At 47.3% G+C, this 247,125-nt stretch overlaps 6 protein-coding genes across 6 annotated transcripts; 4 read left to right on the forward strand and 2 right to left on the reverse strand.

Annotated features, from left to right (window-relative positions):
* Positions 1-1,316: 1,316 nt before the first annotated feature.
* Positions 1,317-32,450, forward strand: FOXJ2 (forkhead box J2). Its single transcript, XM_056855903.1, has 10 exons — positions 1,317-1,649; positions 3,228-3,302; positions 3,900-3,968; positions 5,369-5,509; positions 7,131-7,326; positions 8,681-8,980; positions 11,078-11,179; positions 11,389-11,589; positions 14,554-14,652; positions 32,320-32,450. The coding sequence occupies exons 1-10, from the start codon at positions 1,317-1,319 to the stop codon at positions 32,397-32,399; spliced, it is 1,596 nt and encodes a 531-aa protein (XP_056711881.1). The 3' UTR covers positions 32,400-32,450.
* Positions 32,451-37,729: 5,279 nt separating this feature from the next.
* NECAP1 (NECAP endocytosis associated 1) lies at positions 37,730-55,295 on the forward strand. The gene is made up of 8 exons (XM_056855901.1): positions 37,730-37,833; positions 43,960-44,060; positions 45,934-46,038; positions 46,708-46,789; positions 49,167-49,275; positions 51,742-51,928; positions 54,682-54,787; positions 55,245-55,295. Exons 1-8 carry the CDS (start codon positions 37,730-37,732, stop codon positions 55,279-55,281), a joined length of 831 nt encoding a protein of 276 aa, XP_056711879.1. The 3' UTR covers positions 55,282-55,295.
* A 3,243-nt stretch (positions 55,296-58,538) lies between these two features.
* FKBP4 (FKBP prolyl isomerase 4) lies at positions 58,539-100,945 on the forward strand. Its single transcript, XM_056855899.1, has 10 exons — positions 58,539-58,637; positions 65,817-65,961; positions 77,124-77,266; positions 80,623-80,743; positions 81,951-82,107; positions 84,214-84,304; positions 95,904-95,987; positions 97,385-97,570; positions 99,141-99,380; positions 100,269-100,945. Exons 1-10 carry the CDS (start codon positions 58,539-58,541, stop codon positions 100,362-100,364), a joined length of 1,362 nt encoding a protein of 453 aa, XP_056711877.1. The 3' UTR covers positions 100,365-100,945.
* Positions 100,946-103,883: 2,938 nt separating this feature from the next.
* Positions 103,884-135,223, forward strand: ITFG2 (integrin alpha FG-GAP repeat containing 2). Its single transcript, XM_056855905.1, has 12 exons — positions 103,884-103,989; positions 104,123-104,218; positions 105,854-105,895; positions 112,052-112,229; positions 112,724-112,863; positions 115,124-115,275; positions 117,982-118,076; positions 118,968-119,021; positions 122,157-122,248; positions 123,763-123,880; positions 125,540-125,713; positions 135,081-135,223. Exons 1-12 carry the CDS (start codon positions 103,894-103,896, stop codon positions 135,221-135,223), a joined length of 1,380 nt encoding a protein of 459 aa, XP_056711883.1. The 5' UTR covers positions 103,884-103,893.
* A 17,709-nt stretch (positions 135,224-152,932) lies between these two features.
* Positions 152,933-157,776, reverse strand: TEX52 (testis expressed 52). The gene is made up of 2 exons (XM_056855902.1): positions 157,259-157,776; positions 152,933-153,173 (listed from the first exon to the last, which is right to left on the reverse strand). The coding sequence occupies exons 1-2, from the start codon at positions 157,774-157,776 to the stop codon at positions 152,933-152,935; spliced, it is 759 nt and encodes a 252-aa protein (XP_056711880.1).
* A 43,897-nt stretch (positions 157,777-201,673) lies between these two features.
* Positions 201,674-242,172, reverse strand: FOXM1 (forkhead box M1). The gene is made up of 7 exons (XM_056855898.1): positions 241,597-242,172; positions 238,649-238,800; positions 236,222-236,425; positions 235,392-235,520; positions 218,911-218,989; positions 215,975-216,144; positions 201,674-202,705 (listed from the first exon to the last, which is right to left on the reverse strand). The coding sequence occupies exons 1-7, from the start codon at positions 242,144-242,146 to the stop codon at positions 201,674-201,676; spliced, it is 2,316 nt and encodes a 771-aa protein (XP_056711876.1). The 5' UTR covers positions 242,147-242,172.
* Between the last annotated feature and the right edge of the window lie 4,953 nt (positions 242,173-247,125).

The raw sequence follows: 247,125 nt of genomic DNA on the forward strand, positions 1-247,125 counted from the left end.
CCTAGGGGAACCCTGGAAGGTTCCGAGGTGGCAGCTAGGAGGCACGTGACAAGTGGACATTCAATTGGAACATAAAATCAGCACTCCAGACAAGGGAACTTTATTTATATGGGCATATTTTTGACATGTGCACCTGATACACAGATCTCAGGTATACTTTCCCTATTATCTGCTTTGATTCCTGTTTGCCAGGGGCAGAAACTGTAAGGTGTAGCGGGGGATCAGTGGAATAGAGCTTTCCTCTGCTGGTTGGCTGTCAGAAGCCATTACAAGCGGGCAGAAGGAGCTGCCTAAAATCCCAGATGCCCTCTCTTGCCCCCTCCCCGACTTCTGAATGTTGTCAGAGTTTGTCGACACCCCTCCCCCAACCCGTAAGAATTACTGCTCTTGGCTTAAATGCAGCCAGTAAACTTTGTTTCATCTTTGAATTGGTAGGCAGGACAGCCTTTCTAGTTCTTCTTCCTGTGTAGCTTGAAGACTGCTGGAGCCTTCGCCTGACTACCGCTGCCTTTTGCCCAGAAATATGAACTGGGCCACCAAGGGCTGCCTGCAAAACCTTCTCTCCGCCTGCCGGTCCTTTGCCACAGCTGGGCCACTTGGAGCCTGGCAGTGTTGGGAGCAAGGCGGGGGGTGCAGATGTCCCATAAATATATTCACAGCCTAGAAGAAGAGAAAAGGGAAGCAACTTTTTACAAAGTTCCCTTTCTTATTGGCTGAAGGGAATTCTGAACCCTCTGTAGTTAGTTACTTGAAGGGCTGTCATGTAGAGGATGGTGCCAAGTTGTTTTCTGTTGCCCCAGAAGGTCGGACCAGAACCAACGGGTTGAAAATAAATCAAAAGAGTTTTCGTCTAGACATTAGGAAGAATTTTCTAACAGTTAGAGCGGTTCTTCAGTGGAACGGGCTTCCTCGGGAGGTGGTAAGTGCTCCTTCCCTGGAGGTTTTTAAGCAGAGGCTAGATGGCCATCTGTCAGCAATGATGATTCTATGACCTTAGGCAGATCATGAGAGGGAGGACATCTCGGACATTTTCTGGGCATGGAGTATGGGTCACTGGGGGTGTGGGGGGGAAGTAGTTGTGAATTTCCTGCATTTTGCAGGGGGTTTGACTAGATGACCCTGGTGGTCCCTTCCAACTCTATGATTCTATATAGTGGTTATTTCCAAGCCTGTGCTGACTTCTTGGACAGGCCACTCAAAGCCTTGGCTTTGAGAAGAGTCTCTGAAATGGGGGCTTCAGTGTTTGTAGACATTCGTGAGAACTAACCAGCTGGTCTGTTCCTTTTCCCGCAGCAGATACCTTTTCCTCCTGCATCATGGCCTCTGACCTGGAGAGCAGCCTGACGTCCATCGACTGGCTCCCACAGCTCACCCTTCGAGCCACCATTGAGAAATTAGGGGGCGCTTCGCAGTCAGGCCCACCTGGGGCTGCCCGGAAGTGCCCTCCCGGCTCGCCCACTGACCCAAACGCCACTCTGAGTAAGGACGATGCCGCAATCCATCAGGATGGGAAGCCACGCTACAGCTATGCCACTCTGATCACGTACGCAATCAACTCATCACCTGCCAAGAAGATGACCCTGAGCGAGATCTATCGCTGGATTTGTGACAACTTTCCCTACTACAAGAATGCTGGAATTGGCTGGAAGGTGAGAATGGCCAAGTCTGGACAGTGGCCATCTGCCCCTGCAAGAACCCGTTCAAAGGCACAGGAATTTACTTGTTCGATAATATTATTATTGTTACGCCACCCATGTACTTCATATGTGCTTTACAAAGTGACATAAGAAACACACGGACTACTATATTGAAGAATTTACCTTCTAATTTTTGATGGTTCACATATTTAAACTTGCCAATCTGTTCAGACTTTATTTGCGTGAAGTTCCTCCTGTATTGACATGAGCTACAAATTCATGTGCCCCAGTTACAGCCCTAAATGCTTTTTAAAAAAGAATGTTTTATTAAGTTATCAACAACATAAAACACAACATACAGGACACACAACATACATATTTCATTACATAATTTTGCACATCCTAGACAAGATATATATTTATATAAATCTGAAGTGGGTCTACAATTGGCCTATTTTAAAAGAATATAATTGGAGGTGTATAAACTTATTTCTAAGCAATTCTAAAGTTACCTAATATATTTCTAATTATAGATCAAAAGCCATCTATTGAATCTTGTGGTCAATACTAACAGTATATGACATTAATACTAAAATGGTGGAGTATTACAATTTACCTCTATATCATAACTATATATTTATTACATAAGCCCTAAATGCTTCTGTGCCAGTCTGCAGTAGGTCAAGGCAGTGCCGCGCCATGGGGAGGGCGGGCAGCAGTCCTTGCCATGGGTCTGCTGCTGTCCAGGAGTGCCAGAAACACTTCTGTGATCACCCACTTTTCCTCTTCCTACAGGGCAAAGCCCCCCCCCCCCCGAGCTTTCACGCTTTAGCCAGAGCCTTCTGATGTTGTCCTAGGGTTAAAGTTGTAGGATTGTTGTTCCAGGGCTGACTTACAATTGGGCACCCCCCCCCCTCACTTCCCCCACTTCCCCCCTCTTCACATGTGGAAGAGGCTATGGGCATATTGAACCCATTCGGTGGGGTGGGGGGAGAATGCAAACTGAAACAACCCTGACATGTGAATCATCCCTGAGTAACTTCTTTGGGAGAACTGTGGGCGTTGGTCCCACAGTCCCACAGTCTTTTCCCGTGGCTCAGGTGGCGGCGGCAATAGCAGGGCTGCGACTTGAAGGCACTTTACACACACAAATTAATGAACTGCTGGACTTTTTGCCATTGCAGTACCTCACTGTACTTTATACCAGGGTCTCTAACAAGTAGCTCAGAAGCTTCAGGTGATTTGCCAGCCGCTGCAGAGTGGCTCGTGCTTCCACGACAAGACCCAAGGAAAGATCACAGGAAGGTCTGCTCTAGACTCTTTTTAAAAAGGCTTTTATTTCATAGGATTTTTCTCTGTGCTGCTTCATTGATAGCTTCATTTCTGGTGTTCTTCCTGGTCTGTGCTTTTTTCCCCTAGGACAGACCAAAACTTGGTAAGATGCTGGTGGGAGGGGGAGAAGTAGTTTGGGATATTTCTCATTACTCAGAAGTAGCCCTCATTAAAGAAAAGGTTGATGACCCCTGCTTTACACACAAACCTCCTGTTCTTTGTGTATATATGTTTATATTTTCCCCCCTTTCTTATTAGAACTCCATTCGTCACAACCTGTCTCTGAATAAATGCTTTCGGAAAGTTCCTCGCCCACGGGATGACCCTGGAAAGGTGAGGGAATCTAGCGAGGGCTGGATACAGCCCATTCAGGAGAAGCTGTGTTGTGAGTCAAACCTACAGTTGGCAAAATGTGGCAAAGGTTAATGAGCAGACAAACCAGTAAAATAAATATAAATTCAAGCAGCTATGCTCCTCCTGCCCTGGATTGGAATACGTTTTAAAAATGCCATGCAGATTTCTGGACAGGTAAAAGCTGGTTTTTACTGCTGAGATGGGAAAGAAAGCACTGGGGCTTTGCGTGCAGAGGAGCTGTAGAGAAAGCAGTGGGATGTGGTCTCCCAGGCTGTATTATGTGTTGCTCATGGCCATCAAAAGGAGAAAACAGCGCGTCTTTTTTGAGACTTAGCTGAGTTCCTGCCAGGAGGCATTCCATTTCACATTTTCGCACCAGAACTGCTCTTCTTGCCCAGCCTGTTTTACAATCAGAGATGCCTTCTCCCGAATGCCTCCAAGGGACAAAGGGGAGGAACTAGTTGCGTGTCTGGGGGATGATGCTTGTCACGGTGCTCTTGAGTGTCCTGGGTTGTCCTTTTGTGAAGAGAAGAGTTGCTTTTACATTCCTCTCATCCGTGACAATCTTCTTTCTAGGGTTCTTATTGGACAATAGATACCTGTCCCGACATTTCCCGGAAGAGGCGGCACCCGCCAGAGGATGATGTGAGTGTGACCCCTCCCCGGTCAGTTCGGGGTGGGAGGAATGGTCCGACTTTCCCCCAGAATGCATTGCTGGGGCCATGTCTGTGGCTCTGCTCCACTCGGGCAGAGAAGGAGCCACGTGGAGGGGGAGAATTCCGCTTTCTGAGAATCTTTGCTGTCAGGCTTAATTTTTAAAAAAGTTTCTAGCCACAAATGGTGCACAGGCTTTGGCTGCTGAACTTTTACAACACGGAGGAGAAGCTGAACAGTACAGTGGTCGGGGAGAGGCAGAATTCCTCCTCTGTCCTTCCTCATAATGAGCAGAACCACCACTAGTCGGGGGAAATTTGTTTTAAAAATGCTCCAGTCAACAGGGCAAATTTGCTTACTTTGCATGGTTTTAAGATTTCCTTTTAAATGAAGGTGTGTTTGTTAATTGCCATCAAGCCGCTTCCGACTTATGTTGATCCCATGAATTAATGACCTCCAAAATGTCCTCTCGTGGACAGCCTTGCTCAGGTGTTGCAAATCGGGGGCCGGGGGCTTCCTTGGTTGGGTCCGCCCATCTCACGTTGGCTCTTCCTCTTTTCCGGCTGCCTTCAGCTTTTCCCTGGGCATTCTTGTCTTTTCCAGTGACTCATAATGTGACCAAAGTACGACAGCCTCAGTTTAGTCATTTTAGCTTCTAGGGACTTCCAAACTATGCTACATTTAAAAACAGAAATAATAAAAATAGATTAAAATCCATAAAACACAAATAATAAGATGGCACCCTCAGCTCCCAGCAGAGCTGACTCCCAAGGGCACAGTTTGGAAGTTTGCAATGCAGCAACCTTGTTGAAACGAAGCAGGCCTGAGCCGGGCTGGGTTTGGTCCGTGCTTGGACGAGAGACCGCCAGGGGGATCACTGCGGACACCTGTGGGAAGTGTTCACAAGTAAGATGTGACATTCATGTATCATGGAGAGAGTGTTTGATGACGTGCAGCCAGACCAAAGTGCAATCGAGCCCCTGTTCAAAATTCAGGAGTTCTCAGAGCAGCAAGGGATCCCACACAAACTGTTGGCTGGGTGAGTTCCACTCAGTCACACACTGCCTGGAGCCAGCGGTGCATGAGTGGAGGTGCTTGGGCTTTCAAGCCTTGAGTGTGCATCAGCTGGCTGGCTTTTTTAGCATCGACCGCATGGCCCTGGCCCTTGATAGACTATGTACATGTGTCGAAGGAAGCAAATTTGGTGCGTGACCCTCTGTCTTGGGGTCCAGATGTCTCCCTTGCCCCAGCGTGTTTTGTTCCACGCGCTGGTTGTCTTCTGCCCCTCTGTGTGTGTGTGTGTGCCGAGCCTGCAGCGGGCGGCTTCTCTGCAGTTCTGCCTGCTGCCCACTTGTGCCTGATGCACCTGGCGCTTTCCCATCTCTCCACAGTTATCACAGGACTCTCCAGAACAAGAGGCGAGCAAGAGCCCGCGGGGGGCCGTGCCCGTCAACTCAGACACGTCGCTGTCCCCCGAGTCCACCCCCCAGCTGTCACTGCAAAGCACCTCGCCGATTGGCAGCTACAGTCAGGTAAGTGCTAGTGAGTAGGGAGCAGGAGGGGGAGACCAGAGAAAGGAGCAGGCCGAAGGGGCGGGAGAGAGGAGGATAGGAAAGGACATGGAAAGGGACGGGTGGCTAAGAGGGCATGGCAAGGCTGCCCAAATGGCTTTTGGCATCCTGGGTGAACTGTAATTTTGCCAAACAAACACCCCCCCAACACACACCCACACCCACACACACACACATTTCAGTAGAGAGCAATGTGAGAAATCTAGACTGGGCCAACTGCTCTCTTTCAGAGTAACCTACCTCACAGGGTTGTTGTGAAGATAAAATGGAGGCAAAAGAATTCTGCATGGTGTCCTGAGCTCCTTGGAGGAAGGGGCCAGTAAAAAAGAGGCAGGGCGAAGTTGGGCCTCAGGCAGACCACATCTGCTTAGCTCCAGGATGGTTGCGGGATCGTGTGCCATCCAACCTTTTCTCCCAAGTAGCCCTGCTCTGATGCCTTTAACAGCAGCCTGTCCTGAAAGAAATTAACCATGCAAAGCTTTTCCGTGCCTCTAAAAGCTTTCCCTGCTTAATTACGTCACATCATTGCTGTTAAAGGCACAAAAGTCCAGTGGCCGTTAAAGGCGATCTGAGGTTATTCCCGCCCCCACCGACAGGCACGCAGGGATGCCGGCTGCGTCAGTCTGGAGGGTCTGACGTGTGTCTCTGCATGCGAAAGCACAGCCCCCCCCCCCCGACCAGTTCGGAAGATGGCAGAGAAAAGGTTTTCCTTGGCTTCTTCTGCATCAGTCGGGTGGCTGTGAGGTTGAGTGTGTGTGTGTGTGTGTGTGCACACGCACACACACGGGAGAGAAGACGGGTGGAAGGGCATGGAGTCGGGGGATGGGGGGGTGCCTAACTGCACTTCAGAAGATCCTTGGAACCTCCCCCCCCCCCCACCTGGCCACTTTCTTGCATTTCCTCGTTGGGGGCTCGTGGTGCTGCCCAGGACTGCCTCTTGCTGCAGCAATCCCGACTCTCGATGTGGGGGGGGACTGGCCTGGCTCCCACGGGTGCTTGACCTTATGGCCTTTTGACCCCCCTCCAGCTCGAGCACCTGAGGGGACTGCTTGGGCATGCCTCTGAGAGTGCTGAACACATAAGTGTGTTGAGTTAGTTGGAGGCAAAACTTGTGAAGACGGGCTGCTGTTGAAGCCCCAAAAGGAGGGGGGTGTCGAACTCATTTGTTACCAGGGCCAGGTGTGACATAAATGTCACTTGGCCAGGCAGTGGGTACCATAAAATTTAATGCCAGGTATCGAAGTTACAAACTTTATAGAAGACACAGGCAAAACCAATTAATGATTTTTTACTTAGTTTTAAGCAGGTTTGTATTTTAAGTAAAAAATAATCGTACTGTATTTTCTTTAATTTAACAGTCTTTGATAATTGACACCTCAGGACTGAGGGGGTGGCTGCCTCAGCTGGCGAGACCACAGCGGGCTCCCCAGCCCAGAGCGGGGGGGGGGGGTTGCGTCGGCTGGCTTGTGGGCCTTATCCACCCCTCTCAATTCTGCCCTGGGCCTTATGTTTGACACCCCTGCCCTAAAGGGCCAGCTGTTTGCAGCTGTGCTTGATGCCCCTCGCCCTTTGTCATTTGCAGAGCACGGGGCCTGTGGACGTGGCGGCCACGGTGGCTGGAGGGCAGGGCCGCGAAGGAACTGAGGTGCCACCACCCCACTACAGTACCAGCCATGACTTGAAGTTCTCCTATTCTGAGATCAACTTCCAGGACCTGAGCTGGTCCTTCCGGAATCTGTATAAATCAATGCTTGAGAAATCCTCCTCCTCCCAGCATGGTAATCAATGGTGCCGGACGTGGGTGGGCTGGGGCAGAGGGTGCAAAGGGTGCAAAGAACAGGTGTGCTGCTGGGGGTGGGCAGGATCTCAGGCAAGGTAATTTTCACGTGGAAAAAGACTGGCAGAAAGTGTGGGCAGGAGCTACTCTGGAGACTGGAGGGGGAAAATAACACTGTGACTAGAAATGTGGTTGTTGCTTTGGTAACAAAGGTCGGGCTCCTAGTCTGGTGGGGGCTGGGGCTGCAGAGGGGGCTGGCTTCGCACTTCTAGGAAAGAGGAGCCGTTGAGCTGGTCGCCCCCTGGATTTGCATCCTTTATTTATTTATGATTTTATTTATAACATTCATTAACCACCTTTCTACCTCGCAGAAGTCAATGTAAATAAAACAACAGCTGCAAAAGACACATAAAAGACCACAATTTAAAATCTCAATTAGGACTGCTAATAGATAGCAATAGTCAAATGCAGTCCTCAGTAAAGCAGTCTTCAGCTGCCTCCTGAAGATCAAAAGGGAGGGGGGCCAGGTGCACCTCCCTGGGGAGGTTCTGTAAGTGTGGGGCACCCATCAAAAAGGCCCCCTCTCTTGTGCCCACTGGATGAACCTCTGTGATTGGTGGGAGAGTCAGCAAGGGCCTTAATTCTGGGGCAGGAATGTTTGGAAGAAGATAGTTTTTCAGATAACCCAGCCTCAAGCGGTATAGGGCTTTAAAGGACAAAACCAGTGCCTTGAATTGGGCTTGGGAGAGGATTGGTAGCCAGTGCAATTGCTGTAGTGCTGGGGTCACGTGCTCCCCATAGCTGACCCCGACGAGCAGTCTTGTCATGGCATTCTGCACTAGCTTCAGCCTCTAAACGCTCTTCAAGTGTAGCCCCAAGAAGAGCACTTTGCAACAGTCCAGTCTAAGGCATGGATCACTGTGGATAGATCGGACTGAACCGGGAACAGGCGCAGCTGATGCACCAGCCAGAGCTTGGCGAACGCACCCTGAGCCCCTGCAGCCACCGGGTTTTCTGCAGTGCCTGCAGTGTCAGGCAGCACTCCCCAGCTGCGAGCCCGGCTTTTCAGGGGGAGCGTAACCCCATCCAAGACAGGAGAGGTCCCACGTCCCTGGTCTGCCTTGAGAACCTCCGTCTTGTCCGGAGTAAGTTTCCGCTCGTTCACCCTCATCCGGCTCATTGCTGACTTCAGACACCGGTTCATTCATTCTCAACCTCCTCGAAATTAGGTGGGAAAGGAAGGCAGAGCTGGGCCCCATGTGCATGGGGGTGACACCGCAGCCCAGGCCTCCCGGTGGACCCCCCCCCCCTGAGGCTCCGTCCTCTAACGGCTTCCTCTCAATTCTGCCCTTCAGATTTCTCTTCCCTGCTGGGTGACATGCAGCCCTCCAACCACAACTACTACATGTACCAGCAGCAGCAGCAGATGCCCTCCGCAGTGGGGGCTGCTCCTTCCCTTCACACGCCAACCTCAGAAGGCTGCCCATCCCAGGGTGGCAAGCAGCAAGCCAGCGACAACTACGGCCCGCCCCCCGTGATGTCCATTCACCCCTCTTCGATGCAGCATGGAGGATATCACCAGCATCCGCAGCACCACCCACACTCCCACCCGCAGCAGCCGCAGTCACAGGCGTCCCTCAACAGTGCAAGCTTTGGTGAGTGGCAGAAGGGACCATGGCAGAAGAAGTGAACGGATGGGGCTGTACATTCACCTCTGATTTAGGAGTCCTGCTGGTCTTTGCTTGCCTGTCTGCAAGAGGAACGCCCTCCCTGTGACTTGGACAAAATACAAAGGACAAAATACTTGGACAAAATACACAGTTCATTCCTGAGCGCGCGTCTTAGATGTAAAGCAGGGGTCCCCAACCTTTTTGACGCTGCGGGCTCCTTTGGAATTCTGACACAGGGTGGTGGGTGCATCCACAAAATGGCTGCCACAGAAGGTAGAGCAAACAAAAATCTGAGGGTGGGAGGTCATTCATAACTCGAATAGTAGCGTCTTCATTTCAGGCAGAAGCTCAGTTTAACAATGAGCCTGTTCTAATATGTTCTAAAATGAACATATTTAAAAATATTTTTGTCCCGGGTCATCTACCCGTCCAGGCTCCCGAGATATCCAGCCCACCCAGGCCCCAGCGGCAGACCCCGGGAGAGGGGGGAAGGGCCCTCGAATCCCCACTCACTGGGGAGGATGTCCAGAGAGGCAGCAAGTGGCACCCGGCCAGAGCCGCCGCCCCATGCCCAGGCAGACGGGCCGTGAGCCCCAGCAGCCGTCGACAGGCCCGCTCGTCAGCTGACGAGTGGGGAAAACGGCTCGGACAAACCGCGCACAGCCAGCTGGGCGGGGCAGCAGCCACAATGCCTAGCAGTCCCCAGGCCGGCCGGCAAGCCAGGACCCCAGGGAAACACTGGAAAACCCGCCCATCAGCTGGCAGGCGGGGGGGAGGGACGCAGCGGAGGAGAGAGACCCCAGGGCGGCAGCCGGTCCGGCGGGGAGCCCGCCCCTGTTGCCACAGGGAAACAGTTGGGGAAACGGGGGAGGGAGCAGGCGTGGGGAAGGAAAGCCTGAAGGAGGAAAGACCCACCCAGGGCAAGAGAAGCTCAGGGTGGGCGGAAGGGCCCGGGGAGGGCAAGGACGAGGCCCATACCCTCTGGGAAAACTCTCCTGGCGAGAGGAAGAGGGACAGGGGGAAACATTTGTAGGCTCGAGTTGAGGCGGAAGGGGGAGGAGCCCCAGGGGGGAGGAAGTATAAAACAGCAGAGGGTGGAGGCCGAGGAGGAAGCTGGCTGGTTCTCCTATTACTACAAGCTCTGTATCAGGGATACCAAGCTGGCCTGCTCAGAGGAGGAAAGTTCCTCATCCTCTTCTGAGTGGTCTGAGGCCGAGGAAGTCCTCGCTGCTAAAGCTCCAGAAGCCGCGACGTGAGCTCAGACATGGGAAGGGCCTCTTGGGGGAGTGGCCTCACCAGAGAGGTCACGACAATTTTCTTGCATACACGTTCAGTCGCACAAGGCAGATCCTTGTGCTGTGGTGGCAGCTGCTGTCAAGACAACATTTTAAATAATCTCACAGCCAATCGGATTTCCAGTGGTCAGGCTGACGCCCTGCTGAGCAAAAGCCCCACCTGGCCCCACCCACTTTCTAAAAACATTTGGTGGATGCCAGGAACAGTGCCAGCAGATGTCGATCCACCCGTGGGCACCATATTGGGGGCCCCTGATGGAAAGCAGGACTGTGACAGATCTGTTTTTACTAATGAGGAGTGTGGAATGCGCTCATCGGAGAGCCACAGTGGGGGCTGCCTTTGGTTTCTTCACAACGTCCTCTCCTAAGGGGCAGTAAAAACACTAAGGTGGGGGAGGCACATTTGCACGATGAGAGACTCCCAGAGGTTCTCTGCTGGGTCTGAACCAAGATGTCCTAACCCTAACCCAAAGGCAGGATCTCGTAGCAGGGGCTTTCTTGCGGCCCCGTCAGTCTGCTGAAGCAGAATCAGAGTGGGGTGGTTTCTGCTCTCCTTTCCAAGAAAGAGGTCTTGTCCCAGTCCAGTTTGGGGATCCCATGTTGACGTAAATTAAACTAGGGAGAGGAGCAGCGTTCAGGTGCACGAACCAGGAGACTCTTTTGAGGGGACAGGCCCTTCGCTACTGCCAAGGCTGTGACTGTCGTATGTTTCATATCCTTTGAGGCAAGAGTTAGGGGAAGAGAGGTGTCGGGCCCTTTTAACCGACTTCTGCATCTTGTTCTCCAGCATTTCCCCCTGATTGGTGCTCCAACATTGATTCCCTGAAAGAAAGTTTCAAGATGGTGAACCGATTGAACTGGTCAAGCATTGAACACTCTCAGTTCTCAGGTAGGTGACGGATTGTGTTACCTGACTTCCTTATGCCCCTTCACACTCTGTCTTTCAGGCAGCACCCTGGTAGAAAGGGCAAAAGGTGGACGATGCAGAGGTAGCTGTAGACGTGGAGACAGCAGAGTAGGGAAGAAGCCTTTGGGCAGGGGTGGAGAGCAGCACCAACTCACAGTTTCTGACCTGTCTATTTCTCCGGCCCCCTGCAGAGTTGATGGAGAGTCTACGCCAAGCTGAGCGTAAGAACTGGACCCTCGATCAGCATCACATTGCCAACCTCTGCGACTCCCTCAATCACTTCCTTACCCAGACCGGCCAGCTCCCTCACCTGGGAGGCCCACAGCAGCCCCCCCGGATCTCCGAGTCCTGTGCCATGAACAGTGGCAAGCAGGAGCAGCCCATGAACCAAGGTACCGAGAAAGGGGGTCTGTGAGGGGGCACGGCAGGAGCTGGAACCGGGGTTGTCCTGGCTCAGGGTTGGCTGGACCGCATGAGATTCAGACTCAGGGGCGAATCTTGTGCTTTCGTCATACCCGGTCACAGTTGCAGTCAGGTCCTGAAGTCTTGCCCGTCCTTGGCTCCTCCATCCTGGTCTTTGAGTGAGTTGGGGAAGTAGAGGCAGTGAGCAAACGAGAGTAGTACATGTTTCCGAGGGCTTTGCTGTCTTCATAGTTGCTGGCCATGCTTCATGGCGAGGTGGGCTGCATGAGTTGTGTTCTGCCAAGTACTGCTGGGATAAAAATGAATGCATCCATCTTGGATACGCTCAAGTTTGTGGAGTATTTGTTGCTAAGCATGTTCAACATTATCCTGCCTGTAGGAGGTGCGCATGCTAAGGCACATTTCAAGCTCATGTGTGTGCCTCTTCTGAAAGGATCAGGGTTTGAAGTGCACATTGCTCTGCCCTGCCGTACCTAGTATGGTGTCCGGTACGAAAAAGTCAGCAGATTGGGAGAGCTGCTGATCATGTTTCACTATACAGTTAACAAGCAGCAGATGTAAACTGCCAAAAGAAGCCGCTCTGCTAGGAGTCCCATTATGATTCACCCAGGAAACTCAAGGAGACATCAGAGAGCCGTTTTGACCCGTTTGCTGTGAAGGAGTGGAAAACTTCCTATTTTCTTGAAATTCAAAAGTTTACCCAAGCCTTTAATGTTTCTGAGGGTCCAACCCCCCCCACACACACACACAAGGGGGTGAAGCTGCACGTGATTAATTACTCCATCATTTCTGAAATGCCTTTTAGCGTAGAGGCGTACGTCACAATAACATGGTCTGTGGGATAATGATGGCCGTGCTCGGAGCTACTGATCCATTTTGGGAGGAGGAGGAGGCGCTGAAGCTGCCTTCACTGTACTGTAGGATGAGAATGTTGTGTCTGAAATTCTAGCAGGGAAGGTGTGTAAGAAGAGCAGTTGAAGCACCTACATCACTGCGGCTTTGCCCTTCTCAGATGCTGCATCAGTGAGTTTTACAGACAGCCTGGATAGATGAAGGAAAGGTGTAAACATGAGGTAAATAAATTACCTCAAAGTTTACAAGGAAATGATTCCCAAGAAACAAAATCAGTCCACAAAGACGCAGTAAAAACACTGGAAGATTTTAATGTCCTGGTCAAAACGGAAGCGTTCAAGACTAAAGAATCTGAAGAAAAACCAACATTCAGTGTGGCTCTACAATACATGCACATGGTAGGCACATTGCTCTTGTTTATTTGATCCATCCGGCCTGCCAGTTGGGAGTTACACCTTGCTTCATTAGAAGAGTTCACAGAATATTTCTTGGCCCTTTATCTGATAAACTGTCCAAGTATAATAGCACGGTACTTAGTAGACATGGAACAGCTTGAAGGCAAACATGAAATTAGTTAATGAAAGGAAATTGGGTAGTCGACAAAACAGAAGTACTCCTTTGTTCTTTAGGTTCAGGTGAAGCTCTAGAACATGAAAACAGGGATATGAAGGTAATTGGTGGTGTAAACGTAACACAGAAGAAACAGGCTCTAGCCAGATTCTTTCTAGCCTCTCCTGAGCTGTCAAGATGTCTGCAGAAGCTAAGAAAATGGTAGGAATCACAGATCAGGCAAGATCCAGACATCACCGCCTAACGGCGATCAAAGCCAAACGTCAAAAAGATGTGCAGCGCATCTCCAGCACCATTATGGTATCAACCAATCCTGTAACATATGATGGCAAAGAACTCATTGATGTCTCAAACCAAGGCAGTTTTTATCAATGCGATTCAAAAGGACACATCAAGAATAGCAGAAAAGGGATGTCAAATGTATGACAACTTCAAGAAGGAGTGGATCAAAATGGATAGTTGCAACCTGTGGGCAGCAATGAAAAAAAAGAATCTAAAGTTGTGTAAAACTGCACACGAAACTGTGAAAACCAAAGTATCAGATACCGTAGCGCAGTTGAAGGCAGATAGTTCATTGTTCACTTGTTTGATAATAGCATCATGATGTCGCACCGACATCCATCCAAAGGAAAATCTGAGTAAGTATCTCTACCGGACCTCATTCTATGTTCAATTGAGGTGACACAATGAATTTACCTTCAAACAAAAGCAAGCTAATGGAAGAGCAAGAGTGTGCGTAAACACTGAAGGGACAGAGCTTCCTCCATTTGTGATCAAAGACAAATTTCCAGAGCAGAATTTGGTAAAGCAAGAAAATATTCAATCCCTAGATGATGCACTGTTTCTTCCACTTGGAGAGGTCATCTGTACCAGAGCAAATGAGTTCTAAATCATTTTCTGTAGCTGTCCTTGATGGAAAGGCAGAGTTGCTAGCATTGGAAAACCCAGTTTATGTGAAAACATGCCATCACCTTGCAATAGAATTCATCAAGATTATAGAACTCACTTTATTGAAATATGTGATTGGGGGAAAATGGTTGCGGACTAATAATTTCTCCAGATTTCTTTGCAATGATGGACTAAAACTCTTTTGAAACGATAGTAAGAGAAGAAGTGTGTGTTAAGTGCTATAATAGCTATTATTGCCAATTTTGTCTTGTAATTTGAGAAGAGATACTCATATGTGTAGTGATTGGTTCATTTCTAGAAAGGAAACTAATGCAACCCAAAACTGACCAGTGTTTTGTGAAAAATTAAGCTGTATATTACAGGTTTTTTCTTTTTGATCAGAAAAAGTTGCTGTTGTGAGTTTCTCTGTGCCTGGGGAAGGAGCAACTGGCCAGATTTTTTTAACCCATCAGGAAACATCCCCAGTTTCGTGAACTGAAGATGACCATAGTATAAAGCTATAGATAGGCATTGGGGAACACATAGAAGCCATTGAGAGTATCCCTGGTTTCCTTGCTGCAAGCAAGTCACTGGGACTATTATTTCCCCCTTTTCTCTGCTAGTGAACTCCTATGGTCAGCCGCAGCCTCCGCATCTCTATTCTGGACCATCTCCAATGTACCAGATTCCCACCCAGGACTCTCCAGCATATAATCGTCCAGGTAAGGAGGCAGTGTTGAAGTACCTTTTGAAGGCTAAATGTTGAAGAACCTCTTTGCATTACATCTGCCACTGAGGTCCCTCTGGAAATGAGAGTGGCACGGATAAGATCTCTGTTCTCTGCAGTGATCCCTCTGTTTCCAAGAAAGGGGAGTGATTGGTAGGATAGGATGAAGAAAACTGTAGATAGTTAAGCTTCATCAGTGTCACGTCATTACCACTAGACGTGCGTCAAGAGAGAAGCAACCTTAGAGAAAAATACCAGCTGAACTCATCTGGCAGTGACATGACACTGATGAACCTGGTAACCATCTACAGTTTTCTTCATCCCACCCCACCAGTCACTCTCCTTTCTTGGAAGGAGAGCCCCCACCCCTCATTCCTCTGTGGCCCTCTTCTCTCTGCTCTTTTTGCTGTGCTGGGGCATGGGCCAGAGACGCCAGGGTCTTGTGTGTGAGAGGAAGATCTGCAAACAGTTAACTGATTTGTTTTATTCTGATTTGTTTTATTCAACAAAGTTGAATTCCCTCGAGGTAGAATTTGGCTTTCCTTGCAACACAAGTTCCCTGCCTTAGTCATGGTGTGTCTCTTCCTTGGCTCCCCTCCTAAAATTGATGCTGCTTATAAAATTTCACTCAAATGAACCTTACATCTATGTGCAGGATTACTTGAACAATGGTCTGTTGTGCTCCTTCCATTGCCTAGCCAGAAGGGGACCGGCCTACAGATGTGAAGGCCTGGGGTGGGGGGAACAGAACCTTTTTTAAAAAAAAATTTTTTTCCAAGGACTTCCCCCCCCCCCCCCATTGCTTCTGACAGAAAATTTAGGGGAGCACTGGAAAAAAACCTGTTTTAGGAAAATACTCCTTAAGGCAAGGTTTTCACACTCAAATTGAATAGTATGGAAAAATCGGAGGACTTTCCGAATTTTCCAATGGAAACATTGGGAAATATTGGGGATCACTGAAAAAATAACAACCCCAAACCTCATTTTGAAGACATATGCAGTATTTTCAAGATTTTTTGTTTATATCATTTTGGCAATACTTAATACGCTATAATATGTTTAATGGTAATACATTATTAAAGAGTTCAGTGTTTTCACTGTTATGAAGTTTGCTTAATATCTAAACGTTATGACGTTTTCTTAATATCCAAATTTTGCTTAATATCCAAATATGCTGGCAGTCCTACTTATTGTGACTGTATGAGGGAGTGTCTGTCTAAAAATAATACATTTGTAATTTTTCTTGTAAAAAATTAAGGTATTTATATTTCTAACTTCCATAAATATGCCAAATAGTAAAACTTTATGTGCTAATTAAGTTACAAATTGTTAATGTCAAACCAATAACAAGCTTAGGTTTAATAGGAAAGCAAGTATTGTTGATATTCCTATTTTCCTTTTATTCTAAAGAAAGGGGTGGGAAACACATCTCCCCCCAGCTTCAAAATTTCTGGACATTTTATGCCTCTAGACCAGGGTATTGTCTGCTCCTCTAGGAACCTGCCCAAATGGCCTGTCTCAGCTAGAGGGAGGGGTCCAGCAGCGACCAGGCAGGGAGCCAGAGGCCGGAAAAGCTCCCCTGCCGGTGGGCTGGCCCAGGAGGAGGCAGGCAGCGCAGCAGCCTTCCAGGCAGCGGCAGGTCAGCCCCAGGGTTGTGGGTGGGGCTGCTGCTGCCAGGAGCAGGAATTGCCCTGCTGGGTTGGAGAGGAGCACCTGCCAGGGCTGGATCCAGGAGCAGTTGCTCTCCAGCCTCACGTGGCTGCAGTGTAGCAAAGATTGGGAGGAAATGGAGAAGGGGGTGGAAACGCAAGGACTTGGCAGAAAAGGCTGAGTGAAGACTACAAGAGGAGGTAAGGTGGAAATAGAGGAAGAGATCACTTGCATGACTGTGGTCACTTTGCGGAGTTTGTCTCCCAGCACACATTGGGGAAGATGAAGTCACCCATAACTACCAGGACTTGTTGTTTGGATACCCTGTCAAGCTGCTCAAGGAAGGGCAGCATCCACCTCCTTACCCTGGTCAGGAGGTCTGTAGCAGACTCCAAACACAAAACTATTTGTCTTTCCTTTCCTTATCCTCACCCAGATACTTTCCACTGGGCTGTCACCCCTCTGCCAGTATTTCATGACAAGCAAACCCTCTCCTCACATACAGCTCCACTCTGCCACCTCTTCAACCTTTTTGTTTTTTCTTGAACAACTCCTATCCATCCACTACTACATTCCAGTCTTGGGAGTCACCCACCAAGTCTCTGTAATGCCTACAAAATCATATCCCTCTGTCTGCATTAGAAGTTCAAGCTCTTCCTTCTTATTGCCCAAGCTTTGGGCATTGGTACATCGACACCTGAAGGCCCCGCACCTGTGGCTCCTTTAGATCTGTCCCTCCCAGGTGGGCCTCTGCTATTTTTTTTAATTTGTAGGTTTTTTTTTTAACTTGCACATACAAACAAATACAATACAATTCGTAACTATTCAACATCACACATTATGATAAATTGGATCAAGAGGTAATGACTTTAAGAATAGTAGGTTAAACCTTTACCCATTGGAACGTATTGAGTAGTTAAAACAGGTATTTAAAATCGGGAAAAGCCACCATATCAAATTTTTCTAGGATTGGAAACCATGTTTCTAAGAAAAGTGACTCCAGTTGAGGTTTTCCATTTGCTGTTCTTTTTCTGATATTTTTTCCATAATCAGGAAGTCTTTAATACGATTCAGCCACATAGAAACTGTGGGAGGATTTTTGTTTCTCCATTGTGATGCTATTATTATTTTTGCTATAGAAATAAGAATTTGTATGAGCTGGATTCTAATCTTGGGAATTTTGGGATCATATCCTTGATTTAGTAATATGAGTTCTGGTTGTTTTGGTATGGAATAACCTGTGAGTAAAAGGATTTCTCTTAGAATATCGTCCCAAAAAGAATTAATGTGTTTGCATGACCACCAACAATGTAGGTAGGTACCCAGACTACCACAATTTTTCCAACACTTTGGAGAGAAGGAGTTATTAATATGGTTTAATTTCACAGGAGTTAGATACCACCTTGTCAACAGTTTCACCATTTGCATCTTGACAGATACTATTCTTGATGTAAAAACTGTATGATTTCCAAGTTTGTGACCAATGTTTGTCTAAAATTATTTTTCCACAATCTTTGTTCCACTTAGTTAAGTAGGTAATAACTCCTTTTTCTAATGTTTTCCCCAGGAAAAAATGATAAAAAGTTTTAAGATTAGGCCTTTTTGTCAATTGGTGTGTAATTTAACCAGAGTTTCAAAATCAGTTAGGGTTTTTTTAAAAGCTTGTAAAAATTGTTTATTATTACATAAATGTTTTAATTGGAAATATTGAGACCAGGGTAACTTAGAGCTAGTACCAGCTTCAATTCTAGATTTATCTAAAAGATGTCCTGCTTTGATGATGTCTTCAAAGGTAATTTTCCCATTTGTCCTCCACCAAGTAAAGTCATTAGTGCTAAAAGCTGGCTTAAACCATTTTTGTCCTGTAAAGGGGGATATTCTAGATGGATAGGGCGCTAAAGTTTGTCGATATTTGTCCCAGATCTTTATACTGAAATTAAGAAAGGAATTCTGAGTTGTTCTATTTGATCTATCAGTGGGATTATTCCAGAGGAATTCAAATATTGAGATTTGTGTTCCGCCAGAGAATTCCAAGTCTAACCAGTCCGGGGCAGGCTTATATTTCATTAGTACTATTATATTTTTGAGGTGAATAGCCTCATGGTAGAGGCGGATATATGGGACATCTAGGCCTCCTTTTGCAGATGGAGACCGAAGTGTATTTAGTGAGATTCTTGGTTTGTGATTATTCCAAATGAACCTTTGGATCTTGTTTTGCCAATACTTCCAACAGGAGTAAGAAAACATTGATGGGAGAGATCTAAATAAGAATATAAAGTGGGGAAGAATTAAACTTTTAATAAGGTTAATTCTTTCAAATAGGGAAAGCTGTATTCTTTGAAATTCCAAGTATAACTGGTTGAGTTTCTGATTTATTTTAGTTATATTGATTTTTTCTAGATCAGCAATATTGACAGGGATCGACAAACCTAGGTGGTTCCAAGTTGTAGACACCCACTTGTAGTCAAAATTCTCTTTGATTGTTGAGAAGGATTTAGGTGATAAATGTATAGGGTAAAGTTCACTTTGATTTTTGTTAATTTTTAAACCTGAAATACTGGCAAAATGCCCAATAGTTTCATCCATGAAGGGGAGTGATAAGCAGGGTTCTGTGATATAAAGAACCATATCGTCTGCGAACAGTGACAATTTGTATGTCTTGTTTCCTACGCTAATACCTTCAATTTTTGAATTAGTTCTAATGTGATGGGCGAGGGGCTCAATCGCTAATGCAAACAATAATGGAGACAAGGGGCACCCTTGTCTGGTTCCTCTGTGTAGTCTGATTGATTCTGAAGTCAATCCATTAACTTTTATTTTAGTAGTGGGTGAGTGTAACTTGCTTTGATTGCTTGCATAAATTTTGGCCCAAATTGCATTTTCTCTAATAAAAGTTTTAGGTAATTAGTTTCTACCGAGTCAAACGCTTTTTCAATATCTAAAGAAATGATGACAGAATCAGTTTTCAAGCTTTTGCAATATTTAATGATGTTCAAGGTTTTCCTGATAATTGTTTGTTAGCTGCCTCTGTGGAATGAAGCCTGATTGGTCTGTATTGATATAGTTGCCTATAAACCTGTTCAGTCTGGCTGTTAAAATTGATGCAAAAATTTTTGAATCTTGGTTTAAAAGAGAAATGGGCCTGTATGAGGATGGATTTGAGAGGTCTTTTCCTGGCTTTGGTATTAAAATTGTGGCAGATTCCGACCAGGAGGGGGGAGTTATTGCCCTTTCCATTACCATATTGCAAATTTCTGTAAAAGGAGAAGCGAGTAAATGAGAAATTTCTTTGTAAAATTCTGATGGAAAGCCGTTAATTCCAGGCGCCTTGTTAATTTTTATTTTTTTTAAAGTATCTAAAACTTCTTGGGGGTTTATGGGTTGATCTAAGAGTTTTTGGTAATAACCTGATAAGCGATTGGTATAATCTATTGTATTTAGATAGTTCTCAATTTGTTGAGTGTTTGGTCTATCTTTTGTTTAATTTCAGTCGAGTTCTCCAGGCCAAAATTTTTAATGATTTAGGGCCAGAGTGCCAATAGCGCTGCTTCATAAATAATATGTTTTTTTTTTAATTTGGGAGGATTCCAAGAGTTCGAGTTTTTTCCTTTCTGTTGATAATTTTTTATAAATAGATTTACTTCCCGTTTGCTTATGAAGATGTTCTAGATTAGTACCGGTAATAGTAGTTGTGATGTTTTGTCTAATCTGATTTTTTTCTTTTTAACTGCTGAGGCCATGGCAATGAATTTTCTCCTCAATACAGCTTTAAGGTTATTGGCAGAGCTACTCCACAATTCCAGTTGAGGTCTAGATAATTTTTTATTTCAAGTTCGATTTCTTTTGCAATAGAGCCGTCTGTCAGCAAGTTTCTGTTGAGAGACCAATTGTAATTTTTTATATTGGTTTTGGGATTTTTTTATTGTGGTCTCAACCCAATGGTGATCAGTCCATAACTTTAGTCCTATCTTTGTTGAGTTGAATAGAAGTAATTTTTTTTTGAAATCAAGATATAATCGATTCTAGTGTATGTCTCAAATTGTGAGGAATAATAAGTGTAATCTCTGCAATTGGGATTGTGGACTCTCCACAAATCAATCATATTAAATTTTTGAAGTGTTATGGCTAATTTTGATGTATTGTTTCCCAGCTCAGATGGGGAACTACGTTTTTTGTTTGTGATTTTAGACCTATTTAAATGAGGGTTGTTAATAATATTGAGATCTGCTCCCATAATAACTTCTCCCTCTTTGAAGTTTTCTAATTTCATAAGAACATTCTCAATGAATTGAGTTTGATTGATGTTTGGGACATATACTGATGCCAAAGTAATTTTGACGCCATTTAATAAGCCTGAAACAAAGATATACCTACAATTATAGTCTTTACTAGTTTTTTGTAGGGTAAAATTAACATTACTGGAAATTAAGATGGCAACTCCTCTTGATTTGGATGTGCCAGAAGCATATAATGTCTCAGCCCATCTCTTTGATTGGAATGGTTGTGTTTTAGATTTTTTTAAGTGAGTTTCCTGGAGGAAAACTATATCCGGGTGTTCTTTTAGAATCACAGACTGGATACGCTTGGCCTTGATCCGATTATTTAAACCTCTACAGTTGAGGGAGATTATTTTGTGCAACATCAATAACAATTTACAAAGTTATTATAACTTTAAAGACTTATCTAAATTTCAATTTACTTATTAAACTAAACTAAACTAAACTAAGCCCCTCCGGAAAAGGCTATACCCAAACATACATACACACAAATTAAATAGGTGTATTAAACTCACCCTTGTTATTTAACAGTAGAAAGCACTTAATTCTATATCTAGCCTATTAAAATACAGGGTTAATAATGACACCTGTAGCCGGGGGGGTTATAATAAGGGGGAGAAGATCAAACGACCCTGAACTGCACCACATAAGCTTGTTAATATATGCAAAAGCCGCAAATTAAGTTTTAAAGTATGCTCAACAGTCTGGGGTTTTGTTATCATTTTTTTGGTGTGAAATGCTTTTTCAGTTCTGTGGAGCCTTTAGTTGATTGAGTTTTCGCCAGATCTTCATTCAAGGTTTCCTTTGTCTATCTGTAAGTCTTGAAGGAGTTTGTAACCTGAGTCCAGGTCTTCAGCTGTGAAGGTATGGCCGTTTTTTCGTACCAAAATATTTGAATTAGGCAGCCATTTGTATCTTGTAGATGCTGCTGAAAGAGAGGATGTGATGGCTTACAGGATTCTTCTTTTAGCAAGGGATTCCGGTGCAAGATCTGGGAAAACTTTGATTTTCAACTGTTTAAAAAGAAGAAAACCTTTAGCTCTGGCCTCGTTGTAAATCTTGTTTTTGGTTCTGTTGTCTGATATTTTCACTAAAATGTCTCTCCTTAATGTTGAGTCTGGTTTAGGAATGGGGCCTGATCTATATGCTTGAGCAATATAGGGAGCTACCCCATCCTCCAAGTTAAATATATTAGCTAACCAATTAGCTATGAATATTTCCAGAGGTTCGGATTGTTCCACCTTCTCAGGGAAGCCTCTAAGTTTCAAATTATCTTGACGCAGTTTATTCTCCATAATGATTATTTTTTCTTTCAAGATGACCTCATTGGACTGCAAAGCTCTGATCTCTTCTTGAGCAGTTATCCCCAGCTCTAATGCTGTTTCTGCAGTTTTATCTGTTTGCTTTAAGTTATTTTAAAGCTCTAGAAGAGAAGAAGAAATAGGTTGGAGTAATTCTTCCATCCTACTTACAATTTTGTGCTCGAGTTGGCGAAGGGCAGTCGTTATTTGATTTTCCAAGGCTTCTGGAGCTTGTTCTTTGCACTTTTCTTCCAGCTTAACTTGTTCGGCGGTGTAAGCCCTTGGTCCAAAAGAACCAGAAACCCACATCATAGACAATCAGGTCCAAAGAAGCTGGTCTTTACTGGTCAAATAGATTAACAGAGCATAATAGGAAAGGTGACAGCAATGAAGCCTGCTGGCTCAAGCTTGGTAATATAAAAGCACAGAAAAGGCAAGAGATTACAAAACACAAACAGCGCTGTGATTCCCACAGCTTCAAACGGGGCAGGAAGTCATAACAATCCTTGGGCATAGACAGTGGGAAGTGAACTTACAGAGATACAGAACGTCACCTGAGACACAGAAACCGAGATACAGGCCTGCCTGACATTCTGCCCCCCTTAAGGCCCCCTCCTGCCTTGCAAGGGGGCCGGCTTGTCCGGGTAGGCGGAATGAAAGGCGTTGACTAAGTGTGGGGCGGAGACGTCCTGTGCACGCACCCACTCATCGTAGGCTGGAGGGAAGTGCTTCCAGCGGATTAGGTATTGCAGAGCTCCATGCCGTATACGTGAATCCAGGAAGCGGTATGGGGTTTTAGGAGGCTGACATGGAATACAGGGTGAATACGTTTCAAGGTTTTGGGGAGAGTCAGTTCCACAGTCACGGGGTTAATGATCCGGGCAATGGGATAAGGTCCAACGTATTTGGCACTGAGTTTGTGGCAAGGACGGGTGGACCGCAGGTTTTTGGTGGAAAGGTAAACTAAGTCACCAACTTGAAAGTCCTTACTGGGGGAGCGATACTTATCGGCTTGCGCTTTATATTTCCGCTTGGCTTTGTCCAGGTTGTTAACCAGCCAGGGCCATGTAGTACGGAGGGCATGTGCCCATGAAGCTACATCTGGATCCCCCTCCCCCTCGGCCACCTCCCCAGAGGCAAGAGGACCGAAGTCCTGACCATACACAGCATAGAAAGGGCTGAAGCCGGTAGATTGATGTACAGCATTATTGTAAGCATATTCTGCGAAAGGTAACAGGTCAACCCAGTTATCTTGATGGTAATTGACATAGCAACGTAAATAACATTCTAAAACAGCATTGACACGTTCAGTTTGCCCATCCGTTTGGGGATGGTAAGCACTAGACAACCCTTGTTCCACCCCCACCAACTTAAGAAAAGCTTTCCAAAATTTAGCTACAAAACTACTCCCGCGGTTGCAGATTATCTTGCGCGGGAACGAATGCAACCGGAAAACATGTGACACAAAGAGGCGGGCCAACTTTGGGGCGGAGGGGATCCCCGCACACGGGACCAAATGTACCTGTTTGGAAAATAAGTCAGTAATAACCCACAGCACAGTTTTACCCCCGCTAAGTGGGAGATCCGTCATAAAATCCATGGCAATGACTTCCCAGGGCTTGCTGGGGATTTCTAGTGGTTGCAGCAGTCCCGGAGGTTTGCCTTGAGGCCGTTTGACCGTAGCACAGATAGGGCAGCTGCGAATGAAGAAGTCCACATCAGAACGCATCCCCCCCCCACCAGAACTGTCTGCGCAATAAATGAAGGGTTTTCAGGAACCCAAAATGTCCCGCGGTTTTAGCTACATGGGCTAACTGTAGGACTTCTCTGCGAAGTATTTTAGGCATGTATAGTTTCGAGTCTTTGTACCAACACCCACCTTGCTCAAGTACTCCTTGGGGCAGGGTCTGGGCAGTGCTTTCGGCTAAGCACTGAACACGCAGGGAGTCCAGGAAGGTGTTGGAAAGGGTCATCCCCCCTCCCTTCGCTGTAGACGGTGCTGCAGGAGCTAGGGGGGGGAGATCGGCAGCTGCGGAGGATCGGCCACAGGCGGTGCGAGGGGCGCCGGTGGGGGAGCTGGCTGATTAGGGCTCCTGTCGGCTTCTGCACGGGGTGCAGGCTGAGGTCGAGTTTGGGATCGAGTTTGAACTGCTAGTCCGGGAAGGGCACTTCTGTGCGCCGGGGTGAACAAAGAGTCTGTCGGTCGCTCAAGTTTCATTGGGTATTGAGGCAATCTGGAGAGGGCATCAGCCAGTACATTTTGCTTCCCAGGCACGTGTTTAAGGACAAAACGGAATTGAGCGAAGAAGTCCGCCCAACGCTGCTGTTTTGCGGACAATTTGTGGGTCCCCATGAGGGCAGCTAGATTTTTGTGATCAGTCCAAACTTCAAAGGGGACCCCGGATCCCTCCAGGAATTGTCTCCACAGAGTAAGGGCATGATGGACGGCAGAAGCCTCTTTCTCCCAAATGGGCCAGTTCAGTTGAGAATGCGCAAACTTTTTTGAGAAGTAGGCACAGGGGTGAAGGAGACCGTCCGGTCCTCTCTGGAGAAGGGCCCCCCCATGGCTACGTCGGACGCATCGACCTGTACAATAAACATTTCATTTGGATCAGGGTGCTGCAGCACTGGTTCAGAAGTAAAAAGTCGTTTGAGGGCTACAAAGGCTGATTGGCATTGGGCAGACCAGAGTATCTTGGCAGAGGGCGTTGCTGAAATCCCTTTACCCTTTGTTTTGAGGAGATCAGTAATTGGCAGTGCCACCTGAGCGAAATTAGGGATGAAACCACGGTAAAAATTGGCAAAGCCTAGGAATTGTTGCACCTGTTTGCGGGTAGAGAGTGGAGTCCAGTCAAGCACCGCTTGGACTTTAGTAGGGTCCATGCTGAGGCCCTGATGTGAGATTATGTATCCCAAGAAGGTTATTTTTGTCTGGTGAAATTAGCATTTGGACAGTTTAGCATAGAGCTGGTGGTTGCATAGACGTTGCAAAACTTCCTTGACCAGAGCAACATGCTCTTCCATGGTTTTAGAATAAATAAGGATATCGTCCAAATAAACCACCACGCCGCGGTACAGCAAATCGTGAAGGATTTAATTAATAAGTTGCATGAAGACCCCTGGGGCCCCTTTTAACCCGAATGGCATCACCAGAAATTAATACATTCCAAAACAGCTAGCGAAGGCAGTGAGGGATTCGTCTCCCTCCCGGATACGGACTCGATAATAGGCTTCCACCAAGTCTAACTTGGAAAAAACGTGACCCTCCTGCAATTGTCCCAAAATGTCCGAAATCAACGGTATGGGATAGGCATTGGCTTGGGTAACTGCGTTGAGCTTCCGGAAATCAATGCATAAGCGTAGGTCCCCCTCCTTTTTTTGGACGAAGAACGCAGGGGCTGAATTGGGAGCATTCGATGGTCGAATGAACCCTCGAGCAAGATTCTTGTCCAAAAAGTCACGTAACACAGCGCTTTCGGAAGCGCTCATGGGGTAAATCTTGCTCTTAGTCAGTGTGCAGTCCTTAACCACTTCAATTGCACAGTCAGTGGTACGGTGGGGGGGCAAAGTATTGCATTCTTTAATGTCAAAGACGTCAGCAAATTCTTTGTACGTCTCGGGTAGAGAATTTGTTGAAGAGGCGTCAGAAGTTAATGCCGGAGCGGGTGGGGGCACTACCGCGAGTTCGTGTCGGTGCTGGTCGCACTTGGGGTTGACAAAGGTAATAGTGTCCGTTTCCCATTCTATGTAGGGAGTATGACCTTTGAGCCAGTTAATTCCCAGAACAACTTCGAATCGGATGGGGGCTATGGTAAAGTCTATTTGTTCCCAATGAGAACCGATACCCATCGTCACTCCCCTAGTGCGATGATCGACTGGTCCCCCTTTAAAGTGGCTCCCGTCCATCTGGGCGAATTGGACGGGGGCTGGGAGCGCCTCAGACTTAACTTTGAGGGCTGCAAACGTGGCTTCACTAATTAAAGTGCGACCGCAGCCAGAGTCTATAAGTGCCTTGACAGGCAATTGGGGACCCCCTTTGTAGTGTTGTAACACTGCATCCACATAAACAGTTGTTTCCACTTCACTCACCTTGGTGGGAGCTTTGGTTTCGGCAGGAGTTTGCAGGAGTCTGTCGAGACGCTCCACTCACCACAGACCGTATCCGTTTTTTGACAAGTCTAGAGGGGTGTCCAGATTTAAAGCTGGAGAATTCCATTGATTATCCTCGTCAGAAGAAGGAGAGTTGTCCCCCATTGGGGCACTTGTAATCCGGGACCCTGCGGGGTCACTTGATGCAGGCAGGTTTACTGATTCCTCAACGTGAAGTGCAGCGGGTGTGGCTCGTCCCGGCGCTGCGCTGCGGGTGGCCGTGGTGCCTCTGCGTTGTGGTCTCCCTCGAGCTCGGGGTGGCATGCTGGGGCGAGAAATCTCCGGGCGTTGAGGACAGGTTGCCGCAAAGTGACCCAGTTCACCGCAAATAAGGCAAGCCCCCCTCTGGAACTTGGTTTTGCGATCCAGAGGCGGAAGCGTTGGCTTACGCAGGCTGGGGAGCGGTGCTTTTGACTGGGGCTTCTGGGAAATGAAACGCCGGCAGCTTTCAACCTCCTCAGCCAGTAAAATCCAATCTTCGAGGGTGTCAGGATCGCCCTTCATATACGACCAGTTCAGAATGTCAGGGTGTAAGGCTTCCCTGAAGTAGTGGATCAAGGTGGCCTCCGGCCAGTCCACAATTCTACTGGCTAGTCTCTGGAATTCATCTGCAAACTCTCGGACTGGAGAAGAGCCCTGCCTGAGTTGCAAAAGTTCTGCTTTGGCTCATTCTCCCATAAAGGGATCCTCAAACCGTCTCCGCAAGGCAGTCATAAAATTGTTGAGGGAGCGGATGGAACGGGACCGAGTGTCAAATTGGAGGACCATCCAGTCAGCTGCTTTCCCCGTCAATAGAGAAGCTACGAAACGAACTCGGCTATCCTCTGTGGGAAAGAATTGTCCCTGTTCTCGCATGTAACTGTCCACTTGATGTAGGAAACAGGGTAGAGTCTCAAGCGAGCCATCATAGGTCGTTTTTAACCGGGGTTGCTTCCATGGGCCGGGTATGGGTTGTCCTGGCAGTACGGGTGCCCCGGGAACTGGTGCAACTGGCACTTCGGGGACCTGTGGCTGAACGGGGAGATTAGCTGGCGGTTGAGCCTGGTGAGCTGGCACAACCAGCTGACCCGGTAGGTGAACCGGTGCGGCGGGCCCAGGAAGAATGGGCTGCACCGGAGTCGTCAGTGCTTGCTGCAAGTGCTCATTTTCCTGAAACAAACGTTCCATTTGATCTTGGAGACGGTCTACACGGTCGTATAACTCCCGGTTTTGAGCCCGCAATAAGTGCACCTCTTCCTCAGGTCCACCAGTACGATGAGCTCGGCTGGCCCGGAAGCCCGTGGCCCATTGGGAGCCGTCCCTATACAAGTCCTCCTCGTCAGAATCGTCTGATCCCCAAAGCCGTCCAGCGAGGCGCCGTGCGCGTTGGGCGGTGCGGGACGGGGCAAAAGCTGGGGAAAACGTTGGCCCCCACGAGGGGCCAGTTTGACCAGGGTCTTTGGGGCGCACACCCGCCCGTGCCCGTTCTGCAGCCAACTGTTGCTCCTTTTCCCGTGCGGCCTGAGCTTTGGCCGCCGCCTCCGCCGCCACAGCTGCTTCTCTATCCGCGAGAACTTGGGCGGCCTCGAGTTTCCGGGTAGCATCTGCAGTCACAAGCGGTAGAAGTTCCTTTTCCAAGAGGGCGAGGAGCGGTTCGGACTCCCCATCCAACAACGGTTGAACCTGGACCGCTAGCGCAGGTGCATCAGCCCCAAAAGTTGGGGTCAACAATTGTGATAGAGTGGCAACCGTGGTATCCTTCGTTAGTTCCACGAATAGAAGCGCCGTTTGGATAGCAATCCGTTTCGCTTCTGCTAGACAGTCGGCTGCATTCGGCACCAAAGGAAAACTTGCCGGCGAGGCCCCTGCCATGGCACCTGTTGAGTGAGTCTCACGAGCAATAAGTTTATCCAACAAATCAGTTAGTATTTGTAAATCCTCCACCGCTAAACGGGTGTCATCCACCAACCGGTCAAGGGCTTGGAGGTCTAAACAGGTGTTGGCAACATCAGACATCCAAGGAGAAATCACTAGAGAACGCCACTGGGTCTGTATTAATCCATTAATTAGTCCTGCTCAGTTCAGCTACAACGTCCCGCACGAGAGTGGGATCGTCTTCCAGGGTTCTTCCAGGAACCCGCAACCCGGGGATCACGACTGGCGGGTTTGGGGCGAACCACACGGGGCTCCAGCCCCTGTCGAATCACTCGGAGAGCGCTCTCCTCGCTCCCATCTGAGTGGCAGGCGAACCCTCCAGGGCTCTAGCCTGACAGAGGAAAAATGGATTGCTGTCACAATGTAAGCCCTTGGTCCAAAAGAACCAGAAACCACATCATAGACAATCAGGTCCAAAGAAGCTGGTCTTTACTGGTCAAATAGATTAACAGAGCATAATAGGAAAGGTGACAGCAATGAAGCCTGCTGGCTCAAGCTTGGTAATATAAAAGCACAGAAAAGGTAAGAGATTACAAAACACAAACAGCGCTGTGATTCCCACAGCTTCAAACGGGGCAGGAAGTCATAACAATCCTTGGGCATAGACAGTGGGAAGTGAACTTACAGAGATACAGAACGTCACCTGCTGAGACACAGAAACCGAGATACAGGCCTGCCTGACAGGCGGCCATTTTGCCTGCCTGGCTGCCTAGGAACTCTGGAGGCTCTGAAGGTCCTCTACGCAGAAAAGGCTTCAAATCCGGCGATTTAAGGTTGCTTTTCCTGTTTCTGCCTTCTTCTGATTTTCCCATAGCTTTTTAGATATTTTTGGCTTAGCTAAGATTTAACTGCGGCGATTTTTAAGAAGATTGGTGCAGAGAGTAGCGATCGGATGTCTTCTACCTAGCTCGACGCCCCGCCCTTTCCTGTGGGCCTCTGCTATTTGATCTTCTTCATTTAAATCCCTACATTGGTCGTCTCTTCCTTGTGGTATTAGTTTAAAGCCCTCTTGATGAATTTCTCCAGGTTTCTTCCAAAAACATTCTTCCCCAACCTTGAAAGGTGAATTCCATTGCATGCTAGTAGGTCGTCATCCAGAAAACCCAGCCCGTGGTCCCAGAATCTAAATAGCTCCTGCCAGCACCACTAACGCAGCCAGTGGTTCACCTCCATTATCTTACGTTCCCATCGCATTACCCTTCCTCTGACAGGAAGGTTCGAAGAGAACTCCAGCTGTGCCCCCCATTCCCTTCAGCTTCCTCCTGAGAGCTTCATAGTCAGCCTTAATGTTTTCGATGGTGTTGGCTGTATTGGTTCCCACATAGACCATCACAAATGGGTAATGATCTTTAGGTTTGACTTGTTTGGGTGCCAGGTCTACAATATCTTTAATTTTTGCCTCTGGCAAGCAACACACCTCTGGGGTCATGGGGTCAGGCCTGGTCACATGATGTTCCATACCCCTCAGCAGGGAATCACCTACAATCATCACTTTCCTTTTCCTTCCAGTGCCATCTCTTTGTGTCCCCCTCCCTCTGTCTTCCTTGTGTTTGAACACATGAAGCGGCCTTATACTGAATCAGGTTTCTTCCGCTGGCAGTGTTTCCGCCTCTGCTGCCACCGTAAGGGCCTGGAATAGATTCCTGAGTTCTAATGGCACTGAATACTGTCTCACTCGATGCCTTTGGGGGCATGCTGTGGCACCCTGAATCTCGTTAGGGCAGGCAACCACACTGTTGTCCCTTTGAATCATCTCCCCTTCCCCATGCAGGGATTCGAGGCGTCTGTTAATAAAATCCTCCCCTTCCTTAATGTCATGGAGAGTAGCAATCCTTTCCTTCAGGCTTCAAACCTTGTCCTCTAAGGGCCCTATCAACTTACACTTGTGATAGGTGAAGTAATAGTCTTAAAAGGATCATGTATAGGAGTGAGAACAAAAGAAAAACCTTTTTGTTCAGATATAGTAAACTGGATCCTAGATAAATTCACTATCACTGGGTTCTCAAAAAAATTTCTTCTTTTGACCTATCCTCTGATCTTAAGGTCTGTCTCTTTTCTTAAGGCACTTTGTTGGTTCCCTAAAAAATTTGCTCAAATTCTTATTATCCTGTTATTCATTTCTACAGGATTCTCAGAATTGTCTGAAGATCTTCATCCAAAATTAGTGTTACTGTCTGATTCATGGCTTATGTCCGCAGTGGAATCAAAAGACACTGATATTTTGTTTTTAATTCAATTTCTTTTGTTTGTCTGCCAATAATATACCATATTGTCCTCATAGTCTTTCAAATCCCTTTGAAACTTTTAAAATTTAGCCTTCTTTAATTCCAAAAATTGCTTTTCAATCTCCTTCTCCAACAAGGTGGATTTCTCCCCAAACGTTCTGTAACCCATAGTAAATCAAAATCCTTTTTTAAAGTTGTACTACTTTCAAATTAGTTGTACAAATTTCCTCAACTGATATTTCAGTTAATAGGGCCATGAGATCAACGGAACCATTGTTTAAAATGGCAAACCACCTTTCCCCGAATTTCTCATTTTGTGAAAATATACCAGGGTCCTTCCTATTTGCAAACCCCTCAGAATAATTTTCTTCCTACAGTAGTCACCAAGAACCCCAGCATGTGTTTCTATGCTGACTTTTTAAAAAATTGATTTTCTGTATGCCAAAAAAAGGTTTATCCAAAAGAGGTCCTATTTGTTCTTCTATATAGCTAAATATTTTATTCCCTCCATATGCCATGAGAGGTCCAACTTACTCCCCAAAACACAACAAAATAGGATCAAAAAGAAAAAGGTGGGGGGACTCAACCCTGAAAATAAAATAGCCAAAAAGGGTTAAAATAATTAAGTAAGCAAACCTCAAAATGCATACAATTTAAAAAAAAACCCTTAAATTGGGGTTAATTATACATAATAAAACTACAAAACACCAAACACATTTTGGATGGCTGCGTTTCTCAGTGGTGCAGTAAAAATTATCAAACTAAACAGCTTTTGATAACAATTATCTGAATTGCCACATTTATCAGAAGCCGTTTAGCTTGTTTTGTAGCTTTATTATATTATATGACCAACTGTATGTGTACACCAGAGCAATTTTTTTATTGTGCATGAGTTCTATTGGTTATTATTTTATTGTAATTTATGGATAATAATAATAATTATTTATTATTCCTTCAACCGTAAGTTGGTAGGATTTGGAAAGGGGGGGGAAATCAATGAATCATTGAATATTACAACTATTTAAAAACATTTGGCAACAGCTTCCAATATCCATATCATTAGAAAACAATAATTTCAAGATAATATAATTGCTAGAACACTGTACATCAGAATTAATAAATGTACCAGTATATCGCTTCTCGCTTTAACAAAGAAGGGACGATGTAATAACACATGTGGGACAGTTTCTGTTGCTCCAGAAGCTCGAGAAAACTTTATTTTCATCCAGGGAATGGTTTTAAGCCTTCCAATATATTCAGCTGTTGGAAGCAAACTGCATCTTGCTAATAAAATTGAACATCTATATTTAGGGTTTTGCATAGCGATCAGATAGTAGGCAACCATAAAACAAGTAGTGGCAATTACCCTTAATACAAATATACAGCCAGTGTATATATACAATATATAAATCAGTAAGCAGCCCAGACCAATCTTGCAAGAAAATCGGTTTGCTTACTGTGTTCAATAAGTGATCAGAGTAATAATTACTGAGGTAAGACTCATTTTAATCATCAAGCCTTAATGCTTTTACTGGTAAATTTCGAGAGTTGGGATTTTTGACAAACGAGGCTTGCCTCATAAGACATACTAATTGACTGGGGGTCTAGCAATTCATGGACAATTAAAACTCATTTTAAGTACGTTTTTTTACAACAAAGCAAATATGCAATTTAAAGGGGATGGAAAAGCAAGGGGCGGGGCCCGAGCCTGGAGGAAGAAACAAGGGGGAAGCAGAAGGTGGAGAGATCCGGTGAGCGAGCGTGAGGCAGAGGAGGAAGGAGAGAGATGATGTTTTCTGGGCTGTGTTAGCCTTCCATACAAGGTGTACATAACAGTATCAACTAGATAAACGTGAACTCAAGTTGTAATTAAAGTGCCAAGGAATTTTCAGAATGTGCACAACTAGAAAAATTAGTGTACATTGTGGAAATTATTGGTAGCAATAAAGTTTTGTTTTTATAATTTTTGGAGCAGGATCGTGGTTTTGCTGGTACGTAATTGGGGGTGGGGTGGTTGGGGATCAAAGAAGGCTGTCCTCCCAGGCTCTGGGCAGAGGCATGGTACACAGTAGTTCAAATTATTAACACGTTTTTAACTAAACAGTCCGTTTAACTCTTTTTTTCTTTCCCCCCAATGTGCATTCAGGTCATCATCTGGTTCCGCGGCCACCTCCAGGCGCCAACGAGGAAATCCCTGATGATTTCAACTGGGATTTGATCACCTAGCAAGTGACAGACTTGATGGCGCTCCCCTGCGTAGGGGGTGTGGGAAGGGAGCCGGTGGCTGGGGGGGGGGCAGGCGTGGTCGCAGGGCCAGCACCCCTCAGCCTCTTTGCCTTGCCTGTATATAGGTATATATTCTCTACTTCCGCCAGAGAAGCTGCTGCAAGACGCTGCCGAAGATAATCCTTCCTAATCCCCGTTTTGCCCTCTTCTTCTTTAGTTTGTTGTTGTTCTTATTATTATCCATAATTGTGCACAGCCCCTCCACTCCATCTACTGGCCTCGGATTTGACATGTTGCCTGGCAGCTTGCGAGGGAGGACTGGAGGGCTGTTTTGTGGTGCCGTGAGAGAAATCCTGGAGGGCCTCCTTTTCCTTGTCGCTTGTGTTGAGCGGCGATCCCTCTTCCCCTTCCAGGCGGTCAGTGACTCTGTTGTGTCGGCTGCAAGAGTGAGGGAGCCTCGTGGATCTTGAAAGTCTGTAATAATTATGTTCTTTCTTAAATGTTGTAATGGTGAGAGGGGAGGGGGAGGGAGGGGAGGGGGTGCTGTGAGCTTTCTCACACCAGAGGAGGCAGCATCTCCAGGGGAACGCCTGGGGCCGGAGCGGGGAGCCCTTGAGAGCAGCCAGCGGCAGGAAGGCAGGGAGGCCTGCCAGAGAGAGGGGCAACCGAGGACTTCTCTAGCTGCAATGTTATGGTGGGGAGTGGGCTGCCAGTAGGGGCGGAGTGTCTGGGAAAGAGGGGGGCGGGGCTTGCCCGGTATCGTGCACTGCCCTTTTCCAATCACTGCCCTTTTCCGATCACTGCCCTGGGCAGAAGAGGAAAGTGCTGTTCGTGTCGCTTGCCTCCATGTCACGCGGGTCGGACACCATCATGGAACCAGACTCCTGAGGGCTTGCCTTTTTCTTTATTGCCTTCTCTAATATAATGCAGCAAGGCTTCTTATTTGAATATGCAGATAAATGCAAATCAAGAAGTGCCCCTTTTACCTGCAAGCTTTTTTTTTTTTTTTTTGGAAAAAAAATTAAAGTTCTAAATTTTATGTCCCCTTGATTCTCTGGAAGGTGCTGCAGTTTGTGATGTGAGGGAGGAAACTGAGGGCGTCTTTCCAGCCTTTTGTATAGCTAAACAATTCACGTCCCGTGTTGTGGTTGTCTGGAGGGGAAAAGAGGAATGTGATGCCGAGGAGTCGCATGAGGGGGCGTCTCCTTGGGGACAGCCTAGGGAGGAAAGGCTGGAGGCTAGAAGTCTTCTTCTGCTTCAGGTGGTGGCAGGAAGGGTTGGAGTTCAACGGTGTGGCAACCATGTCAAGATAGTGTCAGATTTTTGACCTGGTTCTGGCAGGGGGGGCCCTCTCCCCCCTTTGTGCTCAACTTCTAGCATGCCTTCCCAGCAGACTTTTCCCCATGCTCTTCATAATCTTCCAACAGCAAGCCCGTTTTGTGTGAGGGGGAAACCAAGCTGGAAACAAAAACATTGTGGGAACAGTGTGGTGCCAGGGGTGGGAAGTTCTTTAGCATTGCTTTTAACTTGCTGTCTCATTGGCTTTTCAGGGGGGGAGGGGACATTTTTGGTCTTGGGAGGGAAAGGGTCATCGTTGTGTGCTCTGAGAGGAGAATGCCTGAGCCAATTTGTGGGGGGGTTTCAATTGTTGACTGCACTGCCCCAGGAAGGAGGCTGACGTGACGGGGAGGTTCTTGTTGGTGACACGACCGAGAGAGATCTTCTCCTCTGGATAACAATCAGTGCTTTTGTCAAGAAACTTGCGAACGAACCTCATGGAAGAATTGCCTGCCTTTCAGAGAATGCTGGGGAGGGGGGTTAATGAAAGATCCCTCCTTTATGTCTTCAGAGGCTCCTCATTTGCATAGTCAGTTGCGCCTTGTGTGTCTATGTAAATATATGCAGGTCAGTGTGCAAATTAGCCAGACTCTTGTCTTTGCCTCTGAACGGCCTGCATTGTTCTGGAGTGGGTTAACTAACGTTGGATTACACACACACAGTCATGGACTCAGCGCTGTGAGCGGCTGGCACGGCCTGCCCAAGGCGAAGTGAGAGCCCCCGGTGCCAGCCTGTCTCCAGGAGAGGAATCCCTCGCCTGCCCACCCACCATGCTTTACGCCAAGGAGATAGGAGAGAGATGTGGCCTCACAAATTTATTTTTGTGCATGCTTTCTTAATAAAAAAAAGTGAATGTTTAATCTTTTGGTACCACTGTTTAGTTTGTTTGTGGTAGCTTGTGGAGTGAAACTCAATTTATAGGGCTTGGATTCCTGGGAAATGTTTCCTGTTCTTACTGAAACAAAGCCTAAGATCTGGCGGTCGTTCTTTCAGACCTCTGTATTTCCAGCAAGGGAAGGGTCGGCTGCTAATGAAGGGCCGCTATACCAGGGTCCCAGATCATTTATTATTTCCGGCATAGGGAGAGATATGAACTAAGGCTACACACAGGGCAAAGGGTGGCTCTGCAGGAAATGAGGCCAGCTGAGGAGGGGGGCATCAAGGGCACATTTCAGCTTTCTAAGAAACAGAGATTCTGTTTTTGGTCCTCCCTCCCTGGGCATGTGATGGGAAAACCCACAAGTCTGCAAGATGCCCTTCTGACCTCAGAGCAGGAGGAGCCCCTCACGGTAAGTAGTCAAGGCTCCGTTTTTCCTTGAGCTGTGACTAGAAAGTACATTAAGCGTGCAAACGCTGGGTGAAATGTCAACCTAGAAAGGTGGCTGGAAAGGCAGTTATGGGTAGTGACTGGGAGTGGGGCTTGAGTTTCTCACGACCAGCAAAAACCAGTGTAAAATTATGCAGCTACAAAACAGCTGTGGAATAAAGTGCAAAATGAGAAAAATAAACTTTTATTCCCCTCCTCTCCAGAGTACAGAATTTGCCTCCCCGCAGACTTGATGTAGCGTTTCTGAAGAAGCTTCTCCAGGTGTCTTCAGAGGAATCCGTTTCACTTGTAGGCCTTTGTCGTCCCTCCTGCTGTCTCACAGCTGATGTCGCCCCCTTCTTCTTCCTGGGCACTCAGGGTGTGTGTAGAATGGAGAACTGTAGGCAGGTTGGGTCATCCCATTTGATTCCATGGCCACCCTGTGAGGGAGAGGTCTTGTGGCACCTTTAAAGACCAGCAGCATTTTATCCTGGAAGAAGCTTTTGTGGACCAGAACCCACTTATGGTAGGTTTGTGGCCCGAGCTTGGTAACTGGTGGGACACTTGAACCCAGGTCCCCAGTTCCAACATTATCAGTGAAGCAATGTTGGAGGGGAAAGGGGCCGTGAGAGAGGGCTCAGCCAACGTAGTTGGGGACTCCTCAGTTCAGGAACCCCAGCCTTGGTGATCTTTGTGGAGCCCCTCCCTCTGCACACGCCTCTGGCCGGTCCAGCAGCAGGAGAAGCCTTCAGTCACAGGCTGGGGCTTCCCTGGCTCTGATCAGCGGGCCTCAGCTGGAGGAGGCTAAGGCAGAGATCGTGGCCAGAAACGGAGTCCTGTGTGCAATGGGGCAAGACTTGTTTTTGGGGAGCGGGGTGCTCTGTTTCTTAGTTTGCTACCAGGCATTGACTTACCAAAGAGAAGTGTTCGTAATACAGTTGACTGACCGAAGTGAGTGGGCTGCACCTGGGCCAGGCGCGGGGCAGTCGGCTTTTGCTTAGCATAATGGAGCATCTTGAAATACTTTCCCATAGAGTAGTTTAAACAAAAGATATTCCAGGAGCTCCCTTCTGCCCCACAGCACCGGCCTTGATCACAAGCGCCCTCCTCCACAACCCCCCCCCCCGCGACCCTCCTCATGTCGCTTGGCCAGGGTCTCTACTGGGAGTTCCAGAAAGGCAAAGCCCTCCTTGGCTTTCTCTGCCCCCCCCCCACCATTGGCAGCGGGTAAAAAGCCCGGGGTGGGGAGGCAGAGAACAGAACGTTCAGCTGGAGGGGAGCTAGGTGCAAAGCCCACCCCCCACCCCGCACCCCGCCAAGACGACCACTGGAGGATTCAGGGCCGAGAGCTTTCCCCATTGCGCCTGCCTCTGGTAGCCATCAGGAGGCGATGGTGGCTGGGGAGAAGCTGGCCGTGGGAATGGCCTTTGCAGGGGCCGGAGTTCACATGGGAGAGCCAGTGGGCACAGCCCGCCCCCCCCCCCCGCCGTGGGTGGTCCTCCAGCCAGCGCTATTCAAATTAGCCTGTGTCAAAACCCGGGGCGAGGAGGACCCCCAGCAATGCAGCGTCACAGCGGCCAAGGAGAGGTCCAGCGAGCATCTAAGTATTACAGCTGAACATCAAGAAGACAGAAGTCAGGACTGCAGGGGGATCCCAGCACGTTAAGGTTGACAAAGACGTTGAAGTCGTGAAAAGATTTTCTGTTCCTTGGCGCCACCGTCAACCCAAGGGAAGACCCGCAGCCCAAAAATCAGGAGGGGGGGCTGAGGCTGGGGCAGGGGCAGTGAAGGCGCTAGAAGAGATCCTGAAGGGTCAGGAGGCGCCACTGGCCGCCCCGATCCCCGACACTAGGTATGGAGTGTGAAAGTCGGGCAGTGAAGGAAGCGGACAGGAAGCGAGTGGATTCATTGGAAATGTGGTGCTGGAGGGGAGCGGGCCGCCGAAAAGACACATGAGTGGGTTCCAGAGCAAACCAAGAAGAGTTGGTGTTTCCCTGCCGACTTTCTTTACCACTCCAGGGAGAATCAAACCGGCTCACAATCGCCTGCCCCTCCCCAGACACCCTGCGAGGTAGGTGAGGCTAAGAGAGCTGTGACTAGCCCGAGGTCACCCAGCTGGCTTCCTGTGGCGGAGTGGGGAAACCCACCCGGTTCTCCAGGCCAGACTCCGCCGCTCCGAACCCCCGCCGCCCAACCGGGAGGGGGGGTGGGGGGGCCGCGCGCCTCGGTGGCCGCCCCGTTCCCAACCGGGGGGCGGGGGGCGGGGGCCTACGCGAGGCGGTGCTCCGGCAGGAAGCCCCTCGGGGACAGGCCGGGGGGGCGGGAGGCGCTTTTGCAGAGCTGGAGCGAGCTGCCGGGAGCCCCCCGGGGTGGACGAAGAGGCCGGCAGGGGCGGGGAGGAGGGAGCCCTGGCGTGGGCCCGGAACGGGCATGGCGGCTCCGGCTTCGCCGTGGCCACGCCCACTCCCCCGCCTCCCCGTGACGCGACAGGGCCGCCCGGGCCCCGAATGGCGCCGCGCGGCCGTCAGCCGGCCCGGCGGGTCACGTGACTTCTGCCCCGGAGAAAGATGGCGGCGGGAGGCGCGCCCGGCCGATAGGCTGCCCGGCTCTGCTCGCCTCCGCCTGCCCTGCCCTGCCCGGGCCTGGCCTGGCCTGCCTGCGCGCTCCGGGCCTCGAGCGGGCGGCGATGGCGGCGCCGGGCGCCGAGGGGGAGTACGAGTCGGTCCTGTGCGTCAAGCCCGAGGTCAGCGTCTACCGCATCCCGCCGCGGGCCTCCAACCGCGGCTACCGGTAAGGCCGCCGGCCCGCCCGCCCAGCAGCAGGAGGAGGAGGAGGAGGAGCGCGCAGAGGCCCCGCGCTCCGGCCCTCGTCCCCCGGCGGGTGGGTTGGGGTGGGGTGGGGGGGTTGCTCCTTCTCCCCGGCAGGGAGGCGCCTTCCCCCCCGGGCGTTGCCATCCCGCCTCCCCCCCCCGAAGAGCTCAGAGCCGGCGAGCGGGCGCGCTGCTCCCCGCCCCCTTTCGCCCGCACAGCGGCCCTGCGAGGTGGGCCGGGCGGCCGGTTGCGCGCCAACCCCGGTCTCCCGAGCTCTGCCCCGCAGTCCGCCCGCCGCGCCGCTCCGGGCTGACGCGGCCGGCCCTTGGGCGGGCGTGCTGGGGGGCTGCGGGAGGCGGCCGGCCCCGTGTGGGGGTCCCTGAGCCGCGCCCACAAGCGCCTCCGGCCGGGGGGTGGGGGCAGGGGAGCTCTCTCGCCCAGGAGGGACTGCCTTTTCATCCTTGGGAAATAATGGAAGTTTTGGGGAACACATATACGCCATTCTTACTTTCCAATCAAGTCTGATTTTACTGCTTTGACAACATAAAGTGCATTAGTTATAAATTATTTAGGATGTGAAAGTGCAATATTTTGCACGTTCGTAAGAGTATAAGAAAGGCCATGTTGGCTCAGACCAAGAAGGCCCACCAAGTCGAGCAGTCTGTTCACACCCAGGGGCCTCCAGGAAGCCCCCGCAAACAAGACGGCTGCTGCAGCAGCATTTATTCTGCCTGCTTTCCACAGCACCTTGTATAATAGGCATGCTCCTCAGGTACTGGAGAGAATAGGTGTGCATCATAACTAGCATCCATTGCTAGAGAGAATAGGTGTGCATCATGACTAGCATCCACTGGAATTCAGAAGTTAATGTCTTAATTTTGGTCAAACCAAATTGCAGTATACCCAGTACTTCAGTGAAAACGGCAAGCTAATGTTACCTTAAGTTAAACAAAGAACACAGGCTTTGTAGTAAATAACATAAAACGTATTATCAAACAGCGGAGATTTATGCAGTGAGTTCAGCTTTATATTGAATTCACAATAAATGGAAACTCAGCTTTCAGTAATAAGATGTGCACAGCTAGATGTGGTTCCAGGTGACGCCCTGCCTGCCATGGCGACTGGTTAGGGAGAGCTCAGCTCTCAGATAAACTTTCAGAGCGTCCGCTTCTGAGGCTTTGGTGCCATTTCTGCCCTGCTGCTTCTGATTCTTCCCCCCTTTCAGTTCAGCAAGGTAGGGGCAGTAAGCTGGAGAGGTGAAAAGGGGCTCGTGATACAGGGTTACAATACTGTTTGTCACCGTAAGGAGGAATCATTGGGCTGCCGTTGTCTGACGTGTCAACCAGGAGCTCCTGTTGCCAATCTTACTCATACAGTGTACACTCCCCCCCAAACACACACACCCTTATGCTCCCCCAGCAAAGGATAAGGGGGGCTCAGGGCTTGACGTGTGTGCCTCGACTCCCTGTGTAATCTCGGGGCTCTTAAAGTGGAGAATGCCAAGTAGTCATTTTTTTTCTTTTGCTCAGCATGTATTCCTGCTGTTGTGGGACCTGTATGGAGCCATGTGGATTGATGGGCAGCAATGAGAAAGGGCTAATGAATGGAGCAATTTTGCCCCCTTCTCACTCTTCACATCCTTCTGAAGATGGTTGCTTCTTGAACAGCAGGCAAAGAAATAAAATGTGACACCCCCCCCTTCCATTCGGCATTTCTGTTCCTTGGTGTGTACGTGCCTGCTGAGTCATCCGGTTGCAGTTCATGAAAATCCCACTCTTCCTTTTATTTTGTCACTACCAGCCCCAAAAAGCTGTTCTGTTGTTTTCTGAGTGGGGCTGTGACAAGCCTTTTCCCCCAGCGGAGGGGACGCACATAGCCCTCCGGAGATTCTCTAACCTAGAAACCTTCCCCTCAGTTTCGGGGAGTTTTATGCAGGCGGTGTGTTTGCATAGGCTTTGGGCTTTTCTCTTTCTTAATTCTATTTGTCTTTGTTTTGATTCGGTTTCTCTCTGTTCCCTCTCTTGTGCTATTCTGACTTTCAATTTCTCACATTGTGTTCCTCACTTTATCTTCCAGATCTCTACTTGGTCAATATTCGCCCCAGTTTCTGGGCTCCCCCCCCCCCGTAGCCACCACCTCCGCTTCAGTCTCCTCAAGTGCTTTCACTCACTTAGGAGGCATTTTTACAAAACTTTTACCTCGCACAATTTCTTAAATATTTATATCCTTATGGTTCACCGCTTTGGGTTCACAGTTTGGCTCACCACTTTGGGTAAGAGTTTCCTGTATCCCACCACGATGGCACCCGTTTGTGGCAAGCCCGCTTTCCCCTCGGAAGAGTTCTTTGGAATCGAGGGTCGCTTTGAGCGAGAAACCTTCCCCTCGGTCACCAGGTGGGTGGTCTGCAGGTAGCGGGAGTGGAGGCTTTGGGCTCGCTGCTGTGAGGTAAGTATATGTAGAGTGCCAGTAGCTTGTGGAGACCACCGAGGCAGGTCTTGAACAGAAACCACAAGGAAGATTTGTTGATTTGCAGGATTGTCTCAGGGAATGGAACGGCAGCACAGGTCTCCAGGCAGGCACAGGAGAAACCTGGCCCAGGCACATGCACTTAAGTCAGTTATGGCTTTAGAGGGCAGACAGAATTTCCTTCGGTTCTTTCAGACACAGGCAGGCTACTGCTGATGAGCCACTCGGTTGGGTTCCCCCCCACCGGCCTGCCCCGTCCCCGGAGTCAGACTCCATAGTGCCAGGTCTGCTCAGCCCCAGAGACAGGCCCGATAAGCAGGCGATGGAGCTGAGCCCCTCTGCCACGCGGCCAGGCAGAGCCACCCCTGCCCCAGCCTGCTCCTTTCCCCGGGGGCCAGGCTAGAGGCTGTCCCGTCTCCGCCTGCTCTGTCCCAGGCAGGGCTCCCCTCCCTCCTCTGCTCCCCTCCACCATCCCGCCCCCTTCCTGCCACGCTCCCGGGGGCTCCTTCAGGGGCCGGACCATCTCCTGTCTGCCGCAGGTGCCTCTCTTTGTTGTGCCGCTACGGCTCCTCCTAGTTCAGTAGGAAGAGCGGAGGCGCCCACCCAAGCGGCCACGCTTGGTCCTCTGCTGAATATTCCAGCCCTCACCTCTTTTGGTTGTTCAAAGTTCTTTTGAACCCGGCTTCTTTCGTGAACCCAATGATTATAAGCTCTGTGGCTTTCGATTAGCCTGGCAGCCACTCTGCATCTTCTCAAGCAGTGGTTCCCAAAGAGGGCAGTCTCACCCCCTGGGGGGCTGTGGGATTACCTTGGGGGCACTAAGAAGCAAGAGGGCAGCAGAGGGGCACTAGAGGTGGGCCCCTTCAACTGTGTTGTTCACTAATTTACAATAGATCAAGCCATGGCGCCATGCTGGCAAATTTGGTGGAAACTATCAGAATTTTTTTCCAGACTTTGAAGATCTGGTACCACTGGATCAAGTTCATCAGTTTTGTTGAATAAATTTCAACTAAAAAGTTTTGATTTTGAATAGATGTGCAATTAATTGTTACTGTTTTGAAATTTTATTGTTATTATCTTCTTTAAAGAGTCATGCAAACCCTTATTTTGACTAATGCTTTTTATAGGGTAGGGGGGCGCTGGGTTTGAATTTGTGGAACCAAGGGAGGGCAGGTGGCCCCCCAAAATTTGTGGAACCACACCTGTTCTAGAGTTTGGAGCTCCCTTTTCCCCAAATGGTGCCATTATTGCAAACCTCTCTGTCAAAGAGTTTCCCTAGGGGGGAAAAAGAGATTACCTGAAGGTTTTTTAAATCCCCCCAAAGCCGAGAAGAGCTGCAGGCAGGTGGGGGAGGAGGAGCTGTTTCTGTTGTAGAAGCTGGGTGGGCTGCTGAGGTAGAGAAGAGGCTGGGCAGCCATGCAGATGGCCAGGGGGCTGCCAGAAAGGCTGGGAGAGCAGCCGGCAGAGCCACCGAGGGAGGGAAACCGGCGGCGGGGGGGGGGGGGGAGCAGGTGAATTGCTGCCATGGATGATGATGCTGGGCGAGCGTCCAGAAAGCCACGGGAAAGGCCAGGGGAGGAGCCAGCAGGGCTGCCAAGGCGGTAGAGCTGGTGAGGTAGCCGGGCGAGCCGCTGGCCTAGAAGAGAGAGTGATGGTGAGACAGAGAGAGGGGGACAATGGGCTGAGGGGGTTCAGGCCAACTTGAAATGCCGCTCCAAGAGGACAGCGTGCCCTTGGGGCAGGTGGAGCAGAGAGGTGGCAGTAAGTGTAATGCACACCAGGAAATGGCCACTAGAAAATGGCTGCTGGAGGAGGCGGAGCCAGCCACAAAATGGCAGCTGCAGCTTACATTCAGTCACACAGTGAAGATCCTTGTGCAGTGGTGGCAGCTGCTGGCAAAGAAACGTTTTTTAAAATTTGCAGAGCCAATCAGAAGCCTTGCTAGGAAAAAGCCCCCCCCCCCCCGGGGCCCTCACTTTCTAAAAACACTTCGCAGCATTTCTGTCATGAAACAAACATTAGATGTTCAATTTATATTAAGAAGATAACAAAAATAGTAAACAGAAGAAAAGTATCAAGCCAGTTTTCCATGATGTTCAAGAAAGCAACGATTTCCAATTCATTGAGCGTTATATCTAAGCATGTTTCTTGTAGGCCTCTTGAAGGTCTTAACCTGAAGCAGAAGCATTTTATGACTGTGAAGTAGAACTTCAGACTTTGAACTGTCATTGGTCTAACTCTGTACCCTTAGCAGTTGGCACAAACTCAATGGTAAAATGTGTGTGTGTTTTTATAATGGCACTGAATAAAAAGAATGGGCAAAAATAGGACTATAGGAAGCTGTTTGGGGCCTGAAGAAAGAGATTCAGAATGGCGCTCTGAGTCAGCCTGACTCATTCTGGGACAGGCAGCCCATTCCTGAAGGGGGGGGGAGATCCGTGGTGGCCGGGAGTGGCACAGCCACGCCACCTCCACAGAGGCTTCCCGGCCGCTGAAAAGACATTTTGAAAGTGAAAATATAGAATTAAAGAAAATGGCCTCATTGAAAACCGCGAGGCTGAGCCACCCAAAAAGGTTGTGTGGCCCTGCCACCACTCAAGGGGGCGTTCCCAGGGCGAAAGGGGTTAGTTGCCTAAAGGCAACTCCACTCCCGGGAACGCCCCCCACCCTTGTGCGGACTTTTACTTCTGGGGAATCCCTGTTGGTGTGGCTGCACTGGCAATTGGGGTGGGTGCAGCTCCCTGACTCCGATGTATTTGCCCCCTTGCCGGCGTAGGTGCCACTTTATTCCGTGATGAGGTGGCACCCACGCCAGCGCGGGGCCACACCAGCTCCTAAAGGGTTTCGCTGCCCCCCCCATCAGGAATGCAGCCTTAAGAGCACCCACTAGCTGGAGCACAACTTGACTTTTAACTGCAATTTCACAATGACGTTTCATATTGTGACTTCAGTTAAGCCATTTTTAAGAACATTAATTGAAATTTATATAATTTTAGTGTAGTTTTAAAACAAGAACAAAAACGTACTGTCATTAGTTAATATTTAAAGGTTATGTGTATTGAAGTTCTCTATTTGGGTAATTTTTAGGGCATTTTCAAAATGGAGGTGCTCACTCAACAATAGTTGCAGAAGTTTATGTTTATGCTCTTACCTTAAATGTTTTTGCATTTCAGTACTTGTGTAGTTTTAAAGTGTTTAATAAAACCTTTATGTAATGTAACATAACCTGTGCATTTTTTTAACTTAGGGCTATTTTTGAATGGTGGCCAGGGAAAGTCAGGGAAACGGCAAACAAAATTTTAGTGGCAACTCTGCAATTGCTCCTGTTTGGGGCACTTGGTTGTGGGAAAACAAAAAGATAATCATGTCTTGTGCTGTTACACAGTGACAGAAACACCAAAATGGCAGAGTTGGAGGTTTGGCCACTTTCTTCCGCCCTGATGCCTCGGAGCACCTAAACCTGAACGCGTCCTCCACAGGGCAGTACCCGTTCCAGCTGCAGCCTTTGGCTACATCTGCTGTGTCCTAGGATTGTGGTGAAATCAGCAAGGCTGTTTGGAAATCCGACAGCAGGACAGTATAGCAAGCTGAGAGGGGCTTTCTTATCAATGAACGTGTCTTGATTTGTTTGCCTTTGCAGAGCCTCTGATTGGAAACTGGATCAGCCAGACTGGACTGGACGACTCCGCATTACCTCTAAGGGCAAAACTGCGTATATAAAACTTGATGACAAAGTTTCAGGTGAGGCCCTGAAGGATGGCATCCTCTAGCAAGAATACGCAATGCCCAGCTCTTGGGGGTGCAGCCAGATATATTGGGACTCTTCCAGTCGCTCCAGTAGTAACAGCTTTACTTCATTTCTGATAGAACTTCTGTATCCAGTTCATCATACTTTTTGTTGTTGTTCTGATATATTCTTACCCTTCCAGTTATCGTAGCAGGATTCCCACCTGATGGTGATACATTTGGTTACTACTGCCATTAAACACTAACTAGCAACTATGGGCGTACACTGTCAAGTAATACATAGTCACAGTTAAAAATGCATTTGTGCTCTACTCAGTTCTGGTCTTTGAAGGATTGAATCTCCCACTACAAGAGCCTCCCCTCAGAGGCATATCCTCGGTACGAGATTATATCTGTTCATCCACCAAGGAAGGGCTCCCTTCTAAGATACCACATCCCCTTACCTCAGAGAGATGACCTCCTTCCCCAAGGGCTCCATCATCCATGACCAGCAGGGAGCCGTCACCCTGGGACTGGGATGCAACTATTTCATCCATGGAGTCCTTACCCACCTCTCTCTCTCTGCATGTCTCAGCTCCTCCTCCTTCCTTGGTCTCAAGGAAATGAACTCGCTCCTTGAGAGTCAGGGGCGTCCTGCACTGAGTGCATACCCATGACTTCTGTCCAGCAGGCAGATAGTCATACATGTGACATTCTACGCAGGCACGCTGGATAGCCCTCCTGATCCCTACTGGCTTTCTGTCTTCACAACTGGTATTTTAATCATTTATTTTTGATATGTTTTAACCCTGGAAATGGAAAGTGTCCTGCCCTCTATACCTTGCACCCTTTCTGTACTGAACGAGGACTGAGTGCCCTGGCTTCCTTGCCCTGCTGCTAACTCACACCAATGCTTAACTCGCTCGGTACTCCTGCAGGGCACACAGATCTATTCTGCCCTGATAACAGGATTCTTTCCCCGCCCTGTAGGGTCCCTGGGACCAATCCCCAGGTTAAGAGCCCTTGTGCTCACGCCTCTGGTGAGGAGGAGCTTTGCTATTTAAATTCTCAGAGCCCCCACCTCTCACACACAGCACCACCCAGCACCAATCAAAAACCCCTCTTAAGCAGGCTACAAGCACCCTCTCATCCTCAAACACAGTCCTCTCACAGCAACCTCAGCTAATGCTCCCCAGCAGTTTTAGGAAGAGAAAAACCAGCACTCACCTTGCCAGCAGCTCTGCCTCTGTTGCCCAACCCAGCTGATTTACATCCAGCCTCTGGTGAGAAGGAGCTTTACTATTTAAATGCTCATAGCCTCCACCTCTCACACACAGCACCACCCAGAACCAATCAAAAACCCCTCTTTAGTAGGCTACAAGCACTCACCCTCAAACACAGTCCTCTCACAGCAACCTCAGCTAATGCTCCCCAGCAGTTTTGGTAAAGGCAAAACCAGCACTCAGCTTGCCAGCAGCTCTGCCTCTGTGTCTCCCAGCCCAGCCCATGTGCCATATGATTCTCCCGCATTACATGGAAGGGTTTTCCACAGCAATTGCTGTTGGTGCGCGATGCCCAGTCCTGTGGCAAGTTGTATGTGTGTGTGCTTGTGCACACCTGTGCGCTGAAGAGGAGAAAGCTGCTGCCTCTACTTGTGTTCACAAGAGGGGCCTTTCCTGCAAGGGAGGGGCTGTGCAGCATTTGACTCAGAAGAACAGTCTGCAGTTTAGCCAGAGCTTTTAGCCTGAAAAGTGCACAGCAAGCACTACAGTCTTTTTTTGCTGGTTGCTTGGCAATAGGGCTTTTCCTGATTTTTATTTTGAACACCGTATTCGCTGTTCTCCCTGTGGGTGTGAGTGTACATTGAGGTGTTCTTGTGTCTCCTCAGGGGAGCTTTTTGCTCAGGCCCCGATAGATGAGTTTCCTGGCCTCGCTGTGGAGACGGTGACGGATTCCAGCCGGTACTTTGTCATCCGGATTCAGGATGGGAACGGTGAGAGCAGGCGGGATTTCTTGCTACTCCACTGAGGTGGGGTGGGGCTACAGTCTAGCCACCTTCAGAAGGATGTGGCTGGAAGTAGGACTGTGGAAGACCACGCACCATGTTCCCAGCAGTGCATGTTTTTTCACTAACTGGCACACCCAGAAAAAGTCGCTTGAGTGAAGTGCAGGGCTCTTCGGTATCGTTTTGTATTTGGACAGAACTCACCGACGTTAAAAGACCCAGCAGCAGTTGCTAAAGGGGCCTTAGTTGCTACTGCATAGCACTGTGGTGCAAAAGTTGCAAAATAAGATAATGTTTAACGGGAGCCCACAGTTCCAAGTAGTGCAGGTTGCCATAGATCACACAAATGCAGTCTTCCTTTAAGCAGCTTTCCTTCTCCCACTGTTGATGGAAAAGTTCTGCTGTTGTGGAAGAAGGGATAAAGTGGATGTGTTAAGGGCTAAGAGGTTAAACATTTGGGAAGAAAAGGCTGTAAACTAAGGCAAGATAGATGTCTTCCTGTTGAATGGGTAGCTTTGTGTATAGATGCAGATGCTGGCCATGTTTCCCAGAAACCCTTACACCAGATGCTTTCCCAAGCCTGGGCATGGGGTGAGCTATGAAAGTCTTTGTAACCAGCAGTTTTCCTACTGAACGGCTGTTCCACCAACCTTTCAGGGCGCAGTGCATTCATTGGGCTAGGCTTTGGAGACCGGGGTGATGCCTTTGACTTCAATGTTGCTCTGCAGGATCATTTCAAGTAAGTTTCCCTTACACTTCTATACTTGTCTGATGTGTTGAACATCGGTGACTAGAAAAGGATTGAATATACTGGTGCTTTTTCTGAACACTACCTTTGAGAATGGGAACATTAATATCTATGTAGAATAATTTAACGAGTGCGTAATCCCAGGTAATTGATACCCCAGATTTCAGAGTGTCAGTTTCCCCAAGGCCTGGTGGAATCCAGCCTGTGACACAAGACAGAGAGAAATTAATTGTTCTTGCAGCATCTTCTGTTGATAACCCATGCAGGCTAATTTCCTGCTGGTTTTCTAAAGGCCACCCTGGCAACAGTGTTTTGGATGTATCCTCAGACAAAAGGGCTCCCAGGTGTGTTAATCCAAAAGCTCTTTTGGAACAATTTATGACTTTTCTGGGTATCACACCAAGTATCCATCTTGCAGTGCCCTTTGTAACAGCTGGGCACACAGTGGGGTTGCCATAGTTGAGGGGAAGGGTCCACTCTGGCACCTTTAAACCTCCTCTTGCCACCCCTCAAGCTCCAGGGATGATAAACTTGGCTGACATCGCCAAGGTTTTGTCTTAGAGGAGACGGGACACCTTGGCTTTTCTCCCTCCCTGGGAAAGTACAAGAGTGATCCCCACTTTCTCAGCCTCGTTGTGTTTTTTATATCTATACCATATGGGGACTTGGGAATGTGGGGTTTGTCTTACCTGTTCAGGTCCACTATATATGCTGTACCATGTAGCAAACCTGAGCCCAGCAGCAAACAGTCAGCCAATTGAGAGTCTGCAGAATGGCAGTACCATGCAATCTCTGTCTAGCCGGGCTGTGGCATTCTATACCAGTTGGGAGTTTCTGAGTTGATTTTGAGGGGAGACCAATGTAAAGTACATTACAGTAGTCTAGTCTCAGTGTTACTGTGGCGTGAATCCAGGTGACTACAGCCATATCAAAGTTAGGGCCATCTTATAAGCTAGGCTGAGTTGGTAGAAAGCCTTTTTTGCAACAGCCTTAAATTGCTTCTCCAGTGATAAAGTTGAGTCCAGTATAACCCCGAGGCTCTTAACCGAGTCAGCGAGGGACAGCTGAATGCCATCAAAAGTGGGGCGCACAATGCCCTTCAAGACCTCCAGCCAGCATTACCTGTGTCTTTTCAGGTTTGTTCACTTTTAGCTGATCAACCACAGCAGCCAGGCAGCTATTTAGGACCTCCACTGCATCAAATCAAATCTTCTACCTTATCTTTGTGCTCTTATTCCTCCTCACAGCTGGACACCATTCTTTTTATTTTATTAAAAAAAATATTTTTCAATGTCAGGATACAGAAATAAAAAGGGGGAAGGGAATAATGGAAAAACTAAACCATGGTATACAGATTAACAGTGCTCACACTCACCTACTCCTTCATGACCCCAGATTGCTAATTATGATAAAACTAAGCTACTCCGCATCAGTATCCATTTAATACAATTAATATAAGAAAGTTATAAGCTGCTGTAGCCACTTAGAAAGTCTTGTCTGCTGTGCCTGTTATTGCTATATTAACTAATTCCACAATACATAATGTACCCACATGCTATAAATGTCTTCGTAAGATAAAGTCTAAATGTAAAATAACATCATTTCAAAATCAAACAGACATTGCCTTCTGCAAAGTGTACTGACTGAAATAATTAATTCAAGAGCAAAAGTTGTAATCCGAGAATAGAGCTAGTTTCATATCACATAAATTTGTCAAAGAATGGTTGCCATCTCTGTTTGTATTCATCTATTGGTTTTCTGTGAACTAGGTTGGTTAATCTTGACAATGTCGCCAAATTGAACATTCTTGCAATCCAGTCTGCAAAAGCTGGAATTGTTTTATCTTTCCAGTGAGACACATACAAAATTCTGGCTGGACGCCATTCTTAGTTACGTTAAGCATTGTTTTGGATGAGTTAGGGCTTGAACTGGTGGGGCTGGCAATAGGCTTTCCCCACCAGAATGGGAAATGGGCTCTGACTTGTCAGCACAGCCTTGCCTGTGGAGTGAATGGAAGGGGTAACCCCCTCATCGGAATACTTTCCATTCTCCAATGAGAAGCAACCTTGGTACTAAGTTCAGCCTAACTTTCCTGATGGGATAAAACAAGGCGATCTCAAGTAAACTTCCTTTGAGCTTTGGGAAGGAGGGCAGGATGCAAAACTGAGCGGTGAATTAATACATGATAGGCTTTCTGGTCTCCAGTGTCATGGAAAGGGACCCAGAATACCAAAGTACTTGCTGGGAAATCCCTGTTGAGCTTTTTCTTGTATCCTTCATGCCTTTTTCAGTCAGTCTTGCAGCTGCCTTGTGCTTGTGTCAGTGTGTTTCTGTTTCCTCTCTCTCTGTCTCTCTCTCCGTAATCTAGGTGGGTGAAACAAGAGACCGAGATCTCCAAGGAATCCCAGGAGACTGACAGCCGTCCCAAGCTGGACCTGGGGTTTAAGGAAGGACAGACCATTAAATTGAATATTGGGGTGAGAATCTTATTGTGTTTGACTCCTTACTTATAGAATCATAGAGTTGGAAGGGAAAACCCCCTGCACAATGCAGGAAATTCGCAACTACCTCCCCTCCACACCCCCAGTGACCCCTACTCCGTGCCCAGAAGATGGCCAAGATGCCTTCCCTCTCATCATCTGCTTAAGGTCATAGGATCAGCATTGCTGACAGATGGCCATCCAGCCTCTGCTTAAAAACCTCCAGGGAAAGAGAACTTACCACCTCCTGAGGAAGCCTGTTCCACTGAGGAACCACTCTGTTAGAACTTTTTTCCTAATGTCTAGACGGAAACTCTTTTTATTTAATTTCAACCCATTGGTTCTGGTCTGACCTTCTGGGGCAATAGAAAACAACTCGGCACCATCCTCTATATGACAGCCCTTCAAGTACTTGAAGATGGTTATCATATCCCCTCTCAGTCTTCTCCTCCTCAGGCTAAACATAGCCATCTCCTTCAACCTTTCCTCATAGGACTTGGACTCCAGACCCCTCACCATCTTTGTTGCCATCTTCTGGACACTTTCCAGCTTGTCTACATCTTTCTTAAATTGCGGTGCCCAGAACTGAACACAGTACTCTAGGTGAGGTCTGAGCAGAGTAAAGCGATACCATCACTTCGCGTGTTCTGGACACTATACTTCTGTTGAGACAGCCCAAGATGGCATTTGCCTTTTTAGCTACTGCATCACACTGCTGACTCATGTTCAGTGTTCGGTCTACTAAGACCCCAAGATCCTTTTCACACACTCTACTGCTCAGACAAGTCTCCCCCATCCTATAATTATGCATTTGATTTTTCCTACCTAAATGCAGAACTTTACATTTGTCTTTGTTGAAGTGCATTTTATTAGTTTTAGCCCAATTTTCCAGTCTGTCAAGATCATCCTGTATCCTGGCTCTGTCTTCTACTGTATTTACTACCCCTCCCAATTTAGTATCATCTGCAAATTTAATAAGCATCCCTTCTGTTCCTTCATCCAAATCATTTATAAAGATGTTGAACAACACAGGGCCCAGGACATATCCCTGAGGAACTCCACTAGTCACTCCTCTCCAAGTGGACGAGGAACCATTAACAAGCACTCTTTGGGTGCGATCTGTCAACCAATTACAGATCCACCTAACAGTAATAGGATCTAAACCACATTTTCCAGTTTGTCAACAAGAATATTATGTGGAACCTTATCAAAAGTCTTACTGAAATCTAGATAAACTATGTCCACAGCATTCCCCTGATCCAGCAAGGTAGTAACTTTCCCCAAAAAGGAGATAAGATTAGTCTGACATGACTTGTTCTTGAGAAACCCGTGATCTTAGTGATCAGATCCATCCTTTCTAAATGCTCAAGGACTGTTTGACTATTTGTTCAAAAACGTTTCCTGGTATAGAAGTCAAGCTGATGGGTCGGTAGTTACCCGGATCCTCCTTTTTCCCCTTCTTGAAGATGGGGACAACATTTGCCCATCTCCAGTCTTCTGGCACCTCACCTATTCTCCATGAATTCTCAAAAATAATGGACAGAGGCTCAGAAATTATGTCTGCAAGTTCTTTGAATATCCTTGGATGCAATTTATCTGGCCCTGAGGACTTTGTTTCATTTAAAGAAACCAGGTGTTTGTGCATTACCCCAATGCCAATCCTAGGCTGCAAATCCTTTCCCTCATCATGTGTTCTGTTTATGTCATGTTGAGCACCTCTTCCTTCGCAAGAAAAGACTGAGGAAAAGAAGGAATTGAGGAGTTCTGCCTTGTCTTCATCTCCTGTTACAATTTCACTTTACGGTCCCCGCAATGGGCTTATTTTGTCCTTGTTCTTATTCTTACTCTGTACATAGGAAAGGAACCCGTTTTTGTTGTGTTTAGCATCTCTCACTAGCCTAAGCTCATACTGAGCTTTAGCTTTCCTAACACTCTCCCTACAAGCACTAGTTATTTGTTTATATTCCTCTTTGGTTATAAGGCCCTCCTTCCACTTCCTAAATGAGTCTTTTTTAATTTCTCAAATCTTTAAAAAGCTGTTTATGGAGCCACCCTGGCCTCTTTAGGCTCCTCCCATTTTTCCTTCTCATAGGAATGGTTTGTGATTGTGCCTTCAGTATTTCATTTTTAAGAAACTCCCACCCTTCTTGAACTCCCTTCTCCTTAAGTATTTCTGACCATGGGATTCTACCCAGCATAAGTTTAAGCTTGTTAAAATTTGCTTTCCTAAAGTTCAACCTATATGTCTGACTACGTACAGTTTTTCCTTTCCCCAAGATTGTAAATTCCAAGATTACATGGTCGCTACTACCCAGAGTGCCCACTACTTCCACCTCATCAACCAATTCTTCCCTGTTGGTGACTTGTTCAGCACATTCTGCCGAGAAGCTTACTTTGAGAGTCGGGGGGGGGATTCCCCCCTTTTTTGGATGCATCCGCTTGATGTTCTGTTTCTCTTTACAGAACATGCCAACAAAGAAAAGTGGGGCGACCAAGCCACGTCCAGCGGGATCAGGGGGGCCAAGCCTGCTCCCGCCACCTCCTGGGGGCAAAGTCGCCCTCCCTTCTGTCCCACCTCCACCCTTGGCTGCCATTTCCAATCATGTCACACCACCCCCGGTGCCGAAATCCAGCAGCCTGGGCAACGCAGGTAATGACCAATGGCTCGCTGCCTTCGGGGGGTGGGGAGGGACAGTGTTATTCTGGAGGCAGTCTGGTAGAGGGCTGTAGCGGACATGGCTGTGCTTTCAGCTGTCAGGTGCTTTTTACTCCTATACTGTCGGCTACCTTGACTGGCCTTGACAAGGTGGGGTATAAATATTTTAAATAACTATAATGTGAGACAACACCAGGCTTTGTAAGCCCAAATAGCAGAGATTATAGAAGTTGGGGCAAAGAGTGGTATGAACGTTGTTCCCAGGTTCTCCTGAAGCAGTAGGGTTGACTGTGACTGATACAGGGGTGTACGCTATAGGATAGGGTCCCCAACCTTTTTGAGCCTGAGGGCACCTTTGGAATTCTGACACAGGGTGGTGGACGCGGCTGCAGAAAGGCAGCCTCGGGAAGTACAGCCAGCCACAAAAATGGCTCATGCAGCTTCCCTTCAGTCACACAGTGAAGATCCTTGTACTGTGTTGGCAAGTGCTGCCAAAGTAACATTTTAAAAATTCTGCACAGCAAAAGTAACATTTTAAAAAATCTGCACAGCCTTGCTGGGCAAAAGCTCCTCCTGCCTACCCCTTGGCGGGTGCCAGGAAAGGTGTTGATGGGCACCACATTGGGGACCCCTGCCATAGGAAGCATCAATTTAACAGTTTTCTGCTGCATGTGCAGGGGAGGGGGTGCCTGGCAAACGTTTGCCACCACATTCCCTGCCAAGCAGCTCTGAGATTTGGGACTGGCTGGGTCTCCGGTGTGGAGAATGGTCGCTTTGACTCAATTATCCTTTCAAGTCATATCTGTTGGAGTGGCGAAAGATGCTTTTCTTGTCAGTATTCATGAAGGAGATCCAAAGACTGGTCTACGGGCATCTTGCTGAAGCTCAGCAGGCCTTGAACTCTGCTGGTTGAACTGCTTGGGAACCAGATGGAAGCAACTCTGGCTGTGGAGTTCTTTAAACCAGAGTCTTTTTTCCCCTTTGTGGAAGCATCACTCGGGTGGGATTTCTCCATGCTCTGAACTTGGCCCTGGCTCTTGTGCTCTCTGGGGAACTGTGATGGCCCCTCAGAATGCCTTTCTCCTCACTAGCAGCCAAGTAGTGGAGGCTGCTGGGCCCTGGGTGGGCTAGGCCTTTGGCCGACAATTTCAGTCCCTCTCTGAGAGCGGCGCAGACAGCTCAACTTCTGTGTAAGTGCCGGAGGAGGGCCAGGTTCTTTGGTGTGAACTGGAGGGGCCAAAGCCACAAGCACTCTGAAAATGGCAATAAATAAATTGGTACTATGGCAGGGAATGGGTTCTCCTCCCTAGCTGTCATCGTGAATAAAACACTTTGCAAATCTCTGGGAGGGCAAAAGGCAGGGAGCCAAATGGGCCTCTTGGAGCAGGGAGTCCCAGTCTGGGGGCCACAGCCGAGAAGGCCCTGTTACAAATGCCCTCCCTTCTGCCTATGCAAAAGCTGTTCTCAAGACCCAGGCAGGCTCATGTGGGCAAAGCTGGGGCCAACTGGCACCTACAAAACTGCTAGCTCAGCCCTGTGAAACCCAATAAGCGGTTTCATGGGGTTTTCTACAAAATGGCCCTTTTGGCTTGCCGTGCCTGGCAGCAAGCTGCTCAGGAGGTGGTGCGGCTGCGCCGTCCCCAGACAGTCTGTAGCCACCATCCCACTCAGGATTGCGTTTTAGCAGTTATATCAGGGGTGTCAAACATATGGCCCATGGGCTGGACCCAGCCCCTTGAGAGGTCTTATTCAGCCCGCGAGCCAGCTGAGGCAGCCATCCCTCACAGCCCCGATCTAGGCTGGTGAGTCCGATGTGAACTCGCCAGCCAAGGCAGCCACCCCTCCCCTGGATTGACAAGCCCCCTGCAGACTCGCCAGCCGAGGCAGTACCCCTGTCCCAATCTGACCTGGTGAGCCCCCTGCCGGCTCATAAACTGAGGCAGCAGTACCACCCCCACTCCCAATTTGGGCCCAGCCCAACCAAGTGACATTAATGTCATATCCGGCCCTCGTAACAAATGAGTTTGACACCCCTGGGTTGTATGATTTTAATACGTGGAGGGGAAGCTTCAGTTGGCAGACTAATGAACAGCTGCTCTGCTGGTTCCCTGTGGTAAGTAAGTAAGGTTTTCAAGTCACTGCTATACCACAAATAATCACTGCAATTCAGAGTGGGCAATGCTAGCAGCTTTTCTGAATTCGTTTTCAAGGCTAGCTCCATATGAATGCTGTATCTGGAAGAACAACATAGCAGCTAGCAAGAATTAACCTTTGTTTTTTATTTACCAGTAATATGGGGAACTTTTACAGAAATGGAATTAGGGATTTTAGGCATTTCAAGCGAGAATGTGTGCTGCTTTCCCTCTGAATCTGTGAGGTCACATCCAGGAAAACCCTCCAGGAAATCTTTGGCAGGGAGAGATAAGGAGGTGCCTTTGGAGATGGTTGCAGAGAAAAAGCAGGTGTGGGAAGATGAATCAAGCCCTTCCGCTTCTACATATGCCTCCACTTTGTGCAAATTTCCTCTTCCCACAGTAGGTGGTGTGGGAAACCTGTTTTGCTGCAGTGCTTCTAGTTCCACCCCCATTGAATTTCCCTTGCCTGTGAATGGTTTGGGGGTAACGGGCTGAAGCACCAGTGTGGGAATTAAGCAGTTGTGGAAGAGCACAGCAGAAGACCCGTCTCTGCGAGGAAACATTGGGTAGAGAAACACAACAAAGTGGACTTGTGCCCCTCTTCCTTGCCAGATATCTTGCTGGACTTGGATTTGCCTCCTCCTGTTGCGAAGGTGCCTGAACCTGCTGCTGTTCCAGCCACCACAGATCTCTGGGGAGACTTCAGCGCGGCATCCAGGTAGCAAGTCTGGGAAGGATGGGGTGGGCCAATAGCAGGGGAGCCTCTTGGTCAATATTGAAATGCTGCTGGAGCATCCATGAGCCATCCATCCCAAAATATATTTAAAAAATTAAAAGCTGTATAACATTGAGAGAAACCTGCTGCTTACCCCGGCTCCCCAAAACATCCAAATAGACTTTGTTTCATCTTAAAACAACCAGGAGTTAGGAACACCCCAGGTATCCTCTAGCAAACCATTCCAAAGCCCTAGAAACGTCTGTTTCTTTCTCTGTGTGTGGTGTTTTTGCCTCTTTCAGTGTTGGGATTCCCAGCATGCTGCAACTTGACGGTCTTAAGTGGGAGGAGACGGACCCTGAGATGCATCACTCCAGGGTCTTTGAAATCTGTGTCACAGACTGCCGCCGTCTCCCACTGACACTCTTCTTTCCTTCCTTCCTTCCAGCGGCGTTGCCAGCCAGCCTCCCCAGCCATTCAACTGGGTGCAGTTCTGAAGGACTGTGAAGTATGAAGTGGGAATTGGCTGGTGACCAAGGCACACAATAGCTCCACATGGGGTGGGAGTGATCTGATCTCATTAGGTCTTCAGTAAAAACGTGGTTTCAGACAATCCTGTTTTTGTTGACAATTCCATTTGCATTTCACATTGATAGTTTTGATCATCCAGTGAACCCATGGAAACCTTTGGGGAATGTTTCATAATTCTGCCCAGTGGTAACTTTGGATGAAGGTGGGGGTGGGCAGGGGGAGGTCTAGCCATCTGGAAGAGAAGCTGCTGCTGTGAGGGATGGGAGAATCCTGAGCAGGGTTGGCTCATCCTTCAGATTAGCTCCCTTTCTCTTTTCCAGGCCTCCCACTATAGTAGTCATACTAGCTTGAGCATGTTGGCTAGCACTGAGGAGTACAGAACACCTCGGTTGTTGTTTTTTCTGACACTGTTTTTTAAAAACAGGGTAGAAATGAAAGCTCAAGAAACCATCCTGCACAAGTGGTGACACCTCTTCCCCCTGGGGCAGCTGGCTTTCTCATAATGTGGGACGAGTTCAAGTCTTCCCCAAGCATTTTCTTCCTTCGGTCCTGTGGTAGGGAAAAGGGTACCGATCCTGACGCAGATTGCCTTGACCCTTGTGTGCCATCCACAAATCCCCTTATTCTGTCACTTCCTCCTAAAAGCTGAAAATACTTTGAAGATCTTTTGAAGTGGAGCCCTGTAAATAGTGTTCACGTGTAAGAAGTTCTCCTGCTTTCATCCTTGCAGGCAGTGATAGATAGCAGGGCCCCCTGCATGTCCGGCAGCAGGACTCCTGCGCTGCTTTCCCTGTTTGTTGGTTTTTTGAGAGGGGGGAATCCTGTACCCAGAGAAGACGGCTTAGGCTCCTGCTTAGACTCCCCATATCAGTGGATCATGGAGTGATTTTAAGCCGTCTCTTCCTCACCTCATATTCTGTGCAAAGGTCTTTAAGCTCCATTACCTGAGTGTTTCTCTATCCTTTCCCCCACCACATGTTCAGGTGGCTGTGAAGGTGTTTGATTTTGCACCCCTTTCTTGCACTCTAGAAACGGGTACAAAAACAACCAGCTTTGTTTAACATTCTCACAACCAAATCCATTCTTACTAAGCTCTATAGATTTGTAAGCGGCACAGTGTTTGTTTTTTGTGATGCTAATACGCAGTAATTATTAACCTATCATATCAGTTGGATCCCTTGTGATCCATGGATTGGTGGTTTTTAAAAGGAGGATAGTTGATCTTGGAACACTTGCAAAATCTGCTGATATTTGGCCCTTCTGCGGTTTATTGATGCCAGAATTGCAGACGGGAGACTTGGCCCCCTTAGTCAGGAAGTCAATGTTCTGTGAAATTGCTTGCTTCCTTTTCTATTGGCATATTCTGTCTGTGGCGAACAGGGACCAGTTTCTGCTATCTAAGGAAGTTGATGCTTTAAATGCCCAGCTGTTCATCACCTTCCTCCACCCCACTTGCATTCCTTGGCTTATCTGCTCCTACAACTATCTGTAGCTTTCTGTCATCTTCGTTTCACTATTGGTCATAAATGGTTTTCTGTCCTCCTCAGGCTCCTCGCCTGGTGGTTCCTGTCAAGCCAGGATGATGTGAATGGAATCTGGCTGCATCTTCTATGTTGGTAGCAGGTCCTGCCATTTCAGTAGCTCTGTGTCCCAACCCCAAGAGATCTGATAATGTCCCTCCAAAATTAGCCAGGAGCCTTTCCCTCTGTGTTCTGTTTTTTTAGCTAGAATTATGAAGATAATATATTATGTATTGACAGATACTGAAAAAAGTAATATTTCATTTATATGTATATAAAGCATAAGATGTACTTGTTCAATAATGGTAATTAAAATCAATGATAAAACTGGAAAAATCTGTTTGTGCTGTGTAATGAATCTTGCTGCATATTTGTTTACTTCATTTATTGCCTGCCTTTCTCATGGAGACTCAAAGTGGACTACAAAATAAGACAATTCAGTCAGAAAGGATAAGACATCCAGTAAACAATGCAATGGGACTAGGACTAGGAGAGCCCGCACAACCAGAGGATGCTGATAAATGGCCTCGGCTACCTGGGGGTGGCTACGTGCCAGGCAACCCACCCCTCTCAATGGGTTCCCAGGCATCTGCCGCTCCTCAAGGACTTGCCCCCCCCAACACCCTCTCCATTGCCGAGCCTCCTGGACAGGAATGCTGATCTCCCAAAACGGGTACTTTCCCCTTCAAGGTGAGGATTTCACGGCTGTGTCCACGCAGAAGTGTGAGTGTTCTCCGAGAGGCAGCAGCCTCTCCTCCGCAACAGACCAGACTCGCTCTCAAAGGTTCAGTGCAAAAAATCAGGCTGAAGGCCGCCACCGCCTCGGTCGTGGTGCTTTTCTGTCCTCCTCTGTCCAATGTTGGTCACATTGGCCAGATATGAAACCCGTAAATAAATAAGTGAAATGTTTTGCACGTGATCCAGGCTCTCCTCCGAGATTCAAAACAGATGAAGTATTTCTTCACACAGCGCATAGTTGAATTGTGGAACTCCCTGCCCCAGGATGTGGTGATGGCTGCCAACTTGGAGGGCTTTAAGAGGGGAGTGGACCTGTTCATGGAGGAGAGGGCTATCCATGGCTACTAGTCTAAAATGGATACTGCTCATGATGCAGAGGGGCAGGCCTGTTCTATCGGCTGCGGTGGCACACAGGCAGGACGGCGCTGCTGCAGCCGTCTGGTTTGTGGGCTTCCTCGGAAGGCACCCTGGTTGGCCCCTGTGTGAGTCAGGACGCTGGACCGGATGGGCCTGGGTCTGACCCAGCAGGGCCTTCCTTGTGTTCTTGTTTCCCGGAGGCCCCTCCCCCTCCCCCTCCCCAGGCATGAGCGCCGCCGCGCCTGCGCGCTGGGGAGGATGGCGGGGCGGTGAGAGAAGCGGCGGGAGCGCGCATGCGCTCTTCAGGCCCCTGGGGGTGGCGCTTGGGCTTCTCGCGGCAAAGCCCTGTGTCGCTGTTCCGGCCGCTCCGCCAGTGGGAGCCGGCCGGGGCACGCGCGTCACCTCCGCCGTCTTTTGCCCGGCGGCCCAGAGACCTCGGCGGCCGCCACTGAGCATGCGCAGTCGTCTCCGCGCCCCTCCTCTTTCTCTTCCCCCCTCCCGCGCGCAGAGGCCGCTCTCGAAGCTTCTGGGCGGGGGCGGCGCTGTGGGGGGCGGGGCCGAGCGTCGCTGGAGCTGCTGCCGCCGCCGCCGCCGGGACAGGCGCCGCCATGACCGCCGAGGAGGCCAAGGCCGAGGAAATGGGCGCCCAGGGGGGCGGCGAGGGGGCCGCCGACATCACCCCCAAGCAGGACGGCGGAGTCCTCAAGGTAGGCCCGGCGCCTCACGCTCGGGTGGAGGGGGGGGGGTCCCCAGCGCGTCCTTCGGCCCGCTTGGCGGGGGGGGGGCGGGGCAGGCTGCCCCCCGGGTGTGTGTGTGTGTGAGGTCCGGAATCTGCCTCCCTGCCCCTTCCAAGGGGGCGGGGGTGAGTGCATGAGGGTGCCGCGGCCGCCTCCCCCCCCACGCTTTCTCTGGCGCCGGCCTAGCTGAGTGGGAACGGGGCGCCCCCGTCCCCCCCCCCCAGGGCTCTGAGTCGCGGGGGCGGATGCTGCTCGCTTGTCCAGCGGACACCGGCCGCCCCCGGCGGTTTTTGCGCGGCGTCGAGCCGCTTTTCTGCAAGCGGGATGAAGCGCGCCCCCTCGCCCCCCCCCGGGGGGAATCTCAGGTGCGCCGAAACGGGCGGGGGGGGCGGGGGCTGCCGGCGTCCTCCAAGGGGTGTTGAGCACCGGGGGGGGCGGGGGGCTCCAGCATCGCTTCCCTAGGCCTCCTTGGCCCGGCTGGTCACCCCTCCCCCGCACCCCGCCGGCACCCTTTCTTGAGTCTGGGAAGGCGAGTCTGCGCTCCTGGCGCGGCGTGCCTAAGCCGATCTAAACGGGGTGGTGGGCGTGTGGGGGGGGGAGGGGAGCAGCGGGAGGAGCTGCTGCATCGGGGTGGGGGGCCCGGCGGCGGAGGTCGAGCTGTCCCAGGCGACGGCCTCGCTTTGAAGGGCGCCCTGGGAGCCGGCTTAAACACCGGGCTGAACCTGCGCTGCCCGCGGCTGGTCCCAGGGAAGAGCTTCGCTGCCACGTTTTGAACCGTTCGCCACTCCCGCAGCAGCAGCATACTGCGGCCGTCCCGTGTGTAGGTAGGGGTGACCTGGGTCAGCCTGGCTAGGTTGATAAAACCCCAATAAGCCAGTTTAGAAGCCAGGGGTAGCCGAAAGAAGGGATTTCTGTGGCTCCATTAACAAGGCCTGGCCCAAGGGTACCCACAAGGTCTTTACTTGGTGTGTTAGCAAACACTTGCCCACCTTTAATGTTGCTGGATAAGTTTCCTCCTTCCCAGCTGGCATCACCTCCATCTTGTCTGAATATAACCCCGGGCGGGTGATGACAACCTTTTCCTCAACCTGGTTTCCACTTGTAGTAGCCTGAAAACCGAGGAGTACCAGGGGAATTCCCATAGTTCTGTCTCATTCTCGAGGAATGCTTTAGAGCACTGGTTCCCAACTGGGGGTCCACGAGAACTAAATTAAGGTCCGCGAAACAAAAGTTATAAACCCATAATAAATTAATATTTTCAATTAAAAGCTCTCTATTATAAAATATATTCAAATATTATTCTAAGTTTAATGTTTAACTAACAGTTATGATTAAAGTTTATTTTCAAATTCTCAGAATTTTTATTTTGAACCTTGGGGTCCCTGCACCGAACAAAAAAGTCCTAGTGGCCCCTGGTCAAAAAAAGGTTGGGAACCACTGCTTTAGAGTCACATGAAGCTGCCTTGTACTAAGTCAGGCTATTGGTCGGTCAAGGTTAGCGTTGTCTGCTCAGACTGGCAGCAGTTCTTCAGAGGTCTTTCTCATCACCCCATTACCTGATCCTTTTTAACGGGAGAAGCTGCCTGGGACCTCGTGCCTCCAAAGCCAGCACAAGTCTTTTACTCAGCCAGAGCCAGTGGAGTGGCCAGTAGCCTTGTGTGTCACACCTTCATTGATGCAGCTCTGAGCTTACAAATCTGGCAGCAAGGCTGACAGACGTTCCCTGCTCATCATGAGAGAAGTTAGAGGAGAAGGTTTTTGGCTTCTGCAATACCTTTAATGTCTTGGTCTGTTACAGACTTTGTGACCTACCTCATATAACACTTGTGAAGATGTAGTCACTGAAATCACTTTATACAAAGTAGATTTTAGAGAAGCTGAAGGCAGTCTAGAAGAGTTTTCTTGGCTGGCCCAGGATTTGAACCCAGGCTTTTTTAATTATAATTTTTTATTTTATATAATGGGATACAGAAACAAAAAAGGGTTAAAAAGGAAGAAGACAAAACACAAGTCTGGGTCCAAGCGTTAACAAAGTAATACGTTCATACATCAGCTTCAATCTCACCCTTAAAATTCTAGAACTATGTCTTAATAGTGCCCCGTGATATATTGCCATTCCCTTATGCATAACATGATATTTAAAACTACTTAGTAAATAATAATTAATCAACCATATTCTGATACCACAATATGGATTTGTATCCTTGAATCTAACCTTTGGCTGAAGTTTATTTATTTATTATTTCCATTTGTTACTCCGCTCTTCCCTGCCAAAGCCAGGCTCAGAGCAGCTTGTGCGTGTGTGTTAAGTGCTGTCAAGTCGCTTCCAACTCATGCCGACCCTATGAATGAAAGTCCTCCAAAATGTCCTATCTTTAACAGCCTTGCTCAGATCTTGCAAATTGAAGACTGTGGCTTCCTTTATTGAGTCCATCCATCTCTTGTTGGGTCTTCCTCTTTTCCTGCTGCCCTCAACTTTTCCTAGCATGTCTTTTCCAGTGACTCTTGTCGTCTCATGGCGCGACCAAAATACGATAGCTGCAGTTTAGTCATTTCAGCCTCTAGGGTCAGTTCAGGCTTGATTTGATCTAGAACCCATTGATTTGTTTTTTTGGCAGTCCACGGTATGCGTAACACTCTCCTCCAACACCACATTTCAAAGGAATCTATTTTCTTCCTATCAGCTTTCTTCACTGTCCAGCTTTCACACCCATACATAGTAATAGGAAATACGATGGCATGAATTAATCTAGTCTTGGTGACACATCCTTACACTTCAAAATCTTTTCTAGCTCCTTCATGGCTGCCCTTCCCAGTCTCAATCTCCTTTTGATTTCTTGGCTGCAGTCTCCCTTTTGGTTGATGGTGGAGCCAAGGAATAGAAAGAATTGGACAATTTCAATTTCCTCATTGTCAGCCTTAAAGTTGTGTAATTCTCCTGTTGTCATTACTTTTGTTTTCTTGATGTTCAGCTGTACTCCTGCTTTGGCACTTTCTCTTTTAACTTTCAGCAGTAGTCGTTTCAAATCTTCACTATTTTCTGCCAATAATGCAGTGTCATCAGCATATCTCAAATTATTAATGTTCCTCCAATTTTCACTCCACCTTCATCTAAATCTAATCCAGCTTTCCTAATTACAGGAGCTTACAGAATATAAAAGTCATATTAATCAATAAAAGCATTAAAACATGTTAAAATAGCCCTATAAAATCATAATCATTATAGTAATTTACCTGGGCGCCTCTAACATACGAGTCACAATACAACAACCCAGCTAGGTGAGCAGGTGGAAGGCACCAGATGGAATAAAAGGTGTTAACTGCAATGTGAAGGTTAGGGAGGCCAGTCTTTATATATAGGAACCGTAGCTGGCCTCAACCATAAGCCTGGCGGAATAGCTCTGTTTTACAGGCTTTAAAGGTAATAACCAGCACCTTGAATCTGACCCGAGATTCTAGCTGGAGCCAGTGCAGCTATTTAGGCACTGGCATGATATGAGCTCGCGACGAGGACCCCGTAAGCGGCCTCGCTGCGGCATTTTGTACCAGCTGGAGTTTTTGAGTCAGCCTCAAGGGCAGCCCTACGTAGAGCGAGTTACAGCAGTTATCATTTCCTGATACTAAATACCAGCTAATCTGTATCTATATCCTACATCTAACAATAATATTTGGCACAGATAGATATTTATCATATATTGGTTGCCATTTTGTCTTAAAATCATCCAGCAAGTTCTTCTTCATCAGGTGTGTTAGTTTTGACAGCGAAGCAAAGTCTAATAACTTGTGAATCCATTCAAATAATTCCGGGATTTTTGGAGTTTTCCAGTGTGAGGCATATAGAATTCTAGCGGCGGTATTGAAAAAGTTCCTTATATGTTGAACTCACTTGCGGGGGGCACTATACCCAACAACATATATTTAGGGTTTAATTCAAAATTCACCTGTAGAAGGTCTTGCATTTCTTTATGTATGACCCTCCAATACTGCTGGCTCTTCTTACAGGTCCACCATTGGGTGGAAGAATGTCCCCTCTATTTCAGAACATTTCCAACAATTTGCTTGGTTCGTCTTAAACATCTTTTGGAGATCCTTTGGCAAAAGATACCATCTATAGAACATTTTGTACCAGTTTTCCCTTACTGCTTGCGAAGAGGAGAACTTGATTCCAGAAGTCCACATTCGCTCCCAGTTCTCCATTGGGATCATTTCACCAAAGTTCTGCATCCATTTAATCATGCATACTTTCACTTGTTCTGACGCTGTTTCAAATGATAATAAAAGTTGATATATCTTGGACATGAACACCATGCTTCTCACATCCTCTGCTTTAAGATATAAGTAGAGATGTAATATTTCTGAAAATGCTGAAGTCACTGGAAAAATGGAAATTTGGGGGGAAATTGAAATATATGGAATATTTTCCTATCAAACGTCTACTGATATAACATGACATGCATAAAAAATTCATTTATTATTCACATTATTAATTTATTATTCACCTGATAGCATATAAAATTAATTTATTATTCACTTTATTCATTATTAATTAGCCAGTTTGGTGTCAGACTAAGATCTGAGGGAACTGGGTTTGATTCCCCACTCTGACATGGAAACTTGCAGGGTGACCATGGTAGTAGTAAAAAAGAGCAAGAGTCCAGTAGCACCTTAAAGACTGACAAAAATATTTTCTGGCAGGTGCTACTGGACTCTTGGTCTTTTCTACTACTGCAGACAGACTAACACGGCTACCCACTGTGAATTACCTGAATTGTAGGTTAGGCTGAGAGGGTGTGCCTGGTCACTGCATCACACGTTGGGTCTTCCTCTTTTCCTGCTGCCTTCAACTAGTCCTAGTGTTATTGTCTTTTCCGTTGAGTCTTCTTATAATGGGACCGAAGTACGATAATCTCAGTTTAGTCATTTTGGCTTTTAGGGAGAGTTCAGGTTTGATTTGATCTAGAACCCACTTGTCTTTGTGGTAATTCATGTTATCCATAAAAATTACCTCCTGACACCACAGTTCAAATGAATCAACTTTCTTCTTGTCTGCTTTCTTCATTTCCAACTTTCACACCCAATTGTAGTAATAGGGAGTACAATAAGAACGCGTGAAGCTGTGTTATACTGAATCAGACCTTTGGTCCATCAAGGTCAGTGTTGTCTACCCAGACCGGCAGTGGCTCTCCAGGGGCTCAGGCTGAGTTCTTTCACATCACCTACTCCCTGATCCTTTAACTAAAGGTGCTGGGCATTGAACTTGAGATCTTCTCCATGCCAAGCACATGCTTTACGACTGAGCCATAGCCCTTCATATGAATTATCTTGCCTCTTGGCCACAGCCCCTCATATGAATTATCTTGATCTTGGTTGCCATTGACACATCCTTACACTTAAGGATCTTTTCAAGCTCCTTCATGGCTGCCCTTCCTAGTCTCAGTCTCCTTCAGATGTCTTGGTGGCAGTCTGCCTTTTGGTTGATGATGGAGCCAAGGAATAGAAAATCATGAACAATTTTGATTTCATCATCAACTTCAAAGTTGTGTAATTCCCCAGTAATCATTACTTTTGTCTTCTTGATGTTCAGCTGTAATCCTGCTTTGCCTTTTTCTGCTTTAACTTTCATCAGTAGTCATTTCAGGTCTTCACTGTTTTTTGCCAGTAATGTGGTGTTATCTGCATATCTCAAATTGTTAATGTTCTTTCCACCAATTTTCACTCCACCTTCATCTTTTCAGCCCTGGCACCAGCCTGGTGGAATGCTCTGCCTAATGACATCAGGGCCCTGTGGGACCTGAAAGAGTTGCGCAGGGCCTGTTAGACAGAGCTTTTCCACCAGGCCTACAACTGAGGGCAGCCGCAGGTAGTTCACCAGTGCTGACCTCCCTACACCCCTTCTCCTCTGGTTTATTCTGGGACATATGGGGGGTGGGGTTGGCCTGCCTGCTTTGTTGCAATAGCACCGTCACAGCGGGTGCCATATTAAGTGGTGCGCCATCTGTTTTAATGATTAGGCTACAATTTGGGAATTGATTTTAATAAGATGTTTTTAATTGATACATGTATGTATATCTGTAATTGTATTGTTGTTCCCCTCCCTGAAATAAAATAAATCTAATCCAGTTTCTCTTACATGTTCTGCATATAGATTGAACAGATAGGGAGATTAACTACATCTCTTTACACTGTTCTGTTTCTCCATATTCTGTCCTAACAGTAGCCTCTTGTCCAAAGTATAGGTTGCACATCAAAACAGATGCTGTGGCACACCAGTTTCTTTTAAAAACAGCCATAGCTTTTCATGATCCACACAGTCAAAGGCTTTGCCGTAATCTATGAAACACAAGCTGGTTTTCTTCTGAAATTCTCTCGTATGCGCCAGTAACCAACATATTTTGCAGTGTGATGTCTAGTGCCTCTTCCTTTTCTGAATCTGGCTTGAACATCAGGCATTTCTCCTTTCATGTATGGTAATGGTCTTTGTTGTAAAATTTTGAGCATCACTTGTGTGAGAAATAAATGCAATGGTGTGATAGTTGCTACAGTTGTTGATGTCTCTTTTTTTGGTGTTGGAATGTCGATTGAGGGTTTCCAGTCTGTGGGCCGATGGTAAATTTTGAGTGAATAAAATTAATAGAATCATAGTATCATGGAGCTGGAAGGGACCACCAGGATCATCTAGTCCGACCTCCTGCACAATACAGGAAATTCAGAACTACCTCCCCCACACTTCCAGTGAATAATAAGAGTGATTTTTATACACTGCTTTTTCTTTACCGTTAAGGAGCCTCAAAGTGACTTACAATTGCCTTCCCTCCCCCCACCCACAACAGGCACCTTGTGAAGTAGTTGGGGCTGAGAGAGCTTGGAGAGAACTGTGACTGGCCCAAGGTCACCCTGCAGGCTTCATGTGGAGGAGTGGGGAATCAAACCTGGTTTTCCAGATTAGAGTTCATCACTCTTAACCACTACACCATGCTGGCTCTCTAAAAATCATTACCATCCAGATGGCATTGCCAAGAGAAATTGAAAAATTGCTTCCCCTTCCTTATAATCTAACAAACTTAGCTTTTCCTCTTTTGATAGTTTGGGCTTCTTGATACTGAAATTATTGCTTATCAAAACACAAAATGTCCATGTTTCATTCCACAGATTGTCAAGAAAGAAGGTGTAGGGACAGAATCCCCCATGATAGGTGATAAAGTGACAGTCCACTATACTGGGTGGCTTCTGGATGGCACACAGTTTGACTCCAGCCGGGACAGAAAGGACAAGTTCTCCTTTGACTTTGGAAAAGGTACTGTATTCTGTGTCTGGTACACAGTAGTGTTTGGTTCAGCAATATATTGTCACACGATGAACAGTCGGCCTCCTTCATAACTTGCAGGGCTAGTGCTGTTTGTGCCACACTTCTGTAGACAACTCTGGCCATTGAGGCAGTGGTCTTGAATGCTTAATTGTTGTCGCCTGTTGCGTGAACTGTTGTAGTGGCGATTTTCTGTGTAACTGGAAACGCCTTTTTTCTTAACCCTTATCCATCTTTTTCTGTTCTCAGTCACGTCCTCCGCAACACAGCAGCACTCGAGATGAACGTTGGTCCACAAAAAAACATATTTCTTTGTTTCTCTATACTATGAATGCTTCAGACTCTGTCAAAGGGCGGTAAAGATTAATCAACCCAAAAACTGATCTAGACTCCTGTAAGAGGAAGAGCATCTGGAGAGGGGAAAGGAATGCTGCTGTTTGGAGCAGGACCCCTCCCCCGTTGCTTCTTGGCTCAAAATGGCCCTCCAATTGCTTTTCATTAAATAGTTTATATGCATTTTCATGTAACACTTAGGTAGCCACTCAGAAATGGACAGCTGCATACCTGTTTCTGTTGCTGTTATGAGATTATTTTTTTTAAGCAGGTTGAGGTGGGAAAGGACTAGACCCACTGCTGGTTTAAAAGAGCAACTATGCCCCTTTCTGTTCCCTGTTGCAGAAATAGTCATAGCTTTTTCCTTAGTCTTCTGCATAGAGTTCTTTAAATTTTGGAATATATGAATAAATTCCTGCAGAAGAAGAAGAGTTGGTTTTTATATGCCAACTTTCTCTACCACATAAGGAAGAATCAAACCTGCTTACAAACCTGCTTCCCTTCCCCTCTCCACAAGGTCACCCAGCTGGCTTCATGTGTAGGAGTGGAGAAACCAACCCAGTTCACCAGATCAGCCTCCGCCGCTCATGTGGAGGAGTGGGGAATCAAACCTGGTTCTCCACATTAGAGTCCACCGCTCCAAACCACCACTCTTAACTACTACATCAAGCTGGTAGAATATAGGTTGAGTATCCCTTATCTGGAATGCTGAATCCAAAACTTTTTGAGCGCCAACATGACGCAACCTGACCTTGTGACGGGTCGCAGTCAAAACTCAGGCGCACACAGACCATTTATTGAGCATCCCCAAGGGAAAATTGCTTATCAGTAGCAATTAAATTCAGAGTCAGGAATGATGGTGATGCCAAACAACCACACATTGTCCACATGGGTGGCTGAGATTACCTTTGCTTTGTAATGATTCATTGTACACAAACTTTGTTTCATTCACAAAAGTATTAAAGATATGGTATAAAATTACCTTCAGGCTATGTATATAAGGTGTATATAAAACAAATTAATTTTGTGTTTATACTTGGGTCCCATCCCCAAGATATCTCATTATGTATATGCAAATATTCCAAAATCCAAAACACTTCTAGTCCCAAGCATTTCAGATAAGGGATACTCAACCTGTAATATCCTGCAGTGATAGCTAAGCAAATTATCCTTGGTTTAAAATGGTTTCAGATTCTCAGATGAGAAAAACCCAGGTTAATCATTATTGGAATTTATTTTAAGAGATTTTATGCCACCTCTCAACACGAATTCCCAAGGAAACTTATGCCAGTACAAAATAAATTCCCCACTCCAATGATCTGTAAGACAATACCACCAGCAAAATTAAAGAGCAGTCACAATAATTCTTAGCCAGCAATCGAGGGTTGTAAGAAGACAAACGGTGACCACCTCTTGCCCAAAGCCTAGGGTAAATAGAGCACCTGGTGTCTAGGCAAATGTGGGGAGAGGGAGTTCTTAAATGAGGTTCTACAACATAAAAGGCCCTGTAGCATCTTGCCTTACCTATAGATGTAAAATTTATGGACATTTTTGAACCCATGCGGAACAGTGAAATATGTGTAATACTTTCCTATTGAACTAGAATTTATTTTACTGATTAAATAACATAAAATGCATCACTTATAACTTAGCATATAAAATTGCACTGTTTGCACATTTATGGCGTTTAAAAGTGTAAATGTCTTAGTTTTCTATTAGGGCTGTTGGAAAAAAAACGGTAAAATTCAGATTCGGCAAAATTTGGCCCGTTTTTATTCAGGAAATGACGAAGTCTGAACTCCCCCTATTCGGATTTGGGGAATTCGGCGTTCCCAAATAAATTAGGCCAAATAAAGCCATTTAAAGCACATTCGCAGCTTTCCGTGGCTCGGGGGGGGGGCGTTTTTTTAGGTAGAGGTCCCAAACTTTCAGGGTAGCTTGGAGGGACCCTCCTTGCAAGAACCCCCAAGTTTGGTGCAGATTGGGTCAGGGGGTCCCGAGTTATGGGGTCTGGAAGGGGTCCCCCCATCCGCCCATTGGAATGAATGGGAGCCGGCAATCCTTAATGTGCATCTAGAGCAGGGGTGGGGAACCTTTTCTGCCAAGGGCCATTTGCATATTTATAACATCGTTTGGGGGCCATACCAGGCATAGATCTCCTGGTGGGGGGTGGGGAGAAGCTAGGGTTGCCAGGTCCTCTTCACCACTGGCGGGAGGTTTTGGGGGTGGAGCCTGAGGAGGGCAGGGTTTGGGGAGGAAGACTGCATAGCCATAGAGCCCAATGTCCAAAGTGGCCATTTTCTCCAGGGGAACTGATCTCTATTGGCTGGAGATCAGTTGTAGTAGCAGGAGATCTGCAGCTACCACCTGGAGGTTGGCAACCCTAGGGGAGGCTATGCAGAGAAGGCTTGGAGGGTACCTCTGCTCCCCCAGGTCTTCCCCCTCCTCCCAGGTGGGAGGGCAGCCAGCGGTGGGCCCAGGCAACCGAGGTGCCAGGGGGGCGCAGCTTGTAGCCTGTGGTCGATCTGCAGGGAAGGAAAGACAGAAGGACAGAAAGAAGGAAGGAAGCAGGGAAAGAAGGAAAGAAAGGAAAGGAGAAAAAATAGAGGGGGGAGAAAGAAAGAGACAGAAAAAGAGGAGAGAAAGAATAGGAGAGAGAGTGACAGAAAAAGGAAGAAAAGAGAGAAAAGCCTTCACACACACACAGCCGGCTCCATGCGACCGGGCTTCAGCCTTCCCCCCTCCCCCCCTCCACAAAGGTCCTCCACCTGATTGGCTCCCACGCGCATGCTCCGCCCCAGGAGCGGCTGGCTTTTTCCTCTTCTTCCCCTCTCCCTCAGCGGCGAGAGAGGTTTAAACTGTTGTGCCACGGCGTGCAGGAACGCTTCGCCTTCCCCGCTTGGGGGAAGCGTCTTTCTCCCTCTCCCCTCCTCTCGCCGATTGACAGGTGACAGTCGGGGAGAGGGGGTTTAAAGGGGCCGCAGCGTTCCTGCACGCTGCGTCTTCAGGGAGGGCCATGCTGCGCTGTGTTTCTGTGGCAGGGCCCTGGAGCTCCCGAGGGCCACCGAAAATGGCTTCGGGGGCCGTAAACGGCCTGGGGGCCGGACGTTCCCCATCCCTGATCTAGAGAGTGGCAAATTCAAGGCAAAACCTCCCAGTTTTTTTGCCTTGGATTTGCCTTGGGAGGTTTCGCCTTGGATTTGCCGCTCTCTAGATGCACATTTCCCCCATCTGAATTCTCAAAACTGCAGGGGGACTTATTGAGATTTGTAAATTTGGATGGGGGAAATGTGCATCTAGAGAGCGGCAAATCCAAGGTAAAACCTCCCATTGTTTCTGGGGCAGCCAGAGAGAGACTCACTGACCCACACTGACCTCCAGGCAAAGGTGGCAACTAGTGAAAACAGCAACAATCACACAAAGAAGAGATCAAGCCCCCCCACACCAGGCCAGGTCATCCCCCCTTTGGCTTCCCCCACACACACACACCCAGTAGAAGCCAGTCCGTGGCTTCTAAGAGCCGATGTAACTACGCCGAAAGTGCATCCAACAATGCTCGAAGCGTAAGTAAACAGCGTAACTAGCATGGATAAAGTATCTTTTCATTTCAACACAGCCAAAGTGCATCTTATAAGGCTACTAGCGTAAGTGCGACCTGCGCAAATTGCGTAACTTCAGTATTGATAAATTTCATGCTGCTGGATTCAAATCTTCCACAGCAACAACCACACTCGCCACTCGATCAAGCCCCCCCCCCCCAGGACAGGTAACCCCCCCAAATCACACTCCACAGAGGCAATCAAGCCCCCCCCCCAGCAGAACAGCCCCCCTGAACCAGAAGACGCAAATTCCTAACAAAGGAGAAGAACGGACCAGACAGAGAGAGACTCACTGACATGGGATGTACTAAAACGAATGACAGGCTAGCCCATTAGAAACGACAGGAGCGACTGCACAGCCCATTGGAAACAATAGGAGCCAGCCAGAGAGAGACTCACTGACCCACAGTTAACTCCAGATGAAGTTGGCAACCGGTGAAAACAGCAAAAAGCTCAGTCCCACACAGAGGCAATCAAGCCCACCCCCCAGCAGAACAGGTAAACCCACCCCCCTTTGGCTTCCCCCCTCACACACACACACACGCACACAGGAAAAAATTATAGAGAAAAACCCCAAAATGGGTCAAACTGAGGATATCTTCTCTTCCATCAGGAGCAGGGACTGGGAGTCAGGACTCAGGAGTAATCCAATACGATTCTAGCAGCAGGTCAGCTCAGGATCAGCAGCACAGCAGCAGCAAGACTCGTGGCAGCCAGCGAGTAATTATTCTCTTCTCCTGGCCAATTTAGAGAGGTTCAAATGGGAGAATCCCTTCCCTGATTGGCCAGAAGACGACCCAGCTTGGCCACCTATTGGCCACTGGTGTTTAGTAACGGTTGTCTCTCCTGAAAGGCAAGTTTGCTTGCCTTCCAGAAGAGAGCTCGCTCGCTCTTTGTTTCTTTTCAGGAAGGCGCCGCGGGAGAATGCCGATTCGGGGACGCCGAATTTGTACGAATTTATTTGGCGTCCGCCCGAACTCAGTGAATTTGGTTAGTCGTTTTCCCACCTTTTTTGACTTTGCCTCTATCCGAACTGGAAAATTCGGCTGTTTTTCAGTTCGGATGGAACCAAATCGACAGCCCTATTTTCTGTATGGGAAATTGCAAATATACCTAATTCTTCAGAGAGAATTGCAAACAGCTGCTACTGTATCTCATGTATCTTAATGTTTACCATTTTTACCATCTATGGATAGGAAAAAGATAGGAAAAATAATTGAAAGTGGAAAATAAATTAAATTGGAAGGCATCTAAAGTCCATCCAGTACAACCCCCTGCACCATGCAGGATGACCTAAAGCATCCCTGACAAATAATTGTCCAACCTCCATTTAAACACCCCTAAGTGGGGAGAACCCACCACATCTCTGGGCAACCAATTCCACCACTGAACTGCTGATATCTCCCCACCTGTAATTTAAACCTATTATTACAAGTCTTATCCTCCGCTACCAGCTGAAATACTGCCCTTCCTTCCTATGTAAATTACAGCCCTTCAAATACAAAAAGAGTAATCATATCCCTCCTCAATCTCCTCCGGGCTGAACATTCTCAACTCCTTCAGCCTTTCTTTGTAAGGCTAGCAGTGCAGGTCCATTTCAATGGGCTTAGGCTGGAGTAACGCTGCATAGGATTGTACTGTAAGTCTCCCTAATCATTCTTGTCGCTCTAAACTTTCTATGTCCTTCCTGTAAAAAAGTCTCAAGAACTGGACACAGTACTCCAAATGGATTCTGACCATTGCAGTATATACACCTCATATCCTAGACACTGTGCATCAGTCAGTGCACCCTAAGATCGAATTTGCCTTTTTTGCTGCTGCATCACACTGGCTACTCATACACAGTTTGCAGCCCACCAAAACCCACAAAATCATACAAGGTTGGAAGAGACCACAAGGGCCATCCAGTCCAACCCCCTCCTATGCAGGATCCTACAATCAAAGCACTCCCGACAGATGGCTATCCAACCTCTGCTTTTTGTTAAGCAGAGGTTGTTAAACCCCTAGATCCCACTCATGCATGCTACTCTCTGAAAGAGTACCCCCCAATTTGTTATGCATGTATAACACTTTTATTGTGTGTGTGTGTAAAGTGCTGTCAAGTTGCAGCCGACTTAAGGCAACCCCTTTTGGGGTTTTCAAGAGACTAACAGGTGATTTGCCAGTGCCTTCCTCTGCACAGCAACCCTGGTATTCCTTGGTGGTCTCCCATTCAAATACTAACCAGGGCTGACCCTGCTTAGCTTCTGAGATCTGACGAGATCAGGCTAGCTTGGGCCATCCAGGTCAGGGCAACACTTTTACTACCCAGATGCAAAACCTTACATTTATCTCGGTTAAATTGCATCTTGTTCACATCTACCTATTTTCTCAATGTATCAAAATCTGATTGTTTTATCCCTATCTTCTGGAGTGTTTGCTATCCCACCTCATTTGGTGTAGTCCCTTCACACCCTCATCTAGATTGTTGATAAAAACATTGAAATGCACTGGGCCCGAAAACCAAGACCTGTGGCACTCCACTAGATATTGCTCTCTGATCAGACAAGGAGCCATTATCACACTTTGGGGTGCAATTATCAAACCATTTCCTTATCCACCTAAGCATCCTAACATCTAATCCACAACCTTCCAACTTGCCAATCAGAACATCGTGGGGAACCTTATCAAATGCCTTACTAAAATCCAATTATAAAATATCCATGGTATCCCCATAATCTACCAAGCCAAAAGGAAATGAGATTAGTCTGACAAGACCTATTAAGAGACAGATCCATGCTATGTCTTATCACCATATTCTCCTGTAGATGTTTACAAATCAGCCCTTTTAAAATCAGCTCCAAGGTATGTGACAACATTTGTCCTTCTCCAGTCATCTGGCACATCACTCATCCCCCAAGAGGCCTTGAAGATAACGGCTGTGCCAACTCCCCAGCTAGCTCTTTGAGCACTCTCTGGTGGACACCTTCTGACTCAGGGGACTTACACCCATCCAGATGCTTCGGAACGACCTCTGCATTTACATCTATCTGCAAACCTGCATCCTGCACACCACTATTTCCAAGTGGGTGTCTTCCCTCCCTCAGAGAGAAGACTGAGGCAAAATAGGCATTAAGCCTGTCTGTCTTTGCTTTATCCTCTACAAATAAACCCAACATAGACGGCCAATAAATGAAATCCACCTCTTGTCTATAATGCCATTTAATTATATACATATGAAATACAATTTCCTACATAATATCCAACAAGACGATCAAATACAGACAATATTGTGCATCAATACGATATGATGATCAGTTCATAAATTTCCAAAAACAAATTCTCCAGGTGAGCTGCAAAAGCAGGAGTAGACTGCAAAGGCGAAAAACGGCCTTCTAGAAGAAACACTCCATTTTGTCTGTTGACTTCTTCCGTTTCATTTGCCTTTGTTCATATACATGCTACACTTGTTATGAAAACAAAATCCATTTTACAACAAATACTGTTCCATTTAAACAATCCATAATCATGTCTTAATTAAACTTACCGCTGTCATCTTAAGAAGCACGCCTGGAGACTGATACATTGGTAACTTCATGACAACATACCCATTTGTCCTGACGTATATGCATTGGCATATATCAGGAAGATTCCGGGGTGTGGCCAAACCACCCGTTTCTGGACTCCGTAGAACATCTTTCCTCAAGGATAGATTGACACATACTGACATATCAGAAAAAGAGGTTGATAATTAACCTGCAGGGCATTTCAAATGCAGTTACTGTTTAGTTTGTGCATTAACACTTGAGGTTAAATAATTTCAGAGGACAGATACTGATTTCAGATTTAAGTTGCGATCCTTTACTAACTGCAATACAAAGCATTATATATATTGTATATTGTGCCCATGTAATTTATTATATATTGGGTCGATTAAAAGAACTGTACAGACTATAATTATAGAACACCGCTCCCATATTAGATCCCTGTATAGGAATGCTCCTCTGGTAGATCATTTTGTTAGAATGAAGCATGCAGATACAGACTTGAGGTTTATTGTTATACGGCATGTTAAACCCCATAAATATCAACACAGAGATGTAGAAAAGATACTGTTACAAAAAGAGGCTTTTAAAATTCATTTATTGAATATTTATTCATTTATGATCCTGCATGGCTTGAATGTGGAGCAAGACTTGTCTTGCTTTCTTTGAATGTAGTTTAAAACTTTCCTTTTAAGAATCTGACTGTAAGATCCTCGGTTGTACCTGGAAGAGAATAAATGCAGTAATTTAGTTGGTGTGTAGTTACTAAGTCTGTGTAACATGGAAGTATTGGGTCTTGGAACTTTGAGAACGCATAGCTGTAATAGTATGCCATGTGGATGTTGATAGCCAAATTGAGGCAATAGTGGTAAGTTTAATTAAGTCATGATTATGGATTGTTTAAATGGAAGGCCGTCTTTCGCCTTGGCAATCCATTCCCGCTTTTACAGCTCACCTGGAGTGTTGTCCTAACAGATTTTGTGTTTTTGGAACTTTATGATCATCATATCATATTGATGCATAATATTGTCTGCCTGTATTTGATCGTCTTGTTGGATATTATGTAGGAATCTGCTTCATCTTCTGTCAGTTTATCCACTTTCACCCAGTAACAGACCTGTCATATCCTTCACCCTCCATTTATTCCTCAAAAAACTAAAACAAGAGCTGTTTTTTATACCCCGATTTTCTCTACCTTAAGGAGTTTCAAACCAGCTAAAAATCACCTTCCCTTCTTCTCCCCACAACAGACACTTTGTGAGGTAGGTGGGGCTGAGAGATTTCAGAGAGAACTGTGACTGGCCCAAGGTCACCCAGCAGGCTTCATGTGGAGGAGTGGGGAATCACAACCAGTTCTCCAGATTAGAGTCCGCTGTTCTTAACCACTACACCACCCTTGTAATAATGTGAGCTTCACTGGCCAATCTTAGCTCATTCTGAGTTTTGGCCTCCCTGACAACCACCCTGCAGCATTTAGCAACCTGTAGGTCCTGTTCCTTGGTCATTCACTCTTCCTTCCATTTCCTAAACATAACATTTTTTTCTTTAACTCATTATAGAGCTCTCTGTTCATTCACATTGGGTTCTTGACTCTCCTACCATGTTGAAGGAGCTGGGTATGTTTAGCCTGAAGAGGAGAAGGCTGAGAGGGGATATGATAACCATCTTCAAGTACTTGAAGGGCTGTCATATGGAGGATGGTGCTGAGTTGTTTTCTGTTGCCCCAGAAAGTTGGACCAGAACCAATGGGTTGAAATTAAAAGAGTTTCCGTCTTGACATTAGGAAGAAATTTCTAACAGTTAGAGCGGTTCCTCAGTAGAACAGGCTTCTTCGGGAGGTGGTAAGCGCTCCTTCCCTGGAGGTTTTTAAGCAGAGGCTAGATGGCCATCTTTCAGCAATGCTGATTCTATGACCTAGGGCAGTTCATGGGAGGGAGAGGCATCTTGGCCATCTTCTAGGCATGGAGTAGTGGTCACTGTGGGTGTGGAGGGGGAGGTAGTTGTGAGTTTCCTGCATTGTGCAAGGGGTTGGACTAGATGACCCTGGTGGTCCCTTCCAACTCTGATTCTATAAAGGGCAAGCTGCCCCATTCTGTATTAACTTCAGCTTCTGACAGTAGTAGGAAATCGGTGAAATTTTAGACAAATTGTTGAAATATGGTCAGCTTATCGCAAGTATACAATACAAATATTTATTTGAACAAGAGGCTGTTGGTGCGTTTTAATCTTTGCTCAGAAATAGATACATTGAATATCTTCCCTTTTCTGGTTTCAAATGTCCCCCCCCCCCAAATCTGAAATATTGCAGTTTTCTTGACCTTGCCACCACATCTGGAACCAATGGCTTCCTTATCTGTTATAGTGAATTGCTTCTGCTTTCAGTTGTCTGATCTATCTTGGAACTTGAATCAAACATCAGGTCTCATGTTCAGTCTTGAACTAGCGCATTGACCCCTTTTGCCTTAATGGGCTAAAACCAAGGGTTGACCCCCTGCGTCTGTCTGTTTTCTGTCATGGCAGCCAGTCTGTGAGAGGCATGCTGAACTGCTGTGCCCCCACCTGGAAAACATATGGCTAGGAAGTCCATTCCACCTCCTGGATGGCATGGCTGCCCAGCCCAGCTTAGTATGTTGGAATCCCTACCACGTGTTCCGCCTTAAGGGGTGCCAGATGGCTTTCTGCCCACCTGAGGATATGAGAGGCTTCCTAGTTTTGGGACTGTGTGTGTGTGCTAACATATTTGCCTGTGTGGTTAAGCATATGTCAGTTTTAAGACCTTGCTGAAGGGTAGGAGAGCTAATTTTATAGCTTATATTTCCACGCAGTTATACTTTTCTTTCTAGCTGTTTTGAATTGTCTTAATTTACACAACCATTTAAACAATATCCCACCAGTTAGCCTTGAGAAACATGTTTTTGGACTGTTTGGCAGTTTTGAAGGTATGAAATAGTAGACTTTTTTTAATGGGCTCACACAGCGTCGGAGGTACATTAACATAGTGAACATCGCATTCAAATAAATCGTCTTTAATTGTTTCTTAGGTGATGGCAAATCAGTGTTGCCAAGATATATTTAAATCCTTTATAGTGGTTTATGGTAACTCAATGTGTACTTCTGATGGAAAATTAAGTCAATTTCTTAACTATGTCTTGGTTGGTAAAAACTTTTTAGTTTGGCAATTATCTTTTTTAGGTCACTTTAAAAGGACCTGTAAACAGAAATTGGCCTTGCTTGGTTTTATGGGACAGCTCTAGCTTAGCAGCAGCTTTGAAATTTTACTTTACTCTTGTGGGTGTATCTTTTAAGGATTTTGTTGTGGCTAAAAGATGCCCTCCATTCTGTGCAAACGGTTTTTGTTAATTTGTCTTATGGTGAAACTGGATCCCTAGTGAAGGCTTTGCCGGAATGCATTTGACCCTTTGTTTTGTTCTATCGTGAGAAGGTTTTGAACAGTAGCTTGGTGTTAGTGGTATCTATTTATTAGTTTACTAATTTTTTGTATCATGTCTTTTTAATTATAGATACACCCTTTTCCCTCAACCTTCTTTTGGATTTGTCAATTGCCTTGCCCCCCCTTCTCTCCTGAGGGGTAAGGGGGTGCCATAACTTACCATTTCCATGCAAGAGGGATTATACCCTTATATTGAAGGTTTTTTATTGTATTAATCATGTCATCAATTTCTGCTTTTTTGTGTAGGTGAAGTTATCAAAGCGTGGGACATTGCTGTGGGAACGATGACTATTGGGGAGCTTTGTCGGATTACTTGCAAACCAGAATATGCCTATGGCTCTGCTGGCAGCCCTCCCAAGATACCTGCCAATGCCACGCTGATTTTTGAGGTGAGTTGGAGATGACCTCCTAAGCATCTGTGGCAGAAGCAGCAAGGTTGCAGTTTGAAGAGCTCCTGGATGCTCTGTGCTTCCGAATGGGATCCTAGTGGTGAAGACGACCACTCAGCTGGTGAAAGGAGGATGAGGTTGGGAGAGGGCAGGCCAGGCAAGGAAACTGGATAAAAAGGCTGGCGCTCTGCATTTTTGGGGGGGGGGAGGGAGGGGTGGACAGACGGGAAAGAGGCTGTCCCTGTACCTCCTGGGGTGTTTGGGTATGTAAATATTTTTGTGTGTTTTATTTCTGTGATTTAATTTTGGGTTTTATATGTATGCTGCTGTGAGTTAAAATTTAAGTAAGAAAGAGTGAGGCCGGATGGGGGATTGAAGTGGGTTATGATGGAATGGTCGCTGTACTCTAGGGTTGACAGATTTGTAGAGAGAGAGTGTTCAGTGTGCATATGGGGAGCGGGTTGAGCGGATGAACAGTGTGGAGTGAGAGAGAGAAGTGTAAGTTATTAGCCTTAGTGGCAGATAGTGAGAAAATAAGACTTTGTAGTTGGGTCTATTTAAGAAACTTTATAGAAGAAATGACAGAACAGTCAGTTCATGGGGGTGGGGGTGGCTCCAAGGTAAAAGGCCATCCTTTATTCTAAATAAAACAGTTTTCTCTTAAACACTTTGTTTAAAAGTATTACAGTGTAGCAATTCCAGTAAAGTTCATAAGCCTAATGGTTTCAGTTAGGTACATTCTCCCAGACATAACTATGCCACCCTGTTCTCTGGGTTCAACTAAGAAGTCTAAGACGAGAGCCTTTGATGGCAGCAAAAATAAAAAATAACACTAAGGAGGCAGCAGAACACCCATCACCTCAGAACACTACGGTGCCTTTTCAAGGCACTGATCACTCTGGCTGTGGAGATTTCCCCAGAAGTTGTCCTTTGCAGCTGTAACAGCTGGGTGTGCAGGTGTTCTAGAATGAATGCTGAAAGGCTTAGGAGGGTGCTGAGTTCTGTGTCCAAGCCCTCCCTCAGTGACTGCATGGAAATTACATGGCCCTGACTATAAATCTAAGGGGATGCATCACAGCTATTTGCCCAAAGATCCGTGCTACAGACTGTGCGTTGTGAGGATCAGTGGTTCAGTTCTGCGGATATTAATATAATTGGTAGATAAGCTCTCCCAGTGGTTATTGGTCAGGATGTTTGTTTGCACGCCTGAAATGGATGCAGTTGGCAGGTGGATCCTGACCACATGGCTGCTGCGTCTCTTCAGGGTATATCTCTAACGGGAGTCCATGCATTGGAGCCGGTCCCTAAACGTGATTTATCTGTGCCGTGCAGTCTTCGGAGACTGTAATCAGTCTCACAGCCTGGAGGCTTCAGCTGAACTCTGAATCCTGACCACTTGCGGTGGGAAGCACTTTGTGCAAGACAAGGGCTTCTTGCTCTGAGGGAAGGGCATCGTGGAAACTGTGGCTGATCCCCATTGCACGCTTGGGGAGGCAGGGCCAACTCTTCATTTCCTGTCTCCTGGGCAGGAATCACCCTGCTGGCTCAGTTTGCATTCTGCCTCAACGGGAAGAGCGGAGTCACAGTGCGTCTCTGCACTGAGATCTAAGCTATTAGCTAATTTCTGAAGAAGGGGAAGCCCAGCGTTCTTATTCTAAGGCAGGTAGACAATGGCCCACAAAGGTGGCTATGAAAGCCTCCTCCTCAGGAGCCGGCCCCATCCACAGGGTAGAGTACTCCCCTCCCATTATAGATTCTGACGAGGAGGAGGGGGAGTTCGTGTTTGATGAAGAGCCCTCTATTGTCGAGGGTGAGGATTACCAGAGTCTGCTCTCTAAGGCTATCGTGGCTCTAGACTTAACTGAGGAGACTGACTTGCCGGAGGAGTCTAAGGGTAAAGCAGGACCAAAAGGAAACAAGGAATTTCCCCCATAAAACCACATCGATAAGTAAAATAGAAAGAACCAGTCTTAACAGGTGTGCTAAAATACTACTGTGGGGTTAAAACCATTCACATGACATGTTCAGGGGTCTTCCCGTTTTTTTAAAGAAGTTGGCAGAAGAGGTGCTTTGGGTGGGGAGCTCAGCGATGCGGGTACTTCCTCCAAAGAGGTCCTGCTGCTTGTTGCCTCGTGTGTAGCTTCTATGCTGCTTCCATGTTCAGCGGGATCTCTGCTGAAACTCTTTGCTTGCTCGTGCGATGAGGGTTCATGTGGGAGAAGAAGCCATTCCCTAGTCTAGGACTGGAGCTGCTGGTTGGTTTTGACAATGGTATTACAGTGGGCTACATTTTAATGTACTTCCATTTTGTTTTTAATTTGGCAAAATTGTTCAAAATTGAAATTCTTTAAAAGGAATTTCAGGTTTAAACAATCATGCCAGATTATGCCATCTGGAAGCTACAGTTGGTACAGAATGTTGCAGCCAGAGCGGAGTGGGTCTTAGGGACCCTATCACTTCAGCCTTGTTCCATCTACTCTGGTTTCCAGTTTGCTTCTGGGGTCAATTCAAGATGCTGTTATTGACCTTTAAAGCACTGTGTGGCCTGGGACCAACAGGCCTTAAGAGTTGGTTTATATATGCCAACTTTCTCTGCCTTTTAAGGAGAATCAAACTGGCTTACAATCACCTTCCCCTCCACACAACAGACACCTTGTGAGGGAGGTGGGGCTGAGAGAGTTCAGAGAGAACTGTGACTGGCCCAAGGTCACCCAGCAGGCTTCATGTGGAGGAGAGAGGAAACCAACCTGGTTCACCAGATTAGAGTCCGCCACTCATGTGGAGGAGCGGGGAATTAAACCCAGTCCTCCAGATTAGACTCCTCCACTCTTAACCATGATACCACGCTGGCTCCTTCTCCCTTGTGAACTACGTGTTCACTTTGATCCTCTTTGGAGGCCCTGTTTGGGTTGGCCCCGCCATCTGAGGCTAGAGAGGTGGCGACCCGGGGAAGGCTTTCACTGCTGTAGATCCAGAACTTTAGAACTCCCTCTCCAGGTTCCTTCTGCCAGCAGGTGAAGACTTTGTTTCCTTTGTCATACCCCCAGTAACCATTATTGGCCTTCTCCCTGGTTCTGTATGTTTGGGTTTTTACTGAATTATACTATATTTTAAAATGTTTTTAATTGTTCAAATATTTTAACATTTTCATGGTTATTGCCTTGGGGATCCTGATCGGGTGGAAAAGCAACGTAAAATAAATTTACATTAGAAATAAGTAAGCAGTTCCTCAGCAGAGATTTATTTTCTAATCGCTCATCTGTTAATGCCATTTTTTCCTGCTCTCTTCCTGCATTTTGCTACACTTTTGTTAGAAATAAACCTGAGTTTTCAGTGTTCTGTTTGGTCTTCTGCAGATTGAGCTCTTTGACTTCAAGGGGAAAGACCTCACTGATGATGAAGATGGTGGAATAATCCAAAGAATCCGGAAGAAGGGAGAAGGCTATTCCAAACCAAACGAGGGAGCCCTGGTAGAAAGTAAGTGTCTTTTGGAAAGGCAAGCTGAAGAACGATGAAGAGGGTCAGTCAGTAGGAAACGTTTCAAGGGGGTGTCAGGAGTCCAGATCCCAAGGAGGCGATGCTGTTGCCGCCGGGGGCCGGTTGCTGCACACTGAGAATCGGCTGCCGAAACAGGCACCTGGAGCCACTCTCTCCGCTGGAGCAGATTCCACCCTTCCTCTCTTTAACTGGTCAAGCAGTTTGTCAGCACCGACCTCACACTGGGATTCAGATTCTAGGTTCAGCACAGCACTGATTAGCCGGGTTCGATCAACTATTTCACTGTGGTTAAGCAGGAAAGGGGGAGTTTGCCCCAGGAGGTTTCTGTGTTTCACAGTACTGGCATCAGAAGGTTTTTCTTCTTGTTAGATAATGAAGACAATTGCAGTGTTCAGTAGAAAATATTTGCATATGTGTGTGTAAAGTGCCATCAGGTCGCAGCTGACTTATGGAAACCCAGTAGGGCTTTCAAGGCAAGAGACTAACAGAAGTGGTTTGCCATGGCCTTCCTCTGTAGAACAACCCTGGTGTCATCCGCCCATTTGATGCCTCTGTGTCTGCTGTTGCCACTTCTCAGTGAAGGAGGCATTCCTGGAATTGGTTGCTTCTCAGGAGACAGGACCCACCCACCCCACCCCACAAAAGAAAAAATTAAGATTAAGCAGAAGATGAATGGGAGAAAGCATTCTGGATATCCCTCACCCACTGAGATGTTATGTTCTCTCTGCCTGGTAAAAGTTAACAAAAAGCATTCTGCAGTTGCAGAAATTAACCTCTTTGTGTGGATGCTTGAGTCCAGTGGCCGTGACACTGTTTTCTCTTTCTCCTTGGGGATGTGACCCAAGGGAGAGGATCTGTACCCTTCAACCCCCAACCCCCCATTCCCAAGGTTTGGAGCCTCAGAGCCTTGCTAGGCAGCTTCCTCCCATCTCGCTAACAGCGGAAGTAGAGTTGGGCAAACTACCCTCCCTCCCCCCCTTCATTACAAATGCCCAGGATCTGGCTCCAGTTGTTCATTTTTGGTACACTTTCTCACGTAGAAACCAAGTCAAACTTTTGTTCCCTTGAATTGGTCACAGATATGTATAATTTTAGCTTACTGATAATGGCAGAGCTGTATAAATACTCTGAGCATATTAGGTACACAGTCTCAACTCCATTTAAATTAGAGACTCTTTTGTACCAGTTGAGATAGAAGGTCGGCACGGAGACAGACTGTTTGACAAGCGGGAGCTGCGATTTGAAGTGGGAGAGGGGGAAAACTACGACCTTCCCACTGGCCTGGACAAAGCGCTGCAGAACATGGAGAAGTCAGAGGAGTGTGTGGTGTATCTCAAGCCCAGGTATGTCCCTGGCCCCTCTCCTCAGTTGGCCAGTCCAGAGGAGTGTGTCAATGGAAACCCAGACCTGAAAGTTGATGGAGGGATTCCTTGTTGGCAAGTGGGTGGGGTTACGCCTCTACAGCTGTCATCCCTGGTGCACCACCCACAGGCAGCATGGTGGCCATTGGGGTTTGTCCTGGTATCCCCCCCATGCATGTCAGGAATGTGCGGGGGGTTCCTTCCGGCAGCTCATCCTGGGACAAGCCCCTCCTGCCCTCTCCTCATTCTCGCTCAGTTGGGCAGCCACTTGGCTTTCAGGCCTCCCAGTGCTGGTAACCACATTTGAGATGGCTCTGCGGAGGATGGATGGCCCCGCCCTTTGTCTGCAGGCCCTGCTCAGTGCTCAGCCATACAGGGTGGCTCGTTGCTGCCCTTCTGAGTGTTGTTGACGGGGTCCAAGCTGGCAGTGCAGTGCCCGGACAGACGTATTGCCCATCTTTGCTCTGCAGAGCTTGCTTTTCGCTTTGCCTGAGAACAGACTCAAAATCATGGATCTGTGCTGGGTCCCCTAGAGCAGCTGGCTGGGCCCAAGCATGCTCTGCACTTAGCCAGGCAGCAGCTCTGGGGAAGTGGACTCCACACCACCCTTCCCAGTGTTGAGTTCATCCTGCAGAGTTTGTGTGTCATTTGTGAACTGCTGTTTTTTTATTTACAGGTTCAGTTAGGAATGCTCTGTGGAGCACTTATGTAAGCTGCTGTTATTGAAACCACTAATCTGGGCTCCTTTTCATGCCTGTTACAAGCAAGTCCCGCAGGAGCTGCTTCTCTGCGTGGTGATATTGCAAGGCTCCGATAAGGACAGGATTCCCGCTTTATTGAAGCCTGAATTCTTGGGGGGGTGGGGGGCTTCTTTCTTGTGGTGTGGACCAGCCACACAAATATTACTGGCCACAGAACAGAATTAGCAGTTCCTGTTTTAAAATATTTCATTCAGAGGATTCGAAATGCTCTATAAGTGTTGAAAGGGCCCAGAGTTTTCAGAGCAAGCAAACCTTCAAGGCCCCAAAAGGCAGGTCAGTAGTATTCCCATATAGGAGATGGGCGGGGAGAGGAGTGGGTTGGCTCAGGGCTACCCAGCAAGCTCATGGCTGAAGTACAGTTTGCACTTGGGATGTCCCCCCTCACAGCTCATAATGAAGTCATGCTTTGTAAAGCACAGGAGGGTTTAGCCTTGGTGCATTACCATAAGTAGATTCAGAAGCTGAGCGCAAACACATTTAGAATGGCCTTTGTGTGTTTCACACACGTGTACCAGTGCTGGGGAAAGAGCTGAAAAGAGCTTCAAGTGGCACGTCTGAATTTGGTCATAGTGCAGCCAAACCTTTGGGGTGTTAAGCTTTATTTTAACAAATTAAGATGGGAATGCACTTTTGTTTATTATTTACTTAATTTATAACCCCACCTTTCTCCCCACTGGGAGGATTGTGAGCTGCAAAGCAGGAAGTCACCGGTTCGTGTTTGCCTTCTGCCACGTTCATTTTGCCTTGGGCAAGGTGGGGTCTTCAGAAAGCCAATTCCACGCCATCTCCAGTGTGCTTCAAATAATGCATTCAGCCCAGTCCTGTTCTAAGAAGTAATTCTCAGTATACTCAGTGGACTTACTCCTAGGAAAGTGTGCGTAGGATTGCAGTCTGATCTTCAGATTTCGCTTGTGCTATAAGAATTATTTTGATTGAAGTATGTAGAGGACTTTTATCACAGTGCCGGAGAGTGAAATAGTACTTTGGTGTCAAACCGTATAGGCTGTTTTGGAACAGGGTGTCATGCTCATGGGAAGGGCCTGCCTCTCAGTAGCAAATTCGGTCCCCCACCATCTCCACTTAAAAGAAGCTAGGCAAAACTTCAGCCAGAATGCCTATAAATCCCAATTTTATATGAAAACTCCCAGCACGGTGGTGGATCTTACCTTGTGAATGTGCCTACTGCACTCCCTGAAAATTTCTGCAGTGCCCACAGGCTCAAAAACGTTGGGGAAGCACAGTTCTGCTTAGCCGAGGGGTTTCTTTTTGAGAGAGAACAAAAGTAGGCCAACCCAAATCTCTCACAACCTTTTCATATCCCTCACAGCTATGGTTTTGGAAGCGCTGGAAAAGAGAAGTTTCAGATCCCACCGGATGCTGAACTACAGTACGACATTAGACTGAAAAGCTTTGAAAAGGTACGTGAGGAGGGTACTTATTTTTAATGACTGGGGGCTGCACCTCAGTGGTAGAGCTTCTGCTTGGCAAGTAGTAGACCACTGCCGTGCCCTGTACGTGGCTCTCCGTTCAAAGTCCACCCAGAAACTCCCATTCATGCAGAGTGCCGCAACTCAGCTGTTGTCAGGAGCTAGATGGCCCGTGCATGTCACTCCCATTCTGCTGTCACTCCACTGGCTGCCCATCAGTTGCCAGGCTCAATTTAAAGTGTTGGCCGTCACATACAAAGCCCTTCGTGGCCTCGGACCCTCGTAGCTGTGAGACCGTCTCTCTCCCCCCCCCCCATTGCGCCACCACGACAGCTTTGTTCTGAGCAGGGCCTTCTGCAGGTGCCAACCTGTAAATGGGCAAAAGCACGTGGCTTCTCCGTTGTGGCCCCCACCTTGTGGAACGGCCTGCCTGAGGAGGTCAAGAAGGCTCCCCCTGGCTTTCCGCAGACTATGCAAAACTGAATTATTCAAGAGGCTTTTCTACATAGGCCATAGGGTGGTACTGTACCAAAGGCATCACAAAGTTGCATTGATGAATTATTGGGGACTGTTGTCTGTGCTACTGGGGCATCGTTTGTGGTGGGTTGGTTCCAATTGGGTAATTTTGCATCATTCAATGTGTCATGTTAACATTTATGCCTTTGCTTTAGTTCTGTTTTTAGACCTCTGGTTGGACCCACAACCCAAATCCTATTTTACTGTTTGTTGAATGTCCCATCTTGTTGATTATATTGACTCACTCTGTGTAATCTGCCTGGAGTCCCTGTGAGAAAGGTGGACTATAAATAAATGAGTAGAAGGTCCAGTTTCAGTCACCAGCACCTGCAGCTTAAGAAAAGGGATTGCCGAGCAGGTGTAGCGGAAGGCCCCGGATAGTCAGGGGGGGCAAGGCTGACCGGGGCATCCCGAGGGGGGGCCTGGTTCAGTCTCAGGCAGCTTCAGGGATTTCGCTTCCCTTTGCCCAGCTGAGGGCTCTGTGTGGTGTGTTTGTGTGTTCATGGCAGTCAGAATTATATTACATGTATTAGCGAACTATTAGGATATATTGAGTGATGGGAACTGAGGCACATAAATGGCTTCCTGTGAAATTCCTGGCTTGGATCCTGTACCTTCCTTATGGTTATTCAGCATTGCCCTCCTTTCTCACGGTAGTACTTAGGTTTTTTTAAAAAATGTTTATATCCTGCCTTTCCTTGCGGCTCAAGGCAGTTTACAAATCACGAAGACATCATAATCTTTAACATACAAAATGAAACCTCTGATTCCCCCCCTCAAAAAAAGTCACCTGAAGTTTATACCTTGGTAAAAGCCCAGGCAAATACATTGGCCTCGCAGAACCTCCTCAGGTTGCCCAGGGCGGGGGGGGGGGGGGGCGGAGCGTTGGTTGGTCATGCAGACTGGTCACTACCTCACTTCTGGGTATTACCGTAGAGTTTCTGGCAATTCTTAAAACTACCTGATGACACTTCTGGATTTTACCTAGGAGTGACGTAGTGATGTCAATGACATGGCTTCCTTTCCTTCTCTACTTGTCGTGCTCAGGCAGGAGTGTAGCGTGCAGGCAGTAACCAGACCGGAGGCTTGGTCTCTGGTTTCAACAACAGCAATGGGAGCACTGTGTTGCCCAGAGCCTGACGCAGGCTATTTTCTTCCCGTGGACTGGGCTAGACTAAGGTAATTAGCAGGTAAAGGAGTAGAGGCACTTACCAGCACAACCTCCTTGTTTATCAGATCAGACGTCAGCTAGCACGGCGGGGTTAACTGAGATAGCTTCAGTTGCTTGGAGCTTCTCTCAGTCAGTGACCTTCAACATGTGTTGAACCCACAAGAACTCAGGCAATCTGCCTGGCCTTTTATCAGCCTAGCAGTTCCAGATACTTCCACTCCTCCCTGATTAGGCTTAATTGTCTTCTTTCTCTCTTTCAAGGCCCACCTGGCATTTTGCCGTCTTTCCCTTAATTGAAGCCGGGCCCTGATTCTCTGCTTTTCAGCCGGCTTGGGAGAACTTGCAGGCGAGAAGTCCTGCTCTTCTTGCTGTTCTGTTTGCTGCCAGAATGAGCAGCCCTCATCCCCTGTCATTGGTCTTGGTGGCTCTGATGCCTGTTCCTGCTGTTCCAGTGTGGTCCTTGGAGGAACGGGCCCAGGTTCCCACTCCTCCTCTTCCTCAGAGGAGGAGGGCAGCTCAGGTTGGCCTAAGACACTAATTCTCTTTCCTCCCCTCTTTGCTTCTCTCCGCCCTTTGGACTGGTGGCACCACAGTGGGAGGCCTGGGAAGCCCAGCACCTCCTGGAATTTCCTAAAGGCTGTTCCTTCTCAGGGAGCCCCTTGCACAAAGTGGGAGCTAGAGTGGAAAAGGCGGGGGCTCTAGTTGATGGAGGCACATGGGAAAATAGGGCAGGAAACAGTCCTTGAGATACGTAGGCCCTTGGCTGTAAAGCACCTTAAGTTGGACTTGCAGGCCAACTGGCAGGCAGCTTTAAGATAGGTGAGATGTTCCCCATCAGCTGCCACTGATATAATTAGGCTGCTGTGTTCTGAGCCGGCTGAAGTTTCCAGGTGATTTTCAGGGGTAGGCCAGCCTCTGAGTTACCCAAGGATGGACCGGAGGGGCCACTCAGAGTTGGTGGATCAGATGCAGGAGCTCCTGGCCCAGATACAACGGAGAAGAGGGCAGTCCCGCCCTGAAGGATAGGTGCTTTCTGTCCATACGTGGGGCACTCAGGAAGTTGGGTAGGAAGTATTTCAAGCCAGAGAAATGTGCTCTGGAACACAGGACATGGCTACACAAGTGGAAGGAGTAAGAGGCTGTATTTATTTAAAACATTCTCCATCCAAACAGGGTCCCCAAGTTGGCAAACATGAAAGCATTTGGACAGTAAAGCAGCACTTAAAATAATATATAAAATAATTCAATAAAACAGTATAAACGCGATACCAAAAACCGACCAATAACCTTTATTGGGGGTATGCCAAATGGAAGACGATGATAGAGGGAAATATATTAATCTCTTGGGGGGTGGGAGTTCCAACATCTAGTGAGAAGACCCTTTCTTGGGTTGCCAGCCCAGATGGGGGAGGCACCTGAAGCAGGTCCTCTGGAGATCATAATCTCCTTCCACCTGTCTTTGTTAACTCTGGGTGGAGTGATTGTGGCCATCTGCTGTCACCACCTCCAGTTATTAGGGAGTTGTTAAATGGGAAGTGCCCAGATCCTCTCCCTGAGCTGCGTGTCTTTTATCCTAAAGACAAAGCTGCCTTGAGTGGCAGGCGGGTGGAAGACATTTAAAAACGTGTATCAAAAGAGCATTCAAGCAGAACCAACAAAAGGTGTCAAGGTTCCTAGGGACTGGGGTTCAAGGGTGAGGGATGCATTGTAACCAAGGCACAGATGCTCAGAGTGCGAAGCAGTGTGTCATTCCACACACATAGTGAAGTGGCAGAGGGACTGCTTGTGCTGGGGCTTTGCATGTGTGGTCAGCGGTGAAAGAAAAGGGTTTGGGCGAAGGTAAACTACTGGGCACACTGACCTGGATAGGCCCCCCAGGCCAGCCTGATTTTGTCAGATCCCAGAAGCTAAGCAGGGTCAGCCCTGGTTAGTACTTGGATGGGAGACCACCAAGGAAGTCCAGGGTGGCTACGCAAAGGCAGGCAGTGGCAAGCCACCTCTGAACGTCTCTTGCCTTGAAAACCCCACTAGGAGTCGCCATAAGTCAGCTGTGACTTGATAGCGCGTGCTCACACACACACACACACAGGGCACTGGGCACTCAGTTGAAAAGAGGAACAGGCAGAGAAAAGCAAACAGAGCTTGTTACCCTGAGTCCAGCTGGCACGGCTCCTGGCCCCTGCCCGAGGGCAGGCACATGTCCCATCAGAAGCCACTGCTGCTAAATGAGTTCAGGAAAGGCCCACCTGATCTCACTGGGTGGGGAGCTTTACAGAGTTTGGCTGCTCTGTGCTAGGGTTTGGGGCGCTGCTTCTTGCTGACTTCAGCCTGGGGCAGTCCTGAAGCCTGTAATTTACTTGAAAGATTGAGGGCAAGAAAAGAAAGATTAGCAGCTCCTCCTAGGCGAGGGACAAATCCTTTGTCATCTGCATGGCTGCTTAGTCATGAGTCAAAATGCCAGAGAGGATGCTCTGATGAGATCATGCTCCTTGGAAAGGCCCAGTGAGTGACGGAACTCATACAAAATAGGAAAAATCATAATAAATCCTTTTTTCCCCTTTTTTTAAAAGATTTTTATTTGTATAAATGGTAGGGTACAGGAAAAAAGAGGGAAGGGTAAGGCGTTATATATGTAAAAACAATACAATATTAGAAAATAAGCTCAGTTGTGTACATTTGGTCATTTATGATAGATTATAAAACATTTTCTACGTAAAACATTGTTGCAAAATATCATTCAGTTCTACTTATGTCATGTTTATATACTGTTATATGAAAATCCAGAGTTTGCTTAGCAGTTAGTTAAAACATGTAAAATAATGCATAGCCTGTTATAGATATTTAAACCAGCGTACTTCGTTCAGTTAACTGCAATTCATATAAGTATAAAATGACGCCCACTTATCATCAAATTGCTCTGTAGATTCACTGGATTTTAAATTTAACTCGAAAGTCATCCTGGCCATACTGGCATATTCCGGAGCCTTGGCTTACCTGTGAGGGCTCCTTCTTTCTCCTTCTCCCTCTGCTGGAAAACGCCCTGAACTATCAATTCTCCTCCTGCCTCAGAGGGAGAAGCAGCGTTGGAGCGAGCTCCGTAGTTAGGCCTTACAACTTACTCCTTTAATCTTCTACTTTCAACCTTACCATCCTATATTTCTGTCTCCTAACAACTGTTCCCCTCCGTTCGTTGTGTTCCCTTCCTCCCGTGGCCGCCTTTGTCCTTTTGTGCTCCGTTTTCCCCCCCTCCTCCTGTGCCTCCATATTTTCCCTCTCTGAGGAAAATGGCGTCGTCGCCAGAGCAGTCTGGGGAGGAACTCCTCTCAGGAGATGAGGCAGTGGCAACGGAGCTCCTTCCCTCCCGCCGGCACAAGCCAGCAGAAAACTGCGGAGGGAAGGGCAAGCGGCGCCAGGAGACTCCCGCCGCGGCGGCCAAATCAAAGAGGAAGCCGGCTGAGGACGACGGAGAAAAAGGCGCGAAAAAGACGCGCGCCGAGAAAACAACCGCAGAGCCTCCCCGTTCGTCCCTGATGGGTGACGAGGGTGAGAGCGCAGAGCCCGCCCGTATTGCCAGCTCCAAGGGAGAATCGGCTACGTGCAGTGCAGGCGTAATGTACAAACCTCCCTTCCCCTTTTAACGGCGGGGGGGGGGGCAGTGAGCAGGGGATGCTTGAGCTTATGAGAAGGGCTTTAAGAGAGGAATTTGCCCTCCTTGGGGAATCGTCTTCCAGGGGGCCACTGAGTTCAAGGGCATCCTTCCCATCTAGAGGCTCTGTGCGTTCAGAGCCTACAGCCCAAGGTTCCAGCTCTGCCTGGACAACAAAGGCAGCCAGAAAGGCACCCCCACCCCCCAATTCCAAGTCAGTTCACCAGCATCTCTCTTCCAAAGATGAGGAGAGAGAAGAAGGACAGTTCTCCTCAGAAGAGGAGCAAGAAGGGGGGGCCCAGGGCCAAGATCTCACCCACATTTATTCAAGGCAGAAGACTACCAGTCCTTCTTATGTAAAGTCATGGCAGCCCTTGACCTCCATGAAGATGAGGACACTGAAATTATTAAAAGCAAAACTAAATTCAGGGGTTCTAAGGAGTTTTTTGCCAGGTTACAGTCTAAACCACTTTCAGTGCCTTTCCCTGAGTATTTTGAAGACTTAATTAAGGCAGAGTGGCAAAAACCCATGTCAACTAAGCAGGTGCCAGCTTCAATAAAAAAGTTGTATACCCTGGAACCCAGAGCCATGACCTTATTGCAAGTACCCCTGGTAGAAGCCCCTGTGACAGATCTACAATCCTCGGGCTTAATATCAGAGGACGGGGCAGGTAGCATAAAAGATCCCCTAGATAGAAAAATTGATTATGCCACAAAAAAGGCGCATGAGACTGCAGCTCTGTCTATCCAGGCATCAGCCACAGCAGCCCTGGTGGCAAGAGCTAGTATAATGTGGATTAGGAAGATTATTGACTTGCTTCCACAGGAAAACAAGAGAGTGCTGGATGGCCTAAACAGGCTCCTAAAAGCCTCCAACTTCATGGCCGATGCTACCCTGGATTCTATGTCCTTCACAGCAAAATCTTTGGCAGCGTCCTCGGCGGCTAGAAGGGCAGCCTGGATTAGATCCTGGTCGGCTGACGCAGGGTCAAAATCCATACTTCTGGGATACCCCTTTGAGGGAGGTCGTCTCTTCGGTCCCAAGCTAGATGACATCCTCATAGAGACCAAAGACAAGAAGAAAGCATTACCTAAGTACCTCAAGAAAGATGGAAAACCATCATTTTCACATTCCTTTCGGACCTTTCGGACCTCCCACTTCATGGCTCGCCCCAGATCCGATGGACGAAGAGGCGGCTGGAGTTCAGGCCGAGGATCCTTCAGGAGAGGTTCAAGATTCGGAAAGGGATCTGCCTTCCAGAACCAAGGTCCAGAGAAGTCACCACGATTTGGTGACAAACAAAACAAGCAATGACTCTTCAGCAATTCCAGTAGGGGGCAGACTTATTTATTTTGCAAACATCTGGGACTCTCCTCACACAGATGCCTGGGTGCAACAACTAATTCGCCAAGGCTACAGCATAGAATTTCTAAGACCCCCTCCAAATCGTTACGTTATATCTCCGATCTCTCGAAGACCAGACAAAGCCCTTCGGACCCAGGCAGCCATCCAACGCCTCTTAGAGATCCAGGCAATAGAACACGTCCCAACCTCAGAGCGGCGAGAAGGGGTGTACTCCTTTTCTTTACAGTGCCCAAAAGAAATGGAGATTGGAGGGCAATACTGGATGTGAAGTATGTCAACCGCTTTGTCTGCAAAAAACACTTCCGGATGGAGACACTCCGCTCCATTGTGGAGGCTCTACGACCTCAGGCATACCTTACATCTATCGACCTGACGGAGGCGTATCTTCACATCTTGATACACCCATCCCATCGCAGATACCTCCGCTTCACCTACGGTCAACTACACCTTGTTGTTGTTCAGACCTTGATCCACCACGGCTTCTTGGTGAACATGTCAAAGAGTCTAACTACGCCTGTTCAATCAATACACCATCTGGGAGCCATCATCGACACTTCGCAAAACAAGATGTTCCTTCCTCAGGACAAGATCTCCAAACTGATCACCCTAGCCAAAACCACCATGTTGGCGAGAACGGCGGGTCTCTCTTCTCTAGTAAGTATCCAAGGCCTTATGGTGTCCTGCATAGGTCTGGTACCATGGACTCGTCTACACATGAGGTCTCTTCAATGGTTCCTGAAACCTTACCAGGTACAGATCTCCCAAAAGAGAAACCCTCGCATGGCTCTGTCCCAACAAGTCAGGAGCAGCCTCAAGTGGGGGGTACGCCGAGAAAACCTGGCCAAAGGACTCTCGTACATACAAGACTCCGCGATTCAGATTTTTACGGACGCGAGCTTAGAAGGCTGGGGAGCAACTATACAGCATCACATAGCGCAGGGTCAGTGGACAACGTCGGAGACTCGTCTCCATATCAACAAACTAGAGTTGAGGGCCATCCACAAAGCTCTTCTTCAGTTCCAGCCAATGATAGAGAACAGACACATCCTCATCAGAACGGACAATGTGTCAGCGAAAGAGTATATAAACAGGCAAGGAGGGTCTCGTTCCTCCTCCCTCCACGCAGAGGTCCTAATCATCCTCAACTGGGCGGAAAAACATCTCACCTCAATAAGGGCGGAACACATAAAAGGTGTGCTAAACTTGCAAGTAGACTGGCTGAGCAGACAGACGGTGGACGAAGGAGAATGGACTATAAAAAGGGAAATCTTTCACCTCATCCATGCGAGATTTGGTCGTCCGTCAGTGGATCTGTTCGCCTCATCGAAGAACCGACAACTACAGAGATTCTTCTCCAGGTACAATCACCCAGAGGCAGAGGGCGTCGATGCCTTAGAGACTCCTTGGCCAAGGGAGACACTATATGCCTTCCCGCCCCTCCCGATACTCCCCAAGGTTATCCGGAAGATTCGAACAGAGCAGGCCCACGTCATCCTGATCGCGCCTCACTGGCCTCGCCGTCCTTGGTTCCCAGCGCTGAGAGAACTATCCATTCAAGAACCGTGGGAGCTCCCAGTACCCAGGGATCTTCTGCAACAAGGCCCCATTTTGCACCCGGACCCGGCGTGGTTAAAACTGACCGCTTGGGACTTGAAAGGCAGCGGATGCTGAGCTGGGGATACTCAGAACAGGTAGTGTCCACCATGTTAGAAGCCAGAAAATGGTCAACAAAACGCATATACAACTTTACCTAGAAGATGTTTGTGCGCTGGTGTGCTAGAAAGCGACTGGATCCCCTAACCATTACAACAGCTGACCTTCTACGCTTTCTACAAGATGGTTTGGACCTTAAACTAAAGGCGTCCACTCTTCGCAGACAGGTCGCGGCCATAGCCACTGTACTCACCCATCTAGATGGCTACCCCACGACTCGACACCCTCACGTCACCACCTTCCTAAAAGGGGTTTCCTACATATCTCCGCCTACTGTACACAGGTTCCCTACCTGGCGTCTGAACTTAGTTCTAAACGCCCTGACTAAACCACCGTTCGAACCTTTGAGAGAGGTCGCCTTAGCCTACCTACGTATGAAGGTTCTTTTTCTCGTCGCAGTCACCTCAGCGAGACAAGTTTCGGAGTTGGGTGCTCTTTCTTCCAGGGACAGCCTTTGCGTATTCCACGCAGACAAAGTGGTCCTTAGGCCGGACCCAACTTTTATACCAAAGGTGAACTCCGGTTTTCACAGACAACAAGAGCTAATCTTACCATCTTTTTGCCCCAATCCGACTCATCCAAGAGAAAAGAACTGGCACACCTTGGATCTGAGGAGAGCACTCCGAATTTATCTTAAGCGGACTAAGCCCTTCAGACGCTCGGAGGCCCTTTTTGTGTCAATTTCTCCACCCAACAAGGGATCCAAGATGTCTAATCCAAGCATTAGCAAGTGCCTCAAACAATGCATTCAACTCTGCTACAAACATTCTGGCATGTCCTCTCCGCAGGGGATTACAGCGCACTCGGTGCGTAGCCATCGACTTCAGCGGCCTTTGATGCGCAAGCATCAGTGGAAGAAATCTGCAGAGCGGCCACTTGGTCAAGCCCCTCCACATTCGTCAGGCACTACAAAATCAACACCTATGCCTCTGCGGATGCGGCCTTTGGGAGAAAAGTCCTGCAGCAAGTAGCGAAGGATCCTTAATCCCACCCAGATAACACAGCTTTTGAAAATCCCGCTGATCAGATGTCCTCTGATCCTCAGAGAAGAGAACGGAGCCTTGGCTTACCTACTAGGGCTCCTTCTTTCTCTGAGGGAAGAGGACATCTTGCCCACCCAGGGTGAAGAATATTAATAAAAGGATCACGATGCGCTAACTTCAAAAGTACAGTAACCATCCACTCTGTCCTGAGTGTTATTACCCAATGTTCTAACAATCACTTTTTTTCACAATACGTTACCTGTTGTTACGTATTTACAGCCAATTATTCTTGCATGTTTTTCTGCATTACGTGTTATGTTATTGTATTACGTGTTATGTGCTTCCTGTCTCTTTTCACTGCTATGGAAGTCCTCGAATTGACAGTTCAGGGCGTTTTCCAGCAGAGGGCAGGCAGCAAAAGGTTTAATATCCTGCCTCTCCCTGAGCATAGGAAAAGGAAACACCCCGCTGATCAGATGTCCTCTGATCCTCAGAGAAGAGAACAACAGTTTTTCTTTACAGTCTTCTATTTCGGATATGTGAGTTTGTTTCCAGGTTCTTGCCAAAACCGTTCTGGCTGCGGTTGTAGCGTATTTAAAAATGTCATGGAGTTTCAAGGGCAAGTTTGGTGGCACTATACTGAGTAAATAAAATTTAGGATCAAATGTTATCTTAGTGTCTAACATCAAGTTCTCAATGAATTTTTCCCCAATATATTTGTAATTTTGGACATGTCCACCAAACATGAAAATAGGAACCGTCCGTGTCTTGACATTTCCAGCAGGCGCCTCTTTTTCCAGGAGTAGTCATCTGGGAAAGCATATTGGGGGGTCAAGTACCATCTGTAAAATGTTTTATACCAATTTTCTTTCACTTCTTGGCACACAGTGTATTTCATTTCAGAGGTACAAAGTTTTTCCCATAAATCCATATTGATCATTTCTCCAAAGTTTTGCATCCATTTTATCATATTAAGTTTCACTTGTTCTTCTGTTTCGTATTTCAAAAGGAACTTATAAATTTTTCCTAATAAGTGAAAGTCATTTTTGGATATTATCTGCTCAAATTCTGTTAATTCACGGAATGGCCGGGGGTATAAACAATCTTTTTGTAAGTTAGACCTCAGTTGTAAATAGGTCAGCCAATTCAGTTTTTGAAATTTTTCTTGAAGTTTGGTCAGGCTCTTAATTTCTCCTGTGGGCTCTATCATTTGATTGTAAGTAAAGTGAACACCCGGTTTTAATTTGACATTATTGTGATAAGCTTCGATTGGCGACATTATGGATGGTGGAGAAGGACTTATTCTCTTTTTGTATTTTTTTCACACTTTCAATAACGCTATTTTAACATCGCAGTCTTCTGGTGCTTTGTCCTTTTGAATTTTTGTTGTAGAATCCCACAGAACTTTGTGAAAACCTTGTCCGAGGTCCGCTCGTTCTAAAACAACAAGTCTAATTTTAGGATGTTTTATCCATTCTGTAATCCAGGTTAGACAGGCAGCATGGTAATATAGTTTGAGATTAGGTAATGCCTATCCTCCTCTTTTCTTTTCGTCTTGTAGCACTTTGAATCTGATTCTCGGTTTTTTCCCATTCCAAACAAATCGATTGATTTGTTTTTGCCAACTTTCTATTGTTCTGTCGGGAATGTCAATTGGCAGAAATTGAAATAAAAAATTTAGTCTGGGAAGTACGTTCATCTTTATTACCGATATCCTTCCCAACCAAGAAATATTCATTTTAGACCATAAACTCGTCCCTTTCTATTTCTCCCCAGATTAAAAAAAAAATCATAATAAATCCTTAGGCTCTATGAAACTGTGAGATTCATTACATTAGTCAATACGTGCGTATATAATTTTTTGTAAAGTATTTGATAGATAAAGTGTTTGTCAAATGGCTTTAATCCTAGCAGATTCCAAACCTCCTTTTCATTCCCCCCACTGTATGTACTTGTTCGGGTCCCTCAACTTCAGCCACTCCTTTTATTTTTCCTGAAGGGCACTTTACAGAAAGTGGGACAGAACCTATTGTTACTGGCAAAAAGATTTGACCTCTGCAAACGGCTCCACTCCTCCTCCTCCTCCTCCTGGGTTGTCCAGCAGCAGCAGCAGGCAATCTGTGTGCCCGCTCAGGGCTCTCTCACGAGTCCTCTCTTCAAAAGTAACTAAGCTGATTGATCTCTTCCCTGTTCAGGCTAAGGAATCCTGGGAGATGAACACCGATGAGAAGCTGGAACAAGGCTCCATGGCCAAGGAGAGGGGCACCCAGTATTTCAAGGTGAGCGGAGCAGGTGATTGGTCCCCCTCCTCCAGTACGTTTTTGGGTCTTACGCCTTGAATATACCAAGTCCTGTAGGAGATGAGATATAGGCATCTCTCCTGAATTTAGGTATTCTTCAACATTAGAGAATGTCCAAACAACAAAAGCTGGTCTTCTAACAGTTGGAGCTGATTTCTGGTTATGGCAGTCAGGAGATATAAGTCCTTGCAGCTATTTCACTAAGTGTTGTTAATATTCTGAAATTTGTAGCAGTCGTCAACTACAATGTGAAAGCTGGTAGGAACCCCCATGGGAAGCAGGCCGTCACTCCACCCCTGAAAGCAGCCTTCCATGCCAATTGCCTCTGCTGCCAGCCCCACCCACCTGCTTGGCTGCAGGGGGGAACAGCCCTGCTCTGTGATCACCTTGACTAAGCCAGCCATGGGCCATTCACACGCTTGCCCTGGATGCTGCTCCAGGCTGCGGCCAAAAGTGCTGCCTTCATGGCAGTGGCCTCCAGGCTTCTGAAGCAGCCCAGCGCTGTATGGAAGGGCCCGGCCCCAGTCAGACGACTGCTGCCTCCAACAATCCCCACTGCTGGCTGGCTGTTTGAATGGCCAGAGTGGGAGGTTCCCAGGCTCTGCACCAGCTGCTCGCCACCAAAATCCTGCGAGCATCCTGGGGCAAGGGGTAAGAAATCTGTGGATCTCAGAATTGCTGGCACTGGAGGGGGAGGGGAGTTCCTGTTCAGAAAACTGCGGGCATTTGAATAATAAAATCATAGAGTTGGAAGGGACCACCAGGGTCATCTAGTCCAGCCCCCTGCACAATGCAGGAAATTCACAACTACCTCCCCCCCACACTCTACCAGTGACCCCCTACTCCATGCCCAGAAGATGGCCAAGATGGCCTCCTTCTCATGATTGCCTAAAGTCATAGAATCAGCATTGCTGACAGATGGCCATCTAACCTCTGCTTAAAAACCTCCAGGAAAGGAGCACTTACCACCTCCTGAGGAAGCCTGTTCCACTGAGGAACTGCTCTGACTGCTAGAAAATTCTTCCTAATGTCTAGACAGAAACTCTTTTGAGTTCATTTCAACCCATTAGTTCTGGTCCAACCTTCTTGGGCAACAGAAAACAACTCGGCACCATCCTCCATATGACAGCCCCTCGAGTACTTGAACATGGTTATCATATCCCCTCTCAGTCTTCTCCTCTTCAGGCTAAACATACCCAGCTCCTTCAACCTTTCCTCTTAGGACTTGGTCTCCAGACCCCTCACCATCTTTGTTGCCCTCCTCTGGACACATTCCAAAACTGAACACAATACTCTAGGTGAGGTCTAAGCAGAGCAAAGTGACACTTAGCGTGATCTGAGTTTGACATTCTTGCTGAAACTCCATTGTTTTCCAGGAGGGGAAGTACAAACGGGCAACATTACAGTATAAAAAGATTGTGTTGTGGCTGGAACATGAATCGGGCCTCTCTGGTGCAGAGGAGGAAAAGGCCAAAAGCTTGAGGCTTGCTGCCCACCTTAACTTGGCCATGTGCCACCTGAAGCTGAAAGAATTCTCCCAGGCCCTGGAGAACTGCAACAAGGTAAGTGGCACAGTGGGCATGCAGATGAGTGTGCATCGTGATCATTGGCCATTAAGTGGCCTCTCAGCGCTGTGCTCAAGGACGGGGCTGTGAGATGGGAGGACATTGCTCTGCCTGTCCCTTTATCCCAAGCTTCTGCCTGTGCTGCTCTGCCCAGCGGCTGAATTCCCCTGCAGGCTGGTCATTGGTGGGGCTTTACCTTTCCCAGGCAGCAAACAGCTTGCATTGCTGTCACTGGGGGCGGGGACACACACCTGAGTTGATGTATACCTCGAAGTGCAGCAACATTCCTCATCGTTATTTTTAAGATGATTTCTTTAAACAAAGGGGTCGAGGAGCTTGTTTGTCTCACCATCTGCCACTGTCTCCCCCTCCCTGCCCCCAGCTGTAGCTCCCATTCATGCAGTGCTTTCATTGCTGAAATGGGGGGGGGGGTAAACAAACCTGGCAAGATACGTAACCAGCCTTAAAGCAGTTTCATTGAGATGGAGAATTTAAGAGTTTGAGTGGAGGGCGGGGGTGGTGGTGGTCCTAGCCATTGCCTTTTCAGCTTAGAGATGTCTCAAGGCTGCTTTTTGAGTTTTTAAAAAAATTGGGAGAAAGATAAATGTAGCTGCTTATTTTTCGGTTTAGGTTAAGAGAGATGTATAGAGGCTGTAACCCACAAATGGCAATGACAGTTCAGATTTAACTTAAGGATCCAAAGGCCCATGTAATTCTAAATGCCAGATTCTGGGAAGATGGTTGTTTGCATGCCTGGCCGTAAGCATCCCAAAGATATCCAATGGGTTTGATTCGGCAAGGCAGTTTCCTAAATCACAACATTTTCCTCTCCTCCAGGGCAGCACACTCCTCATTCCAGGCCTGTTAATTAGCTCACACAGTTCAGCTGGGAATCTGGTAATGGAGGGGGGAGTTTACTCCTATCCAGAATATCCCCTGGAGACAGCCATGCAATTGGTTGGCGATGGTCAGTAGGTTATGGCCTGCTTTTTCTATAAAGTATAGCCTGTGATGGGAGAAGGTGCCCCCTTTTCCCCATTCCATTTCTTAGCCCACCCGTGCCGCCTGAAGATACTTGTATGCTCTGGAACCCCATGCTTTAGCTGTAAGAAACCAGTATATATCCTGAAAGAATTGAGAAAGTCGTTAGCCAGTCTAGCTTTGTCATTTTTTCTGTGCATTTTGACTGCCACTAAACTATATGCAATGCTTTCTTGAATTTCTCCAATAAAACCTTTTTGCTTCATGGTGTACATTGCTGGAGAGTGACCCAAACCAAACCCTGGTTAAGCTGGGTTGTATTACCGCACCAAGGCAGGGTCTGTCTTGACATATGGTGATGGTGGCTGACGCTGCTTTATCAGTTCTCTGGTTGCCCCACCTCCATTTTGGGTGTTCTCTATTCAGAAGGACGCTCCGCATTCTGAGAATGCCGGCCCTGCCTGATCACTAGCCTTCCCCTTGCCTCTCCAAGCCCTGCATTGATTGCCCTGATGGCTGCCCGTGCGCTCTCCGTGCTGCCTGGAGTTCTCTTATTGGCTCAGCCCTTGTCTCCCCTGATTGCCAGGCCCTGGAGCTGGATGGCAGCAATGAGAAGGGCCTCTTCCGTCGTGGCGAAGCCCAGCTGGCCGTGAATGACTTTGAGTTGGCCAGAGCAGATTTCCAGAAGGTGCTGCAGCTCTACCCAAGCAACAAAGCAGCGAAGGCACAGCTCAGCATCTGTCAGCAGAAAATACGTGAGCAGCATGAGAGAGAAAAGAAGATGTACGCCAACATGTTTCAGAGGCTTGCAGATAAAGAAACCAAGGTAAGCCAGAGGGTTCGTTGGGTTTTGTTTGGGTTTTGACCACTAGGCGGAACTAACATGCCTTCATTCAGATTGATGGGAAATCCAGAGCGGGGGGAGTCCACCCTTTTCATTGTCATTGTCTGGGCTCCAATTGACTACTTGGCAGTGTGGTGTAGCAGTTAAGAGCGGCGGGACTCTAATCGGGTGAACCGAGTTTGATTCCCCAGTCCTCCACGTGAAGCCTGCTGGGTGACCTTGGGCCAGTCACAGTTCTCTCTCAGCTCCACCTACCCCACAAGGTGTCTGTTGTGGGGAGAGGAAGGGATTGTGATTGTAAGTCGCTTTGAGACTTCTTAAGGTAGAGAAAAGCGGGGTATAAACATCAGCTCTCCCCTTTCTTCGCCTGCAGTTTTTTTTCTTGCAGGCTCTCAGATCCCTTGTTCAGGACCCCCCCCCCCCCCCGTTCCTCTTCCCTTTTACTTTTGTGTGTGTGTGTGTGCCATCAAGTAGCAGCCGACTGGTGGTGACCCCCCTGGTGGGGTTTTCCAGGCCAGAAACGTTCAGCGGTGGCCGGCCACTGCCTGCCTCTTGTGGAGCCAGCCTGGACTTCCTTGGTGGTCTCCCACCCAAGTACTAATCAGGGATGACCTGGCTTAGCTTCTGGGATCTGATGAGGCTGGCCTAGCCTGAGCTATCCAGGTCGGGACCCCTTCGCATTAAAGCCATGAATATTAATACTCTGCCAGGCGTTGGGCCTTCCGTTGGTTGTCTTGTTGCTGTTTGCCCCCATTTGACCCTGTATCCCCTGAATCTCAGGCTTTGAAAGCGGCTTCCAGACATACAAACAGTACAATGGAGGCCGAAAAGACTCTCCTTCTCACCTTGGGCTTTTTCCCCTCCCTGTAGCTGGAAGCTGATACAGTCTGCAAAGAAGGCTCCGACATGAAAGATGACAAACAGAATGGAGTTGATGAAAAAACAGACGTCGATGTAGAAGCTTGAGGCCAAGATCCTCTTCCATTAGTTTTGTAAAACTAAAGAGTTTCCAGTACACTAGACCTTTATTTTTCTATCTGCTTGGACAAGGGGCAGAGAGATAGTGGGATCACTTTGCGTCTGTCTGCGTAGGAAATATTGTTGGCAGAACAGACCTGGTGTAATCTTAGGGACTTTTATTTATTCCTTTGTGCATTCTGACTCTGGGGGAGGTCCCTCAGGATCTCTTCCTCCTTGAGTCCATTTCCTTCTCACTAGCCCTTCACTCTTGTGCTCGGGTTCCATCTCAGTCTGATCTCAATCCTGCTGCTTCGGTCGGTTCCCTTGACTTTCTTTTTTTTAATTAGTGGGCTTTTATCCATGCAAGAAAAAGTCATTGTACAGGAGACTTGTGAACGAAGAAAACCACTGTGTCCTTCCTCCTGCTCCAGCCTTGTTCTGTCTTGTTTCCTCTGTCAGTGCAGGCCCTCTTCCTCCCATGGGCAAGTGTTTACCCTTCTTGTAATGCCTCCTCCTTTGCACATTGCTGAAGGCAAAGACTTTGAAGTCCAAAGCTTGAGCAATAAAGCACCAAAAAATCCTGAGAAGATTTAGAACAGATTGTATGTTTGTTTGGCAAAATGTTGGTTTTCAATTACAGATTTCCTTTCCAATCGATGAGCTGACCATTGGGGAGCTAGCCTAGAAGGGAACTGGACTTTGGCCCTTGCTAGTGTGAACTCCTGTTGTGTTGGAATGTGTTGGAGCCAAGTCATGAACATTTCAAAGCCATAAGTAGGCAGGTGGCTACTTGGGTATAACAGGCAATGGGCATGCCTTCCATTTTAAATTAAGTATCCGTCTGTTCCCCCTTCACTATAAACTGTCAACAGGATCCCATTAGCAATTTCCACAGAGTGCAACTTCCTTACCTGAGGGTAAAAAATGCATCCTAAAACCCTACTCTTGGGGGCAAATGCTGTGTGCAGACAGCAGACTGCAAGGGGAAAGGAGAGGGGAGCTGGGAAGGAGGCAACCCCCTCTCCCATCTTCAGCTGATTCCCCCAACGTGAGTGGGCTCACTGGCAGCTCTCATTGTTCGGCTGGTGCCCCCCTAAGCCCACCCATGACGCCAGCTCTGCCTAGGATATCCGGGAAGAAAGATTTGAGGAAACACAATACGGAAATTACTCTGAATTCATCTGTGACTGCTTGAATGTGTCTGTCTTTTCTTACCAGAAGAAGATAACTCTGCCCTGTATCACAGACTGGCTTAAATCTTGGAAATGCCCAAAAAATCTTCCATGAGTTGTAAATATGTTGCGTCTCAATCTGAAATGCACTTACACGGATGGAAATGCTCTTGAACAAAATTCACACTGTCATGTAACCTTGTTTGGAGTCAGAGAGGTGAGCCTTCCCTCTTGAGAAGGAAAGAACTCCATAACTCTAGCACACACTGCAACAAACATCCGACATGTACCTGAACACAGTAACCAAGTCAGCAGTTCCAGATACCTCTTGCACCTTTTTTTTTCTTTTCTTTTTTTTGAAAGGATGGTTGGACCATTGGGATTCATTGTGTGAGGCAGCGCAATATATTGGTTAGTGTTGGACTCTGCATTGGGTGATGCCAGTTTGAATCTCCACTCTGCCATGGAGGCTTGCTGGGTGGCCTTGGGCCAGTCACATGCAGCTTAACCCTATTTCATGGGTGGTTGTGTGGATAAAATAAAGGAGAGGAGGATGCTGTAAGCTGCTCTGGCTGTCCATTGGGGAGAAAGGTGGGGTATAAATGAAGTAAACAAATACATAAATTGGGTCCTTCAGTGTAAGCTGAAAGCAAATACACCAATTCTTGGTTAAGGGACAAGAATATACATGGTTTGAGCTTCAATTAGGAAGTGTTCCTGAGTGCTAAATAGGAAGCCATTTTGCTTCAACATCCAATATTTCCCTGTGCCCTTTTGTGGTTATATCCTGCAAATGTTGAAGCACAGGAGCATGTTTCAGATGTGCACATCTCCATCCGTGTATTAGAATGTGTGATCCTATGAATGTTTATGCATTCCTCCTAAGTTATAAGCAATCCGACAATTTTTTCATTCAGAAGTTATCTAATAAATATGAGGAAAATGCTGGAAAGAGCCATTTTGTTAGCATACGTCCAATAACAATGCATGTAATAATTGCCCTTGATTTAAACTAGCAGTGTTCTTTGATTCAATACAAAGTAGATTTGGTCCTACATTTCATGCTTGCACCTACAGTAAGTGATTTTGAAGTTCAAAACTGCTGCAGATGCATCTAGACACGTTAAGTGAGCCATTGTGTGAAGAGCTCTTGAAGCAGGACTGGCAAGTCAGACCATATTTCACTCACTGCTCCAATTTTACTACTGACCTGCTTGGTAGCAAATACTAGTCCTGGCTTCTGGATGAGTTTGTTTTACTTTGTGGGGTGTGCTGGAGCAAGACAGCAATATGACGAAGGAGAAGGGACGTGCTAAAACAGGAAGGAACCCCTGAAGGAAGGAAGCATCACTTTTTGGAGTGTTCTCTGGCCAGAACCAGTCTAGAAGAAACCTTCCATGGCTACTGGCCAGGGAGACCTTGCTTGGGATCATGACAGTCTCAAATAAGTAGGGTCCGCATAACCAGTCCTATCATGTGTTCTCAGCAGAGACCCCGACTCCAAGCCCAGCAACACTAATCATGGAACGGCATCCTGATGTTACCAATGTGTAGTGAGACAGCAAGGTACCACATCAGTAGTGAAGCTGGCCCTGCCTCCTTGCTGTCCCCCAAGCACATTTGGCGGAAGTTTGTACTTTGTTTGTTCCATTTATATTCTCCCGAGGGACAAACTGGCAATTAGGCAAAGCTGACATTTTGGCCAGTGACAAGTTGACGTGCAGCAAACAGAACGAGTAGAACCCCCTCACATGGCAAAGGATTCCTCTAACCACAAGACCCAACTGGGTAGGCACCATGGGGCATTTGGAATTCTCAAAGGTAGCAGGCTGCATAGCTGGCGTGCACATGCCTCGCATGCATGGGGTTGCCAGTTCAAGCCCTGGTACCAGTCCTGGAAGGATCACCAGGCATAAGTGAGATTTTTGACCCTCAGGCCGGTTGCTGGGGATGGGCAGGTCATGCTGACTGGCTTCCCATGTTTTTTGTTTAGCGGCTTCCCGTAGGACCAGCGAGTTGGTGAAGCTCACCACCAGCAGCAGCTACTAGCCCAGCGGTACTTGTGCTCCATCAGCCTCTCCCCGCCGTCAGGTAGCCCACATTATTGACCACAGTGATGGGAGGGGGCTGGGAACCCGGAGGAATGCCCCCTCCCCTTGTTAGAGCGCAACTACGTCACCTTTCCTAACCGAGGCGGCGGCGGCCCGTCAGCTTCTGCGCCGGCGAACCGCAGAGGCTGACGGGACGCCGACGCCACTCGCGCCTGCGCGCTGGGCCCCGCCCCAACGGACCGCCGACGGCCGCCCCCCCCAACCAACCGCCCGCCAGCGCCCTATCGTCCCATGGTGGGCGGCGGCGGCGCGATGCGGTCGGTGAGCTACGTGCGGCGCGTGGCGCTGGACTTCGGCGGCAGCCTCTTCCCGCACGCCGTCTGCCTGGGCGACGCCGACAACGACGCGGTAGGCCGGCGGGAGGGGAGCCCGGAGGAAGGGCCCCAGGAACCCCCCCCCCGGGCCCCGGCGCGGGCGGGCGGGCGGGGGGTGTGCCGGGCCCTGCCGCGCCTCACCCGCGGGCCTCTCCCTCTCTCAATAGCTGAACGAGCTGGTGGTGGGCGACACCGGCGGGAAGCTGTCCGTCTACAAGAGCCACGAGAGCCGGCCCTGGGCGGTGCGGCCCTGCCAGGGGATGGTCAGTAGTGCGCGCCACCGGGGGGGGGAGGGATGGGAGGGCTGTGGGGTGGGGGGGCGTCGGGCCCTCCGGAGAGGGCAGGGAGTCCCGGCCCGGCTGCCTCTCCAGGATCCGTGTTTGGACTCGTTCCGGTCCCTCTTTTGGAACACGGGGGAAACACGCAGCGATCGCAATGGTACACAAGACTCACGTAGGTTTATAAAACCAGGCAGACGGATCTTTCCTTATCCTCGCCACCTTAGGATTCAAAGGTGAATAAAGTGACAAGTTCGCATTTTTGTTGCAAGATAAATTTCGTTGCCCAGAAATCCAGCGGTGCTCCTGAGCGAACATCCCCACCACCACCCCCAACACACCCACGGCCGGCTCCGTTCTGCCAGCTCCCGGGTGAACGGGGGCTCTTCCCCACTGACATCTTCGTTTGCCTAGATGAGATTTCAGGTTTTTTCATCCAGGATTGGCTCTACTAAAAACGAGGAATAGAGCATCACCCTTCCCCCCCCCAAAAAAAAGGCTGGGTTGACTTCTCCCAGAATCTCGCATAAATATTAAAAGTATGGGGACAAGACTAACCCTTGGAGAACTCCAAAGGGGAAATCCCAAGAACCAGTCCCCAACGCCTGAGGAATTATTGCAATGCAGTGACCGATTCCCACCTAATCAGGTGACTGAGGAGGGTACCAGGGGTGTTGAAAGACACTAAGAAAGCCACGAGAACCAGCGGAGGTCACACCAGCAGCCACCTGTTTCATGGCGTAGCTCATCAACAGTGGCATCCAAAATCCATAAGGATACGGTTGTGGATGCTAAAGAAAACAGGTCTTCCTAATGCTAAGTCATCAGACCACTGGCCCATCCAGTCCAAAGTTGTCTCTTCTGGCTTGAAGCAGTTTTTTGGGATCTCAGGCAGCTGTCTTTCGCAGCTCTGCGATGTGAAATCTTTTTATGCATACAGATAGATTGTACCTGTGACATTCTGCCTCCAAAGCAGTAAGCGTGCAGAGACTAATCAGTGGTCCTTCTAGACATATCACTCTCTCTGTGCAGGGAATTGTTTATTATGGAATTCAACCCTGCGACTGCAGCACGAGGTGGTGTCATTCACGTGTTTACCTTCTCCTGTATCTGTGAAAACTAGGCCAGAGGCAAAGGGTGCGCTGCAATGAGGGGAAGAGGCTGCTGTCTCTTATGTGAGCTGCTGTGGGGGGGGGGGAGGCATACTGCGAATGAGTGCCCGCACAGTGTGCTATGGGAGGCTGCGCATGGGGTGGCATCATGCACATGTGGCTCTGCATTTGCCACTTGCACTTTGGGCTGCAGTGGAGTTACTCGAGGGGGCTGGCTGTCGTGTACGAGTGAGTGTGGGTTTGTGTGTGGGGGGGTGATGTTCTGTGTGTGAGTTGCTGAGTGACATTTGACTACTTTCCTTGTGTAGGAAAGGAAATCATCGTTTGCTGGGGGAGGGGGGGCTGGCCAGAGTAATCTGGGATACTTGAATGTCTTGTGATTTTCTAAATTTATTTCAGTTGAGCTTTTTGTTTTCATTGCTGTAAATGTTCTGTCTTTCTCACTCTTCATTAGATTGTTTCATTAACCATTTACATTAGAATTAATCAAATAAATATTCTCTTCCAGCTCACCTGTGTTGGTGTAGGAGATGTGTGCAATAAAGGAAAGGTAAAAGCTTTCTCTTGGGCCTTGTATTTGTCTTGTTGGTGTTGCGATGCCTCTTTGTCACCACTGGTCTGGTGGTCTGAAACCTTCAGACTTCTTCAGCTTTGGAAGAGGAGCATTGTCACGGCTCGTGTCGTTAAGGGGTCTACACTCTTAGAATGTATCACTTACTGAGAAGTGAAGTTATCTTATTCAGCGAGACCTCACAGACAGGAGTCAATGATAATTCCTACTACTGTAGGCTTTCTATTGAAGTGTGCCAGAAAATTTATAAACAGTGAACTTCCTTTAAATAATATTTATTTCACATAATATATATAGATGCATGTGAATATTTACACACTCTCAAAACATGTTATAAAGTACAAACATTTATGATTCTCTTACATGTTCATTTATGTTAATATATGCAAGCAGTTTCAAACAATCTTTATAAGCAATTTCTCTCTATGTAAGGTTTTCTAACCTTAAACCTGTAATGCATTTCATTCAGGAATAAATCAGTTTACAGAAAGCCTGTCAAAATATGATTAGTATAAGGAGAGAAATTCATAGTTAAAAACATCTTAATACAAAATACAACCTTATATTATTCCTAAACTTCTCCTAGCTTATATTCAGGACATTGCAAACCTTTCCTGTAAGAACATAGTCCTTTCCCATGTTTCTATGTCTTTACCATATCTTTGATTCTCTGGTTTTTAGTTTATTTGAGAGCTATAGTCCAAAAGCTCATTAAGTATTTCATGCCAGTTTAAGTTCATTGAAATACTGTTCTGTATCAGAGACAGCTGATTCTTGTAAAGCTGAAGTCAGTAATTTATAAGACTATGTGTAGCTTTAAATTCAATATGTAGAGACAACCTGTATGAACCTTAGTTCCAGGTAAGAGCTCTATAGCTCTCTCTATATAATGTAAACTGTGTATGCGTACTGTGTATGTCACTCATTGTCACTGAGTGTAGAAGCTTCCTCTGTGTTGTTGAGGAAACCTCTGACTCTTTACCCTGAGAGATATCTCTGGTTGCTTAGAGGAATCTCTAAGAGTATCTAAGAATCATGTTTCTGGTTCTGAGAACTGAAGAGACCAGTTCTGTAACTTGGGTTTCACAACTTCCATGTTTCTCAAGGAAAGCCAAGTCAGACCATTTAGATCATTCAGTGAGAACCCATCAATACTTGCTAGGATTAATGAGATGTCAGTGTTTCCAAATATGGAACTGATCCAATACTCTTAGACCCCACAGTAAGGTTAGTAGGAATACTAAGAGCATCATATGGAATAGTCCACAAGCATTCATTCCAGGCATCCAGCCTTAGCAGGTCATCTGGACATGAATCCCTCTCAAAGAGAGTCTTTCCCATTCTCACAAAGAGCTTGTGAAATGGTAGAGTTCCATATCACGCAAGATATGAAATAATAGAATGAGCCATGGCCAGGCAACCAGTGTTCTTACATCTCACGCAAGAGATGAGGAAAGCTAATGACCAGACAACAGTGTGGTCTTTCACTAACAATCCTGGGTTTTACATCTTTCAAGATGGAGAGAGCAAGGCCAGACAGATTGAAGCTGTCCTCCAGTTACTCTCTCTTAGTCTCATGCAAGAGACAGAGAAAGCTGATAGCCAGACAGTCAGCATTGTCCTCTACCAACTTCTTTCCAAGTTTTACATCTTTGAAGATGTGGAGAGAGTGAGGTCAGACAGCCTAAGCCATCTTCCGTCAACTCTCTGCCTTCTGGCAGTTTGGTACTGGCTTTTGTTCTCTCAGACCAGTGGTCAGCTGAGCTGAGAGGCTAGAACCTTCTCTGCCCTGGGCAGGCAACACTAATACCACTTGGCATTGAGTCACACATGGTGGTGATGTGCCATTGTCGCCTGGTCTGTGAAAAAAGCCTTACTATGTTTGTGGCATTAAATCACCAAGTTCACAAGTGCAAGGTCACCATCTGTTATACTGTCATTAGATGGTAGCATTATCCCCTCACAAGGCAGCTATCAGAGTGGCTAAGCTCACAGGCAGAAATGACCTTCTTGTTAATGTCAAGAAGAACACCTCGGATGAGTGATGCCGATATTATTCCAGACTCAACCATCAAGCGGGCAACATTGCATATCTTAACCTTGTAGTTTTGCAGTTTTATTTATCTCAAAAGAGTTTTAACCAGCATGACCTTTACTCCACTTTCTTTTCACATCAGTTCTGTTCAGAGAAATAAGCCTCTTACTTCTATGCTTTACTCATAAGATTCATAGGAATACCACAGGGACAGGCTATCGCTCAAGCCCATGACAGCATGTCCAGGGGCTGCTCAGTGCGTGGGCTGCTTGACTTGTGTCGTCCTTTGGTTCCCTGTCTGTCATCAGAAACATAAGAAAGGCCATGCTGGATCAGACCAAGGTCCATCATGTCCAGCAATCTGTTCACACAGCATCCAACCAGTTGCTTCTAGGAAGCCCACAAACAAGACAACTCTAGCAGCATTGTCCTGTCTGTGCTCCACTGCACCTGATATAATAGGCATGCTCATCTGATCCTGGAGAGAATAGGGGTGCATCTTGACTAGTAGCCATTTTGACTAGTAGCCATAGATAGCCCTCTCCTCTATGAGCATATCCAGTCCCTTCTTAAAGCCTTGCAAGTTGGCAGCCATCACCACATCCTGGGGCAGGGAGTTCCACAATTTAACTATGTGTTGTGTGGAGAAATACTTCCTTTTATCTGTTTTGAATCTCTCACGCTCCAGCTTCAGCAGATAGCCCTGCATTGTAGTATTATGAGAGAGGGAGAAAAGCTTCTCCCTGTCCTCTCTCCATACCGGGCATAATTTTATAGACCTCTATCACATCTCCTCTTATCCACTTATTTCCAAACTAAACAGCCCTAAGCGTTTTAACCGCTCCTCATAGGGTAGTTGCTCTAATCCCCTGATCATTTTGGTTGCATTTTTCTGTACTATCTCAAGCTCTGCAATATCCTTTTTTGGTGCGGTGACCAGGACTGTACACAGTATTCCAAGTGTGGTCTCTCCATAGATTTGTGCAACGGCAGTATGATCGCAGCAGTTTTATTCTCTAGTCCTCGTCTAATTATGGCCAGCATTGAATTTGCCTTTTTCACAGTAGCCGCACACTGGATCGACATCTTCATCAAGTGATCCACTACCACCCCAAGATCCCTCCCTTGGTCTGTCGCTGCCAGCAGACATCCCATCAGTGTATATGTGAAGTTGGGATCCCCCCCTCCTATATGCATCACTACACTTGCTCACATTGAGTCTCATTTGCCATTTTAATGCCAATTCCTCCAGTACGAAGAGATCCTTTTGGAGCTCTTCACAGTCCGACTTTATTTTAACCATCCTAAATAATTTGGTGTCATCTGCAAACTTGGCCACCTCGCTGTTCACCCCCAATTCCAGGCCTTTGATGAACAGGTTGAAAAGCACCAGTCCCAACACAGGTCCTTAAGGGACCCCACTGCTCACATCCCTCCATTGTGAGAACTGACCATTGATTCCTACTCTCTGCTTCCTATTTTTCAGTGAGCTCTCAATCCATAAGAGGACTTGTCCTCTTATCCCTCTTATTGCATGAGAACAAGCAGAACATGAGGTTGCTGTGAGGAGAATGCAGGTTATATACTTCAATACAGTTATTAGGAAATGGGGCCAGTTGAAATCAGTGGGACTTCCATCAAAGTAAACACAGTCGTGATCATCTGAGAGAAGTGTTGCTTCCATACCTGAGCATTAGTACCACAGAGGGCTGCAGAACCCCTGGTTAGGAATTCTAATATCAAAAGCCCTTCAGTTTGCAAGTTTACCAGGGCTCCCAAAAGTATGGTAATAGTAAATTAAGCCATGACTTAACTACAGTGCCATGCCAGTGCAGTGATTGACTTCCTTCCTTCAGGTGAAACATTCTCTTCATGTTTTAAAGCAACACAGCAGCCAAAAGATTAGGTTAGAGCAGTCATGTCCAAAGTCCGGCCCGGGGGCCAATTGCGGCCCCTGGGCCGGTTTGATACGGCCCCCCAGCCTGTTTTGCAGAGAGAGAAAAGGGGGCGCGAGGGGGCTGTGCCTGTGCTTTGCATCCCCGACCGAGGGGGCGACGCTTGGGTGGAGGGTCGCCTCGATTGGCTGTCTCAGCCCCACCCCCCGAAATGAAGGCCAGCGAGTCTGAAACCCTATAGAGGCCACTTCTTACCCAGCCCGCGCATGGGGATGCGGCCTTTGTTGTTCTGACGCATGGAAAAGCAGCAGCAGCTCCTCCCGAGTGGGTCAAGGGGGATCCTGAGGATGGGTTGCGGGGGACTCAAGGGTGGGAAAGGTGGCGCGGGGGCGGGGAAGGGAAATGCAAGGGAGATCAGAGGCTGGCCCCAGTCCAGGAGAGGAAAGACACCCCCCAACACACACACACACACACACACACACACACAAACACCAAAAAGCCTGGGAGTGGGGGGGCTGCTCCATCTGGCTCTCTTTCCTCCTTCCTCTCTGCAGAAGTATGGGGTGGGGGGGGAGATGCAGCCCCTTCCCTGCATTGCGGAGGCCTCGCGAGGGATCCAGATTTGCAGGGTGGGTGGGAGGGAGGAGAGGAGACACTGGATGGGTCTTGAGTGGGGGGATTGTGAGTCAAGGAAAGGCAGGGGGGAGAGGGGGCTGGATTTGGGGGCGGAGAGTGTTTGGAGTCAGACCCCCAGCAGGTTCTCTCCAAGGCAAGTGGCTGCTTCGAAAGAAGGGATGGGGAAAATAAATGACTCCTGGCATGTATCGTGTTTGGAAATGAGGTGCGTTCAGACGGGGCCGAGTCTGCAGTGTTCATTCCGGAGGTCAAAGCCCCGAGCAGAGAGCAAAGAGGTCAGAAGGAAAGAAGAAGAGAAGAGTTGGTTTTTATATGCCCACTTTCTCTACCACTTAAGGGTGGCTTACAATCGCCCTCCCCTTCCCCTCCCCACAACAGATACCCTGTGAGGTAGGTAAGGCTAAGAGAGCTGTGACTAGCCCAAGGTCACCCAGCTGGCTTCGTGTGTAGGAGCGGGAGAAACAAATCCAGCTCACCAGATTAGCCTCCACCGCTCATGTGGAGGAGTGGGGGAATCAGACCCAGTTCTCCAGATCAGACTCCACCTCTCCAAACCACCGCTCTTAATCACTACACCACGCTGGCTCTCATGGGGAGAAAAACGCCACATTCCTCCCTGCACGGGAGATGTCAGAGTGTTTGAATCTTGGACTCCATGAGAATGAAAACCAGTTTATTTCCTGGCTCAGATGAGGGGAGGACAGAATACCCCCGGCATGGTTGAAGGGAGAGAGTCGACAGTCCCAGAGAGGCACATGAGTGGGGGACGGGGGAGGAAGAGTTCCTGCTCCCTCCCTACAGAAGGAAGGTTGGAGATTTAGAAGCTGGGGGGCGTCCGGTGAACTGAAAGGGGCTTCGGGGAAAGGAAGGAATGTAGCCATGGTTTTTGTGGCGCAGTCTGTGGTTATGGGCATAATAAGTATGCCGTTTGCAATAAACTTTGCATAAAATAGTTAATTTGCATTTAATTAAAAATGTCTGGCAAAATGGTCGGCCCTCACGCATGTTCACTTCATCAAATCTGGCTCTCTTTGAAAAAAGTTTGGACACCCCTGGGTTAGAGACTTTGTTTAAATGGGAATTCCCCCCCCCCCCTTGGGCTGCATGCATCGTTTCTCCTCGCCCTGCCTTCAGCCTGAAAAGGACAACTCTGGGAAGGCCGCTCTGTGAGATTTCTCTGCGTGGGCAGATTGGCCCTGCCTTGGTTTGGCCTTTCACGTTTCATCACTGGACATAAAGGTTGACCTCAGAAACTGAGCCTCATTGAAGCACAAGTTGTATCAACTGTGTTCTTTCTACTGATGAAATATAAGAGACTTCGTATGTGACTCCAGGAAATGAGAGTTGGTGCCCTTGGCACGGGTGCTAGTTCCAAAGGCTTTGTGTTGCTCAGTTTGTTGACCATTCCTGTTGTGGGGGGAGGGAAGCTCAAGGCCTTAACCATGCACTATAGGTTGCCCTACAACCGTCTCAGGCATGGCGTCTCTGTTATTGCTCATTCCTACCCTACATGGGAGAACTGCAGCCCAGTTTTGTTATTTGTTACTGACCTCAACACTTCTCTGTCAGAACTTGATTCTTGCAATGAGTGCCGAAGGTTGGTTTCATCTGTTTGACCTCACGCCCCCACCCTTGAAGCACCTGGATGCCCCTGGCCACCATGAGCCCCCAACAACTGATGACCAGAAGCCGGGATTCAGGCAGCACATTCCTGCCAACACCAAAGTTATGCTGATCAGTGACATCGGTGAGCAAGTACTTTGATGCACGCTATGTAGAAGGGGGTAGGGAATTTGGGGTGGGTGGGTGGGAAGTGAGGCACGAGCCTATGGGGGAGCAGAATATCCCCCAAGCATCCCTTCTTCTCAAACCTGAGAAGGAGAAGGAATGTTGGTTGGAATCCTCAGTCAGTTATGTTGATCACCTTTCTGTACTAGACTAGAATTGGAATAAACGAGCCTGCCCTTGTCTTACCCCACTAACTAAAACTGGTTGCCCACTGATTAGTTAACTAAAGATTAAGTAAGTCAGTCTACTAACTGAGTCTTGCTGCTGTTGGGGATATGTTTGCATAACTTTATTTTGAGCAAGCAAGTTGGGTTTCTTCTGTTATGGAATGTGACATTTCCTGAGTGTTCGCACCACGTCTTCTGCCTCTTCCATGAACACACAGAGTGGAATTGAAATGTCGTGACGCTGTCTTGAGATGAGCTTTTTGTCTCTGTTTTGTGCTCTCAACAGATGGAGATGGGAAGAATGAGTTGGTTGTGGGCTACACAGACCGCGTGGTGCGAGCCTTTCGCTGGGAAGACTCATCCGAGAGTCCGGAGAATATTTCCGGGCAGCTGGTGCTGCTCAAGAAGTGGCTGCTGGATGGACAGGTAGCCAGTGCTGTGTGTGCGTGCCTGCGCAGGAACGTGCCCTTCGTAAACAAGGATGCCACAGGGGCAGCAGCAAGAAGCAGGGGCAGCAGCAAGGAGAAGGCCCACACCCTCGTGGCTGCTGGATTAAAATGTCAGAGAAGTCCGACATCATGTTCCCCTCAGTGGCCGACCAAATGCGCTAGGAGGCCCACAAGTGGGGGGGAGGGGGGATATCATTATGTGCCAGATTTTGAAAGAACTTCAGTGTTTTGTGCCCTTAATCTATACACCGAAAGCAACCCAATTCAACTTCCAAAACAAATAACTATAACCTTCCCCCCCTTCTTTTCCTTCTTTGATCGAGTGACCAGCTTACTGGATCGAGGGAATGTGGTTGATGTTGTGTACCTACATTTAAGTAAGGCTTTTGCCAGGGTTCCCCATGATGTTCTGATGGGTAAACTAGAGAACTGCGGTCTGGACCCCGGGATAGTTAGGTGGACAGAGAACTGGTTGCAGAACCGCACTCAAAGAGTAGTTGTCAGTGGCATTTCATCTGAATGGAAGGAGGTGTCCGGGGGGTGGGGGGTGCCACAGGGTTCGGTTCTGGGCCTGGTACTTTTCAATATTTTTATAAATAATCTGGATGAGGGTGTGGAGGGACTACTCATAAAATTTGTAGATGACACCAAATTGGGAGGAGCAGCGAACACACCAGATGACAGAGGTAGAATTCAACGAAATCTAAACACACTGGGAAAGTGGGCGGATGTGAACAGGATGCAATTCAACAAGGATAAGTGCCAAGTTCTACATCTGAGTAACTGAAATGAGGGACATGCATACTGCATGGGGGATACACTTCTGTGCAGCAGCGTGTGTGAACAAGATCTTGAGGTATGGGTGGGCTGTAAGTTAAATATGAGCAGCCAGTGTGACGCAGCGACAAAAAAAGCTAATGCAATCTTGGGGTGCACCAACAGAGGTACAACATCCAAATCGCAAGATGTCATAGTTCCGCTGTACACAGTATTGGTCAGGCCACACCTGGAGTATTCTGTGCAGTTCTGGAGGCCTCACTTCAAAAAGGATGTGGACAGAAGGGACCTGGAGACCAAGCCTTATGAGGAAAGGCTGAGGGAGTTGGGAATGTTTAGTCTGGAGAAGAGGGAGGTTGACGGGGGACATGATTGATCTCTGAGTATTTGAAGGGTAGGGCAGGGAGCTGTTTCTAATGGCAACAGAGAATAGGACTTGTAATAATTGGTTAAAATTGCAGGAGGAGAGGTACCAGCTGGATATGAGGAAAGTTTTGTACAGTAAGACAGTGGAATCAGCTGCCTAGGGAGGTAGTGAGCTCCTCCTTGCTAGCAGTCTTTAAGCAGAGGCAGGACAAACACTTGTCAGGGATGCTCTAGGCAGATCCTGCATTGAGCAGGGGGTTGTATTTGATGGCCTGTGTGGCCCCTTCCATGATTCTATGAACTAAGGAGCTGTGCTAACTTTTGGAAGTTATGTGAACTTGCCGTGGTATCTAGCATGGGCTGGTAGACTGATACCTGAGTAGGGACAATTATGTGGGCCCGAGAGATTTTGTGTGATCAAAGGAGGAATGAGAAGTGAAGCATACGGATGTGGTTGGTTGGAGAGGTAAAGATGTCCTTCCCAAAGAGATGGACCTGCCTCCTGCCTTCCTTCAGCTGCCGAGCTCAGTGTGGCAGATCCTCTTTGAGCAGGAATCTGATTTAGCTTGAATTTCTGATTTTAGCATTGTTGTGACCTTGCCCAGCCATTTGGACTCCCTCTTATAAACAGTGTGGTGTAGTGGTTAAGAACAGTGGTTTGGAGCGATGAAGTCTGATCTGGAGAACTGGGTTTGATTCCCCACTCCTCCACATGAGTGGCGGAGGCTAATCTGGTAAACCAGGTTAGTTTCCCCACTCCTACAGACGAAGCCAGCTGGGTGACCTTGGGCAAGTCATTCTCAGCCTCACCTACCTCACAGGATGTCTGTTGTGGGGAGGGGAAGGGAAGGTAATTGTAAGCCGGTTTGATTCTCCCTTAAGTGGCAGAGAAAGTTGGCATATAAAAACCAACTCTTCTTCTTGTGGAAATGTTTGGCCTATTCTGGGTGGCATAATCTGCAAGGCAGTTTGCCCTGCTTTGGCCTTTTCTTTCCTGGTAGAAGGCAGGTGTTTGTGTTCTTACTAGCTCTGATCCCTCTTTTCCTGAAGGCAAATTATATTTTTCTACTTTCTCCCTTTCTGTGCTAGAACAGGTAGACAGCCTGTCTGTGAATCCAGGCCCTGATGGTGCTCCTGAGCTGATCGTCTCCCAGCCTGGCTGTGGCTATGCAATCCTTCTCTGTACTTGGAAAGCCAATCCCCGGCCTCCAGCGGAGGGGGAGGCAGACAGTGCTGCAGCTAGCAGGTGAGTCTCCCAGGATCCTGTGACGGCAAGTGGGGACACTTCTAGCAGTATCTTTCTCCAAAATGGGGACCCAAAGCAATTGATATTATTCTTCTGTCTTCCATTTTTATTCTTCTGTCTTCCATTTTATCCTCACGACATTCCCATGAGGTAAGTAAAGTTGAGAATGTGTAACTGGGCCAAGGTCACCCAGTAAAGTTCCCCATCGTAGTGGTGATTCAAACCTGGGTCTTCCAGATCCTAGTCTGAAATTTTAACCACCACACTGCCCTTAGGGTAGCTGCTGTTAAACAGTAGCAAGCAGCCGGGCCTGGGTGAGATGAGCAGGTCGGATGGCAGCAAGTCTTCCGCTGGTTGCTTTCAGGCCTGGCCCAGGTGGATCCTCCTTCACAGGCCAAAACCAGGCTGGAAAGGGCCCTGCCCCCCCTCTGCTGACGGAAACTCAGACTTGAGGGCTGACAATACTGTTACATTAGAGGCCATATGGAGAGTAAATAGGCAAAATGGCATTATTCATCAAATTCATAAAAATATAAAACCTTTTTTAAATAGTCCCAATTAACCAAAGGCTTTATAGATATCCGATGCTATTAATGTTAATTCTTTTTTGGAATGAAACAGAAATCCCACTGTTTTCCTAACTCCATCAGCAATAAAACGTTTAGGTATAAACCCGTATTGATCAGAACTTACTAATGTAAGATACTAGGGGCTAGTATCTTACTAAGGGTTTTTATAGTCTGTATTCATCAAGTATCTCTGGGAGCAAGGTTTAGCTTGGTAAGCTATACTGTGGTTTCAGAGTGCATTTGAATAATAATTAGGGTTAAAATTACAAACCATGGTTAGCACTAATTAGATTTAAGTATTATGTGATCCAGCAGGGCCTTTCTTATGTTCTTAAAGACCTACAATTAATTAAAACAACCAAATCCTGGGTTTAGTTTAGCTGGATCCACAGGGCCAGCTGTACCTCTGACCATGCAAAAAGGAAGAAGCTGAGCTCAGATCTCAGTAACTGGCAGGGATGTTCCCAGTAATTCCTCTCAGTTGCCGAAAGAATCTCTGGCTCTGTCTGAGTTTATACACCTGTAACAAGAAGGAAAACGAAATCCCCAGTTAGCTGGCAAACATAGGGCGAAAATGCACGGTCGCTTTAGCCTCCTTTCTTCCCTGTTCCTGCCAGGATTCAGCCAGGATTGAACACATGAACGTGAGTTCGATCCTGGCTGAATCCTGGCTGGAACAGGGAAGAACGGAGGCTAAAGCGACCGTGCTTTTTCGCCCATATATCCCCAACCGTTCCCTTCCAGGGTTCCAAAATTAAAGCCAAAAAGTGACTCTCATAAGATGTATTGGGGTGTGTTTTGCCCTTTTTTCCAAGCCGGCTGAGATACAGTGTTGTGAAGGTATAATGGTCCTGTTCCTTTATAAACCATGTTGAACATTATATCCAAATGACTCTGTTTAGATTCCTTTTAGCTGCTCAGGTAATGTAACTTATAAAGTGGTTCTTAATCCAATGCTGTTTTAACACTGTTTCAGTGCCATTTGTATGTTCAAAATGAGACAACTCTGATTAATTGATCCTGGCAGGGCAGAGTGGGGGCATATATGGGGAAGAGCCCAGGGCCTTTTTGGGAAAGAGGCAAGACAAGGGATGACGTGGCGGCCAGGGCAGAGCTCCACTCGGCAAACAAAGAACTCATTCCTCTGGGTATCGGCATTAAAGCACCAGATTAAAATTAACCAAACTCCAGCATTCTCCCCTGTTCACACATTCTCTCTTGATCATTTTTTTGTGATGACAAACTATGCTAGACTTCTAACCATTGAAGTAATGTCTGGGCCTGTACTTTCCCTGTATTTAGGATGCGGGAACAGAAAGTATTGCTCCATTTTTCACCTCTTACACTGGAAGCAGACTCACTCCTCTTCAAGTTCATGGTAGTGTTTGTGTGGACTTGTGGTATGAAGCAGCCAAAAAGGGGGCCGAGCTCCACTTTCCTTGCTGCAGCTTCAGCCCTCTTCACACAACTGTCACCCAGTTAGGCAAGACATTGTTTAGGTTTAGTGATCCACGGCATCCATAAGGCATCCAACACCACATTTCAAATGAATCAATTTTCTTCCTTGTCTGCTTTCTTCCCTGTCCACATCCACAATTGGTTTGAATTATCTTGATCTTGGCCTCCAGCAGCACCTCCTTACAAAAAGAACCCTTTTCTAGTCTCTTCATGGCTGCCCTTGCTTCTGATTTCTTGGTTGCAGGGTAGCTTTCAGTCGATGATGGAGTCTAGGAATTGAAAATCTTTAATAATTTCAGTTTCTTCATTGTCAACCTTAAAGCCATATAATACCTCAGTAATCATTACTTTTTTGTTCTTGATGTTCAACTGTAATCCTGCTTTGGCACCTTCTCCTTTACTAGTCACTTGCTCTGTGTTCCTGTACACTGTAAAATGGGCGAAATGTCTCATAAATCTAAATAATTAATCTCTGTGGGATAGTTTTGCAGTTCTGGTTTGTATCAGTGGGTTCTACCTGGCCCCATCCATGTACACATGGACAGAAATATCCCTGTTTCCCTTTGTGAGGTGTTGGAGGGGATGTGACCCCCTGTTCTAACACACTGCCGGGGCTTCCAGGATGCTGCGCATTCACAATCAGATACCCTGTACAACTTTAGGCATCGGTTTCTTCTAGGGAAGCCCCAATTCGGGATGTGATTCTCCACCAGACGTCAGGTAGAATTCATAACAAGAATGTTTCAACCCATCTTGTTGGCAACATTGGCAGAGGTAAGTGGCAGAAATGAAGAAACAAAATGGTGTTGTATGTAGATGAATTTTATGCTAATTGTCTTATTTATTTATATTAATGCAATAAATGTAATGTGATTAATGTAATGCCCGTCTTTCTCAGTTGGACTCAAGGCAGATTATATGGAGTAAATGCAATTGATGGATGGGATGTTCAATAAACAGTGCTATAGGATTAGGGACCAGCCAGAAGTCTAAAAACAGAACTGCAGCAAAGCATAACTATTAACAATGACACCTTAAATGATGCAAACATTTCATAGCAGGACCCTGGTTTCAGCAAGCTGTGAACAGTAGTACAGACCCCAGTCCCTAATAATTTCTCCAAGTAACTTTGTTATTCATTTAGTACAATGCAAACTATTGCCTGGGTAGAAAAGCCCTCTTGAATCATTCAGTTTTGCATAGATTGCAGAAAGCCATGACAGTGGGAGCCTTTCTGATTTCCTCGGGCAAGCTGTTCCACAAGAAGGTGGCCACAGCGGAAAAGGCACTTGTACGGGGAGTTGTTGATTTTGCCCATTTGCAGGTTGGCCCTTAAGTCAATTATTTTTGACTTCTCCTGAAACAGAAATTGGTATGTCACATTTGTTGGTCTTAAAATTTTATATACTTGCCCTTCTGCACTGGAGCAAGGGCAGCAAATAAAAATGTCATAAATGAAGCCCTTGGAAGGCACAGGGCAAATGGGAAGGTTACACTCCGGCATGTGAGCTGAAGCCCTTCCAAAGACAGGTGAGTTTCCTGGCTGCTGCCGCCTGCTGTTCTGTAATGGAGAGGGATGGGAAACAGCTGAGAGGACCTCTCCTCCCAGAGGACTTTGGCATGGCTGCTTTCCTAACTCCGCTTCCTTGTGCTCTGTCTCTTCAGGGGGTACCAAGCAGCACAGTGGCTCGGGTCTGTTTGCACTCTGCACTTTGGATGGTAAGCCTTCCTGATTACCTGGGAACTAGCAGAGGGGAGAGATTCTGCAGACTGGGGAGGCCAGAGGGCAAAGTATCTTCCCAGCATTCTGTTCGGCATAACACGGGAGGGGGCCTTGCCCTCTGTGGATAGCCCAGACTAGCCCAAGCTCATCAGAACTCAGAAGCTAAGCAGGGTTGGCCATAGCTAATGTAGAGGAAAGCTGCCCGGCCTCCGCTGGGTGGTCCTCTGTAAAGATGGTCCCAAAGTTACTTCTAACCAAAACACTGAGCACAGGAAGCCTTCCTGAGCTCAGCAGGTAAGCTGCCACCAGCCCTTATTCATTCAGTTAGCCCCAGGCCAGAGGATAAGGGCAATCTCTGCTAGCTGATACCAAATTAGTGTGTAAAACTCACCCTGCAAGGTAGGAGGCTTTGTAGGGGGAGAATTTACACGGACAAAGGTTTGGGTGTTGGTAGGTGGACCCACAAAACAATGAGGCACTCAGATTTAGACTTAAAGAACACAACCAAAATATAGGTTAAATATTCCAAAGATTTGTGCTCGTTACAGAAAAGCAAAAGACTAATGAAGTAGTTTAAGCAGAAAATAACAACAGGTTTAACACAGCTAACTACACAGTAAGATCTTTAGGTACAAAGGTTTGGCAAAGCTTTTTGGCAAGTTTCAAATAAGGTTTACCAGTTCCACAAAAGTCATAGCATCTTGGTACAGCATCCAGAGTTGGTTCCATAGTCAGTCTGACAAAAAGTCTCCCTAAAAGGGCAAATCAAAATGGGTTTTTGATGAAGCTGACATGCCGCTGTATATCCCAAGCATTCATAGATTATGGCTATCAGTTGGCCCTTTTTTCCCCGCAGTCCCAAAAGAGTGAGCCCACATTGTCCAATGAGACTGCGAGAAGATCCATAAACCAGTAATTAATTGACGTGTCAAACATTGCCCCCCTCTTGCATCAGGGTATGTCAAAAGGTGAGCTTGAGCATGCAGAACTCAATTCACCTGGTACTCGTCAGCGAGAGATAAGGCCTTGTCCGACAGATTAGTTGCTTTGGTGACTAACGACCTTCAATTTAGGGAGGAAGCAAGTTGTAAAGGCTTCACAGCTGCATCTTATCTTTGCCCCCACAGGAGTGAATCTTTCAAAAGTGAAACCGTTCCCACAGCAATAAATTGCAGGCTGGAATGTTTGCATTCCAACCGCTCAGAGTCTAATATCAATCTAGAGTAGGCCAACTAATGGCTATTAGTGAGAATGGATACTAGTCATGCTGCATACCTATTCTCTCTAGTATCAGAGGAGCATGCCTATTATTTTGGGTGTGGTGGAACACAGGCAGGATGGTGCTGCTGCACTCGTTTGTGGCTTCCTGGAGGCACCTGGTTGGCCACTGTGTGAACAGACTGCTGGACTTGATGGGCCTTGGTCTGATCCAGCAGGTCCTTTCTTATGTTCTTATGTTCAAAAGCCTGTACCAAAGAAATTTAACCGCAAGGAATTATGGGGACCCATTTCCTTGACAGTTAGTACTTGGATGGCAGACCACCAAGGAAGTGTGAGGCTGCTAAACAGGGGAAACCATCACAAACCCCCTCTGAAGCCTCTTGCCTTGAAAACCCTATGGGGTTGCTGTAAGACAGGTGTGACTGGAAAGCAGAAGGGGGGCTTCTATATTGTAGCAGCACCTGGGAAAGGCAATATATTTCCACGTGCTCTGAGCGCAGGGACTCCCTGCTCTTTCTGCTGCCAGGTCAGCAAGTGTTTTATTTTCTCCCTAGGGATTCTAGGCAAAGGAGTGGGATGGGGCCTGACGTTTCCTGCCTCCAGTTACCCTGCCATTACGAAGCAGGAGCCTGTACATTCTCTCTCTCTCACTTACATGTGTTGGGACTAACTGATTAAATCTTGATCTCCCCCCCCCCCAATGTCTGACACACACACCCCAATACCACAACCCTTTCACCCTTTCGAGAACAGATTATCGAACCCCTCCTGAAAGATTGCCTTGGCGGCACCGATAAGGAGCAAGTCAGATTTCTCCTGTGATAGTCACTCTCAGGTTACTGCAGGAGTTGCCAACTTCCTGGGACTTATTTTTAAACTTTTAAAAACTATTTTAATCCATGTGCATGATTTTAAGGAAGAGTTTTACTCAAGTTTCAAAACCTCCTTTTATCCTAATATGTATTTATTTATTTAATGCCAATAAAGGTTTTGATATTATTGATATTAAAAACCCCAAATGATGGACAGGACACTTGCCTAATTGGGTGTTAACACCAGGAAAGGGTTTCATGTGCTCGAGCTTGTTGGGGGAGCTGTGGTAGACTCCCCAACTTTCTAGGAGGGCAAAAAGTGGTTTTATTGGACACGGCTCTTGAGAAAGCAGAGAAGCTCTTGAGCCAGGACAAGTGTCGAGTGCAGGGAGCTGCCCAAGCTGCTGACTGGGATCCAAGCCCAGAAGCAGGGCCGGAAGGGAAGGACCGCACAAGCAATGTTCAGGTCGCCACTGGGCAGCTTTGTAGCTCTATCCCTCCCTGGCTTCTCACTTTTGAGAAGGAAGAGGATGGCCGGGGAGGCCTCATGATGCCGAGCCAACAGGCTGCCTTTTGATGCAGGAGTTGTTGCCCTCTTGGTTGGGGGGGGGATCCTGAGGTCCCCAGAAAACACAGGTTCCAAGGGTGGGGATGCATTCCATAGTGGCTGTCCTGAGGTTCCTTGGGTGGGGCCCTGTCCTCTTCCTTCTGTGAGGTCCCGAAGCCTTCAGTGGGGCTTCTCTCTTCTGATCATGTCTCCTGATGCATCCCAGGTCTGAGAGAGGTCCTGACAATTTAGCAAAGCAGGGATACTGTGACAGCCGCTGCTGACAAGCTAATCTGTGTGTTTTCTATGAAACACAGCACTGAATTCTCCTCTCAGCCGTGGTGCTCTTAGGATACACCTTTTCCTCATGGTCTCTCTTGCGGGTGCAAAGCCCATTCTGCAGAGCACCGGGCTGGGAATCACCAGCCTCCTGCAGTCACCTCCCTGGTACGGGCTCTGTGCCTCAGCTTTGACGCAGGTGGGGATTGTTTGCTTTTGTGTCCTGTTGGAGCTGACACAGGGCCCTCCTTCTCTCTTCCCCCCTCCTTTAGGGACACTGAAGCTGATGGAAAGGGCAGATAAGCTGCTGTGGTCAGTGCAGGTCGACCACCAACTTTTTGCTCTAGAAAAACTGGATGTTACCGTGAGTTCTAGGTTTTTTTCTTGGCCAACAGGGTTGTGTTGGGCAAAGGACTTCTGGTCAGGTCGGTGCCTCACCTGGCTGGAGATAGAAGTAAGCCAGGTCACCTGTCAGAAGGAAAGGCAGTCCTTCTTTGCCTCTTTCCCAGAAGAGGGTTGTCACTGCTGCCTGCTCACGGTTCTGGTAGCGGCTGTTCCTTCCCTCCCCTCAACTCAAGGAACAAGGATGGGGCCTCACCCCCACCCCCGTATTGAGAAGAAGCAGGGCTGCTCTGGGGGTGGTGAGTGGGCACCATTGGTAGCAGCGTTCTCCTTGGGAAGAGGCAGACTGGCGGAGCCCTACAGGCAGCCCAGAGCAGTTCAACGCCTCTAGTGAATGGGCCATATTGTTTACATTCGGGCTATGTGCATGAAGTATATATAAAATGTAACATAAATGAATTTCATGTTTAGACTTGGATCCCATCCCCAAGATATCTCATTAGGTATATGCAAAAGTTCCAAAGGGGAGGGCTGTGGCTCAGTGGCAGAGCATCTGCTTGGCATGCAGAAGGCCCCAAGTTCAATCCCCGGCAATTCCAGGTAAAAGGACTAGGCAAGTAGGTGATGTGAAAGACCCCTGCCTGAGACCCTGTAGAGCCACTGCTAGTCTGAGTAGACCAATACTTTGATGGACTAAGGGTCTGATTCAGTATAAGGCAGTTTCATGTGATCATGTGTTCAAGTATTCCAAAATACGGAAAGATCAAAAATATGGACCACTTCTGGTCCCAAGCCGTCCGGATAAAAGATATTCAACCTGTAGTAATAATGGATGTTTTAGCAAGGAGAGGAGGAGAAGCAGGAGGGGGGAGCTAAATATAAATCTGATTCCCACACGTGCCCCCTGCCTGCGGATACTTAAATCCACAGAGAGGGGCACAATCATCCAAACAGATATTTCTGAAGATCTGGGGGAGCTTCTATGTAAAGCCTTTGAGAAGAAACCATTTGTGTTTTAAGAGTAGGTTGTCATCAGCATGCTGGTGACACCGTGTTCTAGATTTCTTTGTCTGGGTGGCTCAGTGCAGCTGTGGTGGTTTTGAGCCGCTGCCAGTCTTCTGTAGTTGGATGGCTGAGAGTGAACAAGTTGAAACTGAAACCGAATGTCAGAAGTGATCGTCATCGCAAAGGCTGAGGTCCTGGCGTACATTATACTTCCCACATTTGATGGGGTTCAGGTGGCCCTTGCTGACTCAGTTAAGAATCTAGGGGTTATGGTTGTTCCAGCATTACTGCTGGAGAAGCAAGAGTTAAACTGCTGTTTGTCCCCCCCCTCCCATTTTGCAGGTTGCAGCTCTTGTATTTGCAATCATCATGCTAGCTTCTTTGCTTTTTTTACTCAATACTTCTGCTTTGATGCGAAGTTGTTCATACTGTGTCTGGATGGATGCGGGAATGGGTATCCTGCTTGCAGGCTTATGGGATTTCCAACACATCACATAGAACTGTGCTGATTAGATGCTGGATCTCTTCCAGGGAAATGGCTATGAGGAAGTGATTGCTTGTGCTTGGGATGGCCAGACGTATATCATAGACCACAGCCGGACAGTCGCCAGGTTCCAGGTAGATGAAAATGTGAGCGCCTTCTGTGCAGGTGAGCCACCTAAGTGCTTGGCAGGTCTGTAGCCCTGGTCAGAACTGTGCTCTCTGCTTTTTGCTCAGAATATTTTGCTCTGAGTTTAGTGGTAATGCAGAGATCTCTGTTAAAGACCTGGGAGAGCTGCTGTGAGTGGGAGAAGTCAGTTACTGGCATAGATGGACCTGTGGCCTCACTCAGTATGAACTCTCATGAGCAAAAGTTAGCCAGAGTGGCTTTGCCTGCATAAAGTCCCAGGTTCAACACCTGGCATTGGTGAACTGCAAAAGACCACCTTCTGCCTGACATCTTGGATGATGCTGTGTTGGGTAGATCAGTAACTGGGCAGCCTTGCTTCTCCCTCTCCTTTTGTGATGTAAAAGAAAAGTCTGATGGAGCACCAAACTCCGGCATGGCTACTCTTTTTGGCCTAATAGGGGGTCAAGCTTTTGCTCCAGCTTAGGTTACATCCAAGGGTGGATTCTTTGCTGTGATTTTGTTTTAGGGAACAAACCCTGAGCCAAGCACCCAGGAAGCTGCTCTGCGGGAATGCCATGAATCCTCAGGCTGTGGGCGAGTGCTGGTGCACTAGGTGACGGTTGCATCAAGTGGTGTCATGTCTGTGTGACTGAACCAGCCCAGCATTACCTCAACTGCACTGTTTCCATAAAATTCTTGCTGTTGTGTCCCATATTCAGCTGCCCGCTGTCAAGAGTGCAGCGGTCAAGGGAGTGTGTGCTCTTGGGAGCACATTTTCGTTAAACTCCATTCCCATTCTTCTGCTTCAACAGAATCCCTATTTCTGCTCTAGGAGGGATTAAAACTCACTGGTGTGCTAATAGCCAGTTCTTGTCTTTCCAAGAAGGGCTGTAGGCCCGTGACTGAGGGAAGGTACTTCATAGCTGAAGAGGATATGTGAGTATCCAAGGACAAGGCTGGCTCCTTGAGCACCCCCAAGCTGTAGATCTGCTTTTCAAGGCAGAGCTCTTCCCCTTCTAGAGTGGGCAAAAGCCCTGCCCCTGACTCAGTGGGGGAGTGCCACACAGACCTGTGGTGTGGGCCCATTGTGTTGGCCCCTCCCCCCTTTAAAGCCAAGTCCCGCCGAGGCTGTGCCTTCTAGAGTGGGCAAAAACCTGAATGTGTCAGGACGCTCAGCTAGCAAGTCATCTGCATTCAGCTTCAGTGGTGGTCATTACATTACATTAAAACTTTATGAAGGTTCACGACCAGCACAAAAACAGGTACAGGGAATAAACAAAAGAAATAAGGTCAGTATACAGCCAAACTCATGTAGCAACTGCCAACAAACATGGTATATACCAAACACAAACTGCATTTTTAATGCTCCCCCATGTAAAAACCCCTTGCAAGTAAAAAAAACACACACACACACATCAGAGTGAATGGTTGTATCCTCGCCTTTGCATGCTGTGCCAGTTTTCCAATTAATTCATTCCAGTGAACAATGAATATGCAGGAAATTTGAAAAGGGGTCGTCCCTCCCCTGTGGTCTGACGTGGTACAGCCCATTGGGCCTCCTCCTGCTGCTGCTGCGTGCGTAGGCCAGGTGCCCTTCTGTTTTCTGGAGTTCTCTTTGGCCTCAGCTGTTTCTCAGATCTCCCTGGATGTATCTGTTGGTCCTTAAGTAACAGCCGCCCTTTGCCTTCATCTCTTTAGGTCTGTATGCCTGCCAGGGAGGCCGCAACAGCCCTTGTCTGGTATACATCAGCTTCAACCAGAAGATCTATATTTATTGGGATGTCCAGCTGGAAAGAATGGAATCCACCAATCTGCTGAAGATACTAGAGAGCAATTCTGAATATGGAAAACTCCTGCAGCAGCTGGGCGTAGGTGCGTGGCCCGTCTCCTATGGCCAGAGGGGTGTGTGTGCTCATTTATATACAAGAGAGGAGTAGACTTATGAACAGCACATTTAGAATTCCACTTTGAAATTAACCAAATTCTGTGCTTAAAATGGCAGCAAACATTAAATCCATGTTTTAATACACCCACACCAATGTTTATCAACTGGATTTTAAAAATAAGAACCAGACCGTTAGAATTTGTAGAGAACAGGAAGCACGGGACATTCTGTATGAATGGGAATACTTTTTAATACCCGCTGTGCCATCGATTTTCAGGCAATTCTTGCCTTTACTCCCTTTGGAGCCTTTGTATCCATTGCCAGCCGAGGCCCTGCTCTCTGCCTCCACCATCACCACAAAGGGGAGGGGAGGGGAGCACATCAAGCCCGGTGTGCCCTCCCTTTGGCAGCTCCGTTGATGCCACATCTGAGCATCAGTCATCATGAAAGCCCTTGGTTTTCCCTGGAGCTTTGTTGAGTTTTTTTTTGGGGGGGGGTCTTCCTCCTCTTCCCTCATACTTGCTGCTACTATATACTTTTGGGACTCCTGATTGAATGGTTGCTGCTTACTGCCCTACATAAAACCATAAGAAAGTCCCTGCTGGATCAGACCAAGGCCCATCAAATCCAGCAGTCTGTTCACAAAGTGGCCAACCAGGTGCCTCTAGGAAGCCACTAACAAGACAAGTGTAGCAGCGCCATCCTGCCTGTGCTCCACCGCACCCAAAATAATAGGCATGCTCCTCTGATACTAGAGAGCCCTGGGTTGGTGTTGGATATTTTCCCTGCTGTTTTTATAATATGACAGTGTTTTTAATTCTCTGTTTAAATATTAAATAATACTGTTGCATGTTATACTTTTTATTCTTACTGATGTGACTGATACTGATTTTGTCTTCAGCCCCCTTGGCCATTTTCAATAGATAAATATTTTAAATACTTAAATAAATAAATAAACAAATAAATAAATATTGGTTCTTGTAGGTTATCCGGGCTGTGTAACCGTGGTCTTGGTATTTTCTTTCCTGACGTTTTGCCAGCAGCTGTGGCAGGCATCTTCAGAGGAGTAACACTGAAGGACAGTGTCTCTCAATGTCAAGTGTGTAGGAAGAGTAATATATAGTCAGAAAGGGGTTGGGTTGAGCTGAATCATTGTCCTGCAAAAAGTATCAAAGGTAATGTGCTAATCATTGTCCTGTAAGTATCAAGATAATGTGCTAATGAGGGTGTGGTATGTTAATATGGAACCATTGTATCCTGAAGTGATTTGTTAATGTGTGAAATCCAAAGCTAATCTGCATGGCTATTGTTGACTATAGTCTTTGTTAATCTGGAGGTTTTCAGGACAGGAAGCCAAGCCTTATTCATTCTTAAACTCTCTTCTTTTCTGATAAAATTGTGCTGATGTTTATGAATTTCAATGGCTTCTCTGTGCAATCTGACAAAATAGTTGGTAGAATTGTCCAGTCTTTCAGTGTCTTGGAATAAGACCCTGTGTCCTGTTTGTGTCAGTCTATGTTCAGCCACTGCTGATTTTCTCAGGTTGGCCAAGTCTGCAGTATCTTTCATGTTCTTTTATCCTTGTTTGTATGCTGCGTTTTGTTGTCCCAACGTAAACTTGTCCACAGCTGCAAGGTATACGTTATACTCCTGCAGAGGTGAGGGGGTCTCTTTTGTCTTTTGCTGATCGTAGCTGAGACACTGTCCTTCAGTGTTACTCCTCTGAAGATGCCTGCCACAGCTGCTGGCAAAACGTCAGGAAAGAAAATACCAAGACCACGGTTACACAGCCCGGACAACCTACAAGAACCAATGAACTCTGACCGTGAAAGCCTTCGACAAAATAAATAAATAAGCAAAAGAGATTTCTGTTTTAAGGAACTTTGAAAGAAAGTGGCAAGTGTGGAGGAAAGAGGCAAGTGCAATAATCCTTGGCAGGGGCTTTTTCTTTTCTTTTTGCTGTTAAGTCGCAGCTGACTTATGGTGACACGGTGGGGTTTTCAAGGGAAGAGACATTCAGCAGTGATTTGCCATGGCCTGCCTCCGCGTCGCTCCCCTGGTATTCCGTGGAGGACTCCCATCCAAATTCTTGCCAGGGTTGAGGCTGAGAGTGTGTGACTGGCCCAAGGTCACCCAGCAAGCTTCCATGATGTGAACGAGTTTCCCAGATCCTAGTCCGACACCTTACCCACTACACCACACTGATCTCTCTATGTGCGTGAAGGGAAATCCCAACTCCTGAACACAATTACCCCTTGAATTTTAAGCCACCAGCAAGCGCTGTCTGTCCACTTAAGAGCTTCTCTCCTCAATTCAGACTAGAATTTCTTTTTCCATATTCTAACACTCCCTTATGCAGCTCTTTCTTGCATGATTAAAATGTGGTATCACAAACTTCAGATTGAGGGGTAAATGGTCACTATCATGGTAGGTAGCAACCTCAAATGATTCAACAAACTGAACCATATTTCGTTTTCGTGGCTTCTGTGCAGTCCCACATGGGGACTGCGCAGGCGCAGGCCAGCCACGGAAAAGATTAGCAGAGCTTCAAGAAGAGTTAGCTCCAAAGGAGCGCTCCCCTCCCCCTCCCATCAGGGACCCAGCCTTAACGGCTCTTCCCGCCCAGGAGTCACCTGACCGGAGGGGGTGGGGAGCACTCTTCCCTCAGTTCTCATTCTGCCGCCGCGGAGAGAACAGTGTTTTGGATGAGCTTCGTCTATTGTAACGACTCTGAGGTAAAACTTTTGACCTTTACCCCAGAGAGTCTTGAGTTGTATGGACATGGCCCTGTTTAAGAAGTGCCGCACATGCGGTACGAAAATGGCTTCATCTGATGAGCACAAGGACTGCCTTCTATGTCTGGGCGAGGGCCATGTGGTGGCGGCTTGTAAGGCCTGCTCGCTGTTTACTCATAAATGCCGCCAACACAGAGCTAAGAAGTTAATGGCGGCCCTGTATGAAAAATCGCTCCGGCCGGAGCAGACCTTGAGGCCCAGTTCTCTAGACCCCGCTTCCTCGTTTAAAAGGTCCACCTCTCGGGCTAGAGACGATAGAGCCATGTCCGAACCACCGTCGAAAAAACACAAGGATAAAAAGAAGAACCCTGCTTCGCCAAGATCGAAGAAACGGGAAGAGTCGGTTCGATCGGCCCCGGAGAGTTCTACCTTAACTAGGCCTTCGACGTCGACTGCATCGACGCCATGCGCGCCCGATAGACCGGTCGACGTCGGGAGATCGTCGCCGAGGCATCGAGCTCCCTCGCGGAGGGGATCCAGATCTCCGGGGCATACTTCTGCCTCACCTCGTCGCCGCTCCCCGCCGAGTAGAGGCTCAACGGCCCCTAATGATCGGGGTCGGAGCCCACGCCAACGCCTGCAGAGTGCAGCTGCACCTGCCTTAAGGCCCCCTCACCCCCCCATCGCCTTCGGGGGTTGAGGTGCATTCTTCGTCGTCGGAGGAAGACGTCTTTGAGGTTCCCGGGGTTGTTATCTCGGACTCGGAGGAGCCCTTGGCGTCGGAGGCGTATCAAAGGGATTATATCCCATACCACGACTGGGGCCCATGGGGGTACTGCCCTCCCCCATGGTATCCGCAGTTCAACTTCATCGACCCGCGTCGCCAGCTCGACGTCGACTACTATCATCGTCGCGTCGACGCCGACAGCCTTCACCGGAGTGATGCCGGGACCTACCACCGACGCCGGGGGGACGCGATTCCGGCCCATCACCAGAGTGCGCCAGCCCCCTCCACAGCTTTCGCCGACGCCCCTTCTCGACGTCATGAGGTTTCCAGACCTTCGGCGGGCATAGCGCCGACTTCTGCCGTCCCGGCTCCCCTCCCTTCGACGTCGGCAGCGATCGGCGCCGAGGAGCTACCGCCAACAGCGGCTTCGACATCGAGGCCCAGGCAAGTCGCCGAGGTCGACGTCAGCGATGACGACACCGACCTGGACTCAGTGTCTTCTTCGGAGGGCACTTCTCTGCCATCCCCGGACGATATCGTGGGAGATCCCACCCCGGTTTCCCCCACGGAGGACCTGAGGGTTTTTTCTGAGCTTTTATTACGCATGGCTAAGGTTTTAGGATTATCAGCCATTCAGGCAGACCCTAGACCATCTGACCCCATTATGGGTGTTCTTTATAGCCCTGATACAGGCCCAGCCAAACTACCCATGGTCAAGGGCATTAAAGAGGTTGCCATGGCTACTTGGCAAAGGCCAGCCTCAGTTGTGGCCTCGATTAAGAAAATAGAAAATCTTTACAAGATTAATGAGGAGGATGCGAAGTTTCTTTATAAACATCCGCAGCCCAACTCCATCATTACTGCGGTGCTTGCAGCAAAATATAAATCGGGTGCCCACTTTGCTCCCCTTGATAAGGAGGGGCGTAAATTAGACGGGCTAGGCCGAAAGCTTTATTCTTCGGCTGCTCTGGGCATTCGTATTGCCAACTTTGGTGCCCTAATGGGGAGATATCAGATGTCCTTATGGGACAGGGTATCTGAGGTGTTCGATTCTCTGCCCGAGGAGAAGAGAGCTCTCTTGAAGGGCCTCCAATCTGAGGGCCAGAGACTGGGGAAAAACCAGATCGCTCTCACGCCATATGGCGGACGCCTTGGGTAGGAGTATGGCGTCAAGTATTGTTCTCCGTCACCACTCTTGGTTGAGGGCATCCACGCTGGCCCCTGATGTCAAGGCAAGGATAGAGGACATGCCTTTTGACGTGAAAGCATTGTTTTGCGATTTAACTGATGAAGTGTTACATAATCTTCGCAAACAAAAGGCAACAGCAAAGTCCTTAGGGGTTACCCAGCAGGCTGGCCCCTCCTACAGACCCAGGCCTTTCTATAGGCACTCTCAAACTTATTATTCGGGAAGGGCTCACAGGCCTCAATCATGGGGTTACCAGCAATCCCAGTCCCGTCATTTCCCCACTGCTCAGCAGGACAAAGGATTCACCCCTAGGAGTAGGGGTAAAAAAGGAGGTTACCCCCCACGAGACAACCAAGGGGGAAAGAAGAACGTGTCCTGACTAGCTAGTTTAGGATTACCAATCCCAGTTCTATCTAGCCCTGTTATGGCGGATTTGCCTAGGTCTGGTTCAGTTATGCCAATGTTCTTTCAACGCTTGTTCCCCTTCTTGAGTAAATGGTTGCAAATTTCCAATTACTCCTGGGTGTTGAATATTATCTCATCAGGGTACTTCTTGGAATTCACTGATACACCACCGTGTTCTTATCCCAGCCCAGAATCGGGCAGGTTTTCTATACAACTGTTTCAAGAGGTACTTGCTGCTAAAGGGAGCGATTCAGATTGTTCCGCCCTCTGAGTCGCAATTAGGCTTCTACTCCAAATATTTCTTGATTGACAAGAAAGGTGGAGGGAAGAGGCCCATTATGGACCTGAGAGATCTTAATGAATATGTCCAGTTCAGGAGGTTTAGGATGTTATCTCTACGTGACATTTTACCCCTCCTCTCGCCTGACATGTGGTTTGCAGTGGTAGACCTCAAGGATGCATATTTCCATATTGCAATCCACAAAAGATGTAGGAAATATCTTAGATTTACATGTCAGGGGGTTACCTACGAGTATACTGTTTTGCCGTTTGGTCTATCTTCCGCCCCACGTGTCTTCACTAAAGTAATGTCGGAAGTAATAGGTTTTCTGACATTACAAGGTTGTACCATCTACCCCTATCTAGATGACTGGCTGGTGGTGGACACATCCCCCCAGAACTTAATCGCATCTCTCACGAAGGTGACAGATACTTTGGCCAGTCTTGGCTTAGTTATTAATTTTGAGAAATCCCGTCTCATACCTTCCAAGAGGGTGGAATTCATTGGAGCTACCCTAGATGCAGAGGCGCATTCAGCTTTCCTACCACTACCTAGAATTAGAGCCATTCAAAAGTTGGTATGGTATTTTTCATCACAGAGGTATCAAAAAGCAGTGACTATTCAGAAATTGTTGGGGCTCATGTCATCGACTACTGCCGTGGTCCCTTATGCTAGGTTACGCATGAGACCCCTCCAAAATTGGTTCTTGAGGGTTTTCAGAATCAACGTTGACCCTCAAGGGAAAATGTTGTCTATCCCCAGAGTGATTATTCGCTCCTTGGCTTGGTGGGCACAGGAGTCCAACCTCCTCAAAGGTATCAGTTTCGGTGTCGTCTCACATGATCTCCAGATGTTTACTGATGCCTCCATGGGAGGTTGGGGGGCTCATTGCGGATCCCTTACGGCTAAGGGAAGATGGACCCCCCAGCAAGCCTCCTTGCATATCAATCTGTTGGAATTGAAGGCTATTAGATTTGGCCTCCTTTCTTTTGCAGATGTTCTCGCTCAAAAGAATGTGCTCGTCGCAACAGACAACACCACAGCTATGTTTTATATAAACAAGCAAGGGGGCACCAATTCCCTAGCCTTATGTCGGGAGGCATCCCGCATATGGGAGTGGGCGATAGAGCGTCAAATATCCCTCACGGCCATACACGTGGCGGGCTGTTCCAACACTACAGCAGATGCCCTAAGCAGGGATGTGTCCCTAGATCACGAATGGTCCATCCCTTTTTCTTTTCTCAACCCTATTTTCCTCACATGGGGTTGGCCGGAGGTAGATCTCTTCGCTACAAGCGACAACACACGGTGCCCGCAGTTCTGTTCAAGGGCGGCGCGAGAGGTGTCATCTCTAGGAGACGCTTTTCAACTCCCGTGGTCAGCAACTCTGATGTATGCCTTCCCGCCTATTCCCCTGATCCCCAGAGTGTTAGGGAAGGCCCTCCAGGAAGGAGCCAACTTGATCATGGTAACCCCCTTTTGGCCAAAGAGGCCATGGTTTCCAACCCTCTGGAACATGTCTCATCGGACATACATCAGGTTCCCCGATTCCCCCTCTCTACTGACCAGGGGACGGGTACTACACCACAACCCATCCTCTCTCAGTCTAGCGGCATGGAGGATCACCCCGTGACTCAGTGGTCGGACAGGGTTGCCCATGTCCTCCTCTCTGCGCGTAAACCTTCCACCAGAAGATCGTATTCGCTTAAATGGTCACGATTTTCTGAATGGGCTTTGTCTCAGGAGATTGTACCACAACGGTGTAAATTACCGCAGTTGTTTGAGTACCTTTTATCCTTAAAGGACAGTGGACTATCTAACTCGTCCATCAATTGCCACTTGGCAGCTATTTCCGCCTTCCATGACGGAATAGACTCTTGTTCTCTATTTTCAAATAAACTTTGTAAGAGATTTCTGAAGGGCCTCCAAAATTTATTTCCCCAGGTGCACGCTCCAGTCCACCAATGGAGCCTTTCCTTAGTTCTGTCACACCTAACGTCTAAGCCCTTCGAACCCATGACTTCTTGTGATGTGTCCATGTTGTCCTACAAGACTGCCTTTTTGATAGCCATCACGTCGGCCAGAAGGGTCAGCGATCTGAGGGCCTTAAGAGCAGACCCACCTTTCACGAAGTTCTTTTCAAATAGGGTTGTCCTTCGTCCAAGTTTAGCCTTTCTACCTAAGGTGGTGTCAAAATTCCATCTCTCGCAGGATATCACCCTACCTGTGTTTTTCCCTGCCCCACAATCCCCGTCGGAGCAACAATTACATACCTTGGATGTGCGTAGAGCACTTCTATTCTATTTACAAAGAACCAAACCTTTCAGACAGGACGACAATCTGTTTATTTGTTTTAAAGGGACACATAGGGGTAAGGCAGTCTCCGCTCACACACTTTCTAGGTGGGTTGTGTCAGCCATTAGATTGTCCTATCAGTCAGCAGGGGTAGAATGCCCTCTGAACCTATACGCACATTCCACGAGAGCACAAGCGGCCTCAGCTGCGTTCGCCTCGACGGTCGACATCTCGGACATCTGCAAGGCAGCGACGTGGTCCAGTCCGACGACCTTCATTCAGCACTACGCCATAGATGTCGACTCGAGCTGATGCGGCTGTGGGGAAAGCGGTGTTGAACACGTTATTCCGTTGACCATCGCACACCCACCTCCACAGTAAGTGAGCTTGCTATTCTCCCATGTGGGACTGCACAGAAGCCACGAAAACGAAAAACAGTGTTGCACTTACCTGTAACTGTTGTTCGTTGAGTGGTCTTCTGTGCAGGCACACATCCCTCCCTCCTTCCCCGCTGTGGGATGGCACCGTAAAAGAGTGTACTCCCCGCGGCGGCATTAGGAGAACTGAGGGAAGAGTGCCCCCCACCCCCTCCGGTCAGGTGACTCCTGGGCGGGAAGAGCCGTTAAGGCTGGGTCCCTGATGGGAGGGGGAGGGGAGCGCTCCTTGGGAGCTAACTCTTCTTGAAGCTCTGCTAATCTTTTCCGTGGCTGGCCTGCGCCTGCGCAGTCCCCATGTGTGCCTGCACAGAAGACCACTCAACGAACAACAGTTACAGGTAAGTGCAACACTGTTTTTTCAGAAACTATAATATAATCCAGTAGGCTCATTCTTTCTCCTGACCATTCCACCAGATGATCATTAGGGTAAGAGACATTTAGAATACACAGGTTGGAATGACTGACCATCTGTGATATATCCAGCATAATTGGATTTAACATCTTTTGACAATCTTGTATATGGGAGAAGTAGATTTCCTTCTACTGGCAGACATGTTTTAAATGTGGCATATTTGCTATTGTCATCCTTACCAAGCCTCGCATTAATATCCCCTCCTATGATGACATGTACAGAGGGATCAGTCTTTATTAGATGCCCTATATATGCTTCCAATCCCGTCCAAGCTATTTCAGTCTGAGTTTTCATTTTAACTGGAAGGAGATAAATTATAACTACAAACTGTCAGACACACCTTATTAGTTTGCAGTATCAATTGATAAATTGGCCTTTTAGCAACTAACTGAAATTCATTTGTCTGAATTTCTTTTCTTCCTCTTATCTAAATCAGCTGTGCGAGAAAACCAAGGAAGGGAGGGACACTCATTCTTAATTGGTTACAGCTTTCTCTCTATGGGTCTTGAACCATCCTAGTAAGTTTCTCAGTTATTTCCTTTAAGGAGTCAAAGTTCAACAGTTCTAGCAGTCAATTCTGATAACCACTTCCTCCACATCCCACTGCTGTTCACTGGCTCCCATCACAATAGATAAAAAAGCGGCAACATATATCTGGTTTATCAGAAGACAAAGCAAGGCAATTCTAGGAGTCCATACGTAGTGATTCCACTTCCAAACTTGGCCGACAGATTAAAAGATTGAAGTAAAATGTTTATCTTAAAACCACAATACAGGCAGGAGTGACACGCCAGTGTGTCTGCTCAGGACGCCATCTTGTATCAGTCGTGGTTGTGGAATCTCTGGTGTTAATGTGTGTACTTCTCTTTTATAGCTGGAGATGATGTTTCTGCTGTCAAAGATCTGATTCACAATACACTCTACTTACCAGAACATCAATCAAGTACCCATCATCAGCAAAGGCATCAAGCCAGGACAGACTCCTCCAAGTGCCGCACGACCATCCAAGAATCGTGACGAGCCAAGGGCGCTGCAGCTCCTCTCCGTTGGCCGCTGTCCGTTATGCCCATGGGATAATCTTAAAAAGCTGGCTGAGCAGCATTAAGAAGACTGATGTAAAGGAGTGAAGGAACCAGTATTGATCCCAGAGAGATGGGAAATACCTTTTGCTCTCTTCTCATGGTTATCACTGTTTGTGTTAAATCCTCATCGGAGACTTAGCCTTTTGCCCAAAAATCTTCATTGTGAAAATTGAAGAGTACAAAAAGGAAAGTAATTAAATCATTGCACAAAACTAGTTATATGTCCAGAAGTGTTGACACAGAAAGACCTGGAGAAGACCAGGAGACTGTAAAAATGGAAATTCATATTCTAACTAAAGAAGTTCATATTTTAAAAACAGTGAAGCTTAAAAGGGTGGGGAGGGTTATAATATGCATTAGAGATTCCAACTAAATAATCTCACTTGTAAATCAACTGTTGTTTCAAAGGTCGGAATCCCACCCTGTGTTTTCTGAAACAGCTTCCCCTGGATTAATCAGCTCTCTCTCTTCCCCTCTGCCTCTCCTCTTGTCCATTTCATTCTCTTTTTAATATTTTTCTGGACACAGCCCCTCCATTATTCAAATCTTCTCATGCATTGGCTCTAAAAGAAAGCCTCAGGAGAGGTAAAAGCCAAGGCCTGAGGAGAAAATGGGCAGTGAAAATCTTCATGAAGACTTATGCTAATCCCATTTCTCTTCATCACAAACTGATGTGGTCCAAATACTGCACAAATACTTGGTTAGAAGAATACACAGGGAGGCTGCTAAGAGAGGTGTCAGAGGAGAACACCCATAAAGATTCCGCAGTGGCCCCTGATGCAAATTGGTTGGACTGTGGGCAGTCGCGATGAAGGAGCCATGTGTCCATACTTGGGTAGGGGCGAATGGATAGCAACTTGGGGCTTCTCTTCAAGGGTGACTGATTTGATGAGGAATTTGTTGAAATTTTGGGGAAGGGCCATGCTATGAAAGGATCAGAATCCTAACTGAAGAATCGCTTTGAAGAATCTAATCCAGACTCTAAAATGTACTTACATATTAACACAACCCTGCCCAGACTCCACTAATACAGAAGAAAGGGGGATGTGTTGGGGCAGGAATCCGAGGGACCCCTGGGCCATGTTAGGAATGAGATCTCTTGGGTAGTATTGTGTGTTTATGGATCCCAAGTTCTGGAAAGCTGAATTGGAAACATTCTGTAGTATTGTGGTGTAATAAAGCTGGATTGTTACTTGCGAAAAGGAAACACAGGCAAAGGGGAGGGGTGTCAGCCCATTGGTGTTTGATTTGCAAGAGGTTCCAGTTCTCAGCCACACGAATGGTTGCTGACTGAGAAGCACTGAAATGAACCATGCCTGCCCTCTGCCCACTCTTCCTTTAATGCTCAGTAATGGTCATTCATTGCCAGCCCTCTTTCATCTCCAAGGTGGTCGGCAGCCTGTCCTCCATTTTTGTTTCACGCACCCCTCTAAGATGCCCATTGCCAAGGCAAGGGGACCCCGCCCAAGTGCCCCTGCAGTCCTGTTCAGTCCGTGAAAAGGTCCTGAAGTCCCGAGGGTGGCTTTCAGTTTTTTATCTTGAAGAGGCATGCTTCTGATGTAAACTACCAGGGCATTGTGGAGGGGGGGGGTGGCAGTGAGGAATTCCAGCCCTTCTGAGTCATTTCTAGTTTTTCCCCTTGGCTGTGTGACAGTTGCGAAGACATGCACTGGGTCAGAATCAGGCCAGAGATTCCATTCTCTTGAATTACATTTAGGTTTTCTGTTTTGGTCCTAATGAGCTAACTTCTGTTTCCATCATGGTGGGTGGGGGGCAGGATGCTCAGTGGAAAAATGTCCTCCTGGGCTGCAGAGTGTTGGTGGCCCCTGGGAAGTGATGCAATCCTGGAGCCTCATCACCTCCAGCCAATCTCAAAGGCTCTTTCGTATGATTATGGTGAACAAAAAAAGGTCTGGCCTGATTCCTGTGTGACTGAAAGGTGTGTGCGTTTCTTAAGACTACTCAGAGTTAGAGGGGTGAATGCCCAGGGAGAAAAAACAGGAAAATTCAGAGGAAACCCTTTTTTTTTTCTCCCCCCAAAACTGGAAAGTTGGTGAAGTACTGGCAAAAACCTCCAGTATGATTTTCTCTTTTAGAATGAGCGACATGCTTTCAAAGACAAGACATCTGCTAGAGACATAGGCAGCTCTCAAATGCGAGATGCTTTTCTGCACCTAGAGGGCTACCTGATCCCCATGAGGGTCGCCTGCAGGGCTCTCGTTGCTTCTGTGTGGCCCTTTTTACTTGACTCTTCCCTTGTAGTTGACCTTTTCACCTCTCCCTCAAACTCCAGGGGGTGGCTGGAGGTCTCCCACTATTACATCTGATCTCTGGGCGACAGTTCGCCTGGAGAAAGTGGCCACTTCAGAAGGTGGGGGCTCTATGGTATTATACCCCATTGAAGTCACTCCCCTCCCTAAACCCCGCCCTCTCCCAGCTCCACCCCCAAAATCTCCCAACCCAAAATGGCAACCCTACCCTTAAACCACCATGACACACATACAGTTTGGGTAGCAAGTAGCTTATTGCCCATACATTGCTGGGCGGGGGGGAGGGCAGAAATGGCACCAAAACGAGAGGGAAACTCTGATCTGAGCTCTCTCTAACCAGTAGCCACAGAAGGAGGAAGACGGCATCTACCTGGAACTGTGCAGATATTATTATTGACCGTTGGTTCTCGTAGGTTATCCGGGCTGTGTAACCGTGGTCTTGATATTTTCTTTCCTGACGTTTCGCCAGCAGCTGGGGCAGGCATCTGCAGAGGAGTAACACTGAAGGACAGGGTCTCTCAGTGTTACTCCTCTGAAGATGCCTGCCACAGCTGCTGGCGAAACGTCAGGAAAGAAAATACCAAGACCACGGTTACACAACCCGGATAACCTACAAGAACCAATGAACTCTGACCGTGAAAGCCTTCGACAATATTATTATTGATCTTTTGTATGAGCCCCTTTTCTGACCAAATGATATATTTTATGTTACTTTTTCTGCTTTTCTGATAGTAAAAATTACGGTGTGTGTACTAAGGGAGCATCAGCTTGCACTTTTCTTTCAGGTATTTGGTATATTTGCAGTTTTGCATGTAGAAAACTGCATTTATAACTTTTGAATTCCATAAATATGTAAAATACTGCACTTTCATATGCTAAGCAATTTATAAATTATTTTTGTTGTTGAAGCAGTGAATTTAGTTTAGGTTTGATAGAACAGTAAGTATTGCATATATTCAGTTTTCCCCCTAATTTGTTGTTTTCTGCAAAAAGGGTTTTATTTTCCTGTGTCTTCAAAATTTCTGGAAATTTTACATCTCTACTCAAATAATCATCTGGATCTTTGCATGAATTTATGCTCTTGTCCTTTGTGCAGTTTGTTTTTTTAACCCCGGCTGGTTCTCCAGTTGCATAAGCTTGACTGTGGCCTGAAGGTGAATATTCTTGTTCTGTAGGCTGAGATTGGTGTCAGGTCATGCATTCTTTCCTGGTGCAAAGTGACCAGTCAGGTTCTCTTTGCCAGGAAAGGCAAGACTTCTGTGTCTTTGCAGGGCTTCTGATCCATGGAGCAGCTCTACAGCTGAACAGACCTCCCAGCCCAATGGGGCTGGGGTGGATGAAGCCCTCACTTCTGTCAGCTGCCTCTATGTGTCACCTTGGTTTATCCCTGGCGAGTCAGTATTTACCAAGGAAGCCGGCATATCTCCTAGTGTTGTAGTGAGATGATCAACTTAGGCCTTTTATGCATGGTGTGTTTCTGCTGGATCTGCTGCTCTCTAACTGCACAGTATTTGTAGTCGAATTCTCAAAACACTCTGCACAGGGGCTCCCCCCCCCCAAAAAAAGTACCTTGTGATCAATTATGCATCCCCAGCAAAAACGTAGCTCAGAGGTAGAGCATCTGCTTGGTATGCAGAAGGTCCCAGGTTCAGTCCCCAGCATCTCCAGTTAAAGGGATTAGGCAAGTAGGTGATGTGAAAGACCTCAGCCTGAGACCCTGGAGAGCCACTGCCAGTCTGAATAGACAATGCTGACTTTGATGGGCCGAGGGTCTGATTCAGTAGAAGGCAGCTTCGTGTGTTCATGTGAACCAGTAGGGAGTGATCACCGATGTGTGAAACTGACCAAATACGTAGCCTCATAGTATTCCAGCATTCTCTGGCAAGTGCACTTACAAATGGCTTTAAGGGAGGGGTTGGATGAGAGTGGGGAAAGGCAAGTGGCAGGGAGGAAGGATTGGGAGGGAGAAGCGAGAATGTGGGCATGGGGAGACAAACCCAAAGTTAAAACTATGCACTGGAGTAGCAATCGAGCTGGCCTCAGTGCAGGCATTAACCTCGCAGTAAAACAGCATCCTGAAAACATGGGGGGGAGGGGAGGGTTGCTGGCTCTAGGTTGGGAAATACCTGGAGATTTTTTTGGGGGGGGGGAGCCTGAGGAGGGCTGAGTTTGGGGAGGGGAGGATCCTCATTAGGGTATCATGCCACAAAATCCACTCTTCAAAGCAGCCATTTTCTCCAGGAGAACTGATCTTGCTTGTCTGGAGATCCGTTGTAATACCGGGAGATCTCCAGGTGCCACTTGGAGGATGGCAACCCAAGGGGAGAGCAAAGTGACCTCTGAGGGTCCGAAAAAATGTGCATAATAAAAACAGAGCCCCAAAGAAGTCAGGGGGTGAATGTGACGGAAACAACCCATTGCGCAAAAGGCCTCAGAGTCAATCTGACTAAGGATGATAAACTGTGGTTTGGATCCTGTTCACTTTTCCCCCCAAATTGCATATCAGAACTGAAATTAAATATCAGTCTGTACAAGTCAAAGTTTCCCCCTGAAATCTGGGCAGCTGTGACAGGCAGGAGCTTGCCAGACCCAAATGTAACTTAGAAGGACAGCAGGTAGCTTCTAAGAGGAAATGACATCATCTCGCATCTCCCAGGTATGCCTGGTCAGGGCCCTAAAGTGCTTTTTTGGGACTGGGTCGGGGGAGTTGGTTCTCCCACTGAAGAGATGTGTGTCATTGTTACTCATTGTTACTTTGAGGGATTAAATACCCCTGAACTGGCTCATTGCAAATGACCAGGGGATTATCAGTGTTGGGAAATCATCTTGGCAGGATATCTGGGAGACGCAGTTTTGAACCCTCACTCTTCCATGGAAGCTTGCTGGGTGACCTTGGGCCAGTCACACATTCCCAGTCTCACCAACCTCCTAGAGCAAGGATAAAATGGAGCAGAAAATGGTATAGACCACTTCGGGTCCCCCTTGAGGAATAAATTGGGGTGTAAATTAAGTGAATAAATAAAAATTGTTAGGTGTCCAACTTTCTTCCTATTTGGTGTGACCTTTCTAGAAGGGCCTAGCTGCACTCCCTATTGCACCTTCCATGATTAGACAATAACAAGTGGATGACCCATGAGGCTGGAGAGGGTGGGGAGATTCCATTCCTGCCTTTGCTCACCTGCCACCCCCACCCCACTCCGCAGCAGCAGCAGCACCACTGTGCCCCCCTCGCATGCCTGCCTGGGTCATGTGGGGCCACGGGGGCAGCCCCTGCTCCTCTTCCCCCGCCTGCCTGCAGAGGAGAGCCATCCATGGTGAACAGCAGCAGCAGCTCCCACTCCACCACCACCTGTCTGCCTGCCTGTGGGGCAGAGGGTGGCTTTGATCGATCTTCTGCTCCCAAGTTAGGAAGAGGCGTGTTCTGGTAACTGGGGATTCCCTACTGACGGGTAGAGTCTAAAGTATGCCGACCGGACTTGCTGTCTCGAGAGGTCTGCTGTCTACCAGGTGCCCGCATCCAGGATGTGACAGAAAGGGTAGGAAGACTCATCAAGCCCACCGATTATTACCCCTTCTTGCTCATTCATGTGGGAACAAATGATATTGCCCGACACAGCCCTGAAAATATTAAAAGAGATTATGAGGCTCTCGGTAAGAAGGTGAAACACCTGGGGGCGTTGGTTGTGTTTTCATCAGTTTTGCCTGTCGAAGGTGGTGGCTTAGGAAGGGAAAGAAAAATACTACAAATTAATGACTGGCTGTGTAGATGGTGTTTTCAAAAAAGGTTTGGATTTCTGGACCATGGCTTACGCTTTCGAGAAGAAGCTCTTCTATTGGAAGATGGTTTGCACCTCATGAGGGTAGGAAAAAATGTGTTTGGTGAGAGCCTCGCAAACCTGATAAGGAGAGTTATCTTGGCTGTGTAACCGTGGTCTTGGTATTTTCTTTCCTGACGTTTTGCCAGCAGCTGTGGCAGGCATCTTCAGAGACACTGTCCTTCAGTGTTACTCCTCTGAAGATGCCTGCCACAGCTGCTGGCGAAACATCAGGAAAGAAAATACCAAGACCACGGTTACACAGCCCGGATAACCCACAAGAACCACTGATAAGGAGAGCTTTAAACTAAATCCTATGGGGGAATGAGACAAAAACTTAAAGCCTAGTATGCTGACAATAACTGGAGACAAGAACAATAAAGATTTGCAGGGAGTGGCATGTACGCAAGGAAACAAACTCATGGGTAAGTACAGAAACGAAAACCTTGGGGCATATCCTTAGAGCCCCAGATTGTGCCATCTTCTTCGGGTACCGTCATCGCTGGGAAAAGTTTCTTCTCTTTCCCCCTCCTCTAGTTCTAAGAAGACGTCGGGTGAAGCCCAAGAGAAGAGATAATAAAAAAAATTAAAATCTGTGGTGTCTCGATCTCCCACGTCGAGAACGGAGTCGTCCCATTGACAGCAGGAGGTGGCTCCACATCGAGAAGAATAACCTCGACATTAGTACTCCGTCTCCACGTCGTTCGCCACTCCAGCTCACGTCACCTCAACTTGGCGTCGCGGTCGCGGGTTCAGATCCGAGTGCTCCGGACATCCAGGTGCAGATTTCATCCACTGACCTCTCATTCTCCTTTGGTGGGCAGTCAGGTATCTGTTCCAATTAGTTTGGGTTCCCATGTGGTGTCGGTTCACCGCAGCACCCCATCTCAACATCGATCGGCTTCTCCTGCTGGAGGTGCTTCATCTCAACGCCGTTCCACTTCTCGATGTCATTCGTCTTCTTTGACCTGTAACAACACATCTCGGCATCGTTCGGCCTCCCCCAATGGGATGCTTCGCCACGTCGAAGCTGCTCCCCTGGGCGAGATGCTGCTTCTCAGCATCAGGATACCCATCAGGATCTCTCTCCAGTGAAATCTCCTCGGGATCGACCAAGGTCTCCTCAATCTTCTGCGTCTAAGGCATCCAGGTCACCTCATGACCGGCAAGTGTTGCCGTCCCTTCGGGGGCATGCCCACTCCTGATACTACTACTACCATAGGCGAAGTCCAAGGGAGTCGAGATATAGCTACTATGACTGTGACTGCTGTCGACGTCATCGTTCCACGTCGAGCTTGGCGTCTTCGCGACGTAGACACTCTCCATCCTCTTCGTGCCATGCATTGCCTAGAGCAGTGGTCGACAAACTCATTAGTCAACAGAGCCAAATATCAACAGTACAACGATTGAGATTTCTTTTGACAGCCAAAACACCTTTTAACAACCATTCATGCATGGGAGGTTTTGCCTTGGATTTGCCGCTCTCTAGATGCACATTTTCCCCATCTGCATTCTCAAAACTCTGCAGGGGGGCTTATTGTTGAGTTTTGAGAATCTGGATGGGGAAAATGTGCATCTGAGTGGCAAATCCAAGGCAAAACCTCCCATTCATAAATGGCCAATAACCCCCTATACAGAGTTTTGAGAATCTGGATGGGGAAAATGTGCATGTAGAGAGTACAAATCCCAAAAAGAGAGTACAAATGAATCAAACATGGCTTCGCCCCCCGGGCCCCAACCTCCTCCTCCTCGCCGCTGCCGCCTGGGCTCCTTCATAAGAACATAAGAAAAAGCCCTGCTGGATCAGACCAAGGCCCATCAAGTCCAGCAGTCTGTACACACAGCGGCCAACCGGGTGCCTAAGCCCCCAAACAAGACCAGTGCAGCAGCACCATCCTGCCTGTGTTCCACAGCACCCAAGATAATAGGCATGCTCCTCTGATCCTGGAGAAAATAGGTATGCATCATGACTAGTACCCATGAATACCCCTCTCCTCCATGAACATGTCCACTCCCCTCTTAAAGCCTTCCATGTCGGTAGCCATCACCCCATCCTGGGGCAGGGAGTTCCACAATTTAACCATGCACAATTTAACTATGCACGTGTGAGCCATACATCCACAAAGCGCACCACCAAAACAGCAAGACACACGCATGCACACGCGAGCCAACCTGGACCCCAGGTCGACGAGAGATGCCCAAACCCGGGCCCGCCTTCGCGTAACGTGTGAAGCGGCCGCTCCCAACCCCAGGCACGCCGAGGCTGCGAGGACTTGCCTGAGGCTCAGCGACTTCGTCTTGCCCTGCGCGTCCTCCTCATCGTCCTCCAGCGCTGGCACCTCCCTGTCTCCCCCGGCCAGGGCATTGTGCTCGGGGGCCCCTCCGCCCCGCACAGCGGACCACGTCCACTTGGCCCACTGCACGGGAGACAGGAGCTGCCACGACGAACTGAACGCCATCGGGGCGCTGCCGCAGCGCCTTCAAAATGGAGGGGAGGGAGAGGGCCGCCGAACTGGACAGCAGAAGCGCCCAGTATTGCGGGGCCCGAGCCGGCGCAGATGGGGTTAGCGGCCAGCCCTTGGCGCTTCCCTTTCCCCGCCTCGCAGCCGCATCTCCCCGCCCCAGCACCACCGGGCAGGCTGCCTGCGCAGGTGGCTTGCTGGAGGCTCCAGGGGGGCGCTTGGCACAGCGTGCCCTGCTCGCACTGCTGCCACCAAGCCCGCCCCCTCCTCCTCCTCCTCCTGGGGCCTTGGGGCCCTGTTCGCCCTACCGGGCCGGGGAAGAAGCTGCTGGCAGCGGGTCCCCTCCCCAAATGCTCATCCCATGCCTCTACTGGCAATGGCGGCTGCTTCTGCCCTCACCAGTCGCAGCGTGCCGTCCGCCCCTCCTCAGCGCCTTGGCCTTGGCCTCCTCCACCAGCCAAAACCAGCACGAAAAATCCCGCCCGCTGATTGGCTGCCGCCGCCTGCCTTGGCGCCGCCGGCCCTCGAGCGCCGCGTGCAAAACCCGGCCGCGCTGTGAGGGGATGGAAAGGGGGGAGGAGGAGGAGGAGGGCGCTTTCCAGAGCCGCACTCAAGGCGCCAAAGAGCCGCATGCGGCTCGCGAGCCGCGGTTTGCCGACCACTAGCCTAGAGCTTCGCCGACACTTTCTTATTGACACTGCTCGCCCCATCACCATCTTCGCTCCACATCGAAGGAAAGTTCTCGACAGCATGATTCCTCTGCGTCAAGGAATTCACCTGGTCGGCACCATCTCCGTTCAAGGCGTTCTGCATCTCGACGTTGTTCCATGTCTCGACATCACTCCCCGTCACTCCCTGTCACCCACTGTTCCGGTCTTTCTCATGCTTTGACATCGTCCAATCCGGATAAACACGGCTCAAGGCCTGCATCCAAGAATGAGCCACTGTCTATGGGGCTGCAGCGTTCCCCTATATGGGACTTGCATGCCTCCGAGTCTGAGTCTGCCACTGGCGATTCAGATGGCGCAGACACTGATTCTGATGCTAATTCAATACCCTCACCAGGGGATTTGATAGATAATGCTATTGACACCTCGCCTCCTGATAGTGTCAGATCCTTTATCGATCAGGTGTCTCGAATGGCCCAGTCCCTTAATATTGAATATAAGTCTACGTCCTCTGATCCTGTTGATGCGATATCCGACATTCTTCATAGACCAGATGGTGGGCCGGTAGCCCTTCCATTTATCGAGAGTATTCTTGATATAATACAGTCGAATTGGCCTCATCCTTCGTCCTGCTCACTTTTGGTGCGTAAGGTGGATTCCTTGTATAAGATCTTGCATGAAGGATGCGACTTCGTGACCCATCACCCCACTCCAAACTCCATGATAGTAGAGGCCCTTCCGGGTAGATTCAGATCCAGTTCCCATACCTCTCCCCAGGACAGGGAAGGAAGAAAATTGGATTTGATGGGGAGAAAAATTTATAAAGCCATGGTTCAATCAGCTAAGATTATAAATTTCCTTGCGGTGATGAGCCAATACCACTTCTTCCTGTGGGACAAAATGTCTCCCTACATCAGTCTCCTGGACGAAATTAACAGAGTCCTGGCAAAGACGGTCCTGGGCCCTGTGTTGTTAAACATCTTTATTAATTATTTGAATGAAGGAATAGAGGAGATGCATATTAAATTTGCAGATGATACTAAATTGGGAGGCCAAAAAGGGCAAGAGTCCAGTAGCACCTTAAAGACTAACAAAAATATTTTCTGGTAGGGTATGAGCTTTCGTGAGCCACAGCTCACTTCTTCAGATACGTTTGTATCTGTGATAGTTTCTTCACAAGGTTGATGGATTTCCATTCTGTACGGCTAAATGTGGTGCCTTCCATGAAGATAATTCACACTGGGTAGCCGTGTTAGTCTGTTTGCAGTAGTCAAAAAGGGCAAGAGTCCAGTAGCACCTTAAAGACTAACAGAAATATTTTCTGGTAGGGTATGAGCTTTCGTGAGCCACAGCTCACTTCTGAAGTGAGTGAGCTGTGGCTCATGAAAGCTCATACCCTACCAGAAAATATTTTTGTTAGTCTTTAAGGTGCTACTGGACTCTTGCCCTTTTTGACTACTGCAAACAGACTAACACGGCTACCCACTGTAAATTGGGAGGGGCAGCAAATACGGTAGAAGATACAGGATGATCTTGACAGGTTGGAGAATTGGGCTAAAACCAATAAAATGTATTTCAACAGAGATAAATGTAAAGTTCTGCATTTAGGTAGATAAATGTAAAGTTCTGCATTTAGGAAATCAAATGCATAATTATAGGATGGGGGAGACTTGTCTGAGCAGTAGTGTGTGCGAAAAGGATCTTGGCAACCAAACGCTGAACATGAGTCAGCAGTGTGATGCGGTAACTAAAAAGGCAAATACGATCTTGGGGTGCATCAACAGAAGTCTAGTGTCCAGATCACGCGAAGTGCTGTTATCGCTTTACTCTGCTCTGGTTAGACCTCACCTAGAGTATTGTGTTCAGCTCTGGGCACCACAATTTAAGAAGGATGTAGACAAGCTGGAACGTGTCCAGAGGAGGACAACAAAGATGGTGAGGGGTCTGGAGACCAAGTCCTATGAGGGAAGGTTGAAGGAGCTGGGTATGTTTAGCCTGAAGAGGAGAAGACTGAGAGGGGACATCTTCAAGTACTTGAAGGGCTGTCATAAAGAGGAGGGTGCCGAGTTGTTTTCTGTTGCCCCAGAAAGTCGGACTAGAACCAATGGGTTGAAATTAAATCAAAAGAGTTTCCGTCTTGACATCAGGAAGAATTTTCTAACAGAGCGGTTCCTCAGTGGAACAGACTTCCTCGAGAGGTGGTAAGTGCTCCTTTCCTGGAGGTTTTTAAGCAGAGGCTAGATGGCCATCTGTCAGCAATGCTGATTCTATTATCTTAGGCAGATTATGAGAGGGAGGGCATCTTGGCCATCTTCTAGGCATGGAATAGAGGTCACTGGGTGTGTGTGGGGGAGGTAGTTGTGAGTTTCCTGCATTGTGCAGGGGGTTGGACTAGATGACCCTGGTGGTCCCTTCCAACTCTATGATTCTATGCTCCTGCTCCTCCCGTGCCCTCATAGGAGAGGTGGCAGCGGTGGGGCTGGTGTGGGCAGGCTTGGTGGGGGGGAGTGGTGGCTCCTGCTCCTTCCCCCTGCCTGCCCGCAGTGCTGCCACGTTGGTAGTCGAGGAGGCAGAAAGGGGGTGAGGCAGTTCTCACTCCTCCTTCTCCTCCACCTGGAGAGGAGGTGCTGGCAGGGCCAGTGTTGGTGTTCGAGGGGGACCGGCTATGCCTCTTGCTCCTCCTTCCTGCCCACCTGCAGTGCTGCCATCAAAGCAATGGCTGGGTGAAGGTGGGGCAGCTTCTGCTCCTTTTCTCCCACCCGCAAAAGAGGGCTGGTGGTGGCAGCCTCAGTGGTGGGGGGTGACGGTGGCAGCTGTGACCCCTGCCACTCCTCCCTTGCCCACCCTCAGTGGTGAAATCTCCAGCAGCTCTTCCTTCTCCTCCCCTCCCTGCTCTCAGTAGGTTTATGTTGGGTTCGCAAGCGCAGTGTTCCTCTGGGGTGATTTAAACCCCTTCCATTTGAGAAGATTTAACACTTTTCTGCAAACCTGGGGTCCCCCGAATCTACAGAAGAACACCCTCTTTCTGAACTTGGCCCCATTCTCAGTCTAACGATCTGCAGGGGTCCTGATTTAGAATTAGAGAAAGTGATCTGATAGGGTGGCCAGCTTCTGACTGGGAAAGTTCTGGAGATTTGGGGGGAAAGCCTGGGGAGGGTGAAGTTTGGAACAGGAGGGAGCTCAGCAGGGACACATGATGCCTTCAGAGTCTACCCTCCAAAGCAGCCCTTTTCTCCAGAGGAACTCATCCCTGAAGATGGCATAGTTCATGCCTTTCAGTGCCTAAGCTCTTTGAATGGACTCCTTCCTGAGAAGGAATATGTTATCTTATTCAGATAGACACCTACTGAGCAGGAATCAACATTTCTTACCGAAAGTAAGCTTTTTCTTGAGATGCGCCAATAAATTTATGAAAAGGGACATGATTGTATGTATAATTAAAACACATTTATTTTACACCACATAATATATGATTTTATCATGGTTACAAAGTCTTAAAATATTATATAAGTTTAGACATCATCAGTCTTAAACATGTTCACGTTGCAAGCAATCTTTAATAATCTCTATGCCTCTATAAAACAGTATCTTATCTTAATATAGTAATGATATTTCATTTAGAATATAAATTAGTTACAGAAATCATGTAAGATATGGTTAGTGCAATGCACATTCATTCAGAATATAAATCAGTTACAGAAATCTTGTAAAATATGGTTAATGTAATGGAGAAAGATTTGATATAGTTAAGAGCATCTCAACTCAAATCACATAGAACATCATAGTAATACAGAAGACATACTATACCCTGTCATGTCATCTGCAAACCTTCTCAACCTATATATCAGGCTTTAGAGAGATCTGAAAAGTTCCTGATCCATGTTCAGGATAAGTTAACCTTTTTGGTCTTTTATATGTTATTTTAGTATTGCAATGTCTTTGCAATGAATGTCTTTCCTGTGTCTTTGCAAAGGTTAGAGAAATCTCAGGTTCCATGAGTGTATGTAGAAATTATATTTTAAAGCATATTTTCAGTCCATGCCAGGACCAAGTCCATGAAATCATAGAGAAATCTCCCAGTGTTCTTAGCCTATGAAAAGGCCTCTGATCTATGTTAGGATCAGAGATATCTATGGTATGGTATGTGCATGCTATTGTAAGGGTCTCCAACCTCCCTGGGCTATTTCCACAAAATCACTCGCTCAGACGACCATTCAGAAGCAGGTAAGTTTATTGGAAAGCATCAGGTATGGTCAGGGCCTACACGGTCAAAAGCTGCAAGTGTTTGCCATTACAAAAGGGTGAGATTATATCCAGTTCTACAGCACAGATGTCAGTTACATGTTTTGAGAATTATACCAGCCTAGACTACATTCAGACATCAAAGCCCTAGAAGAAGCTCGTTAGCACAATTTCTACAAGAGTCAAGGTCGTGGGGGAGGAGGGACTGGGGAGAGGAGAGCGAGCGTTACATTCCAGCAGGGGCCTACACAGGGAGCGCTACAGCAGAAGCCTGAACCACACTCAGACCAGGATCAGTCCTGCCGTTTGTACAGAACAGAAAAAGAAACAGAACAGAAACAGAACAGGTCCTCACAGCTATCCACAGTTGTGTCAAAATCAGACACCAATGCAAAGCTTATGAGAAAGCCATGTAATGTGTTATGTGTAAGCTTAAAGCTGTTATGAAGTCTCTCTGATAGTGCTAATATCAGAGATTTGTGTGTGAACCTTTAGTTCAATGTAAGAGCCTAATAGCTCCATGAATATGACTCCATGTAATCTGTGTAAGCACTGTGTACTATCACAGAGTACAGAGGCACCCCTGTCAGTTAGGAAGACCTCTGGCTTCTGCTCAGAGAATGTTCAGAATCCTCTCTGTCAGCTAGAGAAGACTTCTGACACAAGCTCAGAGAATTAGCTTTTAGTCCCGTGTAAAGGAGACTATAGGTTTTACAGTCTTCATGCTTGCAAGGACTGGGAAGCCAAGCAAGACTAGATAGATCATTGTGAGACTCCATCAATCCTTGTTAGAATAAACGGGCTCTCAGTGTTCCAAATATGGAATGATCCAAACTCCTGGACCCCACTCTAAGGTTAGTAGGAATTCAAAGAGCCTCCATCCCATTCACAGGATGGAGAAGTCTGCAAGCATTCATTTCAGACATCCAGCCTTAGTAGTACTGGCTATTCTGAAAAGAATCTCCCCCTCCAGCCTCACAGGAAGGTTTGTAAAACGTTAGAGGTATCCGTAAGAATCCAGAACATACAAGAAGGCTAAACACTGAAAGAAACCTCTTTTGTCTTGAGAGCTTCAGTCCACGCAAAAATCAGAGCTCAGAGTCTTTACATCTCATGCAAGAGATGGAGAGGGTCAGGTCAGGTCAGCGGGTGTCAGCCTTTCAATAACTCTCTAACGTCTGGCTGGCTAGCTCTTTCTTTTATATTATTGTAGGCATGAGTCACGTTCAGTGCACTGATACTTTTGAAGTATTGCACCCCTTCCATGGCTCTGTTATTTTCCTTGACTCATACCATTTTCCAGCATTGTTTCCTTGTTAAGAATACAGTTAGGCTTGCTGGTCCGTTCCTCTGGAAGGGGTGCTCCATAACCTAACGTCTGTATCTTCATTATGTGTCATCTCATTACATCATAGTTCTCAGTCAGCACTTTCACAGAGCAGCTGTACTCCTCTTATCTATTTGTTAGTGGCTTTGTTCCAGAACGGAGCTGCAATATGTCATAGGGATACAGGAAGACAGGAAGACCTTGATAAAAAGTGTTTCAGGACAAAGGCTCCTGCAACCCATTCTTTACATATGAGGTCTATATGGGATTCAAATGGGTAAATTACTCTCCATTTCCATCATATCCTATAACAAAGTCTGGAGGTCAGTTGTAATTCTGGGAGATTTTAGGCCCCACCTGGAGGGTGGGCAGCCCTGGGATTTGCATATGACATCAAAATGAGAATGCGGGTGTAGCAGTTGTGTGTGTGTGTGTGGGGGGTCTGTTTCTCCTTGGCAGTCTTTGATTTGAGGCCATTTTACTACGTCCTTTGCTGCTGAGTGAGGGAAAGGCAAAGGGGGGTTTCCAGATGGCCAAAAGTGTTTACCTTGGTTTAGTTTGTTTTGCTGTTGGAAACTAGGAAGTTGATAAAGCATTAATCATTATATTGTGCAGAATTAGGATTGTTACACAGTGAAACATCTATAAAAATATTATTGGTTGACAAAAGTGAGCGGCTCAAGGGCAGGTGTAGCTACTGTGTTTTTTCAATGCCACAATTCTTCTCAGAGCAGGAGCACAGCTTCTGGCAGAACAAGTGTAGATTGTTAACAGAAGCAAAAAGAGAATTTGAGGGGCACGTTTGTTACAATAAACACTAAGAATTTCTTTAAAATATTTCAGAAGTAGGAAGCTGGAGTCGGGGGGCGTTGGGCTGTTAGACAACAAACAAGTGAAACAACTGCTAGATGTAAATTAGGCAATTTCAGAATTTCTTACTCTCTCTCTCTCTCTGGGACCTTTTAAAGCCTTACCCCATGGGGTAAAGCCTGTGACTTCAATCAAGTTAGCCACTGAATCCAGGAGCACACAGAGATGTACTAGTTTTGGTTTGTTTAATGTGCGCTGGTTTGTGGTGGCACCTGCTTGTTCTGCAGCCCAAGACCTCTCACACCCTTGTGAACTGCCTGCTTCTGCCACCATCCCTGAAAAATGAAAGGCCCAGAGAAGGACTGAGATCCCTTCCTGGCAACCTCAATCTCTAGCACAGAACAGCTCTCTCCACTCCCATGATTGTACTGTGATGCCAAGGAGGATTGCAGGGGGAGGGGGGATACTTGCCCTGTGAAGGAAGAAGATGGTGGTGTGAGGGGTCTCTTGGAGCTCAGGTTCTACTGGACAGACCACCCTGGAGGGCTGGACAATGTCTACCCTTTCTACCTTTAGGAAATTGCATGAAGAAGTTGCCTTGTGAAAGGGCCTTGGTAGCTGAAATTAATTTTTATTATGAAAGTACATTTCCATGTGATTTATGTGTTTGGGGTATTTTATGGACAGTTCCAATGGTAATTGGAGTGGGGGAATCCTTGAAGGGTAGCTACTGGGCAGCAGCAGTAATGGGAGGTGGCACCGGCAGAGGATCTACTACAAACAATGGCAGGGACACTTCAGCTAACCCTGGTTAGTACTGGACAGAAGGTGGCCCATGGTGACCTACTTCTCCCTAAAATGATCAAACTGAGGCTATTGTACTTCGGTCACATTATGAGAAGAAAAGAGTCACTGGAGAAGACAATAATGTTAGGAAAAGTGGACGGCAGCAGGGAAAGAGAGGACCCATTGTTAGATGGATTGACGCAGTCAATTAATCCCCGCCCCTTTGCAAGATCTGAGCAAGGCTGTTAACAATAGGATGTTTTGGAACTCATTAGTTCATAGGGTTGCCCTACATGGGCAGCGACTTGATGGCACTTAACACACACACACACACACCACTGAGTGTTGACTTAAGTTGCTTTGGCACCCCATGTGGGGGAGGGAGGCAATGTGTTTTAATAGCTAAATAACATATAACTGAATGGGGAAAATATAAAGCACCTGCCCAATATTGGAGTGACGGCCACCAAGTAAAAGTAATAAGCTTTTTCTTGAGGATTTCCACTCCTCAGCAGTTTTGATGCTAAGTCGGCTTGCCTCTCCCTTGTCAATGGGCTGTGCCGCTTTCTCTTCAGTGATCAGCCTTAGAGGAGTTTTGAGCACTGGAGTTTGAATTCTAGTATAATGGCATTAGGCTGGAATTCAGACTCCTGTGCTCAACACTCCTCTAGGGCTGATCCTAATATATATTATTTTGCCATTCTTCATCATATAATGGAAACTGAGAAAATGGTAGGTAGCACTGGGGACAAACCACCTCTTATGCAAATGTCCTGTATGGATTAGCTGACACCAGTTGGATTTACAAAGATCAAACATAGCTTCGACTCAGAAATCTCACCCGTGACCCTTTCCACTCCCAGCCTGTGTCCGCAAGGCCACATCCAGCTACTTCAAGCGAGTCTCACAGTCCAAAGAACCGAGTGAGAAGTCGACATTTCCAAACTGTTTTTTCTCACCTCTTGGGAAGTGGTGGCTTTGCTGAGACCCCTTTGTGCTTGATTCTGGATTACAACAAAGCCTTCCGTGCTGTTGTGCTGATGGTGAAAGAGGCGTTTATCTCCAACGGCCACAAGTTCGGGGGGGGGGGGTGTGTGCCTGGGAAGTGGGGCCAGAGGGGTGGGCCATTTGTGCAGCTGCAGCAAAATTCCAGGGGTTGTCGATTATCCTGCAGTGATGATGTGATCTTAATTTCGAATGACTAAGATAACGTTGAAACTCTCCACTGATGCCACGAATTTCAGTTTCCTCCTCTTGCATGTATTCAGCTGTTGGGTGTACAGGCCCGGATTTTGCTCCCCGAAAGGGACAGTTGCCGGTATTTCTCCACCATCTCTGGGTAAATCAGACTGCTGTTCTTCAGGGCAAACTTGACAGCTGCCTCCTGGTAATGAGGTTCCAGACTTGGACACGGATAGTCCCAGCAGTCCTTAGAAGGAGGCACAACTGGCAGTGGTTGGGTGCAGCGGGGGGCTGGGCTTTTCCCTGGGAGTGGTCTCTTGTGTCTGTTCAAAAGAAAGGTCACAGCAGAATTATAACAAAGAACAGTAACAATGCTCGGCAGATATGAAATGCATGTCAAGGGTTTAAAGCGCTCCAAGTATATTGTTTCAGTAATCTTCATATTGGCAACAGAAGGTAAAATTATATTGTCATCATATAGATAGGGACAGAGTCTGAAAGGATTATATGTCTTGCCTAAAGTGATCTGGTATCTACCGTATTGTGATATTCAAGCCAAGGAGGTGCCAGGTCACACTCTCAGCCTCCCTGCTCTATGGCACACTTGTGTGTTACTCCAGCCAGCAGAGGGGCCTTCTGGCATTGGTGGTTTGAATTAAGAATTAACTAAGAATTAATGGACCGAACCAGATTGCTACTCAGAGCCAAACTACATGAGACAGTAGAAGTCTACAGCCATGAAATCCTTGAATTAGATCAAGGTCTGGTGGAATTTAAAAACAAACAAACCCTTACATCATTTTCTCAATTTAAATTGCTGCTATTTGCCTTAATAGCAAATAGCATCTTAAGGTGGAGGCATGGGAAAAGCGAATGTCGTGAGAATTTTTGGTATTGAACATTAGTTTATATTAAATATTATATTTTATTATATTAAATGAGTTTGGGTTAAGAAAAACCAATTAATCTGTAGCTTATTAATCTATAACTTAGAAGCAATATGAAGACCTGACTTTTAGCTGACTTCAGCTCTAATTAGGCTCTTGACCCTAAAGGGCACAGGAGCTAGTCACCCAAAGAACATTATGTGCTCCAAATCAAGGCCGTTCAAGCAGGCGGCAAATTGTCTGCTCACGTAGGGGGAGATCCATCAATGTTCCAAAACAATCAGATAGCAGACCTGGACACTGGAAGAATTATTATGGAACAAGATATTTCTAAACAATCTAGTCATGGTTCTTGTAGGTTATCCGGGCTGTGTAACCGTGGTCTTGGAATTTTCTTTCCTGACGTTTCGCCAGCAACTGTGGCAGGCATCTTCAGAGTAGTAACACTGAAGGACAGTGTCTCTCAGTGTCAAGTGTGTAGGAAGATATAGTCAGAAAGGGGTTGGGTTTGAGCTGAGTCATTGTCCTGCAAAAGTAATATGCTAGTCATTGTCCTGTAAGTATCAAGATAATGTGCTAATGACGGTGTGGTATGTTAATATGGAACCATTGTATCCTGAAGTGATCTGTTAATGTGTGAAGTCCAAAGCTAATCTGCATGGCTATTGTTGACTAAAGTCTTTGTTAGTCTGGAGGTTTTTAGGACAGGAAGCCAAGCCTTATTCATTCTTAAACTCTCTTCTTTTCTGTTGAAGTTGTGCTGATGTTTATGAATTTCAATGGCTTCTCTGTGCAATCTGACAAAATAGTTGGTAGAATTGTCCAGTCTTTCAGTGTCTTGGAATAAGACCCTGTGTCCTGTTTGTGTCAGTCCATGTTCAGCCACTGCTGATTTCTCAGGTTGGCCAAGTCTGCAGTATCTTTCATGTTCTTTTATCCTTGTTTGTATGCTGCGTTTTGTCTAGTCATGATTTGTGGAAATTCATTTTCTAAAGAATGTGACAGGGAGGGGTCATTTGAGACCCTCTCCTCACGATTCAGCCCATATAAGGCTGATCCAGATGCCCAGTCGTTGTCCTTCCGTGGAGAGACCACAGACCCTTTGAATGGTTGCCATCTCTGTCTCTCTCTCTGGAAGTGACCCAGGGGCCTCTGTATCTGTTGTCTGTCAATATGTGTACATTGGTTAAGTACTGTCATATATATTCAGTTAAATATTGCTTTTTCCTTTGCTTCATATTCTTTTTGTAAGTTCAATAAAACTGAATGGTTTACTGCTCATATGGTTTGAATGCTGTTTAAGAATGACTGTGTAAGAGTGTTTCTCTGTATGCAAGGTCCTTTTATATCCAGATCGCTCTGGGCTGCTTTTTGGTAAGTGAAGCAGGCAGAAAGGGCCATGCACAAAGAACTACAAAAGGGGGGGGGCAAAAGAGTCCCGCCACAGTGAACACCAAGATGACCTACCCACCCCCTCTCCAGCAAGTGGCTGTAAATACTTTCCATTAGCAGAATGTTCTATGGCAGGGGTGGGGAACCTTTTTCCGCCAAGGGCCAACTGGGTATTTATAACATCATTCATGGGCCATACAAAATTAAGAACTTAAAAATTAGCTGACCAAGCCCCAAGCAGGCAGCTGCCCCAGACGACCCCCCCCCGGTGCAGCAAGCAGGCAGGCATCCAACAGGTGGAGCACTCGCCCACCTGGTGGCACAGGATGGTCTGTTGCACCAGCTGGCCGTAGCCGTCCAGCCACATGCCGGAGTTGCTCCTGCTCCGCACGGTCAGGGCTGGATTCTACAGCTGGCTCCTGCTACCTCTGCCTTCAGGGATTAAATGAGGACACACTGGGTAAGAACTCCCCCCCTCCTGCGCATTCTGGCTCTGCCTCCTTTAACCCCTCCATTGTCGCTACTTCCACCCCCAGCGCTCTTGTAGTATAGAGGGAATACGTTTCTCCATGGCCCGGGTGGGAAAGGGTTAACACAGTTTCTTGGGTGGTCCTAGCAGCTCCATAGCTAAGGACTCTTCTGCAAGGGGGAAAGAAGTTTCCTTTTCTCAGCAAAACAAACTCACATCCTCCTTGAATAGAGGCTATTCCTGTCTGCGGGAGGGGGCGGATCACCAGTCTTAGATCCTTCTGAGCTATAGATCTGCCAGGACCCATGAAGGGCCAGACCAAATGATTTCGCGGGCCTTAAACAGCCCCCAGGCCTGACATCCCCCACCCCTGGTGTAGTGGTTAAGAGCCTTGGATTCTAATCTGGTGGACCATGTTTGATTCCCCAGTTCCTCCACATGAAGCCTGCTGAGTGACCTTGGGCCAGTCCTGGTTCTCTCCAGATTCTCTCAGCCCATGCGGAGGCAGGCAAGCACAAACCACCTCTGAATGTCTCTTGCCTTGAAAACCCTGCGAGGTTGCCAGAAGTCAGCTGAGACTTGGTGGCACACACACACCACAGATCATCCACCGGAGACACAAAAGTTATCGCTGTCTCCATAAGATAAGTATTAATAATCCAATGCAATAGGAGCTCTCAACTTTCAGATGAACATTATTTGAAACATCCTCACAGTAAGAGCAGTTCCACAGTGGAAGCAGTACCGAGGGATAGGGGGTTAATTCTTCCATCCTGCTTCTTGCAGGTCCACCAGAAGAGTGGGAGACACAAAGAGTACAGGAAGAGGATCTCCCAGTTTAGACAAAGAGAAGCATCCTGGATACACAAATCTGTATCCAGGGCAAAGAGCAATATAGTACCCCCCAACGTCCAGCCATGCTGAATGACAAGTTCTTCCTTGGTGGAGGTTTTCAAGCGAAGATTGGACTCCATATTTCTGAGATTTCTATTTTTGGGGATTTAACAGCTGCAGCCTGGAGAAACACATGTCACAAGAGGGTGAAGGCAGGGAGATAAGGAGGGGTGTAGCCACAGAGAATTTAAGATAATAGCAAGGAATTTGTGCTGGATGGAGGAGAGGAAACTATGGTAGGGATTTTAGGAGGGACATTTACACACCTTGAAGAGCAAGAAATATGAATGATCTTACAGAGTTCTGAAGAGAGGTGAGCAGATTGGTGCATGACAAGGCAGAAGAAGTTTGCCATCGTTTAGAAAGGAGGTGGCTGGAGCAAGAAGTAGAGGAGGATGGAAAATAATGTTGCCCTGTCCAAAACTCAGGCAGCCAAATCTGAAAGACCGTTCGAGGCAAAAATTCAACCGAGTCCTTCCATAGTGGTAAAAATAATAAGTGGCCCTCTGGTGCCCTGTATTGGGAGCCCAAACCTAGTATGTGGGGCTAAATGCTGGACGAGGGCCGCCTCCCACGTCATGTGCCTGTGATTCAAAACGGTTGTTCCCCAGATAGCTATGGGGAAACCCATGGGACCATTCAGGTGCAGCCCCCAGCCGTGTGACAGCTGCTCAAGGGAAAGCCGCTCCCCCGTGGCTGAGGCGACACCTCACTTGCACCCCCATCCATAGTGAGAGAATGCGTTGAGGAGGGAAAGACGACTTACCGCTTGAATTCTAGGGGGGGCATAATATTTCCCTCAGCGTCTAGCGGAGGGGCTCGGCATTCACTCCTCAGTTTGAGTTGCTTACACTGTTTCATTTCTTTCATGGTTCGGGCCAGAACACTATCTTTCTGCCTCTGGCTCACAAACAAGGCTTCCCCTTGGATGAACTTAATGTAGGTATTTCCATCCAAGAGCGATGGAGGTGGGACTGGGTTTTTTGCCATGGAGTCCACCCTGGGAGCTGTGATCCATCGCCAGGTGTTGCTGTCGAAAGGCTGGTCGGGTCTTGGGCGATAGACTGGCGGCAATCTCCCAACATCCAGCCAGGTGTGGTATCCCCATATATGCCAGAAGGCACCCTCTTCCACCGGGCAGCGCATTTTCTGGCTAATCTTGATTTTCGCATCTGTATGCGGTGGTTTTTCAATGGCTAGTTTATGGTAGGGTCTTGGAGAAAATCCAGGCCATGAAATATATTTGTCCTTATGCAGGAAGTGCCTCTCTTTCCATGTGGTCATTTTGAAAAGAAATTCAGAGAATCCTAGATAGGGAAGACATAAGGTTGGAGACATGAGTCTCCCCAGTACTGGGGTGTCCTTATTGCTGTATTGTCAACATTAGTTTGTTGAGGATTGTCAGCCGTGACAAATGCTGACTTCAGTGTGTCCCGTAAGAACATAAGAAAAGCCCTGCTGGATCAGACCAAGGTCCAGCAAGTCCAGCATCCTGTCTCACACAGTGGCCAACCAGGTGCCTCAAGGAAGCCCACAAACAAGACAAATGCAGCAGCAGTACCCTGCCTGTGTTCCAAAGCACCTAATGTATTCGACATGCTCCTCTGATTCTGGCGAGAAGAGGTATGCATCATGACTAGTATCAATTTTGGCTAGTAGCCATGAATAGCCCTCTTCTCCATGAACATGCCCACTCCCCTCTTGAAGCCTTCCAAGTTGGCAGCCAACACCACATCCTGGGGCAGGGAGTTCTACAATTTAACTATGTGTTGTGTGAAGGAAGGAGGAGGAGGAGGAGGAAGAGGAGGAGTTGGTTTTTATATGCCGACTTTCTCTACCACTTAAGGGAGACTCAAACCGGTTTACAATCACCTTCCCCTCCCCACAATAGACACCCTGTGAGGTAGGTGAGGCTGAGAGAGCTCAAACAGAGCTGTGACTTGCCCAAAGGTCACCCAGCTGGCTTTGTGTGTAGGGGTGGGGAAACAAATCCAGTTCACCAGATTAGCCTCCACCACTCATGTGGAGGAGTGGGGAATCAAACCTGGTTCTCCAGATCAGAGCCCACCGCTCCAAACCAAATACTTCATTTTATCTGTTTTGAAGCTGTCACCCTCCAGCTTCAGCGGATGACCCTGCATTCTAGTATGAGAGATGGAGAAAAGTTTTTCCCTGTCCACTCTCTCCATACCATGCATACTTTTATAGACCTCTATCATGTCCCCCCTTAACCGCCTTCTTTCCAAGTTAAACAGCCCTAAGTGTTTTAACCGTTCCTCATAGGGCAGTTGCTCTGTCGCGAGGAGCTTGGCGGATTAGTTATAGAGTCCTTAGTGCAGAATCCAGAAACAGCCAAGCTACAAAAAGCCTGTGATTGTTTATTTACAGTGCATAAAATCCAACTTACACACTCTCGACACTCCACCAACTATCTTCCGCGCTGTTAGTACATTTCACATTACATTTATACTTTTCAGGTTTACAGGAACCAATCAGCACCCAGCTGACTCATTTAGCTTAGTCATTGCACCTTCTTGCATCAGCTCATGAGCAACACCTGCTCTCTCCAGCTGAACCCAGTTTCCACAGTGCAATGTGTTCCCAACCTCACAGTTCCTGATATGCAATGACTTGCTATCTTGACATGCTCTAGTCCCCTGATCATTTTGTTTTTTTTAATAATTTTTTTTATTTTTTCCTTCATTTAATACATCCATATAAAAAACTACATTTAATACTAAAAGTTAATAACAGAACAGAAAACAGAACCTTTATTGGCATTAACAGTAACAAAACAAACATGTAAAGCAGCTAGATATAGATCTAAAAAAGAATAAATACACAGTTCATCGGTAAATATTATAATAAACAATTAAATGAGGGTTCCCCTCCTTCTTTCTCCCTCCTTTAGGACCTTGGCCAGGAACTCGGCTACTTGAGTGGTAACTTCAAAGCTTTTGTCATCCAATAAATGGGCTATGTTTCCAGTAGTCATTGCAATAGTAAATTGAGGAAGGGAGCTAATTAAGCTGCATCGAAGCTGTGTGAAAAGTGGACAGTACAAGAGAATATGTTGTATTGTGTCAGGTTCTTTGCATTGACACCTACAATATCTTGCTTCGCGTGGTATTCCCTTGTATCTACCACTAACAACAGCTGAAGGGAATATATTAAATTTGGCCAACAAAAATGCTCTACGGTGAGAGGGTATAGTTAAGTTAAAAAAAATACTGGGCCATAGAGTTTGTTTGATAAGAAAGGCCTAAAAAATGAGGGGAGCAGATACCTTCAGCACCAGCTTTTATTATTTGGGAATCACTGTCCCATATCCTTTTTTGGATTGACCTAAAAATATATAATTCACTGGAATTGGACAAGGAATCAAGATCAATCCCGAGTGATCTGATCCTATTTAAGATAAGCCGAGACCATCTAGAAACAGTTGAGTCAGTATGTAAAGCTGCCAATAAACTACTTGGGGGGGGATCGAAAATGAGAGCGTAACCAGTATTTGATAGTAGTGATCCAAGCACCAGATTCTATCGTGTGCAGTCCCAGCTCAGCGCACAGAGAGAAATAACAAACAGAGTTTGTGATGCCAAGGATGCGTCTCAAAAAAACTGCCCTGAGACGCTCCACTTCTTTATTAAAACCCTGGATCCAAACTGGGATTCCATACAAAAGTTGCGGAATCACAGTGGCTTGGAAAATCTGTAAGGCGGCCGGAACAAAATGGTTACCCTTCTTATAGTAAAAACGAGTTATTGCAGCCATCTTATTTTTGGCCAAGGTTAGGGACTGATTACGGTGTGCAATCCATTTTAAATTATAATGAAAAGAGACCCCCAAATATTTGAACGTTTTCACTTGTTCGATTTCTCTTCCCTCAATTTTCCAAACTGATTGCTTCCAAGTCTTAGAAAAGATCAGGATCTTGGTCTTATCAAAATTAATAGATAGAGAATTCCGTTTACAGAATAGGATAAAAGAAGCTAATAAACGTTTAAGACCCATCTTTGAAAGGGATAGGACTGCTGCGTCATCCGCATATAACAGAATAGGGACTTTCTCAGAGCTTAGCTTAGGTGCATGACCATCAGTATTAGCTAAAAAAGCAGGGAGATCTGAAATAAATAAATTAAATAAGGATGGTGCCAGTACACATCCTTGCTTTACGCCCTTTGTCACCGGGATTTTTTGGGTTAAAAGGCTCCCCTCATCGAATCTAACTTGACAGGTATTGGATGTATGGAGGTTACGTAATAAAAACAAAAGGCGTTGGTCAAGGCCCATATGGCATAGTTTCTCCCATAAAATCTGTCTATCGACTGTGTCAAACACTCTTTGAAGGTCGATAAAATCAACATATAACTTTCCTCTAGGGAACTTAAGATATTTTTCTGCCAAAAATGCAAGAACTGTGCAATGATCTGTTGTAGAATGGTTAGGTAAAAATCCAATTTGCTCTTTCCCTGGGAGATTATGAAGGGCCATCCATTCAGATAATTTATTGAGGAGATGCTTGGCATAGAGCTTTCCTATAATAGACAAAAGACTAATTGGTCTGTAATTTTCTGGTTTACTGGGATCACCTTTCTTAAACAATGGTATTATGATAGAATTCAGCCACGAATCTGGGAGGATACCAAATTTGTCTATAAGCGTGAAGAGGTGTGCGAGTGGCGGGGCCCACCAATCGGAATTACTCCTTAGGAGCTCTGCAAGAATACCATCGGGTCCCGGGGCTTTGCCCAATTTTAAGCTAATAATATGTTCTCTCATCTCGTCACAGGTGGCAGGAGGCCATTCTGGTACATCAGGGGACTAAAAGTTAATAAGAATAGTAAAAGATCTATAATAGTACTAATTAAGCATAAAGTGACTCCCCCCTCACTCTCTTCCATCTAAAAATAAATTGTATATACTTTTGCTTACTGAACTAATCCCCATATTGTTTAATGAATATATGTTTATCTTATCTTATCTAGTATTATTCATTCAATACCTTAATATAATCATGATACAAAATATGTATGAGAGATTAAATCAAATGGTCCTATCAAGAATTTTAATGGTCCCATCAAGAATTGATTTTCACAATAAATTCTCCATGCCTCCCATTCCCCCCAAAATAGTACATTATCATTCTGATTTATCAAAGCTGTAAGTTTCGCCATCTCCGTCAATTCCAGCATCTTATTTATCCAGTCTTTTTTGGTCGGTATCTCGTCAATCTTCCACTTAGCTGCATATATCACATGTGCAGCCATGGTGGCGTATATCAAAAAAATTTGATGACTAAAAATAGTGTCCGGTATCATACTTAGTAGCATTATTTCAGGTGTTTTAGGAATATTTTGTTGTAAAATCAACCTTATTTCATTATATATCATCTCCCAAAATTTCTTAGCTTTTTCACAAGTCCACCACATATGATGAAAGGATCCAACTTATTTGTTACATTTCCAACAGTTTGGTGACATTGAAGGAAATGATCTCGCTAATTTCTTCAGTGTTAAATGCCATTTGTACATCATTTTATATACATTTTCTCTTAATAGTTGCGAAGATATTAGTTTCAAATCTCTTGTCCATAACCTTTCCCATTTTTGCAACATTATATCATGACCCAGCATTTGCGCCCAACTAATCATGGTAGGTTTTATTCGTTCTTGTTCACAATAAAGTTCTAGCAATAGTTTATACATCTTAGATATTAGGTGATCATTTGTATCCAGTAAAAGTTTCTGTAGAGTTGATTTAGTGTTAGAAAATCCTGTTTTCAAATCTTGTAAAAAAACTGAGTTTATTTGATGATACTGGAACCAAGTCAGTAGATCTCTAACTTCTTCATACTCTTTAAGTGAACATTTTGTACCTTCCCATTTCAAAATATCTTGATAAATTACAAATTGAGCAGGTCTTAGTGGACGTAAAGTTAGCATTTCTTGTGATGAAATCCATAACAGAGTTTTTGCTTCTAATAAATGTTTATATCTCATCCATATCCTATAAAGGGATGATTTAACCATATGTTGTTGAAATGACGCATGAGATTTAGCTTTATTGTACCACAAATAGCCATGCCATCCACTTCTATTGTCATACCCCTCTAGATCCAATAGTCGTATGTTTTTTAAATTCATCCAGTCTTTCAGCCATACCAAAGCAGCCGCTTCAGCATATAATTTAAAGTTAGGAAGTGCAAGTCCACCTCTCTCTTTCAAATCGATCAGATATTTATATGCAATCCTTGGTTTTTTGCCTTGCCAAATAAAGTTCATTAAGTCTTTTTTCCAGGTATTAAAGTACTTTACTTGGGATATAATAGGAAGATTTTGAAACAAAAATAATAATCTTGGTAATACATTCATTTGTATTGTTGAAATGAGGCCTAACAGAGCTGTTCTTATTTGTCCAAATCATCATATCTTTCTTTATTTCTTCCTACAATTTAATGTAATTGTTGATGATCAAATCTGCATTCTTTGTAAAAATCCAAATTCCAAAGTATTTCACTTTAGTCGCTTTCTGCCAGCCTGTCATAGCAATAAAATGTTGTTGTCCTAAACCAGAAACATTCTTAAAAATCTTGTAGGTTATCCAGGCTGTGTAACCGTGGTCTTGGTAATTTCTTTTCTGGCGTTTCGCCAGCAGCTGTGGCAGGCATCTTCAGAGGAGTTACACTGAAGGACAATCCTTCAGTGTTACTCCTCTGAAGATGCCTGCTACAGCTGCTGGTGAAACGCCAGAAAAGAAACGCCAGGAAAGAAATTACCAAGACCACGGTTAAACAGCCCAGATAACCTACAAGAACCAATGAACTCTGACCATGAAAGCCTTCGACAATATTCTTAAAAATCGTTTGTGTTTTCTCTTGGTTGATTTTAAATCCTGAAACTTTACTATAAGAGTCCAATATCTCTTTCAAATTAATTGCAGATTGGTTAGGGTAATCTAAAATCAATAACAGGCATCCGCAAATGCCCTCATTTTAAATTCCTGTTTGTTTATTTTTAACCCATTTACATCCTTCGATTCACGAATCTTACAACATAAGGACTCCAGAACCAAAATAAAAAGCAAAGGAGAAAGTGGACATCCTTGTCTCGTCCCTTTTTGTATATTGCATTCTCCTGACATTGATTCATTAACCAATATTTTCGCTTGCTGTTTAGTATATATAGCGTCTATACCTCTTCTAAATTTTTCTCCAAAGTTCATTACTTTCAGAGTCTTTTTCATGTAATCCCAAGAAACCATATCAAAAGCTTTTTCTGCATCTAAGAAGACAAAAGCTGCTTTATGTTGAATATTCTGTTCATAATACTCCAAAGCATCCAGAAGTATCCTAACATTGTCTTTAATTTGTCTTCCGGGGACAAAGCCTGCTTGGTCGTCATGTATCAAGTCATTAATAAATTTTTTGATTCTGGATGATAAAACTGAGGCATAAATTTTTTAATCCACATTAAGTAGCGAGATGGGTCTATAATTAATCACTTTTTCAGGATCTCCTCCAGACTTATGAATTAATGAAATAAAAGCATGTGACCATGTTTCTGGTATTGTTCCCGTGTCCATTATTGAGTTACAAAGCATCAGAAAAGGTTTCAGCAAATGTGGTTTAAAAGTGCAATAAAATAAAGCAGTTATTCCATCTGGTCCTGGAGTTTTATCTATTTTTTGTTTATTAAAAGCTTCTTCTAATTCCTCTAAAGAGATTGGTTAGTCAAGAAGTCTCTGTTGGGCTAATAATAATTTTTAATATTTGTAGAGTGTAAATTTTTTCCCATCCTTTTAATTGATATTTCATCCTTTTGGTACAACTTAATGTAAAAAGATACAAATTCTTTTTGAATATCTGTTGTAGTATAAATAGGTCCTTTTACTGTTCATAATTTAGCTATAATTCGTTTTTGAAGAGTCCCAAAGCTGAGTTGCCAAAAACTTGCCAGGTTTATTTGCCTGTTCAAAGTATCTTTGTTTTGCATATTTCAAATTTTTATTCATTTCTTCAGAAACCACCATATTCAGTTGGTGTTTAAGGGCATTTATCTTCTCCAAAATGATGCCTTTTTGGTCTCCTTGTAATTCCAAAATCAAATCTTGTTCAAATTTTTGTAGGTCCCAAAGTATAGTGTTTGTTAACTGTAGCTGCTGTTTCCTCCATGCCGCATTCTTCTGGATCATAAATCCCCTAATCACCGCTTTAAAAGCATCCCATGTTATATTTAAGGTGGTTTTTCCATTCATATTAATTTCAAAGTAATCCTTAATCAAAGTAGATAATTCCTCCAACAATTTCTGATCTTTCAAAAGTTTGTCATTCAGCTTCCATCTAAATTCTTGTCGATTATTCCACTCAAATGAAATCGGATTGTGGTCGGAAAAAGTTCTTGGTACAATATGTATTTTATGAAGTTGTGGAAGGATAGATTTACTTGCCCAAATCATATCTATCCTAGAATGTGAGTCATGTCTTGCTGAATAGAAAGTAAATTCTTTAGCTGTCGTATTCATTGTTCTCCAAATATCTTGTAAATCCAGATCAGCCATCATTTGAAAGAAGGTCTTTGGAAGGATTCCTTCTTTTTCAGTTTTGGCTTGGGTTTTCTTGTCCAAGAAAGGGGAAATTATTCCATTAAGGTCTCCCATCAGTAAAATCTGTTCTTAAGAGTATTGAAGTAAAGTCTCATGCAATTGTTCATAAAATTTAGCCTTCCCTTCATTAGGTGCATAAATTCCAACCACCAATGTTGTTTGACCCATTATTTTTGTTCTAATTATCATTATGCGACCTTCTTCATCTTTATAAACCAATTCAGGACTCAAACTGGGATGTGCATAAATAACTACTCCTTTAGTTTTAGATGACGTAATAAATGCTTGACCCAGCAATTTCCTTTCCAAATATTTTCTGCCCTTTTTTGAGATGTGAGTTTCTTGTAAACAAATTAATGTATATTTTTGTTTTTGTAAAAATTTAAAGATCCTTTCTCTTTTAATTTTTCCATTCAAACCATTTACATTCCATTAAATTACCTTAGCCATGGTGATTCTTTAATGTGGTATAATAGTCTTATAATCTGGTTCCTCCGGATGTGTCATGGGCCCTGCCTTCAGAGCTGAGGACCCAGAGGACTCTGAAGCTGAAGTGGAGGAACAGGTTGCCTCTGGGCCTTCAGTACCTCCATTGCAGTCAGTAGTACAGGAGCCTGAAACAACTCAGCAGGAACCACAGCTAGGCAGAGAGATGGAACAACGGCAGACAGAAGCTACTCATCCCCCAACTCCTGCAGTGGAAGCTGAGAATGGCAGCCCTCCAAGCTCACCTGAACCTGATAGGCATATCAGGACTCGCCAGCGTATAGTTTTGCAGGGTAGGCGAAGGAGTGCTCGCCTGGAAAGCCTAAGCAGACAGAGAACTGGTGCTGAGTCGTTGCAGGATGAAGCCTAGCTTGGAAGTGCACTGACTGATAAAGGCAGTGCAGGCACACTTTCACTTTGCGGAAGCAACCGTGCAATTTCCCTGTCTTCTTGCTACTGCTATGATTGATCTTTCCGGCCGTTGACTCCTGCCTGTTTTGACGACGCCTCTGAATACTAACCTTGAGAGATAACAGAATCTTTGTTGCCTGCTCCGAAAGGGGCTAGATACCCCCCCCCCGCACGTCTGAGGACTGCGGGCACCGCCCAGCCCTTGGCCTACGCCGGCACAGGATGCTCCCTTCAGTGAAAGATCTTCTTGCTCTTCTTTTTCCTCATCTAATTCCCCAGAGGAAGCATCTGTAAAGACCTTTTTATATTTCCTCAGGAACTTCCCAACATCTTGTAGTGAAGTAATAGTTGTTCTGACTCCCTTGTACATAAAGGTTAACCCTTGTGGTAGTATCCATCTGTATTTTATTCCATTTTTCCGTAGTGTTGCAGTAAAATCTTTGAAGATATTCCTTTTTGCCATTAAATGTCTAGGTATATCTTTAAATATTATCAAAGTTGTTTCCCCTACCATCATTGGTTTATCATAGTGAAGTTTCATAATTAAATCCTTCATCCTGACATCATAGAAGGTAATAATCACATCTCTTGGTTTAGTTTTCTTCAGCCTTGCCGGTAGGGGAATCCTGTAAATTCTGTTCACTGCATGGTTCAATTCCTCTTCAGCAATTTGGGTTAACTCTGCCAGATTCGTTATCCATGCCTCTCTGGTGTCACCTAAGTCTTCATGGAGATTGCATAGATGCAGGTTAGACTCTAGTTTTCATGTCCATCATAGCCAGTTGGTCTTTTACTGTGTCTTCCTGAGTCAAAATTGCATCTATTTGTCTCTCATGGCTATCCACTTTTTTCTTGACATCCTTCTGATCTTCCATCACTTTCTTTAATGAGCCATCTAATGTTTTCACATCTGTTGTAATTGTGTTAACCTGGGTTTTCACTTCTTTGAGATCTTCTGTTACTGCATCCATTTTCTGAGTCATAGTCTGGGCTAAAGTATTCATCATAGTAGTCAGTTGGTCCATTTGTTTTGACATCTGCTCCTGTTGTTTTGACAGTTGTTCATGCTGTTTTGCAATAGTATCATTTTGCTTAGCAAACATATCTTGAATTTTTTTCTCCATAGTTGCTTCTTGTGAGGGTTCTTTAGATTTAGATATTGCAGGCGATACTGTGTGTAGTGATCCAGATCTTTGACGAGTTGAAGACATCTATAGTTGATGCTTTATTTTCAGCGATTTTAGTAGGTCTCAAAAATGTTTTTATAAGATGTGGGTAGAATAGTAGTTCCTGCTGAGCATAATCGCTAAAATATTTTCTTAAAAATCTTCTAAAGGCAAGTAGAATTTAAGTTTTAAAGTTTAAAGTACCAACGAGTTTATTATGGACACTCTAGGTTGGCAAGCAACAGGAAGTCAGAAGTTAGCCGGAACCAGTACAGCCGCGGACCTTCCGTCGTCCCCTTTTTGTAGTTTTTGGTAGCAAACCTTTTAGATGGTGCACCGAAGGAGTTCACTTCCGGTCCTGAGTGCTTCTGTGTTTCCCTTCTCCCCATTATCGGCAGGCATGCTGTAATGCGATTATGTTCCTAGAGGTCTTCCGGAGCTCCATGACAAATCTTAAAGACGTGGCCGGAGGACCTTTCCCAGCCCGGAAAAGGTAGCGTGACCAAGGGGAGGGAGGGTTTTGTTCCTCCTTTCCCCTCAAACGACACAAAGTCTGATTGGTACTTGCCGCGTCTGTCAAAAAGTTCAGTTGTTTTGTCTACCCACTGATCGAATTGATAGAGTCCTTGCTGCTTTATCTGATGTCTTATCTTAGCAAAAAAGTTTTTATATGTTGGGGGTGGGGAGAAAGCGGAGTTCCCAGTTATTTCTGCCAGCCAGGTTAAACTTTTATTCCCGGTAAGTTCAAAAGTATTCTTGTTACTCACATAGATTTTGGAGGGTGAGGTATTTCTTCATTAAATCGTTCTTAAGTTGGTAATAGGTAATGGAGGTCCAGGCCAGTAGCCAAAGAAACGCTCGCGGCGATGCTTTCTCCCCTCAATGCCTAGCGGGACAGCATCCACACCTCCGGGGGACTTAAAAAAGCTCCCTCGGAGAGTATGGGAGCCACACCGCTTTCTTCGGGCTGCAGAGGAATTCCTGCATCCCAATCTACTATTTAGGATTGGGTTGGTGTGTTAAAAACACTCCAAATCAAAGCGTATCTTGGATTCCCTTGGGAGAGCTCCGGGACCAGCCGGGACCAGCTCAGTTACCGGAAGTTCTCCCCTGATCATTTTGGTTGCTCTTTTCTGCACCTTCTCAAGCTCTGCAATATCCTTTTTGAGGTGTGGTGACCAGAACTGTACAAGGTATTCCAAGTGTGGTCTCACCATAGACTTGTACAAGGGCAGCATGATATCAGCAGTTTTATTCTCTATTCCTCATCTAATTATGGCCAGCATTGAATTTGCCTTTTTCACAGTAGCCACACACTGGGTTAACATCTTCATTGAGCGATCCACTACCATCCCAAGATCCCTCCCTTGGTCTGTCGCTGCCAGCACACATCCCATCAGTGTATATGTGAAGTTGTGATTTTTTTGCCCCAATATGCATCACTTTACACTTGCTCACATTGAATCTCATTTGCCATTTAATGCTAATTCCTCCAGTACGAAGAGATCCTTTTGGAGCTCTTCACAGTCCGACTTTGTTTTAACCACCCTAATAATTTGGTGTCATCTGCAAACTTGGCCACCTCGCTGTTCACCCCAACTCCAGGTCATTGATGAACAGGTTGAAAAGCACCGGTCCCAACACAGATCCCTGAGGCACCCCACTGCTCACATCCCTCCATTGAGAGAACTGACCATTGATTCCTACTCTCTGCTTCCTATTTTTCAGCCAGCTCTCAATCCATAAGAGGACTTGTCCTCTTATCTCATGACTATGAAGTTTTTTTAGCTATCTACATTTCCAATGACTGAATCTCCCACTATAAGAAGCCCCCCTCCTCTCAGAGGCATATCCTCGGTACAAGAGGATATCTGTTCATCCAAGGCAAGGGGCCCTTTTAAGGTACCACATCCCCTTACCTCAGAGAGATGATGGAGCTCTTTCCCAAGGGCTCCATCATCCGTGACCAGCAGGGAGCCGTCACCCTGGGACTGGGATGCAACTATTTCATCCCTGGAGTCCTTACCTCTCTCTCTCTCTCTCTCTCTCTCTCTCTCTCTCTCTCTCTCTCTCTCTCTCTCTCTCTCTTCCTGTCTCAGCATCTCCAGTTGAGCTACCTTGGTCTCAAGGAAATGAACTCGCTCCTTTAGAGTCAGGGGCATCCTGCACTGAGCGCATACCCATGACTTCTGTCCAGCAGGCAGATAGTCATACATGTGACATTCTACGCAGGCACACTAGATAGCCCCCCAATCCCTGCTGGCTTTCTAACTTCACAACTGGTATTTTAATCATTTATTTTTGGTATGTTTTTTTATTTAAATTTTTTAAATAACAGAAATAAACACAATCACAGTTCAAAAACACAGGAGCACATAAATACATAAAGCAAACAAAACAACAACAACAAAAAGAAAAAAGCAGCGTAACTATAATTACAGCACTAATGGTTGAGGGCTAAATATTTCTTATAAATTCTATCAAATAAATATATATACACACACACACATATATATACATATATAAACTTTTTTTCTTTTCCTTTTGATTAAAGGTATAAAAGGAGTGCGCAATATCAGCATAGGTGGTTAATACATTTAGAAATGAAAAGAAGATGAACTGTCATTATAACCAAAAAGGGCAAGAGTCCAGTAGCACCTTAAAGACTAACAAAAATATTTTCTGGTAGGGTATGAGCTTTCGTGAGCCACAGCCCACTTCTTCACGAAAAGCTCATACCCTACCAGAAAATATTTTTGTTAGTCTTTAAGGTGCTACTGGACTCTTGCCCTTTTTGACTACTGCAAACAGACTAACACGGCTACCCACTGTCATTATAACCTTAATTTGTTTTCCATAAACTTTGAAATGGTTTAGATGCATGTTGAAATTCTTTCTGGTTTGTATGCGAGATGAAATCACGCCATGTTTTGTAAAAATCTAATATATTAGCCTTGCCTTTAATTGATGTGTCAATTTTTCTGCCATAGCTATTTGCCACCATTCAGAATACCAAGAGCATATCGTTAAAAATTCTGCCGTTTTCCAATATCTTGCTATGACCCTCCGAGCAGCCATTAACATAAACACTATTAATCCTTTAGATATTACTTTTTGGTTTTGCTCCCCCCATATTGATAGCAGGGCCAATGCAGGTGTGGCATAAACGTTTTGAAGCGTAATATTTGAAATTTCTGCAAAGATTTCCCCCCAAAACTGTCCACCACATCTTAATATAATCACCTGGTTGTTTGCACTTTCTCCAACATTCCAGATTATGTACATTTCTTATTATTGCCAGGTGCATTAGAGTGATATACCATCTGTGTAGTAATTTCAAATAATTATCTCTAAGAGCCACTGATATAGTTTCCCTAGTTTGTGTTTTCCATAATTTCTCCCAAATATTCTGCTCTATTTTTATCCCAACATCTTTTTCCCATATTGTTTTTAATCCATTGGATGTATTAATTTCAGTCAAATACAGAAATATTTTAGTAGTTAATCCTTTAGTTTTGTTCATATGCTTCATTAGAGTTTGCTCAAATTTCCCCAATTTCCTAGTCATACTTTGCTTTACTGAGGAGTTTGAGATTAAATAGTACAGCTGATGAAATTGCATCCAATTGGTTGAACTTCCTAGTTTTTCTTTTAATTCTGCTACTGTCAGGGTTTTTTATTTTTGTAGAAGTCTCTCATTCTATATAGCCCCTATTCTTTCAATATATAATATTTATCTGGTTTATCAATATATGAGAATTTAGGATGTAGCTTAAATGGAATAATCAATGGAGATATTTCTGGGATTAATTTATTTTTCCATTTGTTCCAAATTTTTAGTGTGGTATATAAAAAGGGATTGTCCACCCATTTTGTCCACCCAAACCTATCCATGCTTTTTCCAATGAATCCCGTAGATATGATACTATGGTTCTCAATTTACTTGCCTCATGATATTTACTTATATTTGGCTCTCCCCATTCCCCTTGATCCAATCTCTTTTGTCTTAACATATTCATAAGTCTTGGCTTCTTGCCTTGGTGAATAAAATTTGTAAATATTTTTTGCCACTTAGCCAGTTCCCTTGATTCAACTCCTATGGGTAATGTGTGGAAAAGATAATTTAATTTTGGAAGTGCTGCCATTTTTATGGCACTGGTTTTGCCGATGATTGTCAATTGTGTCTTTGTCCATCTTTTGACGTCTTTCTTTATTTGTCTGATCACTAGGTAGAACTTTATTTGTTGTAGTTTATTTAGATTGTTTGTATAGTTACTCCCAGATATTTGAATTATTTGGAAAATACTGGAATGCTTGTTTCATTTTGAATTCCATATTGTATTGCAGGTTTGACATTTATGTCTTCACTAAAGCCTTGTGGGAAAATTCAGTTAACCATGATTGCTTACCCATTGCTTTGTGCAGGCCCATTGCAAGCATTACAGGCTATAAAAAAATAATTACTTTTAAAATTCTCCCGGGGGGGGCATTTTTCGAGGTAGAGTCAATATGCAGCATACCTCCAAGGGACTCGCCATGCATGAACCCTAAAGTTTGGTAAAGTTTGGGTCGGGAGAATCAATTTTATGGGGGCGCTCCTCCATAGAAAAACATTGTAAACTTTACCATGCTTTTCTATGGAGGAGGTGGGCGACCCATTCGGAACCCCATAGAATTGGACCCCCTGACCTAATCTTCATCAAATGTTGGGGTTCATGCAACTCTATCTCCAAAAATGCCTCCCCCAGAGCTCGTAAAATAATTCCAATAGGAAAAAGCCTGGGGACAGCCTAAGCCAAAAAAAGCCAAATACCTATTCGGCTGATTCAGCAATTAGCTATCTGGCTTTGGCTTTATTCCCAGTTTTAATATTCAGGTTAAATTAAACCCGAAAGAAGCCAAGAAGGCCCTTTTCAGGTTTATTTTCGGTTTGGGTTTATTGATATGCCCAGCCCTAAGAGTCTTACCTGCTTCTTAACTGAAAATGGGCCCATGTCCATTATCCTCCTTAGTTTTACAGGACTGCTTCATAAAAGAGCCTTGTTTTTTTCACAACCCTCCACCTGTTTTTTATACTTTAACACAATTGGATAAATCTTCTCCTGGGCTGCACGCACACATCATTGCATCATTGTGCTAGAAATCAACTGGATTGGCTTGTCCACCCAGGAAAATCTAGGTGTGAATCTTTACTGTAGTGCAACAATAGCACAACATCCAGTGGTGGGTAGATAAAGCCCTAGTGGCACAACTTGCCAGGATACACTCCCCAAGTGACCTACACGATGTCCTGTAACATGGTTATTTTCCAGCATTTTTTCCAGAAATCTATCAACTTTACATTACTCACAGTGTGGCAGGTAGTGAGTGTATAAAGTTATTCTACTCCTGCAGCCGCCTATGGCCATCTTTATCCTCCCAGCGATGCAGGACCTGGGCATGCTCAGAGCAGCTGGTCTCACCACGCCATCTCATTTCCACCTGAAACACAGACTGGACACGTGCACATAAACTGCCATTAGGTTACAACAGGGACTTCCCCACCATAGGTGGCATCTCCCAATATTGGGCCAATTTTCATAAGTCCAAGAAAAGCATGACCTATGGAATAAGCATGAATGTTTGACTGAGGTCAAATCAACCATGGGAGGGAAGGCAGCATAGTAGAGCCTAATCTAATCAGATCTCGGAAGCTAATCAGGGTTGGTACTTGGAAGGCTGACATCCAAGGAAGACTGCAGAGGAAGGAAATGGCGACCCACCTCTGCTTCTCACTTGCCTCGAAAGCCCCTTGCTGGGGTCGGCATAAGATGTTTGTGACTTAACAGAACTTACATACATAAACCAACCACAAAAATGCAAAATACTAAGTTTACAAAGCTTAGAATCAGAGTTGGAAGGGACCACCAGGGTCATCTAGTGTCAGATAGGGCTTCTGACAGCTCCGTGCTGAAACAAGATGGTTTCCCCGCAAACAAGATGGAGTTCTCCGTGCACTCTTCCCCCCCCCCCGTTTTGCACACGAACTCTGGCCAGGGATTTACAATTGTATTGGGACCCGCCCGTGTAAATCTCCGATCTGATATTGGGTCCCGCGCACAAAGCCGAGAGCTCGGCCATCTCCTCCACTGATTGCTCATAATTGTTTCTGTTTCAGTTTTACTTAAGTCGTTACCGGCAGGAAGCGACTACATTGTCTCTTTGTTCCTGTAACCCTATTGTATCAGCCCTATAAATGTATCCACACTCCCCCAGTCATGTATTCCAGCCTTGCGCGTCTCCTTACTGAAATCACTGACTTTTGGAATAAATTCTTGAATCGCTGCTCTGCCTGGATTTGAGTTCTATTGCCTGAAATGCCGTGCATTTGCTGAAGCCTGACATTAGGCTGGAATCACCATTTTTTAATTTTTATTTTTGACCAGTTTGTTTTTGAAAAGATGTTTTCTATGTCGTCCCGATCCGCTGAGCTGATCCGGCGGTACGAGTGTATCTGCCAGTCAGAATGGCAGAAAGAGGCACTACTCTGGGAAGAAGCAGCCCCGGAAAGAGCCGGCCCGCTCCGGGAGAAAGCGGCCCCGGCGGGGTGATCTGCAGAACTTGTCGAGGGGGCGCCGCTAAACGAACTCCGCACCAGACAGTACGTCCACCGATTGACAGAGACCCCAAGCTTCGATCACCTGTACCGAGGCCCGCTGGATGACTGGTACTCTGGGAGGGAGACACCGCTTCGAGACCAGGCGCCAGCCACCTCGACCCCTTGCCCCCAGGAGGAGGAACACCGTCTTCTACAGGAGCGGAACCACGACCTGACCCGGGAGAATCAGAACCTTCAGGCCCAGCTGGGAGCCCTGCAGAGGGAGATGACGGCGTTAGCAGGGATGGTGCGAGGACTCCGATCGTCCATCAGCGTTGCGACTACCCCCCCATTCATTCTCCATGCACAGTCGTCCGGGACCTGCAGATCTCCTTTGATGGGACCTGTGCCCAGTTACCCCACTTTTTACTGCAACTTTCTGGCTTCATGAATGATCAGGGTGAGACTTTTCCTTCCAAAGAAGCCCTGGTGCGGTACGCCATCGGGTTTCTGAAGAAGGAGGCAGTAGAGTGGGCAGTGGCAGCAACAGAAGTTAACCCTGGACTTTTGCGCTCCCTCGATGATTTCCTGGAAGCCCTGCACCGCCGGTTTGAGGACCCTCACCGGGCAGAGAGGGCCAAGATTGCCATGTGCAGATGGAGGCAGGGGTCCCGGTCTGTGCTAGAATATGCCCAGGAGTTCCAGTCCCTGGCGTGCAACGTGTGAGAGTGGAGCGAACCCACCAAGGTCCAACACTTTTGCGAGGGACTGCGCTGGGAAGTTTTGGACGGCTGCCTGACTCTGGGAAACCCTGACACTGTGGAGGGCTGGATCCAGCTGGCAGGGCAAGTAGAACACCGCAAGCTTACCCTGCAGTTCGCCAAGGATCGCCCGGGGAAGGAACACCCCTCCAGAGGCCCGACCAAAGGGAACACTGCGACGGAGGTACACTGAGGCGAAGGGAATCGAGGCCGGTTCCAGGACGAGAGAGCACGCCGCTTCAGAGGGGTCCTGCCTACGTTGCGGAAGGATGGGACACTTCGCAGCCAAGTGCACCAGCAGATCGCCCAGGCAGGCGACTGACAAGAAAGCTCTGACCGGCTACCAAGTTCCGGACCTGAAGAGGACAGAGGGAACACCCACCCGGCGTGGAACGGCGGCTTTAAGCGTGGACCTGGAGCCTGTCCCGTGTGAACATCGCTGCTGTTCCAGAGATGTCTCACCGTCAAAAAACAAAGGAAGCTTCCTGTGAGTGAACTGGCACAGGAGGCTACTTTGCAAGAAAAAGAGCCAGTTCCGACCTGGGTGAGCGACCAGGGAGAGACTCTACTGGTGACAGTGGTGTTAAAGAATCCCCGGGGAGGGGATCCAATCGCAGTAGTGGCATTTTGGACTCTGGCTGTTCCAGGACTTTAATAGACCAGGGTGTGTTTGACCGATTGCAGTTGGGGGCGGTGGAGTTGGATCAACCCTTGCGCTTCCGCCAGATGGACAGGAGCGACCTACAGGGGGGCCCTGTTCATTTGCGCTCTGACCCAGTGTTGTTGGGGGTGGGAGATCACTGGGAGCAGATCAGCCTTACCATTGCTCCTGAGATCGCTTACCCAGTGGTTCTGGGAAGCAACTGGCTGGCGGACCACAACCCCAGCATTGACTGGGAGCAGCGTCAAGTAGTTTTTGAGTCTCCACAATGCCGGTGGCATTGCCAGGAGGACATGCCCGATGGGGGGAGGGTGACTGCTGCGACAGCTACCCCCGTGATACTGCCCCCAGAATATCAGGACTTTGCGGATGTCTTTGAGGGAAGGACTGTGACTTGCTACCCCCTCACCGCACTACGGACTATGCCATTGAGCTCACTGTGGACATGAAGCCCTCCAAGGCCCGGGTTTACCCCATGAACCCCCTGGAAAAGACTGTGTTGCGGGACTTTCTGGACAAGAATCTGGCTAGGGGGTTCATCCGTCCATCCAAGGCTGCATTCTCCTCACCCTGCTTCTTTGTAAAGAAGGGGACTTTGGACCTCCAGTTGTGTGTAGACTATAGGGGTCTCAATGCAGTGACTGAAAAGAATGTGTATCCCATTCCCCTCATCCCTGACCTCCTCAGTCAGTTACAGGAGGGCAGGGTATTTTCGAAACTGGACCTGGCGGAAGCCTATTGCCAGGTCTGGATTAAGGAGGGGGACGAGGCGAAGACAGCCTTCTCATGTTGTTTTGGTCTTTTTGAGTTTAGCGTGATGCCGTTCGGGTTGTCTGGAGCTCCGTTCTGCTTCATGCAACTCATCAACAAAATTTTACATGATTTATTGTTTCGGGGGGTTATCGTGTACTTGGATGACATTTTAATCTATTCTCGGGATCTGGAGGAACACCGGAAGTTGGTGCGGGAGGTACTGCGCCGACTGAGGGAGCACCACCTATACACCAAACTGTCCAAGTGTGCCTTTAATCAGGACAAACTTGCTTTCCTTGGGTTTGTAGTGTCTCCCAACGGGTTAATCATGGACCCCGAGAAGGTCCAAGCGGTCCGAGAATGGGAACCCCCCGAACCCGTAAGCAGGTTCAGCAATTTCTGGGTTTCACAAATTTCTATCGGGGATTCATCCCGGATTTTGCCGAGATAGTCCTCCCGACCACGGACCTCCTTAGGACCAAGGGGAGGGGACAGGCGGCCTCGGCCACTAACTATCAGGTGGCGTGGGACGACCGCTGCCAGGCAGCGTTTGACTTGCTTAAGAGCCAGTTCACGTCTAAGCCCGTTTTAGCTCACCCCGACTGTTCTCAGCCTTTCGTCCTGCAAGTAGATGCTTCTGACAAAGCAATGGGGGGAGCGCTTCTGCAGAAGGATGCTCGGGGGAAGCTCAGACCCTGTGCCTACTTTTCCAAGAAGTTCTCTGGGGCCGAGCTCAACTGGCCGATTGGGGAAAAGGAGGTCATGGCTATCAAACATGCCCTCACGGTTTGGAGCCAGTTCTTAGAAGGGGCGACAGTGCCATTCAAGGTTTGGACGGACCACCGGAACCTCGAGGCCATCTTGGGGCAGAGGAGGCTCTCGGCCAAACAGCTGAGGTGGGCGGACTTTTTTTCTAGATTCCGCTTCACCATTAAGCATGTTCCCGGGAGGGAGAATTGCCTGGCGGATGGTCTCTCCCGCATGCCGCAGTATGACTGCAGTCGAGCGGCCGCTTGGGTCCCTTTTTACCCCAAAACAACTGGGCTTGGACCCAGAGGGGGCAAGCGTGGGAGTTCTGACCCAGGCCCAAGTCCGGGTGGCGCCCCCCCACCTGCCCCGGTCCTTCTGCAAGGCGGCACAAGCGGTGCCACCCGTCCCCCAGGGGTTCAGACCCGGGCCCAGACCCGGGCGGCAGTTACCCCGCCTGTACCGGACCTCCAGCAAGAGGGAGCACCTGATGCCTCCCCCCCCGGGGAGTCCGGACCCGGGCCCAAACCCGGGCGTCTGGTTCTCTGCCTCCCCCAGCCCTCCCGCAGAGGGAGACTCACGATTCCCTCTGCTCCCAGGGGGTTCCTGGAGATCTGCCCACTGCCGCAAAGACCAGGTGGGAGGAGGTTCTTCATGAGGAATGAGGGGACGGTCCCCTTGGGGTGGAGGAGTCTGGGACCCCGCAAGGAAAGACTTATGTTCCCCAGAAACTGTGCTGGGAAGTGCTAGAATGGAGCCACAGCTCCAAGATGGGGGGTCACTTTGGGTTTGTTAAGACCCTACACTTGGTACGGCGGCGCTTTTGGTGGCCAGGGATGCGCCAGGACATAAATGGTTTTGTAAGGTCCTGCCCAATGTGTGCTACCAATAAACGTCTCATGGGAAAGCCCCCTGGACTGCTGAAACCCCTGGAGACCCTGGAGGCTCCCTGGCAGGTGATTGGTATGGACTTTGTGACCAATCTCTCCCCTAGCCAGGGGAAAACCGTGCTTTGGGTCATCACAGATCTGTTTTCTAAGCAGATCCACCTTATTCCGTGCGAGGGGTTGCCCTCAGCCCACAAGTTGGCCCGCCTGTTTGTTCAACAGATCTTCCGTCTGCACGGTTTTCCTCGGAAGATCGTCAGCGACAGAGGCTCGGTGTTCCTGTCTAAATTCTGGCAGGCGTTTTTGGGAATTGTTGGGGTACAACGGGGTTTATCGTCAGCCTATCACCCCCAGATGGATGGGCAGACGGAGAGGGTGAATGCTGTTGTTGAATGTTACTTGCGCTGCTTCACCAATTATCACCAGGATAATTGGGTCGACCTGTTGCCCCTGGCGGAGTACGCCTATAACAACTCTGTGCACTCTGCTACTGGGCAGAGCCCCTTTAAGACAGTCTTTGGGATGGAATTCGACCCTTTGGGGGTGGTCCCCTCCAGCCAGGGGGCGACCCTCCGGAAGTGTCGGCATGGTCTAACACTGTCAGGAATACTTGGCCGGGACTTGTCAAACAATTGGACCAGGCTAAGGAACGGTACAAGGAGCAGGCCAACAAACACAGAGCGCCTCAGTGGGATCTTGTAGCCAGGGAAAAGGTGTACCTTTCCACCAAGAACTTAAAGTCTCTGCGTCCTTGTAGAAAGCTTTGCCAAAAGTACGTGGGTCCGTTTACCATATCCCGGGTAATCAATGAGGTCACTGCTGAACTGGACCTCCCCAAGACTCTGCAGGGGGTACACCCCGTGTTTCACGTTGTCATGAGCAGCAGGGATCTAGATACTGAACAGACACAGATCCCGGCTGAGTTGGTAACAGAGGCAGAGGCGGGGCCCTCTGTCTCCTCTGAAGTTGGCAGTTTGCCTCCGTCGGAGTCAGAAGTTCCCACTCCTCTCATGATTAACGATGAGGAGAGTCAGCCGGCAAGGATAGAAGATTCACACCCACGGATAGATAGGCTTCGGGAAAGATTACGCAAAGACTTAGCTACCCGTCGCAAGCAGGCACAGGAGTATAGACGGACACAAAGCCCTGAATACTGAGAGGAGCCAGGCTAGGTAATTGATGGGGCTAATGAGCACACTACCGGAGGGCCATATAATCCCAGGCTGTTGAAAGGTGTCTCCGTGGAAGCAACAATTCAGTTTCCGGACTGCTTCGCATCCACTTTGGCTCCTGACCCTCTCTCCGACCGGCTTGCATTCCTGGCACTCTGACCCTCGATTTGATTGACGACTCTTCTGGACGCGTTTGGACTCCTGCTTTGATCTCCACTAACTCGACCTTGGACCACACGACTACCCAGTCTCCTAGCCCCGCCCGGGACCTGACAGATTGCTTCCACCTCCTACAACTCCCACTCTCCTTCCTTATCACAACTGGCTGACTGCAAAGAATGGAAGCTGCAGCCGGGCCCACGATGTCCGACCTGCTGCAACAGGTGCAGCAACTGACCCAGGCCGTCGCTCATCTGCAGCAACAACTGCACCAACAAGCTGCAGCCATTCCTCAGCCCAAATGCCCGGTGAGTCCCCCAGAAAAATTTGGAGGCAATGTAGAGGAATTTGCTGCTTTCTTGGCTCAGTGCAAGCTCTATATTGAGTTACGGGCCCGGGATTTCCCCTCAGATAAAACCAAGGTTTGCTTTATCATCAGTCTCTTAAAGGGGCAGGCAGCCAAATGGGCAACTCCGTTATTGGTTGGCTCTTCTCCTTTACTCACCAACTTCCAGGGGTTTCTAGACTATTTTTCTGCTGCTTTTGCAAACCCCCAACAAGCAGCCTCAGCCAACCAGAAGATAAGGGCTCTGAAACAAAGGAAGGAGGCAGTGGCCCACTACACCACAGAATTTCAGCTCTTAGCTCAAGATTTGAACTGGAATGAAGTGGCCTTGATGGATCAATATGTGGAAGGGTTGGCCGATGAAGTACTCAATGAATTGGCCCGGGTAGACCGCCCTTCCACCCTACAAGACCTTATCGCCTTGTGCCTCCGTATTGATGGCCGGTTGGAACGCCGTCACCAAGCCCGTGCTGGCTGTAGACCTCCAGGACCATCCCGAGCTACAGCATTCCTGCCGTGCTCAGCACCAGCTAGCAGTAGAGGAGACAAAGCGGAACCAATGCAGCTGGGAGCAGCACGGCCCTGGCTCACCCCCGAGGAAAAAGCGCGATGCCGGGCTCTGAACCTCTGCTTGTACTGTGGTCAGGCCGGGCATTTCTCGTCTACGTGCCCGGTCAAACGCCCCAGTCCAAGGGCCACAGGCCCCTGGTCTCAACGCCTCCGCCAAAAGCCTCGCCCCAAGTCTGAGTGGGGCTCCTGACTTGGGGCTTGCTCCTGATTCCCCTGAGCCCTTCACTCTGAACCAAGATCCGTTCCTGATCCCCGTCAAGCTCCACCTGCCGGATGGACGCCGGCTCTGTGTACATGCCATGCTGGACTCTGGAGCAGCTCAGTGTTTCATCGATGCTGACTTTACCAAGAAGCACCAAATCCCCCTTCAAACTAAAGAAACTCCGGTTCTAGTGGAAGCCATTGACGGACGCCTCCTATGGTCAGGACCTGTAACCCAAGAAACCTGTGCAGTCACTCTTCAGGTGCATCAGCACACGGAGCAAATCTGGTTTGATGTGGCTCGCATGCCAAGGTTCCTCCAAGTGCTGGGACTCTCCTGGCTCAATACTCACAACCCCCTCATAAACTGGAAGGAACAAGAGCTCCAATTTCAAAAGCCTTGCCTGCACCATGTATCTCCATTACTCCTGTCAGCTACCACCTCCATTATGACACCACTGCTGCCGTCCAAGTATGCCGACTATGCTGATGTTTTCGAGGAGAAAGGAGCAGATAAACTGCCCCCGCACTGGCCCTATGATTGCGCCATAGACCTAATTCCAGGAGCCCCCCTACCAGTTGGGCGCTTGTATCCGATGTCTGAACCCGAATTGGAAGCACTACGGGGCTTTCTCTCCAAAAATCAAACCCGAGGCTTCATCTGGTCCTCAACCTCTCCACTTTCGGCACCAATCCTTTTCGTAAAAAAGAAGGGAGGGGAACTGCGGCCCTGTAATGATTATCGAGCTCTGAACAAAATCACTGTACGGGACCGGTACCCCCTCCCGCTGATTCCTGAACTGTTAAACCGGCTAAAGGGAGCCCAGATATACACCAAGCTAGATCTTCGGGGTGCCTACAACCTGGTTAGGATTCGCGAAGGTGATGAGTGGAAGACAGCGTTTGGCACCCAGTATGGGCAGTACGAATACCTGGTGATGCCGTTCGGGTTGACTAACGCCCCCGCGGTCTTTTAGAGACTGATGAATGATGTCTTCCGAGACTTATTGGATCGTTGAGTCATCATTTACTTAGATGATATACTGGTCTATTTCCAGAACCCTACCCAGCATACGGCACATGTCCGCCAAGTTTTGCAGCGGCTCCGGGACCATGGCCTCTATGCCAAACTCGAGAAATGTGCGTTCGGCTTGCAGTCTGTCGAATTCCTAGGGCTCATCGTTTCGCCTCAGGGAATAAGGATGGATCCAAGCAAAGTGATGGCCGTTCAGGATTGGCATGCCCCTCGCAACCGCAAAGATCTACAATGGTTCCTTGGTTTTTCCAATTACTACTGACAGTTCATTCCAGCCTACGCAGACCTGACGGTACCGTTGACTAGACTCCTCCGCCCTAAAGAACCGTTTGAATGGACTGCCGAGGCTGAAAAGGCCTTTCTGACCTTAAAAACTTGTTTCACCACAGGGCCGCTCCTCAGATACCCAGACCCCCAGTTGCCCTTCCTCGTGGAGGCAGATGCCTCCAACGTGGGCCTGGGAGCAGTGCTATCTCAGAGGGACGATCCCTCTCAACCCTGGCAGCCATGTGCCTATTACTCCCGACAATTAACGGCAGCAGAGCAGAACTACACAATTTGGGAATGGGAGCTACTGGCCATTAAAGTCGCCTTTGAAGTATGGAGACACCACCTCGAAGTGGCAGTGCACCCAGTTCAGTTTCTGACTGATCACCGTAATTTGGAACACCTCCAGACTACTCGGTGTTTGAACCAGCGTCAGATGCGGTGGTCTCTATTCTTTTCCAGTTTTGACTTCTGAATCTCATACATCCCTCACCACCAAAACAGTAAAGCAGACGCGTTGTCTCGAAAACCAGAATACACTCCATCGCCCACTCAAGATCGGCCTATCAGTACCATTCTGCCACCGTCGGTCTTCGCCACTACAGATCACCTCGACTTGACAGAAAATATTCGGACCCACCAGGCCAATGATCCATGGGCTCAACAACACCTTCTGGAGCTCCAAGAGAAACCCTCCCCAGACTTCACAACTCAGGCAGGACTGCTACTACACCGGGGCTGCCTCTACATACCAGCTGGGCCCCTACGAACCCAGGTCCTTCAACTATCCCACGACGCTTGCCCCGCAGGACATTTTGGGCAGCATAAGACCCTGCACCTGTTAACCCGTGAATTCTGGTGGCCACGGGTTCGTGCGGACGTAGCCCATTACATCAGCTCTTGTGATACGTGTCGGCGGGCTAAACATATTCTGGGGAAACCCACCGGACTGCTGCAGCCCTTAGCAGTACCTGCTGGTCCATGGGACACCATCTCCATGGACTTTATCACCGAATTACCCCGATCCCTGGGATATACCTGTATAATGGTGGTCGTGGATCTCCTCACCAAGATGGCCCATTTCATTCCTTGTCTAAAGCTTCCATCAGCCCAGGAAACGGCTCAGCTATATATCCAGTACATTTTCCGGTTTCATATCTGACAGAGGTTCTCAGTTGACCTCCCGGTTCTGGAAAGCCTTCCACTCGTGTCTCGACACCCAAGTTCACCTATCCTCTGCATACCACCCCCAATCTGATGGCCAAACGGAGCGAACTAACGCCACTTTAGAGCAATACCTCCGGTGTTATACAAGTTACCAGCAAGACAACTGGGCCACGCTGCTGCCACTTGCAGAGTTTGCTTATAACAACGCAGTACACTCGTCTACGCAGCAGACTCCGTTTGTCGCAAACTACGGGTACAATCCCCGGTATTTCCCGGCGAGCCTCCCGCCTACCAATGTCCCCGCTGTAGACTCGCTTACAAGAATTGCAAGCGCTACAGAATCTACTGCAAGAACAGCTCCAATGGGCAAAAGACACCTACAAAGCAGTTGCAGATACTAAACGTCAAGAAGGCCCGATGCTCAAACCTGGAGATCGTGTCTGGTTGTCTACCCGATACCTTCGCTATCCAGGACGCTCCCAAAAGTTAAGTGCTCATTTCATTGGCCCCTTCCCTATTGTGGAACAGGTCAACCCTGTCGCTTTCCGGCTCCAGTTACCACCAGCCCTCCACCTCCATCCGGTCTTCCATCGATCGCTATTATCACCAGCCGGGCCGACCGACCCTACCCGATCTCCAACTCGGCCGCCACCTCCTGTGGTGATTGATGACCAGGAGGAATATGAGTTGTGCGACATCCTGGATTCTCATTTACACCGTGGAGGTCTGCAATACCTAGTTGACTGGGAAGGGTATGGTCCTGAGGATCGGTCTTGGGAGCCTGCAGAGAACCTCCATACACCCGACCTGCTTCACCTGTTTCATACCTCATACCCCGATAAGCCAGGACCCCTGGATGGGGGGGCTGCGGGGGGGATAGTGTCATGAGCAGCAGGGATCTAGATACTGAACAGACACAGATCCCGGCTGAGTTGGTAACAGAGGCAGAGGCGGGGCCCTCTGTCTCCTCTGAAGTTGGCAGTTTGCCTCCGTCGGAGTCAGAAGTTCCCACTCCTCTCATGATTAACGATCAGGAGAGTCAGCCGGCAAGGATAGAAGATTCACACCCACGGATAGATAGGCTTCGGGAAAGATTACGCAAAGACTTAGCTACCCGTCGCAAGCAGGCACAGGAGTATAGACGGACACAAAGCCCTGAATACTGAGAGGAGCCAGGCTAGGTAATTGATGGGGCTAATGAGCACACTACCGGAGGGCCATATAATCCCAGGCTGTTGAAAGGTGTCTCCGTGGAAGCAACAATTCAGTTTCCGGACTGCTTCGCATCCACTTTGGCTCCTGACCCTCTCTCCGACCGGCTTGCATTCCTGGCACTCTGACCCTCGGTTTGATTGACGACTCTTCTTCTGGACGCGTTTGGACTCCTGCTTTGATCTCCACTAACTCAACCTTGGACCGCACGACTACCCAGCCTCCTAGCCCCGCCTGGGACCTGACACACGTTAGCCTCCTGAAACCCTTTTCTCCAGCCCCTAATTGGCATCCTGAACCCCCAGAGGCAACACCTATCATGGTGCAGGGGGAACAGCATTTTGAAATTTCTAGGGTCCTGGACTCCAGGCTGCGGAGGGGTCAGCTAGAGTACCTGGTACACTGGAGACATTTGAACTCGAGTCATGATGAGTGGGTCGCAGTAGAACATGTGAACGCTCCCTCTCTGATCACCGAGTTCCATCAGAGTTGTCCCGACAAGCCTGGGAACCCGGGGAGGGGGTCTTTGGAGAGGCGGAATGTCAGATATGGCTTCTGACTGCTCCGTGCTGAAACAAGATGGTTTCCCCGCAAACAAGATGGGAGTTCTCCGTGCACTCCTCCCCCCCCCCGTTTTGCACACGGACTCTGGCCAGGGATTTACAATTGTATTGGGACCCGCCCGTGTAAATCTCCGATCTGATATTGGGTCCCGCGCACAAAGCCGAGAGCTCGGCCATCTCCTCCACTGATTGCTCATAATTGTTTCTGTTTCAGCTTTACTTAAGTCGTTACCGGCAGGAAGCGACTACATTGTCTCTTTGTTCCTGTAACCCTATTGTATCAGCCCTATAAATGTATCCACACTCCCCCAGTCATGTATTCCAGCCTTGCGCGTCTCCTTACTGAAATCACTGACTTTCGGAATAAATTCTTGAATCGCTGCTCTGCCTGGATTTGAGTTCTATTGCCTGAAACGCCATGCATTTGCTGAAGCCTGACATCTAGTCTAACCCCCTGCACAATGCAGGAAATTCCGAACTACCTTCCCCCACACAACCCCGGTGACCCATACTTCATGCCCAGAAGATGGCCAAGATGCCCTCCCTCTTGTTTAATGTCTTCTTTTATTTTTATACTGATAACATATGATTTTATGGTGTTTTTATTTGTAAGGTGCCTTGAGCAGGTCTACAGAGATTACATAAGTTTTCTAAATAAATATGTTGCCAGCTGTTTTAACTGGCAGTTTTAAATAGATTTTTCTGACATGTAGCCAGATTATATCCCTAATGAGTTTTTTTTAATGAGTGCCACATTTCAAGATGATGAGACAATTGTCTAGATTTCATGAATAGAGTGTACAAGCAGGGGAAATGCAAGGACTTGCGGGGGCATCTCATCCCCCTCTCTTTCACTTCCCTGGCAGGCCCCGTAGCCTCTCCCCTTTTCCTTCATCTTTTTCTCCTTCCCAGCCACCAGTCAACCTACCTTTAGCTGACCCTGTCTTCAGCTCCCCCTCCTTTCCTCCATTTGGCACCTTCTCCCCAGGGAACGTCTGGACCAGTTATGAGGTGCAGATCTCCAGACAAGTCCCAGTTGCACAATTGAGAAACTGCAGGGATTTGTGGGGGCTCCTCATGTCCCCCTGTATCCCATTTTCCACACTATTTCCTGTTTTCCTCTTCCTGGCAATACCCATATCCTTGCCTTTTTCTGCTTCCTTCTTTCCTTCCCAGCTACCAACAAATCTACCTTTTATCTACCCCCCATCTTCAGCTATATTATATTTAATTTCTTCATTTATATCCCATCTTTCTCCACAATGGGAGCCCAAAGCAGAGTACATCATTCTCTTCCTTCATTTTTATCCTCACAACAACCCTGTGAGATAGGTTATGCTGAGCATGCGTCACTGGCCACCCAGTGAGCTTCCACAGCAGGGTGGGGATTCGAACCTGGGCTTGTCAGTTCCAGGTTGGGAAATCCCTGGAGATTTGAGGGTAGCGCCTAGGGAGGGACAGGTTTGGGGAAGGGAGGGACCTCAGCCAGGAGGGATGTCATAGAATCTATCCTCAAAAGCAGCAATTTTCCCCAGGGGAACTGATCTCTGTTGACTGGAGATCTGTCATAATTCTAGATTGCCAGACCCCACCTGTTAGTTGGCAACCCAATTTGAACCTGGGTCTTCCAGATCCAAGTCTGAAACTTTAACCACCAGTTGGATTTTGAGTGGCAGCTGCTGTTGAACAGCTGCAAGCAGCTGGGCATGGGTGAGTAATGTAAAGTCACCTGGTGGTTGTTGCTGTGCCTGGCCCCAAAGGAATCCCCCCTTAAAGGCCAAAACAGCCCTGGAAAGGGCCCTGCCCCGCTCCTGCCTTTTACTGACAGAAACCAAGCCTTGAAGGCAGGCAACAGTGTTGTGATTGCCTAGCAGTGGCCACTGAGAGCATTCCTTTGTTAAAGCAACAGATGCTTCTTCTATTATTTTGCAGGGTTTTAGCCCTCCAATGTATTTTTTTAAATGTCAGATTGTTCTGCAGATCGGGGGTATTTTCCAGGTTTGCAGAAAGATCTGTTCTAGGGTTGCCAGGTCCCTCTTCACCACCAGCAGGAGATTTTTGGGGCGGAGCCTGAGGAGGGCGGGGTTTGGGGAGGGGAGGAACTTCAATGCCATAGAGTCCAATTGCCAAAGCAGCCATGTTTCTCCAGGCGATCTGATCTCTATTGGCTGGAGATCAGTTGAATTAGCAGGAAATCTGCTTCTACGTGGCATTTGGCAACCCTAATCTGTTCTTGGCTCCAGTCTGTGGATTTAAGTGTCCACAGATTTGGCCATATTGAAAACAGATATATTGATAGGTAGAATGCTGCTTAATGGATTATGAATGCAGTCTGTCTTCTTGTACATAAAGCAGGCCTAATTTTTCCTTCCTTCTTAATGAAACTATGTTGTATATCCAAACTATGTTGTATATCCAAACACAGGCCAACTGAGGAATTTCTGCTTTGCATCTTTGCAGAACAATTAAGTAAAGGACACTTTCCAGGAAAACCTCACCTGCTTTTTTATCTGACAGGTGGCTGCTATCAAAGATACTAGAAGCAGAGCCAGCAAACCTTGGTAACCCTCATCTTCTTAGACAACATATTCACTTGGATACTCCCCTGGCTATTCTACTCCATGACAGCTTTGGTTTCTGAACAGTGAAAACCATTTGTATATATCTGCATTACATACTTGTATTGATTTGATGGGAAAGTATAGAAAAGAAACAAATATGGCTACATGGAAAAGCCAGAAGGAACTACTTGCCTTTATTCTGTGGGCTTCTTTCCCTTCTGCCTTTATTCTGCTCCTGATGTGCTTTCATGTTTCAAAGCTGGTTTCCCTGTTCAAACAAAATGACATCTCTTCCACAGCAACTAGTTGTGATGTCACGTACCAGGAACTATGACTTCAGCCAAGGTTTGAAAAGTGACATCTCAGGAATCCTCACAAGGAGCTCGACCTATGCACTGAGAAGTTTCTAACAGTCTCAACAACACAATATTACAGAAGTTCAGTGGGGCTCCAAATTAGTGAAGTTTATTTCTGCATATGCTGTTATGACTCAGACTTCACTTCATCAGATGTACAGGGTTGGAAAACCTTTTTGAAGAGATTTTATCAGCGAATTTACAGAAGGGGCGAGGAAGAAAGAGAAGGAACTGTAAGTCCTGTTGTAAGGAGAGAGACCGGTCAGAAATCCTGCGGTAAATCGTTTCAGGTGTGAGTTCCTATGCAAGGGACTAGAATAGAGGTAGCTGTGGCACACAAGGGACAATGAGGGAGGGTCGGGGTGGGTGGGTTTCCAGCCTCTCAAGGGGTACAAATAGATAGAAGATGTGCAAAATGAAATAAACCAAGTAGGATAAACAATGGAAGGAAGATGCAGTATGAAGAATGAGGGGATTTAAACAGCCTCTGTGAAGGGTGACCCCTGTGACACAGGTATGATAATGGTAAGCTTTATAAGCAGAAACAATTAACATCTCTGAAGAGTGTTCCTTTTGAGCTGTTAGCAATTATAGGGAGTGAGAAAACGCAGGTCTCCACCTCGTGTTTGTATTTGTATGTTTGTTTTTGGCCTCACCTGCTGATTGGGATAAATGTTTGGGGGGAATAGGGGAGGGGTGGTGCTATGTCAATAGGATAGGGGGTAGGGGGAGATAGGGTGGTGTTAGAAGAACAAGGAGGGGAAGGGACATCAGACAGTTGCAGGCCGTGGCCCCTTCTGGTTCTTCCTCCAGCCTGGATGATGCTGGTGACAATAGCACCATCTCCCCCCCACCTGTTTTTGCTGTCAAGTCACAGCTGACTTATAGCAACCCTTGGTGGGGTTTTCAAGGCCAGAGACGTTTGGAGGTGGTTTGCCGGCTGCCTGCCTCCCCCTCACGACCCTGGAATTCCCTGGAGGTCTCCCATCCAAGTAGGAGCCAGGGTCGACCCTGCTTAGCTCCTGAGACTGGAGATCAGGCTAGCCTGGACTATCGCCATCCTGCTGGGATATAAAAGCTTGCCTTGGGATGCCAGGGGCCAGTCATGGGCAAAACAGCAGCGGTCTGGATTTAATTCTGGATGAGGCGGCTGACCTGGCATGTATCACCAAGACCTGGCTGGGGGAGGGAAAGAAGTTTAACCTCCCCGTCACGTGCCCTGGGGTCCTTGGTGATAAACCAGCATAGGCTTGGAGGGTGGGGAGGTGGCGTCACTGCGGTCTGTCAGGGTTGTGTTCCCCTAATACGGTGCCCCTGTCCAGAGCCTGACTGGTTTTGAGACGGTGTATTTAGTGGGTGGGACTGTTAGACAGGACTGCAATTCTGTTGGTATACAAGCCACCCTGCTGCCCAACTGTGTCTCTGCCTGAGCTGGTAGAGGTGGTAGGGTTTTTGGGGCAGGGCGGGAGGTTTTTGGGGCAGAGCCTGAGGAGGGCGGGGTTTGGGGAGGGGAGGGACTTCAATGCCATAGAGTCCAATTGCCAAAGCGGCCATTTTCTCCAGGTGAGCTGATCTCTATCGGCTGGAGATCAGTTGTAATAGCAGGAGATCTCCAGCTATTAGCTGGTGGTTGGCAACCCTAAGAGGTGGTCTTGTTGTCAGGTTCTCCAGCCAACCTGGGCAATTCCCAAAAAGCCACTCGCTCAGACAGCCAAGTCAGAAGCAGGTAAACTTTATTGTAGAAGCAACAGGTCAAGCTAAGGCAACTTGCAGTTTCAAAGCTGCTAATGACGGGCAAGGCTACAAGGCATAACTTAAAGCATGGTTACATGATTACATCACAGCTGCAGGTTCAAACGGCCTGGGAAACAGATAGATAATGGGGCATGGGAGGAAGGAGGGAGACAGGAGCCTAAACATGGCATTGCTTGTTAGCTATCCAAGGTCAGAGCAAAGGGAGGGGGAAGGAACAAGGAGTGGGAATCTCAAAGCAAATGAACATCAAAGTAAACATGTGAACACTGGCCTAACTCATGTCAGGAGCCTGACCGCTTACACGGGCCAGCCCAAGCATGGCTAGGCAAGGACTCAGAAGACATTCAGTGAAGAACCAAAGGCATCGAAAGGCAACCTCTGATACTTGTGGGTGGTGGTGAGGCCACCTAGGCTGGTTGTTCTGGGGGGCTTCAACATCGATGCTGAGGCTACCTTTTCAGGAGCTTTAGGGTTTCATGGTCTCCATGACAACCATGGACCTCCATCAAATAATAACTGGCGGCTCCACGCACTGTGCGGGTCCATACCTTTGATCTGTTGTTGTTTTTGCTGGGTAGGAAGAAGGTAATCCAAAGGTGGGGGGATTAAACACAGCCCCCTTCATGAACAGATCACCTCTTGCTTGGGGTTTAAACTGACGGGAATGCCAGTACTCTGCGAAGGTGGGGGACTGATTAAGATGATCCTTCCAAGAGCCGGATGCATCCAAATAGTTTTCAGATGGTCCTTTGATATAGTTGGCACTTCTGTTGATGCCTTAAGAACATAAGAAAGGCCCTGCTGGATCAGACCAAGGTCCATCAAGTCCAGCAGTCTGTTCACACAGGGGCCAACCAGGTGCCTCTTGGAAGCCCACAAACAAGACGACTGCAGCAGCACCATCCTGCCTGTGCTCCACAGCACCTAATAGGCCTGCTCCTCCGATCCTAGAGAGAATAGGTCTGCATCATGACTAGTATCCATTTTAACTAGTAGCCATGAATAGCCCTCTCCTCCATGATCTTTGTTGATTTTTGGTTGAGATGACTCAGCTATTGACACACTTACTCCTAAGTGTCTTCTCTCAGATTTTATAGTCCTGGCAGCCCTTTGGTTTTACTGGAGGGCTTCAGGATATGAAAAGACAAAGGAGATAGAGCAATGGTGGAGAAAGACTCAGGATGAATCCAACAACACATGGGCTACTGCTCATAGAAACATAGAGCTGGAAGGGACCTCAAGGGTCATCTAGCCCAACCCCCTGCTTACAGGAAGGCAAAAAACCTCCAGGATCCTTGGCCAATCTGGCCTGGAGAAAAAAAATCCTGACTCCAAGTGGCGATTAGCATGTAAGAAAGGGCCACGAGAGCCCAGCACGGACTCACCCCTCCCGGCCCTCCCTCTCCTGTACAGTGGGACTAGGACATCTTACACAAAACAATGGAGCGCCACAGCATTCTGCTGAGGTAAATGTTTCAATTCTTTGATAAAAACTGCTACAGAAGTACTTCTAGGTCAGTGATGGCGAACCTTTTACAGACCGAGTGCCCAAACTGCAACCCAAAACCCACTTATTTATTGGAAAGTGCCAACACTTTGTGCAGGGAAGGAGGCGGGAGCTTTGAACCGCTCTGCACGGCAGCGCGGTTCAAAGCCCCAGCCGCCCAGCTGGGCAGCGGGGAGTGCAGCAAAGGGGGTGGGAGCTTTGAACCGCTCCGCGCGGCGGCGCAGTGCGGTTCAAAGCCCCAGCCACCCAGCTGGGCAGCGGGGAGTGCAGGGAAGGGGGAGGAAGACGTGCGTGCCAGCAGAGAGGGCTACGCGTGCCAGAGTCGGCGCACGTGCCATAGGTTTGCCAACACGGTTCTAGGTTAATTAACAAAATCCCTTCAAAGCCACCTCCAGCTCAGATGGGCAACAGTTTTAGTGAAACCCCGTAAGAACCAACTTCGAGTGTTGATCAACTCAGTCAGGGGTTCTGGTTATAGCAATACGAGGGTGAACAGTCTACTTCTCCTAGAAGATGGACTCCTGCCCAGTTATGATCACTTTTCTTTCATAACTAAGCAGTCTGTTCTCCCTGGGCCAGACCTCCAGACCCTTGGATACCCTCCCAGACCCTTTTCTCTCCCTGACCAGCAACTGTCTAATCAATTTATTTAAAACATTTATATCCTTGTGGTTCAAGATAGGCATCTCCCACTCCCCACCCCTCCATCCCATTCAGAAGTCTGAGATTCTCTCCCTCCTGATTGGCCATAACTAAGGTTCTGCCCATTCAAAGCTTGGTAATGGGGGTTTGTTACATAGCAGGGCCAGATGGCCACCCGTCGGTCACAGCTCTCTACTCCCATGTGAGCCTGCCCAACCATCCTCGCTGTCTGAGGCTGCACGGGTGGCAACCTGAGGGGTTTTTCTCAGTCATTGCACCAAAATCAAAATGATGGAATCAGCTCCCCAGGGAGATTTGTTTCTCCCACTCCATTGTTGTCTTCCACCAGATGGCGAAGACAGTTTCGTTTGGCATCCCCTCACTGACCCAACCTCCTGCTAATGTTTAAATGTCTATGCATTTTGTTTAATTGTTGTTTTTAAATTGTTTTTATAATGTGTGTTTCCCTGCCTTGGGAACCCTGAGTTGGGTGGAAAGGTGGCATAAAAATGTTTACAATAAACACATTTAAGAAGGGGGGAGAGAGAGTGCTTAATCTCGATAAGTTCCAATTCAGTACTTTATATTGGATTCTCTCTTTGAAGTTCTTTTTTGTAGAACAGTGAATTTTACATCTGCTACAGTATATCCAAGATTAAAATGGGGTTTATGAATGGAACCTTGGCTTACCTGTGAGGGTTCCTTCTCTACTGAGGGAGGAGGACATCTTATCAGCGGGTTTTATCGTCCTATGCTCAGGGAGGCAGGGGTTAAATTCTTTACTTCCTTCTCTCTGGGCTAGGCACCCCCCCTGCTTTCCAGAGTGACGACTTCCCAAGCAGGATCAAATTGAACTAATCACTCAAGAGGGAAAAAACATTGAAAACAAAGGAACTCGTAAACGTTAATAACATGAAAACTATTAACACAAACAACATAGGGGAATGGATCGATGATCGATTCCAGATGTCTTGCGAAAAGGTCCTGCGTCAGCTTATTTGGATCCCATTCTTCAACACGTGTTTATCTCATCTTCACCCAGGGCGGGCAAGATGTCCTCCTCCCTCAATAGAGAAGGAACCCTCACAGGTAAGCCAAGGTTCCATTCTCCAAGAGCTCGGAGGACATCTTATCAGTGGGATCTTCAAAAACTGCACATCACGGGTGGGTCAATCGTCTGCCACTAAGTGTTGGAGAACCCTTCTGCCGAAGGCGGCATCCGAAGACGAGAAAGAGTCTGTTTTGTAATGACGTGTGAAGGTGGAGAGGCTGGACCAAGTGGCAGCCTTGCAGATTTCTTCGATTGACGCTTGCTTGTTGAATGCGGCCAAGGTGGCCGAGCTACGAACTGAGTGTGCTGTTATCCCGGCCGGAACCGGAATGCCGCTGTGTTGGTAGCAGAGTTGTAAGCACTGACGGATGCAGTGGCTAATAGCTGAGTTGGACATTTTAGTGCCCTTGTTGGGCGGAGCTACTGAAATGAATAAGGAATCCGAACGTCTAATATCCTTTGTCCGGCATAAGTAGATACGCAGGGCCCGTCGTAGGTCTAAGGTGTGCCACCGTTTCTCCGTAGGATGGACAGGACGAGGACAAAAAGAAGGTAAGTTAATCTCTTGCTGTAGATGGAACCTTGAGTTAACCTTGGGGACGAAGGTCGGATCTGGACGGAGAACTACCTTGTCCGCGTGGAAGATACACAGACCTGGACTAGAAGAGAGGGCCCCCAGTTCTGAGACCCTTCTGGCCGAGGTGACTGCTGTGAGAAAAAGTACCTTCATTCTGAGAAAAGAGAGTGGGACCTCTCTCAGGGGTTCGAAGGGATGTTTTGTGAGTGCTTGCAGGACCACATTCAGGCGCCAAGTGGGAAACCTGTGACAAACTGGGGGGGGGGGAGGTAGCTGACACCCCTTTTAGGAAGGAGATGATGTGTGGGTGTCTGCCTGTAGTATGTCCTTCGAGATATGGGATTACAGTGGCTATGGCTGCCACCTACCTACGTAGCATAGACGCCTTTAGGTTCTTGGTCACTCCGTCTTGAAGGAATTCCAGTAAAGTCACTGTAGTGATGGACAATGGGTCCAGGTGTTTGCGACCACACCACCACGTGAATGCCTTCCAGGAGAAGTTGTATATACGGTTGGTTGATTGTTTTCTGGCAGATTGCATTGTGGAGACTACCTCGGATGAGTAACCCAGGCCTAGTAACCATCGCCTTTCAAGACCCACGCAGTCAGTTGCAGCCATGTTGGGTCTGGGTACAGTAAGGGACCCTGCTGTAGAAGGTCTGGGATCGATGGAAGTGGCCAGGGGCTCCGTCAAGAGAGTTCCCTCAGGGTCGGAAACCAGGGCCTTCGGGGCCAATGTGGGGCGATGAGGACGTGTGCCCTTTCTTGCCTGATCTTCCGGAGGACCCTCGGTATGATCGGTAGAGGAGGGAAGGCAAACAGAAGGCCTGGAGGCCAAGGTGATTCTAGCGCGTCCACCCCTTCCGCTGCTGGATGGTCGAACCTTGTGAAGAATCTCGAGGTTTGGTGATTGTCGGGAGCTGCAAACAGGTCCACAACCAGAGCACCGAACTTCTTTGATAACAGTAGAAAGACCTCCTTCTTCAGCGACCACTCCCCCTCGTCTATTTGTTGGCGGCTCAGCCAGTCAGCCTGGGTGTTTAGTGTTCCCTTGACATGTTCCGCCCGTAGGGAGGAAGTTGGGTTTCTGCCCATGACAGGATGCTCTCCGCTTCTGAATGAAGGGTTGAGGAGCAGGACCCCCCTTCCTTGTTCAGATGAGCTTTCGCCGCCATGTTGTTCGAATGAGAATGTGTTGACCTTGCACCAGGGGCTGAAAGCTGATGAGGGCGTTTCAAAGCGCTCGCAGTTCGAGTCTGTTGATATGTAGTCATTTTTCTGCGTCGGTCCACTGGCCTTGAGCCATGTGGTGTAGGAAAGTGGCTCCCCACCCCTCCAGGTTGGCATCCGTGAAGAGTTGCACGATCGTTGTCTGGATATAGGACTGACCCTTGGCGAGGTTGTGGTATTTGGTCCACCACCTCAAGTTGATCTTGAGAAGAGATGGTATGGGGAGGAGTGGGTTCCTCTTCAGAGCGATCTGTGCCTGATAGGGTTTCAGGAACCATTGTAGCCTTCTCATGTGAAAACGAGCCCACAGAACTGAGTCGATGCATGAAACCGTTAGACCCTGTAGCTTGACCAGCGACGAGAGGCCGGTGGATTTGGACGAGATCACCTTCTTGGTCAAGGAAGCGATCTTGGTAATCTTGTCCCTCGGAAGGAATATCATGCTTCGGGTCGTGTCCATGGTCACCCCTAGATGTCGCAGGGACTGCGTGGGAGCGAGCTTGCTCTTGTTCCTGTTCACCAGAAAGCCATGGCATTCCAGAACCAACAGCACCGTGTTTGTGTGTAGCCTGGACAGTTGGTTCGATGGGGCCATCACCAGTATGTCATCCAGGTAGGGGAACACGTGGATCCCTTGTTCTCGTAGATGAGCCACTAGGGTCACCAGGACCTTCGTGAAGACCCTTGGAGCTGATGACAGGCTGAAGGGGAGGGCCCTGAACTGGAAGTGAAGATTGTTGTAGGAGAACCGAAGAAATTTGCGATCCAGGGGGTGGATTAGAATGTGCATATACGCCTCCGTCAGGTCTATGAAGGTGAGGAAGGATTGTGGGCGAAGGGCATCTACAATCGAGCGCAGGGTCTCCATCCTGAAGCGTCTGAGGCGGATGTACCTGTTCACATGCTACAGGTCCAGGATTGAACGCCAGTCGCCGTTGCGTTTGGGCACGGTGAAAAAATAGGAGTATACCCCGGAGTATAGTTCTGATGGTGGAACTGGCTCGATGGCTTTTATGCTTAGGAGATGCTCTATTGCGGATCTCGTGTGGCCGTTTTTCCGGCTTGAAGGAGGGGTGTGAGGCAACGAAGCGATCTGGGGGAATCTTGCGGAATTCCAATCTGTAGCCGTTGCGAATGATGCTTGTTACCCAAACGTCTGGGCGAGTAGGTTCCCAGGAGTGGAGGAAGTGATGTAGTCTCCCGCCTACCGGTAGTTGAGTGTAGTCATTGCTTTCCTGGCTTGTCATTGAATCTGGAAGGTTTGTCTTGGTTGTAGCTGAATTGAGACGACTTTCCGAATCTGGAGCCTCTACGGGCGAATCCTCTTCCGGAAGACCAGCCTCCCCTTTTGCTATCAGCCCTGGGCCGGGACAGGGTGTGGGAGGTCCGAAAGGGCCGGTAAGCAGAGTACGAAGGCTTGCCTTCCTTCTTGAGGTACTTGGGGAGGGCCTTCTTTTTATCTTTTGTCTCGACGAGGATATCGTCCAGTTTGGTCCCAAAGAGACGGTCTCCCTCGAAGGGGTAGGCCAGCAGAATAGACTTCGAGCCGTTGTCCGCTGACCATGGGCGGAGCCACAGAGCGCGCTGGGTGACTGCGGTTGCTGCTAGGGCTCTGGCAGACAAGGTAACTGAATCCAGAGTGGTGTCAGCCAGGAAGGTCGCCGCCTTGAGGACCTGATTCAGGCCATCCAAGAATCTTCTGTTGTCCTGCGGGACTAAATCAATTAGTTTTCTTGACCACATAATACATGCACGAGATACTAGGGCTGCAGTGGCTGAGGCTTGAATAGAGGTCGCAGAGGCCTCGTGCGCCTTTCTGGCGGCGTAGTCTGCCTTCCTATCTAGGCGATCTCTTATGTTACCTGACCCATCTTGAGAAACCAGGCCGGAGGAATGCAAATCCGCTACTGGGGATTCCACTAGGGGAACTTGGAGCAACTTTTCCCCCCTGGGCTCTAAGGAGTAGAGTTTCTTGATAGTGGCCGGGAACTGCCTGCCTGAAAGAGGTCTTTCCCACTTTGCCCTTACTAGGTCCTCGAAGTACTCAGGAAAAGGGACAGAACGTGATTGGCTTCTCAGCCTGGCAAAGAATTCCTTATTGCCCCTGAATTTGGCCTTGCTTTTGGTTGCCTCGTTCTGCTCATCCTCATACAAATCCAGGGTGGCCATAACCTTGGAAAGGAGGGTTTGGTAATCTTCCCCAGCAAAGAGGCGAGATTGCTGATCTTGGGAAGTAGGTTCCTCCCCCCCCCACCTAACACTTCTTCTTCTCCGGAGGAGAAATTCGCCTTCCTCCCTCTCGCTTTCGTCGGAAAATGGTGGGGAGGGAGTGGGTTTACTGGGTGGAGGGGAATGTTGCCTAGCTGCCCTGGAATACCTGGCATGGCTAGAGGCTTTGGGGCCGCTTTGACTTTTACGTTGGTGACGATCGAAGACCGATGACCCAGAGGAAGAGGCTCTGGAGCTGGCAACCTCCTTAAAAACGGACTCCCCGGCTTGGGCGAATTCCTCCCGAAGGGCTTGCCTCATGAGGTCGATCATAGCCTGATTGCCCACACCTCCCACTGGCCTGGGGAATGGGGGGTTGGTACGTTACCGGACCCGGCTGTAGTCTCGACTCCCGTGTCCTCTGTCCGGCAGGACGCTGAAGCGCCGGGATCCGACTCGCCCTCGTTGCCCCCTTGGGCCGAACGGGGAGTGGTGGCGGCCATTTTGTCTTCGCGGCCTTCTTCGCGCCGCTTTTCGAGCCATCCTCGGAGCTCATCTTTTTGTTTGCCGCCGATGACTCCGCGTTGGGCTTTAGCCGTCAGCTTTTCCAGCGGAGTTTTGAGGATGTCTCCTGCGCCCGCCGGGGCGAGAGAAGCCCGGAGACTTGTTCCTCGTCCCCGGACATGAGCTCCTCGAGGCTCTCTTCCCTGCTGTCTGCCATTCTCCTCGGGTTTTGGGCGAGGAGGGGGGGAGGGAGAGGAGGAGGATTAACGTCACACAATTTAGGAAAATTGCGAAGTGGGGAGAAGAAGGGACAAACGTGGGATGTTAGTTAGTGAGGTGTAGAGAAGGAATGGATGGGAGAAAGGAATAGAAAAGTAAGCTAGCTGAAGAGCCTGCTCAAAGGCCTGCTGCTCCCTCGAAGGCAGGAGGAAAAACTGGAAAGCAGGGGGCGTGCCTAGCCCAGAGAGAAGGAAGTAAAGAATTTAACTCCTGCCTCCCTGAGCATAGGACGATAAAACCCGCTGATAAGATGTCCTCCGAGCTCAGTTGGAGAATGTTATATTCTTTGATGGTGTAAATGTGTCACTTTAGGGACTGACCTGTTTGCCCAGTATAGATAGCGGAAGGGCATGATAGGCACATGATGGCAGATATTAAACTGGAGGATGAGCAAGTGGGCGGGCTCAAAATGCTGTCGCTGATATTATTAGAGCCTGTAATATGTGGGGACAAAGATGGCATCTAGGTGTGTCGTAGGGTCTGGTGCCTGAGTGTGTTTCTGTTAGGTGGTGTATTCTTACAGGTGAGAACTTGATTTACGTTACAGGACCGCCCACAGGCAAGGGAAGGCCTACCGCCCAAGGCTTGTGTCATTATCCAGGATAGGCTGAAGGACTTTGATAATGCATTGGACTGGTTTGAGCTGGGAACTGTAGATGACAATCAGGCACGTTGTGTTGTCCCCCCTTGAGACTGTCTTGTAGCAGAGGCTGTTTCTGGATGCCAGTCTGGCTTTGTTGACAATGGGGTTCCTAAACCAGCTGAAAGAGGAGCAGGGATAGATGGAATATATTGAATAGAGACACTTTGAGGAGAATATTGAGGTAAAGGTACCCTATTGCAAGGACCCATGAGATGATGTCACATCCCAACGTTTACTGGGCAGACTATGTTTATGGGGTGGTTTGCCATTGCCTTCCCCAACTGTCTACACTTTACCCCCAGCAAACTCATTTTACTGAACTTGGAAGGATGGAAGGCTGAGTCAACCTTGAGCCGGCTGTCTGAAACTGACTTCCGGTGGGATTGAACTCAGGTCGTGAGCAGAGCATTGACTGCAGTACTGAAGCTTACCACTCTGTGCCACAGAGCACCATGAGGGGAATATTAAGCAGTCAAAAATAATATTGAACATTCAAAATAGCATCCAGTGCAATAATGCCCACAGTGAAATGCAAACACTCTGAGCTCCAGCATAATACTAAGCAACCTGTATTATTCAGGAAGAGGAGGTGAGGTAGTCAAAGAAGCAGAGCAAGCTGGTCAGGACAGCAGCGGCTTCTAGTTATCTTTCCAAGTAGGATTCTGGACCAAGGACACAACCTCCTGGAGGAAGGGGAGAGTCCCAAATGTTTAGGGGCGGGAAGGATGTGTTCTGTGAGCAGTTTGGTTGCAGAAACAAGAAGTAGCTCCCAACTGTCCAGTATTGGGGCATAAGTGGAGAAAAACATTATTCACAGAAAGGGTTGGTTTGATTGGAATCTTTTGTTAGAGAAGAATTCTGGTGCCGAGGTGCACCTTTATTAATTTCCAAGAAGTCCTGATTCATTGTCAAAAGCCTTCATGACTGCATGGGTCTACTTTTCTCTGGGCTACCCCTGAACTTCGTGAGTACTGATTGACTCAGACAGGGTGCTGTTTTATGGGGGGGGGGGTAGATGGGGAAATTGCAGCGCCTTTCTCAGCGCAGGCACCAACCAAGGGAGTTTAATGGGGGAGTCTGAGGGGAAGCGAGAGGCAACCACAAAGCGTCTCCGAACAAGGATACATGAGTCAAAGTCCTGTGAGAGTTCAGCATTGGGGCAAGGAGGTTGCGGTCCTGCATCAGTAGCCTTTTTTTTGGGTTGCTTGGTATAACAAAGTGGGCATACAGTTAAAGAAACTAAGAAAACATTAGGAATCCCCCATGGATTCACTGTGGGTGGATATACTGGGCCCTAACGATTAATTAAAAGGTGTACTATTCCCCCCCCCCCCACAAAACTGTGAAGCAGATCTCAAGATGCAGAGAAAAATAAAGGAAGAGATCAAAGTGGGAAATGTTGTGGTCCTGGGCTTCAACTACTCTCCCACTGGCTGACCAAATGTGTGCTTGAGTCATGCTGTGGTAACGTGGTTTTTAGGCATCATAAATGGCTATGCAGTTGGTCACAGAGCCAATTAGAGGTGTATCAACTTTGGACTTGGTTCTCAGCAAGACTTGAGACCTGGTGTAATATGTAAATGTTGTTGCACCAAATGGAAAAAGTCAGTGACCTTATTACTATTAAGTTCAGCATTTGTGTCAATGGAAAGCTGCCCCTAAAGTACAATCACATTTGATTTCAAAAGAGGGAACTATTCTTGACCTTGTTTGCAAGACAGTAAACACTGTTCTTCCTTGTACATGAAACTTTATTCACAGCTTCAACATGCAATAAAAAAGGCTAAGGTCCAGACAAACGTATAGCTAGGGTTGCCAACCTCCAGGTGGTGGCTGGAGATCAGTTGTAATAGCAGGAGATCTCCAGCTAGTACCTGGAGGTTGGCAGCCCTAACTATAATAGACCCAATTTTTTTCGGTAAACCCGGAAATAAAGCTGAAATACTCCTTTACTGGTATGGGTATTCGGCTTATTCCGGGTTTATCGGAAAAAAACAATGGGCCCAATAAACCCGAAATTTACCATTATTATTTTTTGCACAACCCTAACCTCCTCTTCTCTCCTCCTGAGAAGTGTGGCTGCTTGGCTTTTCCTTTTCTAAAGGCTGTCAGGCCCCGGACTTCCAGTAAAACGTTCTCTGAGAGCTTAGCCACTGTTTCCTGCCACTCTACTCTGAAGAAGAGTTGGTTTTTATATGCTGACTTTCTCTGCCACTTAAGGGGGAATCAAACTGGCTTACAATCACCTTCCCTTCCCCTCCCCACAGCAGACACCCTGTGAAGGAGGTGGGGCTGAGAGAGTGTGACTCGCCCAAGGTCACCCAGCTGGCTTCATTTGTGTAGGAGTAGGGAAACAAATCCAGTTCACCAGATTAGCCTCCGCCGCTTATGTGGAGGAGTGGGGGAATCAAACCCGGTTCTCCAGATCAGACTCCACCGCTCCAAACCACGGCTCTTAACCACTACACGCTGGCTCTACTCAGTGGGAAGCCTCCCTCCAGCCTCAGGAGACTTCCTCCAACTTGATTGGCTCTCCTGCAGGAGGAAGACGCCACACATTGTTGACAAGCTGTCAAATGCAGCCAAAATGTGTGCATGTTTGTTTGGAATCAAGCCCTACTGTCTTCATTGGTATTTACTCCTGAGTAAATGTGCATAAGACTGCAGGCTTAATTGCTTTCTTTGATTAAAGCTGACTCGTTGCTTGCAAATAAACAGAAGATCACTGAGAAATTCTAAGGGAACAGACACCACTCAAAGGTGCATCTTCTGTGACTTTATTGCATAGGTTGTTACAAGACACACAGATGGAGAATATGGTTGAAGCAGTTCTATGTGGGTCCTTTTAAGGACTCACCTGTTCATAATACAAAATTACACTTCACATAGTTTTCATTTTTAAATATACAATACAGAGAAGGGGCACAATTTACACTAGTACATACTTATAATGTGAAGAGAAATGTCTAGATGCTAACTGAGAACACCTCACCCCCTCCCGCTGAGATTTCAAGATCCATCTGTAAAGCCCCATGGACCACAGCACTCATTTGGCCCACTATGATGAAGTACTCAGACACCACTCAGCTGCTGGCTTCAGGCTTCCTGAAACCTCTCTGTAGCCTGGCGCTGTGGAAGCAACCTCTGAGCCGCTGGGCTTGACCACATGGACAGGGAGGGCAGCAGGAGAAAGGGGACCGCCTTTGTGCCCATGCCAGGAGAAGTGACATCGACACGGTTGTCTGTGTGGCCATGTCTCTGAGCACGTGTGCACCCTGGGGAATCTTGGAGCATCGGAATCAGGACACTGTTCTGCTGAGCCTTGATGTGCGAGGGGCTTGAGGGGAAATTACACTGATGTTGGAGCTCGACTTTAAAGGCAGCAGCTTCAGGGACTGGAAGGTCCCATCCAGGCCTTAGTTAGAAGAAAGTGTTCTACACAGTAATTTCGCACACACACACACACACACACCCTCTTCAACCGATGAGCAAATTCAGTCCTCTTAAAATAAATGTTTTCCCCCCGGGCCCAGGCCCGTCAACAGGGTTAAGTGTTGGAAAGCCGAGGAGAAATGCATCAGCAGCTCTATTTGGAAGGAAAGAAAGAACTAGAGTAGCTCTCTAATGCTGCGCTTTGCATGTCAATATATGCTTCTTAATAAACTGTGCCTCTAATACTCTGGGTAAACAAGGCCAGGTTAATCAAAAACAATGCACACCTAAGCGCATGGTTAGTCATGCTGACAGTTACTTGAGGCCAAACTGAGCTTTCAATCCTACTCTTCCAACAAACTGAACCTGCTCAACTTTCCTTTCTTACACAAAAATCCCCCAAAACTTTTACAAAGTGCAAATATTTACAGACTGGATGCTCATGTAAACAGAAAGGCAATGAACAGGAAATGGGGATTTCTCCTACCGTGTGTCACAAAGGAGTGACTGAGATTTCTCTTTTTACTCAGACTAATCTCAGTCCTCTGCCCAGTCCAGAGCCATATCCAGTAGACCCCCTAAGTAGCCTGTGAAAGGGTCACCACCCTCATATGTCTCACAGCCAAGGAGCTGGCGCAACAGACTGTGCTTCGTTAACTAAGTTGACCTCGGAATCTGAGAGGCTTTTGATTATTTCAGATCAGTAATGAACTGTGACCAGCTGAGATCAGTCCCTAGATTGTCCTCATCAAAGCCAGGGAAACTGACATCAAGCAGGATTTTGCTCAAACTCTCATTCATGGTGTCCAGGAACAGGCCCTCTTGGAGGGAACAGTTTTCAGAGAGGACAGAAGCTTGAAACTCTGGAGGTGACTGGTTGCTGGATGCAGGAGAGCTTATCAGCGGTCCTGAGACCATTTCGTTAGCTTCTGTATTTAGAAGCAGTGGCTGAGGGGAATCAAACATAGATGGTCTCAGGTCTAAATTCTGCTGGAGGGACAGTAATGCTCCTGGAGGGCTTCTCCTGGGGCTAACATCCTGTGCGCTCGTTTCCTTGACTAAAGGTACCAGTTTCCAGGGATCAGTAACTGTCAGGGAAGGGGTGGTCATGGGCATTTTACAAGGGGTGGAAGAAGTTGGCAGCTTGCAAAACAGCTCTTTAATTTGAGTTTTAAATGGGCCACATCCCCCCGAAGAGCAGTTAAGGCGGGATGCGTCTCCCACAGGATAGCCTTCTTGCCCCAAGGGGAAATGGTGTTCCAGTGTGAATGAATCTGAACCACTGCTGGAAGGCGTGAGTAGGACCGGCTCTTCCTGGTGAGGCAGGGCCAAGTGCTGTTTCCTTCTGGGTCTGCTCCTCGCATGCAACTCGGGCCTCTGTGTGTCCCGCGTCTCCTGGGAGGGCTGCCTGAGAGCTGCCAGCTGCCGCTCCGCCTTTCCAGACACTGGGAGGAACAAGTGCAGCTCTCCGTCACCCTGCACCGGCAGGTCTTCCACAGGCAACACGGGTTGGAATGGAGCCGCCCATTCATCAGACTGGGAAAAGTCACTCTCCTTTTTTATAGCCAGGACTGTGGGGAACAATTCCCTGTTGGTCTGACACGTGTCCTCCTTTGTGGTCTGATGGGAAGCAAATGGAGATGATCCTTCCCCACAGTAAACCTCCTGTTTTATGGAGATTTCAGGTAAGAGTAGGGTTGGCTTCACACTCGTTGGCAACACCTACAAATGACATGCAGAAAGGAAGAGGACGGATCAGAGCTGCAAACAAGGGATTGGTACCAAAATCAGGTCTGGCGGTGTGAAAAGTTAAGGACATCATTACATTAAAATGACTTTTTTCATCGTGACTGTGTGTGATCTGTTTAATTTCATTGTAAGCATGCGTGTAACCAGGCTTCCACAAATGTACTTGCCAGTGTGACACTGACAAAGAGGAATCTCTTCCTGCTATTTGCATTTCTTCATGAGGACAAAGCAACGGGCCCCTCCTTCCTGAACCTGGTGGTGGAAAGATGGTGGTAGGATTTGAATCATAGTCTGCATTCTTAAACAGGAAAGAAACTGTATTACTAACGGTTAAGCTAGAGCATATAGCTGTCGTGAGTACAGATCTAAGGAAAATAAGTTACAGTACAAGACAGTTGTTCCCCCTTTGGTAAACTCCCCCTTTCGCCAGCCCCTACACCAGTGATGGCGAACCTTTTAGAGACCGAGTGCCCAAACTGCAACCCAAAACCCACTTATTTATCGCAAAGGGCCAACACGCCAATTTAACCTGAATACTGAGGTTTTAGTCTCCAGCCACCACCTGGAGGTTGGCAGCCCTAGTAGAGGAAGGGAAGGGAGAGGGATGGAGAAAGGAAGGAACTGGGAAAGGAAAGAGAATGAAGGAACTGGGGAAGGAAGGAAGAAAGAAAGGGGGGAGGGACTGAGAAGGAAAGAAAGAAAGAAAGAAAGAAAGAAAGAAAGAAAGAAAGAAAGGAAGGAAGGAAGGAAGGAAGGAAGGAAGGAAGGAAGGCAGGAACTAGGAAAGGAAAGAGAAGGAAGGAACTGGGGAAGAAAGGATGAAAGGAAGGAAGGAAGTGGGGGAGGGACAGAGAAAGAAAGAGGAAGGAAGGAACTGGGAAAGGAAAGAGAAGGAAGGAACTGGGGAAGAAAGGATGAAAGGGAGGGAGGAAGAAAAGAGGGGGGAGAGGGGGAGGAAGGCGGGAGACGGCAGGCCTTTCTCTGGCGGATGTGTGGCTGTTGAGGGGCCGCCTGTCCCTCCGCGAGCGCCCTGAGGAGGAGGCGGGGTCGGGCGAAAACGGCAGGGGGAGAGGCGCCTGAGGAGGAGGACGATGGCGGCGGCAGCCTGGAGCTGGACTTTTGGGAGCCGCCTGAGGGGGACGAGGAAGAGGAAGGCGGTGAGGAGCTGCTGCTGCTGGAGCCTGGAGGAAGAGGCCCGGCCTCGTTGCTGCTGGCCTCCCCGCCGCCTGTCAGCTGTTGCGGGGCAAGAGGGGGGGAGAGGAAGAAGCCAGCCGCGTGCGTGCGAGGCAGGAAGCCTTCAACCCTGCTGACGCGCCGATGCACGCACGGTGTGTGTGGGGGAAGGTGCTGTGTTGGCGCTCTTCCCTGCCGCCCCCCTGCAGAAAAAAAGTTACAACCTGCCCTTTGTAGTGCTTAGTCAGGGAGCGCTCGGCGAGGGGGGCTGGGGGGAGGGGGCTGGCGACTTTTTCGCGACTCTCCCTGCTGGTCGGAGCTGCTCTGCCCATCCCCCCTTCTCTTCTTCCTTCTCCTCTCCCTTTGCGCGCCTCGGTGCCGGAGCCGCTGGCACGGAGTTGCCTCCCACGCCGCCGGATTTACAATGGAGCGGTGCCGAGGTGGAGATGGGCGGGGCAGAGCTGGAAAGGCCTGTGGCTAGGAGGAACAGCTGAGCCGTGGCTGCAGCTCAGCTGAGAGAGGGAGGGGCACAGATGACCCGGGAGGCCTTTTGGAGCCCACCAGCGCGTGCCGGCAGAGAGGGCTATGCGTGCTGGAGTCGGCACGCATGCCGTAGGTTCGCCAACACGGCCCTACACTGTTCCCTTTGCAGAGGAGCCTGGGTCCCAGCGGATGGTCTCAGCATCTGAGCCAAGCATTTGGACAAAGGAAGAGTCCACCTTCCTACCTGTTTCGGGGGGAACATTCCCCAGTTGAGATTTAGGGCTCTTGCCCTGGTGGGGAGATACCCCAAAACTCTTCCCCAATCAGGTTAGATGTCAAGCATTGCATGATCCCTTCCACAGATCATGTCTTACAACAATCATACATCCTTCCCAATTGGCAGGTAAGCCCTTTCCTGTTTTCTCTGACCTTCTGGCACTTATTATTGCCCTTCCCCAGTGGAAATAAACAGTTGCCATGGATTCAGGGATTCCTCCAAAGCGTATCTTTGAATGCTCTGAATATATCTCTGAATCCACAACAGACAATTCTTGCCATTTTTTCTTGTTGATTCCAGGCATCTGCCTGCCTAGGGCATGGCAACTCAAGTGGAGATATACAATTCCTGGAAATTTTGAAGCTGTGGAGAAATGCATTTTTCTTTGGATGTCTGAACTGATCAAAACCTCCACCTTGAGTTTTAAAAAGTGTTTCTCTCAAATGCATAATATTCGAGATGAAGCTCTTCTATCGGGAGATAGTAGGAAAAAATGTGTTTGGTGAGAGTCTTTCAAACCTGATGAGGGCTTTAAACTAAATCCTATGGGGGAGCCAGACAAAAGCTTAAAGCCTAGTATGATGCCAATAACTGGAGATGAGAACAATAAAAATTTGCGGGGAGTGGCATGTATGTGAGGAAACATAAACCCATCGGAGTTTATAGAGAGTATTTCATTTATGTTTAAAGGAAACAAGGTGAAAGTAACACACATGCAAATAGCAAAGAACTTTTTAGTTAAGTTTAAGAAAGTTGAAATAAATTCAAGGTAAAAATTTAAATAAAAGCAATGTTTTTTAAGCAGCAATGTATCGTAAGAATATTAAATTGTTATCCTGGAATGTGAATAGAATGAATGAACCTTGTAAGAGAAGGAAGATTTTTCAGTATGTTAAGAAAAAAGGATGTCATATTACATGTTTACAGGAAACCCATATCATAAAAGAAGCAAAGAAACTTCTAGTAAACAAACAACTAGGGAGGGAATGTGTTGCCACATGTGAATCGGGGGGGGGGGGGAAATGGAATTGTTATCTATGTTAAGGAAGAGTTGAGACCCAAGTTATTGATGTCAGATAGAATGGGAAGATTCTTATTAATAGAAATGTTTCTGAATGAGTGTAAGACTCTTTTGGTTGGTATATATGCACCAAATGGGGGGAAAGAATTTTTTTTCCAGGATTTAAAAAATACTATAGACGTGATAGAATATACAAAGGTAATAATGATGGGAGATATGAATGGGGTGGTAGACCCAAGGATAGATAAAAAGTGGTGGGAATAAAGGGGGGAAAACAGGGTAAATTACCAAGCATTTTTTTAATTGACAGAAAACTTAGGTATGGTGGATATTTGGAGAAATCTAAATGGAAATATTAAAGAAATTACTTTTTTTCCTGCTAGACATAAATCTTGGTCTAGAATAGACTATTTGGGTTACAAAACAGGTAAAACTTATGATGGTTAAAACAAATACTTTCAGGGATTATTTCAGATCATAGACCGTTATGGTGTGAATTAAGGAAATGGAAAAGTGATGGGAAATTGAGATGGTCATTGAATAGTGCTTTGTTACAAGATGAAGATGTAGAGAACTGTAAAGTGAAATTAAAAGAATTTTGTCAGATGAACTTTGATAAAGGGGTGGAAGACAGAGTAGTATGGGATATTAGTAAAGCTTTTATAAGGGCTATTTTAACTACATATAGCATTCAAAATTAGGAGAGTTAAAGACCAGAAATTGCAGGAAATTCAAAAAGAGATTAAAAAAGAGGAAGCAGAATTAACAAAGAATCCTAGGAATGAGATGGTATGGAATAAATTAAATTTGCTAAAACAAGAAGCTGATCTGATTTTGACGGAGGAAGTTTATAAATAAATAAGAGTAGCCGAACAAAACCATTTTGAATTAGCAAATAAACCGGGGAAATGGCTTGCTTGGAAAATAAGGGACAACATCAGTGGAAATGGACAGACAAAGTAGAAGATGGAGTAGAAATAGTGGAAGATAAGTTTAAGATCCAGAGAAAAGTACAGGAATATTACTCTAGATTGTATAAGAAAATAGAAGTGATTTAGAAAGAAGGCAATATTTGAAAAATAAGACAGTAAAGAATCTTAATAAAGAAAAATTTAAATAAATTTTAAATAGAGAAATCACACCTGAAAAACTGAGAACAGCAGTGATGGTGTTGAAGCTAGGGAAGACTCCTGGTCCGGATGGCATTACAGCCAAATATTATAAATGCTTATTTGAGGAGCTATCCCTACCTTTATGCCGGATTATGAATGGAATCAAAGACAAAGGCATACCAAGTTCTTGGAAAGAAGCAAATATTGTATTAATTCCAAAAACAGAAAAAGAAATTCCCAAAGTAAATGAATTTAGACCTATCTCACTTTTGAATCAAGATTAAAAAATGTTATTCATGAAGACCAAGCAGGTTTTCTCTCAGGCAGGCAAATAAAAGACAGCATGAGAGTGTTAATAAATGTAACACAGTATTATCAAAATCACCCTGATAAACTGGCGTTACTTTTTATGGATATTGAAAAGGCATTCGATACTTTAGACTGGGACATTATGCTAGGCATATTAGAGGAATTGGATACTGGAGAAAATTTTATTAACTGGATAAAACAAATTTATAAGGACCAGAGGGCTAGTTTAATTGTAAATGATGTAATAACACCTAGTTATAATGTTAATAGAGGAACAAGACAAGGGTGCCCCTTGTCCCCCCTATTATTTACTATGGTATTAGAAGTACTAATAGAGGATATTAGAGAAGATGATAATAGGTCTGAGGATAAAAAATGAGGAATATAAAATTAAAGCGTATGCAGATGATTTAATGATAATATTAGAAGATCCAGAAGAAAGTATAGATATTTTAAATAAAAAACTAGAGGAATTAAGTGAAATATCTGGTTTAAGAGTAAATAAAGATAAATCTAAATTTGTGGTGAAGAATATCTCCCTAAAGGACCAAAAACAACTGGAACAGAGATCGGGTTTTCAAATAGTAAATAAAATAAAATATCTGGAAATTAGAATAACAAATATTAATCTGACACTTTTCCGTAATAATTACGAAACTGTTTGGAGAAAAAGAGAAGATATGAATAGATATAGGTGTGGAATAGATATAGAAAGAAATTAATGGATAAGATCCCCTTATGGCTTTTACCACACGAGGCTCTATTTAAGAGTAGGATAGGTACGGAAAAACACTGGCTTACATGTAAGGATTTACTATCAGAAACTATTTTTTTTATATAAATATTTTTTATTGATTTTAAATTATAAGTGGGATACAGAAGGAAAGAGTAGTATACAAATTAAAAACCTTGGAAATGTTGGAAAAAGAGGATAAACTAAATGAATGGTGGCTTTTTGCCCAATTAAGAGACAGATATATTAAAGATTAAAAAAAGAATACGGATTTGAATTAAAGTACTGTATTTTCTGGCGTATAAGACTACTTTTTAACCCAGGAAAATCTTCTCAAAAGTCGGGGGTCGTCTTATACGCCGGGTGTTGTCTTATACGCCGGATGCTGAATTCCGAGCCAGACTGGAGAATCTGCCTGGGGAGCCGCCTCCGCTCTGTCCATGTCCGCCGGAGGAGGGAGGGGAGGCGAGCCCGGCGAGGGTGCTCACTGCCCGGCTCGGAGTCGGAGCCAGGTGCGCCGGGGTGCACGGAGGGAAGTGCTCGGCTGCGCTCCAGCGGCAGCGCAAGGCAGGCAGGTGGCTGGCTGGCCGGCTGGCCGGGGTGGCCACTCTCTTCTCCCGGCACAGGGTGTTTTGGCTGCTGCCTAGCACACCCAACATGCCCCCTTTCCTCCCCGGCCTCCGCTTAAGCTTCTGTTTTTATGGGCTTCCCTCCCCTCCAAACCCTCCTTTAGCCCCACCCTCCGCGGGCCATCGGCTCAGTCTTCCCCTTGCCTTTAGCCTCGCCCTTCTCGAGGGCCCTTACTCTCGCCCCCGTCCCCCTTCTTCCCCGCTACCTTCTCCCCTCGCCGACTCCTCCGAGAGCCACGTCCCGCCACTTCGGGCTCCCACCCTCCCGCCGGAGCCCGGGGCTGAGCCTTGGCTACAGCCGGCGTCTCTGGCTGCGGGGCTCCCGCTGCCCGGGGAGGCCCCCTCCCCGCCTCGCCTCCAGGATTTGCTCTGGCTGGGCCGGGTCGGCACACACTCTTCCATGCCGGGAGGTCCGCCCCCGGCCTCCTCCTGTTCCTCCCGCCAGCCCTGCCTCCTGGCGCGCTGCCAGCTCGTCCGGCCGCCCCCGCCCCCTCTTTCTCCCGCCCCGGTAAGTGGTGTTGTTTCCCCGGGGGTTGAGCCGCCCCAGGAGGACCGGGGGTGGCCGCGGGGTTGGGGCGCAGTCCCGAGGGCCGGCCCCAGGCCGCGGACTCGGGACAATCCCAAACTCTATATTTTAACTGTAAAAATGGGGGGGGGGGTCGTCTTATACGCCCAGTCGTCTTGTACGCCGGAAAATACGGTAAACTATAATAAATCAATTGTTAAAAAATGATGACCATTTAATTGGAAGGATGTATGAGGAATGTTTTAAATTAGACAGAAAATGAGATTGTCAAAGAATTTATGGTGTCATGGGCAAGAAATTTGGGACATAATATTCAATTAGAAGATTGGCAATATACATGGAAAAAGGGTCTCAACTTTTCATCCAGCTATTATATAAAAGAAAATTACTATAAGATGCATTAAAGATGGTACTTGATGCCTTTTACAATATCAAAGATGAAGAAAAATGAAAGGGGAATAGAATAATGCTGGAAATGTCAAAATGAGGTGGGAACATTTTTCCAATGGTGGAGTTGTAACAAAGTGAAAATCTTTTGGAAAGGTATTCATCAGGAAATTTCTAAAGTTATTGGAGTAAAAATTCCACTCATGCTGGAAATATATTTACTGGGTATCTTAGATGGGACTTTAGAAAAACAGTTGGGAGATATCTTGAGATATTTAACAACAGCGGCAAGAATCATATGGGCGAAAAAATGGAGAATAGAAGAAGTACCCACATTGCATGAATGGCACCAGAAAGTTATGGAGTTGGTTTGCACCTCATGAGGGTAGGAAAAAATGTTTTTGGTGAGAGCCTTGCCAACCTGATAAGGAGGGCTTTTAACTAAATCCTATGGTGGAGCGAGACAAGAATTTAAAGTCTAGCATGATGACAATAACTGGAGATGAGGACAATAAAGATTTGTGGGGAGTGCCATGTATGCGAGGAAACATAAACTTGAGAGTAAGTTCAGAGACTAAAACCTCAGGGCACATACACCATGGATTCTGATGTCTGTACACTGTGAAGAAAATGGGATAACAAGCAGGAAGAACTCGAAGCCCTAATACAGGAAAGGGATTTTGACCTAATAGGCATTACTGAAACTTGGTGGGATATCACTCATGATTGGAATATTAAGACTGAGGGTACAACTTGTTTAGAAATACATGAATCTGAGCATGGAAGTTCAGTCGAGAGTCTATGGGTTAAAATAAAAGGAGAAAGAAATAATAGTGATATGGTGGGAGTCTGCTATTGACCACCAAACTAGGCAGAGGACTTGGATGAGACACTCCTACCAGATTACGTTCTCAAAGCGATGTGACATAGTGGTCATAGAAGATTTTAATTTCCCGGATATCTGTTGGAAGTCCAGCTCTGCTAAAAATGCAAGATCCAATAAATTCCTGACTTGTCTTGCTGACAACTTCCTATTCTAGAAAGTGCACAGGGAAACAAGGGGATCTGCTATCTTAGACTTGATTCTCACCAACAGGGAAGAACTGGTTGATGAGGTTAAAGTAGTAGGCACCCTGGGTAGTAGTGACCATGTAATCTTGGAATTTACAATCTTGGACAAAGGAATAGAGGGGATACCTATTAAATTTACAGATGATACTAAATTGGAAGGGGTAGCAAATACAGTAGAAGACAGAGCCAGGATACAGGATGATCGTGACAGGAGGGAGAATTGGGCTAAAACTAATAAAATGCATTTCAACACAGATAAATGTACAGTTCTACATTTAGGTAGGAAAAATCAAATGCATAATTATAGGATGGGGGAGACGTGTCTGAGCAGTAGTGTGTGCAATAAGGTTCTTGGGTCTTAGTAGACCAAACACTGAACATGAGTCAGCAGTGTGATGCGGTAGCTAAAAAGGCAAATTCAATCTTGGGCTGTATCAACAGAAGTATAGTGTCCAGATCATGCAAAGTGATGGCATAGCTTGACTCTGCTCTGGTTAAACCTCAACTAGAGTATTGTGTTCAGTTTGGGGCACTGCAATTTAAGAAGGATGTAGACAAGCTGGGACGTATCCAGAGAAGGGCAGCAAAGATGATGAGGGGTCTGGAGACCAAGTCCTATGAGGAAAGGTTGAAGGAGCTGGGCATGTTTAGCCTGAAGAGGAGAAGACAGAGAGGGGATATGATAACCATCTTCAAGTACTTGAAGGGCTGTCATATAGAAGATGGTGCCGAGTTGTTTTCTGTTGCCTCAGAAGGTTGGACCAGAACCAACGAGTTGAAATTAGATCAAAAGAGTTTCTGACTAGACATTAGGAAGAATTTTTTAACAGTTAGAACAGTTCCTCAGTGGAACAGGCTTCCTTAGGAGGTGGTAAGCTTTCCTTCCCTGGAGGTTTTTAAGCAGAGGCTAGATGGCCATCTGTCAGCAAAGCTGATACTATGACCGTAGGCAGATTATGAGAGGGAGTGCATCTTGGCCTTCTTCTGGGCATGAAGTAGGGGTCACCGGGGGTGTGAATTTCCTGCATTTTGCAGGGGGTTGGACTAGATGACCCTGGTGGTCCCTTCCAACTTTATGATTCTAAGCTGGTTTCTTACAAATCATCTCCTTCAGCTCTGTGAGGCCCTCAGGAACTGGAAAGGTCACCACTGAACGTGTCTCAGAATGGAGCCTGCTTAAGATCTTGTCCCTCAGCTTCTTGTGGGATGTGTATATATTTATCTCTAATGCTTCTGCCATGCGGAGCATTTATTCAGTATAGAGCTGAATTACCTCACTAGGGGACATGGGGCTAGGATCCTCAACCCTTTCATCAGGCGAGGTCCCCAAACAGCTCTTGGAACCATAGGTATATGGTGGTCTTTTATTGTCTGGTTGACTCCTCATAAGGTAGTTGAGTTGAATGGGGCTTGTAACCCTGATGTAGTCGGTACAGATGCAGACTGGAACTGCCCCGCCGACCCTTCCATCTATTGGAACTGGCAAAAATCTTTCTAATCCTGGATATGAACAGAGTTGAAGGACTGCACTTGGTTAATTGGTTCCACCATTATTTCCAATGTAACCAATGCTGGTTCCGCCTCATCACTGAATATAATATCAGGGACCACCTCAGAGAAGAAGGGAGAGGGGAAGCTGGAGTGTAAGGAGGGCGTCCTCGGGGGGACCAGGATCACCTCGGATTCAGTGGTCTTTTTCTTGTCAGGTTTCTCCCTATGCTTGCTCTTATCACGATGCTTCTTATGAACTGGTTCCGAATCCTCTCCGTGCTTTTCTTTACGTTTGGGGGCTAACTTTGGTGGCTGGATCGCTTGGGGTGTCGAGTACAACGCTGTTACCGAGCTCGGAAACACCCTGAGGGAAGTCGCTGATCTTACCAATGCCGCTTCACTAACCATCTGTAAAGAAAAGCAACCTTGCTCTTCTTCTGATCACCAAACTTTGGTTCAGGCTGCGGCCTTCTATGTCTTCAATGTCTTGATATCAGACTCTGGGAGCTGATGACCAGCTCTCTCACAAACAATTCCCGTGAGAAACCATTCCCATTTCCCATGGGAAGCCACCTCACTTTGGGGGGGGAAAGGTGTGGAGACCGGAGCACCATCACCTCCACTTCAAAGCAGCTCCATTTCAAAGCCTTCCTATTGTAAATCAGCTATCTGTTCTTTTGGTGACAATCCTGTTAGAAGCCTGACATCTCAAAAGCTTGAAGGAGCCCAGATGTTTTGTATTGCTGCAGAGATGCAAATACATCTGTAACTTCAAAAGGCCTAGAGGTGTCATGCCAAATATCTTACAAGTTTATTGCGTCCCCAACATCTCATTGGGCGGAATGGCCATCACCCAATGAGATGGGAGAGATAAATATGAACTCTGTTCTAATCAAAATCATGAAGCTTGGGAGGGAGACATGCTGGTCATGTCTCCAAGCGATCATCATCTGGCAACCATGAAGGGCTGACACTCTGCGTGTTAGGACCAGAACTGGGTCTTGGTAACTATAAATCAACTAAAACCTTGCATTTGTTACTCTCTTGGAAACTTTGCCTATTTTGCCTGAAACTTAAAGAACTACTGTGAAGTTAGAGATTGGTAAGATTTCTTGTTTTTATGCTATCTGCCTCACAAACAATTTCCTTTCTGTAACGAGCACATTTTATTAAATAAACTTATAGACTTTATTTTGAAGTCTGAGAAACCTTTTTTTGGGTCTCAGGGCTAAATCCAAGTGCCTGAGTGTGTGTGTGTGTGAGAAACCACCTACCCTAGGGTTTTGTGGCAATAAGCCTCCCCTGGCAGAAGCTCTACTCTGCAGGGACGGTTTTTGCTTGTTTTGACTTTTGGGAAACTGGCTGGGGAAGAGTAGCTCTCAGCTCATCCCTGGGAAAGCCAGCCTTTTGGAATTGAGAGCTGGTGGCGATATACCTGTACTACGCTCAAAGGGGGAATCCTGGGGCACAGTAAGGAATTTGGGTTTCCTTAGGGAAACATTTGGTGACTTTGAACTACAGAGGAATCGGCCTGCTGGAGAGCAGACAGAGTCTCCTTGACAAGGTAGCAGAGTCTAGCCGCATTGTGCTTTAGGGAGAGTCCTGAAGCCCAGTGGGGAGTTTGGCAACTTTTGACCCAAGGAGGTACCGGTTTTGCTGGAGGGCAGGCCGGACCTCCTTGACACCATCTTATCCATCGGAACTGACGGAACCGACTGCGCTGAAGATGGCTACAGTGGGCGCCTGCGAGGGCTCTGCCTGAGTAGGGGCCGTCATCACCATAAAGCTGCTTTCAGTTGGGCCGCCCTGCCAGCCCTGGCCTTTAGAGTAAACTTCAAAATACCTTACAGGCCTGTACATTAAGTGTCTCTGCCAAACACATGAGGCAGAGTTGGTGCTTGTCAGTGCGAGTCATTTTAGTTGAGCACTTTTTGCACTTCTTGAACAGCACTTTGGAGGCCATTTCTTCGATTAAGGGCACAGTCAAAAGCGTTTTCCCTGCATGAGGGACAAACAGAGGCTCGAATACTTGAACAGAATCCTTGGACTAGGCCAAGCAACTTGCCTCAGTCCAATCCAAATCGATCTCCAACTTTATCCAACTTGTTTAGCACGCGCTAGAAGATCACAACCAGACATGGCAGTGGCAAAGAAGGAACTGAGGCAGGGACACTCCTCCCCTAGACATGTGACGCTTGAGCGGGAAAGTGTCGCACTGGGTAAGGGAGGGTTTTTAAAGGTTTTTGTAAAGGTTTTTAACTATGAAGAAAATCAGGCTGGTGACAGGCCTGCACAGTGGCACAGTCCCATAGGGGGCTGCACTGAAGACCGAAAATGTACTCCAGCCTTGCTGTGCAGGGGCCGGCGATGGGAAACTGCTGCTGAACGTTTCTTGCCTTGAAAACCCTACAGCATTTCCCTAAGTCAGTTGCGACTTGATGGCACTTTCCATTGTCATGGATTACTTGTTTCTTTACATACCACCCCCCAGCATCCTCCATCAACTGGGTGTTCCTTATCTTTAAGGTTACCATAAAAATTACACCACGTCCTCTTTCTCTCCCTCATCAGGCCAAATGAGCCAGGAAACAATCCACTCCACGGATCATCAACAAGAACAAACCCCCCCCCCCCACCGTTCCTTACCAGACTTCGCAGCAAAGCCCCCCCCCCCACTCGGCCCTTACAGGGCAGGGGCACCAAAGGCCTCCACCCGGCCAGGCCCTGCCTGAGCAGCAAAGCCAAGCTGCGACCGCGTCCAGCCCACTGCTATAAGTGGAAACTTCGGTTGGTGCAGAATGCTGCAGCTAGGATGTTGACTGGAGTGGGCTGCAGGGACCCCCATCACTCCACACTTGACCCATCTACACTGGCTCCCCATCTGCATCTGAGCACAATTCAAGGCGCTGGTCTTGACCTTCAATGGCCTCTATGGTTTGGGACCAACATACTTGCAGGCCAACCTCCTCCCTTATGAACCCGCCAGGCCACTATGATCCTATTCTGAGGCACTACTTTGGGTACCTTCTGAGATTAGGCAGGTGGCAATTTAGGACAGGGCCTTCTTGGTCATGGCACCAGAATGCTGGAACTCTCTCCCCAGGGAGATCCATCACTTTTTGCCATTTTCTGCCAACAGGTGAAGGCTTTTTTGGTGTTTGGTGTTCATCTGGCATTCCCTCAGTGATTCCTCCTTCCTCACCAAATGATTTAATTGTTTTTATGCCTCCATACATATTTCAGTTCGGTTTTGAATTGCTTTAATGGTTTTAAAATGTGATTTTATTATGCGTTTTTTAATTTGTTAGTTACTTTGTTGGCTTTCATGAGGGCAGAAAGACAGAAAGGTCGATGGTTGAGCGCGGTGAGGGTCTGTACACAAGCCGGCCTCCCTCCTCCCCTCCCTTATTTTTCCCTCCCCTCCCCCTTCTTTGCTGGACTCTCCATGGTCCCCGACAAGTTGTTTTTTGAGCCTTCCATTTTCATCCTCTCCCCCAAAATTTACATCTGACCACAGCATTGGGGTGCCACATTGTCGATAGAGATGGAAGGAACAAAATAATGCTTTTATACTTAACTAGAAGTGATTTTATCATTATTAATGTAGAATACCATTAAATTTGAAATTTTGTAAGTTATCATTATGATAGTATTGTGTTGGAAGTTGCCCTGAACCTGGGGTTTTTTCCCCCCATGGGAGGCCAGAGTATAAATTTAATAAAATAATAATAAAAAAATCTCAACTAGACTCTTCTAAATGCCGTTTACTGTACTATCCAATAAGGATGGAGTGTGAAACAGTGCGTGTAAATGGCAAAGTAGATGTAAATGAAATGAAATTCTTAACTGTCCATGCTCTAGAAAAGTAAAAAATAGACCTGGACAGGCAAGCTGAGGATATTCTAAGACACACAGAGGTTTAGTAACAGTAAGTGAATACATTTAGGGATAAAAAGAATCCTTGGAAGTCTTATGGGAAAGAACAGTAATCTGGTACGGGGTTATAGAGGGTCTATTCGCGCGACCTGACCTTTGGAGCAATGCGCATGCCCTTGCTGCTCTGCGCAGGTTCCGACACACTCCGGGACACGGGCAGAGAGATCTTGGCTGAAGGCTGAAGGACGAGAGACTGACTCAGAGGAAACTGGATTGGGACCAGGTAGGAATTGACACGGGGCAGCAACAGCTTCATTTTGCGGCCTGAGAAGGAAGAAGAGAGATCGGCAGCGCTCAAAGTTGCCCCTCCCTCAACAGTGCAGGCCATCACGGCAAAGCCAGTACTTAGAACGACTCAAATGTTCAGAAAATAAAGCGCCTGTAGATATTTAGAAACATGTTTGGAAAGCAGGGATGTAAAATTAAACTCTTTTAATAAGCTTACAAGGTTACAGCTGCCACTTTAAACCAGGTGGACAAAGATGGCAAGAGATAATTGGAAATGCCAGGAGGCTGGGGGTTGGGGGCAGAGCTACATGCTGGTAGCGCCTTTGCTAGGACACTCTAGGAGAAATTCAGAAGGTAACAGGCAGAATTACTGGAGACAAACTCAGTCTGAACAGACTGTTTTGCTTTCTGACTTAGGCCAGGCGTAGAGAGGGGTCTCGAGACGAAGGACTGCTTTCCTATATTGCAGCTATAATTATTTGTGCAAGGCCGAAGGTTTCTGTCTCCCGCTCTTCCTAAGAATTCCCCTGCACGTAGAGGTGGTGTTGGACTTGGTTTAGAGGACCCCAAGGAAGACTGTCCTTGGGAATTTCCACTTCAAGCTGAGGCTGCCTTGTCAGGTCAGGCTCAGGACTTCGTGGCTGCCATGACAACTATGAGTCTGTCTCTGATGGTAGTTGGGCCCAACGCATGCAAGAGGGCATCCCCTGGACCTTCTTTTCTGCACCAAACAGTGTGCTGGTGATCCAATTAGGGGGCTGGAGGTTTGGCCCTTGATGAGATCAGATCACTGTTGTTTGAAGGTAGGATTAAACTTGTGGCCTCCTCAGGGGCAGTGCACTGATTAGGTTGGTCCGCCCTCAGAGATTGATAGATCCTATTGGCTTTCAGGTGGCTGTGGGGGATTTTTAAAGCCTCCCTGGCAACTCCCCAGAGGCCCTTGTAGCTGCCTGGAATGATGGGCTGACTGGACCCATGAGCAGATGCTCCTTGGAGTCCTCTTCCATGCTCTGTGAGGTCCCCAACCCCGTGGTTAATCAAGGAACTGGGTGATATGGACTGGAAGTCGACAAGAGTAACGATGGAAGACTTGGAAGGAATGAGACAGAGCACGTCATAGAGCCAATTTGCAGGCCTAGGTGGCGGCGGTGATGGCAGCAAAGGCTTCCTTGTCAGCAGAATCTCACCCAACTGAACTGTTTAAAGAGGTTTGTGACTTGGTAACGCCCAAGTCTGACCCTGCAGGTGATGAAAGTTTTGGCCCCAACTAAGAGATTTTTGCAAAGTTCTTTGCTGCCAAAATCTGTCATCCATGCTAACTTGGAAGCCAAACTGAGAGCACATCGGGCACCTGAGATGTCAACGTGCCTGCCTGTCCTTTTATTATGGACAGTTTCAGATTGATCCTGCCTGTGGGTGCTGACAAGGTCCTTGGGCGGTGTGTGTGTGTGTGTGTGTGTGTGTGAGGGCCACCACTTGAGCTCTGGATCCAGTCCCATCCTGGCTTTTAAGACCTAGCTGGGGAAAAACATTGGAACCATTACTGAAAATTGTCAATTCCTCCCTGATTGAGGTGGAGGGGCCCCTCCCTGGCCCTTTGAAGGAGGCAGTTATTAAGCCTCTGCTCAAGAAACCTTCATTAGCAAGGGGGTCAGGTGGCCAGTCTCCAGTTGACCTTTTCTAGCACCTGGTGGCGGAGAAGCTCCAGGGCTTCCTGATGACACATGTAACTTTGACCCATTTCTATCTGGTTTCAGGTCTGGGTTTGGTACCAGGACAGCTTTAGGTGCACTGGACAATCTTTGCTTAAAGTTAGACCGGGGACACTTGTCAATACTTTTAGACCTTTCAGCGGCCTTTGACACAGCTGACTACTCCATTCTTATCCACCGGCTTAAATATGGAGCTGGTGGTCAGGGTGTGGCCCTTCAGTGGTCCCACTCTTTTCAGTCTGGCCGGACACAAAAGAGTCTCCACTGGAGGCCGCTGAATGTCTGGGACTGTGGTGTGATGTCCGGCCTGTGACCAGGGAGGCCCAGAGTCCCATCCTCCCTGTACTGCACATATCACTGGGCCACTTCTGGCCAATTCTTCTCTCCCAGGTGAACCAGCCTCACTCACGTGTGAGAGGGACCACCCTGACTTCCTTGCAGACACGACAGGATACAACCCCCTAATAAATAAAAAGAGCTTGCAATTCCTTCCGTTCCTTTAACCAGTGAAATTCACAGCAGTTCCGCACATGTGGGAAGTGGGGCAGCCCCTACACACCTAAGGGGGTTTGTAACATTACCACACAGAGACAGAAGTGGGAGCCTGGAGGGGTCTTGAATATATGAAAATGTCTTCTGAGGAGTCAGAACAGAGGAGACAGTACTGTCTAGTTTGACTAGCAGCACCTCTGTTGAGTTCCTGGAAGAGGTCCTCTCAAGCCCTGCTATTTTCTTTCCATCCCATCCTCTCCATCACAAGATGCTTCCTTTAACCAAGGACTGAACGGGGGCCTTCTGCATGTAAAGAATGCACTCTCTGGACAACGGCCCTCAGGCGTTGCTGGGTTTTGTGGGAGTTTTGTCCTATGCTAAGAATTCAGTCCCGCTCTGGCAGTCATATCCACCTGGTATCCTGTATGGCTCGCTAGAGCTCCTGGTGCTCATCTCTCCTTCCTGATTCATGCACCTACTCATCATGTGAACTCCCCCATGAGTGGACAATGTCCTCGTGAAGCCACCAGTTTCACCCACCATCGTTTAGGGAAGACAGTCCTGATGGGTTGGACAGAAGGGCAGAAGTCACACTCACGTGCAGGCTGTGGCTCAGTCTTGCCCCCACCAGCACCACCAGGGTTTTTCTGCAGGTCCGGAGTGTGCCGCTTTTGCTGCTGTGGTTGGTTTGGGTCAAGAGAGACAAGAGGAGAAAAGTTAGAGAGCTCACCACCACCCGATTGCTTTGAGCTACAAGGAAAGCAGCACCCAACCACTGTCTTGGCTGGGGTGTGGCACCTCTGCCTTCTGCAAGAAGACAGCTACCCCAAAGCCCAGCAGAAACAGAGCTCCTTCTGCCAGAAAAAGAGAAAAGCGAGCATGGTTGCCTTGGCAACAGGAGAGGGACAGAAGGAAGGAGAGCGACTGCTCTTGGGACAGCCAATCTGTTTGGCTATTTGCAGGGGTCGGAGAGTTCTCTGCTTCCATCCAGCCAATCCACTTGCTGCTGTCAGGATGAAGGGCAAGATGGCCCTGCGTGCCCCCTTTGAACTCTCTCTCTCTCTCTGACAGAACTCCAGAAAGAGTTCTTCAGGAGAACTTGAAAGCTCAGCTTCAATGTATAAACCTCTTTTGACCCTAAACTTGGGTCCCCCAAAGTGATATAATGCAAATACTTACCAGTCTCCCTCTTCAAGTCTATTAAATCGGCACAGGCAGTCAAACCACCCCTTCTTTCTCCCAAACACCCATGGCGGAGAGGGAAAGAAAGAGGAGCTACAGGAGGGCCTGTTTCCCCAGGCAAAACACCGCCCTGCATCTGCAGCAACCCACCCCTGGAAAGAGAAGAGCCCAGCCCAGAAGGAAAGGTCTTACTGATTCCAAGGGCTTGGGTGATGGTGCTGACCTTGCATCCAATGACTGGTGGTGGTCAGGGAAACAGAAAAAATAAAAAAAGACATTACCAAACAAACATGGGCAGAATAACCTCTTGGTTCTAAGGAACAACATCTGCTGAAAATCCCGTTTCCCAAAAAGCTTTCTCAGAACATCCTGGTACTGGAAAGCAGTTCCCAAAGGAGGCTATACTAGTGAGAAAAGGATGTAGGGTCTTCTCATAAGTGCCCCCCCCACCATTTCAGAGCTCTGGTATTTCATGAAGACTTGCTTCTTCTGGTATGCATTTGGGGGTGAAAGAATTCAGAAGGGATTATTTTTGCCAGTTGTTATTTTAGTGTTACTGGCTCTTGCTTTTCTCTCTCTCAGCGTGGATTTTTCTCTTTCAGCATGTTTGGCTGATTGATCAATTAAATTGATTACTATATGCTTCTGAAAAAGAGCTTCCAAAAACATGCTGCTCAATAAATTACTTTTAAATCAAATGCAATTGTTTTATTACTATGCACGTTTAATGAAATAATGACATTCATGTGGCTAAGAGTTTCAGGAGGTGACCAGATCCGGGTGGTTTTCGTTCCTTTTCGACATTAAAAGCCCTCCCTGAGGACACCATTGAGCTTTATATTAGGCCAATTTTTTAAGTAAATGGTATTTGGTTTAGTTTGTAAGAAAGTTAAGATGGCTTGCATCAAGAATCTTAAACCACAACGGCAAAAAGTTAAACAGGGTAACAAATAAACTCTATGATGAACCAACTTACATGGACCCAGTTGACAGAAATAGTTGCTTTTTTAAAAAAGGGCAAAACTCCATTTTGGCATTTAACAGTAAGCCCAGAGAATCTCGGTATTTTGTTGTCTGTGACAAGACAACCCTGCAGTCTGTTAAGGTGGCATCCACACGTGGAAGGATATTGGTCCATCGTTGTGCAGTAGGGGTCATTTGCAACCAGATTTTTTAGTGTGGCAAAGCCTGTTCAGTTTCAAATTATTGTTATAGTGCAATATCCATTCATGTGTGCATGCAGCCGGAGTGTGCTGTGCATGGTGTAGTGGAATTTCACAGGTGTCTGAGAAGAAAATTCATAATCTAACACTTCCATGCTCAGAAGGGTTGATTCAAGTCCATATTCCGTCAGCATAATTGCCTTGAATAATAAAAGGAGCAATCGGAAGGTGCAAAGAGAGAATTCTGCCCATGATGGGAGGCAACCCCAGGAATGCAGAAAAATGTTCGTTACCCTTTTGTCACCACGAAGGAGGGAGGGAGGAAACACAATGAAAGAGGGCTGTGCATGCATGTTGCCATGGAAACCAATAAAGTGCAGGTGCAAACCCTCTGTCTTCATGGTGGCCGCTAGCACACAGGCCCAAATTGGCTAACAGGTCAGACCTCTAGTGGGGTGCTGCCACCTGGAATACCCCTCCCCCTGACACACACACACACACAACAGTGCAGTCTGCATAATGAACTGCTTCCTGACTTTGGCGGTTGCCTACCGGAGCAGCAGGCCTCCTGGAGTAGAATGAAATGGGCGCTGGGAGATGCATTGCCTCCAGCAGGCACACCTGTCTTGCTTGGCCAAGGAGGCTGCAAGGAGTCTGGGGTGGCAGGAGAGGGCGGGCGAGGGTGGAATCACTGCTTGTCTTTCCCCAGAGGGGGCAGAGAGGTGGGCGAGTTCCCATAGCCTTGGATGGCAAAGCAGTCAGCGGGCAGCACCCCAGCCTGAGTGCAAACCAGAGGGGCAGGCTTGGCGTGAGCCCTTCCCCACCCAGCTCCACAGAGCTCTGGGAGTTTCTTTTGCAATAAGTGACTCGTGGCCCCCAGGGTGAAGGAACGTATGGAGGGACATCCTTCTGTTGAGCATTCGTGTGGGTAGTACCAATCGAGTACCCCACAGTGGGAAGTTTCAGCTGCTCAGCCAGAGCAACAGGGGAGAGATTTCCTCTCCCTGCAATTTCGTACAGGTCGCACACTTGTGGAGAAGGAAGCTCGGGATTTCCTGACCTGCTTTCCCCCCGCTGCTGCCTTTGCTTTTGTCTGCCAGCTTACAAATCATTTATTGATTTGTATCACATCATTCCCACTGGGGGCTCACAGGAGTAGGCAAAGGTCTGCCCAACAGGCAACAATTAAAACCATAAAGTGACTAGTGGTGCATGGCTCCCCAGAGTCTTTGGTTACCCACACATGGCGTGTCCGACCAGGACAGTCATGCTGATGGAAGCAGGTCCTCCTCACATCCTTTGGGAGAACAAAAACCCCAGATCACTGGCACAAGAAGGAGCACAAGCAGTGGCCACCTGAATGTTTTTGAGAGGCTCTAGCAGGAAGAATTGTAAAGAGGATCCAAGAAGTCACACACGCATCTAGTGGGTCAGTCCTTTCAATAGGCTGGTTCCAGGGTAAAACCAGCACCTTAAATTGGACCCCAGAGGTACCCAGTGGATCTGTTTTACGATGGGAGTGATGGCAAGCCCTAACTGGACATGTAGTGGGGGTCACTGGGGGTGTAGGGGGGAGGTAGTTGTGAGTTTCCTGCATTGGGCAGGGGGTTGGACTAGATGACCCTGGTGGTCCCTTCCAACTCTATGATTCTATAAAGGGCAAGCTGCCCCATTCTGAATCAACTTCAGCTTCTGAATAATTTTAAAGGACAGCCCAGCCTAGAGCACATTGCAATAAACTAGGCTATGGACCCTTGGATGAGTATGATTGGGCCAGTGAGAATCAGGAAAACTGTCTACACCAACTGAACCCAAAAGAATGCAATCTCTGAAACAGCATGACCCCCAATCTTCTAATAACAGCATAGGATCTAACACAGAGGTCTACAATGTGGTGCCCATTGGCATCCTTACTGACACCTGCCAGGAGTGGGCAGGTCAGGTAGCGCTTTTGCCCTACAGCGCTTCTGGTCGCCTATTTTGACAATTTATGGCAGAAAACTGGTGACCCTTCAACTACAGGGAGGCAATAAGAAAAGGCTACCAAATGAACCTTGATAGAAGAATAAGCCAATCCCTCTTTCTTTAAATTTGATAAGTATTCAAATATGCTCGGTAATGAGGTATTTGGATTTCCAAAAGGCTTTTGACAAAGTCCCCCACCAAAGACTGCTTAAGCAAACTTCATAGTCATTGGATAAGAGGACAAGTCCTTTTATGGATTGAGAGCTGGCTGAAAAATTGGAAGCAGAGAGTAGGAATCAATGGTCAGTTCTCACAATGGAGGGATGTGAGCAGTGGGGTCCCTCAGGGATCTGTGTTGGGACTGGTGCTTTTCAACCTGATTGTCAATGACCTGGAGTTGGGGGTGAACAGCGAAGTGGACAAGTTTGCAAATGACACCAAATTATTTAGGGTGGTTAAAACAAAATCGGAGTGTGAAGAGCTCCAAAAGGATCTCTTCAAACTGGAGGAATGGGCATTAAAATGGAAAATGAGATTCAACGTGAGCAAGTGTAAAGTGATGCATGTTGGAGCAAAAAATCCCAACTTCACATATACACTGATGGGATCTGTGCTGGAAGCAACAGACCTAGAAAAAGATCTTGAAGTGGTAATGGATCGCTCAAAGAAGATGTCAACCCAGTATGCGGCTGCTGTAAAAAAAGGCAAATTCCATGCTGGCCATAATTAGACAAGGAATAGAGAATAAATCTGCTGATATCATACTGCCCTTGTACAAATCTATAGTGAGACCACACTTGGAATACTTCTGGCCACCACACATAAAAAAGGATATTGCAGAGCTTGAGAAGGTGCAGAAAAGAGCAACCAAAATGATCAGGGGGGTAGAGCAACTGCCCTATGAGGAGCGGTTAAAACACATAGGGCTATTTAGCTTGGAAAGAAGGCGGCTAAAGGGAGACATGATAGAGGTCTATAAAATTATGCATGGTTTGGAGAGAGAAGAGGGCTATCCATGGCTACTAGTTAAAATGGGTTCTAGTCATGATGTGTGCCTATTCTCTCCAGGATCAGAGGAGCATGTCAGATATATTAAGTGCTGTGGAACACAGGCAGGATGGTGCTGCTGCACTCGTCTTGTTTGGGGGCTTCCTAGAGGCACCTGGTTGGCTACTGTGGGAACAGACTGCTGGACTTGATGGGCCTTGGTCTGATCCAGTATGGATAAAATATTTACAGTTTTTATTGTTTTGATTTTATTATTAGCTATATAATTAACAAGGCATTCAATTTTTCCTGAAATCCATCTATTATGTATAAAAGATGTCAGTTCTGCCATGGTTGCATATTCTGTCAGTATATTAATCCATTCAGTCAAATCTGGATATTTCTCTGCCTTCCATTTTGTCACATATATTATTCTGGCCCCCCATCACCATGTACCTGAACAGTTCACTATGCATTTTTGGAATATTACTTGACAAGGTATTTAATAGCCTACTTTTCGGACCTAACGTGAACCTGGGTTTTAAGATCTTTTGCACTTCATTGTGAATCTTTCATCCAATATTTTCTTGCTTTCTTACACGTCCATCACATATGATAAACTGTTGCATCTGTGTTTTGACATTTCCAGCACTTCTCATTATAATCTTTGTTAGCTCTTGCTAGATCTTTAGGTGTAAAATACCATCTAAAAACATTTTATACCAATTCTCTATTAATATTTGACATTCCGTAAACTTTATTTCAGTCCAAAGATTCTCTCACCGGCTCATGTGTACGCTTCCTTCAAAGTTTGTATCTATTTTATCATGCACCTGCTGTTTCAGTATCATATTGCAATAAGTTTATAAATTTTTTCCAATAAATGTCTTGAGTCTCCAATAATTAGTTGTTCAAAAGTCAACTACTTTCTTAATTGCCCACCTTTTATTATTCGTTCTCTCGATATTGATGTTATTTGGTGATATAATAAGCACAGAATAGTCTTTCCTTCATCTTTAACTATTTGACATGATTTTTCCCCTTGTTTACTCATATTCTTATAAGTTTTACAATCAGTTTTCATCTGTGTAGTGTTATCACAGTAAGTGTCAATTGGAGTTGTCAGTGGTGAAATTGGAAGACATTCTGCCTCTGCATTAAAACCATATTCTTAACGAATCATCTCTCAAAATATGTTTTCTGTCTTGAGTATGAAGTGTTCTATTATTATGTATTCCTTCTTTAATATCAATTATTTCCATTTTTACATTTCTCTGCTTTGGATCATAATCCAATCCGATATCCAGACTGGTGCTGCAGCTTGACGATACAATTTGACATTTGGTACAGCAGGGCTTACTCTTATTTTTTCACTGCGCAATCCTGAGGGGGGACAGAAGCGCCATAAGAGCCAGCATGACCCTGCACTGGTGTCCGCGCCACTTTGCACCGTGATAACTGGCACCTAAGCCAGTGGAGCTGTGAGATACATGAGTGTTGCCCAGCCCCCACAGCAGTGTATCTCAGGCGCAGGGGCTTGTGCTGGCGTGAAAAGGGGTGTTCCCAGAGGTGGGGCTGATGTTGGTTGGCTCCAAGGGTTTTTGGGTCAGGAACACCCCCTTTTCCTGGCATAAAGTTACACCAGCTAAAATTGTGGCTTAGCCCATCGAGCCCCATTTTAGGCGTTTGACAGCTCCCGCCACTAATGCCACAGACCCACACCCCCAGAGGCTAGACTGGGTGAACATCCTGGAGGATCATTCATGTGCCCACCAGGAAGCCTTTGGCATCTTCATGTGGCCATGAATGTTTTTTTTCTCAACAGTCTGCTGTGGGAAGCCATCCAACGGGTGAAGCTTTGCATGCGACTGGCAACCTTTCGCTCCACCCATGGGCTCACCCGCTAAACCACCCTCCGTTCACAATGGATCTGGCCCTGTCATGCAGCTTCTCCTGTTGGAAGCTTAAGTGGAAACCCGCTGCAGGAGTGAATGGAATGTGAGCTCCCAGCAAACCCAGAGGCTTTGGATATGGAGGCTCCATGCGCTCCCATGTTGGCTACCCCTCCGAGTCAAGTTTTCTCAACTTTGACAACCGCATGTGTTCATCTTTGTGAGGGTGGGGGCAGGCAGATTGTTTGGGGAAGGGACTCTCAATGACCGCTGCCAACATAAGGAGCTACAGGCTGTTTGCAGGGTTTATTGACGGTTTCAAGGTAGCCCGAGCACTCCCCTGGATTCCAAGCCCTCACCCGAGGATGGCCAGCTCCAGGCAAGAAAACACTTGGGTATTGAGGGGGGGGGGGTGAAGCCTGAGGACAGGGTTTGTGGAGGGACTTCAATAAGGGATCATGACATACGAGTCCACCTTCCGAAGCGGCCAGTGTCTTCAGGGGAATTAATCCCCGTCGCCTGGAGAACACTTGTGATAGCGGGAAATCTCCAGCCACCAGCTGGAGAGTGGCAACCAATGTCATCCTCAGTACACAGCCTTCTGAGCAAAGCGAAACCATCTCACCATCACTGGGGCCTGGAGAGCGGCTGTGAAAGGCCCAAATTCATCTCACAAGGGAAGCACTAGGGGGAGTCTCACTTGGCCACCATGGCAACAGCCTCTGGGAACCTTGGGGCTTTGCTCTGAGTGGTGCTGGGAGTCGCCAAGGGGCAGATGCGTACGGGGGGGGGGGGGTCTTGGGTAACCTGTCCCACTCTCTGCAAGCCCTTGCACTGGCTCCACCTGCCTCCCCACCACCACCGGTGCCTCAACCTGTCCAGAGGAATCACCTTCGCCAGTGTGGGAGGTCCTCTGGCCAGCAGGGTCCCCACTGACACCCTGCTGCTCCCTCTGCACCTCCAGCCCTCCCTCCCCCCAGCCTTTGCGCAGCCTGCTTTGCTGTCTGAAGCTTCAAGGGCGACTAGGGTATTGGGGGTTGCTCCTGCAGCACAGGATAGAAGATGCGGGGCCATCTTCCTGGTGGCTACCATTGTGGGCGAGGTTACTGGTGTTTGACCACACAGCCCCCTGGTGCTTGGCCGGAGGGGCCAGCCATCCCTGGCCCTCTTCCACCCTTCCCCCAGCCTCTGCTGCAGTCCTTTGGGGCCAGGTGGAGGCAGAGCCAGCCACCGCCATTCTTTCTCTAGTTCCACCCCTCCCCGTCACTCCCTCTGGCCCACTAGTGGCCGCATGCTGCCCAGATGGCCAGGGCCCAGCTCTGAGCCAGCGGCAGCACCAGTTTCCCGATATTTTAATTTAATTTGCTGCTGAACTGGAGTTGGCCACCATGCAGCAAAACACTTAGGAGGCAGCTCAGCTGCACTGTCCTTGACTGCCGTGAAACTACCCCTCTTAATGCTGGGCTGCCCATATTAGTCTTTCTTCATATAAAGTTATTTATTAATCTCTGCCATTTTTAAAGGTCTTTACATCTATATCACTGGTTCCCAACCAGGGGTCCACGAGAACTAAACCAGGGGTCCGCGAAACAAAGTTATAAACTCATAATTAATATTTACGTGGGCGGCATGGTGGCAGCTCGTGGGCGCAGAGTGGTGGTGACTCGCGGGAGCGGCGTGCGACAAGTAAGGAACATGCGGGGGAGGGGAGGCCGGGGAGTTTCGTAGTCACATTGCATCTCAGTGCAAGAACTCTTAGGAGGGTGAATTGCTGAGTTATGACTATGTGCCAGCTGCGGGGGTACATGCTCACCTGTCTTAGCAACTCACCTGATTGGCCAAATAGGATCAGGCCAGATATGGGCAGTCTGACTAAAGCAAGACCATTCATTCTAGTCGATCCTTTGGGCCTGCTTTCTTCTCTATCATCTTTTTGACTGTAGGCTGGGCCTTGTGCAGCCGAAACACCTGATACTTGGATTTTGGAGATTTGAACCCTTTACTTTCAGTGTAACCAGGTAACATTTGGGTCAGAGGACTAAAGCCTGAGTAAGTATTGTAGGGTAGTTATTTAGTTTTATTATTTTCTTCCTTGCTTTACGCTGCTTCTGTATTTGTATAGTCTTGCACATTTCTTTTAATAAACTTTATTCATTATACTCCTGTGGTGTTATCTGGGTTTTGGGGCTTCAATCCAAAGCAAGTACCTTGGCCTATTTTGGCTACAGCTACCATGTAATTGTTTGAGAACACACCTTGCCAGTATCCTACCCTGCAGGGTGATAGCAAACGGGCCTGCCTAAACCTCCCGGACTGGAGCTGGCAACCCGCTATGCTGACACTCGACTACTGTGCTGGCCGCGCACCCGCCCCAAACTCTACGGGATGGTCGCTGCGCACTTCGTTGTCACGGACTCGGCCGCTCCTGCGAGTGCCGTGCAGTCAGCCGCTAGGAAGCAGATGCAGGGGCAACCTCCGGTGAACCTGAGAGAAGCCAAGTTCCCGTGCAACCTCTGTTCCAGCCGCAGCCATGGCATAGAAAGCAGACAGTCATGTAGTCGATGTCAACCCCCCTCCTCTTGCAACAGCCACCACTTAATGGGCCGTCAACAGTGATCCAGATATCAAGATGAGTCGTTCCTCTTGCCATGCCCAAGCGATCCTAGGACGTTTGCACCGATCGCACTCATTGTTCCAGTATGTTAATCTCGTCAGCAGAGAGTCTCCAGTTCATCACGGGTTGCAAAAGTAATCGGAATCAGAATAGATTTCCAAATTCTCACTGCCCCACCCCGGTAGCCACAGCTTAGTCCTTTGTCACCTTTTTGCCACCTGGGAACCTAGGAGGGGTGAAACCCCTCTCCCCGCCCCCAGAAAAACAGTATATCTGGGGTGCCCCCATCCCATTAGCTCTCTCTCAAGCCTTAGGTCTTTCCTGGCACCTTTGCCGTTACTCTGTTGGTTTGGTTTGCGCAGCCTTACCTCGCTCCCTCCCGCCTTGCTGGTCAAGTACACGGGAACCCTTGCCCCCATCTTGGTTTTAACTTTCAATCTGTTTTAGTCTACCTGAGCTTGGACACCACCCCGTCTGGAAGGTAAATATAATCCCACCAACGACCTCCTGCCATTTTGGCATCTGTGCTTATACTCCTCTCTTGGTATTCCTAGATTCTCTGTATGTTTGTGTGCATCACTGATTGATTGAAACGGACATAAACACTTTTCATTGGAAATCCTCTGTTCCTGTCTTTATTTTAAGGTCACAGTTACGGATTCTGGTAGACAAAGGTTGCGATACCGCTATAAAAATAAATATTGTAATTTGCCATCTTGCTTGCTAATTCCCCAAGTCAAAGGGCAGTTTGGCTAACAAGGGGTGACTTCTTGATTAACATCTAGTTGGGCTGGAGACTTGGTCTCTCAGCAAAGCAAAGGGTTAGCTTAGAGGGGCTGGTTATGGCTTGTTACCCTGAGCAGTGAGGATTCACTCCCCAATATTGTGTGTTTTGCTCTTGACATTAAGGGGGGAATTACTGTGAGAGTAGTTCAGCATTGGAATGGGCTGCCTAGGGAGGTGGTGAGCTCCCCTTCTCTGGCAGTCTTCAAGCAGTGGCTGGACGAACGCTTGTCAGGTCAGGGATGCTCTAGGCTGATCCTACATTGAGCAGGGGGGTTGGACTAGATGGACTTTACGGCTCCTTCCAACTCTGGGTGAAGGTCATAGAATCACAAAGCCTTGTGGGACAAGGGGGCTTAGACAACAGGGGAAAAAAACCTGGTCTTAGTTAACATGTCTGACAAACTGCTTCCTATGGCCTCAAAATGAGCTTTGAAAAATGAATACTTAGAATTCTGTAACACAAACTAATGTTTACCCTACCTCTGTGACACAGCATTTTTTCATTAATGATTTTTAAGGCCACATTGATATGCCTATGGATTTTACCCTCTGCATCTACCAATATGAATCCTTCTCTGATTTACTATATCTCACCAGCCAATGGATACTTTGGCTTTCATAGGAATAATGGGGGCACCCCCAAAAAGCCCAGAGGGCTAAGAAGGAAATCGAAGGCTCCTTTCCAGTACTAGCAAGTGACCACTATCACTTTGTAAGGTTTCTGAATGTAAACTGACAAAACACTGAAGGTTTAAGGTTAGGAGGCTGGCTTTGCTGCTTGACTCCAAGTTTACAACACACTCATATTAAAATGAGCTTGCAAAAATAAAATCACAATATATTGTATCTGGTGGGTCACATTAATGAGACGCAGGAAACCCCTATACTGACCAAAGGTACCTTCCTAAAAGTCAGAGAGGATGTGCCCAGATTAACCTCCTCTGGAAGGCTGGTCCAAGCTGCCGTGGCTGCCTTCCTCTCATACTTGGGATTTGTGCTCTAAGGAACCCCTTCCTGGGGGTCTTAATGGGTAAGGGCGTGTGTAGCATCTGGGTAGTAAAAGTGTTGCCCTGACCTGGATGGCCCAGGCTAACCTGATCTCGTCAGATCTCAAAAGCTAAGCAGGGTCAGCCCTGGTTAGTATTTGGATGGAAGACCACCAAGGAATACCAGGGTTGCTGTGCATAGGAAGGTACTGGCACACCACCTCTGTTAGTCTCTTGCCATGAAAACCCCAAAAGGGGTCGCTATAAGTAGGCTGCGACTTGACGGCACTTTATACACACACACACACACACACACACACACACACCCTTTCCTCCCTTTTTATCAACACAAAAACAAAGATAATAATTTCATACATTGAAGGCTCAAGTAATCCTATGAAGAAGATTGAATAGTACTTTAAAAGGGGAATGGGGGATATAGTTTAAATGCAAGAGACTAGAATAAAACAGTTCACACATACAATATCTGTATCTTTTAGGGCTGTGAAATATTTCATTTCTACTAAAATTAAAGGAGAAGCAATTTCAGTTAATCCCAATCTTCAATTTTACTTTAAATGCTTAAAATTGACCTCAAATGGGAAGACGTCCGGTGGCTGAGCTGATCCCGGAGCTTGTCTCTTGAGAGAGCTCTCAAGAGAATCCAAGATACGCTCTAATTGGAGGGATTTATTTCACTCCAACCCAGTCTTAATTGGTGGATGGGGATACAGGAATTCCTCTGCAGCCTGAAGATAGCAGTTTGACGCCCATACTTTCTGAGGGAGCTTTTTTAAGTCCCCAGGAGGTGTGGAGACTGTCCTGCTTGGCATCGAGGGGAGAAAGCATCGCCGTGAGCGTTTTCTTTGGCGTCTGGACAGGATCTCCACCACCTATTACCAACTTATCAACTAATTAACAAACAAATACCTCACTATCGGAAGTCTATGTGAGTAACAGGAATACTTTCGCTTTAACGGGGAATAGAAGAGCAGCCTGGCTGTTAGAAATAATTGGGAACTCCGCACTCTCCCCCCACATCAAAAAACTGACTGGCTGAGATAAGATATTGGATAAAGCAGTAAAGTAGTTATAAATTTGGGTAGACTAAATAATTGACTTTTTGATGGATGTAACAAACACCAATTGGACTCTGTGACGTTTGAGGGGAAAGGAGCACTAAAACCCTCCCTTGGTCACAATACCTTTTCCGGGTTAGGAAGATCAGCCTGCCACGTACTCAAAACTGAAATGCCTGTCGACTCTGCAGAAGGGAAGTACAGAACTACGCATGACCAGAAACTCCCCCAGTGCATCCAATAAAAGGTTTATACTAAAAACTACAAAAAGGGGAAGATGGAAGGTCCGTGGCTGCATCATTTCTGGCTGACTTCCTGCTTCCTGTGACTGTTGACCTAGAGCGGCCAGCAAAAAACTCGTTGGTATTTTAAACTTTGAAGAAAATCACAGTGATTGTGCTTGATAAAAGTTAACAGTCTACCCACACCCTGGAGAAAATGGAAAAAATCCAAGATGTTTACCCAGCAGTATGAGGCTTCTGCTAGATGGTATGAACAAATGTTAAAAAAACAGGAGCAGATGGCAAAGCAGATGGAATGGATGGCTATTACAATGTTGATATCCAGTTACCTACCCAAAAAATAAATGAGGAAGACCTTAAAGGCTCTATAGAATTGTCACTTGATGACAAGAAAGAAGACAGAGGAAATATTCGGATGAAATGGGAAATTTCAATAAGCAAAGTGCGATAATCCTGCTACCAACAATGGATTTGTCAGTGAAGGACTTGGATTTGTGTCTCTATAACCTGCCTGAGGAAATCTTTAACATATGCTTGGAGGACCTAATAAGCAAGAAAATTGGAGCTGACAAGATTCCTTTACTTGAACGTGGGATGGAACAGACTACAACCTGAATTTACTATGAAGACCATCTCTATGCAGAAGAGACTTCAATAATGACCTCCAAGAATGATTTCCGATGCCTATTACTATTGGAGGCAAGAAGGAAACGCTGGAAATTCCGAGCAAAGAGACTAATATAAAAGAGTTGGGTCTTTCTTGGTGATATGATTAAAGGGAATGGGTTAGAGGGACTGGTTTAAATGGAAAGATATTCATAATTGATACTGATTTATTAGAATATTAATGCTTAAAATAAAGAATGGGCGAACCTTGTTGAAAATTATATATAAAATAACTATTCTTTTAATGAATGGAAAGAGATGTTGGGTAATTCTTTTTATTATTATATAAACACCTAGCGATAATCTATAATTTTTTGGGGGTAAGGAGGCATGGAGAACTTAGTGAAAATTATTTTCTGATGGATCAACTTAAAGGATAAATTTTGATTTAATCCCATGTATATATTTTGTATAATGGCTAATTAGGATACCATAAGATTTGTATTAGATAAAACAGGAAAAGGATGAATTTTTTATATAGATGGAAATTGTGGTGTTAGCAAAAGTATTTACAATTTATTTTCAGATGGAAGAAAGTGAAGGGGAGTCATTTTTATTTGTATTAGAAATTCTATTAGACTTTAATTTACATTTATTAATTTTTATAACTGAGTAGTGACACATGTATGAGGTATTAAATGAGAAAATAATAAAAATTCTTAACAAAAAATGACCTCAAATGGGAAAGGTGCTAATCACAAAGCATTTGCAAGGCTGAATGCTTACTTTAAGCTAGGATATAAAGCTGAACATCGAGAAAACAAAAGTAATGACTACAGGGGAATTACCCAACTTTAAGGTTGACAATGAAGAAAATGAAATTGTTAAAAGATTTTCTATTCCTTGGCTCCATCATTAAGAAGAAGAAGAGATGGTTTTTGTATGCAGACTTTCTCGGCCTCATAGTGCCTCAATAGTTACTTATTTATGACATTAGAAGAAGAGTTGGTTTTTATATGCCGACTTTCTCTACCACTTAAGGAAGAATCAAACCGGCTCACAATCACCTTCCCTTCCCCTCCCCACAACAGACACCCTGTGAGGCAGGTGAAGCTGAGAGAGAATGACTTGCCCAAGGTCACCCAGCTGGCTTCGTGTGTATGAGTGGGGAAACAAATCCAGTTCACCAGATTAGCCTCCGCCGCTCATGTGGAGGAGTGGGGAATCAAACCCGGTTCTCCAGATCAGAGTCCACCGCTCCAAACCACTGTTCTTAACCACTATACCAGGGGTCTGCAAACTGTGGCTCCCGAGCCGCATGCGGCTCTTTGGCCCATTGAGTGCGGCTCTCCGAACTTGGTTCGAAGCCCCTACTCTTGCACCTGCTTGCGCTGGCAGCCGGGCTGCGGAGCCGGCGCGCCTGAGCGAGCGTGAGCGAGCAGGCGAGCTGTCTCTCCCCCCCACCCGCTGTGGAAATGGCCAGGTCCCCCTTTCCCTTGCCCTCAATGGTTGGGAGGCTAAAGCCTCCCCCTCTAGCCACGCGATTGCTGGGCGGGCGGCTCGGTGGTTCCTGCCCCCCCCGCCTATCAGCTGTTGGGCAGGGCGGGCTTCCTTTGGTAGACCTGGCCTCCGGCTGAGCCCCATTGGGAGGCCATGTCTACCCACTGGCTTTCTTGGCGATAGACCTGGACTCCGAGGAGGGGGAAAGTCCCCCTTCAGAGGCCAGGTCTACCAACTGGCTTCTATGGGTCTCCGGAGGCCAGGTCTACTGCCAAGAAAGCCAATGGGTAGACCTGGCCTACCAACATGCAGCGCACCATGAGCTCAAAGGGAAGCAATGCATGCCGGGACATGTAGTTCCCCCGTGATAGGCCGGCAGCTGGGCTCGCAAGATGAGGGGTGCCTCCCTTTCCTTCAGGCGTCTCCTCTCCGCGCCTGTTCCCCCCACCGTCCCGCCAACCGTTTCCCGGTGGGAGCTGGGGCTGGAGCCACGCCGACCCCTCTGCCTCCCTGGAGCCTTCCTCCGCCATCGTGCTCCCCCCTCCGCCTGCCAGCTGATGGGAGGGCTGTTCGGCCTCTCCCCGGGGAGCGGTCTGGCGGGCCAGCCTGGGGGCCGGGGCCGTCGTGGCCACTGCAGCGCCCCGTCGGCCAGGCATGGTCTGCCTGGACCGGTTCTCTTGCTCGCCAGCTGACAAGCGGGCTGGTCGGCGGTTGTGGGGACCTCGAGCCCGCCCCCCCCGGGTGTTGGGAGGCAGCTCTAGCCGGCTGCTGCTTGATGCCTCTCCAGGTGAGTGGGGGTCCGAGGGCTCTTCCCCCCTCCCCTGTGGGTTGGCTCTGGGACTGGGGTTGGGCTTGATGGCCTGGGGGCAGGCGGGCTGTGACCACGCACGCGTGGGGGAGCGGACCCCCGGGCGAGAGAAGCGGTGCCTGAGCAGAGGTGTCTCGGAGGAGGGAGGGGTGGCCGGCCGCCGCAGCAACAGGAGAAGCGCCGGCAGGAACCACGGCCCCGGGGGAGACTAAGCAGCAGGCATGGCGCCCAGGGGCAGAACTACACCCAAGGGGCCAAAGAGCTGCATGCGGCTCGCGAGCCGCGGTTTGCCGACCACTGCCTTAGGCCATTTGATCGTACCATCTTATGTTCTAATAGTCAATTTGGCCCAATCTGCAGATACTTATATCCTTGGGTCTGGACCAGGTGGAGAGAGATTTTTCTTCATGCTTGGGGGACCCCTAGATTTGCAGAAAAATCTGAAACCTTAAAAAACCCAACAAGGTGGGTGTGTTTTAAACCCCCTCCCCCCAAAAAACCATAGGAGCCATTGTCTGCACTTGCACACAATGCACCTTCAGTGGCTGTATCCATCCTCTTCCCAGCACAGCTTCTCCCGTTACCAGTGTGGCCAACGAGGCTTCCCCATTGCCGACATAGCCAAACCCGGCAGGCCACCCCCCCCCTGCAGCCGGGCCCGGCACGCCTCCCCTCATTGCCCCACTCAGCCAGCCTCATACTTAAGTTCTGCCCTGAAATCAGTGATGTGGCTTTTCTTGAACATTTTGAGTTGGAACATATTCTGGTATCCTAAACTGTCTGATCTTACTAAGTAGATTTATTTGATTTAAACAACAAAGTCTACCTTTTTAATCGTAAGACACATATAAACATCTTGTTAAGTACTAATATATATAAAAAAGATTTAGTAAAGTGTTTTTGATGTGATTTAAATTTTATGTGTGCAGATATGTAGATGTGATATAAGCAATGTATATGCATCCTAGGGATGATCGTTTAAAAAAGTTAATGACAAGAAACTGCTCAATTTGATTGGCATTGTATTCATTCAATCGAAACAAGGCATGCTTTTATATGAAAAACTGTCTACCCTGCATCTCTCCCTGAAGCTATGCATGCAGAATCTTTTCCAGGGCAGCATCACTGATTTTGCAAGTTTCCTTTCTGCTGACCCAACCATAAATTCAGCTCCACACCAATGTGCCTCACCTCCTTAGACTTGGAACAGCTAAATACTTCAGAGTGTGGGAATGAGGTGACCTCCTTTCCTCCCTTGGACGTACGTACCTTGAACACCTGGTCCAGCGTAAGGTAGCGGTTTGCTTCAGGATGAATAGTCCAGAAGGAGATTTTGCTGTTGGCTGATGTCTCCCGAACAAACATGTCATGAAGTGAAAGATTGTGCCGTATGGAGTTCTGAATAGGAAGGAAGGAACCTTTATAGTTTCCAGTCACATAACAGAGGCAGACAACTGTTCACACAAAACTAAGGACACTCACAAATACCTTCACACTTCTACAGCCTAATTCAGAATCAGCATATGGAAACAGTACTCCTATTATGACTGTACCACACAGCAAGTGAATGATTACAAAGCTGAATACGTCCTTCTAGGAAAACAATCTCTGCAAACACACACACAAAAAAGCAGATAGGGCAAAGCTAGGATCCTTATCCCTCCCTCTGCACTTAATGTGAATGAAGCCAAAATCAACCCTCCTTTGGGAGCTCAGCATTTGCTGAGAAATGTTATGTTTGAGACAACAAAATCCAATCACCCACAGTTATAATGCAAAGTATCACGGGATGCTGCCGTCCTCAAGGGACCACAATCTGTAGTTCTCACTCATCAACCTATTATTCACCCGCACCTTTCCAAGCACTCTGATGCAGCCAGAGCATGCTGGGAGAAAGGGCTTATTGCCAGGCAACCCTCATTTTTTACTGTGGGCTGGTCACGCAGTGTTCATGTTACACCCTTGCAGTTTCTGCCTCTCCAAATTCACTGGCGTGAAACCAGGGCCACTTAGCAGATACACCCTTATCACAGGACAACTGTAGCATCAACAGATGAGCTTCTCCCCCCCCTTCTTACAGGCCGAAAAGTGTTCATTACCTTCCAGCCTGGCTTTGCCACATGCTTAAAGTAAGGGAAATGGTCCTCAATCCAGGTGTAGATGTCTTTCAGCGTCATGCGTTTCTTCTCAGTGCTGTTGATGGCAAACTGGATCATGGCCATGTAGGAATAAGGGGGTCGCTCAGTGAAGGACTCCGGCCACAAGGCGGTAGAGGAGGAAGGCGCAGGACCTTCCTCAATCTGCTGAGCAGAAGAGAAGGGAAACACGTGAACAGTGCAGGGTCCATGGAAGGGGGTGTAAATGAGACCTTCTAGCTGGTTGTTTGGCAAGATAAATATTGAAGCATTCGTGGAAAGAAAAAAAAGAGGGAGTTGTGTTAATTACAAAACTGGTTGTCAAACCACAGAGCCAACGCCCTACATGATCATCATTGTTTATTATATCACAGTCTGGCTCGTTCGTGAGAATCTGTATGAGCTGTTTTTTGTACTATGCCTATTAAAGGATATTGAATTTGAATTTGGTTAAGAGCAGTGGTTTGGCACAGTGGACTCTGATCTGGAGAACAGGGTTCGATTCCCCACTCCTCCGCATGAGCAGCGGAGGCTAATCTGGTGAACCAGGTTGGTTTCCCCACTCCTCCACATGAAGCCAGCTGGGTGACCTTGGCCTAGTCACAGCTCTCAGCTCCACCTACCTCACAGGGTGACTGTTGTGGGGAGGGGAAGGGAAGGTGATTGTGAGCCGGTTTGATTCTTCCTTAAGTGGTAGAGAAAGTCGGCATATAAAAACCAACTCTTCTTCTAATGTCATAAATAAGTAACTATTGAGGCACTATGCGGAAGACTCAGCTCCTGTTATGAAGACCATTTTGCCAGATGCTGAGGAGTACAGCTCCACTTACAAACATTATATGTAAGAGGATGAACTGGGAGAAACTGCAAAGTCAAGAAGACGTGAAACGTATGAGTCACAGGATAAAAAACCTACAGGGGCACACGGGGTCATTGGTGTTCAGATCTAATTGAGAGAAAACAAAAAACAAACACTGTTCATTGAGCCATTGCAACTGTGACCCCTGCTAAACTAAGGCAGTTAATCTGGAATGAGCCCTAAATCCAGCATCCCTGTTTACGGCAGACTAGTTGGGGCGGAGATGGTGCAGAGTTTATTTTTCCTATTTTTCAACAGTTGACTAAGAGTGCGATCCTATGCACGTGTATCTGGGATTAACAATATGGACCTTACTTCCAAGTAGGCATGCACAGGATTGCATTGTAACAATGTAATTGTAAACACACACCAAGTCAATGGGCTTAGAAGGGTGACCCTCTGGTTAGGACTTCACTGTAACATAGCTACTTCTATGGAAACATATAGTTTATCATTTAGACATTGCCTTTCTCCCCAACGGAGAGCCAAAATGGCGCACATCATTCTCCTATCTTCCATTTTACCATCACAACAACCCTATAAGATAGTTTAGGCCAGAATGCGACTGGCCCACAGGCCCTTAGTGAGCTTCCATAGTACAGCAGGGATTCAAATCTGGGCCGAACCTAGTCTGACACTTCACATACAACACCACAAGGTCTCTCTTTGATCCATGTCCCAGTCTAATATCTACGTTGTCTTACTTAAGGTCTCTTACTTGGCTTTTGTACTTTTCCTCTCATTGTTATTTGTTTATAATCTATTGAGCAGCAGATGATCAGCCAGCAACCCAGCATTACCCAATGATGGACAGTGTGTCAAGCCCGCTCACAGTAGGGGATGATTGAGAAATGAAAGTAGAATGGATCATGGGACAGAACCTTGGTCCCCCACCCCATTAGACTGCTCAATGGATCAAAACTCAACCTGCGGGGGATTCTGGCGTGCAGTCAGGTCACCAAGATTGGATCCTATCAGTCTTCCTCTCCTGGAACCCAGGGTTCTTATTGTTCAGGGTCCCTCAAAGTCACACATGGGTACCCAGGGTTCTCATTTTCCTCATACTCAGACCTTTGTTAGCATCTTCTTGGGCCTGCAAATGCAGAGCGAGGCGGAAGACGGAACTCCGCTTGCTCCTGAGGTTTTGCTTCTCGCATTTTGACATTAAATGGAAGACCATCATTCCGACGCCCCAGAGCAGACAGAATTAAACCCACCTGAAAAGGAGCCAGGGCAGCCGCTCGCCCCCGCCTCTCCACCAGCGCTTCCACACACACCCCCACCCAAGCACTGCCTGGCTGCCACCTGGAGTCACTTCCTGTGTGTGGAGAGCGCCGTTGCCCCAGGAAAGGAAGGGCAGGAGGGTCACCAGCACCCTGCTCCTTCCGGGAGCCCTGCTGCTGAGGACAGCAGGCAGAGGAGGGAGGCAGACTGAAAACCAGGGGAGGGAAGCCCTGCCTCTTTCTCCTTTGCCGCTGCAGAGGGACGGGATGGTGGCATCCCCACAGCCTGGCTTGCCTTCCTTTGCTTACCTTGATGGCTGCTTCCGGCCGGGGGGTCTGGTTCTCCTTCTCCGTTTCTTTTTTCACGCTGCAGGGGCTCAGGACATCGGAACTCATCTTGCCCAGCCACTGGATATTGGTCAGACTGTTGTCCAGGCCGCAGCTTGGAGCTTCCCTACTGCCTGGGGGTGGGGGGTGGAGAAGGAGGACGACAAAACCACAGGTCTCATTCTGCCATATGCCAGAGGAGACCTCAAGGCTGCACTCGACAGAGGCAAAGTTCAGAGGCTAAGTCCGCCAGAGGCAGCGGCTCAGACAAGACGTTGGAAAACACTACGGAAAATAGGAATCACATGAAAGCACCGTGAAAATAAAATCTGTGCTTCACATATTCACTAAATGATGCAATGCTGCTTACAGGGGCAGCTTTTTAAGTGGCCGTGCACTAGTAGATGAAGCCTTCCCTACATGTGAGTAAAAGCTTCTCTCTAATTTTTGTACTCCAGTACAGGAGCAGGGCCAGTTAAAAAAATGGCAACCTTCCTAAACTTAATTTAATCAAGATTTCTAAACTGTCTTATGCCAAAACTAGGGACAGCACAAACAAAGCATAAATGAACAGACATCAACAGAATAAAACACAGCCATTAATTTAGTTACAATTCTTCTACTCCATGCCTTCAAAGTAAAAATTCACAGAGCAGCTCCCAACAGTAAATAGGCAAAACGGCACATCCGCCCACCGGTTCTCACGAATCCCGGCTGCTAGCGCAGAAGCTTCTTCCAGGTCAAGGAGTTGTGCTCAGGGAGACGGTTGCTCCTGGGGTCTGAACGCCCCTTCCCTAGCAGAACACCGATCCTATGAATGAACAACTCCCAAAACTAAAATATTTTCTCTTTTAGAATGAACAAAATGCTCCTGAAGGCAGGCTTTTTCACGTACAAAAAGTAGAGCATGAAAAATGTTTGAGGGATTTTTTTCAATGAAAAAATGGGGAGATCCTGTGGAGCAGGGAAAACTCCTTCTATGAAATATCTCCTCCTTTTGGGATACCTAGTCTTACAAAACATTTCCGTCACTCCAAATGTACAGCATGAAAAAGTTTCAGGACTTCCTAAAATTTTCCTATTGAAAAAGAGAAATTTTGGAAGCCCCCCCCCCCCAAAAAAAACGTATACTGTAGAAATATGCAAGATGTCAAAGTTTTATTTGTTTAAAAATAAATAATTCCAGCAAAAATTAATATGCCACAGTGTGTTCAATGATATGAAACAGTGATCTAGTGTTGCAAAGTTTAACCACATTTCTAAAAATGCTGGCAGTCCTACCTATTGTGACTCAATGAGATTGTGTCCAAATAATAAGTTTTCTTCAGTTTCAAGCCTTGTCCCAAAAGATAAATGGTCGCTTAGATTAGCTCCGTTTCCCCTCACCTTTCTGCCCACAGAGGAGAAAGAACTCACCTGTGACCTTTGTACTTGCACATGGCTGCAATCTAAGGGGTTGCTACCCTGCAAAGCTGCTGCACGAGCTTAGCCTGGGGCGGGGGGAGGGGAGAGAAGAGCCTGGGCTGGCCTCTAAGGACACCTGCAGAACTGCTTCACACAGGTCACGGCTCCATTTAAACAAGATACTGTACAAATCTGCAAGCCCGCAGAGGGGTCCTTTTACCTCCCCTGAGCCACATTTAATACACGCCCTGGCACACCCACTCCCCTGGCTCTTGATCCAAGGACTGCCCTCCGGATTTCCTGCACAACCAGCAGGTGCTCTCCCACGGAGCCAGGACCCCGCTTACAGGATCAGAGCTCTCATCAAGGAAATCCCAGTGGGTTTTGGAGTGGGCTGTGGTGCGGGGCTCCTGTTTTTGACAATATGCGCCCTTGCCTCAAACATACTTTGATGCTCCTTTGCAGTTTAAATGAAAGAAGTTCAGTGATACTGCAGGGCTGTCTTTCATTGTTTTGGAAAAAAAATATTTTGTAACTTATGAAGTTTCAAACTATTCTAAACAGAAAACAGGTAATTATGTAACACTCATCTGGGAGACTTTTGAATGGCAGAAATGTGAGCAGGAAGTACTGGAAAATGCTTGGCTGGCAGGCTTGTTCTTCCAGGATGCAGCTTCCTGAGCAGGTGTGCAGGATCTGGCCCTTGGGAGATTAAGCAGATGAACAAGGAGCCGGCACTGTGGGTGGGACTGACGGCCAGAAAGAGGTGATGCTCTGGGTTGTGCGCTTGTGAGAGGAGCCACAATCACACACCTTGTGCGTTTCGGATGGGGCTTCATCTGTTGCATGAGCGTATAAGAGATATAAGTCTAAGGGCGTCTTAAGGACTAACAACATGTATTTCAGCTTTCAAGAGTCACAGGCCGCTTTGTCAGATAGATATCTATGTGGTGCCACTGGACTTTGCTTTACTTTGCTACACCAGACTAACATTACCAGACTAAAAAAAATCTGTGTTCTGCTTATGTCATCCGAACTACCTCACAGAACCTGGAAAAGCATCTTTGACTAGTTGTTTTACATCTGTTTCCCAAAATTACTGAAACATTTATTCTGTTTCAGGAAAAAAAGGGGAGGCACACCAATCTTATATCCCAAAAGGTTTTATTCTTAGCATGTGAAAGTATAAGAATTATCCGCCTTCGAAGAAGCTGGCCCCATGTTTCTGCACATGCCTCCTAGGAGCAGGTAATCCTAGGAGCAGGTAAACCTGCCGTCTCTCTCTTTCCAAAGAGCAATTAATTTATCTGACACTATCCAGTCACTGTATGGCTATCCCCTCACAAGGGCAGGTGCTCTGTATGACCCATGCCTCAAATCATACCAAGATGCATCACATAGGCCCCGTGGGCGCATCATTCCTGTTCGGGCACGTAACAGAGCATGTCAACAGACCACTGCAGAGCTGGAGGACAGGCCTTGGTCCTAACTCTCATGGCACATATAGAAGATAAAGATCTACATACTGTTTCCTTCCTGTTCTTGTCCCTCCACAGATTGCAGTTCCGAGGCCCAAAATGCTGTTTCTTTCATTGCCTCAGAGCTTGGTCCAGCATCCTCTTCTTCCTGGACCTCGTTGCAGGGAGCACTGTGCTGATCTTCAGATCTGAATAGCTGGTGAACTTTTCTTGCTTCCGCAGTGGGAGAGCTGCTACCACTACTGATAAGAATAAATTTGTTAGGCCTGGAGCCGCCACATTCTTTCCCTTTGACTGCCAGAGCTTCCATGATGCTTTGGACATCTGGGCCAGCAGGGACGGCCACCACCTGAGCGTCAGGCGTTGCAGCATGGCTCCTTATCTTAACCCCAACAGGGAACCTCTGGGCTCCAGGCGTCTTCCTGTCCACGCTGAGCTCCCCTGTCCTTGCTTGCTGGTGGCTGAGGGGGCCAGTGCCCTGCCCACCAGGGTCCTCTCCTGCAAGAGTGCTGAATGCATCCCCATGCGCGAGAGGCAGTTTCCGTCTCTTGAGTATCAGGGGCCTATGTGGGCTGCTCTTCATCCTTGGCCAGTGCATTTGACCTCCATTGAAGACACATGAACAGACCCTAAAAACACAAGAAGAGTTTTTTTATATGCCGACTTTCTCTACCACTTAAGGGAGACTCAAACCGGCTTACAATCACCTTCCCTTCCCCTCCCCACAACAGACACCCTGTGAGGTAGGTGGAACTGAGAGAGCTCTAACAAAGCTGTAACTTTCAAAGTCACCCAGCTGGCTTCATGTGTAGAGGTGGGGAATCAAACCCCGTACTCCAGATCAGAGTCCACCGCTCCAAACCACCGCTCTTAACCACACCACCATGCTGGCTCCAAGGAGCAGCATTTCACGACAACTTACAATATACTTGTTCATCCCAATGAGAACCCAAAGCAGTTTTAAAAAATCTCCTTCCTTCATTTTATTTTCACAACTACCACCCTGTAAGGTAGGTTAGGTTGAAATAACATCCATGGCAGAACGGGGAATCTGCACCAGGGACTCCGACATGCCAGCCAGGCGCTCATGAAATAAGTTTCCACACAATGTTTCTATGAAAGAATCCCATTTTTTAGCAAAGGCTGTGATGAAGAACCGCCACTCACCTTGACACCCGTGGTAAGAATGCAATCAATGCACCTCAACCAACATAGATATGTATAAACAAGCTAGTAAAAACTGTTGTTGGCTAGTAACTTTTGCAAACTTTGTTGCATCCTGGTAACATGAGGGCAGGGATATGAAGAACTGCGGTGGGGGGGGGGGGGGAGAAACTGGGAAAATTGGAAATTTAGGAGTACTGGGGGAGAAAGCCCCAAAGGAAAACTCTGAAAGTTTATTGAAAACTGAGTTATTTCTAACATGTAGCCACAGAAGAAAACCACATCTAGCTGGAACTATGTCTAGCTGCGCACATGCTATTATCAAAAGCTAAGTGTTTCAATTTATTGTGAATTCAATACAAAAGTGTACTAAGTTTAATCACTGCAGTTTGATAATATATTTTATGTTATTTACCACAAAGCTTGTTTCCTCTTTAACTGCTTTTTTCTACTTTTCAGATAGTAAAAAATAAGGCATACGTGCTAAGGTAACAGGGAAAATTAGCATGCAGTTTTCCCTCAACACATGAAGCTGCCTTATACGGAATCAGACCGTTGGGGTACATCAAAGTCAGTATTGTCTACTCAGACCGGCAGCGGCTCTCCAGGGTCTCAGGCAGGGGTCTTTCACATCACCTACTCGCCTGATTCCTTTAACTGGAGATGCCAGGGATTGAACCAGGGACCTTCTGCATGCCAAGCACATGGTCTACCTCTGAGCCACAGCCCTTCCCTTAAGCTCTCCAGGGTCTCAGGCAGAGGGCTTTCACATCACCTACTTGCCTAGTCCCTTTAACTGGAGATGCTGGGGATTGAACCTGGGACCTTCTGCATGCCAAGCAGAGGCTCTACTACTGAGCCATGGCCCCTCCCAAATACTCTCTACCCCTCAAATATTGGGTGTATTTGCAATTCTGTTTGTTCAAAAAAGTAAGGTATTTATAATTTTTACATTCCATAAGGATGTCATATATTGCAATTTTGCATGCTAAGTTATAAAGGATACATTTTATGTTGTTAAAGCATAAAGCTTGACAAGGCAATAAGTATTGAATGTACTTCAATTTCACCCAAAATTTCATTTTTTTTTCAGGGAGGGCAGGGGAAAATGTTTCCCCCCGCCCATAGCTTCAAAATTTCCAGAAATTGTGCATCTCTAATGGAGGCACAAGTTCCGTTTCCACAAATGCTGTTAGGATTTCTCTTCATTCTACAGCAGTGTAGAACCAGGTTTGTGTGTTTCTTTTCCCAGACCTTCACCCCCCCACACACACACACACCAAATGAAGTTTGGGAAAAGGGATGTAAATGCAATACTTAACAGTTTTAATTAAAAACCATTGTTAAAAACCATAACTGGGCATATTAAATTTTGCAATTTGACACAATTTAAAATTGTAACTTCCTTAATTTTCTTGGAGTGAAAGAAAACAAACTGCTGGACCCCTATGCTAGTTGCGCTTTTGCTGCCAAGGGAACTTCATGCTGTATTGTGTTTAATTTTCAAAAAAATATTACTATAGTAAAAAAATCCACATAAAGCAGGGTGGATAAAAAATCAATGATTTTTAAAAAATTTAAATTGATTTAAATAAAAATGGATTTTTAAAAATAAAATGCTTTTTGAGGAAAAATCTATCTAAAGATAGTTTGCTATTTACGATGCATTACAGTACAAAGGTTATTCACCATTAAATAAGGAAGAAGACAGTGTGAGGAGGGAGGGGCAAGCAAGTTTCACTTTCATTTTTACTGCTTACCCTCCCTCCTCACACTTAGCCCCTTGTGCAGATCTATTCCACTCCAAAGAATCTTCTATTCATTGAACTTCTTGAAATTTAGCACTTTTAACAGCAGTAGCTTTGTCTGCTGGTATGGCACAGAAAGAATATTCTGTTCCTTTGGACTCATTCATTCTAAATTGAGAAATCTGTTGGGACCCGATAAAGCAGGAAAGCTTGTTTTTCTTTTCCAGATTATGAACAAACAAGAAAAGGAAGATAAAGATGAATGAGCTACAGAAGACAGCATTTTAAGTTTTTCAAGTGTGGACCTGGCTGAAAGTATATGTGTTTTTTAAAAGATATTTTGTTTAACCACATCAGTTAACAAACATGGATGCTTGAGCAATTACAAGAATACATTTGCTATAACATTATTTTAATTAAATAAAACTATTTAAACTATTATTAAGTCAATGGTTATTTTTCTCCTTCCAATAAAGTACAGCAGAAAAGTTGTCCAAATATGAATGATTAACCTGTTAAACTGGAGATAATTATGAAATTATTGCAAGCTGAACTATCTATTTCTAATAGTATAACCAAATCAGTATTTTTTATATAACTGTAAAACCCATCTGAAAAATTATTATTCTGGAAATAAAACCTTCATCTGGTTGTAAATATTAAGATTCTACCAGCAAGAATGAGTCTTTATGTAGAAAGCCATAATTTAAATCTAGTCTTACTATCGATTGAAATTGTGATATACATCAAATTCACCCTGACACAAAGCTTTGAGTTGTTTGAAATATTACATTTTAAAATCGCACTTGGTTTGCTTCTCCCCTAATCAAATATTTTAAAGTATTTGTTGCTATTGGGAACATAATATTATCATGGGGTGCTTTTTAACATTTGTTTACAAGATATAAGTTAAAATAAACATGCGAAATCAGATCTTGTTGTACTCAAGGCCTTAAAAGGTTTTCTAGAATCCCCCCTCCAAATAAAATTGTTCTGGAAAAACAATATCACTGCCTTTCAAATTAACTAGAAATGTTAGTCAGACCCAAAACTGTTACCAAAACCCATCCATCAAATTACTCCATGGAAACCTTTTAAGTGTAACTCCACGCCACTCAGAGCCCATTCCAGCACGTGTTTACTCAGTAACAAGCCCAAATTCAGTGTAAGCTAAGGCAAGCACATAAATGATAGCAGCTTTAATTTCACTTATTTCATTGTTAATGTCTGGCCTGGTTTCCTTGACAAATGCCTGCTACCATGGCGGTTCATGAGCCCTGGGCCTTATTTCCCTGACACCCTAGAGAAACTGTTTTCTGCGTCTAGATTATGCTAATATATAGCAGAGGAGGATGCTCCAGTCTATCACACGGCCCACTCAGTGGGTACCGGTGCTGGTTTTCGCTGCAGAGCTTTCCAGCTGTCACATATCAGCTGAAAGCGCACTGTAGAATGTGACCCAAGGTCCCCTGCAATTGAACCCCACAGGAGAAGATGAGCAGGTGGGTCTGAGGCTGTCCTCTATGAAGGCTTGGCTAATTTTACGTCCTCACTGAGAAACACTCAGGTTTCCCAGATCACATCTTGAAAATGCTAGAAAGACTTTGAGGGTGGGGAGGTATACATTGAAAAACAATACATGTAGGAGAGAAGAAACTTTTTGAATGCAGTCGGGACATCAGCCCAACATATCTGACAAAAAGGTATTCCATGGTTATTTGCTTTCACAGCTGTTTCAGGGAAGGCAGAAGTAACTGATCAAATTTGATCTGAAACTACAGGGGTGGGGTGGGGGAACCCTGTGCGTGCCTTAATCTGGAAATAAGGCCCAGGGCTCATGAACTGCCATGGTAGCAGGCATTTGTCAAGGAAACCAGGCCAGACATTAATAAAATGCTATCACTAGTTCTTATCATCATCAGATAAAGCATCAAAAATGTAAAGATGAATGCTAACCTCATCAGACTACGCAACTGATGCGTCCAGCCATAGCCTCTCTGTAGCCGTTACGGAGGCCAGCCAGTAGACGCCTCCAACATTCCATGGAGGTTATAGTTACTTCTGCCTCCTGTTCTAGCATATGGAGCTACACCAGCTTTCTCCAGCACCCCATGAAACAACCTCCAAAATACTGCTAGTTCTCTTGCCCTTAAACTTAAGCAATGGGGGTCCCCTAAAGCTGTATAAATGTACTGGCTAGTAGTCAGACTATTCAAACCCTGCTTACTGTTGGCAGCATTGCACTCTTGATGATGACGCATGACTATTGTATAGTAATGACCATTCCTCTTTTACATTTGTTTACAAATTAACCCTTTACAAGGGATTAATTGCAGAAATATCTGGATTTTCAGTATTTGTAAAAGTTGAACATTTGAAGGTCTAAGATAAAGTAGTCGAGAAGGAAGTTCTCCAACAGAAGTGAATGAGAACAGCAGGTCCTGTTGGTAACAATGAGGTTTACCCAGGAGAAGTCTTCACTGGATCCTTTTTTTGGTTTCAGGTTTTGCAGAGTTAAGGGGGAAAAAGAACACCAAAAACCTACACCTAGAGCAGTGTCCCGAAACAGCTGTTTCATCTGTAAAGGTGCCCAAAGTGTACATGAAAAATAAAAAGGAGCCAGATACAGCTGATGAAGTGAAATGTGAATCATGTATCATGAAAG

Source organism: Euleptes europaea, chromosome 9, assembly GCF_029931775.1.
Source record: "Euleptes europaea isolate rEulEur1 chromosome 9, rEulEur1.hap1, whole genome shotgun sequence".
Classification (NCBI taxonomy): Eukaryota; Metazoa; Chordata; class Lepidosauria; order Squamata; family Sphaerodactylidae; genus Euleptes; species Euleptes europaea.

What these genes read in the sequence shown, in the direction of transcription:
- TEX52 (XM_056855902.1), bottom strand. Translation starts at nt 157,776, where the DNA reads ATGACCACATGGAAAGAGAGGCACTTCCTGCATAAGGACAAATATATT. An exon ending in CCCCCCCTAGAATTCAAGCG is followed by an intron (nt 153,174 to 157,258) that starts GTAAGTCGTCTT and finishes TCTTTTGAACAG; the next exon opens with ACACAAGAGACCACTCCCAG.
- NECAP1 (XM_056855901.1), top strand. Translation starts at nt 37,730, where the DNA reads ATGGCGGCGCCGGGCGCCGAGGGGGAGTACGAGTCGGTCCTGTGCGTC. An exon ending in CCGGATTCAGGATGGGAACG is followed by an intron (nt 46,039 to 46,707) that starts GTGAGAGCAGGC and finishes CCAACCTTTCAG; the next exon opens with GGCGCAGTGCATTCATTGGG. An exon ending in GACTTCAGCGCGGCATCCAG is followed by an intron (nt 54,788 to 55,244) that starts GTAGCAAGTCTG and finishes CGGCGTTGCCAG; the next exon opens with CCAGCCTCCCCAGCCATTCA.
- FOXM1 (XM_056855898.1), bottom strand. Translation starts at nt 242,146, where the DNA reads ATGCACTGGCCAAGGATGAAGAGCAGCCCACATAGGCCCCTGATACTC. An exon ending in GGCCGGAAGCAGCCATCAAG is followed by an intron (nt 236,426 to 238,648) that starts GTAAGCAAAGGA and finishes TCTTCTGCTCAG; the next exon opens with CAGATTGAGGAAGGTCCTGC. An exon ending in GACTGAGCCACAGCCTGCAC is followed by an intron (nt 216,145 to 218,910) that starts GTGAGTGTGACT and finishes CTTCCTTCTCAG; the next exon opens with GCCGCAAAATGAAGCTGTTG.
- ITFG2 (XM_056855905.1), top strand. Translation starts at nt 103,894, where the DNA reads ATGCGGTCGGTGAGCTACGTGCGGCGCGTGGCGCTGGACTTCGGCGGC. An exon ending in AGTGGCTGCTGGATGGACAG is followed by an intron (nt 112,864 to 115,123) that starts GTAGCCAGTGCT and finishes GTGCTAGAACAG; the next exon opens with GTAGACAGCCTGTCTGTGAA. An exon ending in TGTGAGCGCCTTCTGTGCAG is followed by an intron (nt 123,881 to 125,539) that starts GTGAGCCACCTA and finishes TCATCTCTTTAG; the next exon opens with GTCTGTATGCCTGCCAGGGA.
- FOXJ2 (XM_056855903.1), top strand. Translation starts at nt 1,317, where the DNA reads ATGGCCTCTGACCTGGAGAGCAGCCTGACGTCCATCGACTGGCTCCCA. An exon ending in TGAACACTCTCAGTTCTCAG is followed by an intron (nt 11,180 to 11,388) that starts GTAGGTGACGGA and finishes GGCCCCCTGCAG; the next exon opens with AGTTGATGGAGAGTCTACGC. An exon ending in TCCAGCATATAATCGTCCAG is followed by an intron (nt 14,653 to 32,319) that starts GTAAGGAGGCAG and finishes ATGTGCATTCAG; the next exon opens with GTCATCATCTGGTTCCGCGG.
- FKBP4 (XM_056855899.1), top strand. Translation starts at nt 58,539, where the DNA reads ATGACCGCCGAGGAGGCCAAGGCCGAGGAAATGGGCGCCCAGGGGGGC. An exon ending in CTCCTTTGACTTTGGAAAAG is followed by an intron (nt 65,962 to 77,123) that starts GTACTGTATTCT and finishes TTTTTTGTGTAG; the next exon opens with GTGAAGTTATCAAAGCGTGG. An exon ending in TTGCAGATAAAGAAACCAAG is followed by an intron (nt 99,381 to 100,268) that starts GTAAGCCAGAGG and finishes CCCTCCCTGTAG; the next exon opens with CTGGAAGCTGATACAGTCTG.